Source organism: Cantharellus anzutake, assembly GCF_015039405.1.
Source record: "Cantharellus anzutake strain C23 chromosome Unknown EI90scaffold_34, whole genome shotgun sequence".
Classification (NCBI taxonomy): Eukaryota; Fungi; Basidiomycota; class Agaricomycetes; order Cantharellales; family Hydnaceae; genus Cantharellus; species Cantharellus anzutake.
This window is the reverse complement of record NW_024066984.1, coordinates 337902-606868: the sequence shown is the minus strand read 5'-3', so window position 1 is coordinate 606868 and position 268967 is coordinate 337902. Positions and strand designations below refer to the sequence as shown.

General features: G+C 49.6%; 52 protein-coding genes and 1 non-coding gene across 53 annotated transcripts; 22 read left to right on the top strand and 31 right to left on the bottom strand.

The window, feature by feature from the left end:
* Window positions 1–733: 733 nt before the first annotated feature.
* Window positions 734–2192, top strand: EI90DRAFT_3155670 (uncharacterized protein). Its single transcript, XM_039066011.1, has 5 exons — window positions 734–875; window positions 906–1030; window positions 1083–1297; window positions 1346–1489; window positions 1540–2192. The coding sequence occupies exons 2-5, from the start codon at window positions 1018–1020 to the stop codon at window positions 2125–2127; spliced, it is 960 nt and encodes a 319-aa protein (XP_038914455.1). The 5' UTR covers window positions 734–875; window positions 906–1017; the 3' UTR covers window positions 2128–2192.
* Window positions 2193–15208: 13016 nt separating this feature from the next.
* Window positions 15209–16381, top strand: EI90DRAFT_3125858 (uncharacterized protein; the record flags this gene model as incomplete). The annotated part of the gene is made up of 2 exons (XM_039063876.1): window positions 15209–15739; window positions 15809–16381. The coding sequence occupies 2 exons, from the start codon at window positions 15209–15211 to the stop codon at window positions 16379–16381; spliced, it is 1104 nt and encodes a 367-aa protein (XP_038914454.1).
* A 549-nt stretch (window positions 16382–16930) lies between these two features.
* EI90DRAFT_3125857 (uncharacterized protein) lies at window positions 16931–19081 on the top strand (the record flags this gene model as incomplete). The annotated part of the gene is made up of 5 exons (XM_039063875.1): window positions 16931–17149; window positions 17266–17473; window positions 17526–17572; window positions 17630–18038; window positions 18744–19081. The coding sequence occupies 5 exons, from the start codon at window positions 16931–16933 to the stop codon at window positions 19079–19081; spliced, it is 1221 nt and encodes a 406-aa protein (XP_038914453.1).
* Window positions 19082–20678: 1597 nt separating this feature from the next.
* EI90DRAFT_3017570 (uncharacterized protein) lies at window positions 20679–21567 on the top strand (the record flags this gene model as incomplete). The annotated part of the gene is made up of 4 exons (XM_039057121.1): window positions 20679–20829; window positions 20944–21119; window positions 21196–21268; window positions 21398–21567. The coding sequence occupies 4 exons, from the start codon at window positions 20679–20681 to the stop codon at window positions 21565–21567; spliced, it is 570 nt and encodes a 189-aa protein (XP_038914452.1).
* A 1252-nt stretch (window positions 21568–22819) lies between these two features.
* Window positions 22820–26291, top strand: EI90DRAFT_3017569 (uncharacterized protein; the record flags this gene model as incomplete). The annotated part of the gene is made up of 10 exons (XM_039057120.1): window positions 22820–22885; window positions 22936–23287; window positions 23338–23660; window positions 23745–23975; window positions 24025–24105; window positions 24158–24346; window positions 24406–24506; window positions 24530–24572; window positions 24664–24899; window positions 25535–26291. The coding sequence occupies 10 exons, from the start codon at window positions 22820–22822 to the stop codon at window positions 26289–26291; spliced, it is 2379 nt and encodes a 792-aa protein (XP_038914451.1).
* A 1306-nt stretch (window positions 26292–27597) lies between these two features.
* On the top strand, window positions 27598–28006 carry EI90DRAFT_2887084 (uncharacterized protein; the record flags this gene model as incomplete). Its single annotated transcript, XM_039053968.1, has 2 exons — window positions 27598–27697; window positions 27753–28006. Coding segments are annotated over 2 exons (354 nt in total), but the record flags the coding sequence as incomplete, so codon positions are not given.
* Window positions 28007–57732: 29726 nt separating this feature from the next.
* EI90DRAFT_3125848 (uncharacterized protein) lies at window positions 57733–58394 on the top strand (the record flags this gene model as incomplete). The annotated part of the gene is made up of 3 exons (XM_039063874.1): window positions 57733–57805; window positions 57865–58121; window positions 58191–58394. The coding sequence occupies 3 exons, from the start codon at window positions 57733–57735 to the stop codon at window positions 58392–58394; spliced, it is 534 nt and encodes a 177-aa protein (XP_038914449.1).
* Window positions 58395–85511: 27117 nt separating this feature from the next.
* Window positions 85512–85906, bottom strand: EI90DRAFT_3125842 (uncharacterized protein; the record flags this gene model as incomplete). The annotated part of the gene is made up of 3 exons (XM_039063873.1): window positions 85512–85688; window positions 85748–85794; window positions 85858–85906. The coding sequence occupies 3 exons, from the start codon at window positions 85904–85906 to the stop codon at window positions 85512–85514; spliced, it is 273 nt and encodes a 90-aa protein (XP_038914448.1).
* A 31145-nt stretch (window positions 85907–117051) lies between these two features.
* On the bottom strand, window positions 117052–117787 carry EI90DRAFT_3064354 (uncharacterized protein; the record flags this gene model as incomplete). Its single annotated transcript, XM_039060799.1, is given in 5 exon segments — window positions 117052–117092; window positions 117146–117162; window positions 117464–117471; window positions 117482–117594; window positions 117605–117787. Coding segments are annotated over 4 exon segments (263 nt in total), but the record flags the coding sequence as incomplete, so codon positions are not given.
* A 564-nt stretch (window positions 117788–118351) lies between these two features.
* EI90DRAFT_1517512 (uncharacterized protein) lies at window positions 118352–119828 on the bottom strand. The gene is made up of 3 exons (XM_039051865.1): window positions 119485–119828; window positions 119348–119433; window positions 118352–119285 (listed from the first exon to the last, which is right to left on the bottom strand). Exons 1-3 carry the CDS (start codon window positions 119513–119515, stop codon window positions 118596–118598), a joined length of 807 nt encoding a protein of 268 aa, XP_038914446.1. The 5' UTR covers window positions 119516–119828; the 3' UTR covers window positions 118352–118595.
* A 2531-nt stretch (window positions 119829–122359) lies between these two features.
* Window positions 122360–123735, bottom strand: EI90DRAFT_3064347 (kinase-like domain-containing protein). The gene is made up of 5 exons (XM_039060798.1): window positions 123666–123735; window positions 123300–123610; window positions 123178–123246; window positions 122914–123117; window positions 122360–122853 (listed from the first exon to the last, which is right to left on the bottom strand). The coding sequence occupies exons 2-5, from the start codon at window positions 123480–123482 to the stop codon at window positions 122638–122640; spliced, it is 672 nt and encodes a 223-aa protein (XP_038914445.1). The 5' UTR covers window positions 123483–123610; window positions 123666–123735; the 3' UTR covers window positions 122360–122637.
* Window positions 123454–124308, bottom strand: EI90DRAFT_1517922 (uncharacterized protein). The gene is made up of 3 exons (XM_039051867.1): window positions 124009–124308; window positions 123666–123958; window positions 123454–123610 (listed from the first exon to the last, which is right to left on the bottom strand). Exons 1-3 carry the CDS (start codon window positions 124033–124035, stop codon window positions 123526–123528), a joined length of 405 nt encoding a protein of 134 aa, XP_038914444.1. The 5' UTR covers window positions 124036–124308; the 3' UTR covers window positions 123454–123525.
* A 931-nt stretch (window positions 124309–125239) lies between these two features.
* Window positions 125240–126395, bottom strand: EI90DRAFT_1517592 (uncharacterized protein). Its single transcript, XM_039051866.1, has one exon. It carries the CDS (start codon window positions 126183–126185, stop codon window positions 125400–125402), a length of 786 nt encoding a protein of 261 aa, XP_038914443.1. The 5' UTR covers window positions 126186–126395; the 3' UTR covers window positions 125240–125399.
* Window positions 126396–127637, bottom strand: EI90DRAFT_1517933 (uncharacterized protein). Its single transcript, XM_039051868.1, has 5 exons — window positions 127455–127637; window positions 127240–127390; window positions 127099–127168; window positions 126943–127039; window positions 126396–126875 (listed from the first exon to the last, which is right to left on the bottom strand). The coding sequence occupies exons 1-5, from the start codon at window positions 127555–127557 to the stop codon at window positions 126790–126792; spliced, it is 507 nt and encodes a 168-aa protein (XP_038914442.1). The 5' UTR covers window positions 127558–127637; the 3' UTR covers window positions 126396–126789.
* Window positions 127638–129547: 1910 nt separating this feature from the next.
* EI90DRAFT_3064337 (uncharacterized protein) lies at window positions 129548–131546 on the bottom strand. The gene is made up of 7 exons (XM_039060797.1): window positions 131438–131546; window positions 130972–131358; window positions 130904–130918; window positions 130817–130831; window positions 130680–130765; window positions 130215–130613; window positions 129548–130154 (listed from the first exon to the last, which is right to left on the bottom strand). The coding sequence occupies exons 2-7, from the start codon at window positions 131150–131152 to the stop codon at window positions 129783–129785; spliced, it is 1068 nt and encodes a 355-aa protein (XP_038914441.1). The 5' UTR covers window positions 131153–131358; window positions 131438–131546; the 3' UTR covers window positions 129548–129782.
* Window positions 131547–133686: 2140 nt separating this feature from the next.
* EI90DRAFT_3290459 (uncharacterized protein) lies at window positions 133687–135377 on the bottom strand (the record flags this gene model as incomplete). The annotated part of the gene is made up of 5 exons (XM_039067221.1): window positions 133687–134004; window positions 134057–134176; window positions 134311–134499; window positions 134627–134793; window positions 135267–135377. The coding sequence occupies 5 exons, from the start codon at window positions 135375–135377 to the stop codon at window positions 133803–133805; spliced, it is 789 nt and encodes a 262-aa protein (XP_038914440.1). The 3' UTR covers window positions 133687–133802.
* A 538-nt stretch (window positions 135378–135915) lies between these two features.
* Window positions 135916–137547, bottom strand: EI90DRAFT_3064328 (uncharacterized protein). The gene is made up of 8 exons (XM_039060796.1): window positions 137526–137547; window positions 137303–137428; window positions 137226–137246; window positions 137142–137168; window positions 137002–137087; window positions 136671–136948; window positions 136064–136621; window positions 135916–136001 (listed from the first exon to the last, which is right to left on the bottom strand). The coding sequence occupies exons 5-8, from the start codon at window positions 137071–137073 to the stop codon at window positions 135932–135934; spliced, it is 978 nt and encodes a 325-aa protein (XP_038914439.1). The 5' UTR covers window positions 137074–137087; window positions 137142–137168; window positions 137226–137246; window positions 137303–137428; window positions 137526–137547; the 3' UTR covers window positions 135916–135931.
* On the bottom strand, window positions 136887–137617 carry EI90DRAFT_3064327 (uncharacterized protein). The gene is made up of 2 exons (XM_039060795.1): window positions 137303–137617; window positions 136887–137246 (listed from the first exon to the last, which is right to left on the bottom strand). Exons 1-2 carry the CDS (start codon window positions 137580–137582, stop codon window positions 137185–137187), a joined length of 342 nt encoding a protein of 113 aa, XP_038914438.1. The 5' UTR covers window positions 137583–137617; the 3' UTR covers window positions 136887–137184.
* A 158-nt stretch (window positions 137618–137775) lies between these two features.
* Window positions 137776–139177, bottom strand: EI90DRAFT_1516481 (uncharacterized protein). Its single transcript, XM_039051863.1, has 5 exons — window positions 138972–139177; window positions 138488–138899; window positions 138037–138407; window positions 137950–137975; window positions 137776–137875 (listed from the first exon to the last, which is right to left on the bottom strand). The coding sequence occupies exons 2-4, from the start codon at window positions 138813–138815 to the stop codon at window positions 137970–137972; spliced, it is 705 nt and encodes a 234-aa protein (XP_038914437.1). The 5' UTR covers window positions 138816–138899; window positions 138972–139177; the 3' UTR covers window positions 137776–137875; window positions 137950–137969.
* Window positions 139178–139180: 3 nt separating this feature from the next.
* On the top strand, window positions 139181–140752 carry EI90DRAFT_3064319 (uncharacterized protein). The gene is made up of 6 exons (XM_039060794.1): window positions 139181–139458; window positions 139546–139604; window positions 139661–139746; window positions 139799–139941; window positions 139999–140120; window positions 140170–140752. The coding sequence occupies exons 1-6, from the start codon at window positions 139349–139351 to the stop codon at window positions 140430–140432; spliced, it is 783 nt and encodes a 260-aa protein (XP_038914436.1). The 5' UTR covers window positions 139181–139348; the 3' UTR covers window positions 140433–140752.
* Window positions 140753–142920: 2168 nt separating this feature from the next.
* Window positions 142921–144445, bottom strand: EI90DRAFT_3064312 (uncharacterized protein). Its single transcript, XM_039060793.1, has 3 exons — window positions 144360–144445; window positions 144201–144303; window positions 142921–144149 (listed from the first exon to the last, which is right to left on the bottom strand). The coding sequence occupies exon 3, from the start codon at window positions 143949–143951 to the stop codon at window positions 143160–143162; it is 792 nt and encodes a 263-aa protein (XP_038914435.1). The 5' UTR covers window positions 143952–144149; window positions 144201–144303; window positions 144360–144445; the 3' UTR covers window positions 142921–143159.
* Window positions 144220–145469, bottom strand: EI90DRAFT_1516881 (uncharacterized protein). Its single transcript, XM_039051864.1, has 7 exons — window positions 145265–145469; window positions 145039–145192; window positions 144891–144963; window positions 144741–144834; window positions 144574–144686; window positions 144360–144506; window positions 144220–144303 (listed from the first exon to the last, which is right to left on the bottom strand). Exons 2-6 carry the CDS (start codon window positions 145131–145133, stop codon window positions 144426–144428), a joined length of 456 nt encoding a protein of 151 aa, XP_038914434.1. The 5' UTR covers window positions 145134–145192; window positions 145265–145469; the 3' UTR covers window positions 144220–144303; window positions 144360–144425.
* Window positions 145470–147840: 2371 nt separating this feature from the next.
* Window positions 147841–148832, bottom strand: EI90DRAFT_1515994 (uncharacterized protein). Its single transcript, XM_039051861.1, has 3 exons — window positions 148572–148832; window positions 148430–148511; window positions 147841–148372 (listed from the first exon to the last, which is right to left on the bottom strand). The coding sequence occupies exons 1-3, from the start codon at window positions 148703–148705 to the stop codon at window positions 148001–148003; spliced, it is 588 nt and encodes a 195-aa protein (XP_038914433.1). The 5' UTR covers window positions 148706–148832; the 3' UTR covers window positions 147841–148000.
* On the bottom strand, window positions 148604–149963 carry EI90DRAFT_3064302 (uncharacterized protein). The gene is made up of 7 exons (XM_039060792.1): window positions 149854–149963; window positions 149701–149779; window positions 149544–149649; window positions 149106–149483; window positions 149035–149049; window positions 148946–148960; window positions 148604–148893 (listed from the first exon to the last, which is right to left on the bottom strand). The coding sequence occupies exons 1-7, from the start codon at window positions 149925–149927 to the stop codon at window positions 148766–148768; spliced, it is 795 nt and encodes a 264-aa protein (XP_038914432.1). The 5' UTR covers window positions 149928–149963; the 3' UTR covers window positions 148604–148765.
* A 2572-nt stretch (window positions 149964–152535) lies between these two features.
* Window positions 152536–153906, bottom strand: EI90DRAFT_1516033 (uncharacterized protein). The gene is made up of 6 exons (XM_039051862.1): window positions 153870–153906; window positions 153512–153806; window positions 153384–153453; window positions 153227–153332; window positions 152736–153168; window positions 152536–152668 (listed from the first exon to the last, which is right to left on the bottom strand). The coding sequence occupies exons 2-5, from the start codon at window positions 153607–153609 to the stop codon at window positions 152795–152797; spliced, it is 648 nt and encodes a 215-aa protein (XP_038914431.1). The 5' UTR covers window positions 153610–153806; window positions 153870–153906; the 3' UTR covers window positions 152536–152668; window positions 152736–152794.
* A 1079-nt stretch (window positions 153907–154985) lies between these two features.
* EI90DRAFT_3064295 (uncharacterized protein) lies at window positions 154986–157081 on the bottom strand. The gene is given in 9 exon segments (XM_039060791.1): window positions 154986–155733; window positions 155791–155918; window positions 155969–156054; window positions 156110–156124; window positions 156201–156209; window positions 156268–156706; window positions 156774–156858; window positions 156909–157010; window positions 157022–157081. 8 exon segments carry the CDS (start codon window positions 156971–156973, stop codon window positions 155271–155273), a joined length of 1290 nt encoding a protein of 429 aa, XP_038914430.1. The 5' UTR covers window positions 156974–157010; window positions 157022–157081; the 3' UTR covers window positions 154986–155270.
* Window positions 157082–157810: 729 nt separating this feature from the next.
* Window positions 157811–159692, top strand: EI90DRAFT_3125823 (fungal-specific transcription factor domain-containing protein; the record flags this gene model as incomplete). Its single annotated transcript, XM_039063872.1, has 7 exons — window positions 157811–157821; window positions 157884–158446; window positions 158504–158524; window positions 158586–158612; window positions 158663–158748; window positions 158803–159080; window positions 159131–159692. The coding sequence occupies 7 exons, from the start codon at window positions 157811–157813 to the stop codon at window positions 159690–159692; spliced, it is 1548 nt and encodes a 515-aa protein (XP_038914429.1).
* A 211-nt stretch (window positions 159693–159903) lies between these two features.
* On the bottom strand, window positions 159904–160652 carry EI90DRAFT_1515659 (uncharacterized protein). The gene is made up of 4 exons (XM_039051859.1): window positions 160553–160652; window positions 160345–160500; window positions 160150–160287; window positions 159904–160093 (listed from the first exon to the last, which is right to left on the bottom strand). The coding sequence occupies exons 1-3, from the start codon at window positions 160601–160603 to the stop codon at window positions 160171–160173; spliced, it is 324 nt and encodes a 107-aa protein (XP_038914428.1). The 5' UTR covers window positions 160604–160652; the 3' UTR covers window positions 159904–160093; window positions 160150–160170.
* A 50-nt stretch (window positions 160653–160702) lies between these two features.
* On the top strand, window positions 160703–162778 carry EI90DRAFT_3064285 (uncharacterized protein). Its single transcript, XM_039060790.1, has 3 exons — window positions 160703–162272; window positions 162328–162621; window positions 162679–162778. The coding sequence occupies exons 1-2, from the start codon at window positions 160756–160758 to the stop codon at window positions 162443–162445; spliced, it is 1635 nt and encodes a 544-aa protein (XP_038914427.1). The 5' UTR covers window positions 160703–160755; the 3' UTR covers window positions 162446–162621; window positions 162679–162778.
* On the bottom strand, window positions 162568–166140 carry EI90DRAFT_2997760 (autophagy protein Apg9-domain-containing protein). The gene is made up of 11 exons (XM_039056246.1): window positions 165348–166140; window positions 165233–165297; window positions 165054–165167; window positions 164868–165003; window positions 164420–164811; window positions 164265–164364; window positions 164031–164209; window positions 163713–163977; window positions 163445–163663; window positions 163307–163387; window positions 162568–163250 (listed from the first exon to the last, which is right to left on the bottom strand). The coding sequence occupies exons 1-11, from the start codon at window positions 166074–166076 to the stop codon at window positions 162711–162713; spliced, it is 2820 nt and encodes a 939-aa protein (XP_038914426.1). The 5' UTR covers window positions 166077–166140; the 3' UTR covers window positions 162568–162710.
* A 31-nt stretch (window positions 166141–166171) lies between these two features.
* On the top strand, window positions 166172–167435 carry EI90DRAFT_3017551 (replication fork protection component Swi3-domain-containing protein; the record flags this gene model as incomplete). Its single annotated transcript, XM_039057119.1, has 4 exons — window positions 166172–166515; window positions 166585–166660; window positions 166694–166834; window positions 166917–167435. 4 exons carry the CDS (start codon window positions 166172–166174, stop codon window positions 167433–167435), a joined length of 1080 nt encoding a protein of 359 aa, XP_038914425.1.
* A 468-nt stretch (window positions 167436–167903) lies between these two features.
* EI90DRAFT_3064276 (uncharacterized protein) lies at window positions 167904–168425 on the bottom strand (the record flags this gene model as incomplete). The annotated part of the gene is given in 3 exon segments (XM_039060789.1): window positions 167904–168115; window positions 168127–168248; window positions 168260–168425. Coding segments are annotated over 3 exon segments (285 nt in total), but the record flags the coding sequence as incomplete, so codon positions are not given.
* Window positions 168364–169204, bottom strand: EI90DRAFT_2925400 (ras family-domain-containing protein; the record flags this gene model as incomplete). The annotated part of the gene is made up of 4 exons (XM_039054889.1): window positions 168364–168425; window positions 168485–168769; window positions 168826–169019; window positions 169083–169204. The coding sequence occupies 4 exons, from the start codon at window positions 169202–169204 to the stop codon at window positions 168364–168366; spliced, it is 663 nt and encodes a 220-aa protein (XP_038914423.1).
* Window positions 169205–170654: 1450 nt separating this feature from the next.
* EI90DRAFT_3064271 (uncharacterized protein) lies at window positions 170655–171081 on the bottom strand (the record flags this gene model as incomplete). The annotated part of the gene is made up of 1 exon (XM_039060788.1): window positions 170655–171081. A coding segment is annotated over one exon (189 nt), but the record flags the coding sequence as incomplete, so codon positions are not given.
* Window positions 171082–171352: 271 nt separating this feature from the next.
* Window positions 171353–174391, top strand: EI90DRAFT_3155656 (carotenoid oxygenase). Its single transcript, XM_039066010.1, has 4 exons — window positions 171353–171725; window positions 171781–171943; window positions 172006–173989; window positions 174080–174391. The coding sequence occupies exons 1-4, from the start codon at window positions 171610–171612 to the stop codon at window positions 174181–174183; spliced, it is 2367 nt and encodes a 788-aa protein (XP_038914421.1). The 5' UTR covers window positions 171353–171609; the 3' UTR covers window positions 174184–174391.
* An 857-nt stretch (window positions 174392–175248) lies between these two features.
* On the bottom strand, window positions 175249–180950 carry EI90DRAFT_2925519 (aminophospholipid-transporting P-type ATPase; the record flags this gene model as incomplete). The annotated part of the gene is made up of 37 exons (XM_039054891.1): window positions 175249–175283; window positions 175333–175479; window positions 175533–175644; window positions 175704–175730; window positions 175790–175824; window positions 175881–175979; window positions 176035–176111; window positions 176177–176230; window positions 176283–176545; window positions 176599–176624; window positions 176724–176774; window positions 176826–176852; window positions 176905–176933; window positions 176993–177152; window positions 177203–177231; window positions 177287–177323; window positions 177388–177447; window positions 177502–177520; window positions 177578–177650; window positions 177712–177785; window positions 177839–177850; window positions 177915–177930; window positions 177990–178036; window positions 178090–178254; window positions 178309–178458; window positions 178538–178617; window positions 178678–178879; window positions 178938–178982; window positions 179036–179131; window positions 179190–179261; window positions 179323–179462; window positions 179575–179637; window positions 179696–179728; window positions 179780–180185; window positions 180261–180347; window positions 180405–180663; window positions 180748–180950. The coding sequence occupies 37 exons, from the start codon at window positions 180948–180950 to the stop codon at window positions 175249–175251; spliced, it is 3510 nt and encodes a 1169-aa protein (XP_038914420.1).
* A 1118-nt stretch (window positions 180951–182068) lies between these two features.
* Window positions 182069–183635, bottom strand: EI90DRAFT_3064252 (SYF2 splicing factor-domain-containing protein). The gene is made up of 5 exons (XM_039060787.1): window positions 183194–183635; window positions 182886–183135; window positions 182502–182811; window positions 182318–182414; window positions 182069–182258 (listed from the first exon to the last, which is right to left on the bottom strand). Exons 1-5 carry the CDS (start codon window positions 183281–183283, stop codon window positions 182190–182192), a joined length of 816 nt encoding a protein of 271 aa, XP_038914419.1. The 5' UTR covers window positions 183284–183635; the 3' UTR covers window positions 182069–182189.
* EI90DRAFT_3064251 (uncharacterized protein) lies at window positions 183436–185226 on the top strand. Its single transcript, XM_039060786.1, has 8 exons — window positions 183436–183811; window positions 183894–183988; window positions 184066–184108; window positions 184164–184176; window positions 184231–184278; window positions 184332–184386; window positions 184440–184610; window positions 184678–185226. The coding sequence occupies exons 1-8, from the start codon at window positions 183780–183782 to the stop codon at window positions 184989–184991; spliced, it is 771 nt and encodes a 256-aa protein (XP_038914418.1). The 5' UTR covers window positions 183436–183779; the 3' UTR covers window positions 184992–185226.
* Window positions 185227–185256: 30 nt separating this feature from the next.
* Window positions 185257–187710, top strand: EI90DRAFT_2925332 (uncharacterized protein; the record flags this gene model as incomplete). The annotated part of the gene is made up of 6 exons (XM_039054888.1): window positions 185257–185445; window positions 185584–185853; window positions 185912–186046; window positions 186106–186628; window positions 186687–186781; window positions 186835–187710. 6 exons carry the CDS (start codon window positions 185257–185259, stop codon window positions 187708–187710), a joined length of 2088 nt encoding a protein of 695 aa, XP_038914417.1.
* A 165-nt stretch (window positions 187711–187875) lies between these two features.
* EI90DRAFT_3064246 (uncharacterized protein) lies at window positions 187876–190061 on the top strand. Its single transcript, XM_039060785.1, has 10 exons — window positions 187876–188066; window positions 188146–188156; window positions 188216–188388; window positions 188472–188566; window positions 188621–188747; window positions 188809–188869; window positions 188923–188969; window positions 189031–189439; window positions 189490–189537; window positions 189589–190061. The coding sequence occupies exons 1-10, from the start codon at window positions 187918–187920 to the stop codon at window positions 189636–189638; spliced, it is 1170 nt and encodes a 389-aa protein (XP_038914416.1). The 5' UTR covers window positions 187876–187917; the 3' UTR covers window positions 189639–190061.
* Window positions 190062–192115: 2054 nt separating this feature from the next.
* On the bottom strand, window positions 192116–195020 carry EI90DRAFT_3064243 (uncharacterized protein). Its single transcript, XM_039060784.1, has 2 exons — window positions 194734–195020; window positions 192116–194670 (listed from the first exon to the last, which is right to left on the bottom strand). The coding sequence occupies exon 2, from the start codon at window positions 194595–194597 to the stop codon at window positions 192582–192584; it is 2016 nt and encodes a 671-aa protein (XP_038914415.1). The 5' UTR covers window positions 194598–194670; window positions 194734–195020; the 3' UTR covers window positions 192116–192581.
* A 27-nt stretch (window positions 195021–195047) lies between these two features.
* On the bottom strand, window positions 195048–195130 carry EI90DRAFT_t149. Its single transcript has one exon. It is a non-coding gene; the product is annotated as a tRNA-Gly (tRNA).
* Window positions 195131–195499: 369 nt separating this feature from the next.
* On the bottom strand, window positions 195500–196658 carry EI90DRAFT_3125811 (uncharacterized protein; the record flags this gene model as incomplete). Its single annotated transcript, XM_039063871.1, has 2 exons — window positions 195500–196562; window positions 196615–196658. 2 exons carry the CDS (start codon window positions 196656–196658, stop codon window positions 195500–195502), a joined length of 1107 nt encoding a protein of 368 aa, XP_038914414.1.
* Window positions 196659–198845: 2187 nt separating this feature from the next.
* EI90DRAFT_3125810 (peptidase S8/S53 domain-containing protein) lies at window positions 198846–201441 on the top strand (the record flags this gene model as incomplete). Its single annotated transcript, XM_039063870.1, has 12 exons — window positions 198846–199654; window positions 199713–199742; window positions 199807–199889; window positions 199958–200026; window positions 200091–200138; window positions 200191–200389; window positions 200443–200509; window positions 200562–200730; window positions 200788–200874; window positions 200937–201177; window positions 201257–201273; window positions 201347–201441. 12 exons carry the CDS (start codon window positions 198846–198848, stop codon window positions 201439–201441), a joined length of 1914 nt encoding a protein of 637 aa, XP_038914413.1.
* Window positions 201442–202352: 911 nt separating this feature from the next.
* EI90DRAFT_3064231 (uncharacterized protein) lies at window positions 202353–203390 on the top strand. Its single transcript, XM_039060783.1, has 2 exons — window positions 202353–202746; window positions 202811–203390. The coding sequence occupies exons 1-2, from the start codon at window positions 202441–202443 to the stop codon at window positions 202982–202984; spliced, it is 480 nt and encodes a 159-aa protein (XP_038914412.1). The 5' UTR covers window positions 202353–202440; the 3' UTR covers window positions 202985–203390.
* A 17900-nt stretch (window positions 203391–221290) lies between these two features.
* On the top strand, window positions 221291–222045 carry EI90DRAFT_3146111 (P-loop containing nucleoside triphosphate hydrolase protein; the record flags this gene model as incomplete). The annotated part of the gene is made up of 5 exons (XM_039065376.1): window positions 221291–221466; window positions 221557–221560; window positions 221597–221699; window positions 221736–221815; window positions 221884–222045. 5 exons carry the CDS (start codon window positions 221291–221293, stop codon window positions 222043–222045), a joined length of 525 nt encoding a protein of 174 aa, XP_038914411.1.
* A 2787-nt stretch (window positions 222046–224832) lies between these two features.
* Window positions 224833–225726, top strand: EI90DRAFT_3125804 (uncharacterized protein; the record flags this gene model as incomplete). The annotated part of the gene is made up of 3 exons (XM_039063869.1): window positions 224833–225168; window positions 225237–225333; window positions 225437–225726. The coding sequence occupies 3 exons, from the start codon at window positions 224833–224835 to the stop codon at window positions 225724–225726; spliced, it is 723 nt and encodes a 240-aa protein (XP_038914410.1).
* Window positions 225727–225919: 193 nt separating this feature from the next.
* On the bottom strand, window positions 225920–226188 carry EI90DRAFT_2856142 (uncharacterized protein; the record flags this gene model as incomplete). The annotated part of the gene is made up of 2 exons (XM_039053772.1): window positions 225920–226054; window positions 226105–226188. Coding segments are annotated over 2 exons (219 nt in total), but the record flags the coding sequence as incomplete, so codon positions are not given.
* A 2539-nt stretch (window positions 226189–228727) lies between these two features.
* EI90DRAFT_2925250 (uncharacterized protein) lies at window positions 228728–229696 on the bottom strand (the record flags this gene model as incomplete). The annotated part of the gene is made up of 2 exons (XM_039054887.1): window positions 228728–229294; window positions 229589–229696. The coding sequence occupies 2 exons, from the start codon at window positions 229694–229696 to the stop codon at window positions 228728–228730; spliced, it is 675 nt and encodes a 224-aa protein (XP_038914408.1).
* A 444-nt stretch (window positions 229697–230140) lies between these two features.
* Window positions 230141–230550, top strand: EI90DRAFT_3017540 (uncharacterized protein; the record flags this gene model as incomplete). The annotated part of the gene is made up of 2 exons (XM_039057118.1): window positions 230141–230276; window positions 230342–230550. 2 exons carry the CDS (start codon window positions 230141–230143, stop codon window positions 230548–230550), a joined length of 345 nt encoding a protein of 114 aa, XP_038914407.1.
* A 14726-nt stretch (window positions 230551–245276) lies between these two features.
* On the bottom strand, window positions 245277–245906 carry EI90DRAFT_3017539 (uncharacterized protein; the record flags this gene model as incomplete). The annotated part of the gene is made up of 2 exons (XM_039057117.1): window positions 245277–245630; window positions 245703–245906. The coding sequence occupies 2 exons, from the start codon at window positions 245904–245906 to the stop codon at window positions 245277–245279; spliced, it is 558 nt and encodes a 185-aa protein (XP_038914406.1).
* Window positions 245907–256511: 10605 nt separating this feature from the next.
* Window positions 256512–257309, top strand: EI90DRAFT_3125797 (uncharacterized protein; the record flags this gene model as incomplete). Its single annotated transcript, XM_039063868.1, has 1 exon — window positions 256512–257309. The coding sequence occupies one exon, from the start codon at window positions 256512–256514 to the stop codon at window positions 257307–257309; it is 798 nt and encodes a 265-aa protein (XP_038914405.1).
* A 10490-nt stretch (window positions 257310–267799) lies between these two features.
* On the top strand, window positions 267800–268479 carry EI90DRAFT_3017537 (uncharacterized protein; the record flags this gene model as incomplete). Its single annotated transcript, XM_039057116.1, has 3 exons — window positions 267800–267849; window positions 267888–268364; window positions 268404–268479. 3 exons carry the CDS (start codon window positions 267800–267802, stop codon window positions 268477–268479), a joined length of 603 nt encoding a protein of 200 aa, XP_038914404.1.
* Between the last annotated feature and the right edge of the window lie 488 nt (window positions 268480–268967).

The window sequence follows — 268967 nt, the reverse complement described above, 5'->3', positions numbered from 1 at the left end:
TTATCATCCACAACTGACAAGAAATCTTGTGGCTAGTTTGGCGACTTGCTATCGTAGCTCATGAAAGAGATCTGGTTTTCCAGGTAGGTTGCCAGTGCGGATTTGGAAGGGAAACATTTTGTTAGAATTCTCGGTATTATGGTGTACACTTTCAAGTTTGTTGATGTTGAGTCATGTGGCATCTTAGATTTTCACCTTTTGCCTTTCGTGGTCACATCGGTGCCAAAGTCAGTGCACATTCATGGCACCTGACTATAAAAACCCAATTTTTGGACAACCCAACCTTCCCTCAGTTCACATACAATGGGACTGAGGTGACTTCGTTATCTCTTGTCTATCTCACACAAATCATGTATTAAATACTTGTACACCAGCGATAAACTCGCTAGGTGATTATTCTACAATCTATTCTAGTTCACGTACAACGGGACTGAGCGATAAACTCCATTTCCTCTTATACATTTTACTTTATCAATCTTGTGTTAAATAACGTTCATGTCCAACGGTATAGCATCAAGGCAGCTTGAATGTTTGCCATAATTCGACTGGGGCAGTGCGCATACATAGTTTGAGAGCCAACTGCTGGGGGAGCAATATTATACAGTGGTGCTGTGAAGCATCTCTTTCAGAAATATCCTGAGAGGCTATATGATAACATGACTTATGTCTATAGCCATTCAATACTCTTTTGAATTGTTTCCCTTTTTTTTTTTCAGTTCTCCACGCATACATAGACATTTTATCAACACAGTTTTAATACCAACAACCATGAAAGCACACAAGGAAAAGCGACAGATGAAGAAGCAGAAGAAGCAGAAGCGTGACCAATATTGAGAGGCCAATATCGCACCAGTCCGGTTCATCGTAAATCCCTTGTTGATATCAACCACCTACCTTTATTTTAGACTTGAGTCCCAGAGAGCACACAAGGAGCACCTAAAGGGTATCGATGACTCTCGGATCCGGCATATTGTGGAGGTGGCAGAGAGCAAAGTAGATATCAATATTTGTAATGCCATGACGAACACAAGTATGTTCCTAATACCATTTCTTACCCTCTCTCTCAATGCAACCCAAACTAGTAAAACTCGACTTCGATTATGCTGACATAGCAAGCCACAATGATGGGGCTGTTCCACCTGCAAAGAGCCAGTCACATCCAAAGGACCTCAAGCTCCCTCCTCTCTCCTCGAATCATGCCTGGACCCTACTTGAGAGTGAGGCTGGTGCGGCCATCGAGGATCGGTCAGGGAACCTGCTGGCTATATGGATCCCAAATGTTTTTAGCCCAATTCATGTATGTTTTCATATCCTTGGCTGCAAAACTCACCTGATTATTTCCAAGGAGGAAATTTTGAATGCTGGTCACGAGTTCAATCAAAATTTTAAATTTGACAAGAAGAAATCCCGGAACCACTTTGTTCCATCATTGGATCTATTCCAGAAAGGCCAAGTCCATTATGGTTACTGGCACCAACAGGGTCACTACATGAGTTTTGATTGTTTTCTTGATTATTTAAATTAAATATATTCCCATAGGAAATATCGCCTCAAATCTCCACCAATTCAAAGGAGAAAGAACATAATCACCCCTTCCAAAAGAAATGCGAGCCACTCTACCACATCCTCAACATGTACACTGAGAGGATTGTGCCGTCATTGGCAAAACAGAGTGATCAAGTATGGGAACAGATCAGGAAGCACTGGGATCACGAGGGTTTCCTATCTGAAATCAAGTCCCATTTCTTCGGCCAGATGGTCCATTTCAATGCGGATATTCGGCGCCACAAGGATCGGAGATCTGCCTGGTGTGGCTTTGATGCAATAGCTGTATTTGGAGAATACGAGGGAGGAATTTCAGAGAGTTGGGTTGCTCTTTCCCCTCCCATCCCGGAGATCTTTTCTTTATTCGTGGTGCTGGATTGGATCATGAGGCCCGTAGTGGGGATCAAGAGGCTGGGGGCTGGGTTGGCAAAGGGCAAATGGTTTTTGCATTTTTTTCTGATAGATGGGTATTTGCACACGAGCACATCCCAAGACCTAAGGACCTGGGCGCTATCTATGGGATGCAGGGACAGAAAGAATTCCGTGAACACCACCCCCACCTTGATCGGTGATCTCCTGTGACGTGGACTGCCTGGTATCTAGTCCGTGATACCTTTCTTTCTTTTGTCCCTTGGTAAATATATTATGTTAAATATATTATGTTAAATACATTATTTATCAAATTGGTGTGGGCTATCTCAACGGACATGAGCCAGGATACAAATATGTTATTTCACGAAGACTAGCGTAGCAATGGCCCCAACAGGATGTTGAAGCCTCTTGAGCTGGTAAATACAAAAAGGAGGGTAATGATGAAAACAACAGCAGACAAGCATGCAGGTGGTGAAATTAGCTGCATGTGCGCAATGCGTGACGTGTGTTCTCATACATACAAAGGGAAAGCACAAAACTACTAGAACTGATGACAGCCAAATTGAGAGCCGTAAAAACTAAAACAGCAAACAGAAGCTAAGGTACAGAGATGAAATACAATGAAGAAAAAGGAGTAACAGATGATGTAAAAAAGTTCAAAAAGAAGAGACAGAAAAGGAGGAGGAGTATCGGGGAGGAGGAGGGAAACAAGAAAACAGGCTAGGAGCTGGAGCAAATGGGAATGTAGTTGAGAATCGTGGTATTGGCAGCAGCAGATCCGGGATAGAGTAATGTGTAGGTGGCAGCAGCGGTAGCGGGTCAAAAGCATACCAGGGGAGTGCAAGATACCAGGCCCTTTTATAGGCACGACCTAGGTAGTATTTAAACCTCTCCTCAACAGCGAAATTTCAGTACATACCTCCACTGAATGGTCCGCTTCACGCCTCTGCGCCGGAACATTCAGCATACAACTGAGGCAGCATGCTTTGACCCGTTCAGGCTAAGTTGCACGATAAATCACGAGAAATCCGTGATTGATGAGGGGAAGGCATGTGAATGCCAAAGTGGTCTCGACTGGGTGCAGCCAGGTTTCCCAGCCAGTGGCAAACAGGGGCGGAAACCTGAGGTCAGCTGGGGGCAGACTGCTAACCCGTGATTAGTGTTACTGAAGTTGTAGCAGGAGATGGCCAAGTGGCCCAGTGTATATTAGGCAAAGTGCAGCAAGCCACACATGACCCATTTGTCCATATACAGAGTAGAAAGCATAACAAAATACAGAAAGGAAAAAGGAAAAGCGGAAAAATAGATGGAGACAAAAAAGATGAAGGAAACAGAGACAGAGAGGTACAAAGTACAGTGCAAGTCAAGAGAGAAGAGTTGGTGAACCAGAAAGTTTGTGAACTCCATTAGGAGTGGAAATGGAAAGATGAAACAGTGGAGAGAGGGGAGGTGGTGGGAAATGCAAAAACAAGCAAAAGAAGTTACTGAGCAGGCATGGACGATTCTGGGAGTCAAGAGAGCGGCAGCAGCAGAAACAGCAGCGACAATGCACGAGTAAGAGTTTGGAGACAAAGCAGTAAGCGGCCTTACTCACCGAGAGAGGCACAAGTCCAGGAGATAGAGAGGGGGGAAAGTAAAGGTGCAGGCGCTTTTTATAAGTGTGGCCTGGACTAATTGTGAGCACTCTCGGGGTGAGGGAGGTTCAGTACGTACCTCCGCTGGTGTGGTCTATTCCATGCATCCGTGCCAGAAAACCCAAGCAGAAACCTAGACTCATTGAGTAGTCAGGTTGCGTGGCAACTCGTGAATGGTAGGAGTGGTAAAAGGGAGTGGACAGGAGCAGCAGGATAGGATCGGACAGAGGAAACCTCGGCATGAGCTGGGTTGGGTCTGACCACAGCCCCATGATTAGTCCTGTGAAATGAGAACATTAAACAACAATTAAATGATGGATGGCATTAATGGTGGGCGTGATGACTCAGGAGGCAGAGAGAGATATGAACACCGAGCCACAACTGATGACACACTGGCATCTGTGCGCACAGCAGTGCAACTCAAATCAATGTTGGAGGCCGCATTATCAATGGGGTGTTAGAGTACCGAAAGGATCTCCGAGATCGGGATTGGGTGATGATAAGGATTGGGTCGATGACACCAAAGCAGGGAGGGGTTGGACAGGGTGTCAAGTGTGGAGGGATCTACAGAATCTGTTGGGAGGAGTGTTCTTGAGCCAGCGCATTTGGGTGCGGCATTGGGAATGCAGTCCACTGAGCATGAACTGCGCCCAACAACCACACAACCGCCTGCAGAGATTGGCCATCGCAATAAGCGTGTGTAAGTTACAAGCCCTGCTGCGGTGGGGGAACTTACCAGTTAACACCAAGTGCAAGCGCGATGGAGAAGGGAGCAGAACTCCCACAACCTCAGCCATCCTGGAGGCAAGTTAGGATCCAGGCGGGTAGGTGGTCGCCCATCTTGTCCCATCAACACTGCGGGCTCAGTGTACCCCCTTCCATGAGACATATTTCCCTCGAATAAAGGTAATTATCTTCGATATAGCTCCTGCATTTGTTATTCAGAAACCAAAAAAAAAATGGAAACAAAAAAATTAAAATAAAAAAGGAGGGATGTAAAAAGACACGATGGCGCGTCTGCTGGGGAACACTTTGAGGGATATGCTCTGATCCCTTTGCATCAAAGTATTGGAACCCCCAGGGAGCAGCAGATACACCAAAGTGGGACAAGAGGAAAAATAAAATAAAAACAGGAATGCTGATTGGGAACGCTGTGCAGGAATGAGAGATGGAAGTGCTGAATACATCAAAAGGTTCCTACCTAGAAGTCAATGCTCCCAACTCCCCCACCTTCATGCCAGTTATACTCTGGACAAGTTCAGCTCTCAATGAAATAGGAAGGAAAAGGCTCACACCAGGGATTCGACTTGGGGGAAGGGTGCAGGGTTCCAAGGGATGCTGTGCTATGATATCCCAACGGTGCGCTATCAGGCACAACACAACCCTGCCTTGGACACAGGTAAGAGAACCTGGGATCGTTATCTGGTAGGGGAAGAGCGGGCCCTCCCTCCCCCCACCTCGATCCTTCCTGCACCCCAGTGAGAGAAAAAAAAAGTGTCCGCACAGCCTCACAATTTAAATGGCTACCCGGCTCCATCCGGCAACACTTAAATAGCCGTACAAGCGTGGCAATTGATTATTGTCTAATCAGACAGTGTGAGCACTTAACGGCTGGAACCTGAGCTGGTCCCAGCCTATGGATTGGCATGCATGCAGGCATCGTGTGACCCGGTCCTGATAATGTACAATGAGATACAACGATGCCAAAAGAGAAGAGATTGGCCAACAGGGAGACAGATACGGATACAAAGTATCGGGGCAGTGAAAAGGGGAGGAGGATTTGAAAAACGTGTTTGTCTCAGTAATAAGATGCATATCTCTTCCGAGATTGTTAGTGAGGAGAGTGGTACAGGAGGAGAGTGAGGAGGATGGGATGAACTCTTTGTCGACAAATCGAGGGATAAAGGAATCTTGAACAAATAAGAGATCTCCAACGCAGGGCAGAGGGACTGAACTGGACTTGAACACAAAGAAATTGAACTTCACAATCATTGCATCCCCGGCATCGGTACCTGATTTAGGACGATAAGAACCGGTGTTCGCAGCGGAAGCGTGTACGCACCGATCAGAAGATCACTGTGTAGACGGTTGTTATTAATTTCTGGTGTCGAATTCAAGACAGCGTAACCAACAAAGTGAGATTGCAAAGTGATGTTGAGAGCCATTGGGGAGGGAGATGAAGTGAGAGAAAGAGGCGGGTGGAGATCCTTCAACTCAGGACAGCAGATGGAGAGAACGGTGTTGCATGAGACCGTAACCTGGGATCCGATAGGTGCTGATGTGGATGGTACATGGGCTGACACAAACAGGAAGAGTCCAAGACTGAACTGATGGGAGATGGGTGCAGTATGTGTTTGGTAGCAGTGTCTGCGAGCGACATAAACGGTTAGGCATAGCCTGGGTGAAAACCCACGCACCTGAGTGGGGATAAGGAAAGGGACCGAACCTCAGATCCTGAGTGGATGATCATAGTCAGAAAGAACAGCACCACTACTGCGAACATTGTGCACAGCTCACCATCAAGAGCATGGATGGCCTGTATTGGGAAAGGCCCCCCTGCAGACGTCAGAACAACGTCAAGCCATCAAAGTCCGCGCTAAGGCCAGCGAATGAGGAGGGCCAAAAGGGTGGGAAAAAGCGAGGGGAGCCAATGAGAGAGCGAGAAAGTCGGGGCGACCAATCAGAGCGCTTCGATTGTAACTCTCCCCAGAACATACCAGGCACCCCGTTGTGCCTCTTCTTCGAGTATCTGTGGTAGCTACATTGGTGGATGACCATTTAAGCATTGAGGTGAGGTGGAGGGGAAAGCTGAAGGAAAATTTGGGCATTTTATACCTTCACTCGGATGCCTGCAGGCCACCAAATGTCTTTGCATGAGGCGGCAACGGCAGGGAGATAACAGCTAACAGAGGTATGTAGCGTGGCTGACTTGCACACCATAGTGCGGTATTCAGTTGTCCGTCACATGCATGTACTGGCATGCAGGTCTACTAACAACCACCATTGCTTGCATCGGATATTATGGTGAAGGCCAGCTGTTTTTCAGCACGAGGGATCTGCTGGGAGGGGCATGAGGATGTGGTGAGGAAGGAGGGGGAAGAATTGATCATAGAGTATCTGGATTAATGACTAGAGTGTATAGGCTAGCGGTCGGTGGGGAGAGGGCAACAGAATGATACTGACAGCAAGGAGAGATAGCCTCTTGTCGTGTCCAACGTTTCATTCAAAGAGAAACAGGGGGGAGAGAGACTGGAAGCTGTCATATCCATCCCCGGCCATCGACTTCCGATCCCTCCAATCCCTCCAATCCCTCCAGTCTACTTCCACTCCTTCTCCACTAAACCTCAGAGCTCCTGTATTCCGCAACCCCCTCGGTACCCCTCGATGGTCACCACCCCCTCCTTTCAATTTATTACCTACGCCTCCCTAAGTACGGAGCCCCGAAGGCTTCTGGACAGCTCCGATGTCCGCTAGCACACTCCTGCCTCCGCTGGACAATACACTCACTTGCCCTGCAAAGCCCACCTTCGGGCCTATCCCTCCTTTCCGTTTCTGGGTTATCGCCTCCCTTTCCGCTAACCCCGTAACCCGACTCGTTGGTAATATTCAATTGGCTAATGTCTAAACCCCATTAGCTCCGCTCCGCTCGGCTCTGCCATTTGCGGACCCGCCCTCGCTGTAACTATATATACTTAACTTGTACATAGGTTACACTCCAGTAATAAAATCGACTAGAGTTTACCCTCTTCAGTTCTGGTTGCCAGTTAGTAAGTTAGGGCACGGACGTGTTTACTTGGCACAGTGCTCCTGGCATAAGTCACTGAGGCCGAAGCCCTCTGTCACGGAGACACTCCCTCGTCTCAACCTGGTCTCTGACAGAAGCGGACAGAAGGCCCGTTTGGGTTTGAGTGGGGCCCACACCCACTATTCAACTTTTATGCAGCCAAAACGCCAGCAAAAGCACGGAAAACTGCCCATCTTGAAGATTTCAACCACATTGATCGAGAGGGAGATGAATTTTGAGTTAACTGACATGGATGATCGCACGGAGTCATTGCATCTCCTGCATCCGTACCTGTACCACGTTAACCACTTGTCTCGGAAGCGAAAGCATGAAGAGAGATGGGGCACGGTAGGTGATCAAGGAATCAGGGTAGCTCAGTCTCTGAGTGACATGAACGCTAGGGTGTAACCAGGGTGAAAATCCAAATCCATCAGACACACTGAGTGATCGGAATGAGACCAAGCCTCGGAACCTGTGTGGATGTCCATAGTGACAAAGGAGAGCACACCTATCATGAACATTGTGGATGGCTCTCCATTGAGAGCACAGATGGCCATGGATTGGGAATGGCCCAGTCGGGTTTGCATCCCTGCAGGCATCAGAACGATGTCAAGCTGTCAAAGTCCGCGCTAAAGCCAGCAAATGAGGAGGGCCAAAAGGGTGGGAAAAAACGAGGGGAGCCAATGAGAGAGTGAGAAAGGCGAGGAAACCAATTGGAGCGCTTCGATCGTAACTCTCAGCTGTTAGGGGATGGACTTGGTTTGACAAGTTGAGGGCCTACACTAACAAACTCTCTGTCATTAGTTACAACTCAGCTGTCGTCCAAGAGCATTAAAAGTTCTCACAGCTGTGGCTATGACGGTTCTGGGTGAGTTGCTCGCCCAGAATGTTCCCACAGCTGTGGCTATTGTCATATCCGTGCATACCCAATCCTGACCCGACTCCCGGACCTCCTTCTTCACCACCTCCGGAGTCCTACCCTACCGCTGTCCGTTCCGATATTCACCTTCGGCCCTGACACCACACCTCCTCTCACCCCTCATGCCACCTCCACTCCTCTGTCCTTCTCCTGTCCTATCTCTGTCCGCTCCAATACTCACCTTGGACCAAACACCACTCCTCTTGCCACCCTCCTCCTACTCCTCCTCCCACTCCTCCGCTTCCTCCTCACCACACCTCCACCCTTCTGTCATTCCCTACCCTTCACCCGTCCGCTCCGATACTCACCTTCGGACCTGACACCTTTCCTCTCCTCCACTCCTCTCCCTTTTCCTCTTTCCTCTCTCTTCCCTCTGGCCCTCTTCCGCCGACCTTCCACCAAGTTATGACCTCCACCACTGTCCCGTACCTTGTACCTGGACACCGCTTGTACCTTCACTCTGAGACTCTGTCATAGTTCCTACCTCGGACTTTGACCCCACCTCGGCTTTAGTCCATTGCATTGGTGACCTCATACTACATAAACACCATTGCCAATATTCCTCGGACTTTCAACCCCACCTCTGTAACCTCCATAAGCTCCATAAGCTCCACAACCTCCGAGCTCCACAGATCATCTTCGGCACTTTTGCCGCTTGTAATGTATCTTTTGCGTCTCCCCCTCATCCCTATTTGGACTGCTGCTTCTTCCCATTCTAGCCAGTTAGTCATCATCCCCACTTCCCCTCATCCTCCTGCCCCTCTGGGCTTCGCCCTCCTTATCTCCTTTCGGATGTACCACAGGTTCAGCCCTATGACCTTCAGTACCACTCCGCTTCTGTCATCCCTTTGTTCCCATTCGGACCCCTTCGTTCTGATTCGGACCCCCTTTGTTTCCTTGTGCTTTCCCCCTCTCCATATATATATCGGCACTTGTACATACTCATTTTAGGCCTTAGTCTAAAATCGACCTGAAATGCCCCCTAGAGACTTCCTGCTCGCCGCCTATGAAATTAAGGACCAAATGGACAAACAGCAATGGCACAGCGCTCCGCTTGAGTTGCTGAGGCCAAGGTCCCTCCTTGCTAAGTCTCCGGTTCCCCTCCAGAATCGTCCACCCTCGCCCAGTTCTAACAGCTATGACGGTTCTGGGCGAGTCGCTTGCTCAGAATGTTCCCATCAGTCGTGCGCACCCTTATTTGCCTTCCACATGTACTGTCATATCCATGCATACCCGATCCCGACCTGACTCCCGGACCTCCTCCTTCACCACCTCTGGAGTCCTGCCCTACCGCTGTCCATTCCGATATTCACCTTCGGTCCTGACACCATGCCTCCTCTCACCCCCCCATGCCACCTCCACTCCTCCGTCCCTCTCCTGTCCTATCTCTGTCTGCTCTGATACTCACCTCAGACCGAACACCCCTCCTCTCGCCACCCTCCTCCCACTCCTCCGCTTCCTCCTCACAACACCTCCACCCTTCCGTCACCCTCCTACTCTTCCCCCGTCCACTCCGATACTCACCTTCGGACCTGACACCTTTCCTCTCCTCCACACCTTTCCTCCTCCCTCCTTCCTCTCTCTCCCCTCTGGCCCTCTTCTGTTGACCCCCCGCCAAGTTATGACCTTCCACTGCTGTCCCATACTTCGTACTCGGACACCGCTTGTACCTTTGCTCCGAGCCTCCATCATAGCTCCTACCTCGGACTTTGACTCCACCTCAGCCTTAGTCCATTGCATTGGTGACCTCATACTACATAAACACCATTGCCAATATCCCTCGGACTTTCAACCCCACCTCCGTAACCTCCATAAGCTCTGCAACCTCCGAGCTCCATGGATCACCTTCGGCACTTTTGCTGCTTGTAATGTATCTCTCGCATTTTCCCCTCATCCCTATTTGGACTGCTGCTTCTTCCCATTCCAGCCAGTTAGTCATCATCCCCACTTCCCCTCATCCTCCTGCCCCTCTGGGCCTCGCCCTCCTTCCCTCCTTTCAGACGTACCACAGGTTCTGCCTTATGACCTTCGGTACTGCTCCGCTTCTGTCTTCCCTTTGTTCCCATTCAGATGCCTTTGTTCCGATTCGGATCCCCTTTGTTTCCTTGTGCTTTTGCCCTCCCCATTATATATATCGGCGCCTGTACATACTCGTTTTAGGCCTTAGTCTGAAATCGACCTGAATTCCCCCCAAGAGACTTTCCCTCTGCTAGATCCGAAATTAGGGACCCCCAGGACAACCAGCAATGGCACAGCGCTCCACCTGAGTCGCTGAGGCCAAGGTCCTTCCATGCTAAGTCTCCGATTCCACTCCGGAGTCGTCTGAATCCACCCATTCTAACATGTACATATCTTATACTTGTGAGCTCAGCCATTTTATTGGTATTAAAGTTATTAGAATATCAGTGATTTACACTAGCATGTTATGCTCAGTCAATCGATCGTTGTTGAACTAATAAGTAAATAGAAACTAGTTACCTAGCGTGTTACAGTAGGACTGGGCACTGTCTTCATGACATCTGGAGGACTGATTGCATGGACTTCGAAGAAGCAGGGCACTATTGCCCTCACTACTCTGGAGGCCAAATATGCTGCCATCAGCCACGCTGTTCGGCGGAACTAGCACACGATCCCCAATTCCATGGCGGCAGTAAGCATATCGATATCTGTCATCATTTTATTTGCTACCATGCAGAGCATGAAGACAATTCTATTTTACATATTCGCTCCATCCCTTGTTTACTAAGTTTGTTTCTTCATTGACAGACGATGTCATGACTTGAGGGGAGTGAGCCATGACGACATGCCGGTATGTTTTGTCTCATCATGTTCTCCTACATCTTTTGAATGGCTGAAACAAGGCATACATATAAGTATTGGTAGGGCAGCCACATGGAATCATACTTACCTGGGAGCTGTATGCCACTTACGGACCGATTATGGAACACCAAGTAACATGTGCGTACCCTATGAGTGTAGATATTGAACATCAATAAAGAAATCCTCCCCCTCAGACGAACCTGAGGGAGAGGTGGTCCAAAAATTTGTTATATAAATTGCCTCCAAACAAGAGTGGCAGGGGTTGAAAAATTGATGACCACGAACGATATACTCCAGGCCAATCTGCAACAGTTGGCGTGCCTCTTGACTCATCTCCTGTGTTGAACATCTAGCCATGAAGTCTCACGAAGGTCAAGGCCCTGGCTGAACGCCAACGCTGACACATCATGGCCAACATCAGCATTCTGGACGAACAAGTGGAAAAGAGTGGCATGGGTGCAAGATATACTGGCCATGGAGACATGGGGGCACCTATCAACAGACTTGTCCGATCCGTCACCTGACACACCCCGTTCCCTCCCAGTGAAGCTCTGCTGCTGGCCCGCAGTGTCCCAGGAGAATGACACAGGAGAAGGTTATTGACTTAGTTCGCATACCATGGCTAACCGTGTCCCATTTCTTGGGGTCTCCCACCAAAAACATCAGAGCATAGCGGCAGGCTTCTCCACAGGGCCAGGGAGGTTTTGTGACACCATCAGTGTTCTGGACAAGTGAACCCCAGCGAACGATTGCAATGCATGAGGTGAGTGCAAGTTGGGGGGGCTGCAGAGACAACGAGTCGAGGTATATATATCCATGCTTGCTCCATGAGAAATGGTTGACAAAAAAATAGGCTGTCCACTTGCTCTGTGCCAGCAAGGACAAGCAAGTGGAGATGTCCACTTGCTCCGTGAGAAACATTTGACTAAATAGGCAAGGATGAGCAAGTGGACATCCCCACTTGCTCCGTGAGAAATGTTTGACTGAATAGGCAAGGACGAGCAAGTGAACATCTCCACTTGCTCCATGAGAATAAATAGGCAAGGACAAGCAAGTGGACATGTCCACTTGCTCCATGAGAAATGTTTGATTGAATAAGCAAGGACAAAACATGTACACAAAAAATGTTTGACCAAATCCCCTCATGGAGATGTCCACTTATTCCATGAGGAATTTTGATGCACAGTCGCATCTACAAATACTCAGTCAGGCTGTGGGAGATGGCATCCTCGATGTTTTCCCCCTTTGAGTGCATTAACATCCTTCTTGCATCCATGCTCGTCACTGATGTACCTGGTAGGTTCAAACAATGCCAAGACAGCCTTCTTCCCTCCAACAAGAAAAGTGAGCATGTCGTTGCCAATGTCTCCCTATGTGCTCATTTCTTTGGCATTTAGGATGCATCACAAAGAGGGTGGCCAGTGTCCTTCTTGTTCAGAGACATTCAGCAGTGAGGCTCGTTTGCAGATGCATGAGGCCAAGTGCAACAAGGGAATCGTCTTAGTTCCGGACAACGATAAGGAGGAGCTCTCCAACTGCCAGGTGCTGCATTCAAACGATCTAATCATCCCCCCGAGTTTCATCATCTCCAGCTGGGGATCGATCCTTGCTGGAAGGTTATCGTGTGCCAGGGATGTAGAGTGGGTATCAAACCTGAGTATCTCACGAATCACATAAACTCCAAGCATAACAACATTGGCCAATACCTGCCAACTACAAGGATATCCTCATCCAGCTAGGCGTCCCATTCACTGTCACTCATCCAAGGTCCAAGGTGCCCCCCATCCAATCTATCCCCATAGTCCCTGGCTTCATGTGTTCCTTCCCTGGCTGCGGATTTGCTGGCTTGGCAAGAAAGTCGATGATAAGTAACCATCACCACAAAGAGTGTTTCAGACTCATCGAGAGCTCAGTCCAAGTGATACTGAAGGCAAACAAAGGCCATCAGGTGTGGCCTGTCGACGAGAATTATGTGTCTTGCAGCGTTTTGGACCCCGATCTACAATCCTTCTTCATGGGTCTCTTCCAGGAAGAAGAATCCAGATGGAACCCAACCACGATGGATGTTTCCGACGACCCACGCCATGTGAACGGTTTCTTAGCCACCTTTGGGTGGCTGAAGCTCACTGAGCGTCTCCCTTTTCAGGAGTTGCACGAGATCACTCTAGCTCAAGTGTCGACTGATCCCCAATGGTTGCAGCCGCTTTCTGGTCGGGTGGCAGGGTATTTCAAGAGGATTCATCCACTGATCGAGATCACATCACCTATCATTTTAAAATGGGTCAACAGCATGGCCAAGTGAGTGCTTGCTCTTTTTCTTGTCGTCTTTAGATTGATGCGTGCATGCAGCGCCATTGTTAGAACCGGGCGGAAACAGACGACTCCGGAGTGGAATCGGAGACTTAGCGTGGAGGGACCTTGGCCTCAGCGACTCAAGCGGAGCGCTGTGCCATTGCTGTTTGTCCATTTGGTCCTTAATTTCACAGTAGGTGAGCAGGAAGTCTCTAGGGGGCATTTCAGGTCGATTTCGGACTGAACCAAAATGAGTATGTACAAGCGCTGATATATATAATGGAGGGGGCAAAAGCACAAGGAAAACAAAGGGTAACTGAATCGGGCTGAAGACGTCTGAACGGGAACAAAGGGTAGAAGAAGTGGAGCAGTACCGAAGGTCATAAGGTAGGACCTGTGATACGTCCGAAAGGAGGTAGGGAGGGCGAGGCCCAGAGGGGCAGGAGGATGAGGAGAAGTGGGGATGATGACTAACTGGCTAGAATGGGAAGAAGCAGTAGTCCAAATAGGGATGAGGGGTAAACGCGAGAAATACATTACAAGCAGTGAGAGTGCCGAAGGTGATCCGTGAAGCTCGGGGGTTGCAGAGGTTACGGAGGTTACGGAGGTTACGGAGGCGGGGTTGAAAGTCCGAGGGATATTGGCAATGGTGTTTACGTAGTATGAGGTCACCAATGCAATGGACTAAGACCGAGGTGGAGTCAAAGTCCGAGGTAGGGACTATGATGGAGGCTCGGAGCAAAGGTACGAGTGGTGTCCGAGTACGAAGTACGGGACAGCAGTGGAAGGTCGTAACTTGGCGGGAGGGTGGCAGAGGAGTACCAGAGGGAGGAGAGAGGGGAAAGGCAAGGGAGAAGGAGTGGCGGAAAGGAGAGTTGTCAGGTCTGAAGGTGAGTATCGGAGCGGACGGGGGAAGCGTAGGAGGGTGACGGGAGGGTGGTGTGTTGTGAAGGAGGAGTGGAGTAGGAGGGTGGCGAGAGGGGCAGTGTTCGGTCCAAGGTGAGTATCGGAGCGGACGGAGATAGGGGAGGAGAGGGGAGGAGGAGTAGAGGTGGTGTGAGGGGTAGAAGGAAGTGTGTTGCCAGGACCGAAGGTGAGTATCGGAACGGCAGCGGGAGGGTATGACTCCGGAGGTGAAGAGGGTGGAGGTCCAGAAGTCGGGTAGGGGTTGGGTATGCACAGATATGACAGCCGTCGAGAACATCCCCTTCTCTCTACCTCAACACGCCTCAACGTCGATCTGGTACGAGCAATTGGCTTCACGGCTGGTCACCTTTGTTCTCAGATACTGTCATGTCAACGAAGAATTCCCCCTCCACATCATCCTCACCGATGGGCAAAAAGGGGATATAGCAAGGCTATATGAGGCCCTCTGATCGCCAGTGGCACTGGACGACAATGATGAATGGGACTTATTGATCCATTGCCTCCTTCACTTGCTCCTCTTTTCAACCCACCGAAAAATCTTACAGGAATCCAAAAAGGATCCTGTACTCATCTTCCTCATGCTATTGAACCTGGATCCCAACAATGGGAGGTTTGCATCCTGTTTGGCAATATGTGGCCGGATGTCAGGGATGCTCCATGTCTTCCGGTTGGTGGCGATCAAGGAGATTCGTATAGCAGCAATCACTGACGAGGGATCATTGGTGGAGGATGTGGTGAAGAGCAACGAGTTCATGTAATTTTATTTTTATTTTACCTCTCATCTATGACCTCTAATGGGGGGTTTTTTTTTTCCAAAGGACCTGTATGGAGCTATGCTCCCGCTGGCTGCGTTCCAGATTTCCCAGTCCATTCGATACAGTGTTGTCTGCTGACCATTATGCAACCACCATTGCCATGAACGATGAGGAGGGGTTTTCAACAGTGATGTGGAACGACGATAACAAGTCCATGATGGTCAAGGGCCAGCGAATCCAATTGGGGGATGTTCCCACCCTCTACAATGGGATCTTGGGGCTCATCAAGGAGAAGATCCAATGGCTCTCCCAGGGAGTTGAGCTCCAAATGCCTTTCCAAGAATGTTCTGGGATCACCGATGACCTCCACAATAGAATCCCCAACTATAGCTTTCTCAGCGACCCGTGCATCATGAGTGTCAGACGGGATCTGCTCATTGCCCTTGGAAAGCCCAAATGGTTCGTCACCAACCCCGATGGTGGGATCGAGTGGAATCAGTTGATGTTGTCCAAGTGGATGGACATGGCACAGGAGATCAACACCCTGTTTCTAGTAGCCATCCATCTAGGTGGTGGGCAACCAGCAAGGGGAACTGAGATTTCCAGCATTCTGATAAGGAACTGCCAAAATGGCCACAGGAGCCTGTTTGCATTGGATGGTGGATTGACCAGTATTATTGGTTATAATAAAGTGAGTGACAGTCATGAGTGATGGTCTCGGTTAATAACATATCGCCCACCAGACCACTGTGAGGACCAGGCGCTGCAAGCACATCTTATGTTTCCTACACAAGGGTCTATCGGAACTGCTGCTAAAATACCTGATATTCATCAGGACAGTAGAAGAGGCGTTGCTGCATTCCTTTGGGGGGAGGAGGAACAAAATCACATGCACTATTATCTCTTCTACTCGTTGAAGGGAGGTATGGTCAGCACTTCTGATCTGAGCATGAGCCTCCATGCGCAAACGACATGTTACCTCAGAGCAGGTCTGGACGTGTCTGTCATATCCATACAATCCCGACCTCCGCTCCGGGCTCCCGGAACCCCGAAACGAACTCCAGAGCCCTACTTCCCTTCCATCACCTTCTCCTTGCCGACTCCCAAGAGGTTATCCCACCTCCGGCTCCAACACCACCTTTGGTCCGACTCCGGAACATTCCGGGTCCGACCCCAACCTCGACACCTTCCAGACGAGTACGCAACACCTATGCTCCCGACTCCGGACCTCCGCTCCGGAATCCCGTTGGCGTCTCTGTCTCCGGAACCTCCGGTCTTAGCTCCGACCTCGGACTTTGACCCCACCTCCGCTTATACCCATTGTATTGGTTAGCTCATTCCATTTAATTATGTTTGCCAATATTCCGGAGTTTACTCCGAGTTCAGACTTTCCGGACTTACTCCGGACCTTGCAACTATTGCATTGTCCATTTCAATTTCGCTATTCTCCCTCATTCCTATTTGGGCTGCTGCTTTGTCAGCTAGCCATTCCCGACTCCCATCCTCCTTCCTTCCTCCTTGGGCCTTGGCCCTTCATTCCTCCTTTGGGAAACACCATTGAGTCAAACACTTGACCCTCGGTGTTGTTCCTCTTTCCATCTCCCTTTGTCTCCTTTTGTCCTACCCTTGTTCCTTTTGATTCCGGACCCCTCCTTATATACAATGTACCTAGTAACTTGTAACCTCAGTCCGAAATCGACCTGAAATGCCCCCTAGAGACTTCCTGCTCACCTACTGTGAAATTAAGGACCAAATGGACAAACAGCAATGGCACAGCGCTCCACTTGAGTCGCTGAGGCCAAGGTCCCTCCACACTAAGTCTCCGATTCCACTCCGGAGTCGTCTGTATCCGCCCATTCTAACAGTGTCCACGTACAGGCATATGGCTGCTGTGATCAGCCGACGTTTAGAGGTTGGCATCATCGATCCAGAGGAGGACGAGATGACGACAGGGATGGATGCCCAGGCAGGGTGGCTCACAACGACGTTGGAAAAAATCTATGGTCTTCAGAAGGATGAGGTCGGTGGCATCAATGATTGTGTCATCACACTCTTCCATGCAACCAGTCGCCTGTGGCATGACAAGGTGCTTGGGCTCCCTGTATGTGGTCGTGTGGTTGATCTGAAAACGGTCTTGGACCATGAAACGACCATGAGCCAGCTTTGGGGGCCGAGAAGGAGAGCGAGCTGGATCTCAGTCATGCTGGACGATGACAGTCAGTGGCGGCAGCAGTGGAACAACTGGATATCTTGAGCATGGTACGGAACCTATTAAAGGAGGCAATCGAGCAAGATGTGATGCCTCAGCTCCTTGGTATGGAGGAACATCTCATGGCTCGGCTAGGGGTTATGATGAGTAGCGAAGGCAAACCACCACCTCCTGCTGTGACGACAACCTCCTCCATCACTTCACTCCCTGAACGGAGTACACACCACCCCTCCACCCATTCCCGACGCATCTACTCCTGCAGCCATAGTGGATGATGAGTTCGAGTGGGAGGAACTGCCCTCGGGCAAAGCAATGGTATGTTCACTAACGTTTTCTGACTACACATGATTCATGGGAACCTTGTCACGTCAGGATAATATCCATGCCTCACCTGGATTGAAAAATCCACTGAAACAAGAAGAGGACGATGGGCTCTGGTACATCAAACACAGCCAATGGAACCCTGGAGTGGGCAGCGCCACAGTGGTCAACCAACAACAACGACCCCAACACAATCATGTCCAACCAGGGGATTCGGAGACAGGGAAGCAGCAGCAGCAGCAGCAGCAACAACGACAGAAACAGCAACAACAGCAACAGCAACAACAACAATGGCAGCGACAACAACAACAACAGCAACAGCAACAACAGCAACAGCAACAACAGCAACAACAACAACAGCAACAACAACAACAGCAACAACAACAACAGCAACAACAACAACAGCAACAACAACAACCTCCTGAAGAAGAGCTTCCTTCCCATGCAGCCGCTGATGAAGGTAAGCATCCTCTGAAGAAATTTCACGTTGCCCCGCGGGACTTACTCCGTGAGATCCAACTGAATGATACAGTTAAGGTCACAAGACAAGGACATAAAATCATGGACAAGCCTGGCATCGAAACCAGGACCTCTCAGTGTGCTACCATTACACAACTCGCCCGTTTGACCATGCCAGTATAGGCTGTTAAACTCTATACCGATGGGAACAGATATCCATTCTCCAACATCCTCTCTTTCTATGGAGACCTAAGCCAAGAAGTTCCCTCAGAGTCCTCAACCCCCCTACTCCCCATCATTGTCCCCCAAGAGGTAGATGGCAATGAGTTATCAAGGCTATACAATCCAAAGGCCACTGACAAGCTTCGAACCCCACTCAGGGATCAAAAAGCAACCTTTCGGTCCCCTGCACAGTAGCAGGTCTACTGTGAGATCATGAAGAGGCAGCGTCATTGTCTATATGTTGCTGGCTGTGGCGCTGGTAAGACATTACCGTTCATGCTTGCTGCCATGTCTTGGGGGATCACCAAGCAATCGATCTTGGTGTTGCCCTACCAGATCCTCCACCCGGAAATGCACAGGCGCTTGAGCAAATCCAACATATCCAATTGCAAATGGACGATGGAAACTCCATCTCCTGGGGAGCAAGTGGTCACTGTGGCCATCGAGTCCTTCAGCAACAACATATTCATCAATTGGCTTGCAGGAGTGGCGAACAATGGAAGGCTGGGATGCATCATGTTCAATGAGGCACATGGGATCGTAGAAGATCAACTGTTCCGTCCAGCCTACCTCGATGCCGTCCGGAAGCTCATGCAGCTGCAGAATGCCCCCATCCTTTTTACATCGGGCACGATGTCGTGGGGTTTCACTTGGAAGTTTTGGAAGGCTGCTGACCTCCTGTATCGTCCAGACCAGTCTGCGGTGGTGATCCACACGAGGACCCAATGGCCACAGATCTTCTACCAGTTCGTGGTACTGGGGATGGGTCAAGAGCCTTGCAAGACGGATCTTCCAGACGTTGTAACGGGTCTATCAATCTAGACTCGTGGCTCAGGTCTAGGGGGGGTAGGTCTCTCTCTATCACTCAGGGTAGATGTGGGTCCTGCGAGTACGGTGCGATACTCTGTCTAACCTCTAACTAACTGTCTGTACAGTTGTCATGGAAGAGTCCGATACAAATAGAAAAGGAAAGTCACATGCATGAAATAGTAAAGATAATAAAGAACATGTCATATCTCCTCAACAACCCAACCAAATCCAACGATCTTGGACTCGTCAGAACCACCTCCACAGTCTCTACAACTCCTACTATTACCACGACTCACCAATCTTAGTCCCTGATGCAGTAGGGGGTGAAATGTGTGATAAGGGTTGGTTTGACCTGCACGGACTTGTCCCCACAACAACGTCAAGATGGCCTGGAACATGGAATGGCATGCATGGACGGTTGAGGTCATCCGCCAGGTGGAGGAGGGTCTGAAGGGCGATGAACGGGGGTTGGTGTTCTTCGTGAGCAAAGAGGAATGCATGGAATGGGCCATGCACTTGCACTGCTCATACATCACTGCTGATGTCCCATCCGATGACTGTCGTTGCTGTTTCGATGATTGGTGTCAAGGGAAGCGACAAATCCTGTGCCTCAACAAGGCAGGCTACTATGGCTTCGATTACCATGCTGTAGCCTTTTCAATCTTCGTTGGGCAACCTTTCTCTGTGAACAACTTCTACCAGAGTTTGGGGAGGGTGGCTCGAGGTGTTAGACACTGGTCCGGGGTCGGCACCGAAGGTCACCGTTAGCGGGCCGCTATAGGCCGCGATGGCTGTGATGCCACGAACAAGGCCCAAGGGTAGGGCATTTGGCCTCAGCGACTCTAAAGGAGCGCTGTGCCCCCTAGCTGTCTCTTGGCCCTCATTTCAGACTTACTGGGGTTGCCTTGTTGGGGTCAGGACTTAGGGGTCATGGTCAAATCGATATTAGAGCTAAAGTACTATAATGTAGTATACAGGATATATATAGGAGGAAGGAATGAATGGAAGCGGACCCAGGCCGAAGGCCGAAGGGTCCGGAAGCAAACAAGAATAAGGAGCGGGGTTGGCCGCATAGCGGCTGGCAATGACCAAGGGTCAAAACAAACAATAACAGATAAATAAAGGAAGGAGTGTAGGGCCGCAATAGTGGCGATGGTATTGTAGCGGCGCTGGACTTGGAGTTGGGCCGGAGTCGGGCACGGGAATGGTAGCGTCCCTGTAGGGGCCAAGTGGGCGGGGTAGAGGAGTCGCACTGGGCACAGTGCTGGAGGTGGACTCAGGGTGGGAAGGTTGGTGTGGCTGTGGGGAAGTCAGCCAGGTGCAGGGGAGCCTAGGGGCAAGCAGGGGAGTGAGCAGGGAGTCCTCATGGAGGATAGGGCTGAGGTTGGGGCTTGCACTCACGCTCGCATAGCGGGAATGGGCTTGGGCAGCATCGGGATGGGCCGGGAACAGGCTGGAATGCACAGCCATGACACAAGGTCTGCAAGTTGGAACGAGCCTTGTGTTGCTTCCAGCTCCTCCAAAGTGCTTTTCCGCCACACAGGAGTGTTTTGAGGGTTGTGTGGCCATGATGAAGGCCGTTCAACAGTACATGATGTGCCATTGGGTCATGCCTTCGCTGCATCTGGATAGCAAGGGTGAAAACTGTATGGGCCTTCGGGAGTCAGAGCCAGGGATGGTGCTGTGTGTGGCGTGTTACAAGGACAAGAAAGGCAAGCTGGATGACTATGATTTTGATCTCCGCTGGGGTAAACCTTTCGGTGAGTCTCTCCCTTCCTCTCTCCCTCTGTGTTCCCTCTGACGTGGCCCATCTAGAATTGAGGGCAGCAGTGGATGATAGCGATGAGCCCATGGTGATAGATGGAGGTTCGCAGACATCGATGCAACTGCATGGATCTTGGACACCTTCTTCCACCGATTGATTGGCTGGCACTTCAAAGAGTGGGCCTTCAGCCTTGGAGATCAACGCTTCGCTCCAGCTGTCCAAATCCAACGCTTCTTCTGCCGTCCCCATTCAAGTGGAAAAATGTCTCTGGGAACTCAAGGGCAGGTGCTTACTGTGTTGGTTGCACGGTACACACTGCTCACACCTCACATCATGCTGTCTTGGCACCACCACATGACAGGGATGGCAACAATATCAGGAGGGATATCACGAGTGGAAGTGGAAGCGTGGCCTATTTTGCACCAAGGGGGACGGTAAGGACATTGAGGGGTATTGTTGGAAATGCCTCCTCAACATGGACTCTAGTTTGGTGCACACTTGTCCAATGAAGGACAGGTGCAAATTTCCTGATATGATTCCTGAAATGGCCTGGATGGTCCTAGGCTCGGAGGCGCTCCATAAGGGTCTGGCCAACTACATTGGTGATCCCAAGGTAGAAACCATATGTGGGTACGAATCATGGCTGTTGGGGAGATGGGAGGGCAATAAGAAATGGTGTAACAGTTCCACTCTGCTTGTACTCTTCTTTTACCGATGTTGCTCATCAAAATAGTAATGTGCCCTTGTGTCAGGTGGTGAGATACCTAGCTCTCCTGCATGTATGCGCTTTGGTGCTTTTCTTTCGTGCGAGGACATTGCCACTCAATGACGCTGGGTATTATAAGCATCTCCCAATAATAGCTTAGACAACATATCATTAAAGATGTCACATGGGTCCATGTGTGTGCTCTCAGGTGTATTGTGATACCTAACTTCCTCCTCGCATACTGGTGGGAAGTTTCTGAGCGAGCAGCTCACCCAGAAACCATCACAGCCACAGCTGTGGGAACCTTCTGGGCGAGCTGCTCACCCAGAACCTTCCCACGGGGGAGTACCTATTATGGGGGGTCAGCCGGAGCTCCAACAACTTCCAGACGCCCTCCCCCAGGGTTGTCACTGAGACTGAACCTGACATGTACATGTAGGGAAAAGGAGGACTCACATAACCTAACATGGTATTCTCTTGAGTTGTTTTCTCTATATAAATTTTTATCATCTTTTGGTACATACTCTCTGTCTTGCTTGCATTCTGTTGGACGCTTCGATGTTCTTCACTGCACATCAATCTGCCTTCCACTTGTATCGTTTTTGTTCCCAGTTCAATTTACATCCATAACTGGTCCTTGGCATCTGTTTCTTTTTTCGCATTCTTCCAGTAATCTTGCCTACTTTCCTTGGTCGCTCAACATTGCTCAACGAGGCCTCTGATGTTTGTGCCACACTAACTTTGTTGCTGCTTGCCTGCCTGTCGTGCACAAATCGGTCTTGGCCATCACAGGGCCTGTTGCTATTTCGAACTTTCTCCCACGCCTATCACCGCCTGGATCCCTGATATGGTTGGAATTTCAAATCGTCTGTGGTTTTGGTCGCAAAGGTAGGCAAAGTACAAGGTACATGGCTGTTGGCTGACTTTTCTAGGTGAACCCAAACACCGATATCATGCTCATAAGCCCAAACCAGCCAGATATAGGGGATCGTTTGTTTGTTTGTGTTTGGTTGTTCAATTGTTTTTGCTTCCTTGTTGCGTTGCTACCCTCCCATCATCATTCTCTCATGCTTGGCTTACGGTATGGGTTGGTGTTGCCATGTAGATCTCGCTTCCATAGAATAAGCCGGAGCTGCTCAATACAAACCCAAACTTCCATTCTCAGGAACAGTTGATTTTGGCTGCCGTCTTCACTCAGATGCATGTCCAGTGTAACCGAGCTGTCAGTGCCTCTGGAAATGCTTAAATACTGCCATCAATCCATGAGGATCCTCCAATAATGGCAAGAAATATGTGGACCGAGTTCAGCGACTACCGAGATTGGATGTACAAGGGCTCTGCCATCGTAAGTGAAGTAGTTATGCTTCCCATGCACATTCACTCATACACACCTAGGTTCCTCTCCGTCAACTGGTCGATCTGGAAGGCAACTGCCAAGTAGATGAAGAGTTTGTCGCCAGGTACCATGAGACTTGGGGGGGCAGCATCGACCCCTTGATGCACGAGATGATGGGGTTGCTTCCTGATGACGATGGGTTGGACCTCCAAAGTTTTCCTGCAGACATCCAGGTACAGGTCGTCCATGGCCAGCACCGAAAGAGGGTGCTGGAAATGCATATAAGGACTCTGCTGCAGCAAGAGCATGAACTTGCACATCCTGATGAGGAAGTGTCCTCACAGGAATTCCCGATAGAGGCAGTGTATGTGCATCCCTGCGCATTTTGGAAGGTGAAGCTCTATGGGCAATGTGAGAAGATCCTCCTTTCTGTCTCATCATGTCGTTGATTTCATCATCAGCTCTTCGAAAGAACCATGAAGTCATGTTCCGTGTTTGGCTGGCCAAAGATAACAAGATGGAGGACAAGGTGCCGAACAAGTGGCACTACATGTTTTCGGTCATGCATGGGGTGATCAAGTCAAAGAATCCAGCACTGGCTACGATGGAACTGGGTTCAGCCTGGAGGGCGGTGGAGGAGAAGGAGATGTTGCCGTTGCAGGATGTATGGAGATCGAGTGAGCTGGCAGAGGCCATTGGGGACCTCCTCACGATCCCATGCTGGAGGGAATGCGAAAAAGTGCCATCTAGCATGGAAAGGTGGACTCATTGTGGGATGCATCAGGTGAGCGACATGCAGTTTCGTCATCTTTTTGTCTGACACCTCAGAAAGCTCTATGCACAGCTGATAAGAACTCACATCACGCAGCTGAGTGCCCTGGTGCAACCACGGGGGGTAACATCAGTGACTGTGTTGGACCTTGCCCTTTCGTGGTCCATCAACTTCCAGCACCCTCCTAGGTGGACCACTGTGTTGAACGACAAACCCAATGCGATATACAGCCAAGGGGTGATCTCGGAGGCGAAGAGGGTTCCAGATGGATACAGGAATGCCCTTCAGGACTGCAAGTTGAACACTTGGGGATTCCTCCCTGATGATGTGAGCTTTTTTTTTCCCCATTCCTTTCTTTTCTTGACGTCTCTCCAAGTTCCTACATCCAGCCTATCTCCAGGCGAACAACTCGCGAGTTAATTTGGAGATGTCCAAGATACAAAGGACCTTCATTCTCGTAAGTCTTTCTGTCCTTGTTTGGTGTTGTTCATTGAAGCCCTACATATCAGTTGGTCTACATCGTCTTTGGGGAGAAGCAGGCCAAGAAGATGATGAGTCGGATGAAAGGGCATGGTGGAAGAAGGAAGCAAGAGGATGTGGATGCATTCCATTTCACTCAAGATAACGAGGAGCTCTTTTGGGACACTGTGCTCCCAAAACTATGCGTGGCTAAGGGTCATAACACCGATGGCATAAGAGTACTCTTGCTGTCTTCTTGTCCTTTTTTTTTTTTCTTTTTTCTCATGATGCCGTTCAGTTACTGGAAGAGATCTTCCTATCTCACCTGATCCGTCAAGGCACAGTGGATGCCACGTTCAAGAAACAGGATGTGGACGAGACGAGTGACAACTTGGACAGGTTTGATGTCGTTCGGATCACAGACATGGTCAGGAGAAACGAAGGGTGGTGGGCCTTGCTGAGACGGTTCGCTGGATGGGAAGATAAAGCCTATCATTTCATCTCTGGGGTAGTCATCGAAGCGGCTTCCCCAGACCGCTTCCAGGAACTTTGACAGGTGTCAGAGGCAGTCGTGGAGCAGCTGGATGGTGCGGTGGACAAGTACTACGACAGTATCTACCACCTTGGACAGCTGAGTTCGCACTGTGACGAGGTGGAAAAGTCTAGGGAGATGGTGCAATGCAAGCAGGTCAAGCTGGATCGGGAGGAGAGGGAGCTGGATCACCAGCTTCACAGTATAGTGGAGGATGTGCTTCAAGAGGACTCTACAGCTATGAATTGGGCAAAGGCCAGGTACGACGAGCTTCCCCCAATCCCACCCCCCAACAACATTGGGGACACACAGGGTTATGGATTGGAGCAGATGATGGCGTCTCCTTTGTGTCAGGGTCATGCGTGCTCGCAGTGAAGGATGCCCCAGGAACCTAATTGATATCAAAGCTGGGGGACATGCCCATCCCAGCACACGGTCATATATACACAGTAGAGGCGGTAACTAGTCAACTAGCTAATAACCGGTAGTATTGGATCAAGAATGATAGAAGATCATGTGGCGTCATAACCGACAGCTGCAGATCAGATCAGATTGGAGATGAAGAAGAAGAAAAGAAGTAGAAGCTGAGGGAGATATGGGTCATGTGGCAATGTGCTACTTACGCTAGCGACCCGAAGGCGTGCCCTGACACTTTGCCACCTGTTATAGCTTCGTCGTTGGATACTACATCTTCCCCCCCTTCCCATAATTCTGGCCATGATGATTCTCTCCCTTCCTTGGTGCCCCACAGTGACGTCGACCTATTCCTGGATGACCTTCAGTTCCAAATGCAAATAATGTTTGAAAAGGATTTGCCCAGCTATGATTGCTGGAACAAGGCCCACTGAATGAAGGATTTCCTCTTCCGGATGGTGCAGGATCCCTTGATATCTAGTGCCATCATGGATGGCAAAGTCACTGCCAAGGACATGATGAGCTTGGCCAGCATCCCCCCACCAGCACAACCCATGTCGTCATCATCATCACTGCAAACAACCCCTGAACAATCCTCAAGGAAGAGAAGATGGTCATCGTCTGCTTGTCCAACCTCGAAGAAACTCAGAAGGGCCTCTGACCAAATCGATGACAGGGCAGTCGTGCTGAGACCCGATCGCTGGCATCAAGTGGCAAGTCAAGCGTGGGTGGGAACCCCTCCTTTGACCATAGGCCCACTGCACCGTGATCACCAGACTCAAGGTACTGCTCCAGTGGGAACACAGCAGGATGACTGCGATGAGGATGCAACAGAGGATCCATCCTTGGATGAGCCAGATGCTGCTGGATCCATGCTGGAGGAGTTACCTGATGCTGCTCTTCCTCCCTTGGATGCATGCCAGGAGGATACACGTATGGTAGACGATCTGTACTCTCAATGCCCGCTGAAAGAGCTGCTCTCTGATGGGTGGAAGTGGGATGCTGATTCGATGCCAGAAGACCTGTGGATGGGACAGGATGGACCGAGTGGGGGTGTGACGGTAGTAGAATCACAGGGTGTTGAATATGAACAGCAAACATCGCAACACTCTCAAGTGCCTGGTACTAGCAGCAACCACACTTCCCAGTTGGACCATCTGCTGGGGACCCCTGATCACACGATGCTGAATCGTTACATAGGATATCAATATTGGAGCCAGGGATGGCAGAATGAATAGTTGTGTATTTATTCCTTTGTTGTCAGGGCCTGAGCATGGAATGCTATTGAAAAAAAAAACCGCATTGCTGTCTGACGCAATGGTGTGTGACAGCGTCCCACCAAGGAAGACACACCTTCCCAAGTGCCGGTTGGGTATCTGTCAGGAATGCATATCCAGAGTGTCCATAACGGTTGCATGAAATCACCTGGGCTCATAAGGTTGGAGGGGTGGGAAGTTAGCTTCAGCAACTCGGGTGGAGTGCTGTGCTCGTTCTTACACTGGTGCCCCAATTTCGGATGGGAGCCTTACAACAAGAGGTAGAGACGAGGGGGGAATGCTAGTTGATATATGAACTGAGGTGCATCCAGTGTAACCTACACAAGTTATAAGTACAACTAACTAAATAGGACTGGAGTGGGCGGATCAAGAGACAATATGAAGAATAAACAAATGGTTAATATTAGCAATCAGGATCAACGCTTTTGATCTTGTCTTAACAGCCACTTAAACCCACCCCAAACTCACTCCCAACATCCTCTGGATTAGGCCCAGTTTAGTTCCTGAGTTTAGCAATCTAGCCAACCATGAAACCCCCTAATGAACGGCTTGTGTGCATGCCAGATGAGACACAACAGAATAGCGTGGCAACAGTCCCGGCCAATGCCAGAACCTCTTGAAATTGAAGATGGGAAGCCAGTAATTAACAGGCAGGAGACCGGGGATGGAGGGTAACACGAAAAACAAGGACAATGAGGAACAGGAGGAACAAGAGCAGAAGTTACAAAGAACAAGGAAACAACTGAAGATAACGAAACCTAGAAAAAACCTGAATAAGCAATCAGGATCCCACCTGCCGAGAGTAACCGAAGGTCACAACACCTCCCCCTCAGCGAGACCGAAAAAGCTTACCGGAAGCAAGGAAGAGTAATAAAACTTGGACGAAAACACAGCTTGCAGGCCAAAGGAATGAGACTAAGGAAGAAAAAAGGGAAAAGCAGAGGACGAGGTGAAAGTGGGCCAGAGCCCTGTAGTATAGGCGGACAAAGAACACGCACAGAATTTGTCTGGAGAAATCGATCCAGGAATGCAGCGGCAATAAACCTGAATCGGCATGACTGCAACCTTGGAAGGCACAGTATGTGTAAGGCCAACAGCAGGTACAGTGCATAAGATGTAGCATCACCGGGGAATGTGCCAAGCGAATTCAGACCGACCACACACAAGTCTATCTCGTACCTCCATTAAATAACAACAAAAAAAACCTCTTGGAGGTGCCATAGAGACTCTTTGGGACCGACTATCTAAGCAGGAGGAGAGTGGTCAGCCCTATGAAAGCAAGGAGGATTGGGAACTTTGTTATTGGTTGAGCATGGAGGGTGTTTCACAAGGAGGGATTAATTGCTTCCGAAAGCTTAAATGGGTGCGTGAGCCTAACATTCCAGATAAATGATCGCTACCAGCTGTGTGATTAGGTGACAGACCATCTGCATCCACCAAGTTGGAAGGATGCAGCTTCAATGTACAATTGGGTGAAGATGATGCCAGGCCCACCTTCATGGAGGTCCAATACAATAATCCTCAAAGAAGCGCCCAATGAGCCACAAACACTCTACTGGCATGATCCCATGGAATGCGTGCACTTCCTATTCCAGAATCCAGACTTTGATGGGGGTATTGCCTATGCGCCCTCATGGGTGTATTGTTTGGATGGAACACGGGTTTATTCAGAGATGACGATGGCAAACAAGTGGCACTTTCAGCAAGTAACTCACATCATTCCAGTTAGAGTCCTCAAGCTCACAGTGATGTTTAGTGATTTATTCATGGCAAGATGGATGCCATACATTTCAGGTATCATCGGTGGCATGGTGGAAATCTACATGGATGACTGTCAAGCTACTCACTACATTCCTGGTTTGCATTGGGGTGATCAAGATGTCAGAGTCAACGTCCTTGGTAAACTTGAAGCTAATATCTCAAAAGGAAAGTTTAGCTTGGGTTTAGTGCTTGTAGACTTGGGGACACAGCTTTGCAGGAAGTACTGCTAGCTTGACCCAGTGTCAGTTGTAGGTTGAGTTAGTTGGGACCGGGGCCTCAGTGAGTCCAAACCCCCAGGTGCCCTTGCAATGGGTGGAAGGGTGGATGGTCCGATGATGATAATAGTCAGTGGCACTAGGGCGGGTTGGCGGAGTTGTGACAGCTCTTTGCCAACTTTCCGTAACTGGCACCCCCCATGGGAAGATTCTGGGCAAGCTGCTCACCCAGAATCTTCCCATGGTTGTGGCTGTGATGGTTTCTGGGCAAGTCGCTCGCCCAGAACTTTCCCACAGGTCTGCGTGTTCACAAATGCATGGATGCGCTTTCCTTTCACTGTCAACCACGGCTGTAGCAACTGTACATTCATATTTCACTTCCTCAGAGTGCATGATAGTGTAGCAGTTATTACTATTCTACAATGTGAGAGTGTTGGAACAGCAGGTGCCATTGAGAGGCTCTCAACATGTTACAATGCTTGGGTAGTTTCCAACAAGGACCATTTGGGGGCTCCTCAAAATACTCATCCTAGGCGTCAGGAAAGCCTGGGAACTGTACAGTTCTCAGCTCTTTGCAGACTTCCCATAACAGGCATCCCCCATGGGAAGGTTCTGGGTGAGCTGCTCACCCAGAAAGTTCCCATGGGTCCATGTGCATGTGGGGTCAAGGGCCATACCTTGACATAATGGTTATGTGGGGTGCCATGTACTGCATGCAGCAAGAGCAGGGAATACAGTGTCTGTGAGAATAAAAGCAAGTGGACATCGTCACTTGCCTGCTGTGAGAAAAAGAGCAGGTGAACATCTTCACTTGCTAGCCATGAGAAAAAAAGCAAGTGAACATCTTCACTTGCTGCATGAGAAAAAAAGCAAGTGGACATCTCCACTTGCTAGCCATGAGAAAAAAGCAAGTGAACATCTTCACTTGCTAGCCGTGAGAAAAAAAGCAAGTGGACATCTTCACTTGCTTAAATCCTCCTATGCACCTGCCTTTTCCATTCAATCCTACTATGACTGTAGTAGAGACACTAAGATGGCACCAACATCCTACTATGCACTGGCCTTTTCCATTCAATCCTACTATGACAATAGTGATCTTCACTTGCTAGCCATGAGAAAAAAAGCAAGTGAACATCTTCACTTGCTGCTGTGAGAAAAAAGCAAGTGGATATCTTCACTTGCTTGCCGTGAGAAAAAAGCAAGTGGACACTGTCACTTGCTAGCTGTCAGGGCACAGCCCCTGACCCCACACACCCTCAGGTACCCTTCCCCCATTTTCTCCTATTTTTCCCTTCACTGTTCCACAATCCCGCATGCATGCAGACCGTGGGAACTTTCTGGGCAAGCAGCTCGCCCAGAATCTTCCCATGGGGGGGTGCCAATTATGGAAAGTCGGCAAAGAGCCGAAAACTGTATAGTTCCCGGCTCCCATTTGTAGCAGCTTCACAGGAGGTTGAGAAGGTTACCCTTCATTTCCTGTGAAGGCTGGGGCTAGCCCCCTCATTGAGTTTGAAGATCTCAGACTGGGACTAGATACCCCAGTGACTAGGAGGATCCCCCTGGGTCTGTCATGGAACGAGGGCCGGGCCCTGACACTAGCTGTGAGAGAAAAAGCAAGTAAACATCGTCACTTGCTAGCCATGAGAAAAAAAGCAAGGGAACATCTTCACTTGCTTGCCGTGAGAAAAAAGCAAGTGGACATCCTCACTTGCTAGTGGTGAGAAAAAAATCCTACTATGATGGTAGTCTGTCATATCCATACAATCCTGACCTCCGCTCCGGGCTCCCGGAACTCCGAACTCCGACTTCCGGAGCCCTACTTCCCTTCCGTCACCTTCTCCTTGCCGACTCCCAAGAGGTCATCCCACCTCCGGCTCGGACACCACCTTCGGTCCGACTCTGGAACATTCCGGGTCCAACCCCAACCTCGACACCTTCCAGACGAGTACGCAAAACCTATGCTCCCGGCTCTGGACCTCCGCTCCGGAATCCCGTTCGCGTCTCTGTCTCTGGAACCTCCGGTCTTAGCTCCGACCTCGGACTTTGACCCCACCTCCACTTATACCCATTGTATTGGTTAGCTCATTCCATTTAATCATGTTTGCCAATATTCCGGAGTTTAACTTCCGAGTTTGGACTTTCCGGACTTATGTCGGACCTTGCAACTATTGCATTGTCCTATCCCTCATTCCTATTTGGGCTGCTGCTTCCTTTCTATTCAGTCAGCTAGCCATTCCCCACTCCCAACCTCCTTCCTTCCTCCTTGGGCCTTGGCCCTTCATTCCTCCTTTGAGAAACACCATTGAGTCAAACCCTTGACCCTCGGTGTTGTTCCTCTTCCCATCTCCCTTTGTCTCCTTTTGTCCTACCCTCGCTCCTTTTGATTCCGGACCTCTCCTTATATACAATGTACATAGTAACTTGTAACCTCAGTCCGAAATCGACATGAATTCCCCCAAGAGACTTTCCCTCTGCTAGATCCGAAATTAGGGACCCCTAGGACAACCAGCAATGGCACAGTGCTCCGCCTGAGTTGCTGAGGCCAAGGTCCTTCCATGATAAGTCTCCGATTCCACTCCGGAGTCGTCCGAATCCCTGCATTCTAACATAGTCGAGCCACTTGACTTTCAGAACCAATTCAGTCCTTTCCATTCAATCCTACTATGCTGTGGGATAAAATCAATTCAGATCATAGTAGACCTACTATGATGGTAGTAGATCCCTTGGACTTGCTGAACAAGAAATGGTCAGTGTTAGAACTGGGCAAGGGTGGACGATTCCGGAGGGGAACCGGAGACTTATGTTAGACACTGGTCTGGGGTCGGCACCGAGGGTCGCCGTTGCGGGCCACTATAGGCTGCGATGGCTGTGATGCCACACACAAGGCCCGAGGGTAGGGCATTTGGCCTCAGCAACTCTAAAGGAGCGCTGTGCCCCCTAGCTGTCTCTTGGCCCTCATTTCAGACTTACTGGGGTTGCCTTGTTGGGGTCAGGACTTAGAGGTCGTTGTTAGAATGCGCGGATTCGGACGACTCCGGAATGGAATCGGAGACTTAGCATGGAAGGACCTTGGCCTCAGCGACTCAGGTGGAGCGCTGTGCCATTGCTGGTTGTCCTAGGGGTCCCTAATTTCGGATCTAGCAGAGGGAAAGTCTCTTGGGGGGGAATTCCAGTTGATTTCGGACTGAGGTTACAAGTTACTAGGTACATTGTATATAAGGAGGGGTCCGGAATCAAAAGGGACAAGGGTAGGACAAAAGGAGACAAAGGGAGATGGAAAGAGGAGCAACACCGAGGGTCAAGTGTTTGACTCAATGGTGTTTCCCAAAGGAGGAATGAAGGGCCAAGGCCCAAGAAGGAAGGAAGGAGGATGGGAGTCGGGAATGGCTAGCTGACTGAATAGAAAGGAAGCAGCAGCCCAAATAGGAATGAGGGAGAATAGCGGAATTGAAATGGACAATGCAATAGTTGCAAGGTCCGGAGTAAGTCCGGAAAGTCCAAACTCGGAGGTTAAACTCCGGAATATTGGCAAAGGTAATTAAATGGAATGAGCTAACCAATACAATGGGTATAAGCGGAGGTGGGGTCAAAGTCCGAGGTCGGAGCTAAGACCGGAGGTTCCGGAGACGAGACGTGAACGGGATACCGGAGTGGAGGTCCGGAGTCAGGAGCATAGGTTTTGCGTACTCGTCTGGAAGGTGTCGAGGTTGGGGTCGGACCCGGAATGTTCCGGAGTCGGACCGAAGGTGGTGTCCTAGCCGGAGGTGGGATGTCTTGGGAGTCGGCAAGGAGAAAGTGATGGGAGGGAAGTAGGGCTCCGGAAGTCGAGTATCATACAGGATATATATAGGGAGAAAGAATGAATGGAAGCGGACCCGGGCCGAAGGCTGAAGGGTCCGGAAGCAACCGTGAATAAGGAGCGGGGTTGGCTGCATAGCGGCTGGCAATGACCGAGGGTCAAAACAAACAATAACAGATAAATAAAGGAAGGAGCGTAGGGCTGCGATAGCGGTGATGGTATCAAAGCGGCGCTGGACTCAGAGTTGGGCCGGAGTCGGGCGTGGGAATGGTAGCGGCCCTGTAGGGGCCAAGTGGGCAGGGTAGAGGAGTCATGCTGGGCACGGTGCTGGAGGCGGACTCGGGGCGGGAAGGTTGGTGTGGCTGTGGGGGAGTCGGCCAGGTGCAGGGGAGCCTAGGGGCAAGCAGGGGAGTGAGCAGGGAGTCCTCAGGGAGGATAGGGCTGAGGTCAGGGCTCATGTAGCGGGAATGGGCTCAGGCGGCATCGGGACGGGTGGCTAACGGGCCGGAATGCACAGCCATGACAACTTAGCAAGGAGGGACCTTGGCCTCAGTGACTCAAGTGGAGCGCTGTGCCATTGTTGTTTGTCCATTTGGTCCTTAATTTCATAGGCGGCGAGCAGGAAGTCTCTAGGGGGCATTTCAGGTCGATTTTAGACTAAGGGCCTAAAATGAGTATGTACAGGCGCCGGTATATAATGGAGAGGGCAAAAGCACAAGGGAAACAAAAGGGGTCCGAATCGGAATGAAGGCATCTGAACGGGAACAAAGGGATGACAGAAGCGGAGTGGTACCGAAGGTCATAGGGCAGATCCTGTGGTACATCCGAAAGGAGATAGGGAGGGCAAAGCCCAGAGGGGCAGGAGGATGAGGTGAAGTGGGGATGATGACTAACTGGCTAGAATGGGAAGAAGCAGCAGTCCAAATAGGGATGAGGGGAAAACGCAAAAGATACATTACAAGCGGCGAAAGTGCTGAAGATGATCCGTGGAGCTCGGAGGTTACGGAGGTAGAGTGACAGAAGGGTGGAGGTGTTGTGAGGAGGAAGAGGAGGAGTGAGAGGAGGAGGGTGGCGTGAGTGGTGTTCGGTCCGAGGTGAGTATCGGAGCGGACAAGGATAAGGTAGGAGAAGGATGGAAGGGTGGAGGTGGCATGAGGGGTGAGAGGAGGAGTGGTGTCAGGTCCGAAGGTGAATATCGGAACGGATGGCAGTAGGGTAGGACTCCGGAGGTGACGAAGATGGGGGTCTGGGAGTCGGTTTGGGATCAGGTAAGTATGGATATGACAGTCAGGGGAGAACGACATGGAATCGTTCTGGCAGTGGTTCACAGAACTACTGGGATTCCTCGCCTCATGAGGATGCAAAGGCCCCCAATTAGACGAAATCCATCTGGACTGCTTGATTCGCGGATTAGGGGGACCCACGTTCGACCTCGGAATAAGACTCTGAGACGAAACTCTCCTCAGAGGAGATGAGGGTATGTTCCTTGAAGTTCTCAACATATTGATGAGAACATTCATTAAAGCCTCTGCCACGTTGAACACGACAAAGAAGTACCACAATGTTAAATATGAAGCAGAAAAAGGCCTAAAACAGTTCTACTTAGAACTGTCTAAAGCAGTGTCCCAGATGGTGACACCGCCAGACCAGGCATCCTTCAATGCCAGGTCCCTAAACTACATTCCCCTCGAATGGAAGAGGGAAATGATTGCTCATGACAGAATCAGAGTGGACTTCTCCTCAAATGAGGAGATGTTGAAAGCAATATCTCATGTGGACGAGATTATTGACAGACTGAAGATGTCTTCAGCCTACCAATCGGGATATTATACCTGAACAACCACCACAGCAACCACAAGCCGTGGTAGAGCTCTCCCATCAGGAAAGAAGGCTGAAGAGCCGAAATCCAGATGGAAAGAGGATACATCCTCGAAAAACTCGAGGAAAACTGACCAAAAGTCAGTTCCAATTTGTGGCAAATGCAGCAAAATAGGGCAAACAAAAGATTGCCCAAAACACAATGCAACTGTTAGAACTTGCGGATTCGGATGACTCCGGAGTGGAATCGGAGACTTAGTGTGGAAGGACCTCGGCCTCAGCGACTCAGGTGGAGCGCTGTGCCATTGCTGGTTGTCCTAGGGGTCCCTAATTTCGGATCTAGCAGAGGGAAAGTCTCTTGGGGGGAATTCAGGTCGATTTTGGACTGAGGTTACAAGTTACTATGTACATTGTATATAAGGAGGGGTCCAGAATCAAAAGGAGTGAGGGTACTCCGGAAGGAGACAAAGGGAGCTGAAAGGAGGGGCAACACCGAGGGTCAAGGGTTTGACTCAATGGTGTTTCCCAAAGGAGGAGTGAAGGGCCAAGGCCCAAGGAGGAAGGAGGGAGGATGGGAGTGGGGAATGGCCAGCTGACTGAATAGAAAGAAAGCAGCAGCCCAAATAGGAATGAGGGAGTATAGCGGAACTGAATGGAGCAATGCAATAGTTGCAAGGTCCGACATAAGTCCGGAAAGTCCGAACTCGGAAGTTAAACTCCGGAATATTGGCAAATGTAATTAAATGGAATGAGCTAACCAATACAATGGGTATAAGCGGAGGTGGGGTCAAAGTCCGAGGTCAGAGCTAAGACTGGAGGTTCCGGAGACGGAGACGCAAACGGGATTCCGGAGTGGAGGTCCGGAGTTGGGAGCATAGGTGTTGCGTGCTCATCTGGAAGGTGTCGAGGATGAGGTCGGACCCGGAATGTTCCGGAGTCGGACTGAAGGTGGTGTTGGAGCTGGAGGTGGGATAACCTCTTGGAAGTCGGCAAGGAGGAGGTGGCAGAAGGGAAGTAGGACTCTGGAAGTCAGGTTTGGAGTTCCAGGAGCCCGGAGCAGAGGTCGGGATTGTACGGATGTGACAGCAACGAGTGATGAAAAACCAAGGCACATAGCTGCCATGGAGATCACGAATGCATCAGAGGAAGAGTTGGAAGACTCTATCAGATGAAAAACCAGAGAACAACTCTGGTAACTCCGGAGCATCAAGCTTCAAAGTAGAGGACCCATACGAAGGACCTCAATACTCACCCAACTCAGAGGGTGAGGAAGTCAATGTCAGGACCATGAGGATGGGCCCAATGTCAGTCATCGATCATGACAACATAAATTATAAAATCAAACTGGCTGTAGCGTGCCAGTTAGAAAACACGGCAGATGAGAAAGTCGCCGAAGCCTTGGTGGAAGCACCAAGAAAAGACGCCTTGGGGAAATACACCAAAGTACCCAAGGAAAACAAGGAGAAAGGGAAGAAGGACCAAAAGTCCATCGAAATTCCACATCTCAAAAGATGCAGGACAATACCCTGCAAACAGACCGCTCTCAACAAAGAGAATGCTGACAGCTCATATAAAAATAGCAGGCATAAAAGCCTACATGCTATTTGACAGTGGACCCAAAATGGATGCTATATTGCTGGACTTCGTCTCACGGTCCATATCCCAATTCTCCAATTGGAGAACCCTGTCGTCCTTCAAATGGGGATGAAGAACACTACTTCGATGTGATTAACATCGATAGATATGGCACCATATTTGGCACCCCCTGGTTAAACAAAAACCAGGTAAGTTTAGACTTCCGGTCCCACAAAGTGAGAACAGTGAACAAGGGCAACATAGATACCCTTGGAGTCAGTGAAGACTGTGTGATGAGATCACACGGATGGAAAACTCGAGCAAGAGCTCGAGAACAACAAAAAAGAAGCCCCCCTGACAGGGAGGCGGGATTAAAACACACCTCAGGGTAATCGAAAGAAAGTACCCTGAAGGTTGGCCCAATCCTAGTCCAGTGTCATATCCGTACATACCCGAACCCGAACCGACTCCCAGACCCCCATCTTCACCACCTCCGGAGTCCTACCCTACTGCCGTCCGTTCTGATATTCACCTTCGGACCTGACACCACTCCTCCTCTCACCCCTCATGCCACCGCCACCCCTCCATCCTTCTCCTACCCTTCTCTGTCCACTCCGATACTCACCTCGCGCTGAACACCACTCCTCTTGCCACCCTCCTCCTCTACTCCTCCTCTACTCCTCCTCTTACTCCTCCTCTTACTCCTCCTCTTACTCCTCACGACACCTCCCCCCTTCCGTCACTCTCCTACCCTTCTCCTGTCCGCTCCAATACTCACCTTCGGACCTGACACCTTTCCTCTCCTCCACCCCTCACCCCGCTCCTCTCTCCTCTCTCTTCCCTCTGACCCTCTTCCACCGAACCTCTGCCAAGTTACGACCTTCCGCTGCTGCCCTGTACCCTGTACTCGGGCATCACTTGTACCTTTGCTCCGAGATTCTGTCATAGTCCCGACCTCGGACTTTGACTCCACCTCGGCCTAAGTCCATTGCATTGGTGACCTCATACTACATAAACACCATTGCCAATATTCCTCGGACTTCCAACCCCGCCTCTGTAAGCTCTGTAACCTCCAAGCTCCATGGATCATCCTCAGCACTTTCACTGCTTGTAATGTATCTTTTGCATTTTCCCCTCATCCCTATTTGGACTGCTGCTTCTTCCCATTCTAGCCAGTTAGTCATCATCCCCACTTCACCTCATCCTCCTGCCCCTCTGGGCTTCGCCCTCCCTATCTCCTTTCGGATGTACCACAGGTTCTGACCTATGACCTTCGGTACCGCTCCGCTTTCGTCTTCCCTTTGTCCTGTTTGGATGCCTTTGTTCCGATTCAGACCCTCCTTGTTTTCCTCATGCTTTTGCCCCCTCCATTATATACCGGCACTTGTACATACTCGTTTTAGGCCCTTAGTCTAAAATCGACCTGAAATGCCCCCTAGAGACTTCCTGCTCACCGCCTCTGAAATTAAGGACCAAATGGACAAACAGCAATGGCACAGCACTCCGCTTGAGTCGCTGAGGCCAAGGTCCCTCCTTGCTAAGTCTCTGGTTCCCCTCCAGAATCATCCGCCCTCGCCCAGTTCTAACATCCGGAAGGACTAGAACTTCCAGATGTACCACGTCTGGAAGGTCTCTCCATGAACAACCCCGAGTTTGAAATACTCAGGGAGTGGTGGAGAGAGAAATTTGAAACTGTAATGGCGCCAGCACCATTGGAAATGCCTCCCTTGAGGGAGGTGAACCATCGAATCCCATTAAAGGATCCAAACAAGAAATTTTGGGAAAACACCCTGAGATGTCCTGCAGCACTGTGTCAGGGCATACACCCTGACCGAGCCCATACCTGCATCCACACCCGCACTCGCACCCGCACCTGTGCCCACACCCAGCTGTTGCACTTCCTGCACGCACCCTGTGCCAGACGCTCAGTGCAACCGGATGGCCCAGACCTCGGGTTTCGGGTCTCATGTGACTTCCGGATATCTCCAGAAGTTTTCAATCTATTGTGGCCACTGTGGGAAGACGAGAAGTTAACTTCCTTCTCATCTCTGACCCACAGTAGGTTGTGCCCTGGATAGGGCTGGTTACACCAGAGATTGTTGTCAGGGCACACCCACCCAACCCAGCTCCACCCGCCCTCACCCGGTATCCCACCTATCTCCATTTCCCCACCCTCCATCACTGTCCTCCATTTCTTATCCTTCTTTCCTTTTGTTCTCTATTCTATTTCTATCTACACGGACGACCTTTCCCCATTCTATGTATCATTGACCCACCCATGACGCATGCATGACACACCCAGCCCCAGATGACCTGGATGGCTTCACGGTGCAACCCAGCACCTGCACATGCAGCACACACCCTTGGGATCTCCCACGGGGACACCTGGGTGACTGCGGCTGTATGCAGGGTGACATGGCAACCTCATGTGACCCAAGCTGCATGTACATAAATGTACCTGGAGTGGGAACTAAAGAAGTAACCTTCTTCTCACTATTCCCACTTCAGGTAAGTAGCTTAGTTTTCCCCTTTTAATAATAACCCACTATTCCCACTTCAGTCTGAGTGGCCAGGGACCATTGTCCGCATCGGGCCCGTCAGTACGCATGCCTGCTCCACACCCCGCAAGGGCCTCATTGCCAGGCATCACATCCGGGCCCCGATCCCGGATGCATCCCTGACAATTGTGGACCATAGGGGAGGGTCGTGGGGACCCGGGAGTCATCCCCTGACACACTGCAGGAAGCACTAGCGACCAAAATAGATCGCTATGTAAAAGCAGGATGGTGGTATCCTGTGAACAGCGAGCGAGCATGCCTGCTACTGTGTATCTGCAAAGCAGATGGATCTTTGCACACAGTAATAGATGCGAGGAATCATAACTCAAACATGATCCTCAACATCACACCAATGCCAGACATGCGACTGATCCAAGAATCAGTTGCCAGAGCACCATACTGATCTAAGATCGATATGTCAGATGCGTATGAACAAATACGTGTGGATCCAGATGACTGTCATATCCATACAATCCCGACCTCCGCTCCGGGCTCCCGGAACTCCGAAACCGACTCCAGAGCCCTACTTCCCTTCTGTCACCTTCTCCTTGGCGACTCCCAAGAGGTTATCCCACCTCCGGCTCCAACACCACCTTCGGTCCGACTCCGGAACATTCCGGGTCCGACCCCAACCTCGAAACCTTCCAGACGAGTACGCAAAACCTATGCTCCCGACTCCGGACCTCCGCTCCGGTATCCCGTTCACGTCTCGTCTCCGGAACTTCCGGTCTTAGCTCCGACCTCGGACTTTGACCCCACCTCCGCTTATACCCATTGTATTGGTTAGCTCATTTCATTTAATTACGTTTGCCAATATTCCGGAGTTTAACCTCTGAGTTCGGACTTTCCGGACTTACTCTGGACCTTGCAACTATTGCATAGTCCATTTCAATTCCGCTATTCTCCCTCATTCCTATTTGGGCTGCTGCTTCCTTCTATTCAGTCAGCTAGCCATTCCCCACTCTCAACCTCCTTCCTTCCTCCTTGGGCCTTGGCCCTTCACTCCTCCTTTGGGAAACACCATTGAGTCAAACCCTTGACCCTCGGTGTCATTCCTCTTTCCAGCTCCCTTTGTCTCCTTTCGGAGTACCCTCGCTCCTTTTGATTCCGGACCCCTCCTTATATACAATGTACATAGTAACTTGTAACCTCAGTCCGAAATTGACCTGAATTCCCCCCAAGAGACTTTCCCTCTGCTAGATCCGAAATTAGGGACCCCCAGGACAACTGTTAGAATGGGGCGGAAACGGACGACTCCGGAGTGGAATCGGAGACTTAGCGTGGAGGGACCTTGGCCTCAGCGACTCAAGCGGAGCGCTGTGCCATTGCTGTTTGTCCATTTGGTCCTTAATTTCACAGTAGGTGAGCAGGAAGTCTCTAGGGGGCATTTCAGGTCGATTTCGGACTGAAACCAAGATGAGTATGTACAAGCGCCGATATATATAATGGAAGGGGCAAAAGCACAAGGGGAAACAAAGGGTGACCGAATCGGAACGAAGATGTCCGAACGGGAACAAAGGGTAGAGGGAGCGGAGCGGTACCGAAGGTCATAGGGCAAGACCTGTGATATGTCCGAAAGGAGGTAGGGAGGGCGAGGCCCAGAGGGGCAGGAGGATGAGGGGAAGTGGGGATGATGACCAACTGGCTAGAATAGAAAGAAGCAGTAGTCCAAATAGGGATGAAGGGAAAACGCGAGAAATACATTACAGGTGGCGAGAGTGCCGAAGGCGGTCCGCGAAGCTCGGGGGTTGCGGAGCTTACGGAGGTTATGGAGGCGGGGTTGGAAGTCCGAGGAATATTGGCAATGGTGTTGATGTAGTATGAGGTCACCAATGCAATGGACTAAGGCCGAGGTGGAGTCAAAGTCCGAGGTAGGGACTATGACGGAGGCTCGGTGTAAGGTACGAGCGGTGTCCGAGTGCGAAGTACGGAACAGCGGTGGAAGGTCGTAACTTGGCGGAAGGGTGGCGGAGGAGTAACGGAGGGAGGAGAGAGGGGACAGGTAAGGGGAGAAGGGGTGGCGGAAAGGAGAGTAGTCAGGTCCAAAGGTGAGTATCGGAGCGGACGGGGGAAGCGTAGGGGGATAATGGGAGGGTGGAGGTGTTGTGAAGGGGGAGCGGAGTAGTAGGAGGGTGGCGAGTGGGGCGATGTTCGGTCCGGGATGAGTATCGGAGCGGACGGAGATAGGGTCGGAGAGGTAAGGGGGAGGTGTGTTTGCCAGGACCGAAGGTGAGTATCGGAACGGCAACGGTAGGTTATGACTCCGGAGGTGAAGAGGGTGGAGGTCCGGAAGTCGGGTCGGGGTCGGGTATGCATGGATATGACAACAACCAGCAATGGCACAGCGCTGTAAGCGTGCTAGGGATGTAGCCCAGCAGCAAACAAGAAAAGAAAAAAGGGGGCAAAGGAAATCTTACTACCGGTATGGCCGCACACGGTCCCGGTGCAAGTGCACGATACTAATAAATTCTTTTAAAACTCAGAACTCACCCTGGTCCTTCTTGGACAGTCATCAGGGAGTCAGACTAAGCTCTTTAATCGTATGGGAGGGTCGCTCAACACCACAGTCTTTGTAGCACAGATGAGGGGTCCAACAACTGTAAGTACAATGCAAACTGGGTGTATATATAGAAAAAAAAGAGAAATCAGAACAAAAAACAAGTAAAATAGCCGATGGATGGTGGCGATGGAAACAGGAAGAATGTTGAGAGCTCGGCTAAGAAACAATAAGGCAAAAAAAATGTCCACAAGGTAACAATAAGATCAATAATTGAGGCCCATAAGGTCAATATCAACCATCAATCTCGCTTCTCCACCGCATATCCGTCATCCTAACTCCCGTCCCGTCCTTCCATCCTCTCCTCCTGATCCGTCGCTGTCCTTCAAGCTCAAAATCGTGTGAATTGGTGGAGAATTGGTGGAGATATGGGGGAAATGGTGGATATCCGTGAATTTTGGGGAAGTGGCAATATGAGTCTTGAGAAAAAAAGCATGGAAAAAATTGGAAAAAATGGGGAAATGTGCCGTGGGCATTGTGAATGTGTCGGAGGCTTGAGGGTGCTCGTTGCAGCCTCGAAAAACGTGGTTCTGGCCTTGTTTGTGTGGTACTTGCTGTGCCCTCCTACAGTGCTCCACCTGAGTCACTGAGGCTGAGGTCCTTCCACGCTAAGTCTCCAATTCCGCTCCAGAGTCGACCAAATCTGCCTATTCTAACAATGACATCCATAGGATGACATTCTCTACACCCCACAGGACATACAACTCAAACATGATGCAGCAAGGAGACTGCAACACTTCCTGTACTTTCCAGCATGCATTGACCTGGGAACTACAAGGAGAAGTAGGCAGACGCCTACACGTCTGGTTCGACGATATATTCACCAGCACAAGCTTGGTGGAGAACCACAATAAAGCATTATTGTGGTTGTTTACTTGCCTCAAGGGGGCGAAGTTCTACATAAGCCGGAAAAAATTCCAGCCATTTGCTCCAATCCTAGACATTCTAGGAAACTGCATAGACGAAAAAGGCATCCACACTCAAGCAGATAAAATGGAAAAAATCCGCAACTGGTGAGAGCCAGTAGACCACACAGGAGTCCTAAGATTCCTGGGAATGGTAGAATACCTATCAATATTCATGCCAAACGTCAGTGGCTACACAGGGCCACTGGAAACAATCTGCTCAAACAAGCAGACATTCAGGTGGACACCACTCCACCAGAAATGTTTTGACGAGATCAAACATCTCGCATGCAGGGCTCCGATCCTGAAGTCCATCCAGTGGAATCCACCGGAAAGTCTCTCGGAAGAAGAGAGGAGTAAACTCCATGTCTGGGTCATAACAGACACATGCCCAGCGGGCATGGGCACACTAATTGGACAAGGCGAAAAGTGGCAGACTTGCCACCCAGCCGCATTCATGTCCAAAAAGTTCACCAACACACAATGTAGGTACTTTGCCTACCAGCTCAAGGGACTGGGCATCCTCGAGGCACTCATGAGATGGCAAGACGATCTCATGGGAGGCCGTGAATTCACAGTAATCATGGACCACAAAGCTTTGGAATATTTCAAAGCGAAAAACCACAACTCAGGTAGACACCTGAGATGGCAAGCCTTCTTTGCAAGCTTTAATTGCGAAATAAAATACATGGAAGGCCACAAGAACAAAGTGGCAGATGCACTTTCATGGTACTACAACTCGTCAACTGATGAGGATCTGCATTTCGACAATGTAACAGATCTATTGCCTAGACTCGAGACAGAGAGAAGGGGGAGGGTGGTAGTGTGCACGGGTGTGGTTCGTGGGGCTGGGTTTTGGTCTGTGGGTGCTACTGAGTCTGCAAAAACCTCAAACAAACACTCACCTACATCTCTCTTGGACGTCAAGGCTGAGTATTATGATGTGAGGGGTCTTAGACGTGAGCAACTAGCGGCGTTAGGGTCGTGGATGGCGTCTTTGCCACTTGGATGCAACTTCTGCTTGTCCCTTCACGGGTCTATTCAGTACTAACTTGTTATGTACAAGCTATTATCTAGTTTATATGAGTTGGAAATGGAATGAATGGAGTGGGGGGATGTAAACGGGCCGTTAGGCAACCGTAAATGATAAATATCCAATTGGGAACAAAGAATCAATAAAAGAAATATGAATGAATGGGGAAAATGTGACAACGGGTCCGAAATGGGAATTGTGAAGGTTAACTCCGCAACACTTCGCCGCAGCGCCCGCCTATCCTCCCGTCAGCAACCTCCTCGTCTCCAGTTTTCCAACGAGCCCTCATTCATCCCAATTGGTGCAGTACTTCTTGAGATGTGGCCATTGACAGGTGCTGTCAAGACCACGTAAGGCTATACACCATGCTGAGCCATCCGAATATGGGGTTGCCATTCTGGGAAGTGCTCCGGGGGTAAAGGAGGAAGGTATAGCATCACCAACGGGTAGAAAAATGGCTGGGTTGTATGTGTGGTTATGGAGATCTGGAGAGGGGGTGAAATTGGCGGTGTGGTTGGGCGTGGGAATTTGGTTTGGGGCTGTCGGAAATGATGGGGAAAATAAGGAAAAATATGGAGTGAGTGTATGGAGTGTTGGATAGTGATAGAATGAGTATCAGGAGCGTCAGCGGATATGTAGTGCATGTTGGTGACCAAATTCTGCAGAATCTGACTTTTTGCGGTACATGGAGTTGTCCCCACAACAACGACTATGTGTTGGCAGATATCCATCTGGATAAAAATGCAGAAGATATTATCCCCGACAGAATCGAGGAATACAAAGAACTGCTGCTAAGCAGTACCCTGAGTAAAAACTCAGAGAAAAAGAGACTTGCAGCAATACATGCAAGAAATACCCTAGAGGAAGCTCTAGGGGGGAGCGCCCAAAACCTGGAAGAAATCATAATTCCAGAAGAGAACCTTCGAAAACAATTCAAAGAAAAAGACCTCATTGAGGCAATAAAATCTGGATACTCGCAAAGCCAGATCCACTGGGAAATCCTAGAGGACCCAGGGAATTTCAAAAACTTCTCCATAAAAGACGGACTGATAACCCGACTTGGAGAAGGAGGAACGACCCAAATAGTAGTCCCGAAAGGGAACTACGAAAGGAAGTCCATTCGAGGAATAATCCTCAAAAACATCCACGAAACACTTGGACACTTAGGATCCAAGAAAACAGTGGAAACCCTCTGTTGATACTTCTGGTGGAAGTCGATGAGGAAGGACACCCACAAGTTCTGCAGGTCTTGTGGAACTTGTCAAACAACAAAGAAAAGCACCAGGAGAAATCCCAGACTGCTTCACCACTCCCGGCCCTGGAAACACCGTGGTTGTCAATAGCCATGGACTTCACAGGTCCATTCCCAACAGGCTTGGGATATGATTACCTCTGGGTAATCATCTGCAGGTTGACACCCAACGTCCACCTAATTCCAATAAAAACAACAACAAACGCATTAGAACTAGCATTCGTATTCCTTCACGAAGTTGTAAGACTTCATGGTCTACCACACTCGATCATATCAGATCGAGACTCAAAACTCACGTCAAAATTTTGGCATGAACTACACCGAATACTCGGTGTGCAGTTGAAATTCACAACTGCATTCCACCCACAAGGCGATGGCCAAGCAGAAAGAATGATACAAAAAGTAGTACAGATATGTACCACACGCAATGGTCAGACCAGATCAATGCAACTGGGCAGCGAAGCTGTCAATGGCAGAATTCGCAATCAATGCGAGCTTGAACACATCGACAGGATTTGCCCCATTTGAATTAATCGATGGCCACATGCCAAAGATGTGCCTGCAGGAGTAAACAACTTTGCCCAAAAGGTGAAGGAAAACCTTATGGCAGCACACGATGCGATAATACACAATTGCGCCGCTCAAACAATCCAAGCGAATAAGAAAAGACGCTGTCACGACTGACAAATCCTGGGGCTCCATCAGCGGTGAATCAATGCTGATAGGTGAATCTGCTGACCTGAAACCCGATCCAACCAGCCCTCAATCCGATGTCTGGCCCCCTGCCCTATCAAGTGAGACTTTGCCAACAATCAGACCCTAGACCCTGCTGGCATTCCGACTTCACTTCCAGTTCCCGAGCCTTTGGGCTCCCAGCATCCAGTCCCTCTGGTTCCTCCTAGGCCTATAGCACAACTCAGTCTCACATCCCTGCCTCCACATCCTCCGCAAATTCGCATCTTCCATATTCTGCACATCTTCCACATCCGGACCTCTGCCCACCTCTGCACCCTCTGCACCCTTGCCACTCCTGGTTGACCTCCACACCCTGTAGTCAGGTCAACACTCCCCTCCATACCTTTGCTGGCCATCATGCTGTCCTCATTTGTGACAGCACTGATGGACCACCCTCTGTTGCGGACTTATCAGCACCGTGCTGATTCCCACATCCCATTTTGCGGATTTGTGTCAGTGCCACGTGCCGACCCCGCTTGTCCTTTGGCCTTTTGCCACTCAGCAGTATTCATTCATTCCTTGCCGAGTGCCTATTATGTTCACCCCTTTCATTTGCTTAACTTGCCAATATTGGCACTTGATCCGTGTGCTATTGCACTTTCCTATTCATTCATTTAATCTGTCAATATTGGTACTTGATCCACTTTGACTTCATTCATTCCTTGGGTGTGTCGTGAGCATGCTGTGGGTGGGTCAATGGTACATTGATACAAGGAAAGGTCGTCCATGTAGAATAAAGAGAAAATAAAGAGAAAGTGAAATAAATAAAGAGAAAGTGAAATAAATGAAGAGGAAGTGAAATGGAGAAAGAAAGAAAGAGGAAGGAGGGAGGAGGTAGGAGAAGGCTGGGTGGCGGGGTACCGGGTGAAGTGGGGCCGGGTGGGGCCGGGTCAGGGGTGTGTGCCCTGACATTCTAATCTCAACTAAAATGTTACCCAAGTCCATCTGAGTGAATCCTGACCCCTTTCTACAAGATACCTCAGACACATGAAATACAAGGACTAACTGAGATGTAACAGAGGCACAGCACTCCCTCTGAGTCGCTGAGGCCACATCCTTCTTAGAGCCTCTTGTACCACCCAGCAGAACCGGGCTTCCTGGAGAAGCTTCAGTTCACTACCGGAGCTCTCGGATCCCCTCTAGTTGAGCCCCGCCTGCATTTGGACTCATGCATTTTCCCCCTATGATCCGGGTTTTTGACAGCAACTTGAGGACGTAGTTTGACATTGTAAGCGGGCTAGGGATCTAACCCAGCAAGCAAACAGGAAAGGATGGGGACTGGATTGGTATCCAACAGGTCTGTCATATCCGTGCAATCCCGACCTCCGCTCCGGGCTCCCGGAACTCCGAACCTGACTTCCAGAGTCCTACTTCCCTTCTGCCACCTCCTCCTTGCCAACTTCCAAGAGGTTATCCCACCTCCGGCTCCAACACCACCTTCAGTCTGACTCCGGAACATTCCGGGTCCGACCTCATCCTCAACACCTTCCAGACAAGCACGCAACACCTATGCTCCCGACTCCGGAATCCCGTTCGTGTCTCTGTCTCCGGAACCTCCGGTCTTAGCTCCGACCTCGGACTTTGTCCCCACCTCCGCTTATACCCATTGTATTGGTTAGCTCATTCCATTTAATTATGTTTGCCAATATCCCGGAGTTTAACTTCCGAGTTCGGACTTTCCGGACTTACATCAGACCTTGCAACTATTGCATTGCTCCATTCAATTCCGCTATTCTCCCTCATTCCTATTTGGGCTGCTGCTTCCTTTCTATTCAGTCAGCTGGCCATTCCCCACTCCCATCCTCCTTCCTTCCTCCTTGGGCCTTGGCCCTTCACTCCTCCCTTGGGAAACACCATTGAGTCAAACCCTTGACCCTCGGTGTTGTTCCTCTTTCCAGCTCCCTTGTCTCCTTTCAGAGTACCCTTGCTCCTTTTGATTCCGGACCCCTCATGTACATAGTAACTTGTAACCTCAGTCCGAAATTGACCTGAAATGCCCCCAAGAGACTTTCCCTCTGCTAGATCCGAAATTAGGGACCCCCAGGACAACCAGCAATGGCACAGCGCTCCACCTGAGTTGCTGAGGCCGAGGTCCTTCCACACTAAGTCTCCGATTCCACTCCGGAGTCATCTGAATCCGCCTGTTCTAACATAATCAAGATGATGAGAGTGGGGTCACTGGAGGATACAGGTAGCTCCGAAGCCGGAGTTACATATCCAAGGAATGTTGGGTGACTGTAAGGTGGGTGTCCTAGAACCCAGCTGTGAGTATCAAATATGTATGATTCACAGTGGGTAGGACGATAGTGACCTCCCTGGGTCATGTGACCCCTATATACATGGACTGTGACCTGACAGCAACTCCACTAAATGAAATGGGGATAGGAGGGGTTTAGAAGTATATCACAAGATGTCAGGGGTCTGATGGGAGGTGGGAGCAATCCGGGGGTTCCGAAGGTTCCAGCTTGGGACCAAGCTTCTGGAATGGAGGTGGCTAAGGGTGAATGTGCCGAAGTCCAGGCTGGAGCTGGAGCAGTTGGGATGGAAGGTGACATTGGGAAGTGTGAGGTCTTTGGGGTTGCTCAGCACACAAAGCCGTAAGTGATACAAGATGATGTATTTTACGGTGGTGTGTAAGCGGTTACCCGGAGGTTCCCGCTTGTCCACGTGACTATATCTATCTAGTTTACATGTGACTCGGGGTTCGGGGCTATTGCCCTGACATTCTCCCCCCTTGCGTTGCATATGCGACGCATACAAAGTTGATAGTGAATAAAAACAGAATTTTAATGGTTGGTTTACATTGAGTTTGGAATTATCAATGAGTGTTTCTGTTGTCGCCACTTTAAAGTGGGCGATTTTGTACATGTTGGTGAAAGGAAGAGAAGGGGTTTGAATGAGTGTGGGCTGTTACTTTGAAGTGAACGGCGATACATTGGTATCGCAGGGAGAGAAGAAAGAAGTGGTGGAGTTTGTCGAAAATGGATTTCGACCCAAAGGTTGTATTTCTTTGGTGTTCCTCACTTGTTCTGTGAGGGTTCGTGTGTAAGTGGTGTTTACACACGAACGGTGGTGGGTGTGGGTCTTTTGGCGGAGTGGAGATTTCCGCAATTGTTACTTGTGGTTCCTCGCATACAGTATTGTGTGCGGGGCCTCGAGTTGGGGGGGGGTGTTTTCACGGGCGCCTCGATGGCGTATTACCGTGTCACTCTCCCTTCTCTCAAGGGTGGATTCATTGCCCCGGAGGAGGGTTTTCCTCCAGGTTGTTCATCTGGACATCCGATTGCTGCGTCGGATGCGATGACGTAGCCTGGGCTACATTGTCGGGCTGTGGGCTCGACGAAGTGGGTGCTCCCTGGGTGGGGGCGGGTTGTTGTGTTCCTGAGCTGCTTGGCTCAGGTGTAGAGTACGGTAGGTTTACCGTTCTTCCCGTGGGGAAGGATGGTCGTTGGGCTGGTTGTCCAGCTCGGAGACTTGCGTCTCTTTCCCGGTATTTGGAAGCTTTCGCTTCCCGCTCCGCCGTTCTTGCGGCACGTTCCTCAGGAGTCCTGAGTGGTTTGAACTGGGACTTTAAGTAGGCAGCTTTGCCTAGACTTTCCCAGGAGATTTTTCCCTTGTTCTCCGGGGAATTATATTCCTCCGCGAGTCTTGCGATGCTCGGGAGTCCCAAGAAGTATTTCTCGGTTTCCTTCGCTTTTTCGCGAAGGGTTCTGTGTACCTTGCCGCTTTTGAAGGCGGCTTCAGCCTGTTCGTACCAGTGTACGAATTCTTTCCCACTCACGCTTGTCCACCAAGCGTATGCGGCGTCATGCGCCGCTTCTGACCCCGCTATCCTCCTCATGGGGAAGTTGGGGTCGATTGTTATGTCGACTGGAGCTTCGACTTTGCCGAACTCGTTGAGTTCGGCGGTCTCGTATAGCATGTGGACACTTCCCTGCAGGGTGGCTTGCCCATAGGGTGCTGAGGTACTCAGTGGCCCGCCGCCTCTGGCAGTGGTCCCCGTTTTAGGGTCTGCCGTCGGTTGCCTACCACTCTCCCTCTTCCCCTCGACATGGGTTTGCCCCTCTGAGGGCGGGCCTTTATGCAACCCGGACAGGGTTGCCTGCCCATGGGGTGGCGGGATAGTCGGTGCCCCACCCCTTGATGCGCTAGTCCCCATTTGGGGTCGCGCCTCATGAGGCCCGGAACCGTATCCCCTCCCCCTGACCTGGGAGGCCCCCGTCATGATGGGTTTGGCAGCGAGGTCTGCCAGTGCGCGTGCCTCTCTGAGCTCGCGTTTCAGTAATTCGATCTCCCTTTTTTGGAGATCGACTTCTCTCTCTGCGTCTTTCAGAGAGTCAAAGATGCCCTCAGCATCTCTTCGTGCTCTATTGTATTCGCGCCTCCAGTGGGCGCAATGGTCGCAGGCGTCTTCTGACGCCCTCGAGTTATTAGACCGTGCCCGCTTGGACGGTCTGGACGAGGAGCCGCTGTCGCTCCCTCGTCTCCCTCCTACGAGGGACTTCATTTCTTTCAGCTCCTCACGGAGTTGACCTGTCTGAGCAGCTACCGCTGACGCGATGGCTGATTCCCAGCCTGCATTTGGCTGGGGCGTTGTTGGACCTGGGCCGAATTGGCTAAACCAGGGGTTGATCTGGCCAGGGAAGTTCCCTGGGGAGTATGCCTGGGGCTGCAGCAGCAAATGCTGCCCCTGGAATGGCGCTTGTTGCGCCATCGGTGCAGTTTGCACCGCGTATGGTTGGAAGCCTCTTTGGGGAGGCTGGGGGTGTGCGATGCCTGTTGGCAACGCGGATGGTTGATGGTTCGCAGCACTCATTTGTGCTGCGTGCGTCGTGTAATCCATGGCGCTTATCTGCGCCTGGTGTTGTTGTTGTTCCGGGGAGCCTTGCTCCCCGGGTTGTCGTATTTCGATATCCGGCGGTTTGTTTGGATCGAACCGAGGGTTGCCTCCCCCAGAGAACGACATCTCGTCGTTATGTTACTCGTGGCGGTGGGAGGGGTCTTCGTTCTTGTGTGCGTGGGATTCGCCGCGGTTGTGTGTTCTTTTGCACGTGAGCCTGTGGTTCACGTGGTCTAGGCGAGTTGCTTGCCTAGCCCATGTGATTTCTTGTACATGGTGTGGCTGTCCGGGCGAGTTACTCGCCCAGAACTTTCCCACGCTCTTGGCTGTGGGCCATCGTCCCTCGGCTTTACTTCTTCCGCCTCCGTTTTTGGGGGCGTAATAATGCCGAGAGTTCCCTGTCTTCTTTGATAGGGAGTTTTTCTGGTTCCCTTACATTTTGTAAGGTGAGGTACTCGTCCAGGTGGACGAGGTCGTCGCAATTTCCTAGGGGTTCCCATGTGGTGTCCCCTAGTTCCCATTTAACCTTAAACCAGAGTTCGTTGTGAACCCACGCGTGGTTTAGGATTTCGCGAACTACTGCTTCGCGATCAGGGTCTTCCCCGAAATCGTAGAATATGTTTACTTCCCTATTTGGGAAGGTTTCCTGGTCATTCGGCTCGTGAGGTGCTAGCCGGGATACATGGAATCTTGGGTGGATTCCGCGTTGTTCAAGTTGTGGTGGCAACTTGAGGACGTAGTTGGACGTTTCTGGAAATGTTTCCAGGATTTCATAAGGCCCTATGTATAGGGGCTTTAGTTTTCCTGCCCTGCCTTTGGGTAGGTTCAGCTTATCTGTGGATAAGTATGCGAGCTCGCCTTTTTTCAAAGGCGGGTCCGGGCGTCTTTTCTTATTCGCCTGGATTGTTTGAGCAGCGCGATTATGTATTATCGCGTCGTGTGCTGCCATGAGGTTTTCCTTCGCTTTTTGAGCAAAGTCGTTTATTCCCGGGTAGTCCGAGAGTGGTGCTGTTAGGCACATTTTTGGCATATGGCCGTAGATTAATTCGAACGGGGCAAATCCTGTCGATGTGTTCGAGCTCGCATTGATCGCGAATTCCGCCATCGACAGTTTCGCTGCCCAGTCGCGTTGGTCTGGTCTAACCATCGTGCATAGTATTTGTACTACTTTTTGTATCATTCTTTCCGCTTGGCCGTCGCCTTGCGGGTGGAATGCAGTTGTGAATTTCAACTGTACACCGAGTATTTGGTGTAGTTCGCGCCAAAATTTTGACGTGAATTTCGAGTCTCGATCTGATATGATCGAGTGTGGTAGACCGTGGAGTCTTACAACTTCACGAAGAAATACGAATGCTAGTTCTAGTGCGTTCGTTGTTGTTTTTATTGGAATTAGGTGGACGTTGGACGTTGAAAGAGGGCTCGCGGCTCTCTATGCCGACTAAGCTCGTGGGGCCAAACTCTCCTAAACTCTCTACTTTCTCTCTAAACTTCGCTTGACTCTCGATCCTTAAACTCCGTGTGGGTTCTCCGGGATTCCGCAAGGTCCGGGCTCAGCGTCCACTACTCACTCATTGTGAGCTAGACAGCTGCCCTTATTCCTACTGTTGGAATTCCACACACTCACACCCTCTCTAGCGCGTCCTAGCACCTTAGAGAAAAATGGGGGAGGGGAGAACTTCTATTCCAAAATCCGGTATGTACAGGATTATAAGAAATAATTATTTTTAGAAATAATAGATGGGGAATATTGGTACCATATGGCACCTAGATACCTTATTAGGCGAAATAATAGAAAAGGGTAACAGTATCAATAAAAGAATATCAATCAATAACTGAAATGATGGTGAAATATGAAAATAAGAGAAAATAAGCGATATCTCAATGGATTTACGCAATTAAGAGCCTAAATTGGAAATGTAGCCGGAGATAACTCTCACGCAGCCGATGAGCATTTTTACCAATTTATTAGACGCCGTGGGAACGAGTGAGGCTGGAATTCTGGGTTGCCGCCTGAGATTCCCACGCCCGCACATACTCGTGACCTGCCATGCCTAACTTGCCCAACATAGAACTCCGTCAAATCTCCACCGATTGGGACGTTCTTGGTATCGTCAGAATCATACGAATTAGCACTATTTTTGGATACCAAATTCGTATCGAGTTGTCGCGTGAATGGAAGTGGTTTCTGAATGTTGGAAGCGGGTATCCGAGCCGGCTCTGCGCGTGGGCGATTATCCCGCCTACAACGTCAACCTACAGATGATTACCCAGAGGTAATCATATCCCAAGCTTGTTGGGAATGGACCTGTGAAGTCCATGGCTATTGATGACCATGGTGCCTCGGGGGTCAGGAGTGGGTGAAGCATTCCGGGATTTCTCCTGGTGCTTTTCTTGGTTGTTTGGCAAGTTCCACAAGACCTGCAGAACTTGTGGGTGTCTTTTCTCATCGACTTCCACCAGAAGTGTCGACGGAGGGTTTCCACTGTTTTCTTGGATCCTAGATGTCCAAGTGTTTCGTGGATGCTCTCGAGGATTATTCCCCGAATGGACTTCCTTTCGTAGTTTCCTTTCGGGACTACTATCTGGGTCGTTCCTCCTTCTCCAAGTCAGGTTATCAGTCCGTCTTTTACGGAGAAGTTTTTGAAATTCCCCGGGTTCTCTAGGATTTCCCGGTGGATCTGGCTTTTCAAGTATCCAGATTTTATTGCCTCAATGAGGTCTTTTTCTTCGAATTGTGTTCGAAGGTTCTTTTCTGGAGTTATGATTTCTTCCAGATTTTGGGCGCTCCCCCCTAGAGTTTCCTCTAGGTTATCGCTCCCCCCTAGAGCTTCCTCTAGGGTGTTTTTCGCGCGTATCGCTGCGAGTCTCTTTTTCTCTGAGTTTTTACTCAGGGTACTGCTTAGTAGCAGTTCTTCGTATTCCTCGATTCTGTCGGGAATGATATCTTCTGCATTTTTGTCCAGGTGGATGTCCGCCGACACATAATCGTCGAAATGCAGATCCTCGTCCATTGACGAGTCGTAGTATCTTGAGAGTGCATCTGCCACTTTGTTTTTGTGGCCTTCCACGTATTTTATTTCGCAATTGAAGCTTGCGAAAAAGGCTTGCCATCTCAGGTGTCTTCCTGAGTTGTGGTTTTTCGCTTTGAAATATTCCAAAGCTTTGTGGTCCGTGATTACTGTGAATTCACGGCCTCCCATGAGGTCGTCTTGCCATCTCATGAGCGCTTCGAGGACACCCAGTGCCCCGAGCCCGCAGGCGAAGTACCTACGTTGTGTGTTGGTGAACTTTTTGGACATGAATGCGGCCGGGCGGCAAGTCTGCCACCTTTCGCCTTGTCCAATTAATGCACCCATGCCCGCTGGGCATGCGTCTGTTATGACCCAGACGTGGAGTTTGGTCCTCTCTTCTTCTGAGAGGCTTTCCGGTGGGTTCCACTGGACGGGCTTCAGGATCGGAGCCCTACATGCTAGACGTTTGATTTCGTCGAAGCATTTCTGGTGGAGTGGTGTCCACCTGAATGTCTGCTTGTTTGAGCAGATTGTTTGCAGTGGTCCTGTGTAACCGCTGACGTTTGGCATGAATATCGATAGATATTCTACCATTCCCAGGAATCTTAGGACTCCTGTGTGGTCTGCTGGCTCTCGCCAGTTGCGGATTTTTTCCATTTTATCCGCTTGAGCATGGATGCCCTGTTTGTCCACTCGGCTTCCTAGAACGTCTAGGATTGGGGCAAATGGCTGGAATTTTTTCCGGCTTATGTAGAATTTCGCCCCTTTTAGGCGAGTGAATAACCACAATAGTGCTTTATTGTGGTTTTCCACCGAGCTTGTGCTGGTGAATATATCGTCGAACCAGACGTGTAGGCGTCTGCCTACTTCTCCTCGTAGTTCCCAGGTCAGTGCGCGCTGGAAGGTGCAGGGAGCGTTGCAGTCTCCTTGCTGCATCGTGTTCGAGTTGTACGTCCCGTGGGGCGTGGAGAATGTCGTCCTATGGACGTCATCTGGATCCACGCGTATTTGTTCGTACGCGTCCGACATATCGATCTTTGATCGGTATGTTGCTCTGGCAACTGATTCCTGGATCAGTCGCATGTCTGGCATTGGTGTGACGTTGAGGATCGTGTTTGAGTTACGGTTCCTCGCGTCTATTACCGTGCGCAAAGATCCATCTGCTTTGCGGATGCACAGTAGCGGGCATGCTCGCTCGCTGTTCGCGGGATACCACCATCCTGCTTTTACATAGCGATCTATTTTGGTCGCTAGTGCTTCCTGCAGTGCTGCGGGACATCTCGGGGTGTTTTCCCGAAATTTCTTGTTCGGATCCTTCAATGGGATTCAATGGTTCACTTCCCTCAGGGGAGGCATTTCTAATGGCGCTGGCGCCATTACGGTTTCAAATTTTTCTCTCCACCACTCCCTGAGTATTTCGAACTCGGGGTTGTTCATGGAGAGACTGTCAGGGCAATAGCCCCGAACCCCGAGTCACATGTAAACTAGATAGATATAGTCACGTGGACAAGCGGGAACCTCCGGGTAACCGCTTACACACCACCGTAAAATACATCATCTTGTATCACTTACGGCTTTGTGTGCTGAGCAACCCCAAAGACCTCACAACCCGTTAGCTCCGCTCCGTCCGGCTCCGCCAATTGCGGACCCGCCTTCGCTGTAACCATATATATATATCCCATTTGTACATAGGTTACACCCCAGTAGTAAAATCAACTAGAGTTACCCCCCTAGGTTCTAATTGCCAGTCAGTAAGTTAGGGCACAGACATGTCACTAGGCACAGCACTCTTGGCAGAAGTCGCTGAGGCCGAAGCCCTCTGCTACGGAGACATTCCTTCGTCTCGAATCTGGTCTCTGACAATTACTACCCAAAAACCCCATGTTCATGTTACTGTAAACTCAACTGTTGCAACACCTGTTACATTAACTGTAACATCTTCTCGATGTCACGGCCACTCCCTGCACCTGAACGCTATAGAAATGGGCTAATTAGGCCCCATTTTTATAACAGGTGGTCCCATTGCAGGGTGAGCATCCCCAACCACTTAGTCTGAAGTGGGAATGTGAGAAGAAGGCTACTTCTTCGGTTCCCACTCCAGCTGTTATTATATACATGCAGGATCAATCATGTGGGGAGCGCCATGTCACCCTCACATGCAGCCATGGCTCTCCAGGTGTTTCCATCGGAGATCCTGAGAGGGTCCGCTGTAGGCATGAGGTGAGTGCGGTGGCAGTGACGGCGATATAGGGAGGGTAAGATACAGGAGGGGGAATGGGCATGCGTGCCGGTGATACATTGAACAGTGGGAAAGGTGGTCCATGTAAGACAGAGAAAGAAAGAAAGAAGAAAGAAAGGGGAAAGGAAGAAGAAGCGGTGTGGAGTGGGGAAGCAGAGCGGGGGTTGGGCAGGGCATGTCAGGGCGTGCCCTGACACTTAGCAAGTGTTAGAACTGGGTGAGGGCAGACGATTCCAGAAGGGAATTGGAGACTTAGCAAGGAGGGACCTTGGCCTCAGCAACTCATGCAGAGTGCTGTGCCACTGCTGTTTGTCCATTTGGTCCTTAATTCAGAAGCAGTGAGCGGAAGTCTCTAGGGGGCATTTCTGGTCGATGTCAGAGACCAGGTTGAGATGAGGGAAAGTCTCCGTGGCGGAGGGCTTCGGCCTCAGCGACTTATGCCAGGAGTGCTGTGCCAAGTAACACGTCCGTGCCCTAACTTACTAACTGGCAACCAGAACTGAAGGGGGGTAAACTCTAGTCGATTTTATTACTGAAGTGTAACCTATGTACAAGTTGGGTATATATATAGTTACAGCGAAGACGGGTCCGCAAATGGCAGAGCCGAGCTAACGGGGTTAAACATTAGCTGACTGAATATTACTGACGAGTCGGGTTACAGGGTTAACGGAAAGGCAGGTGATAACCCAGAAAGGGAAAGGAGGGATAGGCCCGAAGGTGGGCTCTGCAGGGCAGGCGAGTGTATTGCCCAGCGGAGGCGGGAGTGCGCTAGCGGACGTCAGAGCTGTCCGGAAGTCTTCAGGGCTCTGTACTTAGGGAGGCGTAGGTAATAAATTGAAAGGAGGGGGTGGTGACCATCAAGGGGTACCGAGAGGATTGCGGAATATGGGAGCTCCAAGGTTAGTGAGGAAGGAGCGGAGGTAGACTGGAGGGATCGGAGGGACTGGAAGTCGATGGCCAGGGATGGATATGACAGCGAGTGTATTGCCCAACAGAGGCAGGGGTGCGCTAGCAGACATCAGAGCTGTCCGGAAGTCTTCAGGGCTCTGTACTTAGGGAGGTGTAGGTAATAAATTGAAAGGAGGGGGTGGTGACCATCGAGGGGTACCGAGGGGATTGTGGAATACGGGAGCTCCGAGGTTAGTGAAGAAGGAGCGGAGGTAGACCGGAGGGATCGGAGGGACTGGAAGTCGATGGCCAGGGATGGATATGACAGTCGATTTTAGACTGGAGGTCCAAAACAAGTATGTACAAGTGCCTGTATATAGTAGAGAGATGATGGCACAAGGAAATCACAGAAGGGTCCAAATCGGAACAAAGGCATCTGAACGGAGACAAAAGGATGACAGAAGCGGAGTGGTACCGAAGGTCATGGGTTGACTCTGTGGTACATCCAAAAGGAGATAGGGAGGGCAAAGCCCAGAGAGGCAGGAGGATGAGGGGAAGTGACTAACTGGCTAAATTGGAAGGAAGCAGTAGTCCAAATAGGGATGAGGGGAAATTGCAAAAGATACATTACAAGCAGCGAAAGTGCTGAGTTTGGTCCGTGAAGCTCAGAGGTTGCGGAGCTTACAGAGGTTATGGAGGTGGGGTTGAAAGTCCAAGGAATATTGGCAATGGTGTTTACATAGAATGAGGTCACCAATGCAATGGACTTAAGCTGAGGTGGAGTCAAAGTCCGAGGTTGGGACCATGACAGAGTCTCAGAGCGAAGGTATGGGTGGTGTCCAAGTATGAGGTACAGGACTGCAGCGGAAGGTTGTAACTTGGCAGAGGTTTGACCAAAGAGTGATGGAAGGAGAGGAGTGAGGGGAGGAACGAGAAGGGAGGTAAGAGGAGGAATGAGGTCAGGTCCGAAGGTGAATATCGGAGCAGACGGAGGTAGGGTAGGAGAGGGGCAGACAGGGAGTGAGAGGAGGAGTGTGGTGCAAGGAGCGATGTTTGGTCTGAAGGTAGATGTTGGAGTGGACGGAGATAGGGTAGGACTCCAGGGGTGATGAAGATGAGGGTCCAGGAGTCGGATCAGGATCGGGTATGTATGGATATGACAGCAAGGAAGGACCTACTCCAAAAGGAGACAAAGGGAGCTGGAAGGAGGAACAACACTGAGGGTCAAGGGTTTGACTCAATGGTGTTTCCCAAAGGAGTGAAGGGCCGAGGCCCAAGGAGGAAGGAAGGAGGATGGGAGTGGGGAATGGCTAGCTGACTGAATAGAAAGGAAGCAGCAGCCCAAATAGGAATGAGGGAGAATAGCGGAATTGAATGGAGCAATGCAATAGTTGCAAGGTCCGAAGTAAGTCCGGAAAGTCTGAACTCGGAGGTTAAACTCGGGAATATTGGCAAAGGTAAATAAATGGAATGAGCTAACCAATACAATGGGTATAAGCGGAGGTGGGGTCAAAGTCCAAGGTTGGAGCTAAGACTGGAGGTTCCGGAGACAGAGACACAAACAGGATTCCGGAGCAGAGGTCCGGAGTCAGGAGCATAGGTGTTGCATGCTTGTCTGGAAGGTGTCGCGGTTGAGGTCTGACCCAGAAAGAATGTTCTGGAGTCGGACTGAAGGTGGTGTCGGAGCCGGAGGTGGGATAACCTCTTGGGAATCGGCAAGGAGAAAGGTGACAGAAGGGAAGCAGGGCTCCGGAGTCAGTTTCAGAGTTCCGGGAGCCTGGAGCGGAGGTCGGGATTGTATGGATATGACACATGCTTGTTTACTATTTACCAAGCCGCATGTATTTGCCGACTCCGGCATACACTGTACATATGTATATAAAGTAGCATGGAGGGTAGACTGGCTCTACAGCCTAACTACTCCCCCATTGATTATATAGCTTCATACAGCACATATCTCAACGGACTGGGAACTAGGCCCTACACACGATTGAGCTACATGCTCCGGGTACATACTACCTGTGAATACACACTTACACTTTTTTGCACTCATTGGGCTGTATTTCAACCCTCCGCACTTATTTGATCGGTGCTGCCATGCACACTGATCACCTCTTTACCTGCCTTCTGTCACATGGAATCCAGAGGGGTGGCAGGTCTGCCCTCCACTTTGCAGGGGGCCAAATCTGCATGTTTTTTACATGCATGCTTCCATGATGGGTCTTGGCACCGATGATGCCAGTGCCGATCTGCTTGATCCAGCATCCATGGACGCCTCGGGTTCTCCCAGTACCCTGGTGCATCCAATTCTATCAGGCCAGTCCCAGCCTGGCCTTGTCTGTGTGCAGCCACTCCTGTGTGCACATCAATGGGTCTGCATGCACATCTGGGGCCTCATAAACCTTTTGATGTGCCTGATCCACTTGGGTTGCTGAAAGGCCCCAATTCTGTGCTCAAGGAGGCGTACAATGACTACCTTGCACTACCATGCATCAAATTGATTTCATCTGAGATCAAAGCGCTTTACTGCACTTTATCTTCTTACGCTGAGACTGCTGAACCAGCAGTCCTTTCCAAGTCCTCTCATTCCGAGAGGTCAGAGACGGTCTGTGCGACTGCCTCTGCACTGTTTTAAAGGCAGACTACCAGCAGCCCGACTCTTGCCGGCTGCCAGCTCACAGAAGCGCACAGCGCTTCTACTATCTCTGAGCCGCCACCGGCTCACATCACTACTCCTGGGTCTGGAACTGTCCCAGACCCACTCATACACCCTCCTCCACCCCATGAACTTCTGCTCTCAGAGTGGAGGAGGATGAGTTTGTTGAGATTTTCGTGTTTGCTGCAATCTGGCAATCACAGTCCCTATCCTACCCAGTAGAAATACTGGGCTTCACCACTTGCAATCAGCTGAGAAAGCCGATCAAATCTCTTCATATCTGAAGGAGAACTGTGAGTCCAAAGATAGGATCAAGTAGTGATCCTAACTCTGGGGTGGCAGACTTGGATGCAAGTCTGTGCAACTTTGCTGCCAGTCATTGGCAGCATTCCTCTCATGCTGAGAGGTTTCTGATGGTCCACCCAACCATCTATCTATAATGTCATTGGCCCCTTAGGCCAAGGAGCCACTGCTGTTTCTGGAAGCGCCCCGCACTTCCTTCTTTCTTCCTTCTTCTCTCTGGCTTTTCCCTATGGAAGGCCAATCTGCTTTTCTCTCGATCTGAGAGCACCGGTATTATAACTCTTTGAGCTCAGGAAGCGCCCTGCGCTTCATCGCATCCAGGGTTTTTCCCCTACATCCATTCCCCTCATTCTGAGAGGTCTAGAACGGTCCAAGCAACCGTATCCCCGCCCGTTCCACATGGCAATAAAGGCATCTCAGCATCTGTGAGTGCCAGCTCACCAATGCATGCTGTACATTGACTTTTCCTGGGGCTGTAGATCACCAGCCCCTATCTCTTCCTCTCATTCAGAGAGGCCAGTGGCTGTCCCTACGACCGCTTCCGCACCTGTTCCAAGTGAGGAGAAGTGTATACAAGCCTGGGCTGGGTGACAGCTCCTGGAGTACCCATGCAACTTGACCTTTTCCAGGTCAAATTGCCCAGTGGTTCTTGCCACTGTTCCCAGGTGACCCACTTTGCCTGTACACCCATAATCGATGCAGACAACATGTCCTATGTCGATTCCAGGCCACACTTCCCAGCCAGTGGTGAGCACTGGGCCATAGAAGTGCTTCGTGCATCAGGCCCCAACTTTTCCTTTACCCATCCTATGGGTAAAGGACCTATTCGCTCCCTAACAATCATTTAGGGAGGAGTGGCCTTAACTGGCCTAAGGTCTATTAATTGACCCCATCTGCTCCCTGACAACTGTCTAGGGAGGAGTGGCCCTCACAGGCCTAGGGTTCTTTAACCTGATATACATATTATTGAAAGGCCTAGTGTTAGACACGGCGGATTCAGACAGCTCCGGAATGGAATCGGAGACTTAGCATGGAAGGACCTCAGCCTCAGTGACTCAGGCAGAGCGCTGTGCCATTGCTGGTTGTCCTGGGGTCCCTAATTTCGGATCTAGCAGAGGGGAAGTCTCTTAGGGGGGAATCAAGTCGATTTCAGACTGAGGTTACAAGTTACTAGGTACATTGTATATAAGGAGGGGTCTGGAATCAAAAGGAGCAAGGGTACTCTGAAAGGAGACAAAGGGAGCTGGAATGAGGACCAACACCAAGGCTCAAGGGTTTGACTCAATGGTGTTTCCCAAAGGAGGAGTGAAGGGCCAAGGCCCAAGGAGGAAGGAAGGAGGATGGGAGTGGGGAATGGCTGTCACAGCCATGCATTCTGGCCCATTAGCCACCTGTCCCGACGCCACCGAGCCCATTCCCGCTATGCAAGTGTGAGCGTGAGCCCCGACCTCAGCCCTATCCTCCATGAGGACTCCCTGCTCACTCCCCTGCTTGCCCCTAGGCTCCCCTGCACCTGGCCGACTTCCCCACAACCACACCAACCTTCCCACCCTGAGTCCGCCTCCAGCACTGTGCCCAGCGCGACTCCTCTACCCCACCCACTTGGCCCCTACAGGGCTGCTACCATTCCCACGCCCCACTCTGGCCCAACTCCGAGTCTAGCACCGCTACAATACCATCGCCGCTATTGCAGCCCTACACTCCTTCCTTTATTTATCTGTTATTGTTTGTTTTGACCCTCGGCCATTGCCGGCCACTGTGCGGCCAACCCCGCTCTTTGTTCCCTTTTGCTTCCGGACCCTTCGGCCTTCGGCCCAGTTCCGCTTCCATTCATTCTTCCTCCCTATATATATCCTGTATGTTACTTTATTGTACCTTAGCTCTAATATCGATTTGACCATGACCCCCAAGTCCTGACCCCAGCAAGGCAACCCCAGTAAGTCTGAAATGAGGGCCAAGAGACAGCTAGGGGGCACAGCACTCCTTTAGAGTTGCTGAGGCCAAATGCCCTACCCTTGGGCCTTGTTTGCAGCATCACAGCCATCGCAGCCTATAGCAGGCCCGCAACGGTGATCCTCGGTGCTGACCCTGGACCAGTGTCTAACAATGGCTAGCTGACTGAATAGAAAGGAAGCAGCAGCCCAAATAGGAATGAGGGAGTATAGCGGAAATGAATAGGACAATGCAATAGTTGCAAGGTCCAAAGTAAGTCCGGAAAGTCCGGACTCGGAAGTTAAACTCCAGAATATTGGCAAGGGTAATTAAATGGAATGAGCTAACCAATACAATGGGTATAAGCGGAGGTGGGGTCAAAGTGCGAGGTCGGAGCTAAGACTGGAGGTTCTGGAGACAGAGATGCAAACAGGATTCCGGAGCGGAGGTCCGGAGTCAGGAGCATAGGTGTTGCATACTCATCTTGAAGGTGTCAAGGTTGAGGGACCCGGAATGGTCCGGAGTCGGACCGAAGGTGGTGTTGGAGCTGGAGGTGGAATAACCTCTTGGGAGTCGGCAAGGAGAAGGTGATGAAAGGGAAGTAGGGCTCCGGAGTCAGTTTCGGAGTTCCGGGAGCCCAGAGCGGAGGTTGGGATTGTATGGATATGACACCTAGCAGCCTTTATGTTTGTGACTTTAGACTGTTATACAATGGTTTTGTGAAGGCTTGATTGCCTTTACCTTCATCATTTTTTTAAGCCATTCAACAATGGTTTTGTAAAAGCTTAACCGCTTTTACTCCTTTTATTGTTTTTGCCTGTGAAGGTCTAACCACTTTCACCATTCCTTGTGCTGCATGTGATGGCCATCTTTAATAGCTATTTTTAATAGTTCTTTCAGCCTCTGAAACATGGGGCTTTTCCCTCCTTTGTTCTTGCCAGTTAATGACTGGTTTTTGTGAAGGCCCAACACTTCCACTAATTTCTATTCTTTGAGCCATCTGTAGTGTTGGTTCTGTAAAGGCCTAACTGCATTTACTCATTCAACTTCTTCTGGCTGTCTTAGAGATGGTCTGTGAAGGTCTAACCACCTTTGCCCCTTGTAATATCCACCATCCCAGGATGGTGCAGGCAGGCCCAACCGCCTGTCCATATTATTCATGCTGTCTTATGATGGTTTTGTGAAGACTTTATTGTCTTCACACTTATTTTACATTTCCATCCCTCTCCAGGGATGTATAATTTATATTTCTTGTTACATGTGTGAGCAGATTTCCTTGTCTTTGTATCTTGATGCGATATTGAGTATCGCATGGGAGGAGAGTGTAAGGCCTGAGAAGGCTGCACATGCTTTCCATTTCATTCCATGTAAGGTAGGCGAATTTCATACTTAATCACTATCCCGGAGATTTCTGGTAGTGGCAGTGCAGGTCACAAGCAGTGAATATTTTTTGGGATTGATACCCGCTCAAATCATGTAATAAAAAAATTACACAGTTTGTTTTTTGCTTGCCATAATTTCCTGAATAACTTCCCATGTTACCTCAGCTGGTAGCTGGTGGTGCCCTCTGTACTTTTTAACTGCACATGCAGCCTCACATCCATCTAGGCCAAGCTGATACCCATCCATATACTGTAGTGATTTGTTTGCAAAGTTATAAATACCCATGATCCCAAATGAAGCAGAAATTAAGGAGAATTCGTACCTGCACATTGTAACAATTGGAACTGATTCCAATGCATTGTGTGAATTGACCTTGACATCTTCAATGAGGGTGGGCATTCATGGTAAACCCACTTTGAATAACCCCAAACAGGTTCACTGAAATTCAGTTCACAATGGAACTTTGGGAGGAACAGGATGTCAAACCTGTCACATCCATACCAACTCTGCCTCACCTCTGCTCAACTCCGCCACACCTCTGGTCCACCTCCGGTCCATCCTCCCCCACACCTCTGCCATACCCTCCAGTTCACCTCTGGTTCACCTCTGCCTCCGATCTCTGGTACCTTCTCTGGTACCTCTTATCCTGTCAGGGCAATAGCCCTGAACCCCGAGCCACATGTAATTAGATACATATAGTCACGTGGGTAAGCAGGAACCTCTGGGTAACTGCTTACACACCACCGTAAAATACACATACTTGTATCACTTACGGCCCTGTGCACTGAGCTACCCAGAGACCTCACATATCCTCACCCTATACGTTTATTAATATTTCTACTTACCCAATATTACTATGGACCTCCTAGGACCTCTGCCCACTCCGCAAAGGTTTTCCCACTCTCCAGTAGCTGTCGCTAATTCCACCCTTCACCTACCTACTCCACAATGCTCGATAAGGCAATTCTCTCATGAGCTTGCTGACCTGACAAGTGGGTAAGTCCCCCTTGGGTTTTCCCCTTTGTTCCCATTTGTCTTCTATAAGTCCTGGACTGTAATTGATGGCACCTCAGTGCAAAATCGATGACTAGACTACCCCCCAGAGTTTGCACCCCCTTGTTCTGAAGTTAGGGACCAGACTCCTAAGTGTTACTTAACATAGGCACAGCGCTCCTCTCTGAGTCACTGAGGCCGCAGTCCTTCCACCTGTTCTCTACCTCCAGCCTCCTTCTGGGGAAAGGTCCAGGGACACTGCCCTCCTCACTGCATACCTGACAAAACGCAGCAGCCTCACAGTGAGTTTGCAGGAGTGATTTGACATTGAGAAAGTCTTCAGAATGGAAGAGAATATTGTGGCAGCAACATTGTGCTGCCACAGTACAGCATTTGAATTTATCACATTGGGCCTGAAGTCCAGAAACATCATAGCCTTGCTCCTCCAAAATTTGAGCCATCCCTTTGAAATACCCAGGATATTTTGGGTGATTATCTGGGTAGTAGAGGTACTGTGTCTCACCATTCCAAGTTGTATCTGCCATGCAACCCATCATAGTGCAAGGTTTCCCATCAGCTCTGTATATGACCCCTCCATTTTTGTCATGCACAGTCACAGGCACTCCCCACAGCTTAGGATTCCTTGGCATTTTCATTACTGATAATGCATCCACAGTGCACTTAGAATGAGTGCATGCATTGTCAAAGACAACGACATGCTTGTCATCTGGATAGCATGCCTTCAAGATTTCCATTGCCCTCGTCACTTGTTGAATCACATCATCATTCAAGAAATATCCATCTCGGCCTTTCCCTGGCCTGAGTGTAACCCACACATCACAACCATTGCCTTTCAACCACCCATAGTCTGCAGAGATGAAGTCGGCAATCATCAGTGATGCACCTTCACCCTTCAGATATGGCTTGGCTGTCTTGGAACAATGAACCCACCATATTTTTTGTCAATCATGAGCATAGAAGATCAATTCATCATGAAACCAGACAATCATGTGGCAGTCATTGGATTCAGTGAGTTGGAGTTCTTCCTGACCGTTTTCATCCCATTTTCACATAGATCTCTGGTATTCTGCCATTGCAGGCAAAAATACTTCATCAGCAAACCCAACCAGGAGGTATTAGAGCTCATAGAGCTCTCAGAGCTCTCAGAGCTAAGAACTTTGAAAATTGCAGGTCCCCCTCTCTGAGAGCTCAGGAAAGTAGCTCAAAGCTCTGAGAGCTCATAGAGATATATTTGCCCACAGAGGACTATTAGCTCTATGAGCAGCCTGAGCCCATGTTTAATTCACAAAATATTCAAAAAATTAAAAGCTTGACTAAAGTATCATGTGACTGGCCACAGTCAAGTCACTACCCTAGGGTCAACTGGACAACAGTCTACTTAACTTGCAACCCCCCATGTGGCACTGCACACCAAGGGCACACAACCCAATTAATATATACACTGAATTTAGGGTTATAGATAGGGTTAATCTGAAATTACTGAGGGGAAAATGGGGGGAAAATGGGGGGAAAAATGAGAGGGGAAATGAGGGGGGAGAATGAGGGGGAAAATAGGGGGAAAGGGGGGGGGAAAATGAGGGGAAAATTGAGGGGGGAATTGGGAGGGGGAATGAGGGGAAAATTAAAGGGGGGAAATGGGGGGAAAATGAGGGAAATGGAGGGGGCAATGAGGGGGAAATGAGGGGAAAATTGAAGGGGGGATGGGGGGGGAATTGAGGAGGGAATTGAGGGGGGGGATGAGAGGGAAAATGGGAGGAAAATGAGGGGGAACTGGGGGGTTTCTAAAAACTTGAAAAAAAGTCAGGGAAAATTAGGGAAAATTCAGAAATCTTGGGAAATGTTAGGGAGAGAAATTTCAGGACATTTAGAAATAATTAAAAAAAAATTGAAATCACCTTTCTATCATAAAATTTTTGCTATCTGAAAATTTCAAGGCAAACTCCAAAATCCAAAATTTACACTATATATTTCATCTCCTTTCTCACCCAAAACTCAACCAATTTTGACAATTCAAAAGGTTTGGTATGGATGTATGAACGATATCTGAAGGATACATCAGCTTTCTGTTTGCTTTATTGGGCTGTATTTTAAATTTACGCTTTTTGGGACACTTTTTAAAACTGATTTATACCCCACATAACATGCATGGTTACATTGCCACACTTAAGTGCTTTCCAATGCACATAGACAGAATCATCAAAATTGGATGAGTTTTGAGCAAGAAATGAGATGAAAGATAAAGTGCAAAGTTTTGAATTTTGGAGTTTTCCTCAAATTTTGCAAATAGCAATAAACAAGGTGCTGTATCTCAGCATATTCCATGGATACATCAGTAAACACAACAGGTCTATGAGGTCTATGAGCCTGCTGAGATCATAGAGCTCATAGAGCCTTTGGAGCCTTTGGAGTGATGAGGATGGCTATTTTCCACACATTTACAGAAACATATATCCATATTACCATTGCACTACTGGTGCCAAGATAATTCAGCAGATTCCATGGAGACATGAAGACCATTCATTAGTAAAAAAAAAACACAAAGCTCTATGAGCTCTATGAGCCCACTGAGCTCATAGAGCTTTTCGAGTGATGATGATGGCTATTTTACATGCATTTCCAAAAATGGATATCCATATTATCTTTGCACTTCAGCATCCTTATGAGAACAAAATCATATATATATTTCATTTTCTTGACTCTATGTGTAGAGGGTGCACAGCAAAAGACTCAATTTGCTCACAGAGCTCTGAGAGCTCTGAGAGGTCTGTACCAGGTTTGCTGATGAAGGATTTTGGCTATATTGTTTATTTGGGGGTACTTGAGGTCCACCGGGAGACCTGCATTTCAGGGGTCGTTTGTGGCGAACCAGGTTCCTAGTCCGGCTCTTGCACTCGTTTCCCTGTTGTTCATACACAATCCATCGGTGTAGACCACAATGTCCATGGGGGTTGGTGAGGGGAGTGTAAGTTCAGGGTAGTTTGGGAGTTGCTGTGGATTTTCTCTGAAGATCCTGAGGTAGCTAGATGTTCCCTGTCTGTCTTTTGGGAGGGCATTAATGATTTTAACTTTACTGGGGTCACCGAGGGTGTGGTGTTTTGCGCTTTCTGTTGCCAGTTGCGTGAGGATGGAGTTTCTTTTTATCTGTATGCATGGGTTGAACTCTGGCTTTAGGCTCGCTATTAACTTTCCTACTGTCTTATAGCAGGCCCCAGGGTGCTTGCACCCCATCGTTCTGTATTCTGATCATTTGGGGCATGGGCAGGGTCTGTCATTGCCTTGGATGTGGTCATCTTTCGCTGGTATTCCTGCTGTGTGAGTCTCAGACACTTCGCTGTGGGTGAGTTCTTGCTAATTTTGGTGTTATCCTTCTTTCCTACATGGTACCATTGTTAGAACCGGGCAGATTCGGACGACTCCGGAGTGGAATCGGAGACTTAGCGTGGAAGGACCTTGGCCTCAGCGACTCAGGTGGAGCGCTGTGCCATTGCTGGTTGTCCTAGGGGTCCCTAATTTCGGATCTAGCAGAGGGAAAGTCTCTTGGGGGGAATTCATGTCGAGTTCGGACTGAGGTTACAAGTTACTATGTACATTGTATATAAGGAGGGGTCCGGAATCAAAAGGAGCAAGGGTAGGACGAAAGGAGACAAAGGGAGATGGAAAGAGGAACAACACCGAGGGTCAAGGGTTTGACTCAATGGTGTTTCTCAAAGGAGGAATGAAGGGCCAAGGCCCAAGGAGGAAGGAAGGAGGTTGGGAGTGGGGAATGGCTAGCTGACTGAATAGAAAGGAAGCAGCAGCCCAAATAGGAGAATAGCGGAACTGAATGGAGCAATGCAATAGTTGCAAGGTCCGAGGTAAGTCCGGAAAGTCCGAACTCGGAAGTTAAACTCCGGAATATTGGCAAACATAATTAAATGGAATGAGCTAACCAATACAATGGGTATAAGCGGAGGTGGGGTCAAAGTCCGAGGTCGGAGCTAAGACCGGAGGTTCCGGAGACAGAGATGCGAACGGGATTCCGGAGTGGTGGTCTGGAGTCGGGAGCATGAGCATAGGTTTTGCGTACTCATCTGGAAGGTGTCAAGGTTGGGGTTGGACCCAGAATGTCCCGGAGTCAGACCGAAGGTGGTGTCAGAGCCGGAGGTGGGATAACCTCTTGGGAGTCGGCAAGGAGGTGACGGAAGGGAAGTAGGACTCCGGAAGTCAGATTCGGAGTTCCGGGAGCCCGGAGCGGAGGTCGGGATTGTATGGATATGACAGGTTCGATCACTAGGTTGAAAAGTAAGCAGGACAGGGGGTCTCCTTGCCTGACTCCATGATTTACATAGAAATGTTCACTGGTGACTCCATTTAGTATCACAGATGTCTTCGGGTTGGTGTACAGGGCTTTAATAGTCCTTATGGTGGGCTGGGGGATTCCCATTGCTTCGAGTGTCCGCCATAGGTAGTTGTGCCAGATTCTATCATAGGCTTTTTCTTGGTCAAGTGCGATGATGGTTCCATTTTGGCTGATGATTTCGCATAGGTCGATCATATGTGTTAGATGAGTGGGTGGAATGTCCAGAAGCGGAGGAGGGACTCGGGAGTGGAGGGACCTTGGCCTCAGTGACTCAAGTGGAGCGCTGTGCCACTGCTTGATGTCTAAGGAGGTCCTTAATTTCAGGTTAGCAGGGGGAGTCTCTTTGGGGGACAATCCAGTCGTCATGTTCATCGATTTCAGACTGGGGGTACAGGAAACTAAGTACAGAGTGTATATATAATAATACAGGAGGAGTCAGAGGATCCAAAGGGAACAAAGGGAACTGGAAGGAGACAAAGGGGGACTGGATGAGGGAACAACCACAAGGGTCAAGGGTTGGTGTTAGATACTGATCCGGGGTCAGGCACCGAAGGTCGCCGATGCGGACCGCTAAGGGCCGCGATGGCCATGATGCCTCAGACAAGGCCCGAGGGTAGGGCATTTGGCCTCAGCAACTCTAAAGGGAGTGCTGTGCCCCCTAGTTGTCTCTTGGCCCTCATTTCGAACTTACTGGGGCTGCCTTGTTGGGGTCAGGGCTTGGGGTCGTGGTCAAGTCGATATTAGAGCTGAGGTACTATGATGTAGTATACAGGATATATATATGAAGATAGAATGAATAGAAGCGGACCCGGGCCGAAGGCCGAAGGGTCCGGAAGCAAATAGGAACAACGAGCAGGGTTGGCCGCACAGCGGCCGGCAATGACCGAGGGTCAAAACAAACAATAACAGATAAATAAACGAAGGGGTGTAGGGCCGCGATAGCGGCGATGGTATCATAGCGGAGTAGGCGATGTCGCGGAGTCACGCTAGGTCGGTGCCAGAGGCGGACTCGGGGCAGGGAGGTCGGTGTGGCTGTGGGGGAGTCGGCCAAGTGTAGGGGAGCCTAGGGGCAAGTGGGGGAGTGAGCAGGGAGCCCTCATGGAGGATAGGGCTGAGGTTGGCGCTCGCGCTCGCGCTCGCATAGCGGGAATAGGCTCGGGCGGCATCGGGACGGGCGGCTAACGGGCCGGAATGCATGGTCGTGACAGTTGGAACTCTATGGTGCTTCCCAAAAGGGCAAGGCCAAGAGGGGAAGGAGTGGAGGGGGTTGTGGGGAATGACAGCTGACTAATATGGAAAGGAAGCAGCTGTCTAAATAAGGAAGAGGCAACAAGAGGATTAAATGACACCATACAGTAGAGACTGCAGGGTCTGGAGTAAGTTCCGGAGGTCCGGAGTTGGAAGTCAAAGTCTGGAATATTGGCTAGACGTAATAAATGAAATGTAATAAGGATTACAAGGAGATAAGATGGAGGAGGAGGTCAAAGTCCGGAGGTGGAGATGTGACTGGAGTTCCGGAGCTGGAGGTGCGATGGGGTTCCGGTACAGGAGTCCGGAGCTGGAGGTGGAGCATCGCAAGCTCTGGTCTGGAAGGTACGAGGTTGGGATTGGACCTGGAGTAAACTGGAGTCGGATCGGAGGTAGTGTTGGACATTGTGTTGGAGCCAGAGGTAGAGTGGGCTCTCAACAACCAACAGGAGGAGGTGGTGGTGGTGGGTGGGGAGTTCTGGAGGAGATGGAGGTTCAGAAACAGGAGTGGAGGTCCGGAGTTGTATGGATATGACAATATAGTTCACCAGGTTGATCTGGTGATGGATACTCCTTCCTTTTATGAAGGCTGCTTGGCATTTGTTTATTAGGGATGGGGCGAGTGGGGTCAGCCTGTTCATAATGGCTGTTGTCATTATTTTGTATTTGGCATTCAGCACTGTAACGGGTCTGTAGTGTTCAATTTCCCTTTTATCCTTTTTTTTTGTATATTGGGCATATCCAGCCTGCTGTGAAGTTCGGTTCTGCATGTCCTCTCTCTTCTATGTTGTTGTATATGCATTGTAGGAGTTTAAGCAGTGGTTATCATCCCCATTTGCCTTCCATCTTTCATTCAGTTTTTTATACAGTTCCGTTGGGATCCCATTTAGGCCTGGCACTTTCCCATTCGGTGATTGCTTGAGGGCATGTTTCACTTCATTGTAGCTGAGATGTGTGGTCATGGGGGCTGCTATCATGTCCGAGATGTGTGGGAGGTTTGACAAGTGTTCCTTTATTAAGGTTTCCCTCTCTTCAGGAGGGGTGTTCAAGTCCCTTTGTTGGACTGAGAGTCATAGTAATTTGCCGCTATTGTTGCCATTTCGGAGGAGTTTGTAGTGTAGTGCGGCAGGTTTGACTGGGGGACTTTCATTTCATATATCGTGTCCCTCGGTTTTTTCTCCTTTCCCCAGCTGTACCAGTATTTATTTATGGATTCAGCGTACACTCTTCTGTTAGTGCTTGCCATCATACTGTTCTTGGCTTGTCTAGTCCTCTCGACTTCTTGGATTCTCTCCATTAGGGCCATAATTTGATATTGTTTTTCCTCAAGGAGGTGTGACTTCACCTGTTGGAGTTTAGCTATTGCTTTCTTTTGCCTTCTCTCCAGGCAGGTCAGCGTTGAGCTTATCATTCCACTTTTCACCTTGGCTGTCTTGCATGCCAGGTTGGTGGTTATCTTTGTGAATCTTTGGAATGTGGCTTGGGTTTCCTTGCTTGTAGGGGGGTCAGTCCTTGTGATCTCAGTCAGGGCACATCTTCTGTGTTCCTCAATGGCTATGAGGAACTCTTGGTCATTAATTAGGTAGTTGGGGATGGCCCATCTTCCTTTGCCGATGTAGGGGGTTTTTTGGTCATGGATGGTGACTGAGACCATCTGGTGGTCTGCTGTCGGTAAGTTGGAGTTTGTGATGCCCCACACAAGGGACTTGTTGAAGAATTCATCTGTGGCATAGATCCTGTCTATGCATGATAGGTGGGTTCCTGTTGTGTGCCCTTGTGGGTGGGGGGTTTGTCTTACACCATCTGGCTATTAGGGAGTTGTGTCAGGGACTGCATGTCAGTTCATGACAATAAAGGTGTTCCCAAGAATCCTAGTCATTGTTAACGCTGAGGTGCCACCCTCAGTGGAGATAGGAGTTATATACATGGGTACCGCTACCCACTAGAGTGCGGCTACAACGAGAGAGAAGATAACCGATAGAATGACGACATGAAAAGATAGCTATTCATTCGGATAATCGTAAGCGAGGTGTGGGAAAGGGGTGACATGTGGACGGAAGATAGGAAGCAGGAGCTAAGCGAGAGCTAAGCGAGATTACCTGCGTTCTTCGGATCACTCCGGATCGTCTTATGGCAACTCCCTTCCGGCATAGGGAGTCAGGGTAGCCGGTTAGGCCGTGCCCTGACAAGTTGTCACTCAAGAAATCTCTCAGGGTGCATACTGCACTATCTGCATCCTCATGTGGGGGAAAGCGGTCAATTGCTTCTTCAACTACGTTGAGGTCACCAAGCATGATGTTGATGGGGGAGCAAGCCATTTGGGAGGCTAGCACACACCAAAAGTTTGTGCTCTCTGATCCGGTTCCGTTGATGTTTGGGGTGTAAATTGCGACAATATTTATCTTCTTTCCTGGGGGCCATTCCACTGTGGTTTTAAGGGCATGGCCTGGTATGAGGTTCGTCGTGTTTTCTGGGTTTTTATTAATTATACTCCTGTTCACTATTATTGTGACCCCATTTGCCCCTGCGTGGTTGGGGTCAAAGGAGTGTAGGATGTGGAACTTTTCACCATATCTATTATCAAGTTCCCATTCCTGGGAGTTGTCAGTGTGGGTTTCTGACACACACATGATGGCCGTTTTGTCAGGGCACACACCCTGACTAGCCCGGACCCGCTACACTTCCTGCACGCATTCCCACACCGCATGCTCTGTGCGCCACATGGTCCAGCCCCGGATCCTGCCTTCATGTGACTTCCGGGTATCCCCGGAAGTTTTCCTGGTATGGTGGCCACTGTGGGAAGATGAGAAGTTAGCTTCCTTCTCATCTCCTTACCCACAGTAGGATTGTGCCCTGGATAGGGCTGGCCAGACCAGAGACTGTGGACCATAGGGGAGGGTCATGGGGACCTGGGAGTCGTCCCCTGACATTTGGTGGGGGGTTGAGTTGGTCCATTTTCCGATCCGCAATGCCCATCACTGGGGTTATGTAAAACAGGATAAGCATTTCCCCCTCTGGGCGCCAAGGGCGAGTCTACCTTTGCCAGATTAATATTGACCATGTGTCAGGGCAATAGCCCCGAACCCCGAGTCACATGTAAACTAGATACACATAGTCACGTGGACAAGCGGGAACCTCCGGGAAACCGCTTACACACCACCGTAAAATACATCATCTTGTATCACTTACGGCCTTGTGTGCTGAGCAACCCCAAAGACCTCACACCATGTGATTGGGATTTGTTTTCTCTGTGTGTTTTTGGGCATTTTGTGTGGGTCCCTGGCTCAGTTGCCAGCCGGTTTTCCAGGGGGGGTTGTGGAGGTTATTTGTACTGGGCTTTCCTGTCGCCTAGGCTCAATAAGTTGGGCCCAGTACTTGTGGGTTTTTAAGGGTTTTTGCGGATTTAGCAATCATTGTATATACATGTGATTACATGATTGGGTAGCTAAGATGTAGTCATCAGCCATGCTTGTGGGAGGGGGGGTTGTTGTTGTTGTACTCTACTTTGTTACCCCATGGCCTTGTGTCAATGTGGCAGTGCAGCCATCCCAACTCGCTACAGCGTGTGTACATGAGGGGATCATCCTTACATGATATGGGTGTCTGGGTGGTGTCTTTGGGTGAGTGGGATCCTTGGGAGTTGTGACATCGGGGGGGAGTTGTCAGGGTGATGTGTGTATGTTACATATATAAAAATAAATATTTGTTGGTCAACTGTGTCACTCTACTCTGCATCCATCACTGTCTCCTTCTCCATTTGGGGCCTCGGGTCTGCTCCCATTGCCTCTCTTCTCCAGTGCTTGTGATTTCTTGGCGAACTCCACTAGTCTGAGAATGCCTTTTGGCTTGCTCATGAGGATATCGAGCCTAGACTGACACCTGCGGCCCAGTATGTGTCTGAATCTCTTAAATTTTGGGCATACCTGTAGGATGTGTTCTCTGGTTTGCATGTATGCACCACAAGTGCACTCCTTGCTCTCCACTTGGATGCCAAATCAGTGGTAGTATTCCCCAATGTGAGCATGTGTCAGGGCAATAACCCTGAACCCCGAGTCACATGTAAATTAGATACATATAGTCACGTGGGTAAGCGGGAACCTCCGGGTAACTGCTTACACACCACCGTAAAATACACATACTTGTATCACTTACGGCCTTGTGTGCTGAGCTACCCAAAGACCTCACAACATAACAAGTTAGTACTGAATAGACCTGTGAAGGACAAAGCAGAAGTTACATCCAAGTGGCAAAGATGCCATCAACAACCCTAATGCCCCCCTTGAGATTGTTGCTCACGTCTAAGATCCCTCTCATCATAATACTCAGCCTTTACATCCAAGAGAGACGTAGGTGAGTGTTTGTTTGAGGTTTTTGCAGACTCAGTAGCGCCCACGGACCAAAACCCGGCCCCACAAACCACACCCGCACACACTACCACCCTCCCCCTCTTCTCTGTCTCAAGTCAAGGCAATTGACCTGTTACAACATTGGAGCTGTCTGGAAGCCTTCAGGGCTCCATAGTTAGGGAGGTGTAGGTAATATATTGAAAAGAGGGGGTGGTGACCATCGAGGGAGGTGGAGGTGATTGTGGAATACAGGAGCTCTGAGGTTAGTGAAGAAGGAGTGGAGGTAGTCTGGAAGGGTCGGAGGTGGTGGAAGACAATGGTGTCAGGGCCCGGCCTCTGTCCAGGGGCGGCCCTACCTTAGAGCTGGACACTTGCGGTGTCCCAGGCAGCCAGGTGCTGGATCCTATCCCAAGCTCCTCAAACTGACTAAGTGGGGATTGAGTTGTCATGTATTATGGAAGGTAGCTACAACTTGCCTAAGCAGGGATTGAGTTGAGAAGAAGGGTAAGTTTCCCTATTCCCCGCTTGGCTGCTATAAAAGGGAAATGTACTGCACAGTTTGTAACGTGACTATGGGTAGAAGCCGAGCATGTTCCCACAATGCGGAAAAGGTGTCACATGGGTTAAGGCGAGTTGCTCGCCTTGACCCACATGATTTTTCCCACGGGTTTGCATGCGGGCTGTAGTTGGGAGAGGTGTGTAAAGGTGGGAGGATGAGGGAAGTGGGGGGAGGGAAGGGAAGGTGGTTCTGGGGTTGTATGGTCAGGTGTGGTTGCCCTGACAGATGGCCATGATGTTAACCACATGTATTGTTAGACACTGGTCCAGGGTCGGCACCGAAGGTCGCCGTTGCAGGCCGCTATAGGCCACGATGGCCGCGATGCCTCAGACAAGGCCTGAGGGTAGGGCATTTGGCCTCAGCGACTCTAAAGGAGCGCTGTGCCCCCTAGTTGTCTCTTGGCCCTCATTTCGGACTTACTGGGGTTGCCTTGTTGGGGTCAGGACTTAGGGGTTGTGGTCACATCAATATTAGAGCTAAGGTATCATACAGGATATATATAGGAGGAAGAAATGAATGGAAGTGGACCCGGGCCGGAGGCCGAAGGGTCCGGAAGCAAACAAGAATAAGGAGCGGGGTTGGCTGCATAGTGGCTGGCAATGACCGAGGGTCAAAACAAACAATAACAGATAAATAAAGGAAAGAGTGTAGGGCCGTGATAGTGGCGATGGTATCGTAGCAGCGCTGGACTCGGAGTTGGGCCGGAGTCAGGTGTGGGGATGATAGTGGCCCTGTAGGGGCCAAGTGGGCGGGGTAGAGGAGTCGCACTGGGCACGGTGCCAGAGGCGGACTCAGGGCAGGAAGGTTGGTGTGGCTGTGGGGGAGTCGGCCAGGTGCAGGGGAGCCTAGGGGCAAGCGGGGGAGTGAGCAGGGAGTCCTCAGGGAGGATAAGGCTGAGGTTGGGGCTCATGCTCACGCTCGCATAGCGGGAATGGGCTCAGGCGGCATCGGGATGGACGGGGAACGGGCTGGAATGCATGGCCATGACATGTATATAAACACAGCCTAAGTGGGAACTGAGAAGCAACCTTCTTCTCACGCTTCCCACTTTAGGCAAGTAGCTTACATTCCCCCTGTTAATAATAATAACACACTTCCCACTTTAGCCTAAGTGGCCAGGGACACCTGTTTGCATCAGGCCCGTTGTTATGCATGCCTGTGTAGTACCTTACCGGGCCCTCAGCCCTGGGCGACATACCCGGGCGCTCTCGACCCCGGGTCGGTCCCTGACACATTGGACCGCTCCCACCATGTGTTGGGACTTTATTTATTTTGACCCTGTAGTGTTCCATGTTGGTAAGTACAGCAAGGACCTCATTTTCTGTGATGAGCACCGCTATTCGTGGCCATATTGGATTAAGTCGGAGGCCTTACATGTTGGTGTGGTCATGAGCTTAATGTTCCCTGCTACCGAATAACCGATTGCCATGATCCTGAGGTAGTGTGGGAGATTCTTCCTCTCCAACAGCTCATTAGCTCTTTTCCGGGTTTCTATGCTGTTTGGGTGCTGATCTGGGTGAATTGGGGGGTTCACCTGGATGATTAGGCAGTGTGAGTCCACTGTGGGTTCCGCCAGCTGTTTGGCAGTCAGCCCCTGTGGGCCCACCACGATATTTGGCTGCTTTGGTTCGCTGTGGGGTGGGGGTGGCTTTTGGGGGTTTTTTGCTGCGACGCTCACCCAGGTTTTCTTTGGTTTCCCCATCGGCAGGTCTTCATTTTCCATCCTCCATTCAGATGGGACCTGGAACAAGTCCAGTAGTTTTTTGGATAGCCGATGCAGAGGCTCTTCCCTCTGTTTCCCTTTGTCTGCTTTTGGGGCTTGACTGGGGGGCATGGGGGAGGACTCAGGGGATAGTTGGGCTGTGGGCATGTTTAGGTGCCACTGGCACTACTGAGTCAAGATGTTAAGATTGATAAGTTTTTTGGTGGGTTGTGTTGTAAAACACACCTCATACACTTAAAAAAGTGTGAGGTCTCAGTGGGTAGCTCAGCACACAGAGCTGTAAGTGATACAATGGTGTGTATTTTACAGTGGTGTGTAAGCAGTTAACCAGAGGTTACCGCTTACCCATGTGACTATATGTATCTTTAATTACATATGGCTCAGGGTTTGGGGCTATTGCCCTGACACTAGTTGTAGTGCGGCCTTCGCATTTGCCGTTAGGCTCAGCTTTCCCTTGTTCATTAGGGGGCTAGGGGGCCCGTCTGATGAGCTCTGGGACTTGTAGAGGTCATTGTCCATACTAGCTGCCTTAGTGGTGGCAAATTGGGGTGGGTGGTTTCAGAGCAGGGAAGTTGTCCAGCTTCCGAGCGGTCTTTTTGTTTGAGAAGTGGGCTTCCAGTATCATTTCATCCTCAGGGGTGAGTGGGGTGAGGGTCTGCATCTCAGTGGGGGTGGTTGTCTGTTTGGGTGGTGTCTTCGTCAGGGGGGGTTTTTGGGAATGTAGTGAGGTTTTACCTCCATGACTCAGCGAGTATCAGGGACGGCTCAAGGAAGGCATCAGAGGTCGAGGCTGCAGACACATTCACCTCAAGGATGATGAAAATGCAGGAAGAGGTGAAGGCGGCGCTGGAGCATGTGGTGGAGGAGATGGCCCACTACTATGACCGAAATCGAGAAGTAGCGCCCAAGTATAAAGAGGGCGATCAAGTCTGGCTCAGCACCCAGAACTATACCATGGACCGCCCAACCAAGAAACTAAATCACAAATGGACAGGCCCCTTCAAAATCCTTAAGGTTGTATCCCCTGCTGCTGTCAAACTCCAGCTCACAGCATGACAAAAGGGAGTCCACCCAGTGGTATCATGTCAGGGGACAACTCCCGGGTCCCCATGACCCTCCCCTATGGTCCACAGTCTCTGGTCTGGCCAGCCCGATCCAGGGCACAATCCTACTGTGGGTAAGGAGATGAGAAGGAAGCTAACTTCTCATCTTCCCACAGTGGCCACAATATCAGGCAAACTTCCGGGGATACCCGGAAGTCACATGAAGGGATAGGAACCGGGCCCGGAGCATGTGGCGGGCAGAGCGTGCACACATGTGGGAAGTGCAGCGGGTGGATGCGCATCCGGATGCGGGTCCGGGTCCAGGCTAGTCAGGGTGTGTGCCTTGACATATCAGTAACAAAGGTTCAACCCTATCACCCAGATGAGGTCCCCAAACGACCCACTGACCCCTGCCCAGGCCCTGAAATCATAGATGGAGGAGAAGAGTACGAAGTCAAGAAGGTCCTCGATTCCCGCTGGCACCACAGGAAGCTCTGGTACCTGGTGAAGTTTACGGGCTGGCCAAACTCTGAGAATGAATGGCTCCCTTGCAATAACCTGGCCAACGCCCATGACTGGATTGAGGACTTCCACAGAGTGCACCCAGGCACCCCAGGCAGAGAGCAAGAAAACCCCCTGGCCACTTCGAGGCGAAGCAGCCTAAGGGGGGGGTGATGTCAGGGCACACCACCACCTTCTCTCTCTCCCCTATCTTTCCTTCTTTCTTTCTTTCCTCCTTTCTCCACATGGACAACCTTTTCCCTTACACCTGTAGCCCAGACACATCTGATGCCAGGTAGCCCACACGGGTACCTCTACTTGTATTTCTCTTCTCTGACACTCAGGATCACCTGCAGAACCACCCACAATAGCCCAGCTCCATCCGGGGGGATGTGGCATCCTCACATGACCGATTCCCACCTGTATATAAACCAAGCTGAAGCAGAACCGAAGAAGTAACCTTCTTCTCATTTTTTGCTTCAGGCAAGTACCCTAACCTAGTTTAGCCCTTCATCTTAATAACAATACATTTTCTGCTTCAGCCTAAGAAGCCATGGAGGGACGTGAGCCTGAGAGAGGGCTATCCACTATACTGCCCCACTACTCCGCTACCACCTGAGCTGCTAGTGCTGGGTGTTACGCCGCCACCCCTACCTCTCCTGCACCGTCCCTGACAAGTAGTTAGGCTGTAGAGCCAGTCTACCCTCCATGCTACTTTATATACATATGTACAGTGTATGCTGGAGTCAGCAAATACATGCAGCTTGGTAAATAGTAAACAAGCACGCTTTTGCACATGATCTTAACAAGATATAAGGTAGGCTTTCATACTTAATGACTATCCAGAAGCAAACATTGCAAAACCCACCATTCACCATAGCCTTTTGCCCACCACCCATGGGGTCATTGTTGACCCTATAAGCTATAGATTTGATGGCACAGAAGAACTTCTTGATCGCAGAATTTCAATTTCCATTCTGGTTCAGGATATTATTTCTTGATGCCCATGATTAACTTTTCTTTAATCATTGACCTCAGTTCAGCAAAGAACTGGTGGCACATAAATAACTTAGGCGAGCATGCAAAAAAAAAGGTGGGCAACTGCAAAGTCGTTAAACTAGTAAAGGGAGGAAATGGGAAACAGAGGAAGCCCTCACCATGGGCTCACTGCATAAGAACAGCTAAAAAACATACAATGCACGAAAACAATGTGCGAAAACAATCTAAGGATGATACAATATAGGTAGCTCAGGGGGAACAAAAGCTCAGGCAACACCATGGCAAGGAGTTGAGAAGACACTCGAGCCAAGGGTTATCGACAAAGAGTGCCCAGTAACCTAAAAAAGGCGTTGAGTGCAATGCTAGTTACTGGATCTATCGGGTAGTTCCGAGGGAACTAGGCAGTTCGCTGAATTACCACACAGTCTACAAGCTGTAGGCCTGATGTCCCTATAAACGACTCGCTGTCAGGGCACGCTGCCACCACCGCTGCCACTGCCACCTCCTTCTTCTTTTCGTCTCATCGTCTCATTCTCTCACTCTCTCTTCTTTCCTCCTTCTCTTTTCTATCTTTATACAGATGACCTCTCTTTCCTTCCCACACTTGTAGCACGGATGCACCCGATGCCGAGCACCCCGTAGGGGCATTGCGACACCGGACACGCTGCGCATTCCTACTTGTATTTCCCCTCCAACACTCGGGATCAACTGCAGAGCCACCTGCGGTAACCCGGCTTCGTCCAGGGATGATGTGGCACCTCCACATGACCCATTCCCACATGTATATAAACTAAGCCGAAGCAGGACCAAAGAAGTAACCTTCTTCTCATTTCCCGCTTCAGGCAAGTACCCTAGTTTAGTCTAGCTTCCCACTCTAATAACAATACATTTCCCGCTTCAGCCTAAGAAGCCATACAGGGACGTAAGCCTGAGTGAGGGCTGCCCACTATACGGTCTCACCACCCCGCCGCCGTCCGGGCTGCTAGTGCTGAGTGCTACACCACTACCTCTGCACGTGTGGGTTCTGTCCCCATCCTTGGGTGGTGCCCGGTGTCAAGCTCAAAGGGGGTGTGGCAGGTCAATGTGTGGATGCAGTTGTTATGGGAGAATTCCGCTAGCGGGAGCCAGTCCACCCAATCGTCTTGGTGGTGGTTGATGAACACTCGGAGATAAGCTTCTATCTCTTAGTTCACCCACTCTGTCTGTCCATCTGTCTGCAGGTGGTAAGGTGCTGAGGGGGTTACCTTGACCCTAGCAGGGCCACTAGCTCTTTGGAAAATTGGGAGATGAAGGTGCTCCCCCTGTCACTGAGGATCTCCTCAGGAAGTCTGTGATGCTTCCAGATGTGTTCAAGGAAGAGTCGGGCGATCCCTGCTGAGTCTACCATCATGACTGTAGGGATTGCATGGATGCACTTGGAGAGGCAGTCTACCACGACTAGGATGGCATTGTAGCCCTTTGACTTGGGAAGCTCTCCAATAATATCTATGGAGATTACCTGCCAGCAGCGTGTGGGGACCTTGTTTGGCATGAGTTTCCCTACCTTCTGCAAGGGGAACGATTTGATGCGGTTGCAGGCATTGCACCCCACTACATAACGGCCCACATACTCTGCCATCTGGGGCCACCAGTAGTCGCAGGAGATGAGCTCTAGGGTTTTCCATCGCCCCAGATGTCCCATTGCCCACATGTCATGGTGTAGGCGCACCAGGTTGTGGTGGAGTTGCAGGTCCTTCGGGATGTACACTTTCCCCGGTAGAGGATCAGTCCTCTGTCTTTACCCCATTCATCTGTCCTGAGTGTTCCATCCCCTAGTTCCCTTAGCACTTTCACCACCTTCTTGTCATGGTCTTTCACTGCCCGTATTCTCTCCAGGATGGTTGCTTCTTCTCCCTCCACCATGACAGCTTCAGTCACATGGGCTTCAAACCACTCTGGCTGTAGGAGGGTCAGGCTTTCATTGTTGTCCTTCCCCTTCAGGTGGTCGATGTGGCATGAGAGGGCATCCAGTTTCCCCATGAGCTTCCCTGGCTGGTGGATGAGGGTGAAGTGGAAGCGGGACAGGAACAGCGACCACCACACCTGGCAGCGATTCAGCTGCTGCAGGGTGTGGAAATAGCCTAAGTTGTGGTGGTCCATGTAGATATCCACCTTTTCCTCCACCCCTTCTGTGAAACTCTTGGACATGAAGGCGATGGGGTGATATTCGCTGTTGGTTTGGAGTTCCCTATCAGGAACTGTAGCCTATCCCACCTCCTCAGGAGAAGGATATGGTCCAGGCAGCTCCAGGATGCCTGGCCATGCACCTGCGGGTCCCACTTCCCACGGTCACCCACTACCGTGCACTGGTTCACCAGCCCGCTTTCCCCAACAACTCCCACTACCAGTACGCTCCCATGAGCGCCAAGTCACCGATAGCCACCAACTGGGTGACTGTCATATCCATACGATCCCGACCTCCGCTCCGGGCTCCCGGAACTCCGAACTCCGACTTCCGGAGCCCTACTTCCCTTCCGCCACCTTCTCCTTGCCAACTCCCAAGAGGTTATCCCACCTCTGGCTCAGACACCACCTTCGGTCCGACTCCGGAACATTCCGGGTCCGACCCCAATCTCGACACCTTCCAGACGAGTATGCAAAACCTAAGCTCCTGACTCCGGACCTCCGCTCCGGAATCCCATTCGTGTCTCCATCTCCAGAACCTCCGGTCTTAGCTCCGACCTCGGACTTTGACCCCACCTCCACTTATACCCATTGTATTGGTTAGCTCATTCCATTTAATTATGTTTGCCAATATTTCGGAGTTTAACTTCCGAGTTCGGACTTTCTGGACTTACCTTGGACCTTGCAACTATTGCATTGTCCTATTCAATTCCGCTATACTCCCTCATTCCTATTTGGGCTGCTGATTCCTTTCTATTCAGTCAGCTGGCCATTCCCCACTCCCATCCTCCTTCCTTCCTCCTTGGGCCTTGGCCCTTCATTCCTCCTTTGAGAAACACCATTGAGTCAAACCCTTGACCCTCGGTGTTGTTCCTCTTTCCATCTCCCTTTGTCTCCTTTCGTCCTACCCTCGCTCCTTTTGATTCCGGACCCCTCCTTATATACAATGTACATAGTAACTTGTAACCTCAGTCCGAAATCAACATGAATTCCCCCCAAGAGACTTTCCCTCTGCTAGATCTGAAATTAGGGACCCCTAGGACAACCAGCAATGGCACAGCGCTCCGCATGAGTTGCTGAGGCCGAGGTCCTTCCATGCTAAGTCTCCGATTCCACTCCGGAGTTGTCCGAATCCGCTAGTTCTAACAGTGAATCCCTTTGAGAGTCCCAGTATCCCTCACTACCGGTACGCTCCATTGAGTGCCAAGTCACCACTAGCCGAACACTCCCAGCACACCCGCTACCGGCACGCTCCCAGGAGCGCCAAGTCCCCATTAGCAGACAGCCAGGTGGCTCCCTCAAGGAGCCCACATACCGGTACACTCCCAGGAGTGCCAAGTTATCGTGGGCCGACACACAGGTTGTACTTCCATACACTCATCCTATTCTGCTCTCCCTCCGATGGCTACGCAGCCACCTCCATTAGTGAGCCGAACAGCTCAGGTTGGGTTCCCCAGAACCCATTCCTGTAACAAAGAGCTTCCTCCGCCGCAGCATTTCCAGCACTTCTCACACCACCTTCCGGTGTTCCTCCAGGGTGGACCTGAAGATCAGAATGTCGTCCATGTAGCAGATAACAACCTCCTGGTCAATGAAGTCCCAGAGGATGTTGTTCATCATAGTCTGGAAGATCGCTGGGGAGTTACACAGCCCAAAGAACATTACCATGGGTTCGAACAGGCCCTGGTCGGTCGCAAATGCCACCTTCCACTTGTCACCATCTTTGATCTGCACATTGTTGAACCCCCAGCACAGATCTAGTGCCGAGAAATACTTCACATTTCAAAGGCGCACAAGGACATCAGAGATGAGTAGGAGGGGGTACGAGTTCTTGACTGTTATCTCATTGAATTTTTGATAGTCTTGGACCAGGCACAGGGACCCATCTTTCTTTTTGACAAAGAATACCAGGGCACCCATTGGCAACTTCGATGGGCATATGCATCCATTCCGCAGGTTTTCACATAGGAACTCATCTAGTTCCTTCTGCTCTGGCCAGGACAGAGGGAAAGTCTTCCCTCTGGGGAGCTTAGCATCGGGGGTCAGATCAATGGCGTGGTACCAGGGCTTCCAGGGGGGCAGCACATCGAAGGCCTCTTTTGAGAATACGGCCTGGAAGTCCCTGTAGTGCTCTGGTACCAGCTCCTCCAACGTTGATGGTTTCGCCTCCATGTCCTGGTGTCAGAGACCAGGTTTGAGACGAAGGGAAGTCTCCGTGGCGGAGGGCTTCAGCCTCAGCGACTTATGCCAAGAGCGCTGTGCCTAGTAACATGTCCATGCCCTAACTTACTAACTGGCAACCAGAACCGAAAGGGGGTAACTCTAGTCGATTTTATTACTGAAGTGTAACCTATGTACAAGTTGGATATATATATGGTTACAGCGAAGACGGGTCCACAAATGGCGGAGCCAAACGGAGCGGAGCTAACGGGGTTAAACATTAGCTGACTGAATATTACCGACGAGTCAGGTTGCAGGGTTAACGGAAAGGCAGGCGATAACCCAGAAACAGAAAGGAGGGATAGGCCCAAAGGTGGGCTCTGCAGGGCAGGCGAGTGTATTGCCCAGCAGAGGCAGGAGTGCGCTAGCGGACGTCGGAGCTGTCCGGAAGTCTTCGGGGCTCCATACTTAGGGAGGCATAGGTAATAAATTGAAAGGAGGGGGTGGTGACCATCGAGGGGTACTGAGGGAATTGCGGAATACGGGAGCTCCGAGGTTAGTGAAGAAGGAGCAGAGGTAGACCAGAGGGATCAGAAGGACCGGAAGTCGATGGCCAGGGATGGATATGACACCAGGGCTTCCTCTGCTAAGCACTGGGATGGCGTTGTCATTGCCCTTAAGTCATGTCCCCACTCTGGTGGGATTCAGTAACTCATGAAAAGTGATAGATGCTCCATGGGCTCCATGGAATTTCATGAAAATTCATGGGATTCCATGGGATTCCATGGGATTTGTTGAAATTTCATGGATTTTCATGGATTTTCATGGAGTTCCATGGATTTTCTGACAAATTACATGACTTTTACAGCCTCCCATGGGTGATCATGGGCTTCTGTGGATGTTCATGGACTCCCATGGATGTTCATGGAATCCCATAGATATTCATGGACTCCCATGGGCATTCATGGACTCTCATGGGTACCCATGGGTGCTCATGGACACCCATGGATGCTCATGAACTCCCAAAGGCCATTTATGTAACAGCTTCTATGTGCTTGTTATTTTGCTCTGTTACAAGGATTTGACACTCAATGCTGCCACAGTGATGTGCAGATGGTCAGAGCAGAGGGGGGGGTTTCCATTGTTCAATCAAGTGTGAAGCAAATATTGCCATAATTAATGATGAAAGTTACTGAAGACAGGTAGCACTGACATGTCTATATTCACCAATACTATTCACATAAATTTTGCTGTGATCAAAACTGATGGAGATGTATGCATGTTTTTCCCTGGGCTCCTCACATGTATGATGCACCTGTGATTGGTTGTAAGGATTGTATTCCCCACCCTTAACCATATATGTAGCCTCATTATGGTATGTACTGATGGACTGGGAGTGTGAGGCTACACCAGTGCTTAAACAAGCACACCAACATATTCAGTGGACACTTGCAGTTGTGGCACAAAAATCAAAGTTCATATTTATTATTATAGAAATGGGATTTTCCCATTTTTAGCCTCTTACGGGCTCTGTGGAGTACAGTATCCCATGCCATGTAAATAGTTAGTATCCAACAACTATCATCACACAAAACCTGGCCCAACCATGTTATTGTAAACCCAGCTCTCACAACCTCTGCCACATTATCTGTAGAATCATCCCTATGCTGACCCCCTATGCTGCACCCAAAACCTATGGAAATGGACCAATTCAGCCCCACAGTTCTAACATTTATACAGACTCCTGTTGACAAAGACTGGATTTGAAAGGGAGGTATGACTCAGTGTTCAGAGGGCTTTGGCCTCAGCAACTCAAGCCAGGAGTGCTGTGCCCAGTAGCATGTTGGGGCCCTAATTTGCAGATACATGAGAAGTCTAGGTGGAGGGCCCATAAATGGCAGGAACCAGGTGGAGCTGACATAACAGGGTCAAGGGTTAGCCAACTAAATATTACTGGCAACTTGGGTTACAGGTTTAACAGACAAAGGAGAATGGAGAGGGCAGTCCAAAGGCAGACTTGCAGGGCAGGCAACTAAATGGCCCAACAGAGTCAGGGGTGTGCTTGTGGACATTGGAGCTGTCTGGAGGCCTTTGGGGTTCCATACTTAGGGAGGTGTAAGTAATATATGGAAATGGGGGGTGGTGACCATTGGGGGGCTCTGAGGTTGGTATGAGTGGAGCAGAGGTAATCAGGGATGGCTGGAGGTGACAGAAGGTGGTGGCAGAGGATGGATATGACACCTGTGAAGACATATGTATAAAGGCTTTTGGTTGGGTCCCCATGGGTCTCTGAGTCCTGCAATTTCAACTGATATTTTCACTTGCTATAGTATTGTCAGGGCACCTCACCTGAACATACAACCCTGAAACTCCTCCCCCCAGTCTCTCCCCATTTTTCCCTATTTTTCCATGTGTATTTACAACCAGGAGCCCACATACAGACCCATGTGACACCCTTTCCAAGCTGTGGGAATGCGCCTGCAGTCACACTATAAACTGGCACAGTCCACTTCCTTTTATAGTAGCTTAGTAGGGGGGAAACTCACCCTTCTTCTCAACTCACTCCCCACTTAGCCCCCTCAGTGAGTTTGAGGAACTACAGGCAGGATCTAGTGCCCCACTGCCCAGAACACTGCACACACCCAACTCTGAGGTCAGGCTGCCCCTGAATGAGGGCTGAGTCTTGACAAGTATGTTGTTGTTCATGCACTGTCATGGACTTCTGTGGACCTCCATAAACATCCATGAACATTCATGGACATTCATGGACCCTTCTAATAATGCTCCCATGGGTATTCATGGGTATCCATGGGCATTCATGGTACCCATGGAATTTCACAGAAATTGGAAGATAATGTTGTACATGGGCTTTCATGGATGTCCATGGGTGTTCATGGCCCCCCATAAAAATCCATGAAAGCCCATGAAAGCCCATGAAAGCCCACAAAAGCCCATGAAAGCCCATGAAAGCCCATGGAAACCCATGAAAACCCATGGATATCCATGGAGCCCATGGGAGATATGTATCACACTTTTCAGATGTTACTCGGTGGGATTATGGCAGCGTAAATCCCGTCCCCAAGCTCTACTTCAAGGGTTCGCTCCATGGTCACTTGTGGCAACCGGCAGGAGGAGGGGCACCAGGACATGACGACTTTCTGCTGTACCCAGTTGACTTCCGGGTTGTGGTGTAACAACCACGAATGCCCAATAATGAGGGACTGCTGCCCTAGGTTTGCAACAGCGAAGCGGGCCCACTCCGTGTGTTGACCAAACGTCAGCAGGGCTTCCAGCTCTTCAGTGATGGCTCCATTCTCATTGGGTGTTCCATCTACGTTTCGTACTGGGACAGGTTGGGGGAGCAGGGTCGTCTCGAGCCTGTGTTTTCTGACAAAGTCTGGGCTTACGAAGTTCCCAGTTGTGCTGGAGTCTAACAGCACTGATGCAAGCGGGCTAGAGATCTAACCCCCTAAATGCAAGCAAATTCGTGGGGAGGGAGTCTGGGATGTCCTAAGCTTGTCCTAGGTTCGGTCTGGGTGCTAACAAAACAAAAATCACAAAAACTCGTTAAGAATTACGTACCCCCTGGTCCATCTTGGACAATCGTCAGGGATCCCTTATAATACTCAAGGAGTCAAGCTTAGAATTTCTCTCTTTTTCTTGGATCTCTCAGCGCTTGTCAGGATACCGAGCTGCTCGGAGCTAAGGTCAAGAGATCCAGTGGAAGTGGAGGTAAGACTAGGAAGGTCTGGGTCGGTCTCAATAGGAGAACTGCAAGGTGTGCTAGGCGACACAGGCTCCAGCTGAGCAGCAAGGGGAAATGAGTTGTATTCCAGCCACTATGTTACTATGTACAACATACCTGAGCAGCGAGGGGAAATGAGAGAAGAAAGCTGGTCTTCCTGCTCGCTACTCAGGGTGTAATATACTGTAGCCCACACACACAGCTAATCTATGAGGCACTTTACATACCAACAATCAATGATCCAGGTTTGTCTGGCTGTGTTGGATCATGGATCATGGAACATGGATCTTGGAGTGGGATCAGATCATAAGGCTGTACAGGGATCATGGATCATGGAATCTGGGTGATCATAGATCATGGAATCAGATCATGATGGTAAGTAGGCTGGAAGTGGCCGGAAGTGGGTGTACTCTGACAGTGCTACAGTCTTTTTGTAGTCAAAAGGGAGATCGCTCTTCCATTCCTATGTGTACAGAGCTTTTAAACACATGGAACGGCAATAATGTGGAAAAACAAATGAAAAGAAAATATAAAACCAAAGATTGTTGCTACAGACACCATGTGGACCGTTTAGTATGGCCAATAAGTCCAATGGCCGACATGGAAGTTCAATAAAAGAAAGACAGGAGTGATAAGCCGGTCATATCTGCTAATAATTGCCATCCTCCACCAATTTCCACCATCAAACTACACTCATCCACCTCTTCCTACCCGTAGCATCCTTTGTGATTTTTCTGAATTTTTCTGAGCACTCCAGAGTGCATTTTGGTTGTTTGTTTACTTCAGGATGGCTTGTGATTTCCATTTTGGGCTGAAAACCAGTTTTGCGATCTCCCAAAGTACGGATCTCAGCTCCGCCGCACAGGACTTTTGACACTGCCACTCTCACATGCCTTTCAACATTGTGCAGAACCTCACGGTAAGATGAGAAATCACCACCACCATTGTTCCACAATGGCTGGGTCGATCTGGACGAAATTCAGGGAATCCATAGTCATGATTTTTCTCTATTTCTTGAGCCCTTGATCGTCTTTTGGCAGCCAGTAGCGCCAAGCATAGTTTTTGGGCTGGACCAATTCAGTACCAGCACATTATGCACAATTGTACTCCATAATAAATGAAATAAAATGTTCTTATGCGCCATTGGCATTGGTAGGTGATCATCACATATGGGAAATCCTTAAGGAACATAAAACTGCGAAAATACTGGCGGTGTAGGGTATAGTAGGTTATCCTGCCTACACCGACACAGCAACCATGGTGAGGGACGGTAGTGTGGTCACTTTCACCTTCATGTTGAGGGAGTGGGGGGACTGTTTGGCAAGCACACAGATGGCAGGCAGGGAGACAGCCACCTGGGGTGGTAGGCTAGCAGCTCTGGTGTGTTCTCTGGCTGAGGATGTGGTTTTCCTCTGTTTTTTAGCAATTACCTGGTGGAATTTGGATAGCAGCGCAGACTTGCATGTCTCTCTGTATCTACACTGGGTACTATTGCTCAGGGGTGGCTGGGACACATCCTTCACTGGTCGCCTACTTGAAAACCCTCCATGGGGTCTGCTTCCTCTGCCTCCTCATCCCTCTCAGGTGTCCCCATCAGTTGGCTCCTCAGCCCCTCTGCAAGCGCTCGAAGGTCCTCTGGGTGCATGCAGCGTATTTGGCAGACCTTCAGGAGGGGGCATGTCAGGGACAGCTCTGAAAGTGGTGAGGTCCCAGCATGCAGGGCTCAGTGGGACAAATAGCGGCTATGTGTAGCAGCGGTCCTGTCCTGGGGTGAGCGTCCCTGACCACTTAGTTTGAAGTGGGAATGTGAGAAGAAGGCTACTTCTTCAGTTCCACTCCAGCTGTTATTATATACATGCAGGGTCGATCATGTGGGGTGCGCCATGTCACCCTTGCACACAGCCATGGCTCTCCAGGTGTCTCCATGGGAGATCCCAAGAGGGTCCATTGTAGGTGTGAGGTGAGCACAGTGGTGGTGACAGCGATATGGGGATGGTAAGATACAGGAGGGGGAATGGGCATGTGCACCGGTGGTACATTGAACAGTGGGAAAGGTGGTCCATGTAAGAGAGAGAAAGAGAGAAAGAAAGAAGAAAGATACAAGGAAGAAAGAGGAAAGGAAGAAGATGCAGTGCAGAGCAGGGAAGCAGAGCAGGGGTCAGGTGGGGCATGTCAGGGCATGCCCTGACATCACCCCCTCCTTAAGCCACTTCACCTCGAAGTAGCTGGGCGGTCTTCTCTTTCTCTCCCTGGGGCATGAGGGTGTGTCCACTGGAAATCTTCCACTAGGTCGGGGGCATGGGTCAGGTGGTTGCACGTGAGCCACTGGTTCTCTGAGTTTGGCCAGCCTGTATACTTTACCAAGTACCAGAGTTTTCAGCACCACCATCTGGAGTCCAGGATTTTTTCGACCTCATACTCCTCTTCCCTGTCTACGAGGTCTGGGCCCAGGCAGGGGTTGGCAGGGCGTTCCACGATCTCATCAGGGCAGTGTGGCCTGATGTTCATCATGGACACAACCGGGTGGATTCCCTTCTGTCACGCGATGAGTCGGAGTTTGACGGCAGTGGGGGAGACAACTTTGGTGATCCTGAAGGGGCCAATCCACTTGTGGTTGTCAGGGCCCGGCCCTCGTTCCGCGACAGGCCCAGGGGGATCCTCCTAGTCGCTGGGGTATCTAGTCCCAGTCCGAGATCTTCAAACTCACTGAGGGGGCTAGCCCCAGCCTTCACAGGAAATGAGTTGCTGTGCATTTAGGGAGAAGGTAGTTACACTTGCCTTCACAGGAAATGAGTTGAGAAGAAGGGTAACCTTCTCAACCTCCTGTGAAGCCGCTACAAATGGGAGTCGGGAACTATACAGTTTTCGGCTCTTTGCCGACTTTCCATAATTGGCACCCCCCCATGGGAAGATTCTGGGCGAGCTGCTCACCCAGAAAGTTCCCACAGTCATGGCTGTGATGGTTTCTGGGCGAGTTACTCGCCCAGAACATTCCCATGGGTCTGCATGCATGCAGGATTGTGGAACAGTGAAGGGAAAAATAGGAGAAAATGGGGGAGGGGTGCCTGGGGGTGTGTGGGGTCAGGGGCTGTGCCCTGACAGTGGTCTAGCTTCTTGGTCGGATGGTCAGTCATGTAGTTCTGGGTGCTAAGCCAGACCTGGTCACCTTCTTGGTATGTAGGGGCTGCCCTGCAATTGCGGTTGTAGTAGCAGGCCATCTCATCTGCCATGTGCTCCAGCGCTGCCTTCGCCTCCTCTTGCATTTTCATCATTCTTGAGGAGAACGCATCTGCGGCTTCCACCTCGGATGTGTGCGTGGGCTCTGTCTCCATCCTGGGGTGTTGCCTGTTGTTGAGCTCAAAGGGGGTTTGGCAGGTAGTGGAGTGGACGTGGTTGTTGTAGGTGAACTCCACTAGCAGGAGCCAGTCCGCCCAGTCGTCTTGGTGGTGGTTGACGAACACTCGAAGGTAGGCTTCTATCTCCTGGTTTACCCACTCGGTTTGTCCATCCATCTGGGGGTGGTAGGGTGTTGAGGGGGTGAGCTTGACTCCGAGGAGGTCTGCGAGTTCCTTCAAGAAGCAGGAGATGAAGGCACTTCCTCTATTGCTGAGGATCTCTTCAGGTAGGCCATGGTGCCTCCAGACGTGTTTGAGGAAGAGCCACACGATTCCCACTGAGTCCACCATCGTCACTGTAGGGACCACATGGATGCGCTTGGACAGGTGGTCCACCACGACAAGAATGGCATTGTACCCCTTCGACTTGGGAAGCTCCCCTACCATGTCGACAGAGATCACTTGCCAGTGGTGTGTGGGGACCTTGTTTGGGATGAGCTTTCCGACCTTACAGGAGGGGAAAGACTTGATGCGGTTACAGGTGTCGCACCCACACACATACCATCCTACATACTCCACCATCCGGGGCCACCAGTAGTCATGGGAGACAAGTTCCAGGGTCTTCCATCGCTGTTACGGGGATGGGGGAAATTCCCCATTCCTCGATCCGTTCTTATAGTGGGATGACGAGGGTCATGTATAGTTTGTACCATAACTGGAAGTGTAATCGATGAGTCTTGCCCGGGAGTGGACGATCGAATTCCCATCGATCATGATGGGTGATGTAGTGAGCTATTAAGGGGTTGATGATATGTAGTCGGAGATACCAGGACAGATGGGCCAGCCACGGGTACTTGGCGCTCCTCAATGGAGCGTACCGTGTGCGAGGTTACGACTTGCGGGATGGACGAGAACCTCGTGTAGTTGCCATCGGGTACTTGGCGTTCGCAGTGCGAACGTACCGGTGGCGGGTTGATATCATAGGCGTGCAATGAGGACCGACTATTAGGGCCTTCGGTGACTTGGCGTTCCCAAGGGGAACGTACCGTTGGCGGGGACACATGTTGACTGGCAAAGGAAGTAACAGACGGCGGATGGGCGGCTACTTGGCGTTCACGTAGCGAACGTGCCGGCATCGCGGGTGAGGGGGCCTCATAGAGTTCGCGATCACTATGATCGTGATGGGATGTCGTATGTTGAGTACTGGGGGGAGAGCGTAGTGATGAAGAACCATAGGGTACAGATTCAATAGGACGATACACATGTCGAGAGTCTTCGACTCTCGACCTCGAGTTCTCGCGGCGAGGGCCGTTAGAGGACTCGATATACCCAGACTTATAAGACATATTGAGAGTTGTACAGTCACACGAGTTCAGTTGAGTCACAGGGAGGGTTGTTACAGAAGATGGTACACGAAGCAGTTGTAGAGCAGTTGTTAGTTAGCGGGAACCGCCTTCGGCGGTTTCCGTACATGACGCGTGACTATCTACAAATGGTAAGGTCGCGGGATTTCCCGCGAAACACAAATAACCTCGGCCAGCACCAAAACCCCAGTTGGGGAAAGCTTTGCACGAGGGGGGGGGAAAGGGGTAGAACGGGTAAGGAGGATAGAGTATCGGGATAGAGGATGAAAGGGAGAAAGAAAGGAGGAACGATAGTGAGGAGGGGTCTTTGACCATGTGACGGATATGGTCGTTGGAGACTCCGTATCCGTAACAATCGCCCTGGGTGCCCTGTCGCCTGTGCGTCATGGTGTAACTGCACCAGGTCGTGGCAGAGTTGCAGGTCCTTGGGGACATATATTCTCCCCCTGTATAGGACTAGCTCTCCCTGTTTCTCCCATTCATCTGACCTAACCATCCCTTCTCCTAGTTCTCACATGGCCTTCACCACACTCTCATCCAGGTCCCTTGCTCCACGGATCCTCTCGAGGATAGTCATCTCTTCTCCTTCTACAGAGATCACCTCCATTGCATGGGTTTCAAACCAAGTTGGTTGGAGGAGTGTCAGCCCCTCATTGTCATCCTTACCCCTCGGGTGGTCAGCATGGTGCGAGAGTGCATCTGGTTTCCCCATGAGCTTTCCTGGGTGGTGGATGAGGGTAAAGTGGAACTGAGAGAGGAAGAGTGACCACCATGCTTGGTGCTGGTTCAGGCACTGCATGGTGTGGAAGTACCCTAGATTACAGTGGTCAGTGTAGACATCAACCTTCTCCTCTGCTCCTTGCAGGAAATGCCACCATTCCTTGAGGGCATGCACTATCACGAGCATGAAGTTGGAAGTGTCGCACTTGAGTTTGAAGTGGCCTGTGTCAGTGGGGAAGGCGAGGATGGGGGCAGAAGTGATGGTGTCCTTGAGGGCACGGAATGCGCAGTCCTCATCCAGTCCCCAGGCCCATGCCTTTGTCTTGCAGGTTAATGCATGGAGGGGGTGGGCTGTCTTGGAGAAGTCTTTGATGAACTGGCGATAGAAGTTGACAAACCCCAAGAAAGACTGCACCTCTTTGACCTTGGTTGGGGTTGGCCAGTTGAGGACTCTTCAGATTTTCACAGGATCCATTGCGACGCTTCCCTTGGCGATGATGAGGCCGAGATATTCGATTCGGGTCCACTCAAACTTAGGCTTCAGGAAGAGCTTCCTTCTTCACAGTGTTTCCAGAACCTTGCAGACAACCTTCCGGTGCTCTTCCAGGGTGGTGGTGAAGATCAGGATGTCATCCATGTAGCAGATGACGACCTCCTGGTCGATGAAGTCTTGGAGCATGTCATTCAGCATGGTCTGGAACGTTGCTGGGGAGTTGCATAGGCCAAAGAACATGACAGTAGGCTCAAACAACCCCCGGTTGGTCGAGAATGCTGCTTTCCATTCATCGCTGTCCTTGATGCAGACATTGTTGAACCCCCAGCGGAGGTCTAGTGCCGAGAAGTATTTGGCATTTCAGAGGCATGCAAGGATGTCCGAGATGAGGGGGAGGGGGTATGAGTTCTTCACTGTGATCTCATTGAGCTTGTGGTAGTCCTGGACCAGGCGTAACGATCCATCCTTCTTTTTGACAAAGAAGACTGGCGCCCCCATTGGGGACTTGGATGGCCATATGCATCCATTCTGCAGGTTCTCATGGAGGAACTCGTCTAGTTCCTTCTGCTCTGGCCTTGACAGGGGGAAGGTCCTCCCTCTCAGGAGTTTGGCCTCTGGTGCCAGGTCTATTGCATGGTCCCAAGGCTTCTGCAGGGTAGCTGGTCAAAGCCTCCTTCGAGAATACATCTCGGAAGTCTTGGTACTGCTCTGGCACCAGTGCCTCAAACTGTGCAGGTTCTGCCTCCAGCTTGCAGGCCTCCTGGGCCATCCACTGCGACAGTGTTGTAGTTGCTCTTAGCTCATGTCCCCACCCTGGGGGAATGATAGCAGCATAGATCCCATCCCAGGGCTCTATTGTGGGGTCTGAGTCAGCTCGTGCTCATGTCGACTGGCAGGATGTCGGGCAGCAGGACATGGTGACTTTCTGCTGTGTCTAGTCCACTTCTGGGTTGTGGTGTAGCAGCCATGAGTGTCCTATAATGAGGGACTGCCTCCCAAGGTTTGCGACAGCGAAGCGGGCCCGCTCCGTGTGTTGCCTGAATGTCAAGAGGGCCTCTAGTTCCTCAGTTATGGCTCCATTCTCATTCAGGGTTCCATCGACGTTGCATACAGGGATGGGCTGGGGAAGTGGGGTCATCTCGAGCCCATGTTTTCTGACAAACTCGGGCTCACGAAGTTCCCTGTGGCTCCAGAATCTAGGAGTGCTGACACGGAGATGGTGGCAAGGGAGATTAAGGCAGTTAGCTTTACGGTGAGGTTGAGGGACCTGGGAGGCTGCTTGGACAGCACATAGATGGCAGGCAGCAGGACCGCTACCTCCAGCACCGTTTCTGGGGCTTCTCTGCCCTTGCTGGTTGAGGATGCATTTTTCCTCTTCTTCTTGGCAATGACTTGGTGGAATTTAGATATCGGCGCTGGGTTAGGTGCCTCATGGTATCTACACAAGCTAGTACTATCGCCTGCAGGCGGCCAGGGTGCGTCCCTCACCGGTTGCCTTCCTGAAAATCCTCCTGGGCCCCTGCTTCCTGCCCTTCTCCCTCTGTCTCTGGTTTGTCTACCAGCTGTCTCCTCAGCCCCTCCATGAGTGCCCTGAGGTCTTCAGGGTGCATCCGTCTGGCTCAGTGGGTTTTTGATTGCAGGCAATCCTGCACAATGTGCCCTGGTGCGTTGCAATTGTAGCACAGCCTGTTTCACCTCTGGTCGATCCTTGAGCAGTCGAGGTCCATGGGCTGTGGCCCTGCTCCTGCCATGGGATGGGGCGCAGGGGGCTGGGGTGTGGTGGCAGTGGGTAGGGGGTGTGGCTGCAGGAGAGTGGTAGGGAGTGGGGGCCTGGCAGGGGCCAGGTGGGGTTGCATCACCTGGAAACGCTGCCACTGGTTGTTGAGCAGAGTGGCCTTGCATTTCCACTCGGCCCAGGTCATCGGCATGGGGTGGAGGCAGTAAATGCTCTCACGGAGCTGGGAGTTGATCACCTGTTCGAAGCAATCTACTAGCCCCACGTCCCCTAGCCATGAGGCGGGCCCAAGGATCTCAAACTCCTGAATGATCTTATCCATGGAGTCACTGCCCTGCCGCAGAGTGGCCAGCTTCTGTCTGGCTGTGGCCTTGCAGTTTGGGTCCTGGAACATGGCATCGAGTTCCATGTTGAACTTGTCCATGGTGAGCTGGGGGGAGCCCGTCATCAGTAGCATGATGGTGCGCTGCATCGCCCACGCCCCCGCAGTCCCTCCCTTCATGTAGGATAGGACAAAGAGGATCTGGGAGAGGGCATTGGGGAATTCCGCTGCTTGGACATGGAAGTATATGCCGCATTCGGCCTTGAAGTGGTCAAGGTCTTTGGCTGCTCCAGAGAAGGCAGTGGGGGGGGGGGTGACTTTAGGCAGTTTGGGTCTGGGGGCAGGTGTGGGTGTTGGTGTGGGCATCGGCACTGGTGCAGGCGCAGCTGGGGGCTGATTTTGAGCTTGGAGCTCTTGGAATCGGGACAGCAGCTCATCGTACTGCTCTTTGGTCACCATGGCAGGGGAGGCGGGGGAGATGAGGTTGAAGCCTTCTTCTGCTGTCAGGGACAGCTCCGAAAGCGGTGAGGTCCTGGCATGTGGGGCTCGGTGGGATGAATAGCGGCTATGCATAGCGGCAGTCCCATCCCAGGGTGAGCGTCCCCAACCACTTAGTTTGAAGTGGGATGTGAGAAGAAGGCTACTTCTTTGGTTCCCACTCCAGCTGTTATTATATACATGTGGGGTTGATCACGTGGGGTGTGCCACGTCACCCTTGCACACAGCCATGGCTCTCCGGGTGTCTCCACAGGAGATCCCGAGAGGGTCCGTTGTAGGTGCGAGGTGAGCGTGGCAGTGGTGACAGCGATATGGGGATGGTAAGATACAGGAGGGGGAATGGGCATGTGCACTGGTGGTACATTGAACAGCAGGAAAGGTGGTCCATGTAAGAGAGAGAAAGAGAGAAAGAAAGAAGAAAGAAACAAGGAAGAAAGAGGAAAGGAAGAAGATGCAGAGCAGGGAAGCAGAGCAGGGGTCGGGTGGGGCATGTCAGGGCAGTCTCGTGCAAAGTGCCTAGGGGCATTGCAGTTATGGCACAGCCCTCGTTGCTGGTCTGCCCTCGAGTGGTCGAGCTCCATTGGCTGAGGGGGTGCAGCTAGAGGGCCGCAGTTGTGGTGGCAGCATGTGAGGTCTCTATAGAAAATATAGGGTTATGGCAGTTCCAGGGCCGGGGTCGGACAAGATGACAGTAGACCGCTGAATAAAATTGTCGGCACAAACATATGTAAATACATGTTTCGAGGCTGTCCTCCAACAGTCTCTGGGGTAGCTCAGCACACAGAGCCGTAAGTGATACAAATGTGTGTATTTTACAGTAGTGTGTAAGCAGTTCCCCAGAGGTTCCCGCTTACCCATGTGACTATATGTATCTAATTGCATGTGGCTTGGGGTTCGGGGCTATTGCCCTGACATTCTCCCCCCTTGCATTGCATTTGTGACACATACAAGGTTGATGGTGAAGAAAACAAAGTTTTAATAATTGATTTACATTGAGTTTGAAATTATCAATGAGTGTTTTGTTGTCGCCACAAAGTGGGCGATTTTTGTACATGTTGGTGAAGGAGAGAGAAAGGGTTTAGGGAATAAGTGAGTGTGGGCCGTTACTTTGAAGTGAACGGCGATACATGGGTATCGCAGGGAGAAAAGTAGTGGAGTTTGTCGAAAATGAATTTTGACCCAAAGGTTGTATGTCTTTGGTGTTCCTCACTTGTTCCGTGAGGGTTCATGTGTGAGTGGTGTTTACACATGAGCGATGGTGGATGTGGGTCTTTGTCATGGCCCCGCAAAGTCCCCGCCCCTCTACCACTTTCTGCACCCCCATTCTTGCGCCGTTACTCGCACCCATTAATCTTGCCATTGCCCATCACTTAGCGGCGCCGATAGTGGTTCCCATTCTACGGCCCCGTAGCAGTGCCTCCTTTGTTCTCCCGCCACCACTTGGGTTCCTCAACCATTCGGCCAGTACCGTTTTATTCTATTCACTCGCTTAACTAACTAGCGGTTGTTATGGTCGCCGTTGATCCGCTCCTTATTGACATTCCTTTATTGACAATTGATTATTCCTTTATTGATATTTGATTTATACATATATTGACATTCTGATCCATGCACCTAGATTGTCGGCCTATCCATTCTGCCTCCCAACTTCGCCGTCCTCTGTTCCATTCATTTCTTCTGTTCCATTACCCTGGTCCTCATCGCTCTTTAGTTCTGTCGTACTTATCATCTCGCTCCCGTCCTACGCCGTACCGACCGGTCCCTTCTCTGTTCTCCTTTCTTATTTATACTTGTAGTTTACTGTCGATGTACTGGAGTTTGAATATCGACTAGAATTCCCCCCCAAGTACTTTCATCCTAAGTTCGCCTCTCAACTTCATCCTCGCTTGAGTCAACGTCACCGCAAGGTCTCCCCCGCTAACGTGAAATATGGGACAGCCTAGAACGCGTGGCGCAACACTCTGGCCAAGTCGTTGAAGCCGAAGTCCCAACCCCACAACGCCTTGCAACAGAGTAGTTCATTAGCTAAGTGACCACTCACGCCGCCATACTCCACTCCGCTTCCTGCGATCACCTCGAACACAGTTTCTGACAGTCTTTTGATGGAGTAGAGATTTCCGCAATTGTTACTTGCAGTTCCTTGCATACAGTATTGTGTGCAGGGCCTCAAGTTGGGGGAAGGTGTTTTCATGGGCACCTCGATGGCGTATTACCATGTCACTTTCCCTTTCCTCGAGGGTGGAGTCATTGCCCCGGAGGAGGGTTTTCCTCCAGGTTGTTCATCTGGACATCCAATTGCTGCATCGGATGTGATGATGTAGCCTGGGCTACATTGTTGGGCTGTGGCCTCGACGAAGTGGGCAGGTTGTTGTGTTCCTGAGCTACTTGGCTCAGGTGTGGAGTATGGTAGGTCTACCGTTCTTCCCATGGGGAAGGGTGGTCATTGGGCTGGTTGTCCAGTGTGGAGACTTGTGTCTCTTTCCCGGTATTTGGAAGCTTTCACTTCCTGCTCTGCAGTTCTTGTGGCGCGTTCCTCAGGAGTCCTGAGTGGTTTGAACTGGGACTTTAGATAGGCAGCTTTACCTAGACTTTCCCAGGAGATTTTTCCCTTGTTCTCTGGGGAATTATACTCCTCCACAAGTCTTGCAATACTCGGGAGTCCCAAGAAGTATTTCTCGGTTTCCTTTGCTTTTTCGTGAAGGGTTCTGTGTACCTTGCCACTTTTGAAGGCGGCTTCGGCCTGTTCGTACCAGTGTACGAATTCTTTCCCACTCACACTTGGCCACCAAGCATATGTGGCATTGTGCGCTGCTTCTGACCCCACTATTCTCCTCATGGGGAAGTTGGGGTCAATTGTTACATTGTAGGCAGGATAATTGCCCACACGCAGAGCCGGCTCAGATACCCGATTTCATGACTATAAAACCACTTCCATTCACACAACAACCCAATACAAATTCGATATCTAAAAATAGTCCTAATTCTTACAATTCCGACGATATCAAGAACATCCCAATCGGTGGAGAATTGACGGAGTTCAATGTTGGGCAAGCTAGTCATGGGCATGTGCGGGCGTGGGAATCTCAAGCGGCAACCCAAAATTCCAGCCTCACTCGTTCCCACAGCGTGTAATAAATTGGTAAAAATGCCCATTGGCTGCGTAATAGTTCCATTCAGCCACATTTCCGATTTCGGCTCTTAATTCCGTAAATCCGTTGAGAAATCGCTTATTTTCTTATATTTTCATATTTTTGCATCATCTCAGTTATTGATCAATATTCTTTGATTGATACTGTTACCCTTTTTTATTATTTCGCCTAATAAGGTACCCAGGTGCCATATGGCACCAATATTTTCCATCTATTCTTTCTAAAAATAATTATTAGATATAATCCTGTACATACCAGATTTTGAAAAGAAGTTCTCCCCTCCCCCAATTTTCTCTAAGGTGCTAGGACGCGCTAGAGAGGGTGTGAGTGAGTGGATTCCAACAGTAGGAATAAGGGCAGTGATCTAGCTCACAACGAGTGAGTAGTGGACACTGAGCCCGGACCTTGCAGAAATCCCGGAGAACTCACCACGGAGTTAAGGATCGAGATAAGCAGAGTATAGTCAAGAAAGTAGGAGTTTAGAGAGTTTGGCCCCACGAGCTTAGTCGGCATAGAGAGCCATGAGCCCTCTTTCAATGTCGACTGGAGCTTCAACTTTGCCAAATTCATTGAGTTCGGTGGTCTCGTATAGCATGTGGACACTTCCCTGCAGGGTAGCTTGCCCATAGGGTGCTGAGGTACTCAGCGGCCCGCCACCTCTGGCAGTGGTCCCCATTTTAGGGTCTGCTGTCAGTTGCCTACCGCTCTCCCTCTTCCCCTCGACATGGGTTTGCTGTCAGGGCAATAGCCCGGAACCCCGAGCCACATGTAATTAGATACATACTAGAGACCTTAAACCCATGGGGTGCTCGTTCCTCGCACACCCACGTGTTCTTCAGACTCTAGCTCCTGCGGAGGGCATCAGGGCTGCGCCCCGAACCCCCCTGGGGTGTTGCCCCAGACCCCATGCAACGACATCCTTGGTATTATTGTTCCCCATGTGCTAAAGAAAGAATGAGATATATGGTGATTATTTATGCACCAAGGGGCCAGCCCCTTGAACCCCTGCTCCTGTGGAGGGCCATCGGGGCCTTGCCCCAAACCCCACTCCTGCAGAGAGCCTTGGGGCTGCGCCCCAAACCCCGCTCCATTAGTCATCCACAGGAATGAGAAACACGTTCCCCAATCCACTGGGAGTGAGGCCCCTGCATTGTTTTTCTTCATTTTCTGGCCATTTCTCCAAACCCACCACCCCAACCACTCCCCATCACATGAAATTCCTTGTAAGTTTATAAAACAGTGTTCCCCATGTTGCCGTGAATTTTTTTGATTTTATTTTATAGAGAGCACCTTACTTTTATTTTTCTATCTTTTTATTCTATACTGTCCCATGTTGCCATGAATTTTCTGGATTTTAATTTGCATAGAATACCTTGGTATTATTTTTCTTGGCTTTCCCCCATTGCCGCAATTTTTTCAGATTTTATTCTATATAGGATACCTTGGTTTTATTTTTAGATGTTTCTATTTCATGTTGTCCCACATTGCCGTGAATTTTTTTTCGAATTTTTACCTTATCTGGAACCTTAGTTCATTTGGTTCTGTTGTTGGAAACTCTGGATTTCAACTTACTTCCTATTTATTTATCTATTTTACATGCTAATAGCGAAAATACAAAAAACAAACAATACTACCATTTATTGTACATGCCAATTTTCGACCAAAAACAATAACTAATACAACAAAAATACTACTACTACTACTACTACTACTATTACTATAATTATTTATTTATTTATTCACTATTTACTACTATTATTATTATTATTATTATTATTATTATTATTATTATTTACGACTATTATGACCTATTTATCTACCTATTTTATCTATCTATTTCATCTATTTCATCTATTTTACATGCCAAAGTCACATGGGAACAAAAAAGAATTGCTCCATGGGGGGGTGTAAACTGGTTTTGAGTGGGGGTATTAGTACTTTTTCGCATATGTCTGTGCGCGAAAAAAGTTGTGGGAGGTTAAACTCATTACTCACGTGAATTTCCTTAAACTAAACATATACACGTGATTCTTTACATAAATCTATCATATCTCTGTCAGTTCTCATCCGTTTCTCGTCGGGTTTTTTTTAATGGGCGCGTCTTAATGTCCTGTACATGTTGTATTATTAGTCCGACTCGTCGTTCGGCAGTCCTGAGGAGATTATGGCGATTTTCTTATTTCCCACACAAAACTGTATGGTATCATTCCTATATCTCGCTTAATACAGGACCAAACGTTTTATAATTTTGCATACCATTATATATATTATTAACGCAAGTATTACATATTTTTACATATTTCTTATGACGTCTGTGAGGCACTGGGAGCGTTTTCCCACGCACAGATCATGCGGGGAGCTGACACTGTATTCTTATCTCTGTCAGTTCCTCCTTGTTTCTCTTCGGGTTTTTTTTCAATGGGCGCGTGTCAATGCCCTCTACAATGTTTGTTATTACCCCCACTTGATATTTTGCGATCTTGAGGGTGCCAAGTGAGATTTAATAGAATAATTTATCATATCTCGCTTGATACTGCATTAAATGCTCTGTAATTTTTCATGCTATTCTATATACTATCAACGCAAGTATGGCATATTTTTACATATTTTTAAAACATCTGTGAGGCGCTGGAGACCGTTTCCCACGCACAGATCATCCGCGGAGCTGGCACTGGATTGGTATCTCTGTCAGTTCCTATTCGTTTCTCTTTGGGTTTTGTTCAATGGGCGCGTATTAACTCCCTCTATAATGTGTATTATTACCTTAACTTGATATCCTGCGATCTTGAGGGTGCCAAGTAAAATTTAATGGAATAATTTATTATATCTCGTTTAATACTAACCAAATGGCCTGAAACTTTGCTAACCATTTTATACCGTATTAACGCAGGTACTTGATATTTTTTCATATTTTTAAAACATCTGTAGGGTGCTGGGGACCGTTTCCCACGCACAGATCAGCCGCGGAGCTGACACTGGATTTGTATCTCTGTCAGTTCGGAACCGTTTCCCGTCGGGTTTTTTTCAATGGGCTCGTATTAACATTTTATCTATTTGTCATTATTAGTGCAACTCGTGAATCAGCGTGTGTGAGGAGGTGGAACGATTTTTCCACAAATAAAGCATGTACATTAGTATCTCTGTCAATTTTGATTCGTTTTTCGTCGGGTCTCTTTTAATTAGCCCGTACCAATCCCCTGGCTATTTTCTATCATTGGTGCAAGTCGCTAATACGCGTTCATGAAGCAGTGGAACGGTTTTTCACAATTTTTCACAAAAAAAAGCATATACATTCGTATCTCTGTCAATTATCATTCGTTTTTCACCGTTTTTTTTCGTACATACTTGTAACAATGCCTTCATTATCTTATATTATTGGCGTTAATCGCGAATGAGGGTCTATGAGGCAGTAAGACGGATTTTCACATTTTTTCACACACAAAAGACATGTACATGCATATCTCTGTCAAATCTCATTCGTTTTTCGTTGGGTTTTTTTAATGAGCTTCTATTAGCGTCCTCTGTATTTCTTATTATTGGTATACATCGTCAAACATTCTGTATGAGGCCGTGGAGACTGTTTCCCACGCACACACTTCGCGCTGGGATGGGCCACCACTCGTATCTCCCTCAATTCTCAACCGTTTTTCATGGGGTCTTTTGCAATAGAATTGCTCAAACGACCTCTCCGTCTTTTATTATTACACCATGACAGGTCATCTAGTACAATTGTTAACATTGACACAGCTCCCACGGCTCAGAGAACTGCATTGCTTACGTCAATTAAACTGAATTGACCCATTCAAAAACTGAATAAAAGAATACATTCAACCTGACTTTATTATATACTAGAGACCTTTAACCCGTGGGGTGCTCGTTCCTCGCACACCCATGCGTTTAGCGGTCTCTAGCTCCTGCGGAGGGCATCGGGGCTGCGCCCCGAACCCCCCTGGGGCGTTGCCCCAGACCCCATTGGGGCTCCACCCCATGCAATGACATCCTTGTTATTATTGTTCCCCATGTGCTAAAGAAATAATGAGATATATGGTGATTATTTATGCACCAAGGGGCCAGCCCCTTGAACCCCAGCTCCTGCGGAGAGCTATTGGGGCATTGCCCCAAGCCCCACTCCTGCGGAGAGCCTGGGGCTGCGCCCCAAACCCCCCTAGATATATTTGATTATTTTTTACACCAAGGGGCCAGCCCCTTGAACCCCTGCTCCTGCGGAGGGCCATCAGGGCCTTGCCCCGAACCCCAAACCCCACTCTCTTAATCATGCACAGGAATGAGAAAAGCCTTTCCCCCCTCTTTGGCAATGCACTGGGAGTGAGGCCCTTTTATTTGTTGTTTTTCTTCATTTTCTGGCCATTTCTCCAAATCCACCACCCCAACCACCTCCCATCACATGGAATTCCTTTGTAAGTTGATAAAACAGTGTTCCCCATGTTGCCATGAATTTTTTTGATTTTATTTTATATAGCACACCTTCCTTTTATTTTTCTATCTTTTATTCTATGTTGTCCCATGTTGCCGTGAATTTTCTGGATTTTTTTTATATAAAATTTATTTTCCTTTGTTGTCCCACATTGCCGCAATTTTTTCAGATTTTATTTTATTCAGGACACCTTGGTTTTATTTTTTTTGGATGTTTCTGCTTCATGTTGTGCCATGTTGCCGTGAATTTTCTCAAATTTTTACCTTATATGGATCCCTTCATTTGATTCTGCTCCACATTTTAATTATTCAATTTTATTTACCTATTTATTTTACATGCTAATAGCGAAATACAAAGAAAGAGAGAGAATACAACAGTACCACCATTTATGGTAGATGCCAATTTCGAAAAACCAAACATGACTAATACAACACCACTATTACTATTATTATCTAATTGTATTTGCTAATTAGTGAAAACAACAAAAAAAAAATAACTAACACAACAATACTATCATTACTTATTAATAACTAATTAGTGAAAACAACCAAAAAAAAAAATTACTAATACAACAACAAACAACTACTATTTTTATTATTTTATTACTATTTACGGTTATTATGACCTATTTATCTACTTTTATTTACCTATCTACCTATTTTATCTATTTATCTACCTATTTTACATGCCAAAGTCACATGGGAACAAAAAAGAGTTGCTCCCATGGGGGGGTTTGAACCGGTTTTGAGTGGGGGTATTAGTACTTTTTTGCATATGTCTGTGAGCGAAAAAACTTGTGGGAGGTCAAACTCAACTACTCACGTGAATTTCCTCAAACTGAACATATACACGTGATTTTCACATAAATCTATCATATCTCTCTCAGTTCTCATCCGTTTCCCGTCGGGTTTTTTTCCATGGGTGCGTCTCAATGTCCTCTACATGTTGTATTATTAGTCCGACTCGTCGTTCGGCGATCCTGAGGAGATTATGGCGATTTATCGCATTCCCCATTCACAAACTGTATAGTAATCTATTATATCTCGCTTGATACTTGACCAAATGTTTTATAAATTTGCGCACTAATTTATATATTATCAACGCAAGTTTTTAACATTTTTTCATATTTTTCTTTGACATCCATGAGGCACTGGAAGACGTTTCCCACGCACAGACCATGCGCGGAGCGGACACTACATTCGTATCTCTGTCAGTTCCTATTCGTTTCTCTTCGGGTTTGTTTCAACGAGCGCGTATTATTGCCCTCTACAATTACTATTATTGCCCTGGCTCATTATTGCGCGATTTGAGGGGTCCAAGTGAAGATTAATGACAAAACCTATTATATCTTGCTTGATACTGAACCGAATGACCTGTAATTTTGCGTACTATTTTATATAGCGTTAACGCAAGTACCCAACATTTTTACATATTTTTAAGACATCTATGAGGTGCTGGAGAACGTTTCCCACGCACAGATCAAGCGCGGAGCTGACACTGGATTGGTATCTCTGTCAGTTCCTGTTCGTTTCTCTTCGGGTTTCTTTCAACGCGCGCGCGTTAATGTCCACTACAATTTGTATTATTGCCTCAACTCAATATTCTGCGATTTTGAGGGTGCCAAGTGAAAAGTAATCACATAATTTATTATATCTCGCTTGATACTGGGCCGAATGGCCTGAAATTTTGCGAACCATTTTATATAGTATTAACGCAGGTACCTAATATTTTTGCATATTTTTAAAACATCTATAGGGTGCTGGGGACCGTTTCCCACGCACAGATCAGCCGCGGAGCTGACAGTGGATTGGTATCTCCCTCAGTTCTTGACCGTTTTCCGTCGGGCTTTTTTTAATGGGCCCGTACCACCTTCACCTCCATTTGTCATTGTTGGTGAAAGTCGTGAATCAGCGTGAATGAGGAGGGGGAACGTTTTTTCCACAAATAAAGCATGTACATTAGTATCTCTCTCAATTTTGATTTGTTTTTCGTCGGGTTTCTCTTAATGGGCTTGTACTAACCCCCTGGCCATTTTTCATTATTGGTGAAAGTCGCGAATAAGCGTTCATGAGGCAGTGGAACGGTTTTTCACAATTTTTCACAAAAAAAAGCATATACATTCGTATCTCTGTCAATTATCATTCGTTTTTCACCGTTTCCTTTCGTACATACTTGTAACAATGTCCCCATTATCTTATATTATTGGCGTCAATCGCGAATGAGGGTCTATGAGGCAGTGGAACGATTTTTCACATTTTTTAACACACAAAAGACATGTACATGCATATCTCTGTCAAATCTCATTCGTCTTTCGTCGGGTTTTTTTTAATGAGCTTGTATTAACAATCTCCTCATTTATTATTATTAGCATGCGTCGTCAAACAGCCTGTATGAGGCGTGGAGACTGTTTCCCACGCACACAACTCGCGCTGGGATGGGCCACCACTTGTATCTCCTTCAGTTTTCAACCGTTTTCCATGGGGTTTTCTGCAATGGATGCGTCATGCTCACCTCTCCATTTGATATTATTACACCACGACAGGTTGTCTAGTACAATTGTTAACATTGAAATCGCTCCCACGGCTTGCAAAACTGAATTGCTTATGAATTTAATTTGTATTGATCAATACATTCAACCTCACTTCATTATGAGATATATATATATATATATTCATTATAGATAGTCACGTGGGTAAGCGGGAACCTCCGGGTAACTGCTTACACACCACCGTAAAATACACATCCTTGTATCACTTATGGCCTTGTGTGCTGAGCTACCCAAAGACCTCACACTTTTTTAAGTGTATGAGGTGTGTTTTACAACACAACCCACAACAACTATCAAATCTTAACATCTGACTCGGTAGCGCTTATGGCGCCTAAACATGCCTGCAAGGGCAAGGTCACATCTGCAGCGACACTAAAAAGAAATGAGCAGTTCATTAAGAAACTGCAATCTCCCATCATGGGAGATTCAAACCAAAAGCCGTTGTCAGATGATGATGAGGATCAACATGATCTGGCATTAGCAACCACCTCAGGGCTGGCCCCTGAAGGTTTTAGAAACTTACGTGGAGTAAGTGCGGGGCCTAATACCCCCAGAACTCCACAACATACCAATCTAACCCAAGCTGGGGAAGATCCTTCACCTCCTCACGAGGTGATTGACCTGCACGAAAAACATGTAAGCGCCGAACAATCAGCCCAAAAAGCTGATCGGATAGAGTCGCAGGAAACTCCAGGGCCCAACTATCCCCTGGAATCCCCCCTCACATCCCCAAGTCAAGCCCCAAAGGCAGACAAAGGGAAACAAAGGGAAGAGCCCCCACATTGGCTATCCGAAAAACTACTGGACTTGTTCCAGGTTCCGTCCAAATGGAGGACAGAAAGCGAAGACCAACTTCTTCTCAGGCTGAAAGCCCAAGAAGGCACGAAGATACGCCCTGAGAGCAGGATCTCCCAGAGTGTGGAAGCTCCAAAAGAACTTCCGCTGTTTACACTCCCACACGCCATGCCAGACAAGGCAAGGTCACCAACCTCAAAGGAGGTCTCCGAGATAATGAAGAGGAGGCGAACTGAAATGAGGGAGTTCGCTGAGGAAGCCTTACGGAAAAGTAAGGAAAAACTAGCGAACAGACCCCTCTATGAAAGGGAAGCACCCTCTGCAACAGCCTTGCCTAAACAAAGCGAGCATGGAGTGTTCACTCCAAGAACCCCTTCTGGAACCCCCAGAAGCGGTAATGTCAACTGAGGAGAGTCACTGCTCGCCCAACCAAACTTCCTCCTGGAAAACCAGGAATCGCGCATAATAAACGCAATAAACTCGATCCAAAAAAAGATCGAGGAAACGAACCACAATAGTACGGCTCGTCTAGAGATAACTCTAGAAAGAATGGCCAATGCAATTGACACATTGACTGAAAAAATCAGCGAACAGACGGACTTGCTGAAGGAAATAAACTTCTCACAAAAAAGTGAGGAAACAAATAAACACCCCTGGACCACGGTCCAGGACATAAATAGAACTCGTGAAAATTTCACGAAAAGAACCACCAGTGAAAGCACACTGGAGTAGCGACTCGACAGAGACCCTGTGGAGATCCTTCTCCCAAGGATAGGAGAAGACGATGCCGAAAGAAGGCATCGTTCAGAGATTAGGAGAATTGGCACGTTGTAACGGGTCTATCGCCTAGACTCGAGACAGAGAGAAGGGGGAGGGTGGTAGTGTGCGCGGGTGTGGTTCGTTGGGCCGGGTTTTGGTCCGTGGGTGCTACTGAGTCTGCAAAAACCTCAAACAAACACTCACCTACGTCTCTCTTGGACGTCAAGGCTGAGGATTCTGATAAGAGGGGTCTTAGACGTTATCAACTAGCTCAATGGGGGCGTTAGGGTCGTGGATGGCGTCTTTGCCACTTGGATGCAACTTCTGCTTGTCCCTTCACGGGTCTATTCAATACTAACTTGTTATGTACAAGTTGTTATCTAGTTTATATATGTTTGGAATGAAATGAATGGACTGGGGGAATGTAAATGGGCCGTTAGGCAACCGTAAATGATGAATATCCAATTGGGAACAAAGAAACAATAAAAGAAATATGAATGAATGGGGAAAAATGTGACAACGGGTCCGAAATGGGAATTGTGAAAATTAACTCCGCAACAGTGGGCCACAGCGCCCGCCTATCCTCCCGTCAGCAACCTCCTCGTCTCCAGCTTTCCAACGAGCCCTTATTCGTCCCAATTGGTGCAGTGGTTCTTGAGATGTGGAGAGGGGGTGAAATTGGCGGCGTGGTTGGGCATGGGAATTTTGCTTGGGGTTGTCGGGAATGATGGGGAAAATAGGGAAAAATAAGGAATGAGTTTGTGGAGTGTTGGATAGTAATAGAATGAACATCGGGAGCATCAGAGGGTATGTGGTATATGTTGGTGGCCAAATTCCGCAGAATCCGACTTTTTGCGGTACACGGAGTTGTCCCCACAACATACCAAAGGTTTGGCCAAACGTCCACTTACAATGGACCTCTCGAACAGAGAGGTAACTCAAACACACACTCTCAAAACAATGAGAGAATCCAAATACAACTTCAGGCGAATTCGCCTGAAACCAAAGAAACGCTGCAAGGAAGATTTCCCCCAGCGAAAACCCCCCCAAGGGAGAGATCTCCATTGGATAGCGACCCCGTGAAGGCAGGGGAGCAAGAGGAGTACCTGGAGAAATGGTATGAAAAGGCCATAAGAATGGCCGAAGTGAGAATACTCACTCCTTACCCAGAAGGAGTGAAGCCTGAAGCCCTAAAAAATGGTCAGGGGAGAACGACATGGAATTGTTCTGGCAGTGGTTCACAGAACTACTGGGATTCCTCGCTTTGTGAGGATGCAAAGGTCCCCAATTCGACAAAGTCCATCTGGACTGCTTGATTCATGGATTAGGGGGGCCCGCGTTCGACCTCGGAATAAGACTCCGAGACAAAACCCTCCTCAGAGGAGACGAGGGCATGTTCCTTGAAGTTCTCAACATATTGATGAGAACTTTCATTAAAGCCTCTGCTGTGTTGAATGCGACAAAGAAGTACCGCAACATCAAATACAAAGCAGAAAAAGGCCTAAAACAGTTCTACCTAGAACTGTCCAAAGCAGCATCCCAGATGGTGACGCTGTAAGGGGGCAAGGGATCTACCACCCTAACGAGAAAGAGAGGGGGCCACAGAGTTGGGAATGCTCAGGGGAGGTTTGGATGAAGAGGAAGGGGGGAGGAGAAATGGTCCGGTGCTATGTGATAAAAAGATAAATTCGTAAATCTCACTGATAATCAAACTAATGGGAACTCTGTCCCTGCACTGTGTCATAAGCCTCTTTGGCTTCGTATTCGCCGCTCTGGGCGCTGGTAACGTCTGCTAGAACTTCATGTTCGTTGGGAGCACCTCTCTGTTTTGGGGGAGTCCTTTTTTGTAAATACAGGGAAGAGGCAGTTATAAATATGAAAGAAATACGTGTAAATCCGAATGATCCGACGGGTTTAGGACGGCAACAGATCCACAAGGAACAAATAAGAAAAAAGCAATATCAAAGAAATATTGATGTTGTTAAGGAAATAAAGAACCATGGCGATCGGAACAACCGCTGAACCAAATGCGTCACTCGTAACATCGTTCGACTTGTGTTGACAAGGGCTTTTCAACGATACCAAATTCGTCCGGATCGGTGGAGAATTGATGGAGATACAGAGGAAGCGGCGGAATTTGCGGGTGACAGTTACCCAATTTGGAAACTGATGGTTGTCCGTGGTCGGGAATGGCTTGAAAAAATCGGAAGAAATATGAAAAACGTGGAAGGGATATATGGAACAATGGTAGATGTGTTTCGGGAGTGGGGTACTTGACATGGGTGGTAGAATCACGATAATCGGCTTGTTTGCATGGTACCGGCTGTGCCCGCCTACAACGCCGCCAGACCAGGTGTCCTTCAACGCCAGGTTCCTAAACTACATTCCCCTCAAATGGAAGGGGGAAATGATTGCTCATGATAGAATCAGAGCAGACTTCTCCTCAAACGAGGAGATGTTAAAAGCAATATCTCATGTAGACGAGATAATCGACGGGCTGAAGATGTCCTCAGCCTACAAATCAGGATATTATACCCAAACAACTACCACAGCAACCATGAGCCGTGGTAGAGCTCTCCCATCAGGAAAGAAGGCTGAAGAGCTGAAACCCAGATGGAAAGAGGATACATCCTCGAAAAACCTGAGGAAAACTGACCAAAAGTCAGTTCCAATTTGCGGCAAATGCGGCAAAATAGGGCAAACGAAAGATTGCCCAAGACACAATGTAATGAGCAATGAAAAACCAAGGTGCATAGCCACCATGGAGATCGTGATCACAATGGAAGAAGAGTCGAAAGACTCATCAGATGAGAAACCAGAGAACAACTCTGGTAACTCCGAAGCATCAAGCTTCAAAGTAGAGGACCCATATGAAGGACCTCAATACTCACCAGACTCAGAGGGTGAGGAAGTAAATGTTGGGACCATAAGGATGGGCCCAATGTCAGTCGTTGACCATGATGACATTACAAAATCAAACTGGCTGTAGCATGCCAGTTAGAAAACACGGCAGACGAAAAAGTCACCGAAGCCTTGGTGGAAGCACCAAGAAAAGATGCCTTGGGGAAATACACCAAAGTACCCAAGGAAAACAAGGACACAGGGAAGAAGGACCAAAGTCCATCGAAACCCAGACCCCCTTGTTCGATGCGAAATTCCGCATCTCAAAAGATGTGGGAAAATACCCTGCAAACAGACTGCTCTCAACGAAGAGAATGCTGACAGCTCACATAAAAATAGCAGGCATAAAAGCCTATGCGCTATTCGATAGTGGAGCCGAAACGGACGCTTTATTGCTGGACTTCGTGCATGTGGTCCACATCCCAATTCTCCAATTGGAGAACCCAGTCATCCTTCAAATGGGGATGAAAGGAACAAGATCACAGATCTTGTTTGGAACAAATGTGGACATTGAGATCAACAGCCACATAGAAAATCACTACTTTGATGTAATTAACATCAATAGATACAACACCATATTCAGCGCCCCCTGGTTAAACAAAAACCAGGTAAGCTTAGACTTCCGGTCCCACAAAGTGAGAACGGTGAACAAGGGCAACATAGACACCCTTGGAGTAAGCGAAGACCATGTGACGAGATCACACAGATGGAAAACTCGAGCAAGAGCTTGAGAACAACCAAAAAAGAAGCCCCCCTGACAGGGAGGTGGGATTGAAACACACCTCAGGGTAATCGAAAGAAAGTACCCTGAAAGTTGGCCCAATCCTAGTCCGGAAGGACTAGAACTTCCAGACGTACCACATCTGGAGGGTCTCTCCATGAACAACCCTGAGTTCAAAATACTCAGGGAGTGGTGGAGAGAGAAATTCAAAACCGTAATGGCGCCAGCGCCATTAGAAATGCCTCCCTTGAGGGAGGTGAACCATCGAATCCTGTTGAAGGATCCGAACAAGAAATTTTGGGAAAACACCCCGAGATGTCCTGCAGCACTGCAGGAAGCACTAGCGACCAAAATAGATCGCTATGTAAAAGCAGGATGGTGGTATCCCATGAACAGCAAGCAAGCATGCCCACTACTGTTTATCCACAAAGCAGATGGATCTCTGCGCATGGTAATAGATGCGAGGAATCGTAACTCAAACACGATCCTTGACATCACACCAATGCCAGACATGCGACTGATCCAAGAATCAGTTGCCAGAGCAACATACCAATCCAAGATCAATATGTCGGATGCATACAAACAAATATGCATGGATCCAGACAACGTCCATAGGACAACATTCTCTACACCCCACAGGACATACAACTCGAACACGATGCAGCAAGGAGACTGCAACGCTCCCTGCACCTTCCAGCACACACTGACCTGGGAACTACGAGGAGAAGTAGGCAGATGCCTACATGTCTGGTTCAACAATATATTCACCAGCACAAGCTCGGTGGAGCAATAAAGCATTATTGTGGTTGTTCACTCGCCTCAAGGGGGCGAAATTCTACATAAGCCGGAAAAAATTCCAGCCATTTGCCCCAATCCTAGACATTCTAGGAAGCTGTGTGGACAAACAAGGCATCCACACTCAAGTGGACAAAATGGAAAAAATCCGCAACTGGTGAGAGCCAGTAGACCACACAGGAGTCCTAAGATTCCTGGGAATGGTAGAATATCTATCGATATTCATGCCAAACATCAGTGGCTACACAGGACCACTGCAAACAATCTGCTCAAACAAGCAGACATTCAGGTGGACACCACTCCACCAGAAATGCTTTGACAAGATCAAACATCTAGCGTGCAGGGCTCCGATCCTGAGGCCCATCCAGTGGAATCCACTGGAAAGCCTCTCAGAAGAAGAGAGGACCAAACTCCACGTCTGGGTCATAACAGATGCATGCCCAGTGGGCATGGGTGCACTAATTGGACAAGGTGAAAAGTGGCAGACTTGCCGCCCAGCTGCATTCATGTCCAAAAAGTTCACTAACACACAATGTAGGCACTTTGCCTACAAGCTCGAGGCACTGGGTGTCCTCAAAGCACTCATGAGATGGCAAGACAATCTCATGGGAGGCCGTGAATTCACAGTAATCACGGACCACAAAGCTTTGGAATATTTCAAAGCAAAAAACCACAACTCAGGTAGACACCTGAGATGGCAAGCCTTCTTCGCAAGCTTCAATTGCAAAATAAAATACGTGGAAGGCCACAAGAACAAAGTGGCAGATGCACTCTCATGGTACTATGACTCGTCAACAGACAAGGATCTGCATTTCGACGACTACATGTCAGCAGACATCCATCTGGACAAAAATGCAGAAGATACTATCCCTGACAGAATCAAGGAATACAAAGAACTGCTACTAAGCAGCACCCTGAGCAAAAACTCAGAGAGAAAGAGACTCGCAGCAATATGCATGAGAAATACCCTAGAGGAAGCTCTAGGGGGGAGTGCCCAAAATCTGGAAGAAATCATAATTCCAGAAGAGAACCTTTGAAAACAATTCGAAGAGAAAGACCTCATTGAGGCAATAAAATCTGGATACTTGCAAAGCCAGATCCACTGGGAAATCCTAGAGAACCCAGGGAACTTCAAAAACTTCTCCATAAAAGATCAGCTGATAACCCGACTTGGAGAAGGAGGAACGACCCAAATAGTAGTCCCAAAAGGGAACTACAAAAGGAAGTCCATTCAAGGAATAATCCTCAGAAACATCCACAAAACACTTGGACACCTAGGATCCAAGAAAACAGTGGAAACCCTCCGTTGACACTTCTGGTGGAAGTCAATGAGGAAGGATACCCACACGTTCTGCAGGTCTTGCAGAACTTGTCAAACAACAAAGAAAAGCACCAGGAGAAATCCCGGACTGCTTCACCCACTCCTGACCCCAGAGACACCATGGTCGTCAATAGCTATGTGTCATATCCCGGAATCCCGACCCCGTGCACTCCCACCAAACCACACCTTCCTAACAACTTCACCATCCCCTACACCATGCCTCCCCACTCCCCAAGTCACCTTCCCTCCTGACTGTCTCAGCTCCGGTCTGGTTGTGACACACCAAACCTTGGCCACTCCCATCCCGGAAGCTCGGTCCCGAGTCGGAACATTCGGAGACCCCAGATTTGCTCCGATATCCCAATGGACCTCCGACATCCCGTGACATACCCTTAAACCATTCCTCCACCCATTTCATTTATTTGAGTCACCTAACATCCTTCAGATATGCAACTCCGCTTTTGGAGCTACCTGCATCCTTCGGTGATCTCCCTCACGTTATCACTTATTAGTCACCTTCCATTCTTAGCACGACTACCTTCTTCCTACCATTCAGTCGGCTAACCCCCCTTACCCATTTGTCGTTCCCATTCATTTTCCAGCCTCTAACTCCACCCTCCTTGGCCCGACACCTCAGTTCCCCATTTAAGATATTGTTCAGGACCTTTCGGTGCCTTTCGGTATCATTTGGCACCTTTCGGTGTTGCCCCATTGTCATTTGGACTTTGACTAAGTCCTTCCCATTCCCCCTTATAAATACCCGTAGATTAGAACCTGTAGTTCCTCAGTTCTAATCTCAACTAAAATGCCACCCAAAGTCCCTCTGAGTGAATTCTGTTCCCATTCTACAAGATACCTCAGACATAAGAAATACAAGGACTAACTGAGACGTAATGGAGGCACAGCGCTCCCTCCGAGTCGCTGAGGCCATGTCCTTCTTAGAGCCTCTTGTACCATCCAGCAGAACCGGGCCCCCTGAGAAGCTTCGGTCCACTACCGGAGCTCTCAGACCCCCCTCTAGTTGAGCCCCGCCTGCATTCGGACTCACGCATTTACCCCTATGATCCGGGTCTTTGACACTATGGACTTCACAGGTCCATTCCCAACAAGCTTGGGATATGATTACCTCTGGGTAATCATTTGTAGGTTGATGTCCAACGTCCACCTAATTCCAATAAAAACAACAACGAAAGCACTAGAACTAGCATTCGTATTTCTTCGTGAAGTTGTAAGACTCCATGGTCTACCACACTCGATCATATCAGATCGAGACTCAAAATTCATGTCAAAATTTTGGTGCAAACTACACTGAATACTCGGTGTGCATTTGAAATTCACAACTGCATTCCACCCACAAGGTGATGGCCAAGTGGAAAGAATGATACAAAAAGTAGTACAAATACTACATGCAATGGTTAGACCAGATCAACATGACTGGGCAGCAAAACTGTCGATGGCAGAATTCACGATCAATGCGAGCTCGAACACATTGACAGGATTCGCCCTGTTCAAATTAATCTATGGCCATATGCCAAAGATGTGCCTAACAGCACCACTCTCAGACTACCTGGGAGTAAACAACTTTTCCCAAAAAGCGAAGGAAAACCTCATGGCAGCACACGATGCGATAATACACAATCGCACTGCTCAAACAATCCAGGCGAATAAGAAAAGATGCCCGGACCTGCCTTTGAGAAAAGGCGAGCTTGCATACTTATCCACAGATAAGCTGAACCTACCCAAAGGAAGGGCAGGAAAACTAAAGCCCTTATACATAGGGCTTTACGAAATTCTGGAAACATTTCCAGAGACGTCAAACTATGTCCTCAAGTTGCCACCACAACTTGAACAACGCGGAATCCACCCAAGATTCCACATATCCCGGCTCGTACCTCACGAGCCGAATGACCAAGAAAATTTCCCAAATAGGGAAGTAAACACATTCTACAATTTTGGGGAAGACCCTGATCACGAAGCAGTAGTTCATGAAATCTTAAACCACGCATGGGTTCACAACGAACTCTGGTTTAAGGTCAAATGGGAACTAGGGGACACCACATGGGAACCCCTAGGAAATTGCAACGACCTCGTCCACCTGGACGAGTACCTCACATTACAAAATGTAAGGGAACCAGAAAAACTCCCTATCAAAGCAGACAGGGAACTCTCGGCATCACTATGCCCCCAAAAATGGAGGTGGAGGAAGTAAAGCTGAGGGATGATGGCCCACAGCCAAGAGCGTGGGAAAGTTCTGGGCGAGTAACTCGCCCAGACAGCCACACCATGTACTAGAGATCACATGGGCCAGGCGAGTAACTTGCCTAGACCACGTGAACCACAGGCTCACGTGCAAAAGAACACACAACTGTGGCGAATCCCATGCACGCAAGAACAAAAACCCCTCCCACCACCACGAGAAACATAACGACGAAATGTCATTCTCTGGGGGAGGCAACCCTCAGTTCAATCCAAACAAGCCACCGGACATCGAAATACGACAACCCAGGGAGCAAGGCTCCCCGGAACAACAACAACACCAGGTGCAGATAAGCACCATGGACTACATGATGCACACAGCACAAATGAGTGCCACAAACCAACAACCATCCACGTTGCTAACAGGCACCGCATACCCCCAGCCTCCTCAGAGGGGCTTCCAACCATATGCAGTGCAAACTGCACCGATGGTGCAACAAGTGCCATTCCAGGGGCAGCATTTGCTGCTGCAGCCCCAGGCATACTCCCCAGGGAACTTCCCTGGCCAGATCAACCCCTGGATTGGCCAATTCAGCCCAGGTCCAACAACACCCCAGCCAAATGCAGGCTGGGAATCAGCCATCACGTCAGCGGTAGCTGCTCAGACAGGTCAGCTCCACGAGGAGCTGAAAGAGATGAAGTCCCTCATAGGAGGGAGATGAGGAAGCGACAGCGGCTCCTCGTCCAGACCGTCCAAACGGGCATGGTCTGATAACTCGAGGGCGTCAGAAGACACCTGCGACCATTGCGCCCACTGGAGGCATGAATACAACAGAGCATGAAGAGATGCCGAGGGCATCTTCGACTCTCTGGACTCTCTGAAAGACACAGAGAGAGAGGTCGATCTCCAAAAAAGTGAGATCGAATTACTGAAACGTGAGCTCAGAGAGGCATGCGCACTGGCAGACCTCGCTGCCAAACCCATTATGATGGGGGCCTCCCAGGTCAGGGGGAGGGGATACAGTTCTGGGCCTCATGAGGCACGACCCCACATGGGGACTAGCGCATCAAGGGGTGGGGCACCGACTATCCCACCACCCTGTGGGCAGGCGACCCTGTCCGGGTTGCATAAGGGCCTGCCCTCAGAAGGGCAAACCCATGTCGAGGGGAAGAGGGAGAGCGGTAGGCAACCGACGGCAGACCCTAAAATGGGGACCACTGCCAGAGGCGGCAGGCTGCTGAGTACCTCAGCACCCTATGGGCAAGCTACCCTGCAGCGAAGTGTCCACATGCTATACAAGACCGCCGAACTCAATGAGTTCAGCAAAGTCGAAGCTCCAGTCAATGTAACAATTGACCCCAACTTCCCCATGAGGAGAATAGCGGGGTCAGAAGCGGCGCACGACGCCGCATACGCTTGGTGGACAAGTGTGAGTGGGAAAGAATTTGTACACTGGTATGAACAGGCTGAAGCTGCCTTCAAAAGCGGCAAGGTACACAGAACCCTTCACGAAAAAGTGAAGGAAACCAAGAAATACTTCTTGGGACCCCCAAGTATTGCAAGACTCGTGGAGGAGTATAATTCCCCAGAGAATAAGGGAAAAATCTCCTGGGAAAGTCTAGGCAAAGCCGCCTATCTAAAGTCCCAGTTCAAACCACTCAGGACTCCTGAGGAACATGCCGCAAGAACTGCAGAACGGGAAGCGAAAGCTTCCAAATACCAGGAAAGAGATGCAAGTCTCCACGCTGGACAACCAGCCCAATGACCACCCTTCCCCACAGGAAGAACAGTAGACCTACCGTACTCCACACCTGAGCCAAGTAGCTCAGGAACACAACAACCCGCTCCCACCCAGGGAGCACCCACTTCGTCAAGCCCACAGCCCGACAATGTAGCCCAGGCTACGTCATCACATCCGACGCAGCAATCGGATGTCCAGATGAACAACCCAGAGGAAAACCCTCCTCTGGGGCAATGACTCCACCCTTGAGAAAAGGGAAAGTGACATGGTAATATGCCATCAAGGTGCCCCTGAAAACATCTTCCCCCAACTCGAGGCCCCGCACACAATACTGTATGCAAGGAACCGCAAGTAACAATTGCAGAAATCTCTACTCCGTCAAAAGACCCACATCCACCACTGCTTGTGTGTAAACACCACTTACACACGAACCCTCATGGAACAAGTGAGGAACACCAAAGACATACAACCTTTGGGTCAAAATTCATTTTCGACAAACTCCACTACTTTTCTCCCTGCGATACCCATGTATCGCCGTTCACTTCAAAGTAACGGCCCACACTCACTTATTCCCTAAACCCTTTCTCTCTCCTTCACCAACATGTACAAAAATCACCCACTTTAAAGTGGTGACAACAAAACACTCATTGATAATTTCAAACTCAATGTAAATCAATTATTAAAACTTTGTTTTCTTCACCATCAACCTTGTATGTGTCACAAATGCAACGCAAGGGGGGAGAATGTCAGGGCAATAGCCCCGAACCCCAAGCCACATGTAATTAGATACATATAGTCACATGGGTAAGCGGGAACCTCCGGGTAACTGCTTACACACTACCGTAAAATACACACATTTGTATCACTTATGGCTCCGTGTGCTGAGCTACCCCAGAGACCTCACAAAACTGGTGTTCAGGAAGTTGGTTCTTTGTCGGTCAGTCGACATAGTTGTGCGCAATTCCTTATGTTGCTTCCAATTCCTGTTACCCACTCACAAAGTGGATCGCCGGTTTCATGGTAGTCCTATTTTGATTCAGTTCAGGTCTGGTCCACTTAATCCTGTTCTGATTTTTGAACGTTACCTTCAACTGCGACATGATGCCTTCTCCTTCTTTCCCCAGCTTTGGGTCCGAGGTGATGGATCCTTACCCTCCCGTTCTTGGTTTTTTCAAAGATTGCATACTTGTCTTCCGAAAGAATTTGCTGGTCATTCTTTTCGCTCTGGAGGGGCTACCCACCTTGCCGCTCTTGGTTTTTCAGATTCGAGGATTCAAGCTTTAGGTCGTTGGTCTTCTGATGCTTGGCAGATTCATATTCATAAGAACCCTGTAATTCTTTGTGCCCGTTCCCCCGTGGGGTCTTCGATTTTTGATTCCTAGCTCCCTCCTTTATTTTTCACCACCATCCCTCCCCTCCTCCTTCTTCTACCATGTTACCAGCTCGCTTCAAATCAAGAGGCTTCAACATCTTGTCAGGGCCGTCACCACGCTATCCGTTACACCTTCGCCCACGCACAAGTTTAAATTTAATGGAGGCACGAGATTAAATATGACTTGTGTGTGCCGGCCTCAGTGCCTCAGTTTTCTTCTGGGTATCCGCCGTGCCCCTTTGCTAGGTCAAGTCCTTGTCTGTACGCAATATTCATTGCTTTATGCCTTTAGACTGTTCATCCGTGATGTTCAGTTTTTCTTAGTTGTCTGGTATGCAATTGTGTCCATGTTTCTGATTCTGCTGCTTGATCGGTATGTCGGTGGATTTTCTTTCTCTTTACACGCGTCCGCTGTACGCTTCGGCCTCTGTGCCTTCTTTCTTTTATGCACGCCCGCTGAGTGCTTCGGCCTCCATGCCTTCTCTTCTGCGTCCGCGGTACGCTTTGGCTTCTCAGCCACCACCTCTCGCGTCCGCTGCACGCTGTTGTTCTACAGTCTTTTATCTCTCTTGCGTCCGCGCAGGCTGGAGTTTATTTCCTTTTTCTATGACTCTCTTATTAGTTCTGGTTAGGGTGGTTGGTTGGCGTTGAATATTCGGTCTTGCATTGGATAAGGCAGTTAGCCTTGGTTACCCTTTGCAAGTTGGATCCCGGATGTTTATGGTGTCTTTCATTTTTCGGCTCATGCCTTGTTTCTTGTAACTTTACTTCTTCTCTTTTGTTGGCGCTTCTTGCTGCTACTCTCTGTTGTCTTCATCATTACCCTCCACCTGCCCCATCGCCTCCTTTTTTGGGGGGGTTTTTTGTATCTACCGGCTCGCTTCAAATCAAGAGGCTTCGACATCTTGTCGGGGCCGTCGCCACACTATCCATTACGCCTTCGCCCACGCACAAGTCCTGCATACCTGGAGCGGAAACCTCCACGAGGAAGGGAGACTGCCGGATAACTGGCTGAATAGCACCGGGGTTTTAGTGGGTATACCGGACCCTCCGTGACCGAGTCCGGGAGCCCCACACAGCGCCAAACCGGCCAGTGCGTAATGCATTTCCCCGCGGTGGCAAACCGGCATTCAAACCACTCCACACTCCATAGGATTCTACCTCCCTGTACAAACTCCAAATACATGTTATGTATCGCGAAAGCTAATGGGGTTCCACCAAAAAAAAAAAAAAAAAAAAAACTCAATTGAAATTTTGCATCCCCTGAACTGTACATTTCAGCTATGTCTTCAACACTCGGCACTTAATGACTTGTTGATCAGTCCTACTCCAAACCTATATCGCTCCTCCTGACGCTAATCAATGCTCCGTACCCATTGATTGTCCGGCCCATCCTCTGTCGGAAACTTGCACTAGGGTGTCACTAATCTTGCTGGAACCATGAAACGAAACTGCACCTATAAAACAAGGTTCAAGTGCTTGCTCGATTAGTCATTATCACTACCGAATTAATTATGGAGTGTCTGTGTTCGTGGTATGTGAAGGAATCTATCCAAAAGAGCGAAGGGGTATGCGAGATGAAGCAAAGAGGAAGAGTCTAGTGTCGAGGAAACTACGGAGGCGGGGAGTATATGATGACGAAGAGGGTGTAGTCCTTGCTCGTCCGCCTACACACGAAAGAGCAGTCCGTCCATAAATTCACGGAGCAAGGGCATAATAAAAGCAACGACATGATCTAGCAATGCCAAGTTCTAACTGATGACCCTAACCACCGTTGAAGGGCAGCTGGGGTACATTTGGATAGCCTCTCAACTGCGGCCCATTCAATGTTTGCATCACAGGGTTATACACAACTGCTCGGATTCGCTGTTGATACGGGATCGCCGGTGCCGGCGGCACGAAGAACGAGCTCAAACTTTGGGTAGGCTGTGCAAGGTAACCTGAGGGCGGAGGCGGTTGAACGCATGTGTTAGGGGCCATCTGGGCCTGCGCATAGTTGATGTTTATCATCTGGTCAAACGTGAGTTGCTGAGCGGCTCCAATGCTTAGTGGGTCGGGGTCACGGGGGTAGGTAGAGTATGGGTTTTCCGTGTACGTCGTACTCATTTCCGAAAGTGCTGCAGCGGGTGGCGGAGGTGCTGGCGCTGCAGTGATCCCAGCGATGTTGGCAGGAGCCATGGAACACCGTGGACTATCAATGGGGAGTTGAGATGATGTCTGCGCGGCTGGTGGGCGTGAGTTCATCGATTGCTCTGGGAGATGTGACGAAGGGGGTGTAGAGTCGACTTGTTCCGATGGCACAACGCCCATGTTGCCCACCCGCACTGTTGGGGAAGTACGAGCGTTGATGGTTGTAGATTGCGTCCCCGGTCGGCATCGGGGTGACACAGTCGGTGGGGGTCGAGTCCTTTCAGGGCTGCGGCGAACCCGCAACTCGAACCCTCTGTCGCTGGCCTACAGGTCAGGTTGCACAACATCAGCTATGGATGAACCGAAGACACAGTCCGGCGACGTACAAGAGCCCAGACCTCTAGTAGGAGTTGGTGGATCTTGTGGGGAGGCACATTCATCAGTTGTTCGCGCCTATTGTACGAACTTAACCCTACAAGGTAGTTAGCGACACACACGAGCACCAAAAACAGGAAGGACTGACAACCATAGGCATTGTCTGATGTGATCAGCATTCTATCAGCAACATGCCGATGTGTACACAGTAAGCAAAACCACTTGCCTAGCAAATTTTCTGCTGTTAAAGATGTGAGTGAGAGATGATGGGGTATCCAAATCTAGCGATTATATTTACCGAATAGGGGCTTCAACTGGGACACCCACACTGCTAAGAGGGATGCAGCGCTGACAGTGGCCAGAGTGGGCCCATCAGACTCTATACCATAGGCTAGTTTGGCTTCATCCAGAAGTACTCCCTTCCTAGACTCGTCCGCTCCCGTGAAGCTCGCTCCAACCAGGCGGAGGACTCGGCACAGCATTGTATTCCTCGCAGCTTCTGCGGCTACTCCCTCGTAGAGAATACCAGGAAGAAGATCATTCGCATATGCAATACCCCGGATTATTTCGCTGTCATGTGGCTCATTATATGTCGTCGAGGTAGAATAACGTTGTCGAAGTTGTCGATCACGACGATCGCGACGATCCTGACTCCTGGGGTTCCCTGCGGGAATTTCAGCCGGGTGAATAGCCCCTCGAATGACGAAGGGATGCGTCACCGCATCTGGATGCACAAGTTCAGAACTGGTTGGAGCACCAGCGTCATTGACCTGATTTTTCGAACTAGGCTCACGGGGTCCAGAATTGCGTTCGCGTTTGACACACTGAAACCGGGTGGATTAGCTTGGGGCCAAAAGCATATCCTAATACAATAGATTTAGCGTACTGGAATCCCCAATTTCCTACAGTGTAAACACTTGGCGTTGCCGTCGCCCCAATGTCGGTCACAGCGTCGATGACTGAGTTGATTCGGGTCATTAGTGCCTGCCTTCCCATCAATGGCGATGATGCACCACTTACTTAGCGTGGCAAGACTGGCACGAACCCTGGTGGTATTCATTGCGCCTTTTTCGGGGGCCTCCGGCCCTGAGAGAAGTATTGAAGCAGTATTTTGGGCCATACAGCGCGCAATGGTGAACTACGGGAAGACGAGGAAGACGACCGGAGAGAAGGAGGGGATGCGGAGGGCGCGCATGCCTCCTCCTCTCTTATGGTGCTCGGAAATTGCGGAAGCGGAACACATTGCACTTCAGCGAGGCGCTGAGGAAAAAGAGCCGCGCCACATTCCGACTAGTTATCTGTTGCTTGCCAAATTTCCAGCAAGCACAAGCAAAGGCATCGAACTGTCCAAGCAAGTGAAGTGGAGCGTCTGTACATTAATGATTCGGGACTCGACGAGCTTCGACACAGTTCATCGAAAAAAGAATGGGGTCAATTTATTTATGCATTCAATTCATCCAAGACTGAATAGACTCGCTCAGAATATCACGTGTGCGTAACGCCGGACAGCTTCCCGATAGATTCATCATCTCATCGGGCGAGCGTCATATATATATGCAGGGGCACCACAATTGCCTCTTGACTCAGTCAATTATCTTACATTTCCCTCAGCAGAATCTCACTCGATCGTTCGGCCGTCTGAAATCCGAATGAGTGAGTTACCTACTGCCTGCCACGGTTCGGTTCGGTTCTGAGGCCATTTTTTGAGAACCAGAACCAGAACCGAACCAGTATCTGAACCGAACCGAACCGCATTTCGGTTCGGTCCCTGTTCAGTTCGGTTCGGAACAGTTCAAACAGGCCTGTACCACTAACCAAGCAATGTGATTTTTGGTCCATATGGAACTCGCTTTCAGGCCCCCATGGATTTGTCTAAAATTGCCAGATTTGCGCCAGGTAGTCCAAGACTCCAAATATGTGTAGCCAATTTTCCTTTTCAATTGTTTTCGGCCATCCCCAAATGTGTCCAACACAAAGACCTTGATCTCTGAAGCTGTGAACAAAATACTTGATGAATGTATGCGCAATATCTATGTTTATTCAACATCATGGTTGAGGCTACAATCCTTCAATGGTTCTGTGGTTCGGTTCGGTTCGAACCGGTTCGTAATACCCTCCCAACTTAGAGAACCAGAACTGAACCGGATTGGAATCAGATCAAAACCGAACCACGGTTCGGTTCCAGTATGGTTCGGTTCACGGTTCGGTCCCGGTTCGAACCGGTTCTCTGAGAACCGCGGCACCCCTACTGCCTTGGCGGAAACAGGACAGAAGTCCAGTATGAGTCCAGGCATCTACGCAACTACGCCGCACCGGTTGCAGCTAGGCGGTGTTCTACTCAAGCTTGCTACGGTCCTTTCCTGAGCTGATATCATGCTCACTCTTTGCTACAGTCTAGCGAATGGGTCATCCCACCAACAAACTTGTTTAAAGGACTTACATTCGAATTTGCGTTTAACATCCCTCGGCCTGGGCGTACAGACGTCTATACCCGAATTGTTTATCGTTACCGTTACCGTTCCGCCCCGAAGCACTCTCACTCAGTGCACACACGGACTTCACACCACAATGTGATTAAAATATCTGATCGAAGGGAACGCATTGGTGATCACAGCAAACAAACTAAGAAAACCAAAATTCCGTAGGAAAGGTAATATATCTTTTATTGCTCTGCCAACTCGAAGGTAGGTCACGAACCCAACGAATGAACATGAGCAGGGAGATCGTCATAACAATGTGCATGCTGGATCATCGGGCCTGGCCTCCCAGGGCCTGACGATTTCATAACGTCCCCGTTCCATTTGTGTTTGAGTATCGCACCCGCGCTCCTTCCTCTACATTCCGTCGGTGCTTATGCCGTGCCATCGGCTAGGGCTGTAGGAGGGGGGGAGGGCGCGAATTTCCGCTGCGAATTTAATCGTGTGAATGCCGCGCCGATGATGAGCCCCGGCATTGAATTAGGGTTGTAGGATCCAAGAATTTAACCGATTCGACAACAACGACCAGGCTGAGTCTTTTGATAACGCCTGCCTCGAGTGGCGCCGGTAATCCACCAATTTCGGCGCTCTGCCAGACCTGACAAATGTAACAGGTAACATGTATGTCTCCATATTCGCTACGCTGTATCCTGCACAATGAGCGGCGTACACATCACATAAGAAACGTGCATCATGCAGCATAAATAGGATAGATAACCCTTCGCTTACTGAAAGGCATGCTTGCCCACATGAGCACATGAGCAGTTGGGTATTTCGTGATTGAACTCAACGGGGATGCAGGATTCTAAGGGTAAAAGTCGGAATTATCGTCCGACGCTGTTTAGATAATCCCACCTAAAACTTTGAACCACTTGCTCAATGGTAGCTCGCTCTTCTGGATCCTGTTTGAGACATCTTTCGAGGCTAGCGAAGAATTCATCGGACTCCTTCCACACGTAGGGGGGTTCACCACTCTGCACAGCACGGAGGACTTGCAAGTCACCTAGCACTGCTGCATAAGGTCTTATGCCGGAAAGCACCTACGGGAAGATCCATCAGTCAGAAATGGTACATAACGTGGGATCTTGGTATGCTAGGACCTGTCCAGATGCACAGCCAAACGCCCAGATGTCACTTTTTCTGTCGTGGTCTTGCACATGGTCACCGAGTAGCTCGGGGAAAGTGAACCGTAGACTACCGTTGGCAGCGCTAGATTCTTCCCTATACGTCGAGAAATCCAAAAGCATGCATGACAGTCCAAAATCACAGAGCATAGCACACTCTCCCCTAACCACAATGTTCTCCTAGGAAGATGTCAAGAAAATCCAATAAAGTCATAGACGAGAAGGGAAAGCAAGACGAACCGGTTTGATATCGCCGTGTATTACATTTTGTAAGTGCAGATACGCCAGACCTTCGGATATGTCCACAACCTATAGAGATGATATCAGTATTAAAGTTTCACAAGGAAGTGGGGTAGCCTTCCCAGTCGACGGCGGTCAGCATCTGGAGTCCGTTTCAGATACTCCGATACATTTCCTCTCTCACACCAAGCTGAAATTAACTTAGCACACGTCGTGTCCTCTTGAAAGAATTCCAATATCCATCCATGGAATGTAACCACGTTGGGGTGCCGCAGTGATGCCCAAATTTTCACCTCGCGCAGCATTCCCCACAGCACACATCAGCGATGATTCGCAGCAGATCAATGCTTATACAAATCCTACAAAACTTGGTGATGACGTCCTAGCCAGATGAAATACATGATCCCCCCAGGACCTTGATACAGACGGCATGCTGGTGATACCCAATCAGGTTCGCAAGATTCAAAAATACTCAAATGTTCTCTTACCATCCCAAGTTCCCTTGATAAACTCTTGCATAACCCATGAGAGTCCACCGCTGAGTCACTCGGCCAGCGAGGTTGCGAGTAGCATCAACTCGAGAGAGCTCCTCAAGAAGTTTGAGGATCCGAGGGCCATATATGGGTGCGATTGATGAGATGGGAAGTGCGGTGTAAAGGGGAAGGCGGGACACTTGCATCGACACTTCCCCAAGCTGTTGAGGGCCAGATCGAGCTGGAGCACTTCGCTCCGGAAGAATCGGTTGGGGGGGGGGGTTCGATGGGAATCGGTGGAATTGGCACTGACAGAGCTCGGGTTATCAGGTCTAGTTTAGCCAACACGCACATTCACTTTCACTAGAGGTCCAAAGTATACCATCACTTGGACCGCAATGGGGGAATGTCAAATCAGTGCTAGGAGGAAGTTCGGAACGTAGTGCTCGTATTGAGTTGTCCAGGAACGGGGAGGATATTTTTCTCTCCACCTGGATGCTTTTGAATCGGGCGAACAGCGACAATCTGACGACTAGCTAAAACGATAACAGTGCCCACCTATCACCACCCCAGGCTCGTGGGTTCTATAGTCGCATTCTCGTGAAATACACTTTGAAAGCGCCAGGTGAGCTCGGGGCTGATACCCTAGACATTTGGCGTACCGGCGTTCTCAATTTCTGGCATCTCAAACACTTCGCGTTGTTGTCACTCCAACCTGGGTCACAGGCGCGATGACTGGTTAACGTCGGACCTCAGCACCTATAATCCAACCCCATCGGCGATACCGCATAGCTTACGTAGCGTAGCAGAATTGGGACGAAGGTTTGCTATATCCATGACGCTTCCTTCCCGACCTCAGCATACTGTGCGTAATAGCGCAAGGGAATGTAAGGAGGAAAGGGGGAAGCAAATGACCAGACAAGCGGTATGTGCCGATATGTGGGAAAAGTAAGATGAGCGCAGGCGCGTCGATTTATGTAAGATCGCGACCTCATTGGTACATTTTGAACGCCAATTGGTATATATGATTGTGTCCAACAGCGTAGTCAAGCCTCCCTATGATCAACACGTACATCGCCTCTACCACTTCCTTCGGTGTTTGTTCTGCTCCTTTATGTGACACAAAGAATTGGTTTGTACTGCACTGCTAGCTTCAGCACTAAGCGTTAACAATTCAGGCGTGAGTCAGAAGTAAATGCCCTTCTGCTCCGTTCTCGGCAAATTCCAACCACTCATCCCGGTCGCGTATCCATCCTCCGTTATCTGGATTCTGGAGAAAATGAGTAGGGACTATATATTACTTGCTCTCTCCCATGTCATGCGCAGAATGGATCACACAATCGTCAATCGCTTTCGTTTGCTTACAATATTGTCTGCTAATGTAATGTGCTTCCCGAAGGAAAACGTCCTGTCAAAAACTTGCGCTTGAGTCTTGCTGGAGCCGCGAAACGAAAAAGTGCTCGCTCGATTAATCATCATCATTATAGAAACAACTACGTAGTGTCTGCGTTCATGGTATACTGTGAGGGAATCTATCCAGGAGAGCGAAGGGGTATGTGAGATGGGGCAAATAGGAAAGAAGAGTCCAGTGTCGTTGCCCCTACAAAGAAAACAACTGAGGCAGGGAGTATATGAAGGATAAATGTTAAAATGACGAAGAGGATATGGTACTTTGCGGTCCGTCTACGCAGGAAAGAATAGTCCGTCCATGAGCCCATTGAGCAATAGAAAAATGAATAACGATATCATCTAGCCATGAAAGTTCCGATTTCCAGTTCCATTGCGTCCGATAGCCCTACCGCTATTGTAGGGCATCTGGGGTGCACTTGGATAGCCTATCAGTTGCACTTCATCCATAGGAATGTAACTTGTCAGCGTTTGCGCCCGGGGATTATTCGCAACTGGTCGGTTTTGCTGTTGATACGGATTCGATGCCGGCATCACGAAGGATGGGCCCGAAATTTGGGCAGGCTGTGGAAGGCAACCGGAAGGCGGGGGCCGTTGAAGGTATGTGGTAGGGGGCATCGGGATCTGCATATAGTCCGAAAAGTAGAAGCCAGTGTTTACCATTGATTGATCGAACGTGAGTTGTTGAGTAGTTCCATTTAGGGGGCCGGGATCGCGCGGGTGGTTAGGGTATACGTTTTCGGTGTACGTCGGAACCTTTTCCGTAAACGATGCAGCAGGGGTGGGAGGCACTGGTGCCGGGGCGCTTCCAGCGATGTTGGCAGGAACTGGCGCAGGACGCCGTTGACCACGAAAGGGGGGTTGATATGATGTGTGCGCAGGTGGTGGGGGCGGGCTCATCGATTGGGCGAGGTGATATAACGGAGGGGATGTGGAGTCGACTTGTTCCGATGGAACGATGCCCATATCGCCCACCCGCAATGTGGGGGAAGTGCGAGTGCTGATGGTCGTAAGTTGGGTCCCTGGTTGGCGTCTCGGAGACGCAGTCGATAGAGGCTCAGTCCTTTCGTGGTTGCAGCGAATACGCAACCCAAACCTTTTTTCTCTGGCCTGCAGGTCATGTTGCATCGTTTCAGTTAGAATGAACTAAACCATACAATCCGGAGACGTACAAAAGCCAAGACCCTGTCCAGGAGTTGGTGAATTTCGTGGGAAGGCACATACTTGAGTTGTTCATGCCTGTTGTGTGAACTCAACCCTGGGGGGACAATCAGCCACACAGCACACAAACACGAAAAAGGGGAGGACGAACATTCATAGGCATTGTCTGATGGGATCAGCACTCTATCAGCAACGTGCTAACGCACATACAGCGAGCAAAACCACTTGCCTAGCAAATTTTCCGCTGTGAGGGATGGGAGTGAGAAATGTTAGGGCGTTCAAATCCATAAACCATATTCACCATATACAGGCTTCCACTCGGACAACCATGATGATAACAGGAACGTGGCCTTGATGGTAGCCAGAGTGGGCTCCTCGGACTCCAAACCATAAGCTTGCTTAGCCTCATCCAGGAGCACCCTTTCTCTGGGCCCGTTTGCTTTCGCGGAGCTAGCTCCAAAAAGGCGAAGGACTCGGTCGAGCATTGGACTAACGCGCTCATCATTGCTGAGTTGATTCCTTAAGCCTTCTGTGGATATTCCCTCGCCGAGGATACCAGGGATATGATGGTTCACTTCGGAGATGCCTTGGGATATTTCCTGTGCGGTATCATGTTTGGGAGAATATTGTTGCTGCCGAGCACGACGATTCTGATTGCTATTCCCTGGGGATTTTTCGATCGGCGTGGGTCGTCAAAGATGGAGAAAACGGCGTGTCACCGCACCTGAATGCACCTCAGACCTGGTTGAAGTACCAGCAGTATTGTCCTGATTTCTCGAGCCGGACTCATGGGACCCAGAGTTGCGTTCCCGTCTGAGGCACTTCGTACCAGGGTTAGCATCAAGCCAAAGCGTGAATAGGCCCAACAAGTTTAACGTACTGGAGTCCCCAAGGTATCGCAGTTTGAGCATTTCGCGTCGTTGTTCCAATCTCGGTTACACCGGCGATGACTGATCCAGTGTCAGGACATCAGCGCCATCCCCCATTCGACCCATCATCGACGATGGCGCATGACTCACACATCGTAGCACGATTGACACGAAAACTTGTGATATCCACCGCGCTCCTTTCGGGCGCTCTCCGGCGAGGAAGCAAGATTCTGGGGCATGGTGCAGGGAAATGTGAAGAAGTAAAGGGAGAGGAAACGAGGTAAGAGGGAAGGGCGTAAGGAACTGCATGGCTCCCTTTTCTCTTAAACTTCCCGGAAATTGCGGAAACAGAACACATTGCACTTGCCAAAGCGCCGCGCGCGCGGAATAATGTAGGCGATGAGGTAACACATTCCGACTAGATATCTGCTGCACATCCCGCTTGCTAAATTCCCAGCAAGCAAAGGCATCGATCGAACTGTCCAAGTGAAGAGTGGTGCGTTCGCACAATGATTCAAGATTCGACAGAATCGACAGAATTCATCGAAAGCTGCGACGGGTTCAATTGCATTCAATTCATCCAAGACTGACGCGCCTTCTCGCTTATATCGCGCAAGCCTTATAGACTAGGCGCGCTACGGCTACGGTCCCTAAGTAGCTATGCATATTTGATGGCGGCTTGTAACCGCCCGCTTGACTGCCTCTACTTAGCCCACATTGCGAAATTTCCCCGCGGCAGTTGGCACCCCAGCAGAATCTCATTTGGCCGTTTGATAACCGAATGAATTATTGTTCGCTGCGAGCCCCACTTTGGCAGAAACAGGACAGAAGTCCAGGCGTCCCAGTAACAACGTCGCTCAAGCCAGCACTTGCAACTAAGCGGTGTCTTACTCTCCTGGTGCTCACTATCTACTACCACAGTATTGGCCACCTTCCAGCGACTATCTTCCCACCAATGAACTCGTTTGATCTTTGGTGCTGGATTTAAATGTGGAACTGACCACTTATCGCTTGTGCTCATGAGGCTCCTAAGCAGATTGGATGATACACGGATATCTGCGGATGCGGTTTTGGCTCCAGAGACTCGAGATGGTGTGACCTCTGCAACAACCCAAGTACTGTACGTAACGTCATCAGTTTTTCGATGATCGCTGCAAACCCAGTTTGGAGTATGGTATCTCAATCCGGGGTTGAACCGTATACATTTGCGGATTCTCAACCGAATCACAGTAATCCGATCCGTTGGGACCCATATGTATGTAGTAGTCTGTCACCACATGCGCAATCATTGATTTTTTTTCATCGTTGCCGTGTCACCCCGGAACACCCTGGACTTTACAAAACGCGCGTCGTCTCACTCAGCGTGCATCATGAAAACAGGGGTATCAAAATGTGATTCAAGTATGTGAAATGATGGGGTCACAACCAACCAACTAATATATTAACAAAGAAAAACCAAAAATTCGAAAGATAAATTGGTCGAAGAGCAGGCCGCGAACCCAATGGGCAGGGAAATCGTTATAACATTAATGTCGATCACCTCCAACTCCACCCCAGGGCCCAATGATCCCATCGGCTCTGGCTGTGGGGGCGCAGGATTGGCACTAAATTCGCAGCAGAAATCCATGGATGCCGATTATGAACTTGCGTTAAATAAGGGTGAAATCCCATCGCAACTCGCTGCCAGCTATTCGACGCCCTTGGGACATCCAAGAGGGCATGCTATTAACAAGCCGCTCATAGCAGGAATTTTCTGGTGCCGATTTCGACAACAATGACCACTAAGTTGAGTATTCCTATGACGCCTGCCTCGAGTGGAGGCGATAATCCACTTAGTTTCAGTGCTCAGGCCCCGCCGGACCTGACAGTGTAATTCCATGTGTGTTTCTCCGTCCGCTGCGCTGATGAGTGGGAGCATGCATCAGATACCTGCTGAAAGGGATGCTTGCTCACATGAGCAGTTGACAGCGATGCAAGGTTTTAAGGGTAGAAGTCGCTAACATCTCTCCCCGTTAAAGAGGGCTGGTCGCCTACCTATCGCTAGAACCAAACGCTCTTACGAAGTTATAGAGGCTGGAGTCCTGCCTAGGAGTCGTGCCTACAAATGCTCAAACATCGCTTCTTCTGTCGCGAATTTGCACACGGCAACTCGGTATCTCAGAGCCGCACAGTACTGATGAGGCTGGATCCTTCTGCATACATATGTTGAGAGACAGTTGGTCTCTGGAGAGCACTGACCCAGGAAATTAAATTATAAATCACGTTATTCCCTTCACAACATTCCCGGTGCTTTACCTTCAATCCCTCAAGTGGCGGACACGTCAAGACTCAGCCCCAATCATCCCAAAACTCAGTGCCACTACTCACCAGTTATTCGGAAAATGTAATTTCTATGTTCCCCCAGACTCTCACCTGTGCTCACGGCATCAACCGTCTTGCACCAGATTTAACCATTATAAGCCACTTTCATATATCACTATCATGAAGAAAACGCGCAAGCCCGACACCAACATTGAATGATAAGACTATGTTAAAGGAATATATGGCGTCCATGATCGCAAGAAACAAAATGTGCCAACCAAAGAAACCAAAAGTCCAATGATAAGCGAGTAGAATGTCTAATGGAAGATAGTGAACTGAAAATACAACGAATATATCAAAGAATCCATCATAACAATACCCCCAGATAGGAATCCTATCTACTTTGATCTCTAGCTTCATTCCATCCGAAGGCCCCAATACTGGAGCCTGGATCTGCGTTAGGATACGGTTCCATATGGGTCCGAATCCCTCCAGTGCGCTCCCTGCCAGGCACCCGTCCCATATTATGGGTAGAACTCTGCACATCGGCCCAACTCCGGTGGTGCGGATTCAAGGTGGGCGGTATGAATAATGGGTTCAAATATTGAGCGGAGGGTTGAGGCCTGATGAAAGATGGGACAGCGTGTTGAACATGGTTGGAAGGGGAGTTTTGGGCAACTTGCACATGTCCCTTGTTTGACGCAAAGAATGGACCCGAACTTCCAGCAGCGTATGCCATAGCCTGTTGACCAATGACATTGGAATCCTGTATCGAAAGGGGTGCGTAGTCAGTGTGACACCCAAGCTGCCAGACGATATGGCCTACGGAGCCAATACAGCCGTCATATACGCCTGCGAGGGGATACACAACTCCTGTGGCGGACGGAGGGGCTAGGGTCGGGTTCACCGAGATCCTGCTGAGGCCATTGGAGTGGCCAGCGGAACTCGGTGAATTGAAAAGGGGAGGCAGGTATGAAGGTTCAGTCGGCGCATAACCTCCCGCCGATGGCCACAGAGTGTGTCTTGGGGGTGGTCTGGGATTTAGCTGATCTAACGGTGCGCTAATATCCAAGTTAGTTGATGTTGATTTGACAGCTGTGCGCTGTGCAGGAGCTTTTGCAATGTCGGGCTGAGACTCCTGCGGCGCGCGCCTTGGTGAAGATCGCTGGCATTGGATCACTCCATCCCTTGACGGAACACACAACTCAAAGTCCCCCTCCTTGGCCTATGGATCAGATGTCGGAGAATGTCAGTTTCGAACTGGCCAAAGAACTACTATTTGACAACGCACGAGAGCATGAACTTTTTCCAGGAGGCTGTCAATCTTGTCCCGAGACGTATCCCTTAGTAATAAGCGCTCCTCGTACGAATCCAACCCTGCGATATGGTCAACAACAGGGTACATGAATGGAAAGCAGGGGTACTTACACGTATGGGCGTTAGCTGACGTTAGTCGGAACCCCACCATTTTACTATCAGCAACATCGTCAATGTAATGCGCAAACACAGACTTGCCTAGAAGGTCCTTCGCTGTTGAAGACGTGAGTTGAGGGTGGTGATAAAGATTCCAAAAGCATATTTACCGAAGCGGGCATGATCTTGTAACCTAAACAACCCCCATGACAACAAAATAACGGCCATAACGGTGGCGAGAGTTGGAACCTCAGATTCCCTCCCATAAGCTTCTTTGGCGACGTCCAGAAGCTCTCTAAATCCATCCTCCCAGGGGTTCTTGTCCAGGAGGCGAAAGACGAGAAGTAACATCAAACTGAAGTGTTGATGATCGTCGGGGTTTACTGAATCCGCTGGGAGCCGAGAGCGTTGCACAAATCGCTCTTGGTTGAAAACGCCAGGAAAGAGGTGATTGGCATAGCCGATGCCTTTGGCTATTCCGGTATTCTGAAATATATTATATGCACGAGGTTGCCGGAGGTTCTGATGATGACGATGATGATCTTGAGGAGTTGGATCTACCAGTATGAAGTTTCCAAAAGCGCGAGGAAATTACATAGTATCCGCAAAAGGGAGAAAAATGATGAACCGTCGCACCTGAGTGTTGTAGTTCAGCCTGAGAAGCGATAGGGAGACCATCGGCCGACGTATCAGTAGTGTTCGTCGATACTCCTGAGGCTCGAAGTTTAGGTGGCTGTCCTACGCACTTTGCAATGTGTCGAGTGAGTATGGTGCTGAAGCCTGGCTCACTCAACCGCGAGCAAACGTAGCATACATTGAGTCCCCACCCCGTGCACCTTGAACAGCTTGCACCTTCAACCTCCCATCTTCTGTCGCACTTGCGTTGACTAAGTTAGGGAGAAAGAGAGAGAGAGAAGTTGTTAGTGCGCGTGCCCCTTTATCAACAACGAGCTACTTACGCTTGGTGACAAGAAGTGCACGCGCGATTGTACTTGGCACGCTTTCTTGAACTCCCGGGTGGGGATGCTTCCGAACGATTTGTTGTTTGAGCAAGACATGACGACGCGCCGGTACGCATATCATGCCCATATCGGCTATCCGATATGATACCCTTTTACCATGTGTTTCGTGTTTCACTGTTGATTGCCTTCCACATGTAGCGCTGTCGCGTATCTCACTTTCTTATTACTTTTGTCTGATATTCGTGTTATTACTTTAACTACTTATACCGCTGTGCGGTTACAATATCAAGTCGGTTGTTCCCCGTTATCCGAGTGTCCACGCTGAGAGCTACATAACAACACGATTCCTGGACATAGTGTTGGAGGAAAGATAGAACGTAGAAGGCGGTGGTGGAAGGAGTAAAGTTGAAGACTTGAGAGGAAGAGGAGAGCTGCTTTTTTTTTTCTTTTACTAAACCGATCAGAGCATTGGTCTTAATAGAATAGCAGGAGAGAGAAGATTTAAAGGATGGAAAAAAAGGGAAGCGCGCGTCTGATCTCGATCCAGCTGCCTTTTATTGTACACGAGTCCATCAATGATGGAGGGATCGACCCTCGACTCGTAAGGAGAGTTTACGAAGGAATCAATTTTCATTTTGTGACTCCAACATTTGCAATGATGAATTTGAATAGCGCTGATGATGTCTAATTTGCAAGAAATACCTCACCTTTGGTGCATATTTTGTCAACGTGCGCAGTGCATGTGCTACGACCTCCTAAAATCAAAGGGCCCCGCTCCGTGGGTTGGCACCTCATGATTTCGGCGTCAAATCATGAAGAAGATCATTCTCGCACATTGTTGTTACTAACTTTGAAACACGTGGGCAACAGGCACCATAAATTCTAAGTAACGAAGCAATCCTACAGTGTTCCATACATACAATTACCTGGTGCTGCCATCGCACCCTCAACCCACTTGCTGCGACAGATTTGCGCCCATCCATACAGCGCTAGTGATGGAAGGGCCGACCTCGATATATTTCCCCCGAGCAGCTCTCGGGAGTCGAGTGGAACCCTACGCCCCGGGCCCATAGAAGATCATGACCCCTTTTCCGTTTTCAACATTGCCAAATCATCGCATCAGGGAGGATTGTGCCAAATGCTCAGAGTACGATGTACTTGATTGGTCGGAGACGGATACGGATGACCTCCCTAGTACGTTCATGCTCATACATGTGAGTCAAGAGACATCAAGATCATCTCTGCGCTTATATGAGGTCGCTTAGCTTTAATTATCAATGGCAGCCGCCGATCAATCTGTTGAGAACCGCGGCAGCGATCGATGCTTACTTATTGATAAATGTGATGCCAAGTCAAATGACAGCGGGTGAACGGAGCGATTCTACATGTTTAGTAGGCTAAAACCTCTCAGCAGTGAATGAGCGGTGGCTTCCATACTATGTAAGAGACTAGACCGCACCATCGTAAATTTTTATGACTTTGCGGTACCGCAAATTGGCAGGCTTAATTTTGAGGTGCGTACAATCAAGCCTGAGGGGTGCCAGGCGACTATCATATTATCAGGGACATCACGCGAGGACCATTGCCAAGAAAACAAGGGAAACTCGAGCTAGGCATCAATGTCCCTGCCTCCTGATGTTGAAATTCCAACATTCGATCCATCATCCGCAACGCGAAACCCCTAGCTTTGTGGTATGCGGAACAGTGGTTACCATTCACACTTTCTCCCTGTTCGGACGACTCCGAGTGACGCCCCACTAATGCGCGATATTCGTGCATAAAAATTTTGGATTCCCTCTAGCTCTCCCTCAAATCTCTGTTACGAGTCTGAGGTGAGAGGTGTTTTCGTGATAACAGATCACTCATGTGTTTTTTAATTGGCGTAGAACACATATGGCCGTAAGTACGTTAGGTATATAGAGTGTTATCAATTATAGATATCTGTTACGAGTCTGAGGGTTTACGCGCCATATAGCCTTTAATATTTAACCTGGTTCCCCAAGCAATGGGGCGAAAAGAAAAATGTTCATTGTGAATAATCAATCCATCAACCAACATCGACCAACAGTCGTTGCTTTGGGAATGATTGCAGCGTAGCAGCGCGAGACGCCTACTAGGCCTGCTGCGGCCCCTAAACCAAACCGAGACATATCTAGGGACTGGCACCGTGCGAAATACATTGCTTGAGGCATTTTCGCGGCGCTGCAAATTTTGAGCGAGTCATTTGCTGCCGGATGTGAGCTGCACATCAGCTGAAATAGTAATAGTAGATCAAACCTGAGCTATTGCTCACGCTGGTTTCAAGCTAGGCTGTGTCCCGCTATTTCCACGAGCTCCAGCCTTACTATCTTCCATAATATTGACCACTCTTTTTCCACCAACAAAACCATCGAAACTTCGGCGCCAAACTGACCTTCAAAAAAACGCGACCCAATCTTTCCCTACAAGACATCACGGTATCAACACTGGAGACGCATAGTCAGTAGGATGCCCGTTTGGAGTCCATGGATTCGCTGCAGGCTGCTGAGAGCCACTGTAGACATATACCCCTGCAAGGGGTCCGGGATTGTCGTGATGAACAGCAAAAGAGGTGCGGGCGCTACGTGTAGTGGGGCGCGGTTGAGGCCTGCATCCAAAAGGGTCGGGAGTTGGCATGAAGGTCCCGTCGAGGGCGACGGGGACATGCTTGAAGGTGGTGCGGAATCCAGCTGATCCCACGGCGCACTAATCTCTACTCTAAGTAAGTTTGAATTGGCGGTTGCGCCCTGTACAAGATCTTTTGCGATGGGGACCTGAGACCCCGGCACCGCGTTGAATCATCTCGCAATCTGGGCAAGCACGCAACTGGAAGCTCCCTCCCCACCTACAATCGTGTCCCCATGAAGAAAAACCGAAGGCCGATTGTTCCTGGTTCTCGAGAACCATCCCAGAAACAGAGCATGACAGCACCTCCGAAGGAGGGGAGTCATTCGCACGTGTCATTTCCTCTCCGAAGGAGACAGTTCCACTGACGTTGACTGGTAAGACTTCCTTCCCAAATTGTCAGTGATCTCAAGCAGAGTGGCGTTGGAGCCGGCGCAGAACCGGACCCCCACCAGGTCAAGTTAACTGCGCCCGCCGAGGACGAAAGCGGGCCCACAGAGGGACGAAATCTGGCGTAGCTTCCACACAAGCGTCCATGAATTGTTGGGTTGGCTTTCTAGGGGGCACTAGTTCCTGGCCATTAACAACGGAGAGTTGCAGAGCAAGAAGAGAGATCCAAAACATCGAACGGTGCGAAAAACCAGGGGAACAATGTCAAAGTGCAACAGCTACGTGATGCCACTAGACAACAGCCCAATATTCGTGTTGAGTTCGCACAATTCCTCTGAGTCTGACTTTGATTGCGGGGCCAACGAGGATGTATTGTAGCGGAGTGCGCCGAATCCATTCCATTCATGGTGTTCCCTCTCAAATTACAATTCAGTTGCTTATCTCTCCCTCTCCAAGCCCTAAGAACTCACACATCCCTTCCAAGAGATGCGCGGAACAGTCTGTTCCGTTTTAGTCCTAGCCTTGTTCTTGGGCACCGTGGCACTAAAACATTCATCGCCAACACTTATCCGCCGCTTCATGTTTGAATAGCTGGGGTGCGCAATCAACCCGTGAACAGGTGTTGGGGCTATCGACAACGCTGTCTTGTTTCCGAAGAGCCGAACACCATATTTAGGCCACCTCCCTACCAGCCGTCGTCTCTTAAGTCTGTTTGCTCGACAAGATCTTAATCGTGATGTCGCTTCAAAGTATGTTAGAGCTACTGCCAACAAAGTTGGATTAAATAGGAGCGTCGACGCCGGATGTACCGAAATCCCTGCGGTCGGTTTGGCCTCGGAATCAGTATTAATATTTGAAGCCGACGATCTTATCATTCAGGTCAGTGTGCTGATGTATACAAGTTTCGGGTCAATTTCCAATCTTTTATGGGCAGGCTAAGAGAACCACCGGGATATCGGCTGCAGTCAACACCGTGAGATCGTGAAGGATTCGACAATCGTAAGCGCTGCTTCTCAGCTGAGATATGTTGGGTCAATGAGTGTGGGCAGGACTCCAGCAATCAACGGAAGAGGTTGCGTGAGAGTAAGATGACTCAAATCCATTGGTGTTTGGGATTCTCGTGCACCTAATTTGCTTACGCGGGCTCTGCTTTGAGGGCGGTGGTTTCACTCTTTATTGTTGGTGTGAGTCGCACCAACAATGAACTGTGTAACAATGAAGACCGAATGAGCCAAATTCGGAGCACGAAGAATATCAGACACTTTACGATGTTGAGTTTTCCCTTGACGCATCCCTACAAGCAGCTGTGTACAGTTCCTCAAGTCTGTTCGCTGATGCCACCGCAGATTTCCAGATACTGCCCATCCTCCTGAGGAGTTGAATGGCCTTCATCATTCCATCTTTGGGGAGGGTGCATCCATAGGTGGCGGAAGTGCTGTCGAGGATTCCTAGATAGTGGATCTTCCCCGCAACATAGGCTATCTGAACGGAGGTATTGTCCATTTTGTCAAGGCCATGTTGAGAGTCAAATCTGTTCAGCAACATGAGGATCCGCTCAGCAGCGGGTGTGGCAGTCTTGAATGCTTGATCACGAAGTTGTGAGACGCGCGTATGATCCTGATCAGAGAAACCAATCTGATGCACGGAACTGGTCACATAACGAATGCTGGAACGGTCTTGATAAAAGGGCTGGTATAGGAGTATGTGCATCCATTCGCCCACAAGATTGACCATTGTCACTTCAGGGGTGACAAGAAGATTGGGATCTTTCACATCAATGCGAAGAGAACCAGGCAGATCCCGTTTCCATCGTTCCAACTGTCCACTGTGCTGAGGTTATGAGTGTGATTGTAATGATCGGGCCCTAGGCATACCTCAAATACTCGACATGGCGAATGTCGATCATGCAATTGCAGACACCATTTTTGCCATACAGAAGCTTCATGGCCGATGAAATGATACGCATTATTTTAGTGTGCCAAATAAACGCAGCATTTAGTGGTCCTGAAACACCAAGCACTGGGGGTTGCAACCATTCCATGCCAACATCCACACCGTAGTCAATTGAGGGAGCCCCAGGAGGTTGATACGGCCCTTCAAAGCAAGGGAAAAGGGTCTGGGGTCGCCCAACATATAAACTACAGCATTTATCCTGGAAAACACAGTTGATGTCATGAAGCCAGTGGCTAGGATGCAAACACGCACGAGTGAATACAAGCTCCAGAAAATACAAGCACGCTGATAATCGATATCATTTGGTGAAGTTGCCACTTTCATGTTTTCTAGATTAACTACTCAACGAGACTTTCAGTCACAACTTACCATTGGCCATTGGAATGACTTACGAGCTTGGGAAACACGGATTGCCGTGCCTGTGAAAGTGAGAGTCTAAATGCTTTTAACCACGTTGTACCTGGTGGAAAACAAACCTAAGTATGTGAAGCTGAGAACTGTTTAGAACGGAGCTTAAACAATGCGCTGATAAATTGTCAAGAAGTGCACATACCTAACTCGGCAGCCCCGCTGTGAAAACAAGACAGGATAGCAAGTGCTTGAACAGTACTCAGAGTCGGAGTTTGACATTCAGTGTCGAAGTGAACTTTGGCTTGCGTGGCGAACCGCTGGCGGAATTCTAGAGACCGGTGTGCTTGATTAGACGAGAAGGCCAATGCGAAGGCCAGAATCCCGTTGTGAAGCATGGGGGAATAATGCACTATGTCCCCACTCACATCCTGCGATAACGCTTGCCTGTAATCGCGGAGGAAACAAGTTGGGTTTACCACCATATTCCAGCTACATGTGCGGGAAAAGTAAGCGCCAAGAACTGCATCATGTTCACTGGAGCCCAGATCGCTGTGTGGCAAGTAACGATCCCAGTGCGGAACATATGGGACTAGATGCGCAGAAGGTGTATCCTCCGCTCGAGTGAGTTCCGCAGTATACTTGATTGCCCACGAACAAACCTACCGGATTTTCCGCATTTGACTGAGTCTGAGAATTCGCACGTCGAGGCGTCAAGCCTGAGGGGTATGGTTCGGTTCTCCGCCGAGTCTTTGGTCCATCTGGTGAGGTGGAAGTTCTGCACGGATTCACCAAGAAGATCAAATTTGACTGAAAAAAATAAATAATAATAATAACGGATGGTAGACTCACCGTGAAGTCATTCCTCTGGCTTACGGCTGTGAAATCGCCAGTGAGACAAGTAACGCAAGCGCTTAAGGTGTAGTATCGACGTCGAACTTTATACCTTTGACAGAAACAGGGTGTTATTTCGTGGCGCACTGAGCCGCGCGGCAGAACCGGGCTGATGAGAAAGCCAATGAATGCACACGTGCGGAAAATGCGGAATATTGGCGTGAACCACGCGGACCAAGAAGCCATTGATATTGTTAAATGGCGGTGCGTGGAAGCCGTTGCCGTCATGAGTGCGCGCGCGCGCGCGGTATTATTCAAATGGGCTATGCATTGTCGCGCGCGGGCGCTATTCAAACTTGCCGCTGACCTCTGGGAACAATACACCATGACCACGGACTTGTCGAATTTATTGTCACGATGGCGAAAAGCTATGAGGGGCCGTGAGCTATGAAATAAGTTACCGGAAAAGTGAGCCACTGCATTGTTAAATTTCGGGTCAATGACATGGAGTCGGCCGGCGCTCGTCAACGCCGAACCATCGAAGCCTGGTACATACTGGTGGACAGACGCATGGCAGAGTTCGTCTGACTCTCCTTCAGCTTATATGCTATGGGGACCGGCACGTTTTCTTGGCATCGAGTGTAGTTTGGCGCCTTGAATCCGGTGCTCAATAATTCCCTCATTTTGTCCACTCTGGGATCTGGGCTATGTGGCGCACTGGGTTGATTCATTTGCGTATGAATGGAATAGGCCCCACAGTGGGCTTTATAAGATCGATTCAAGGAGGGTTCAAACGCTGGAAAATCAACTACTCTATGGGCAAGACGACGACGAAAAGAGGTCCATATGCGTCGGTAGCCTGTAGAGGTTGCTCGGAGAGGCATGTCATCGGCTATTGCGGATCAGTGATTCTCTTTTAAGATATGCATTTCTTCGCAGCCACCAGAGATGTGAACTGAGGGTAGGAACTGCCCCATGGAGCGAGAGCAACCCGTGTGTAAGATGCCATTCAAGGGGTTTGAAGGTAATTATGTATTTACCACATTCCTCCCCTTTCCTGATCCTCCGTCTGCCGTTGCAGTGCAAGGAGCAATTACCAAAAGGTGCGGCCTCCGCTCCCGTGACTTCTTCTAGATCCCGGGCATCCCCAGTTGCTAAGTATCCAGCGTTCGAATCCCTGCCGCTTCCTCCTCGAACGCTCACCGAGTATCAGTATGAACAATGCATACGGGATGGGACCTTGGAGGCTAATCGACTCCTCCCGGCGCCTGCTTGGGGGACATTTAAAGACACTCTATTGTCGGATACCGCAGCCAGTTCGGAGGGTTTAAATCCATTCCTTCACTGCACGGTTATTTTGCCCCAGTTACGCCCCTTTGTAAGTCCTGAGGTACTACAAAAATTCGAGGACGACACAATGTCGTACTTGGGGAGGGAATTCCTCCATCCAACTTTGGAAACCATATGGGGAGCGATCCTGCTCAGTTGTTACATGCGGTCGCACAATCCAACTTGCAGCAAAGGCTCGTGATTTTGTTAGTTCTCGCAAAAGCATACTGACAATTCTGTAGGCCTATTGGGTGCGTGTGGCTTCTGACAAAACCATCGGAATAGATATACTGACGCTGCCTTGGCTGCAATAATTACTGCCACCCTAGTAATTTCACACTGGTGTGAGTTTCGTCTACAATGCATAACATTCATCTTCGCCTTACGGCCCGGTTCTAAGGGTTGAATGGGCTGAACGAGCACGACGGACCCGGGATCGTTCCGGTTGTGATGCTGCGGCATAGACTTGCGGCCCTTATAAAATCTGTGAGTTATCAATCACGGCTAAGAGCCGACTTTAAACACTCTTGTTCTTCAGGATTCTTCCAATACTCAGAATCAATGCCCTGGTGCGCCCTACCCTGTGGCGCAGCAAATAGTGACCGCCGAGCTTCCAGCGAGCTTCCATACAGCTGAACCAATCGGCAGTATGCCCACCGAGCAAGTTTCTCCCCGTCAATCGTCAGCCATTGTCTTCATATTTCGTTTCCCGTTTCACTGACAATTCTTGCGTTTTAGACATGAATTTGGTGGTACCGCTGAGATGGACGAGCCTAGCGCCAGCGCGCCGTCAGGAATGCATGGTATAGAAAACCTCGTCATACCTAGATCGAGCAGTCCTCCTGCGTTCGTACATGGCGGTGTTCTCACCCCCAGCTCGGTGGATGCGCCACTGCCTTGGCATGATAGGACTCTCGACGCTAGCGCATGCATTGGCGGCCGCCTCAGCCGGCCCTTTCCATCTCACCCAACCGAACAATTCCATGACAACACCAAACACCGTTGTCCCTGGTCAAGTGTTCCCCCTTCAGCACTTTAATGCCGTTCATTCCAACGTAGTTAATGCTTCAACAGTTTACGGTCCCCCCGCAACAGAATACGGAACCACAGCGCAACCTCCCCGGAGGTACTCGTACGCTGAGATCGCCCGTAGGGGTTTGAATCTCGCATAATCCTTGCGGAATTATAATTAATCCGCGAGACTGTGGTAATACTATTATCTTTGATGTGATCCTTTCCCACTTACATCCGCAGTGCGAGCGATGCTGAATTATAGTGAAGAGTCCAGATCAGACTTGATCGTTCTCTTGTGTTGATACAGTTTTATACTTGGTTCGTGTTGACGGGTATTTGATTTTATTCAGTCTGGTGGATCTTTCTGTCCCGTAATGTGTTCTTTTGTCTACCTATGTACATGATGGAATGTACTAGAACAGCTAGTGTGGTCCAAAGGTTCAAGAGGAGATAGGGGACTTACCCTGCCAATCTCACCCCGGGAGACGCTCACTGTCAGCGTCATGAAATTTACCGCGGAGCGGTCTTCCAGCGGCGTAAAGCCGCCGAGCCGCCTACGGCTGAGTGGTTTAAGATGGAAATAGACAACGCGCACAACAATATCAGCTGTACTATGGTGTAGTTATTGGACCCACAGTCCGAGCCCATTTGGATCCGAGATTCTCGCGGAGCAACAGCCATGCGTTTTCCCCACATGCAGCCGCGCGTCACGAAACGCTTGTTGGGTGTGCCGCGGCCCCTAAAACCGGTCACGACTGGTATGCTCCAAAGTACACACATCTTCGGATATTTCTGTCTTGTTGAAATGGCCTGGCGACCTTGAGTCTTGCTTATCGTTGCTTGGAGGCTTGGATTTCGAACGAGGCATTTGCTGCTGCATGCGGGCAACGCATCGGCCAAGGAAATGTGAAATCCTAGGTGTCTAAGCAACGACGTCCAAGCTAGTCCCTTCTCACCCTTTTCCTAATTTGCGAACCTCCTACTCCTCCCTAGACTGAGTGTCTGCCATAGTATTGACTGCCGTCTCGCCACTGTATCTTCTTGTGGAAGTCCTTCTATTCTGCTGAAGGCACTTTCGCGTCAGTCGATGTAGAATATGAGTATTAGCATAAAACGAATTGACATAAAGGAAAAGCGCCCGGTATCGCAAGTCAATGTATCAACTAGGAAAACAAGGATTCTTATGCATACAAAATCTGAACGGATAGAACAACCATTGTCGGTCTGTCTGCTGGGGGCAGGCCACGAGCAGGGCGGCAAGCACGAGAACATGTCTGCAGGTACACCGGTTCCAACATTCGGGTCAATTCCAGGACCCGAAGGATGTACTGCTTGGAGCAAATGGGCAGGGTCCCGTCTGTGCTCCCAACCTTCTGTTATACTCCGTGGGCGCTTGTGCTGTGCGTTGTGACCCAGATTTCCCGGGGGGTCAAAACGGATGGTGCAGACGGTGGTCTCGTACGTTGGATGCTGGGGGGGCCATCACAACTGGTTCATACCCGCTATTCCTCGAGGTTTAGGGGAAGGCCTAATGCACTATTCGATGATTGAATGAGTGTGACGCTGACACCTCACTCCGTCTAAGAGATTTGACATACATCAACCTTCGACTTCTGACAGGTTGAACAGCTTGCGCTTCCGATATTCCAGTCTCTGTTGCACCTGGGCTTACGCCTCCTGAATTGGAATGATTTTTTCAGTGCCTGCTCCCCATCCCGTCTTATCGGCGATGGCAAGCCACTTACGATTGGCGGCAAGTAAGGCAGGCGTGGTTGTATTTGCGGCGTTTTCGCGAACGCCCAGGCGGAGACGTTCCCGAAGGGCTATTGGACATAGTTTTTGGGAGTTGGGCAAAGGGGTGAAGAATAAAAGAGAGCGAGAGATGAAAAAAAAAAACGGAAGAGGTCAGACTATTCCCTTTTTATCTCGCAGAGAATCAGAGGCCCCAAAAGAGGGATGTTAGAGTGGTTTAGAAAAGGTGCCCAGGGTGCTCTGCGAGGAATGGCCTTGCCTCGAAAGTTCCATTCTGTACCTGATACTTGGATTCGATGAGCAAGTCAGATCGAAATGGCGAGTGCTCCAAGCTGGATACTGGGAAACTGTGGATGTGCAGAACTCCCAACCATGAGGGGACAGAAGCAGAGTTGAAGTTTTCGGCAATTGCTGGCTGTTCGTATAGCGGTGGATCTATGAATGGCAAAAAGGGGAATACATGAAAAATGCGACAATTAAATGCCTTAGAAGTTTTAAATAATATCTCAGACATGAATTGGTCCCACTCACTACAAACAAAAGGCCCGGGGTCCCCGATTCGCGCTAGAGTTGGATTCAGGACTCGGAGCTACCCGGGAATCCCACCACCCTCCCGTCACTACTCCTATGCTTTTGCCGCCGATTTTGACCTCCGTCATGCCATAGTTAATCCGAACAGATTACGGGACGGTTTTGAATTCATGACCCGCCACCCATGCGTGCGGCTTCTGAAGACGGCCATCCAACACTCCTTCCTGTCGCGTGTCTTTAAAGTTGTAGTCACTTGGAGATTTGGATGTTGAAGGTGAATTGCACGTCGGCAGAAATTTGACATGACTCAAGCAGCGACGTCATCCGGGCCAGTTCCAAAACAGAGACTTTACCGAACTTTCTAACTCCCGTTATCAATTATCTTGCATTAGAATCATTCTTCCTCATCGCGGCCAAAAGAGCAACCTAAGATTACATAGTGACATGAAGGTAAAACGAGAAACAAAATGCAAATACAAAGACAAGTGGATCGAACATATATATCCTTTGTTGGTCCGTCTACCGAGAGCGGATAAGCTGCAAATCCTACGAATGTGTATGGGGGCAATAATCACGATAATACATGTGTATGCTAGGCCACTCTACCGGTGACCACCAGCTCCTTTCCACCTGATCCCATTACTGGTGCCTGGATTTGCGTTGGGGTAGGGTCCCATCTGCGTCCCAACCCCTCCGTTATGCCCTGTCAGCGCTTGTGTCATATTACTGGCAGAGGTGTGCGTGGCAGCCCAACTTTGGTGGTGTGGATTCTGTGTATGTGGCATACGCGATGGGCTTGAATGCTGAGCGAGGTGTATGAAAGGTGGGGTGGGGTAATTGCGAGGGGAGTTTCTGGGAACTTGCTGATATCCATTATTTGATGCAACGAAGGCACCCGTCCCTCCGACGCTATGTGTCATTGCCTGTTGGGCAACGGCACTTGGACCCCGTGCCGGAAGCGGTGAATGTATAGTAGGACACCCGCCAGAATTGGGGGCGCATTGATTGAATGCAGGCTGCTGCGCGTCATGGGCACTGGGGCAAACGATACCGTCATCATATACTCCTGCAAGGGGATTCGGGACTCCTGTGACAAATGATGAAGGAAGCAGGGACGCCGGGTCCACCTGGATGGTGTTGGAACCGTTGGAAGGGCCCGCGAAATCCGGAGAATTGGGATGAGGAAGCTGGCGCCAGGGTCCAGCTGGTGCAGGCCCTTCCATCCATAATGATAGGAACTGTTCCGCAGGTGGTATGAAATTCAGCTGATCTCGCGGCACTGTAACCCCTAAGTTAGTCGAGTTGATCGTTTCACTCTGCGCAGGAGCTTTCACAATGACAGGCTGGGACTCCTGCTTGTGCCTTGGCGAGGCGGATGGGCGGCGCTGGATCATCTCGTGATTTGGCTGAACACCCGACCCAAGACCCGCTTCCTTAGCCTATAGGTCAGACGTCGCAGAGTCTCAATCACGAACCAAACCAAAGAATTACTATCCGATGACGTACGAGAGCACGGACTTGATCCAAGAGGCGGTCGATCTTGTCGCGAGACGCATCCCTCAACAAAAAGCGCTCGTCACACGAACTTAACCCTGTGAGATGGTGAGCGGTAAGTTACATGGGAACAAAAAAGGGTCACTGACATCCTTGTGCGTTATCTGATGTGGTTCGAATTTATCACGTCACTGTTAGTAACTCGTCGATGCGCACGCAACTAAGTAAACAACTGACGGAGAAGATCTTTCGCTATTGAGGACACGGATCAGGAATGAGAAAGTTTCAGATTTCAAGGGCGTATTTACCAAAGCGAAAGTGATCCTTCGATCTAGACAGCCACCACGACAGTAAAGTGGCAGCCATAACCGTGGCTAGAGTTGGGATCTCGGATTCCTTCCCATAAGCTTCTTTGGTAGGGTCCAGAAGCTCCCTAAAGCCATCCTCCCTGGGATCTTTGTTTACGAGACGAAAGACGAGAAGCAGCATTGGACTGAAATGTTCATGATCGTCAGAGCTCACTTCTCTTGAGAGCCAAGAGCGTTGCACAAATCGCTGTTCGTTGAAAACACCAGGAAAGTGGCGGTTCGCATAGTTAATGCCCTTGCGTAATCCGGTATTCTGTGACACATTATCTCCAAAGGGTTGTCGTGAATTCACAAATAAAAAAAAACGACGGGCCCTCGCACCTAAATGCGGCTCAGCTTGAGCAGCATAAGGAATGGTGTTGGCCATGTTCATCCGATCCTTCGAGGTTCGAGGTTTAGGCGCCAGCCTGATGCACTTTATAATTGTTGGGTGAGTATGGCGCTGAATCTTGGCTCAATCCAACAGCATACACGAGTCCCCCAATTCAGACAATTCAAACAGCTCCCTCCTTCAATTTCCCAGTCTCTGTCACATTTCCGCTGACTGAGGCAGAGAGAATATTAGTGGGCAGTGCTCTCTCCTCATCTCCATCGTTGTCAGCGATGGTGGGTTACTTACGCTTGCTGACAAGGATAGCATGCGCGGTTGTTCTTGCGGCGCCTCTGTGAACCCTCCGGCAGAGGCATTTCTGAAGGCTCTGCAGACGCAGACATACTATAGGCTGATGGCGACAACCAGGGAAACAGAAGATGGCGGGAGGCAAACTTGAATCCTGGGGGAAGGTGAAAGAAAGAATCATCTATCTTATGTGAGGGTAATCGCGATACGGAAGCAGAACAATTACGCTTCAACCAGGCTACGCATCTCGTTTCAGTTCCGTTCAGAAGCCTTGACTGCTTCGCAGTAGGCAGATCCGCACAATAAGTAGCGGATCGAGGAAAGCGGAAATGCGTCTGGCGCCGAAATGGGAGGGTCTTCGATTCAATTTCAATTTTTCAGGCAGACCAAAACAAGGTGTTTTCAAATATCTGCTCGCGAAGGCGCCTATGCTGTATCCACTGAGCGAAGCACCGCCCAGAAAAAACCTCTGCATCCGTCTTGCTCGCCTATATTGCGTATTGGTCATTCTGGCGTTTCATGATTTCTGGACCAAGCAGAGCACACTCACCTATGTTGTAATTAACTAAACGAGCTTACAGACGCGTCACGGAAGCGCGCTTTATCTGCTTAGGGTGCACAGCGTTCCATTTCCCGCGTGCCTGTCCTGTAAAAGCAAGCAAGTGTGTTATGCAACCGGTTACTAGTAACTACTGAGATACTTAGGTTGACCTCACTCGCTTCCACGTCACCCTGAACACCCACCTGCTGCTGTGCAGATCCACACGCAGTCCCACCCGCTGACGCTAGGAGGAACAACCATGGACGACTACTTGCAGTTGAATCGCGGCTGGTTTCCCGATTCAGGACGAGAGAAAGACCGACCTGGGCCCGGCGGTCCCTGCAAAATGATGTGGCTAGGTCTCGGGAAGACGGAAACGTCTTGGCGCTCTCACAATTAGCATAATATTTGATTGGTGACAATTGATGAACCAGCCCATCCAGAACCTGCGACCATAAGCAACAATCAAGTGACTGCGCAATGTTTGAAGTTGGGGTATCAACGTACGCTGCGACTACTCGAGGTTGCGGCGTGAGCTTGTACACGATTCAAAGTACCCTGCTAATAAAGCGACAATTCCCGCTACATGTACTCTGTAGCAGGTCCTGTAGATTTAGAGGCTCCTGATTGAATGGGAAAATTGACAAGGTCCTTTACCCCCGCACATATAACCTAGCTGTTTCTCTCTTGGATGTAAAGTCCATACGGAACCGAATGATTTTTCAGCGCTGCTGAGTAGCGGGTTCTGCCGCGTCAGGCGGCGTCCACCAGTTATTTTTTTTTATAAAGCGACTATTTTTTTATTTATGTCGACTCGTTTTCGAACAGGCCCAAAGGTCTAATTTACATTGCTTCTTCGATAAATTTAAAATCAAAATATCCTTTTACTCGATCTCCCAATGTGTATTTATTTGTAATCGAAAACGAATATTTGCAGATACATAATTCAAAACTGAACCTCCATATATATTTAGCTGTAGGATTTCAAGACGCCCGTCTGGCGTCGTCCTTATAGTTCTAGGCCAATTGCGCATCACCGCCTCTCGCACTTTTCTTTTCTATCGCTTGATCCGTGATATTATATAAATACTCATTCAACCCCTAGGCCCGCGTTATGTTACGCGTCAATGGGCCATGTAAGAGCACAGTATTTCTCGTTGCTTCCTCCCCTGGACAATGAGTAGGGTGCGTAAATCAGTGCAGCACGACCCCGAATGAGTGCGGAAATTGGCAGACTCAAATACAATCATGTCAATTCATTCAGCATCCATCGTTCGGGCAATAACGGCAACGCGGAACATCCTGGGCCGAGGACGCCGCGCCAGACCAGGCTCACGACGCTGATGAGGAAACCGAAAGGCATCCGCAGGCTGGCGAAGTTCATCAAGAAATCATACACCATCCACAAAAGGAGCGGCCAACACGCCGCACCATCCGAGGGAGCAGGAGAGCGCTGCCGACCTGGAGCACACGAAGGAGATACAGAGGAGCATGAACACTGTAGACCCACACAGCCAGACACCCCGACGCCACAAACTAGAAAACTTCTTCACCCCGACCACACTAACCAGTCAGTCTATCGAATGTTACGAATTCATAGAGGCTGAGTCCTGCCTAACCAGACAGTGTGTTTCGGACGGCCGCACTGCCACGTATCAACGCAGGTAACAAAATAGAGTTCAACAACAACGACATGCAACGCGCGTCAAAAGACGCCCACTAGCAACAGGCCACCACTGTTAACTAGATCGATCATATATGAGGGCTGCCGACACGACATCATATGTCCGCCTCTTAAGACATTTTCATATCGTGACGACGCTGCAGCAACCTTAAGTCTCTTCGTTGTTTGGAGGCTTGGGCTTTGAGCTGGGCATCTGCCTCTGGAAGTGAGCTGCACATTGGCGAAGATGACAGAGGCCCAGGCGTCCAAGCAGCGACGTCGCTCAGGCTCGTTCCAGGCTAGGTCGCGTCCGCCCTTCACTAAAGTTCCAAGCTCTAGTCGCCCCTTCTCCCGATGTTCACTGTCCTTCATAGCACCGGCGGGCTGTATCTTCCTGCTGGCAGGCCCACTGAACCTCGGTGCTGGTTTGGTATGCATGAAACACAGATGACCCCATAGACAGCGCTTGCACTTAATGCATCAGTGCCAGAACTACTTTCTCGAGGTTATGAACTTGAAGAAGCCCCCCTCACTTCACCAAGAGTACTTCCATATCATGGGAACGCGGGCGTTACCACACAATATGACAAAACCGGCTGTTATGTATCAAGGGAAACCATCGCAAGAGGCGAATGTGTCAATCACGAAAACAAAAAATCTGACGAATATGAATGATAAATATCCTTTGTTGGTCTGTCTACCCGGAGTAAGGTGCAAACTGAATACGAGCAGGGAGGCATAACGCAAGAACACCGGTTCTAACATCCAGCCTCATTCAATGATCCAAGGAGCATACCACCTCGAATACCCAATGGAGTTGTGTCCAAACAAGGTCCCGCCTGTGTCCCCATCCCTCCGCTATGTCCCGCGAGCACTTGTGTCGTACCATAGGGGCTATACATGGCTTCCAAGGTTTGCTGGTGCGATTCAGACGGTGGGCTTGGGTCCTGAACAGTGTATGTAACCCCAATGGAAGGCAAGGCAGAGTATCGAACATGGTGATTGGGGGAGGCCATTGGAACTGAACCACTCAATGCAAGGGATGAACCCCAACTTTCTACGGGACGTGTCGTAAGTGGTTCGAGCACGGGATTGGGGAACGATGCCGGAAGTGGTGGATAGTTAGGGTGCTCCCCAGAACCATGGCTCAGTCGGCTGAACGAAGACTGCTGGCCGAGGAAACTAACATTACCGTCACAATATGTCCTTGGAAATGGCGCCCCCTGAATCGTTGGCATGGGTGGCGGAGGCACGGAGGACAGCGTGGTGCTGTTGGAACCCTGTGAATCCAAAAGGAAAGCCTGAAATGAAAGTCCAGCCGGTGCTGACCACCCCGTCAATGCCGATGCAGAACTCGTTGGGCCTGACGGACTAATAGTTTTACGCTGTGGAAGAACTGTCGTATAGGTAAGCGATCCCTGCCCCTTCGGTGATACGGGTGAGGAAGATAGGGGTTGGGTCATTTGCTGATTATGGTGAACATGAAAGTTCTTGGTCTAGAGGTTAAACAGCATGGAGTTGATTCAGCTGCAAACTACTGGAGGCACTGTTATCCGCTGACACACCAAATCACCGACTTTGTCCAGTAGGTGGCAGATCTTGAAGAGAGGTACACTCCTCAGAAACTCGCGCTCGCCATATGAATCTAGCCCTGTGAAGTGGTCAGCGCTGCGGGATGATGGATGCGAAGCAGTGGGACAGACATTCACGGGCAATAGCTGATGGAATTAGCGTTGATCATTATTCTGTGAGCCACTCGCCGGTCCGCGTGCACCGAGTAAAAACAACTTGCCTAGCAAATCTTTTGCTGTTGAGCACATAAGTTAGGGGGGCCATAAAGTTTCAAATTCAGAGCATATTCACCAAACCGAATGTGCTGCTTCGACCTTCGGGGCAGCAACCACGAGAGCAGAATGGTAGCCATAACAGTGGCGAGAGTTGGAGTCTCAAACTCCCTCCCATAGGCTCCTTCCGCAACATCAAGGAGCTCTCTGAATCTTTCCTCTCCAAGGTTCTTGCTAAAGAGACGAATGACGCAAAACAACATCACACTGAAGTGTTCATGATCGTCGCTATTCATATCTCTATCGTGTTGAGAGCGTTGGTTGAATCGTTCTTGGTGGAAAATACCAGGAAAGTGGAAATTGGCATATTGGATCCCCTCGTCTATTCCGGCATCCGGCAGTACATTATCTGCAGGAGATCTCTGGAAATCCCGATCATGGTCTCGAGTAGTCGGGCCTGCCGGAATTCCCAGAGAATATGAGGAATCAGGATGGCAAGAAAAATGGGCTGTCACACCTGAGTACAGGGGCCGAGCGAAGTTCATGAGATGACCACGAGCGGGAGTATTAGCGGCGTTCATCCGGTTTCTCGATGCACGAAGTTTAGGCGACTGTCTAGTGCACTGTTCGATCGTTAGTACGAAACCTGGCTCGATCCAGCAAACTTGACGTACATCAATCCCCAACTTCTCACACTTAGAACATCTCCCTCCTTCGATATTCCATTTTCTGTTGCACTTACGTTTGTCCCGACTGAGTACGAGGCAGGATGTCAGTACTCGTCTCCCCTCCAACCCCATCATGACCTGTGATAGCGAGTTACTTACGAGCGGCGGCAAGCACAGCATGCGCGGTTGTACCTGCGCGGTTGTTGTGAACCCTCAGGCGGGTATGTCTCCATACAGTCGGGAAAGTGCAGGGGAGGAAAGATGAGAAACTAGAACGTTGGACAGGGCATAAGGACGAAGCTGATTCAAGTTCAATTGGCCCTACTTCAGGCGGAAGTGCGGAAAGCGGAACATATTGCGCCTCAAGCAAAAGCACAGACGCGCGTTTCTTTAAATTGAATTGCTCAGCCCCACCCCCGTTAACCCTTGCCCAAATCCATTGGACGATGAATAGGGAAAAGACTACGGAAGACGAACCGGCCCAGGGGGATAGATTTGAGTTGTCGCAAGATGGCCAATATTTTAAACGCCCAATCGCACGGGTCGCCTCGTGTCTCGGTGCGTCTACTGAATGAACCCCTAAATGAACCCCTGCCTTCACTTTGTGTGCCTGCGTGATCATTCTGTCGTCTCATGATCTCTGGACCAAGCAGAACATACTCAATTACCTTGTAACTGCTTAGCGCAAAATGGGCTTGCAAGCGCTTCATTGTGTTACTGTCGCATCGAAGCAATCAAGCGCCCAATACGATCAGTTAGCTGAAACTTTCGGCTGATCTGCCAAGGACTTCTCACCCTCACGCTACTCTGGGCTCGCAAAGGTTGGTCGCAAATAACGTCCAATTCTGGTCAAGCTGTACCCGCGCCAACGAGGGGACGCCCTCCGAGTTGGTCAGGACAAATGTCTTGCAGACAGCACATGTCCCCGTTCGATCAATCGTCAATCGGCCCATAATTCACGTGATCGCAACCGCGACTGTAAGCGACGAAGATATGCCGTTCAACAACTAGACCTACTGGCGGCCAGCACTCATGATGAAGTTTCAGGGCTAAGCAACCTAGCTTTAGCATGTGCACTACAGTTCCGGCAAACAGCACGTAGTGTCAGAGGCATGCTTGTGTCATAATGTCAGGACGAACAAAGGAAACTAAGTACATGCCCCTTATCGCTTCCTCACAATTGAGGAAACGCGTAGATCATGGGCCCAGAAGAATGTGAAAATTTAGCGGAGACAAATAAATCATATGATGGTACACAACGAACTATCCATTCAAGATCGATCGCCCCATCTACGGTCCAGCGCACATTGACCAGGCGCACCCAAATTACCATCAGATATCCAGATCCTATCTGAAAACCACTGATCTTGTACTGTCTGTTACATGTGACCCCCCGGGACATTCTCGTGCCGTAAGGGAAGAGGCCTCGAGTCCCGCCCGTTGTTGCCTGGAGGTCTGGACTTTGAACCAGTGATTTTCTACTGCGTGTGAACCGCATGTCTATGGAAAAAGTAGGAGCCCAAGCGTCCAGGCAATATCGTTGCTCGGGCTAGTTCCCAGCTACACTATCGCTCTACAAAAGTTCCACACACCCTGTGCTCAGCGCCGCAGTGTTGACCATGCCCTAGCCACTGTGTATTCCCGCCAGCTTGCTGGGACTTCGACAGAACATAGTTTCAATAAATCCGTAAAGACGGCTGGCCCCCACCGCATCGATCTCCTTACGCCAGAACCAATTCATCGTTATCGTGCATCCCAAAGTATCTTGGGAGCTTATAGAGGTGTTCACTGAAGGAACTTTTGTGTTAGCCAATCCGCGACTGTCGCAGGAGAATGGCGTTGCTTCACAACGTGAACAGGATCCGAAGCAAAATTGTCCATAACCACTACTATCAAAGGAGTCAAAATGGAAACGCGTAGAAATGGAACATATCCTTTCTTAGTCTACCTGCTAACTTGGGGAGTGGACCTCAAACTCGACAAACGAGCGTGGGGAAATGGTCGTAACGACGTGTCTGCGCAGTTATCCGTTTCGACCCCCAGCCTCATTCCAGTGAAGGTGCCATGAACTTGTGTTTGGACACCCCATCTGCGGTCCAATACTTCCACCACTATAATCCATTGGTGTGTGTTCCGTACCATGTACAGGATCGTGCGCGAGGGCCCAAGGTTGCTGGCATGTGCTTGGTGCGGACAGCGGGAATGATAGACCTTGATGTTGAACAGGGCGTGGAAAGTTAGGGGAAGCCGAGTTAGACTGTCTAACATTCGGCCTATATTCGTGATCCCGTCCAAAGGAAGGATTTGAATTTCCGACGGGGTGTGTAGGGGACTGGAAAGTCGCATTCGGAAATTGCTCTGGGAGTGAATGCCCATCAGGATTTCGGGTATCTTGGCCGAATGTGGGGTGTTGGGTGCTATCGTCTTCGAAGTCAACATCGTCATTATGATATACCCCTGCCAGGGGGGCGTTCGTGGGGCGTTGAAAAGGAGGCTCCTGGTATGCTGCACTACTGTTGACGTCGTTGGAGGGGCCTACGAAACCCTGCGAACCGGAGGGCAAAGGCCGGTATGATGGCCCACCTCTGGTCGATGGTAATGGCAATACGGAATTCACTGAATCCAACCCATTAGCAGGTGAACCCTGCATGGAAGCTGCAGGCTGAGACTTCTTCCCACGCCTTGGCGACCCGGATGGCCGACGTTGGGTCGTTCCACGGTTTGAGTGGATCCGCAACTTGAAGTTCCTTTCCTTTGCCTATAGGTCAGACGTTACAAGGCCTCAGTTTGGAGTGAACCAAGGAATCATAGTCGAGCACGTACGAGGGCGCGGACTTTGCTCAGGAGGCTTTTAATCTTATGCCGAGCCACATTCCTCAGGAAGGTGTGCTCGTCACAGGAATCTAACCCTATGAGATGGTCGGCGATAAGATACATGGACACAAAGAGGGCCACGAACATCCATACGCGGCGTCTGGTGTGGTTGGAGTTCATCACATCATCAGCAACCCGCCGTTCACACACTGAGTAGAACAACTTGCTTAGGAGATCATTTGCTAGTGAGGACATTAAGGGAGGTAGAGGAAAAGCTAGAGAGATTTTATTCACCAAACTGGTGCCTCGAGCTAGGCAGCTGATGCGATAGCATCATGGTGGCCATAACGGTGGCCAGAGTTGGCAAGGCGGACTCCTCCCCATAGGCCTGCGTGGCCTTCCTAAGTTTGTCTCCCCCAATTTCCTCGCCAAAGAGATCAAGGACTCGGAGCAACATTATACCAAAATATTCGTGGTCATCACCCACGTCTCTTGGGAGCCACGACCGCTGCTTGAATCGGCTTTGATCGAAAACGCCACCAAAGAAGAGATTTGCCCACTCAATGGCCGAGGCCATTGACATATTCTGCGGCACGTTGCATGCAGGGGGTTGTTCGAAACCCCCATAATGGGGACTTTCCCCACTGGCTAGATCGATGCCTTCAAAAGATAAATTATGTGATCAATGAGTGGCGAAGTGATGGACCATCATACATACTTAAATGTGGCTCAGCCTGTGGGACTTCTGGAATGGCGGGGTACGAGATGCCTGTCGTGTCCACCCCCTTCTTCGATTTCCGAGACTTGGGGTGGTGTGGAGTGCACTTCGCGATTGGTGAGTGAGTGCGGCGTTGAAAATAACGAGCGTGACGCACCTCCGAGTTCCAACCCTCACATTGCGAACATTTCTTATCGGACTCCCAATTCCTATCGCATTCGCGCTTACTGTGTTAAAATTGGGATTTTAGGTTCTGCTCTCATCCCATTATCGTTGTCGACATACTTTTGGTGGCACCAAGTGCATGCTTTTGGATTGCGGGGTTTCTTGTATACCTTTCGACGATTCTCGGAGCGGGAAGCTTCGGTGGGATGTGCCTTCATGCTGTTGGGGAGATGGGAACAGGAAGGATATAGACCAAAGGATAAGATAGGAGGGAAAGTTCAAAAGAAGGCGAGAGAAAGTCTGTCTCTCGACCATCGTAATTCTAAGTACGAAAGGCCCTGTATCGCGCCTAGTTGAAGGGGAATGTGAAGTGTAAGCGCGGGCCCCCCATTTCAAATAAGTACTTTGCAGGACTCTCCATGCAATGATGAATGAATTGAGAATGAGGCAACATAGTTGAGACAGACGGATTGGGCACCTTCAAAAGTTGCGTATGGACACCATTTTAAATTTACCATATATTTGATTTGACGCCGAGATGGGCATTGGGCGGTGTTTGCGACCATGCGTTTGCACAGGATATCTGCCTTATCTCTCGTGTGCACGCATGCTGCTCCCATAAAGGGGGCCGTAGCCCCTAAGGCAACCGCAGCTCCCACTTTATGCCCCGATGATCCAGGTTGATCATTCTGGTTTCTCGGCCAGGCAGAACACACACTTGCGTTCTGACGGACTTTGAAGCGAGCTTGTGTCATGGACGCGTGATTCAGTTGTTATGGTGTGTTTCGCCGCCGGCAGTTGCACTTACCGTGCAAGCAAATATTGTATCATAATAAGTTGAAATTCGTGCGCTATCCACTCACAAACCGCTTCCTTCTGCATCACCTTGAATCCGCTTGTTACAGTTGAATTGAGCTTTGGGAGCAAGCTTCAAGCAAACAACGTCCAACTTTAGTTACTCCCATCTCAACGAAAGGCTCATCAATTTCCCCCCGACTGGCGTCCGGAAGTACCGGCCCACAGCCCGTGCCCCTCGAGAAATCCTATCTTGACGCGTGGATCCTTTGAGTCAACAACGCCACTTTTCCGTTTTCAGCGTTGCAATACACACCCGATAGTAGATATGGGTGTGCTTGTGCATGCATGTGGTACCAGGCTTTTCTTGGATGAATTACAAGGAGGCCAAGCTTCCCTTTCGTATGTTTAGCTCTATAGGGGGATGTGATATTCTCTGAAGGAGGTATAAGGAACGCCACTCCTACCTAGATATGATATGATCCCTCCCTAATATAGGAGACCACCAATCAGCAGTTCCTTTTGGCAGATCAAAATCTTCAGAAGCAGTCCACCGGCCTGAGCGCCGAGCTATGGTCAAATAGCCCCCCAATATATCAATCAATAGTCGAAGGTGACGGGTGCCTAATAAGGATGCTTCAAACAGCTCTGACCGTATAACTCCTGTGTTGCCTTCACCCTCAGCGGTTGCGGAATCGAGTGATTTCCGTACCGCTGAAAGATTGTTCCGTCGCAAAATCCATGGCGCTGCGCTGGCGGTTAGCAAGAAGAAAGTGGCGGAGTTGCGGAATTGGTCGTTTCTCTATCTCGTGAGTCTTTGAATAACGTGTTCTAGACTATGGGGACGTACAAACAGAAATACCGAACAACACATTATGGGGAACATGCCAGTCCAAATGAGAATGAGTGCAGATCAATACTAAAATCAAGACAAATCTCCCGGATAATTGGAAAATCCTCTAAGGTGTTGATCCAAAATCTATCACGATAATCGGCGTATAGTCATACCCCAAATATCGACCGATGTAAAGAAGGGGGCGGCGGGTGTTAAAATCAAAGATAACCAGAATTTATCACAACGTGATTAATAGTGTTGCCGCGCGGATTGCGTTGAATTTAAACCCCTGCGGGCGGCCTCAGCATACGAGTCCTTCCTCCGCGGTTGCGATATGATTCTGCGCTCTGGTGCTGTGAAAATGGAACTCGTTGAAGCATTAGACATGTTGTTTGGGTGAATAATGTTAGAGTGTTGAACGGGGAACACCTGACTGGGAGCGACGGTATCCACCGCTCTCGTGGGCGCAAAATTAGTACTGTTCAGATGCAGAGGACTCAAGAAACCAGCTGGAGCGGCCGCCAACGCGGGCGCTGGTGTGAAGGGTTCTATCATGTATGGCGGCGGCGCGCTCACCGAGCTGAGGACATCGCTGTGTGCAGAAGCAGAAGGACTGTTCGCTCTGAACGTGACAAGGGTTTCAACTCTTTGCGCTGTTGACGGCGTGCTCGTGCTAAGCTCGTCGGTCTGAGCGGCACCACCAATCTCATACCTAGAGATGTAAGGATTTTCAGTCAACTGAAGAAGGAAATGAAGATAATTGGCTGACGAGTGACGTGGAGAAATTTGCTCGGTGGGCATACCACCGATTGGCCCAGCGGTAGGTAAGCTTGTTGAGAGCTGGTTGTTCACTATTTGTTGTTCCACTGAGTAAAGGCCATAGCTATTGGAAGGACCCTGAGAGCAAAAAGTTGAAAGTTGGCCTTTAATAGTGGTGAATGGCTCACGGGTTCCGCAAGGTTTGCGAGCACACGCTGCCAAAAGGCAAGCTGAATGTTTTTAAGTCCATCATGCTGATTCACCGTGGACCACCCTTAGAAGCAAGCGGTGAGGCGAAGAACCTCATGGGCGGTGCAAAAGAAACATACACGTGTGTAACATTGCTGGGAGAATGAAAACCATCGCAGCCAGGTTACGTCAGAGTGTTTATTCCGAATCCAAAAAAGACGAACCGCATACCTCGTAGATCTGGTGGAAGAACAAAACCATCAGTATGGCTTTTCAGGGGATCAACAAATCCACTAGCCTCTGCTACAGGTTGGTTTGCGTGACTGCATGTAGCGAATAAGCAAAATCGTCCCCAATATAGTTTCCCAAGTTGGATGGAGAATCTCCCTCCCAAAATAAGACATCGTGGCTCCCTCAAATTGTTGTAATACCTCACTGCTTACAAGCGCAGGAAGCTGTGGCAAAATGAGGGAACAGTGAAGAAATAAATTCAAAGCGGTTGCCACGTTAGATAAAAGAGTATTTTTGAAGACTTCCCAAGCAGGCCCTGGAAAAATTTGGATAGCCTCAAGAGTTCCCCCTTGTACGCATCGTTCATATTGCCAATCGGTGAGTGATTGAGCGGGAAGTGGTAATAATCCCAGGGCCGGAAATCTAAGAACTACAGACTTGGGGTGCGTAGAATTACGAGAAGCGCTGGCGCCAGGGGCTGAATCTTTTGGTAATGGCTTTTCGCACTTGAACGGGAGAAGGATGATTGAATGCTGAGTGAAGAAAGGGGGAAACACTGGAATATGTAAATACCTTCAGTCCTCTTGAAATGCATCTCACACACGGATTGTTCTCACTCCAAAATGTACTTCCCCCATTCATTATACATCTTGCATGGCTAAGGAGAGATAAGAGTGAACCCTTGATTCGTACTGGCGGAGGACAAGCCTTTTTGAACAGTGTCTGCAAGCCATCGAGACGTATGGACCTCTTTTTGTCGTGGGTTCGGCCATATTGAAGCAGTCAGAGATCTGGGGTGCGAAGCGCCGGCTTGCTGAGGCTTTATAAAGAGGCCGCGGAAATGATTTCAATTATAGGAAATTAAATTGAAGCCAGTGCACATGAATCGATAGAGCACTGCTTTCACGATCCCAGGCGCCTAACGAATAAAGGTTACCGAGAGTGACTCGGTGGCGAGGAAACACCTGATGTACAAGTTGGGATGACGAAAATAGTTGTTGGTTATGAACCTATGAGGGATAGTCCGTCTATGGTAGATACAATGTTAGATATAAGAACAAACCAAGCCTGAAGGAATGGAATGAATGGCGCGACATGACATTTTGATATGATGCTGACACGGTCCTCTAATCATAAGCGACAAGCATGGGTCATGCATCGGAACTATCCGAGGTTTTCCCAGGCTATTGCATTCCTCTCTGTCACTGTGTCAGCTGCGACACGCACCCCTCAGTCACAGCGCCTTGTTATCGCAGCCGCCAATATTCTCTAGGCAGAAACATCCAAGTGCCTGAACCTGGTTCCTGCTGTCACGGCACAGCTATCTGATCACCCCATTAAATTAAATCCATGGCCGCGCGGGGATCCATTCATTCAACGTCATCTGGTTTTTGAATAGCGCTCCAAGTATCGGATGCGCGCGTTACCGTGTATATTTCACTTTGTCACCACTGTTTCTGTGCACGGTCTCACTACCGCGCGCGACCCCACAACGATTTATAAAGCTTCAATAACGCTTTTCAGGGTCTCACCCCCTCTATCGCCTGTCCTGACCTAAGCGACCTCTGAGTCATACTCCTGCTGTCCGCAGCTTCGAAGCTCACAACACGATGGCCTCGCGGTGAGTTGACTATTCGGTATTACCGGTCTTCATCTTCTCCTAACGGCGCATAATTGGTGCAGTGCAAGAACCTCCACCTCACCGGATGGCGCAAAGACCCGACGGAGGGGTGATCCTTATTCCCGACCTTCAAATCCCCAGAATCAGTCCAATGTTGAAAATCCGGTAGGTCTGTTCGTGAAGAATCAGTGCGACGCAGAACTCACCCATGTGGAGGATGCACCCTTCGCGCCCCTTGTCCCATACGTTCCGCGATGGAATCGCCACTTACCAGACACAGACCTCGACTCGAGTGAACACAACTCAGTCCTTGCTGCCTATTTTTCCCTATCCTGTAGCTGGAACATGATCGTGAACCCTACTTGTTTCGTTCGCGATTACGCCAAAGCTTTATCGCAGGAGATTGGTGAGGAAGTAGCTCATTACTCTCCAATGCTTCACAACGCTATGCTCGCCTTCGCCTTGGCGTTCTCATCAAATCAGGCGCACCAATCTGTCGAGTTCCGTCGGCGGTTTGTCACTCAGGCGAAAGTTTACGTTGATACTGAATGTCAAGCACCAACTCTGAGCACTGTCCAGGGGCTTGCCATTCTCTCTTGTTTCCATAGTGGAGCCGCCGAGTTAGGTACGCATCCTTCTTAACAAACTACCCGCGCGGCGCTTACGCTTTGTTTCAAAATAGTCCTTAGCTTTACGTACTTAGGTTCGCTTCCTGCAGGTACAATGTGATTCCAAAAAAAAAATTTAGCCCCTAACTTCTACAGGGATGGCAATGCGGGTTTCCCAAGCTCGTAAGTCATTTCAACATCCCGGTGTGTTGTGACTGAAATGTCACTTGCAGTCAATCTGGAGAATATGAAACTGGGAACTAGACTCAATGATATTGATTATCAGCGCGCTTGCGTTTTCTGGAGCCTATTCTCGATGGTATGTAACCTCTGTCACAGCTACTAACGTCACTTCAACGGTTCTGCTTTACAGGACAAATGCGGCAGCTTGTATGTTGGTCGACCTCAAACTCTCGCTCCTTCCTTCGAAGGCCCATATCAACCGCCGGGCACCCCGCCGATCGACTACGGTGTAGACGTTGGCATGGAGTGTTTGCAACCCCCACCATCTCATGTTTCAGGACCGCCAAATATTGCATTTATTTGGTACATTAAGGTGATGCGTATCATTCAGCTTGCCATGAAGATGCTATATGGTAAAAACGGTGTTTGCAATCCCATCGTTGATATTCGCCACATTGAGTACATAAGGTATCCTGAGATTCGAGTGTTTTGACATTACACTGATATTGGAGGAACAGCGGGCAGTTAGAACGATGGAAACGAGATCTTCCCGGCTCTCTTCGCATTGATGATAAAGACCCCGATCTTCACGTCACTCCCGAAGTGACAATGGTTAATCTCATGTGCGAATGGATGCACATCCTTCTGTATCAGCCCTTTTACCAAGATCGCTCCAGCATTCGTTACATCACCACTCCCGTGCACCAGATCGGTTTTTCTGATCAGGATTACACCCGTGTCTCACAACAGCGCGAGCGAGCATATCAGACTGCCACGCCCGCCGCCGAGCGGATCCTTTTCTTGTTGGAGAAATTTGACTCTGAACATGGTCTCGACAAGATGGACAATGCCTCCGTCCAAATAGCCTACGTTGCTGGGAAAATTCATTATCTGGGCATTATAGACAGTACCTCCGCTGTCCATAGATCCATGTCATCCAAGGATGGCATGGAGAAGGCTATTCAACTCCTGAGGAGGATGGGCAGCATCTGGGGATCTGCCGTGGCTTCGGCGAACAGACTCGAGGAATTGTTCACGACTGCTTCTGGGAATGCGTTGGGGGAAAACTCGGCATCGTAAGAGCATCTGGCATTCTTCGTGCTGCGACCTTCAGCTTATTCTTTATTGTTCCACAGATTACCGTCGGCGGGACTGGCTCCAACAAAGAGTGAATCCCCCACACTCAAGGCGGAGCCGCCCCATAAGCGGTTAGGTGCACGAGAATCCCAGTCTGCTGACGGATTCGAGTCTTCTCCCCCTCCCCCCTTCCAACGATCACCTCTGGAGTTCTGTCCACATTCACCGTTTCAACGTTTTCTTACTGAGTAGTGCTGACTGTTTGACGATTCTTCACGGTTTCACGACACTTCAAAATAATGATTATGACAACATCTCGTCTCGATGGTCTTTTGGCGTATTCGTCCTGCTCTCTGAGTCGATCGGGAATGGGCTTCTAACTTGTATGTACTGGCTCACCGACACTGAACCTTTGAGGCTTCAGAAATTGATACCGATCTTGACACCCATGAATACATACCATAAATTACTCTGCAGAAGTTCAAGCATCTGTGCGTTTGAACTCGGGTGGCATATTTAACCCAACCCTATTTGCAGTGGCTTTAACATGTTCCTCCGAGGTGACATCTTGAAGAGGATTGTATCTGGCCAGTAGTTCCTGAGAAACGAAGGTGTCGAGTGGTTATCAATGGGTTAATAAGGAAGAATCACAAACGTCGTATTCTCGCTGACTCTTTAGGAACAAGGCTGCGTTGTTGATAGTCCTTAAGAATTCTCCCAGTTCATTGGGGGTTGCGGACTTGTGCCGTTCAAACGTGGCGCGGAAACTCGCCAGCGATACTTTTTTGGTGTCACGGTGCCGAAGTGGTTCCTCGAACATCCCTCAGGACGAAGAATAAATTTAAATATGCCTGTGCGCTCACGTATTTCCTTAATTCCCGGAGAAGATGCCTGTACCCTTTTGCGAGGGTCATGTTCCTGAAGCCAGAGATAAGCAACTGAATTGCAAGAAGCGCCGAGGGGCTGTGTCTGCTTATCACGTGGCCATTTATCCAGACTCACTCGGTGGTCCGTTTAATTTTTTTGGTCTCTGAATAATTCTCTCGGTCGGCCCCTTGTGGACCTTATGGCTCGCTCTGCAGCTATCCGCTCTCGAATTGAAGCGTTTGAGAACGGAAAGCCAATTCCCATACTGTCAGAAAGCCCACCTAATAATTCATGGACGTTTGTGTCGAAGCCACGCCAAGTTTCGCCACTCGATGAACTGCTCTCTCCCTGGGCGAACACCGTTGCCCTCACGACGCCCAGCCCTACCATGACTCCAACGCCGCCTCGCTCGAGGTCGCCGTCCATTTTAGGTAGAAAGTCTTCACTAGTCGACGTCAGTGAAATTGCATCCCTCGTGTCCTCGGCGCCTTCATCTTTGAAGAGTACAAGCGAACATCTATTTGGCGTGAGGTCATCTCCTCCAGCAAAAGTCCCTCCCCCGGTCCCGCCAAGATACCCTGGGCTTATTGTTTCTTCTCTATATCCTAGTCCCACCTCATCTAAGTCGGCAGGATCTGAGTTCGCACTAAATAAGGACTCCCCTTCCTCGAATGACGAAAGCCGTAACCCCTCCCCCCCTTCGATCCCTTCTACAAGCAAGCCACCCCTACCACCTCGTAGACCAGATGCTGCCATTGCGGACGACATTCCCGGTGCCATACCGAATTTATACCCTCAGGACCGTAACATGTCGGATACTTCTGCCAGCCCAGCTTACACACCATCATTTTCACAGGTCGAACCCGAGCCTCAACCAATGTTCGGCCTGATACCGCCTCGGCCCGGTCACGCGCATGCCAACTCCACATCATCATTCCAATCAGTGTCACTTTCGGACAGTACTGGAGGTGACATGACAGATTCGAAGGACTCGCCCTCAGAAACTCCGTCACGTTCCGTTGCTGAAACGGTTGCTGCGCTCAATCGAATGGATAATACGAGAGATCGAAATTCGAATCCAGTCCCAGAAAATCCATCCATCGTTGTCCCTTACGCTCCTCGCTTACCTCCTCGAAGACGAGGGACGCAAGGGGTGGTAGCTAGTTCAGCTCCGCAACCAACCCCACCTGCGGCACCATCAATTGTGAAATCCAAACCGGCCCCTCCCCCACGCCCAGCGCCACTGAAGGGCCTCACACCCGGCTACAACTTCCCTTCCGTACAAATTCCTTCTCTCTCCATCCGTCGGGTCGCTCCGCCTCTTCCATCCGTCCCCTCCATCTCGCTCACGAACATGCGGACTTCTGGGTTCAATTCCTCTTCACCTTCTGGTTTTTCATATCCCCCTATCCTACCCTCGTCAAATACACCGATAACATCAGCATCTTCGGGGAAAAATGATGACAGCGCATTACTCAGTGAGGGTCCCGTACCTTCGGCCAATCGGATCCGTTACGAGGCCCTTTTCGAGAGGAATCTCTCCCCTCCGCGACAGACTGGGAGACATGTCGAGTCGCCTTCCTCGTCATCCTCGTCATCACGAGGTAGCGGGTGGAGAAATGTATCAGCTGCTGTAGGTGGGAGGTTACCTGGGTACGTTGTCAAGCGGATCTGGCTGTGTTCGAAGCTCGACCGTTCTTTCCTGCGGCGTCTTTGGTCAGTACGCGTTTGTATTTGCTGTCCTACTTTAGAGTTAATTCCGTATTTTCAGGGCCGAACTGGATAAGGAGGGCAATGGTGCCTTGGACAAGGAGTCATTCGTACGAGGCTTATGGAGAATAGATGCCGAACTCAGTAAAAGTCGGAGGTCGCGGAAATCCTTGCGCTAATTGCCTGACGCTTGGCGCTTTTCCGACTTACCTGGATTCTGATGCATTTCGGGTACTTCGAGCAATACCCGGGATGCGTAAACTGTTCGCTGCTTCTGATCTTTCTTTACCAACTTTAGACCCAAGTAATATGTTTGATTCGGCTCAGTGCGACGTCTATAGATGTATTTACTGTTGTATGTGAATGCGTGTTCTAGCTTAAAAATGACGCTAATTAGGAGTCAATCGATTAGAAAAATGCTGTGTGGAGTGCAGAATATTTTGGCTATAGTCCTCGTCCTCGCCGGTCGTATATCTGCGTCAACAATCCCATGACGCCCCCGTTTGCTAGCTCCTCAGCCTCGAGCTCATCAGCATTCGGTTCCTCATCCAAGCCAGAACGAGGCGCGCGAGCGGCTCTCCCATCAACATATGAATCGCCCAACTCACTCTGGACCTCATCTGCACCTTCACCTGAATCATGTGCACCCGAAGCCTCACCTACGTGTCCTTTACCTTTCATAGCCATGGATCTTTGCAGAGCAGCTTCGTACGTCCTGGCAAGCTCCGCATTTCTTTGTTCCTTAGCCAAGCCTACGGTGCTGTGCAGCAGTGGATTACCGCTTCGACCTGCCCCCACCGTCATAGATCCAAGAATTGGGTTTTGTCGATAGTCCGATGTCGTGCCGCTGAATCGGTTGCGGCGTCTATTGAACCCAGCAGGACCATGCCCATACATTGGATGGTACAAGGGATGCAACTGCGCGAGACGATCAAGATAAATAGAACCCGCTGGGTCCTTTGGATTCCAGTCCGGATGAGCAGCCTTCGAGCATAAGATTAAGCAAGGTACAATTGACAGAAAGTGGAAAGCGCAAATACCTTGAAATTAAGAAAGCTCTTCTCCATCTTTCCTTCTTTTGACAAATACCTCTCATCTTGAACTTCGCCCGGAGCACCAAACTGTTGTGTAAGCTTGTGTTAGCCTCGTTAGAGCATTTGCGGATGCGTCCCTCTCACATTAACGTTACCATGTCGTTTGAAGTCAAACACTGCAAAACTGCAAACATAACCCAATCCGTCCACATGCACGGAGAACTCGCGAAAGAAGTCGACAATTGCAGGTGCGCAGTCGGGAAGTGAAAACCAGAGGATGAATGGCGTCAAGATGACAGAAACAAGTTCTTGGATGAAGACCATAACCTTCATTTGGAACAGCTGACCAAACTCGTTGTGGACCTTAGATATATAGTTAGTCGTTTTGCCTCTTCAAAGTCCTTAGGCTTGCCTTTTTAGAGTGCAATTGACCCTTCCATTCATTCGGCATGTAGTGAGTGAATTGAATCACCTCACGAAGCAAGTACTCTGTATCAAAGACACGATGATCCTCAGGGATCATGCCGCGAGCCACTGCTAAAATGGACCCGAAGACTCCGATATAAAAGAGGACGGTTCGATGTGGGGTGATTTCAAAATGAAGGAAGAGTTCAGGGTCGATAACTGACGCCAACGCCAACACGGCCGCAAACGAGCCAGCAATGAAAGCCACGAATCTGCAAATGGTTAGTCTACGCATAGATCGATATGCAAAGCCGCTGTTCCTGACCTCATAAGCTGCGCCATCTTCTCATTCGGGAACTGGTCAATGTATTCGCTAGCAGCTGGATAGGACTCGTGCAATCTTCGTTTGAATAAATGAGAGAGCTCATTGAATTCTCTGAACTTCCATTGTGCGAAAGGCGTATACTGGCGGCTACTGATGAATGAAGGGTTCTTGTGGTACTCCTAGAACGCAGGAAGTTAACTCTGATCCTATACCACTTTAACGCAGCTGACTCACCTCAAAATAGCGAAAGAAGGAATACATGATCAGATACAAAACGATGAAAGGTGCAAAAATGGCGTTTATACACCCCATGAAGATAAATCGTCGACGTAGGCTGATCAAAGACGGGACTCAGTGTGATGCGTTGTGAGATGCAATGAATTTCCTACGCCTGAACAAGCATTAATCGGTTCTTCTGAGTCGTGAACGCATTCCGAACACGCCCATTATGATCGAACAAGAAGCCCAACAAACAGAACCTTAAATTCCACTCGAGAGCCTTCGTCAGTGTTCTTCCTTGGCCTTCATTCTCCAAAGGAAGAAGGCGCTGCAACAGTGGCGGGCGTGGTAGGCGTAAGTTGAGGAGACCCTTGTTGAAGAGAGCGATGAGGTAATTTTCTTGCCGCATAATGCGATTTGCAATATCATGGGCGTCAAGAGGAGCGGTGATTGAGTCGGATTGTAGTGCCGCAGCAGAGGAAAGAGCAGTGACAGGATTTTGTTCACGTATTTTGCCAATACGTCGCACGATCTCTTGCCATGAGATAGTTTGAATATCTGCCTGATGGAAGGCAAGTGAGCCGCAGTGGCCCTGAAATCAGCAATATGAAAGCTCACATCGGGAATGTCTAGTAGATAGGTGTAAAAGCGATACATATCTAGGAGTTGCATGATCCCCATGGCAAATGTGAATATATTCCATAACCAGAAAGCCCCGAAGGTTAGGAAAAATAGGAGGGTGAATCCAGAGAATCTGTGCAAATATGAGCAATGATCTCTTCCTACAATAAGCATATCCTGTACCCTGAGACACAATGAGGAACAATAACGTCAGAAAGCAGACCAGACGTTGAGACCAAAGGGTAGTCAACACAACCGAGAAGGAACGTCGAGAACCCAATAACGAAACCGACGGTTCTAAGAAAAACAATACTTTAACTCCACTACGATCGCAAACTGCTCGCAAAATAGAAAAGCCTTACAGTAGATTCAGCCCGCGATACAATGCTATGCAGTAGATCCCTTTTCCAACGTAATACGCATAGACCTACACCAATTCGCTTGATAAATAGTATGGGAGGGATGTTGAATCCCCACCTCTTGTAAGAATGCATCTAGATTATAAACGTTCACCCAGTTCCACAGGGCCCTTTCATGCTCATCCAAACCCGTTTTCCGTCCACCAGCAGAGGACGCAGACGTTGTATTGGGGACAGGTAGTGTGAAGTTTCCTGGGGACTGAAGCTCGGAGGGTCGAGGTGGCATGCTCATTCCTTTCACATCGCTGAACGTGGCTCTTGCGGCCCGCTTAAAAGGCGCTCGGGAAAGGAGCTTGGTAGGGGAAGTCGGAAGACCTGGCTTACTATCTCCCGCTGCTGTGCGGGACTGTGGGGATTTAGTACTGTTGGGCCCGCGACGAGCCTCAACCATGAACGAGTGGGGCACCTCGCCATCATCGTCATCGTATGAATCCGGATCTCTCACAACATTTTCAGGGGTTTGTGGGCGTAGATTCCCCATACGTATCCGGTCCATGTCGCCTGTAGCAGGAGCAGCATTAGCTTGAAGCCAGCCGCGTGCCCCGCGACTTGTTCCCTCGCCTCGGTCTTCGGGCTCTTCATTATCCGCCTCAGCCTCTTCTTCCTCCTCGACGACGTCATCACGAGCTCGTTCATATCCGCGATAGTTGCGACCAAGGGGATTGAGCATGTTGAGAAAGGGGTGACTGCTTGTCATCGAACTAGAGCCTGGAGGCAAGAATGACGATCTGTTCGTATTCCTTCTGGAGGAGTCCAATGCTCCAGAGGAAAGGAAAGAGTCCGACATTGCTGAGTTCGTAAGCTGGCTGTCCTCAAGGTTGGATACCAAGATCTGTCATTCAATTACGGTCAGATTACACGTGACCATCCAACGCGCCAGTCATGGAGGATGGACGTGTCGTTCCCAATGGATCAAGGGGGAAAGCGAGGGCAGAGGTGGGGATGGCTACCCCCCTAGCTTATACTTTCGGTGCCACTGCGAATCTAGTGTCCGCAGAGCTGGACGCGCTCTTTGCCAACCTCTCCGATGACAATCGAGCACCAACTCCTTCATCTTCGGGAGCTGGGGGCTTGTCTTCGAAGAAGAGAAGGGGACGCACCACGAATGTACTCCTAAGCGACGATGAAGAGGGCGGCAAAACGCAACAGCCACAAACGCGTCCTGACGATGATGAGGCGCCGAAAGCAAAGAAGACGCGAAAAATCGCCAAATTAGACGAAGATCGGTGAGTTTATAATATTCAAGGTCGTTTTACGCGCGTTTCACCAGAATACGACGTGGAATTGGTCGCTAGCTTATGTGGTCCCAACGGATTTCCAGCACTCATAGAACATCATAGGAAGTTTAAGCCGTCAGGAAAAGGGAATGAAGTAAAGTCTCCGTGGATTGACCGTTGCACATAGAACCTGATGTCTTGCGAGGCGAAAGATCTCCAACGGCTGCTTCAAATATATCAACTTTGGTCACACAAGATGTACCCTAGAACTCAGTTTCGTGATTCCATAGAACGGATCGAAAAGTTGTGTCGGTCACGGTCTATGCATGTGAGTACTTTGACATTGCCCATCTCAAGACTCAGCACGCAATCAAGCTCATCCTGATTCATTTTTTGTGAACGCACGTTAGAGCGCCCTGAGCAAATGGAAGGATGATTTAGCTCCCAAGCCCGTTATCCCTTCCCGCGACTCCTCGCCCGTCAACGAAGAGAATATTGATGACGATGACGAGGATGTTTCCAATAGCCAACATATCCCCAATGGCACATCCCTCAACACCAACGTTGACTCCCGAGATCCATCCCAGCCTTCCACCATTTCCGGCGGACGGGCAATAAACCCCAGCAACGACGATGACTGGGACCTCGATGCACTCATTTCCGAGGACATCGCTTTCCGGCGGCAGCAAGGATTATCCTCTGACCTGCAGCCTCAACCACAGAGGGCACCTGTCGGTGCCGAGGGGAAGAGGCTCTTCCTCGACGACCCTGGCCCTGATGATTGGGACGTGGACGCAATGATCGAAGAACAAGAACGATTCGAGATGGAGGAGCGAACACATCCCTCTGCGACCAACGGGATTGGGAATGTGCCCGTGGATGACAATGAAATGTGGAACATGGTGGGGGAGATTGGAATGGGCCGATAACTATATTTTGGAACTAGCACTATGGAGTCCAACTTCTGATAATCATTTCATGTTAGCGCACTCTAGTAGGAAACGTACTGGGAAGTCCAACACGCGATGCGGCGACATGCCGTTCTTGCTTCCAGACCATGTGAGTATGTCAAATGTTACTGAGAATGAGTATATCGGCTATGAACAATATTACAGGAGTTACATAGTGGTTAGAATCATTGGCGCGCTCCAATCAGAGATATACATAAAGGTTCCAATTCCCCCTCTCCGTATTTCCATGTTCCCTCAACTCATGGGTGCGCAAAGCTCCCCCGATGTTGTGAGCACATTGGTTAGATAGTATGCTTTGCAGAGCTTAATCAACTGATTTTCCACGTGGGCTTGATCTGGTCATTAGCCGAACAACGCATAGAGGTTCATGACTCATCCAGGCCGTTCTTGAAACATACTCGCCCCTCGCTAATTGACCAATGCCTATCATTATAAACTGCATTGAGAGCTGCGTTTGCGATGTGTAGAAAACAGAGTCCCCTCTTAATGTGCCCTTCCTGGACCCTCAACGAATAAACTCTTCACTTGCTACACCCGTAAGGGCAACATATGCGTCTTTCTCACTTATAGTAGCTTAGAGCAACACAATGCGAAATGGCGACCTCTCTTGACCCCGATACACATCGTGACTAAGAGCCCCCCATTTCCCTTGCGCTGCGTAGACATGAGCTCCTCGAATCGAGAATGTTGGTGCACAATTGCACGGACTCTAGACAAGAGGTAAAAGGGGGTCACGAGCCCAAGATGGGAGTTCCATCCCTCCCCTAGATGCTACCAGAATGTTGTTCTCCAATTGAAGCGAAAGCCAACGAGGAACAAGTCAGAGTGAGATAGATACCGGAGAAATGAGAGAGAATAGATACAAAAAAGCAAGAGGCGGTGCACATTAGCAGTTACATGTAGAAGCGTCTGGGACCTGAGTGTTGTTCTGTGAAGTGACTTCAATCTCTGAATGAGGGAGTCTGCGTCAAACACCTGCTCAGAACCTTACCAAGGTGCTAACTTACTTTGGTTCCCATCTGCCGGTGTCTGGTTTGCATTCTCATTTCCACCTGGTAATGCCATTGCGATTTTCTTGAACAAACTCTTCACGTTGTGCCCAGCTTTCGCGCTTGTCTCCATGAACATTGTAAGGCTGAGTTCCGTCGACCTCGCCTGAGCCTCTTCAAGAGTGACTTGGCGCTTGTCCGAAAGGTCGGCCTTATTGCCTACTAGGACGATGAGTACATCTGATCCACGTTCTGAACGAACATCTTCGATCCATTTTGTCGTTGAAAGGAAAGAAGCTCGATCTAGGGGAACACACCCTTATTGAATCCATAGAAACTATTTAATTGCATGGACTCACTCGTTATGTCGAACACGACAATGGCGACTGATGAGTCACGAATGTATGAAGGGATCAGGGAACGGAATCGTTCTTGACCCGCCGTATCCCATAGCTGCAGTCTGACGGTGCGATCTTCAAGGTACATCGTTTTACTTAAGAAATCTATCCCAATCGTAGCTTGGTAGGTGTTGTCAAATGTATCGTACATGAAACTATGGTGAAAATAAGAAACAGTTGTGAGCTTTGGAGGAATGTCTCCTAGAAACTATACTTACCGTGTTATTAGGGATGTCTTTCCAACGGACTGGTCACCTAACAAAACGATCTTCGTCCGTTTCAACGGCGCAGTGGAAGAGAAGTCCGAAGTCACTGGAGTGCTTGCAGGAGCCGTAGCCATAACGTAAAATTCAAAATAGAAGAAAGTGAACCAATAGTCTATATAGAGAGAGCCCAGTGTACAGAGCGGAAAGGTCAACTGAACAAAGTGAGCGATGCGGAGTTGCCCGTTCAATTGACCGATATCCACGTTACAGTAAGTCGGCTGTTTCACAAATAACAAGAGCCCAACGCGCTTGGCTCGGTGCTGGCTGGTCACCCTCTTTTGAGCCAATGTTGCCAAAGGCTCACTTAGAGAGGCTGGTCACCTGCCCCACCTGAAATCTTGCTAGCCATTTTACTTTTCGAAACCCCGCCGGAGAAAGGGCTTTTTCGGTTAGACTTACGCGGGCCCTTGCAAACCATGGGGTTTTCCTCACAGATGCGTCGCTGGCTTTCCGCTATCTCATCGGCAATTCCGTGCCACTTTGGAATGTGTCCTCCGCAATGCCCAGAGGCACATAATAAGGAATGGCCAAAAGACAAAGATCTCAGGCGCGACGCTCGCTGGTATGGTGCTCGGGATCCTAGGGGTACTTTTGCACACCCAGGATTGAATGTTAGAGATGTTCCATTCTGTGCGTTGCTTTCCGGGACATCTAGCTCTAGACCTCGGCCTACTCCCTTTGTGAGCCTTCCACTACGCTGACGACTTTCGACTATCCTAAATACATGGGGAGCCTCTTTCTTCCGGCAAAGGAACCCAACCCTGCAGGCTACATCTTCCCCTCCGCCGTAATGATGTCATCACGGAGTATCTCGCTTGTCACGTCCAGTCCTCTCGTCATACAGACATAGAGCTTTCTCCGAGGGAAAAAAACGACACCCCTCAAACGTAGTAGTGCTGCGAATACCAATATTCTTTGGCACGTCGAAGTCCCAAGTGAAGCTTGAGGTGTTGAGCCTCGGTACTGCATGTTGCGGAACTATGTAGGCTTTATTCTGAGACAGAGTGTAGTGGGCAATCCGCAAGAGGTGTACCATGATGACTTGTGCTTGTGCGCTTGAAAGCGGGATTTATCCAGACGTGTCAGCACCTTTTGGTCTGTGCTTGATAATCTATCCACTGAACCGAATGCAAGACAAACTCTCGATTGAAACATTTTCCCTCGGTCTTCGAACGTAACAGGAGCTTCCGTCTTTTTTTAGTCCTTAGATGGCGTATGCGAACACAGATAGCTCCGTTCTACTTTTCCTGCTGCCTGGGGTCGGCTTTGACGGCCATCCTATTCTATTCTTTGCACTTTTGTCACAGATAACTCAACACCCGATCGTGTATAAGCTCGTATAAAAAAATGAAAGCACGCAAAGGCCGCCCACCACCAGACCGAGTTACAGCAGGTGCAGATGAATAGAATAGGTGGGTGCGCAATTGATGAGATGGCTGGTCTAGTTGCGTACATGACTACATTCGCGCTTCCACGGATTTTTTACGGAGTTTGCCAGGGATTACTCTGCACATCACCAACCACTCCCGATATTACGCAATTGGCGACGCTGAAAATTTGTCATCGTCTTCCCTTTTGGGTTGTTTCTTTTTCTTTACATGCTTTCTTTTACGTCATCCTGTCCCTTCTCTTCTTTTACTTTCCTTCCACCATTTCCGCTCCCACTCGGCTCTTGTCCTTAAAATCTCGGTTTAACCATATGTGTTTTCTTCCTCTTGCACGCGACAATGTCATGCATGCATTAAATGGTGTCAACGTGCCCCTTGGTGATGTTCCTATGTCTGACCACAGGTATTCCATCGTCTGTCCTTGCGCACGGTAGTCCGTGAAGGCGTATGCTGGTTCCACTGTGATTTGTCGCCATACCACCTTCTTTTTCACTTTGCCTTTAAATGATTCCAGACTCCGAATGACTGGAAAAATTGGATTGTGTTTGTCAGATGTCTGCATTCCAATTAAACACACGCCTTTATAGCCTACTTGTACTTATATTCGCGAAACGAACTGAAAAAAAAATAATAGAAATAGATTTATGCTGGGACAGGCGAAAGGAAACAAGGGCTGTGCAGAGTCAAGCGAAGCGCAAGCACTCTAGTTTTGGAAACGGCAATATTGATTAGCCGAGCTTGCAGGGCCATACGCAGGTTGGCCGCCGCAGGATAACTCTCTTTATATTCGTTTTGGATATGCGCAACCGCTGTGCAACATCCCCCAAGCCCACGGCCAGTGCCTACAAGGGCATAAGGGGGGTGGAACAGCATTATAAAAACTGATCACCTGGCTAGAGGCATCCCCTTGCGCCTGCCGGCATTATGGGCCGATCAGCACGTGCAACTGTCATCATGAATCAATTGATTGATGACCAGACCTGGTCATGAACTCCTTGAGCGGTGAACCACGATGCCAGCATATATAAGAAGCAAGGATGGATTACACCACATCCCGTACGAGCTTGTGTCTGGTCTGAGCTATTCTAGTAATGCTGGGTACTCCGGTGGGCTCGTTCAGCTGCATTTCGCAATCGTCCCGCCCCCTAGAAATGGACAGAGGTCAGGGACCCCTTAATGGAACTGATCCGGGGCCTGGGGGGCATCCGTACGCCCTACTTGTCCTCTCTTCGTTAGGAAGCTGATATGAGATATGTCTTCAGATATTTAATTGGTGGTTTCGCGCCCATCCACAAAGAGCACCCTTGCACACCGTGTGAAGTAGTTGGAGAGATACCCATTGAACTATGTGGTGGCCAATATATCAGAAACGGCCCGAACCCTTTGCTGAATGACGACCTGGGACGGGACGCTCATTGGTTTGATGTCAGTACTAGCCCTCGTGTGGTAGACATGCCACATGCCAATGGTGATGATTCCCTCCTTAGGGCGATGGGATGCTCTGCGCAGTATATTTCTCACCCAGCCAAGGTAACATCACAACACAACGATCTACCCCCTACTTCACGAATCGTTTCATCTACACTGATGTTCTCTCTGTTACCCTGGATTATGCGAGTCTTCCACGTCTCTTCTCGACAATGAGACATCCTCTAGAATTAGTTCGCCCCCTTGTCATTTCCGTCGCGACGTTCTCAGATCCAAAGCTCTCGCTGTGGAACATCTTGAAAATCCTTCTCGGTATGGTGCGCATCATCTTTTACGTCCTCCTAAGCTGGTGCTCCCCATCACGTCAACGTCGGCATGACAATGATGTTCATCCTGGTAGAAAGAGGATTGGACTAAAGCAGATTAGCACTGCGAATACTAATATCGTTTGGCATGATGGCTATGCTCTTGCCTTGTCGGAGACTGGCCCACCAATGTGGGTTTCTCTTCCGGGTCTTGAGACAATAGATTGGATCGATTTCGCGTTGCCTCCCAGCCAATCTCGCAACGTTCAATCACCATCCCGGAAGGAAGTCCAACATCGGGCATGGAGTTTCCTCCAACCTTTACGCACGTATTTCCGCGAATGGTTAGCAGCCCATCCAAAATTTGATCCACTTACAGGGGAGGCCATGGCAATTCACAACTCGTTCGGAAATGGTCAACCCTACATCAAATACACCGTCCTTCCACCCAGTAACTCCCGGGAGATTCCTCTCAAAGCCCTGGAGCGAGAACAACTCCAGAAGTGCGAAGCTGTCATCAGAGATCCTGTGTGCCCGCCCTGGGGTAATTCCTCATCTCAGCCAAAATTCGCGCACGACATTGCATGCTCGCAAACGCACACTGTCGTCATTGATCTGCCCTTGACGCTTAATCCATTTGCGATGTTCCGCGGTCGGCCCATGATGGAGTACCTAGCCCACGAGAACATGAGGTTCACTATTTTCAAGCGTCATCCTTCCGCCAGTGATATTAAGCCGGGCCACGCAAACGGGCACCCGTATCACGGTGGTGATGGGCTTGCACACGCTCACACCCGTGAGGCGAAGTCCGAGAGGCCGGAATGCGGTCCATATTGGTTTGAGGAAAGCGAAAAAGGGCGCCTGATGCTCCATACAGCTAGCTGTTGGGATGAGTATGACAATGGCCATGATGGAAGCCCCAACGAAGGGGAGAGAAGAGTTCAAGCGGTTCATCTCATTGGACTTCGCATGCCAGATGCTTACTTCATCTATGAAGCTGGAACTGTGCTTGACCGAGTTTCGGACTCCAAGGTGATCTCAGGGGGCGAATTATGTTACTATCGATTTGAACTCCCTCTTACCAATACTACGTTTGGCCCATATCACTGGCAGGGCACGACCGGGCATATCTCACATTCGTTTGCACTGTCGAATGTACAATTTGACTTCCCGCGGATCAATCCATTATACGACTGCGGAAGGCGCCCCTCGTCATCAAATATTGACCCCTCGAAGCCATGGATGGGAGGCGCTCGATATGTTTATGGGTGTGGCTTCCTTCCCGATGCGGCACAGGGTAGCGATGGTTATGAAAGGAAAAGCAACGCGAACTATATAGTGAAGATGGACCTGCATCGGCTTGTGGAGGATGGTTTAAAGAGGGAACTCAAGGATGGGGATCTAGTGGACCAGAGGGGTCTGGAAGAAGTCATAGCTGATGGGTCTTTGGAGGAGGATGGGGTGACACCAGGGGCGGGAGGTGTGAAGGATGCAGTAAAAGTGTTCCGCATGCCGAAAGGCTGGCGCTGCGGGGAGCCAACCTTCGTGCCTCGTACAAAATCATCCGGGGACGAAGTGGAGGAAGATGAAGGATGGCTCCTCACCTTCGTCTTTGATGAAGGAAAGTATTGGGAAAAAGGAAGCGTGATGCCGTGTGCAGATGCGAGGTCCGAACTTTGGATAATTGACGCTGAAGGAATGAAGGATATTGTTGCGAGGATTATCCTGCCTACTAGAGGTACGAATTGTTCTGGGAGTGTGCCAGAAGTTCTACGATCCCTTTTATTGCCTGGCTCCAAGTACCTAAACGCTAATTACCTCCTTTCAGTGCCATACGGATTTCATGGAGATTTCTTCACTGCAGAGCAGATTGCGACACAACGCGAAATCCCAGAAGGAATGAAGCCTCGAGGATGGGTGAATCTCCTTTGAAGGATATTTCAGTCGATGCGCCAGAATGTTTCTTTGACACAGCAAGCTCATTCTTTAGGAGCTGGCTGCTAATACTTAATGTTGGACGCTCCGCAATCAACATCTGGCCAGTCCCAGATCCTTTTGATGGTCTGCCCCTGAATAGAGTTGCTGCTAGAATACGATTCATAAGAGGAGTCGGGTCACACTAGCTGCCGTGTTGTTAGAGTTAACAAGACCAGCCGGCAAGGTTGGGTGTCATAAACGATTTCGTTAGCGCCACTGAGAGTTCTAACCAATCGCAAGTCTGGCTTGAATTATTCATTTCCCCAGGAGATACGGGCGGCTGCATGGGTCAAGGTAAAGACAGCTCCGCACTGGACTGAGAGTACCGTGCATGTAGAGTATAAAAGTGTGATGAATGCTACAGATGAACCGAGGGTGCTGATATAACCCATGGCCTTTGGTGGGCGAGAGGGAACTCTAGCCGCTAGCCGCCACGATCAAGGGGGATGTAACTTGATCAACCAGAAGCATTTAGTGATGGCCTGAATCCAGAAACCTAGGATGTCCACGGTACTGGGTAAACAGATCAGATGACCTGCCTTCGGGAGGTCAGGAAAGGAATCATTCGGGTGCCCCTCCCCCTTGGGATACGCCCCAAAAAGGATGCACAGCAGATAGTACGAAAGCCAAGATTTGCACAGTTCCCAGTCAAACGTCGCACATTCTTAGCAAATAAAGTCAAGGTCAACTTAAATTCGGCCAGTTCGCATCAAAGAGATAGGTAGCGTGGAGAGCGAGAATCCCGGATGCGCTGGATTGAGAGTGGGATTGGCGGCGCAGCGCCCTTCCCGGGCGGGGGATGAAGAAGGGTTCGGAACACAAGGTTAAGGGGGTGCTTGAGGAGAATTTAATACCTCAAACTCTCTTGGAATCCGTTCGGATTCTGTGATTTTCAGTTGAAGTTTCTATATGCGATTTCGAGGCGGATTGTACATGCTCAAAACGTCATAACATTCGTTCGGCTTCGGCGAAGGGTAAAGGCGGAAAGAATAATAAATCTAATCACATCGAGACAATTGGTCAGCGTCGGATGCTCATCGTGTGTATGGTCGGGACTGCAATGCAGGGTGAGTGAAGACGTGGAAGGCAAAATTGACGGCGTACACATTTGAAGTCCTTGAATGTCCTTGACGAGCGAGTTTGCAAGAGCACGTTTAGAGAGAACGATTCGTAATGACGCCCACACGAGAAGCAGACATCCGAAACCCGTGGGTATCAGCCAATACAAAGGGCTCGTGTGATGGCTTCCATCTGTGCGGTAGTAATTAGCCATGTTTGCGAGCAAATGTACTCAAGAAGCTCACTGAAGGCAGAATGTAGGGGGGGAGTATAAATGATGAACACTGCTAAGCACGCGCCGGCAAATATTCCAGCGAAATTGTACGGGTTAGACACAACATGCTTCCCGAACGGCGGCTAAAATGAAGCACCAGTTAGAGGAGTGATTCGAAATAAGGCTGGAAAGAAACCCTCACTCTAAACTTCGCCTTCACTGCGAACATCTATGGGACGAAAGGAGTTTAGAGGGAGGCGATACTGATTTAGAAAAGTGCCCACGTACGTTGAAGCACTGACAGATGAAAATAGCCAAGTATACTACAGGTTGTTATCATCAACATAGTATACACACTGTGTAACCTGAATATTCTTACCTATCGACTTGCTCTGCGACGCCGCGTCTTCCTGCTGGGGGCCGGTGATAGTCCATCCGCGCGAGTTATGGAAGTCGGGACTGGACTTTGTGAAGTAGACTAAGAAGGACCAGTATGTGTGCCCGAACTTCTCCAGTTATGGCTTGAAACCCACCTCCGGCTTGTTGAGCCATGCGAACCTCATTCGGAGAAAAGCCGCGTTTCCAGAAGACGACGAAATAGCTCACAAGACTAGAATATCGCGAAAGAAGTGAGCGTTATTGCGGGCTGGACTTGACAAAGAGACTAGATCATACACGGCGATCGTTTCAATAATACCAGCTTCCATGTACGCATAACTAAGGAGATTTCTGGAAAGCTAAGATGTTAGCTAAGTTACGTGTAAGCAAGCACTCGGCTCACGTGTCAACAAGGGTCTCATCTTCTGTCTGTTCCCACACATCCTCCCAAAAATAGCGGGTGAAAGGCTTCTTGACCTTGCTCTTGAGGATCTGCCACTTGGTCGGTGGAATGACCTCCAAAGTCTCCGGGTCCCGGAGAATAGTCTTTGTGCGCTTGAGCGCCTTCTGCTTCCTCGCAAGGATAGAACGATTTGTAACCGGCTTTCGGGGCTGGAGTTTCATCAGGCTCTCAGAAGATTCCGGAGCATCCCAAGCAAATGACAGCTGTAAGCAATGAATTTCATCAACAATGCATTGGAAGTTATCATGCGACTTACTGCGGCAAAGATTTCGAACCCAAGATCTTGCGTGAACACATCAGCAAAAGTTCGGCGTTCAACTCGGGTCCCTTACCAATTGCAAGGATCCTAGATGATATTCCCGGTCAGCCAACTTTCGGAACTTATGGAAAATATTACCCACATGATAGCAGGAAGTGGTAAGGGCAACGGGACTAGGAGCCTGGTTGAATACCAATTTCTTTCATATTCCATCCCGTACTCACCACAAACATAGAGTAACTGAGGGATAACTGTAGAAGTCGGGTCACAAAACCAGCCGGGATCGGAACCCTGCTCACATACCTTCGGGCATGATGTGGGTGACAGTATATCTGAAGGACGAGCAAATGAGGAAATATTCTCAGAAAAACCAAACCGAGGGCACACGTACTTGATGCTCCGCTTGAGATTAGCGAAAATCAATCGTCCTTCTTTGACACCTTTGACGATACTTGCAAAATTGTCGTCGAGCAGGATCATGTTCGCAGACTCCTTGGACACGTCGCTGCCAGATATATTCATGGCGATCCCGAGATCGGCCTTCTTCAGAGCTACAGGCCATATAAGCCATAATTGTAGAGATATTATCGTGCTAACTCACCAGGAGAATCATTCACGCCATCTCCAGTTCTGCAGCCGATAATCGGATAAGTAATTCGTCTTCGAAAATGAGACCGTCACCTACACCCCGACAATGTGGCCAAGCGCTTGGGCACGGCGAACTGTAGGCAAGGGATAACAATTGAGTTAACAGGCGAAATTGGCAATGCAGGAGGTAGACGATACCAATTTCAAGCTTGTGCTTCGGAGAGGTACGAGCAAAGACGATCTCATTCTTGTTGAGTACTATCACACGGGAAGATCAGAAACGCCCCAATGACGCTTGACAGAGATACTGACTCATGTCCCATTCATAGGGCTGTTGATATTTTCATGTGATGAGCCAAGTGCAGTTGAATGGTGCGAAAGATCTAACCTGAAGCGAATCAATTCTATCCCCGTGAATGACGATAGCTGGCACTTCATCCTCGTAAATTTCCTCGAGGCGTCTGGTGGTTACCAGTTACCGGTTAGATGGAAAAAATGATTAAATATGCGTAAGTCGCATACCTGCCGGTTCTCTCACTAAGTCTCTCCCGAGTATCCCCTGTGATAAGGTTGATCTTGCGAGCAATGGCCTCTGCCTGCAAGTGGGAGTGGGTGAAAACTCCACACACGGATCTATATGTGGGCTTACAGTCTTAGGATGCTATATGGACATGACACGAAGTCTGGTTAGAGATTTATCTCGAAATGATACTAAGTTGGCATACATCGCCAGTTATCATCCTAGAATAAGGGATATCGGGTTGAACTTTTGGGTAGACGAATTGGCATCCTACACTTACATCACCTTGATACCCGCTTGACGAAGAGTTCCAATGGCTTGGCGAACCTGTCAGGAGATGTATAACCTCCCACGTCATTCTCAGGGGTGGGAGAACGTACACCATGCTTTGGAGGATCTTCCAATGAAACCAAGCCAACAAAACAATAGCCTTCGGTAGGGCAGTTCTCGGCCGTTTTCGAGAACGTATAGTCTTCAGGGAACTCCTTGCCTTCTAAAAGGATTTGAGCGCAACCGATGACACGGTGTCCTCGAGAAGCCATATACTGCAATTACCGTCAATTGGCGATATGTGGCTCTGCGCCTGGAGAAATACCTACCGTGTAAGCCTCATCATACTTTTGCTTAAACTCGTCCGTGATGGGGTGCTGAACACCGTCTTGTAAAAATGTCGAACACTTTTCGAGGACTCGTTCGGGGGCACCCTTGATGTAGGAGCGAAGAACTCCATTCTCGTGGGGTTTCTTGACCTTTTTTTTTTTTAAAAAAAAAGCAGCCAATCAATTCAACCGACCTGGAACCATGTTGAAGACGGAAATAAGTGCCCACCACGACCAAGGCCCACTTGTTCACCGAATTGAATGGTATTTCAAAGACCTTAGGATGCGCCTTCACAAAGACGTCATATCCTTGTTCCACGGACGAACCAATATCAGGCTGTTCGACCTTCTCACTCTCCCCATCTTCACGCATTGACAATGTCGCAAGCCACCTTGCAGCGAACTTGGCTAAGCCAGTCTCCGTAGCATCGCCGAGGATGTCACGCTGCTCGAAGGGCACGTCGGTGCGATTGAACTTGACGCGTGAGTTCAAAGCTGCAATATCAATCATTTCGCCCATGCTGCCTTGCGAAGGGTGGAAAGTTTCCATTTCGAGGGTGTCATTGTTGGACTGGTGGGAAAACGTTTAGAAAAGAAGCGCTGAGGCGAGATGTGATATGGCGAATTACCTGGAAAGCTGAGACCATCCGATTGCCGCTCCAAAGATTCGTAACCTGACACATTTCGCTCAGCGAACGACGAGAAGATTAAATTGTGATAGCGGTACCGTCATCTCATTCCTGGTCAAAGTCCCAGTCTTGTCCGTAGCCAAACATGTGAGTGCACCCAATGTCTCAACTCCCTGTAAGTTTTTAACGAGAACCTGATGAATGAACAATGTCAGCGTCGGTCAGAGTCGAAAACCATTGAACAGAAATCACCTTCTCCTTCGCCATGCGTTGCGCCGCAATCGAGAGAAGCAACGTGACAGTCGCCGGAAGACCCTCAGGGATCTTCATTGCATGCATTTACCTCAAGATTTAGAAGCTGGGAATATGAACATGATCCACCTACCCATGCAACAAGGACCGAAATGGCAAATGTCACTGTCTGAACAGCCTTTCCCTTATACGCTGTCGTAATCCCAACCACGAAGAACACAACTAAAATCAGGTTGTAGTGAGAAAAACGCAAACACAGTGAGAAGTATGATGCTTGCTTGCTGTGGTGATTGCGACAGCCGATATAATATGGACGAAGTGATCACTGGTGGTCCCGAGGGTCAGATACGAGGTTCCCACAGATCGAAGAAGAACAGCAAAACACACATCTCAACAGCAAGAGGGCTACGGTTTCCGCTTTCGCTTCCCGCAAGTCGTGCAATTTGGCCTGGATGTATTTCATGCAATGAGCAGCACGTACTTAACACAACTCCACTGCAACTCACCAATAAATGTATTGTCGCCCGTTCGAACGACAACTTCAGGAGATTAGGATTGTCTGAAAATGAACTCGGGCAAACACAACTTACCACCCCATCCGTCACCACTGACAACGTTCGTCGAATTGAATACCAAATTCGACGCTTCAACAGGTCTGACGCCCTTGTCGCCCTCCTTTTTGGGCGCTCTCTCCTGAGGTTCCGATTCACCAGTCAACGAACTATTGTCGACCTTCAAGTCCGTCGCTCCAATCAGCACACAATCAGCGGGCGTCTTATCTCCATTCCTCAAAAGAACAACATCTCCGATTACAAGAGACGCAGCGGGAACGGTGGCGAGCGCTCCGGAACGGAGGACAGTGCAATTTGGTGGGATCATGGCGAGGAAGCCAGCAAGAATGGCTTCGGATTTCTGAAGTTGATACCACTCAATAAACGCATTCAAAAATGCCACGACTATGAGAACTCCGCCGAGATATTCGTTCGGTTTGTTATTCTGTATTTTGCAAAAGGTACGCGCATTCAGGGAACATGATTCTGATAAATCGTCAAGCAAGGGCTATAAACGGACCTTGTAGTCAACACCAAGCAGAATATATTCGAGAATACCAGCGAAGATCAGGAGGACATTGAAAAGAGATTTCAGGCAGTCAAGATACTGGCGGTTTAGCAAGGGTTTTCAGCGGACGACGCCAAGCGCAACAATTCAAATCACCTTTTGAAAGGCACTTCTTTTCTTCGGGGGTGTCAAGATGTTGGGTCCATTCTGAGCCAAACGAGCCTCCGCGGTTTCAGTAGTAAGACCGAGAGACTTGGAAGGATCTTTCCGGTCGAAGTTCGCCTCAAGGGTAGCAGCGAGCTCTTCAATGCTGAGAGTATGTTCAGTGATTTCGCTGCTACCAGAAAACTTGCCATCTCCCCGAGCATTAGCCCCCGCTTCAGAGTTGACCTGTTCAAGATGTTCGTAATTAGCTCTGAAATGCCAGGCATAGCAAAGTCCACGTTTGCAAAATTCAAGTTAATGTCAGCAATGGGGAACGAGGGTCTGGGGTTCGTACCGTGAAAGTTCCTTGTCCTCCTGAGTGAGTTCGCGTTTGATCTCTAGAGCTTTAGACCCGGAACGAGCAGTCAAAACACCAGTGGGTCGTTCCTCGATTTCGTGGAGGTTTTGCCCAAACTCGACACGCAGCCGTGTAGGATCGGAAGCATCTGGCTCAGGACCAACGTTGCTGATATTTTTCTCTGGGTCGCTGAGGTCCATGTCGATCTCGTCTTAGTCGTCCTAGCAAGATGAAAGGCGGGGGAGGAGTAGGGACAAGTGAAAGGACGGAAGTCCCACTTAAAAGGCACAGATGAATGCTCCAAACAACCGAAGGAGTTGATATGGCCCCCTTGATTATTTTGAACGGCGAAAAGCACGCACAATATCAACCTCAAAGGTATAGGTTCTTCATTCCACGCGCTGGGTTATTTCCCCAGTGCGACTCTAACTTCCGGATGTGTCGGGTCCCGATTGCTCACTGAACGTCGGGATAGCTGTAGCTGTGTTCAGATAACTTTGGAAAACTTAAATTTTTCAGGACGTGCCGTGATCAGTGCCTTAATGCCAATTACATGTACAACTGCCATCACTCCTCACAGACTCCAACTTGGACCCACTATGACACGCCTGGCGTGCGCCCTACAGTCCTTTGCTGACCAAAAACTCATCTCCATAACTCCACAGCCGCATAAAATGGATGAATATCGACCTTTCCCCTTTCTACGTGTGTGTCGTAACGGCAGGTATTATGAAGCCCTGATCGCCTGTACATTCTTTTCCCTTTGGCCATGGCAAGTGACTTACGAGGCCTCAAGTGCAGGGCTCGACAGATCAGTACTTGCGGCTGAGGGATTAACGCTATCGATTTGCCGTCACCGAGCACTCATACCCGCGAGACCATAAAAAGTCCCCCAGCGTGCCGAGTCCGGTGTCGGGCCGCTACCTAGCCGCAGCGATCACGCTCCTGCCTCTACTGAGCTGTTACTGAGCTGTTCGATCTATGTATATCACTGACTGCATACATTGGGGTTCGACCAGGGCCTAAACACCGAGTGCGGCTTGTTGCTCACAGGTACGTTGCAAAGCAGGCGACAGATGATCTTATCAAGCGATATCACGAACTCGTGTACATCTTCCGGTTTGAGGCGCATGCCCTGGTGCGAATCAGTCAGCTGGTTTGTTGCATCGATCTAAATGCTATATTGTTATAATGAGGCACTCTGTGAACATCGAAGGTTCACTTGGTTTCGTCTTCATGTCGGCTCATTTATGATCCCCGTCCGGTTGGCTTTCATCCCATCATTGTCCAGCTGTGCAGCATAGATGTGCACGAAACCGAGTGAAGAAATATTAGCTCATAGTATGGAGGCAAGTAAATCCTTCGGAGATTAGTACAATCGTACCCGGATAAGATACAGATAACAAAGGAGAGAAGAGAGGCCGAATAAACCAGTAACTCTACAAAGCAGTCCCTCGCTCAAAGCTGTCTCTAATTTCTTTCGTATATTTGTCGTAATAACGAGCGATCTGCGTGAACGGTGAAAATGTCGGTTTGACATGATGGAGTTAGTGACCAATGGGCGTACCTTCTTGTTGAAGACCTTATTATGTTCATTAATATAGGTGATATCACCCTCATCGTCATTGAGCCGCTTCCTCGAGAACTTGCCACGTTTGTCAAGGCTGACGTGATTTGCGACGGACGCAAAGGGAGACAGGAGACAAGCGTTAGTGTAATCAGGGGAGGGCCGAAGGTGGAACAGAACTTACTCAAGGTTCAGTTTAGCCACAACCCTGTCTATAGCTTCTTCGCTTGGCTTGTTATCACCGTATTGCAGTGTATTTGCGTCACGGTACAAATCCTCGGCGGCGAGAGTAGCAGAAATGGGTGTTATGGACGTCGATGAGGTCGAAGAAGCAGCCTTTATCAGAGTTTTGGTTTGTTCTTCTTTTGAGAGTTTGGAGAGTGCACCAGGGACAAGGCCGAGTGCCGCTTCCTTTTGACGATTATAGGCTGCGAGGTCAGGTTTAAGTAGGTCGAGGTCCTTTTTGTATTTCTTTCGTGCCGCATCGTTTGCGTCTATTCCAAGTGAGACAAGGGTGTCATTCCAATGCAAAAAGAGATTGCAGGCATGCAAGCAAGTTCTAGCGCACCATGGAATTGGAAATCTGCCCTTCCTGCTTTCCTCTTTAACCTCTTTTCCCACTCATCGTTCTCCTCGATACTATACTCCCAATTCCGCTTCCGCTCAAGATCCTCGCCAGCCTCCTCTGCATCAGCCTTTTCACGAAGTGTCTCTGCCAACTTGCGCTCTCGCTCCAGCCGGGCTTGTTCGCGAGCGGATACGCGGTGCCTATTGTGTTCCTCGATACGGTCGGTATGGTTGGCTTGTGCCGTCAAACGCTAGATAATTAAGAATTAAGAATCAAACGAAACGAATTGTAGGAAGAATATTACTCACTATTTTCGACCGCAATGCTTCCAACTTGGCTTGTCGTTCTTCCATCGTCATTTTGGGTTCTGGGGTCGACGAAGCATGATTAAGCTCCATAGACACTGCCGATCCACTCCCAATCGCCTCCGCGACCGGGACTTCCCCAACAGCGTTGGCAGGGGAGCCAAACGGTACACTATCCTGGGAAGTCTCTATTTTTTGCTGTGGCGCCTCAGGAGGCGCAACTTCAGCGCTCAATATAGTTTGCAGAGTGCTAGAGGCATCAGCAGGGATAAACTCGCGCTCGACACTGGGCCTCGGGCTCGTGTTGGTTGGCTCTGGGTTTTCAATTCCAGTCTTCGACCTTCTTCTCGACCGCTTTGGCGCAGACCCGTCCGTCTTGCCCGCTTTTCCTTTCCGAGGTGGCATAACAACAACGTTGTGGAGCGATGGCGGTACTTACTCACATGACCGATTATGTAATCCGAATCCTTTGTATCCTCGCGTTCGTCACTTGCAGGGAAGCTTCACTTGCAACCGTTACATCTCTCAGTCTTCGTGTCCCCTCTTCTGAGTTGTCTTTGAAGTTCTGGAAGCAGTTTTGGGCTTTGGGATGGCGACTTCTCCTTATCCTCACTATGCGTGGTAAGTTGTCTTCGGGCTTCTAGGGGAAACTCGTGGAAAATGCATTATGACACCATGTGCTGACGTTGCTATCTGTTTCTAGGGCCCTCGGACATTTCGAAGTCCTTCTGGCGGCATTTTGGTATTTCAAAGCCTATGTTACGTTCAAATCAGCCGGCTACGTGTGGTATTATAAAGGTTTGTAGCATACGTCCAGGCGGGGCAGGCGTCGTGGCTCATTCATTACTCGCGTGTATTGCATTCGCTCGTCATAGCATCATTCCTCGGTGCCATTGTCAGTTATGCCATTGTTTGCTAGTGGGTCACGATGTTTTCCTCGAATCTTGAGGCGGCACTCATTTCGACCTAACAGCAAATCTCTCGGAGTCCGTAACAACATTTTCGTCGTGGACGACCGATTAACTTAACCTTCTTTTTAGCCTATCAGGCCCGACAGATATTATATACAGCGTGCACTTGCTGACGAGGTACGGCAGTTCGGAATTTACTGAGGATTACGTGTTTATGACGATTCGTCCAGAATGTCCAATACTTTGTGATGGCCTTGCTATGGTGGTCTTCGAAGCCTCTGCCACGTGAGTACTAATTGAGCTTGTGAAATTTATATTTTCCGAGTATAATTCTGTAGTGGCCCTCGTCCCGTACTTCGTATTTTCATTGTTCCATACCTTGACGTTCGTGCGGACAAATATCGTGCCGCTTGTATTCCCACCTCAACAGCCTGCTGGCGCTAATGGCAGTGCCTCTCCGGCATCCTCCCAGTCACCAATCGCCAAGACTATTCAAACATGGGTCAAGAGTGCGTTTCTTTTTTTGCGGAACCGCTGATCAGTTATAGACTTTCCCCACTCATTTACTACTCATAGACAACTATGATGCTGCCATGGCCATTGTTGCCCGTATCGAACTCCTTATTCTCCTTCGTGCCATTATCGGGATTGTCACTCTCCAAAATTCGCTCCTCATTCCTATCGCCTACGCGCATTTCCTACGTTCGCGCTACTACTATTCCCCATTCACTCGGAGTGCCGTTCATTCGGCCACTATCCTCATAGAGTTCTACGTGAATAAGGAGCAGACACCTCCCTTCATTAAGAAGGCGTATGGAAATACCAAGGAGTTCGTTATCAGGTGGGCCTCGACCCGTTTGGAGCCTCAACCAGCTGGGCAAAGGAGGTGAGCCAAGTAGTAACGCTGTCGCGCGTTGTTGGAGGAAAGAGTCTGCCTCGCTTTTGCGAATTTGGCTTCATTGTGCACTCAGAGTCCTCCCTGCGACATGTCGCTCCTATTTGTCTAATATATCTATATCTTTCTTTGAGCATCGAGCCTTTGACTGCGCTGGTAGCTGGTAGAAATGGTAGGCAGGGTCCTAGCCTCTATAGTAATGTTTTAGCATATGAAGAATCTGGTTGCACACATCACGTGGTCCTAGCAGACAGGAACGGATGGCTTCAAGAATTCCAATTCCGTCCTCCCACTCCCCAAGACCAGGCTTACAGCAGCCTTCGGTACATTTTCCCTCTGACGGTCGAGATTCACCTACTTTTCATCGGCACGCATCTACTGCGTCCATGTCAACCCCCTCTGCGATCTCCGCCTCTGACACTCGGAAAAAGCAGAGCAAGCGTGATGAGGTTCGTCTTACCCTTGACGCTGATTGTGTCCGAGTCTTAAGAGTTCACTTTCTGCATGAATGACACAACATTGGTGAATCCTGTTTTCGACCCTTGTGTTTGTTCTCTGGTGGCCCAAAATAAACTCTCCACCATAAGGCTATTCGGAAGAAGATAGAATCAGAGCTTGCTCGAAAGCGTACCTTGTCCACTCATAATTCGAACAAAGGCCACCGGCGGGGCAAGGCTGCCCCCCCAAAGGGAACCGTGGCTGCTTTGAAGCCCCTGTATGCCCTGACGGTCCCCGAGTCGATGACCGTGTCGGATGCTAGTCAGCTTTGTGCCGCAAAGAGGACGGATTGCGTGCTTGTTATTGATGACGATGAGAGTCTTAGTGGAATTTTTACTGCGAAAGATTTGGCTTACCGGGTGAGTGTGACTAGCTTTAGTGAACACATTTAAGTAACGGAGTTTGGCATCGTGGTAGGTCACTGCAGAGGGTCTTGAGCCTCGTAATACACCTGTTAACCAAATTATGACCGGGTCACCGATGGTCACCCGAGATACAACGAGCGCCACTGAAGCGTTGCAACTCATGGTTCAAAAAGGTTTCCGACATTTGGTGCGCCCGTTCTGACTGGACAGGGTTTGTTTTGTGGCTGAACCGCCCTATCGACACAGCCAGTATGTAACGAGGATGGGAACGTAATGGGTCTTCTCGACATTACAAAGGTCTTTCATGAAGCACTTGACAAGGTTGAACGTGGCTCGTCTGCTTCCCAAAAACTCTACAGTGCCCTCGAAGGTGTTCAATCTGAGCTCGGACCTGGCCTTGCATCCAATCCTCAAGCTGCTGCTATGCTTGCGTATGTCGAAGCACTGCGCGAGAAGACAGCTCTGCCAGATTTGACTACCATCATGGACTCACGTACACAGCCTGCCACTGTCTCTCCAAAGACAACTGTGAAAGACGCCGCCAAGTTGATGAAAGAGAGGAGAACGACGGCTGTGTGCGTTATGGAGCCCGGTGTGAATGGTGCTCCACCTAAGATAGCCGGCATCTTTACCAGCAAGGACGTTGTCCTTCGGGTCATCGCCGCCGGTTTAGACCCTTCACGATGCAGCGTTGTACGAGTCATGACCCCACATCCTGACATTGCTCCCCCGACAATGACTGTGCAAGATGCATTGAAGAAGATGCACGGTTTGTACTTCATACAAATGAGTCGAACATTAATTTGACCCCCCGGAATATTGGGCAGTTGGACATTATCTTAACCTTCCTGTTGTTGAACCTGATGGACGGTTGGTTGCCATTGTCGACGTACTGAAGCTCACCTATGCGACGTTGGAGCAGGTGTGTATATCCTTCACCTTAACGCGAGGACGGGCTCACTCTATCTTCCTAAGATGAACTCCATTGCTTCGGAAACTTCTCAAGATGCCGAGGGAGGTCCCATGTGGGGTCGTTTCTTCGATTCTTTTGGGGCGGGAGATGATAACGAATCCGTCATGTCCGGATCCCATATTCCTCCAGATATGCACCAGTTCCCCGCCTCACCATCTCGAGGCTTAAGCCAGTCTGAGGAGGTTCATCCGAATGACTCTGCCTCTGCAGTGGCTGACCAGTCGGCTCTTGACCGTTCCGGTATTCACCCATCAACCCGCACAGGATCGGTGAACAACGCACCCCCGCCGATTGATGATGGAACATATGTTTTCAAGTTCCGCACACCTAGTGGTCTAACGCACCGTTTCCAAGCTCGCAGTGACAATTATGAGAATATTGTTGATATAGTGTCTGGCAAGCTCACAGCGGATCCGTTCTTCACGACGCCACCTTCCGATGGTCTGGCTCCGGAACCGTCGGATTTCTCGATATCTTATGTTGACAGTGATGGTGATACAGTCGTCATCACGTCTGACAATGACGTCGCCGATGCTGTACGAATCGCTCGGGCAGCTGGTTCCGACCGCGTGGTGCTCTTCTTGCAAGGCGGGATGGGATGGGATGAAGCCGGTGCGCGTGAGGGTGAGAAGAAGGCGAGAGATGCTGCTCTTGCTGCTGCTGCCATCGAGACTGAAGTTCGCAAGGCCGAAACCACTGAGCCCACCCATTTTCCAGATGGAGCAACAATCCCACCACCCGCCCGCACCCCCATATATGGTGCTGGAGATGACATTTACGGCATCCCTCGCGACATGATTCTGCCTGCCAGCTTGGGCTTCCTTGGTGTTGTAATCATTGGCGTCTTCATTGCCTCTCGCATGTCGCGCGATTATTAGAATATCTCCGTACTTAATCTTTTTGTTTATATTTCCATTTCCTTACTACCTGATTCCCATAGCATCATTTCCTCCCTTCCTTACCCATCAACTGGACATGGCTTGATTGTCTATTTTGGTTTGAGTGCATTTGAGCGATCTAATGAATTCATTGCGTTCGGAAAGCTCCATTTCAATTTCGACGAGCTACAACGTTGACTGATATTCATGGGAGACGCTGTCCGAGCCGAGGTGGTCAGCGCGCTCACAAAGTCGCTGTACGCGGCAATGCTGGATGACAATTTTCTCGACGTGCTCGTCGATGCACACAGAGTGGTGGTTCGGACGCGCGAATTATGCACTGTCTGCCACACACAGTGAGTCAATCATAGGTACTTATTTGAAGTGTTCAAACCGATGTGACTTACGTTTCATGGCCTTTTCCCTGTCCTATAGCTGCCAGAGACGTGAGTTTACCTATCAAATGGTTTGTTAGAGGCAGTGGGCGCTGACGATCGAGCATTAGCTCATGACCCTGGCCCATCGAACCCCCCTATCGCAAAGTCTCTTGAAATTGGTCCACTATCTCGTCCGCTCACTCCTTCCACGAGCTTCCAAAGATTACCCTCGGCAGGTCCCGCTGCATCGTCGTCTAAAGGCACCGATACCATGCTCAATTGTCTGAATTGCCCAAGACAGGTGTGTAAATCTTGTTCTCCGTTCCCAGCGTTCTCGTTCACCTTTTTTCCTTATTGAACTAACCTACGTCCTATGTCCCACAGATTTCTTCCTCGTGTTATGCAAAACACCTATCTTCATGCATGAATATAGGGAACTCAAGACGAGGTGCCGCCAGAAGTACCAACGCGAGGACCATGTAAGCGCGTGTTGACCACTTATTTTGCATAAATTTACTTGTGCACATCTATAGACATGACCCGGAGACTGGATCACAGTATCTGGAATCAGGGAGCGAGGTGGACGAATCCAAATCTATTGCAAAAGGTAAAGGGAAAGCAGCGTCCGGTGACAAGACAACTGGCAAAGGGAAAAAGCGGGCAAGTATCAGACACACCAAGGGGGGGGGACGGTGGATTGCTAATGTTCGTCCCTTTCTAGGCTGCCGAACCAAAAGCTAAATCTGTGAGCCCGAAAAAGCAGAAGACAGCATTGCTGCAAAGTATGAGATTCTTTTCTCGATTAATCATGTCAGTAATCTTGGTGTTCCTGTAGAACCTATCCCCCTACCACAGGCGGCGCCGCCACCTGTCGTCAAAGGTGTCAGTTCCACCCTCATTGCTTATTATCCATGCATCACCCGACTGATATTGGATTTCACAGACGGGTCCACCACGAAGGCCCGCTTATGTTCCTGTCAATACTACAAACGGACACCCATCCCAGCCAACTCATGCTCAAGGCCATCTGACCCCTTCACGTCCATCCTCCGCAGTACCACCCATGCAAGTTCCGAACACAAATCCGAATGTGCCATCCCGGTTGCGGGCATCGTCCGTCGCTTCAGCCTCCTCTTCTGTTTCTCAAGGTTCGAAATCGATGGATACTCGAACGACTCGAACGCCTACTCCTGGTCTCTCAACAGGGACCGCCGCCAGCAGCCAGACAAGTCAGGGGACGAGTCAAACTGTGATTCAGAACGGCAGTGTTCATGGCGGTCACAAACCCGCCATACCTATTCCCGGTATCAATGGACAATTATACGGGGCTAAACCCATGGCATATCCCACCGGTGAGTCCATTCAAATTCTACAAGAGTGGCAATTCATGTAATATTATTAGGTAATTGGGTCGTGCATTCTGGCTCACACGTAGATCCACCTCATGGTGGTAATTCATATCTCAACTTTCTCAGATGGCTTTCACTGACTCTTTGTTTAGATGCTGACGAAGTCGTTGACAGCGATTCATCCGATGCAGATTCCGATTAATCACACGTAGCTTCATCTGTCCACGACACCTTGCAACGCATCATCACACAACTCATCATCGATTCGTCAGATTACACTATATCTCCTGCTCCCATCTATTTGATTATGCATTCCATCCCATCTTGATCCACAACAAACTTCAACTACACTAATTCATGGCACTCCGTTCAAGTATCTTTGAATAAAGCATCCGTCAAGATCCTGCGTTCTGGACTAATCTTCAATCCCAGCAATCCATGCAGTAATACTATTCTCATTTGTCTCGCTTCATATACATTGGTTTCGCTTGTCTTGAATCTATTTGCGCACTTGTACACCCAACGGAGCATGGTCATACATATATATTCAAGGAAACTTGCCAATTGATCCTTTGTCTCCAGTTAATTCTCTCTCATATTGTCAGAATGTTCATATTTGACGCTCAATGAACGAAATAGCGTGAGCTGAGAATGGTTTTGGATAGTGCACGCCAAACACTGTGGGAAGTAAATGGCCGTAAAAAACCATTTTTGGTCTGGTTTTTGACCATTTACCACTGTTTTCGTGATATTTTTTTCATTGTAAATTACAATATACGTTTCACGATGCTAAATACCAGACTCTTCCCTGCGTAAATTACCACTCAATTCATGGTATTCGAGCTGCGATGTATTGTACAAAGGTCAGAGGTATGGACGGCTGGAGTTCGGTTAGTCATCGTCGTCGATTGACCTTGCGAGCTCGTAACTGCGATCGATGATGGCCCAACGACGGGAATGCGTACGTACCATAGGGAAATCGGCCACATACTGAAGAGACCGAAGCGAGAGCGATAATTTGACTGTAGTAAAAGAGGTCGGTGCCAAGGCAGCATCCATGTAAGCACCGCTATCTGAGACAAGGTCAACGAGGTGACGCATGTTCTCACAAGCGACGTTTTGTGACGTGCTCGGGGATTTGAGTCCACAGCTGCTTCAGCTCAATAGTGAGAGCCATGAAATTCAAACACTCCTACCCAGACGAAGGATAAGTTCCTAAATTTAATTCGTCGTTTTTGGGCCCACATTGTGGAAACTTTGTCATCTCCCCCGACAATGCGTGATTTCCCTAGCGAGGCATAACCAAGAGCTCGATTATATGTTGGTACGGCTTGTTGTAGACATTAGTAAACTAGATCGCGACTTTGCGATGGGTGGAATTGTCAGGAATGTTTCTTGTCGCGAGGAGCCCCAAGTATGGAAGCTGGCACTTAAAGATGTAAGCAGAGACTGTGGCGCTTAGACTGAAATCAGACTAAGTTGTTCTCGGCAGTTTCCATTCCACTCAGTGCCTTATCCTCTCCACCATACCATACACGTTCTGCAACCTGCTCATTTCCTCCCAATTTGACTATCCTTTCGCTATGCAACTAGCTACTCTTCTCAGAAGTGGCAAGTACTTATGAATATGGACACTGGGCATGCTGCCTCACTGACAGCGATGCCATGAATGGCTTCCATCTGGACGTGTTTCAACGCGTCTTTACGCGTCTTTAACTCATTGGTGAATGAGAAATAGCATTTATTTATTTATTTTAGAAAATCGTCAAGCCTCTCACAGCAAACAGGAATCTATGTTACCCAAGGGTCACACCTGTGGTAGAAAAGCTCGTGCATCTGCTTAGGGCATAGTTTGGCCCCATGTGCGCTCATTAGTTTATCTCCCAACTACCTCTTCTCCCTCTGCTGCCTTGCTAATTTCCCCCTGTGCTAGTAACCAAAAAACGCGACTGGAATTCGAAAGCGATGATAATGACCAAGGCCCGATGACAACCACCTCTACTAGTACCGCCAAAAAAGAACCCCCGTGGTCGTCACTATGATGGCCCCACAACAGAAGAAAGTCTGAATCGATTAACCTGCCTCGCGAAGCTGTGCGCAAGGGTTGAAGTTCACTTATGGTATCTTCTACCGTCTTATTCACAGCCCGAGACTTCCTCCACTTTCATTAGGTTATGCTCTGTCAAATCAACCTCATCAAAATCGAATCAATGCTCGACTTTTATGCTGCCCATCTCTTGCTCGCACTCAACTCCGTACTTTTCTCGTGAGCCCAAGGCTTCAATCCTGCGTTATGCTTTCCGGATCGGCTCTTCTTCGTCACTCCTCGAATTGACCTTTGTGTCTTTTGTTCACCTCAACTCGGTTCATTTCCTCACTTGCAATGACTGCTATTCATCGCAACGTAACCTAGAGTCTCCGCCATAAATGTAGTTGTAAATGACGATAAATAACCACGTTTTTCACCAAATTAACAATATTGTAAATGATGAAATCCGACCGGTAAATTACAAAATGCACCCTTGTAAATTGACCGTTTACAATCGTTATCGTGGTGGAGAATCATTAAAAAACAGGTCATCTACCTCCTTTAACGTGGTAAAGGAATCCTGGTAAAATGCAATGGACCACATTGTAAAACACAGTTTTAATCATGTTAAAAATGAGTGTATTATACAATGGTTAAGATGATCTTTTACGCATCACTAATTCCCTCTGTGCAAACCTCGATGGTACCCACTCGGCTGGCAGACATTGAGTGGCTCCTTGGTGCATTCTGATTCCGATACCGGGATTCTTGGAACGTTTTCCAGGGAGCCAAGTGATCACTGTCGCCCCCGAAGCGGTGCCAAACGGCGGACGGTCATTGCAAGCTGTCCTTGGGCAACGAGTGCCGCTGGTGGCTCCCAGATGGGTGTTGCACCCCGTACACCGTCAGCCTGTCTCTATCATTGTATTGAGTTTGCATTATTAACAACATGTCGGCATTCAAGGATGGGGGGTGGGGTTCGCGTCATAATGCTCTACGCATTCGATACCTCAACCAGGGGTATGGTTTTCGCTTGAGCTGACGTCAAGAGGCGTGAGAGTCGTGATACTAGATGATACAACAAGAAACACGAAAACGAAGAATTGGGTAACAAACCTACCGGTAGACAGCTTTGTCTGTATGACGTCTTCTAATACTACCAGACGACGCTACAATGCTGCTTGGTACAACGCCTGTAGTGAGCCAGCCCAAGGAAGGTGGTGGTGATTGTCCATCAATAGGAGGGCCAGAAACGTTGATTGGCACTGCACCGGGTGGTGCGACATGCAGAGGCATCTGCCCCTGGGCGTATACTTGAATAGGAAGAGTTGGATCTACATTCTGATGCAATGGCTGGATGGGACGCGAGGGGAGTTGTGGATAGATATGGGAGTGTGAGTATGTACTTGTAGATTGAGTTGCCGATCGCGCGCGAGTTATGGCACTCATTTGCCGGTGGGGGGGAGGACGGGGGATCGAGGTTTGATATGCTGGGCGAACCCGAGATGGGCTTGAGCGACTACCCTGAACTTGTGGACGTGAGACAGATGGTGTGCGTGTCTTGGTTGCAGGGGTAGCTTCGGCGGGGACATATCCTGCCTTGTTCGAGTCAGTAGAGGAGTCAGAAGACTCCTGATTCGGTTTCGGATAACGGTTTGGACTCGCGTGAGCTCGGTACCATGGTTCGCCAAGGACTACTTCTCCACGCCTAACCTTCCCTGGAATGTAAGTCACAGTTACATGATCCCGACTTCTCCAAGGAAGTGCCCAGACAGCCTTAAAGAACCGGCCCACAGGACCAAAGCGGGATTTGATGAGACGTGGTTTATCCTCTCCTTCGTAGATTTCAAGGCCAACTGGTTCTCGTCGGAACCGAGAAACATGCTCTGATGGATCTACCGGCTGCGAAGGATACGCAGCAGGATCAGCCATAGCCACCGGTGATGACTCTTCCTGGTCCGATGCTGAAGCATCGTATGACTGGGTCCCGCCAGCGGGATGAACAGGTGGACTGGTTCGCGGCTCCCTCTTCACCGGAAGATAAGATGCTCGTCGATATGCGCGATAACTACGGGTACGTGCGTGAGGTCGTCGCACTGAGGGTTTTGCTACCTTGAGCTGAGGTTCAACCGCCTCATGTGCGACATCATCTTCCCCTGGCCGTACTGTCTGCTCGACTGGTTCTGGAGATGGAATGGGATCTTGATCGGGCTGCACTTCTGCTGCTGTCGCGGCTGAGGGCAATCCTGGCTCCTTAGAAGTCTCCGCATGCCTACTCTCGTCCCTATCCGATGCTCTCTGCGCAATCCTCTCTGACATCATCCGCTTTAGAGGATGGTCCGGATCTGGTTCGAAGAGCCCACCAGGACCAGCATGTAATACATCAATGTCAACAGGCTTATATTGGTCGGCATGTTTAGAAGTCCCACTACTCTTCGCAGAACGCATGCTTGCACTACGAGCAAGCGCGGAGGCAGGACCCTGAGAAAAACGCCGAACGCCTTTGACAACTAAGCCGGCCAGCCGGAAACGGACAAGACCCCTAGGCTTCTCCAGTTGGGGGTCCGGGTTAGCAACATGAAGAGGACCCTTGGACTGATCGCTAACATCGTCTGCACCGTTCGCGCCGTACCGGAAGCTGGAAGGAGGAACAGAGCCAATGGGGTCCTCCACAGTAGGGCCCCTGCCCCGGCGTAATGCGGATTTTGACGGGGTGAGGGCTCGCCGCTGGGTACGTTCAAGCCTCTCTTGCGAGGATAAACTACTACTCAGGACCTCATCAATGTTGGAATCGGGTGGAGAGGCAAACGGCCGGAACGGAGGTGTCATATTCCCAGCGAGAGTCTGCTGCTGCTGATCCTGGTATACGGTACTCGCAGGCAGCTGCGAAGAAGAATATCCATTTGTGATGTCGGTTGGGGGTGACGGTATTTCAAGGTCGATTACGGGAGGCGGCTTGGGAGACGGGGCATGCACTGTGGCCTTGAACTTGGGGCTTCCCTCATCGGGGATCTCCTCTACGGTAGGGGGTCGAGGATGGGTAGGCGCTGGAGGGCCTGCCGAAGTGACACTAGGAGCGTATAATGAACTTCTGGGTGTTTTTGGTAATGGTTTCGACCAACGGCTTGACATTTGTGGGGCGCTTTCCGCGGGCGGAACAAGGAAGGGGTCGGCCAGTGATATCGAACAGGCTGTTAGGAAAACGCTGGAGCGGATGAACAACCCTGCGTAAGAAGGGATGTGTGAAGAATTAGCTTTTGAACCTTACCCAAGCACCCACTGAGAGTAAGCGCGGGAGCACCGGCCAACGTAGTGGATCTGATTAAGAAGGGGATGGGAAAGGGGAGTATGAGTAGGTCATAACGAATCCGACATCCACCATGGGTGACGGAAGTGCTTCGGAAGCCATGAGGCAGCCAGTACAGATATATGTGGCTGTGATTCACATCCCTAACAGGTTCTTTGCCGTTGGAGGCTCAACAGTCAGCTTGGCAAGCGTGTCAGAGGTGCGGAACTTGAGCGGGATATTGCAAAAGTGGAATTGGGAAGGCACCCCAAAATGTTAGAAGGAAAAAGTGATGATGCTGTAGCCGTGAATCGAACACGGGGCCAATCGACTATATATTATATGGCAACGATTGAGGTTACCTCTACCCCACTACAGCCCGTTTAGCTGAATCATCTCAAAAATAAATGTAAGGACTTAAAGCACACTTTAGTCCCAAAATTATGTACATAAGCAAATCTGTGACTGTGCAACAGTAAATGCGCCGGTAACATGACACCTGTTGAATTATGGATCGAGGTCGTAAGCACCTTGAATACGGACAAACCCCCGCGCTAGTCTGACTTACTCGCAAAGATCGTGTTAGTGACTCCGATTCAAAACATCCTACACCAAATGTTATGACGAGCACAGAAAACATGGAGACGGTCATCAATAAAGGCGTCAGTGCAATGGCCTTGGTATTGGGTGCCAAGATTGCGACCACCATTAAGCTAGTACACATACTAAATTCAACGCTCATCGCCCATCACGTCGGTAACAGGGGATACAAAACTACCTCAATCCATCTTCCTGGGCGTTTCCCATTTATTGCTTTGAGGCACCTTTTCGCCTCCTCTGATGCCCAACAGGATCGCATCCCGAGCATCTTCATGTCTTTCCATTTTGACTGCCACGGCAGCGCAGCAATCTGATCAAAGTGCATGAGATCTGGATTGTGTGAAATGTCAAAAGTATGCAAAAGCGGCAGGGTACGCATGAGAAGGCGGAAAGGTAAAGTGGTTGTAGATGATAATGAGATGAGCGATAAATGAAGAAGGGTGTGAGGTAAGTAGGTAAAAAAAGCATCAGACAGAGACATATGAAGAGTGATCAGCGTCGTGAGGGGTTCTCTGTCATCTTCTGCTCGTCTGGAGGGAAACGGCATGTCGGATTGATCTACATCGTCCCACGACCAGTTGTCTGGGGTATCTAAAATGGTTCCAGAAGAAGGATCTCCAAAGAGAGTTTTGGATATATCTTCTATGTCTTTCCAATGTATTCCCCGAGATGTCTGCGAACGACCCACCAGAATAACCTCCCCGAGAGTATGCCGATCCGAACCCCAGACTGCTTTTGAGGCTCGGGGACCAAGAGGCGAAAATATCGCAGCATAGCGAGCGATCAGAAGCCGGATGTGAGGTGGGAGTGATGAAACGTATTTCGAGGGGTACATTGTTGTGAGGTCTGAGGCAACAAATCGAAGAAGACAGAGATGGCGGAGTGAAGGGAATCTCTGTGGGTGCGCTAGAGATTTATCAAAGTCCCAAATCAGATCGGTCAAAAGTCCACCCTCAAATTGTGCCTCCTTCATTGACAGCGACAGTGCCTCTTTTCTCCATTGGGGTGTATGTTTGTGCGCGTTGAGATTACCACGATGGCGTTCCCAGCTTGGAGGTGGCTTAGGACCTGATGGAAGTTCAGAAGACGGCCCAGTTACCAACGCTGCAGGGTCGAACGAATCCAGATCCCATGCAGAGAGGAAAGCCGGTAACGACGAGTCATACGGTGAGATTGGGGCACCAGGTCTACGGCGGGGTGCCTGTGCTGATCTGCTAGATGATTAGGAATGACGCCATAAAAAGCGAAACCAATGGAGTGCACCTCAATGACCAAAGCAGCTTGTTCACCTTTGATTCGGCCTGCATGAGAGTGCTGCTGGTGCCTGGATTGATTTATGTGATATCCACAAATCACACACCCCTGTACGTCCAATATACAGTTAGGCAACACTTCAACATAGTGACGAGTGTTCGCACGTCTGAAATGTCGGATGATGATGGCAATCCTTCGCCGCTTTCACTATCAATATTGACGGCCTCATGATCACATGGTATTGCACCGATTTCCCTCGTGTATGCCACGGTGCAAAGAACTGGTAACCGTAGCCACAAAATCGTGGGATGACAAGATAGAATCACCACCGTGCGCGTCGAGCGCGTGTCCTCAATGTTTGTGTGCCTTTGCGGCTAAGTGGCGCTCAAGTTGTTGGAAGAGGTTTTTTTGTCGTTGCCCCATGGCTGCGTTGATGTATGGCAGCGCGACAATCGTCAATACATGGTAAGGGTGTTGGTCGATGCCTCTGGCTTTTGGTGTCGGGATTACATAGTTGGAAGTTTGCTTTTGTTTTCCCGAACCCCCACTTGCAAGCATTGGAATAAACTAGAACCTACGGTGGCTACCAGTATAGTGCGTATCAATCCGAACATAATGATTGACTTTGTCAAAGCACTTTAAATTGTTTCCAAAGCGCAAATCAATGTGAGGCGCACAATTACTTGTGTATGCAAGATGGGCGCATATATTGGCGCCTCGAACCCGGCGCTCTCCTCTGGAGCCAGAAATCCAACTGTGCTCCCGTCGCCCCTCGCTCTCAGGGAGCGGTTGGAATAAGGGATCATTTTTGAGACTCCAAATGAACGCGTTCTACAAGATGTGGTTCGTGCACGGTGGTTGGAAAGAACTGGCTTCAATTCCACCGACGGACTCTCGTGAGTAACATACCTCGGCGTTTCTTTCCTGCTATGTCTCAATTAATTGAGCTGCAGTAGCACTGGCCCCTCAGGGATCTGCAGTGAGTCACCAAACAACTACTGGACAGCTCATCTCCGAAGTGAGTTCAAAGGAGGATCGATCACATACACCGGCAGACCTCCCTCTGGCGCTGTCGCCGAGTGTTTCCGATGGCATCAAGAAACTCCGCCGCACGACTACTATACCATTGCATTTGAGTCGAAAGCGTTGTTTGGAGGTCAATGAAACCCCGAGTCCAGTAGTGAATATGCCGGGTCCGATGGTCACAGCGCCGTCAATGCCGAAGGGGCCTGGGCAGGAGTCCCGCTGGACTCCTCGGTGGTAGTTCAGGAGGATGGGGGTCGTAAGCTACCTCGTAAACGCCGAAGGAAAGGCCACGCAGAGCCGGTCTCTGGACCAACCAGGATGGGACCCGATAACCCGGAGGGCGTCTCGACAAGGAAGAGAGCGCCGAGGGAGGTCGATGCCAAAGTATCGATGCCCAGTCATCCTAGATTCTTTCCCTCGACAATGGGACAAACCCACACCCGCGAGCAACTGCTGCGCACTCGAATGTTGAGCTGCTGCTTCCCTCCACCCGCGTCAGCCTAACCCCCGACTTGCCACACCGCAGTTGCGCGTAGAATGTATCCCCGTCTGCACCTCATTCCTCCAGTCCCCTGGTCCCCGGGGCTTGTGCTTCTGCAATGAGTCAGGCGCCCCCTCCGTTGCTTTGTTGACGATTGTCATTGGACCAGTCGTTGACAATTTTGGCCATGCATTCTTCAACGAATCGGGAGCAGTCTATTGCTTCTCTTGATCCTTCGTGATGCCTGTCATATGAGACACTGGGTGTTTAGTGTACGTAGACCGGACTTGGCTCTTAACTATAGGCGTTGTGCCTGTGGTTGCCACCAAACAAGCAATGGAATTCGCTTTGAATTATCCCTGCACGTGTTCCCACACTAGTACTTTGAACCGAGTTGTGAATCTGGCAACCAAGGTGCTACCAGCAGGCCAAAAGCACCCCCAAATTTTATTCCAAGTTGTTTTCGGTGACCGCCCAATGTGGCCGCTTGTAATCTATTACGTCCCCACCACCCTCCAGGGGCCCGAACTGATCTGAACTGGGTTCTGGAACTTTTTCGTGATCATACATATAGAAGAGGCTGCAATAACCAGAGTGCTCCGTCCTACCTCCTCTGACCCAAATCCTGATTCCTGAGCGTCGTTCTTCTCGCTAACAGGCTCGTAATTAATTTTTCTCTCTTGTCACGGTACTGCTTTGTCACCACTCGTCGCTCAATCCTTTATGATTCAGGATGTGGTGGGGGGGTTCAGATGTCTTCGCATGGCTCTCGTCGTCTCTCCTTCTCTTGATACCTGTCGTTCATTGTCTTACCGAAAACCCCTTCATCATCAAAGAGTCCGCCCAACTCCCTCGTGGCTGGTCCATTTCGTCAAGACCTTCTCCGCACGAACGCCTAACCCTTCACATCGGTCTCGTACAAACATGCCCTGAGGCAATCGAGTCCCTGCTTTACAACATTAGCGATCCAAGCAGTTCTTCCTACAGTCAGTTCCTTTCTCGCGAGGCCGTCCTTCCGTACTTCAGGCCCCCCAACACGACCCTCCTTGCTGTCAACAACTGGCTCCGTTCCAATTTGATATGGCCACCAACAAAAATATCCCCTGCAAAGGATTGGTACACGATTAGTGCGACCGTCGCTCAAGCAGAGGAGCTGCTCAATGCCGAGTTCAAAGCATATATCCAGCCATATTCGGGCGAGCGGATTGTGCGAGCGACAGCATATGGTGTTCCCCGCACCTTGGATAAGCATATCGATACAATCCAGCCAATTACAATCTTTCCTGGTGCGGGACGGTCGACGAGGTCATTCTCGAATGTGCGTCGATTAAGCTTCCCGGGCCCTTCGGACAGGAGACGTGTACGCGCACTCAACGCGCCGGATGAAGTACACCTCGCAAAAAGTCCTCATGTGATGCTCCCATCTCAGTTTCCTAACTGCACCTCCAGTCCCATTGCGGTCTTTCCGCCTTGGTGTTTGAAGAAGATGTACAATGCTACTGGATACACTCCTTTGGGCAATTTGTCGAATTTCGTTGGAATGTCAGCCTGAACTCCTACTCTAACACCCGATCCGTACTAAAGGGATACTATCCTCTAGCACTGGCTATCTGGATAACTTCGCACAGCGGTATGCCATATCCAGTCCACCGCGAAGAGCAGATTGAACCATTATGCTTGTGCATGGCTAACAGATCCGACATGGAGGACTTTTTTAAAGCCTATGTTCCCCAAATCGCGGCTACCAAATACACATTTAGTATCGTTAGTCCAACGAGTGCGTTATTGGTACCTCCCTGGGTTATGGTTATTAATAGAAATGCACTTTTTCTATTCGAAATGCAGATACGGAGGTACCCCAGAAATACATCTATGGGGATAGCAACAGCGAAGCCAACTTGGACGTTCAGATCGGTATGTCACAATACTCTCAACTCACAGGCTAACCCGATAACTCGAACCATTGACCCGCACACAGTCGGAGGGTTAATTTACCCCATCCCCAGCACATTTTATTCTGTTGGTGGTATGTCGCTATTTTCTATCTTCCTGTCGTGACTCGTTCATCACGTCCACAGGCAGCCCGCCATATAATCCTGATGTGAATACCCCTTTCAATGCAAACGAACCATTCCTTGAACTAGTGCATTATTTCATGTCTCTACCTAATGAGCAACTGCCCTCAGTACTCACAACAAGCTACGGTGATGATGAGCAAAGCGTACCACGTGCATATGCAGTGCGGGTTTGTAGAGGATTTGCGGCGTTAGGCGCGAGGTGAGTTGTGCGTGTGGCGGGACTGTCTTTTCCACTAATTTTGACTCACGCAGGGGAGTTTCGGTCATTTTTAGTAGTGGTGATATGGGTGTCGGCCCGTACGCTGACAGGCACTCGAACGTATGGTTTTCCTGCAACTTCTGGTTCAAGTTGTAACTCTCAAAGAGTCTAGGACTGTCTCTCTAATGATGGAAAGGACCGCACCATGTTTATTCCTTCCTTTCCCGCTACATGTCCGTTCGTCACTACCGTTGGCGAGACATACGGTATACCACAGCAGATGGCGGACTCAGGTTCGAGTGGAGGATTTTCGAATTACTTCAAGAGACCAATGTACCAAAGTGAGTCACTGAGATATAGATATCAATGGGGCCGTCAATTGTTCGTAGGAAACGCAGTTTCGGAGTATGTCAAGAAATTAGGTAAGACCTATGCCGGGATGTACAACCCGAGTGGACGTGGGTTTCCGGACTTGTCGTCTTACGGTGAGTAGAACTCCCACCCATTCCCGCTCGCACCGCGGAACCCACCCTTGTCCGTTCAACAGGCGAACGGATACCATATTACAATGCTCACCAACTTTCGCTTTGCTTTGGAACATCCTGCGCTGCACCAACTGTGGCGGCTCTCGTCGCTTTGTTGCATGATCACCAACTCCGACGGGGAAGGAGGAGATTGGGGTTTCTAAATCCGTTGCTTTATTCGGGCCCTGCTCGGAATGGTTTGACCGATATCATAGCGGGAAATAATCCGGGGTGTGGGACCGATGGTTTCAGTGCTGAGAAGGGGTGAGTACATGATGCCCGGCCAGAGTTCGTGCTTTAACTTTCTTCATGTTGGTTTTCCCGGGTTGCGCAAATCTTGAAGGTGGGATCCCATAACTGGTAAGTCTATTCCTTGTGGCAATGACTCCCCGTCATATCACTGGCTCATTCATCTCGCCTACATCGTATCCAGGTCTAGGGACAATAAATTTCGGCAAAATGCTGGAAGTTCTTGACAAGATAGCAGCACAGACACATGGAGCACCATACGAGGACTTTGCAAACTGATATCATGCGCCGCCGCTAACTGGTGTGATCTTGATCCTAGTAGTTTGTCGGAGGCGTTGTCGAATGAACTCCCCAGGTCGTTCACACTGAATTCGAGCGTTCTACTGCGCGCGCGGTTCTTTGGACCTTCGCTTTGCATCAATTGCCGTGCTGTACTCCTTTAATTTACCGTCATAACTAATGTAGCGGCACATGCAGAATTTATACAGCGCTATACGATGCGCATTATTATCTACTCCAAAATATTGACTCACGTATGCCACACCCCAAAGCCTGTTCATGCCGGGTAATGTGTGTGCCATGAAGCAGTGTACGCCGCGGGTGATTTTCCAGGCGCCTTGCCTCTGAGAAGGTTATTACTATACATGGGGCCAATGCTGCACTGATAGTCGCTCGGTTACTCCTGTGTTAGGTCTATTCTGTAGGCTCGCATGAAGGAGGCAGGCTCGCTCCAGATAGAGGGAGAGGGTAATATTGGATCTACTGCGGTCTGGGAAGCGCCGTCCTCCAACACATAAATTACATCCCACAACTCATCCTCGCACGGTTGCTCCTCACTTCCGCGGACCTTTTCTCACCGAGTGTCAATCAACATGCCCAAGAAACCAAAACAACCGTGCAAAATCTGCAGAGGGGCTGTTTGCTCCCCTGGTCGCGACCGGGCACAGGTTGCAGGCACAGTGAGGAATACAGCCAATCAGCATAACCGCGCCTGATGTATCAGCTCCAGGGTTTTTCTGGTCCGCGTCCTTCTATGGGCAGAAGTAGCAAGCTCTCTCCCCAGCCTGATGAAGTTGACCCGAATTCATCATTCGGTATGAGAGGCAGGGACTCCAGCATGGAGACGCCATAAGGTCTGTGCTCACTGGACAATCCTTCCCCACCCCACTCTATGGTCCACAGGGTCAACCCCAACATACATTGCTCGCTAGACCGGCCGAGCCGCCCGCACCCGTCTACTATGGGGTCAACAACTGTTGGGGGGAGCGCCCTCGATGCATGTATTTACAGTTATTTACACCGATCGTTCCTAATTCAGTAGTCTGCCGCTATGCTGTCCAACCTCGTCCTTTCCACAACAACCATCTGAGCCAACTGCCAACCATCCATACCCAGCAAGCTCAATGGTCGTATCCATTACGGGGGACACACCACCCCAGTCTAGGCTCTGGGCTCTGGCCGAACGCACCTGGAGCCTACCATGGACCACCGCCTCCGTGTACGGCGCCCAACCCGGATCAAGGGCAAAGTTTGCGGCGGCAACGTCGGCATATGCATGGCGAGCCTTCAAATGGTCCATCTTCCGTAAGTAAACCCCCCCTGCAGGCATATAAATGGTATTGGGCTGATGAGCAATTGTGCTGGCCAGGCTGACGAGCCACTGGCTGTCAGTGGTCGATCACCAAACACTTACGGTGCCATAGGCACCCCTTCCCCAAGGACAGGGCGAATACAGGCACGTTGGGCTATCGATCACCAAACGGCTGCGCTTGCCTTCTGGCCAACAAATTTTCAACTCCTCTGCATTACTCCAACCCAGTGATGTATCAATCATACCATGTCATCCCTGTTAGACTGTCCAAGCTCCTGCACACACCGTTTTCCATTATGCTGTGACGACTCGGCGTTATTGCCCACCTGCTTTGGGCAGCTCCGTCGTGCTTAGCCCTGTAACATAGTTCGATGCCTGTATACACCGAAACTTTGTCAAGGATATGTTCGTTGGCGTTCATGCTTCCAGGACTGGGTGATGAGGTGCCAGATATATGGACTCTGCGAGGAAGAACATATAAGTATACTAGTTCCTTCTTCCGGGGGTCAGATTACCAGAATATATACCACATGGTATCGTCAACTCTCGGGCTATATCGTGCCTCACGCTGCCAACGAGTTTTCGCGTACTGTAGGAGTTCCTGGCTGTATATCACCCACATGCTCACAGAATTACCCTAAATCTATAATTATATACCGCAACTAAATCGTGAAGGTACACATCGTTGCCACCTTGCTCGATCTCTGCTTCTGTTTCTTGTTCCAATCAGTTCACGCAGCCCAATATTGGTGGCGTATTCAGACTCCGATGCTTGGCGGTCACATTCATAGCCACTCCCCTTCAAGTCACGGCGGCCATTCCAGACCTTCGTCTACGCATCTGTGTAGATGCTCCTCCAAAATCCTCGCACTCACTCTTATCATTATGATACGAGTGTTGTGCTAGCTGGTTGCTCCGCTGGGAGAACCTCCTCACTTCCACCCCTCAGATCATGAGGCTGCATAGCATCATCACATCTTAGACTAAATGGTGGAGAGCATTCAGTTGTAGGCGAATCCTCGTATGGACGAATTTCGATTGGGCTTGGCCCTCAGTGAGGTAAATTGTATCGCGCGTCGCAGGCAAAATTGACTTTGTGACCGTACGTCTGTGGCGAGCTCTGAATTCTTTGTCTTCGGCGTGGACAGTGAATAGTATTGTTGGGGCGCTCATTTGTTGTTCCAGTTTCTGTCCGCATTCTCCTAGATGTTTGCTGCCTTCGACAACGCAAACATCCTCAGCCTCCCAAATTCACCCTCGCTGTGATGCAATCGGGCCCACTCTTCTGCATCACTCTGAACCAGAACACTACAGAAAGGGTCTAATCGCGGAACAAAGCTTCCTTGGCATGCCCAAAATCCCGGATGGTGCTGCACAATTTGCAAGAAAGCTGTTTGCTCACCAGGTTGGGTAGCAAACGCGGTGAGGGATGCAGCCAATTGGCATAGTCATCACTAATGTATCACCGTCTCCGGGGTCCATTTGGCTAGAACTTATGCACCAAGCGCCTTACTGGCCTCCCCAGCCCGAGGTTGACCCTGAATCTGTCGCGTCACACGAGAGACAGGGGCTCAAGATCGTGACACCATACGATCTTTACTCACTGGGGAATTGCTGCTGACTTCAGTGTATGGTTCACCGGGCCAACCTCAGTGTGGTTCGCCGACTGCGCTAGTTGAGTCGCGTGGATCTGTTTGGGCACACGAACCGACTGCCACAACAGATCTATGCTGATAGATCTGCCTTTTCACGCCAACCTGACCCTTGGAAGGATTAATGTGTCTGGGCACCACCACACATGACACACATGATGCCTGGCGGAGTTCAAAGACAAGACTCGTGGCAACAAACGAAACAGATCCGAGTTGTCAATCCGTCCAACTCTTTTGACCGTGAATGCTGCTGGACTGAGCCTAGTCCGGCTGTCCGCAGTCGGTATCCCAGTGACTATGGTGCCGTAGGCCCCTTCCCGCAAGCAAAGGGACGTTAGGCTGTCAACTACTGAGCAACCGCCTCGCCTTCCTAGCCAACAAATTCCAACTGGACTTCGCCTTTGTCACCCGGTAGACTGTCCAGTCCCTCGAATTCTCATCCCTGGTTATTTATATGTGATGACTCGGTGCTATGACGCGCCTGAGCGTGTTCGGCATGCCTGGCCCTGGGATGGAGTTGATGTGTTGACCCTTGTCTAGGTACTCCTTGTGATCCGCCTGTTGGTGTACAATTAGGAACCGTATATATGCACATGGAGTGTGCGGAAGAACACAACATGTTAGTTTCTTCCACATATATCCTGATCCTATCGGAGGCTACCGGTGAGCCCTATGGTGTTGTTGGTTCTCAGGCTGCATCGTCATTTTTCTTGCTGTACAGATTGATCAGGGACAATACGTCATGAAAACCGGCAGCATGCTCGGATCAGCTCTTGAGCAGTGCTCCACTATTGCCAGTTCTCCATAACCCAGAGTCCTCCATCAGTGACCAATATTCCCACCTATACCCGAGCAGTACTGTTATCTTGCTTCCTCTGGCATCCCCCTGCTTTCTTTCTACTATCAATCATTACCATTCCTCACATGCACAATGGATTAGGAGAAAGGTCAACATCCCACATACCTTGCACACAGACACATGATCTACATGATCACCTGTCTTGGTTACTCCTTCCCAGCCACATCGTAGAAGGCTTAAAAGCCTTGACTTTTCACCCTTATCTCTCTCCCTCAGTTCACTTGTTCAGAACTGAGGTGAGCTTTCTTGTCTCCACTGTCTTAGTCAATGACTAAAACCCTTGTAAATATCCTAGTGCTTACAATGTGCTAGGTAGATAAGCAATTCATTCAGTTTGCTTGTTCAGTACTGAGCACTTACAACATGCTAGATTCTCACATGGCATCAGCAAAATATTGTTATGCTCCTGAGTGTTCTGGAGTATGGAGAGAACTGGGAGAATTGGCTGGTCCAGGAACAGCTCATTTCCTCTGGAGTTGGCCAGGTACTCCAGGGCACTCCCAGGAGGGGATGGAGAATTGCTTTGTGCACAAACATATCCAGTAAATACAATTTAAATGCTTCAAAGTGTATAAGGGTGAGAAGCTTCTGGGAGCTCCTGGAGCATTTGAAAATGAAAAGGAAAAAAGAGGGAAGATCCCCCATGAATACCTCCTGTCATATCCTGGAATCCCGACCCCATGCACTCCCACCACACCACACCTTCCTAACAACTTCACCATCCCCTACACCATGCCTCCCCACTCCCCAAGTCACCTTCCCTCCTGACTGTCTCAGCTCCGGTCTGGTTGCGGCACACCAAGCCTTGGCCACCCCCATCCCGGAAGCTCAGTCCCGAGTCGGAACATTCGGAGACTCCAGATTTGCTCCAATATCCCGACGGACCTCCAACATCCCGTGACATACCCTTAAACCATTTCTTCACCCATTTCATTTATTGGAGTCACCCAACATCCTTCGGATACGCAACTCTGCTTTCGGAGCTACCTGCATCCTTCGGTGACCTCACTCACGTCATCATTTACTAGTCAGCTTCCATTCTTAGCATGACTATCTTCTTCTTACCATTCAGTCGGCTAACCCCCCTCACCCATTTCTCATTCCCATTCATTTTCCAGCCTCTTACTCCACCCTCCTCGATCCGACACCTAGCGCTGGAGGTAGCAGTCCTGCCACCTGCCATCTACGTGCTGTCCAAGCAACCCCCCAGATCCCTCAACATGGCTGTAAAGCTGACCACCTTGACCTCCCTTGCCACCGTCTCCGTATCAGCGCTCCTAGACTCAGGAGCCACTGGGAACTTTGTAAGCCCCAAGTTCATCAGGAAGCATGGTGTCAGGGCACAGCCCCTGACCCCACACACCCTCAGGTACCCTTCCCCCATTTTCCCCTATTTTTCCCTTCACTGTTCCACAATCCCGCATGCATGCAGACCTGTGGGAACGTTCTGGGCGAGTTACTTGCCCAGAAACCATCACAGCCACAACCGTGGGAACTTTCTGGGCGAGCAGCTCGCCCAGAATCTTCCCATGGGGGGGTGCCAATTATGGAAAGTCGGCAAAGAGCCGAAAACTGTATAGTTCCCGACTCCCATTTGTAGCGGCTTCACAGGAGGTTGAGAAGGTTACCCTTCTTCTCAACTCATTTCCTGTGAAGGCTGGGGCTAGCCCCCTCAGTGAGTTTGAAGATCTCGGACTGGGACTAGATACCCCAGCGACTAGGAGGATCCCCCTGGGCCTGTCACGGAACGAGGGTCGGGCCCTGACACATGGGCTCGAGACAACCCCGCTCCCCCAACCCATTCCCATCTGCAACGTCGACAGAACCCCAAACGAGAACGGAGCCATAACCGAGGAACTAGAGGCCCTCCTGACGTTTGAGCAGCACATGGAGCGGGCCCGCTTCGCCGTTGTAAACCTTGGGTGGCAGTCCCTCATCATAGGACACTCATGGTTGCTGCACCACAACCCAGAGGTAGACTGGACGTGGCAAAAGGTCAGTATGTCCTGCTGCCTGTGCTCCTGCCAGTCAGTGCGAGGACAGGCTGACCCAGACCCTGTGGTGGAACCTGGGGATGGGATTTACGCCGCTATCATCCCAGCGGATGGCCCAGGAGGCCTGCGAACCAGAGGCGGAGCCGGCACTGTTTGAGGCACTAGTCCCAGAATAGTACCAAGACTTCAGAGACATATTCTCAAAAGAGGCCTTTGACCAGCTACCTCCACGGAAGCCCTGGGACCATGCAATAGACCTAGTGCCAGATGCCAAGCTCCCAAGAGGGAGGACCTTCCCCCTGTCATGGCCAGAGCAGAAGGAACTAGACGAGTTCCTGTGTGAGAACCTGCAGAACAGGCGTCCAAATCCCTGATGGGAGCGCTGGTCTTCTTTGTCAAGAAGAAGGACAGATCGTTGCGCCTAGTCCAAGATTACTGAAAGCTCAACGAGATCACTGTTAGAATGGGTGGATTTGGACGACTCCGGAGTGGAATCGGAGACTTAGCGTGGAAGGACCTCAGCCTCAGTGACTCAGGTGGAGCGCTGTGCCATTGCTGGTTGTCCTGGGGGTCCCTAATTTCGGATCTAGCAGAGGGAAAGTCTCTTGGGGGCATTTCAGGTCGATTTCGGACTGAGGTTACAAGTTACTATGTACATTGTATATAAGGAGGGGTCCGGAATCAAAAGGAGTGAGGGTACTCCAAAAGGAGACAAAGGGAGCTGAAAGGAGGGACAACACCGAGGGTCAAGGGTTTGACTCAATGGTGTTTCCCAAAGGAGGAGTGAAGGGCCAAGGCCCAAGGAGGAAGGAAGGAGGATGGGAGTGGGGAATGGCCAGCTGACTGAATAGAAAGGAAGCAGCAGCCCAAATAGGAATGAGGGAGTATAGCGGAATTGAATGGAGCAATGCAATAGTTGCAAGGTCCGACATAAGTCCGGAAAGTCCGAACTCGGAAGTTAAACTCCGGAATATTGGCAAACATAATTAAATGGAATGAGCTAACCAATACAATGGGTATAAGCGGAGGTGGGGTCAAAGTCCGAGGTCGGAGCTAAGACTGGAGGTTCCGGAGACAGAGACATGAACGGGATTCCGGAGCAGAGGTCCGGAGTCGGGAGCATAGGTGTTGCATGCTCGTCTGGGAGGTGTCGAGGTTGAGGTTGGACCTGGAATGTCCCAGAGTCAGACTGAAGGTGGTGTCGGAGCCGGAGGTGGTATAACCTCTTGGGAGTCGGCAAGGAGAAGGTGATGGAAGGGAGGTAAGGGCTCCAGAGTCGGTTGCGGAGTTTCGGGAGCCCGGAGCGGAGGTCGGGATTGTATGAATATGACAATCATGGTCAAAAACTCATACCCCCTCCCACTCATTTCGGACGTCCTCGCATGCCTCCGAAACGCCAAATACTTCTCGGCACTAGATCTGTGCTGGGGATTTAACAATGTCTGCATCAAGGATGGTGATGAGTGGAAAGCGGTGTTTTCGACCAACCAGGGATTGTTCAAGCCTACTGTGATGTTCTTCGGCCTGTGTAACTCCCCAGTGACATTCCAGACAATGATGAACGACATTCTCCAAGACTTCATTGATCGAGAGGTCATCATCTGCTACATGGACGACATCTTGATCTTCACAGCCACCCTAGAGGAGCACCGGAGGGTTGTCCGAGAGGTCCTAGAGACACGGAGACTCTTCTTAAAGCCAGAGAAGTGTAAGTTCAAGCAGAAGCGAATCGAGTATCTTGGCCTCATCATCTCTGAGGGAAACATCATGATGGATCCCATGAAAGTCCGCAGAGTTCTGGACTGGCCAACCCCAACCAAGGTCAAAGAAGTACAATCCTTCCTGGGGTTCGTCAACTTCTATTGCCGGTTTATCAAGGACTTCTCCGAGACAGCCTGCCCCCTCCATGCACTGACCCACAAAACCAAAGCATGGGCCTGGGGAGCAGGTGAAGTCCGTGCTTTCCGCACCCTCAAAGATGCCATCACCTCCGCCCTGGTCCTCACCTTCCCCACTGATACAGGCTGCTTCAAACTCGAGTGCAATGCCTCTAACTTTGCAACTGGTGTGGTCCTATCCCAGCTCCAAACAGATGGAGAGTTCCACCCCATAGCCTTCATGTCCAAGAGTTTCACAGAAGTAGAGTGCAACTACATAGTGTATGACAAGGAGATGGTCGCAATAGTGCATGCCCTCGAAGAATGGTGGCACTTCCTACAAGGAGTGGAGGAGAAAGTGGATGTCTACACCGACTACCGCAACCTAGGATACTTCCACACTGCACAATGGCTGAACTGGCGCCAAGCATGGTGGTCACTCTTCCTCTCCCAGTTCCACTTCACCCTCATCCACCACCCTGGGAAACTCATGGGAAAACCTGATGCACTCTCATGCTGTGCTGACCACCCAAAGGGTAAAGATGACAATGAAGGGCTGACTCTCCTCCAACCCACCTGGTTTGAGGCCCACACAGTGGAGGCAGTCTTAGTGGAAGGTGAAGAGATGACTATCCTTGAGAGGATCAGCAGGGCAAAGGACCTAGATGAGAAGGTGGTGAAAGCACTGTGAGAACTTGGAGAGGGCATGCTGAGGTCAGATGAGTGGGAAAAGCAAGGAGAGCTGGTTCTGTACAGAGGAAAGGTATACATGCTGAAAGACCTGCCTCCGCCATGACTTGGTGCGGTTGCACCATGACGTGCGGGCGACGGGGCACCCAGGGCAGTGGAAAACCCTGGAACTCATCTCCCACAACTACTGGTGGCCACAGATGGTGGAGTATGTCGGGCGGTATGTACGTGGATGTGACACCTGCAACTGTGTCAAATCCTTCCCCTCCTGTAAAGTGGGGAAGCTCATCCTGAACAAGATCCCTGCTCACCGCTGGCAAGTGATCTCTGTGGACATGATTGGAGAACTCCCTGAGTCGAAGGGCTATGTCAGGGCACAGCCCTTGACCCCACTCACCCTCAGACACCCTCACCCTTTTCCTAACCACCCTCTCCCCACACTTCCCCATTCCCCCTATCCTTCCCCCACTGTTCCACACAATGATGCACGCACGCAAACCCGTTATGGAAAGTCGGCAGCAAGCGGGAACTGTATAGTTCCTAGGGTCCTTTTGTGTCGGCCTCACAGGGGGCTGAGAAGCTTACCCTTCTGCTCGGCTCATTCCCTGTGAAGGCTGAGGCTAGCCCCCTCAGTGACTTCAAGGAGTTAGCAGCCAGGGAGAGCATCCCAGCTTCCACACCCAGCCTCGCCCTCTGGCCACTCCCTGCAGGGGTCCGGATCCTGACAGCAGAAGAAGGGTTAAACCTGACCACTCACACTCTGATGTTGTTAGAGGAACAGATCGCTGAGCTGACACGCCAGCTCCAAGACTTACAAGGCCAGCTGGCCACTCAAGGTCAACCTGCAGCCCCTGCTGCAGCCCCTCCTCCATCACACCATGCCCCAGCTCCTAAACCACCTAAGGTAGCTGCCCCCACCCCCTTCTCTGGATCCCAGGAAGACCTGGACCATTTCAAAGCCGAGTGCAGGCTTTATATGAGCATGCACCACACGGAATTCCGAGATGAGCGCAGCCAGGTCCTCTTTGTCCTATCCTACATGAAGGGAGGTACAGCAGGGCCATGGGCAACCCAACACATCAACACCCTCCTCGCCCCAGGAGCCCCAACCATTGCTTTCGACGATTTTGGGGAGGAGCTTGATGCCATGTTTGCAGACCCAAATCAGCAGGTGTCAGGGCAATAGCCCCGAACCCCGAGTCACATGGAAATTAGATACATATAGTCACGTGGGCAAGCGGGAACCTCCGGAGAACTGCTTACACACCACCGTAAAATACACTATCTTGTATCACTTACGGCCTTGTGTGCTGAGCCACCCTAAGACCTCACACTTTTTTAAGTGCAAGAGGTGTGTTTTACAACACAACCCACAACTCTAAAATCTTAACATCTGACTCGGAAGCGCCTATGGCGCCTAAACACACCTGCAAGGGCAAGGTCGCATCTGCAGCGACACTAAAAAGAAACGAGTGGTTTATAAAGAAACCGCAATCTCCCATCATGGGAGATTAGATTCAAACCAAAAGCCGTCGTCAGACAACGACGAGGATCAACATGATCCGGCATTAGCAACCACCTCAGGGCTGGTCCCTGAAGGTTTTAGAAACTTACATGGAGTAAGTGCGGGGCAAAATACCCCCAGAACTCCACAACATACCAATCTAACCCAAGCTGGGGAAGATCCCTCACCTCCTCATGAGGTGATCGACTTGCACGAAAAACGCGTAAGTGCCGAACGATCAGCCCAAAAAGCTGATCGGATAGAGTCGCAGGAAACTCCAGGGCCCCACTATCCCCTGGAGTCCCCCCTCATGTCCCCAAGTCAAGCCCCAAAGGCAGACAAAGGGAAACAAAGGGAAGAGCCCCTGCGTCGGCTATCCGAAAAACTACTGGACTTGTTCCAGGTTCCGTCTGAATGGAGGACGGAAAGTGAAGATCAACTTCTTCTCAGGCTGAAAGCCCGAGAAGGTGCGAAAATACGCCCTGAGAGCAGGATCTCCCAGAGCAGGGAAGCTCCAAAAGAACTTCCGCTGTTTACACTCCCACACACCATGCCAGACAAGGCAAGGTCGCCAACCTCGGAGGAGGTCTCCGAGATAATGAAGAGGAGGCGAACTGAAATGAGGGAGTTCGCTGAGGAAGCCTTACGGAAAAGTAAGGAAAAACCAGCGAACAAACCCCTCTATAAAAGGGAAGCACCCTCCACAATGGCCTCGCCTAAACAAAGCGAGCGTGGAGTGTTCACTCCAAGAACCCATTCTGGAACCCCCAGAAGCGGAAATGTCAACTGGGGAGAGTCTCTGCTCGCCCAACCAAACTTCCTCCTGGAAAACCAGGAATCGCGCATAATAAACACGATAAACTCAATCCAAAAAAAGATCGAGGAAACGAACCACAATAGCATGGCTCGTCTAGAGATAACTCTAGAAAGAATGGCCAATGCAATCGATGCGTTGACTGAAAAAATCAGCGAACAAACAGATTTGCTGAAGGAAATAAATTTCTCACAAAAAAGTGAGGAAACAAATAAACACCCCTGGACCATGGTCCAGGACATAAATAGAACTCGTGAAAAATTCACGAAAAGAACCACCAGTGAAAGCACACTGGAATATCATCAGCGACTCGACAGAGACGCTAAGGAGATCCTTCTCCCAAGGATAGGAGAAGACGATGCCGAAAGAAGGCATCGTTCAGAGATTAGGAGGAGAATTGGCACGTACCAAAGGTTCGGCCAAACGTCCACTTATGACGGACCTCTCGAACAGAGAGGTAACTCATTCACACCCTCTCAAAACAATGAGAGAATACAAATACAACTTCAGGCGAATTCACCTGAAACCAAAGAAACGCTGTGAGGAAGATTTCCCCCAGCAAAAACCCCCCCAAAGGAGAGATCTCCATTGGATAGCGACCCCACGAAGGCAGGGGAGCAAGAAGAGTACCTGGAGAAATGGTATGAAAAGGCCATAAGAATGGCCGAAGTGAGAATACTCACTCCCTACCCAGAGGGAGTGAAACCAGAAGCCCTAAAGAATGGGCCAGCATTCCCTGACAAGAAATGGTCAGGGGAGAATGACATGGAATCGTTCTGGCAGTGGTTCACAGAACTACTGGGATTCCTCGCCTTGCGAGGATGCAAAGGTCCCCAATTTGATGAAGTCCACCTGGACTGCTTGATTCGTGGATTAGGGGGGCCGCGTTTGACCTCGGAATTAGACTCCGAGACGAAACTCTCCTCAGAGGAGACAAGGGCATGTTCCTCGAAGTTCTCAACATATTGATGAGAACCTTCATCAAAGCCTCCGCCGCATTGAACGCGACAAAGAAATACTGCAACGTCAAATACGAAGCGGAAAAAGGCCTAAAACAGTTCTGCTTAGAACTGTCAAAAGCAGCGTCCCAGATGGTGACGCCGCCAGACCAGGTGTCCTTCAATGCCAGGTTCCTAAACTACATTCCCCTCGAATGGAAGAGGGAAATGATTGCTCATGATAGAATCAGAGCAGACTTCTCCTCAAACGAGGAGATGTTAAAAGCAATATCTCGTGTAGACGAGATAATTGACGGGCTGAAGATGTCTTCAGCCTACAAATCAGGTTATTATACCAGAACAACTACCACGGCAACCACGAGCCATGGCAGAGCCCTCCCATCAGGAAAGAAGGCGGAAGAGCTGAAACCCAGATGGAAAGAGGACACATCCTCGAAAAACTCGAGGAAAACTGACCAAAAGTCAGTTCCAATTTGCGGCAAATGCGGCAAAATAGGGCAAACGAAAGATTGCCCAAGACACAATATAACGAGCGATGAAAAACCAAGGCACATAGCTGCCATGGAGATCGCGAACTCAACGGATGAAGAGTCGAAAGGCTCATCAGATGAGAAACCAGAGAACAACTCTGGTAACTCCGAAGCATCAAGCTTCGAAGTAGAGGACCCATACGAAGGACCTCAATACTCACCCGACTCAGAGGGTGAGGAAGTCAACGTCGGGACCATAAGAATGGGCCCAATGTCAGTCATCGACCACGATGACATAAATTATAAAATCAAACTGGCTGTAGCACACCAGTTAGAAAACACGGCAGACAAAAAAGTCACTGAAGCCTTGGTGGAAGCACCAAGAAAAGACGCCTTGGGGAAATACACCAAAGTACCCAAGGAAAACAAGGACAAAGGGAAGAAGGACCAAAAGTCCATCGAAACCCAGTCCCCCTTGTTTGATGCGAAATTCCGCATCTCAAAAGACGCGGGAAAATACCCCGCAAACAGACCGCTCTCAATGAAGAGAATGCTAACGGCTCACATAAAAATAGCAGGCATAAAAGCCTATGCACTATTCAATAGTGGAGCCGAAACGGACGCGTTATCGCCGGACTTTGTCTGCACGGTCCACATCCCAATTCTCCAATTGGAGAACCCAGTCGTCCTTCAAATGGGGACGAAAGGAACAAGATCACAGATCCTGTTCGGAACCAACGTGGACATTGAGATCAACGGCCACGTAGAAAAACACTACTTCGATGTAATTAACATCGACAGATACGACGCCATCTTCGGCGCCCCCTGGTTAAACAAAAACCAGGTAAGCTTAGACTTCCGGTCCCACAAAGTGAGAACGGTGAACAAGGGCAACATAGACACCCTTGGAATAAGCGAAGACTGTGTGACGAGATCACATGGATGGAAAACTCGAGCAAGAGCCCGAGAACAACCAAAAAAGAAGCCCCCCTGACAGGGAGGCGGGATTGAAACACACCTCAGGGTAATCACAAGAAAATACCCTGAAGGTTGGCCCAATCCTAGTCTGGAAGGACTAGAACTTCCAGACGTACCACACCTGGAAGGTCTCTCCATGAACAACCCCGAGTTCGAAATACTCAGGGAGTGGTGGAGAGAAAAATTTGAAACCGTAATGGCGCCAGCACCATTAGAAATGCCTCCCTTGAGGGAGGTGAACCATCGAATCCCGTTGAAGGATCCGAACAAGAAATTTCGGGAAAACACCCTGAGATGTCCCACAGCACTGCAGGAAGCACTAGCGACCAAAATAGATCGCTATGTAAAAGCAGGATGGTGGTATCCTGCAAACAGCGAGCGAGCATGCCCGCTACTGTGCATCTGCAAAGCAGATGGATCTTTGCACACGGTAATAGACACGAGGAACCGTAACTCAAACACGATCCTCGATGTCACACCAATGCCAGACATGCAACTGATCCAAGAATCAGTCGCCAGAGCAACATACCGATCCAAGATCGATATGTCGGACACATATGAACAAATACGCGTGGATCCAGAAGATGTCCATAGGACGACATTCTCCACGCCCCACGGGACGTACAACTTGAACATGATGCAGCAAGGAGACTGCAATGCTCCCTGCACCTTCCAGCGTGCACTGACCTGGGAACTACAAGGAGAAGTAGGCAGACGCCTACACATCTGGTTCGACGATATATTCACCAGCACAAGCTCGGTGGAAAACCACAATAAAGCACTATTGTGGTTATTCACTCGCCTAAAAGGGGCGAAATTCTACATAAGCCGGAAAAAATTCCAGCCATTTGCCCCAATCCTAGACGTTCTAGGAAGCCGAGTGGACGAACAGGGCATCCATGCTCAAGCGGATAAAATGGAAAAAATCCGCAACTGGCGAGAGCCAGTAGACCACACAGGAGTCCTAAGATTCCTGGGAATGGTAGAATATCTATCAATATTCATGCCAAACGTCAGTGGTTACACAGGACCACTGCAAACAATCTGCTCAAACAAGCAGACATTCAGGTGGACACCACTCCACCAGAAATGCTTCGACGAAATCAAACGTCTAGCATGCAGGGCTCCGATCCTGAAGCCCGTCCAGTGGAACCCACCGGAAAGCCTCTCAGAAGCAGAGAGGACCAAACTCCACATCTGGGTCATAACAGACGCATGCCCAGCGGGCATGGGTGCATTAATTGGACAAGGCGAAAGGTGGCAGACTTGCTGCCCGGCCGCATTCATGTCCAAAAAGTTCACCAACACACAACGTAGGTACTTCGCCTACGAGCTCGAGGCACTGGGTGTCCTCGAAGCACTCATGAGATGGCAAGACGACCTCATGGGAGGCCGTGAATTCACAGTAATCACGGACCACAAAGCTTTGGAATATTTCAAAGCGAAAAACCACAACTCAGGGAGACACCTGAGATGGCAAGCCTTTTTCGCAAGCTTCAATTGCGAAATAAAATACATGGAAGGCCACAAAAACAAAGTGGCAGATGCACTCTCACAATACTACGACTCGTCAACGGACAAGGATCTGCATTTCGACGATTATGTGTCGGCGGACATCCACCTGGACAAAAATGCAGAAGACATTATCCCTGACAGAATCGAGGAATACGAAGAACTGCTACTAAGCAGTACCCTGAGTAAAAACTCAGAGAGAAAGAGACTCGCAGCGATACGTGCGAGAAACACCCTAGAGGAAGCTCTAGGGGGGAGCGCCCAAAATCTGGAAGAAATCATAACTCCAGAAGAGAACCTTCGAAAACAATTTGAAGAAAAAGACCTCATTGAGGCAATAAAATCTGGATACTTGAAAAGCCAGATCCACCGGGAAATCCTAGAGAACCCGGGGAATTTCAAAAACTTCTCTGTAAAAGACGGGCTGATAACCCGACTTGGAGAAGGAGGAACGACCCAAATAGTAGTCCCGAAAGGAAACTACGAAAGGAAGTCCATTCAGGGAATAATCCTCGAGAACATCCATGAAACACTTGGACACCTAGGATCCAAGAAACCAGTGGAAACCCTCCGTCGACACTTCTGGTGGAAGTTGATGACAAAGGATACCCACAAGTTCTGCAGGTCTTGCGGAACTTGTCAAACGACAAAGAAAAGCACCAGGAGAAATCCCGGAATGCTTCACCCACTCCCGACCCTGGAGACACCATGGTCGTCAATAGCCATGGACTTCACAGGTCCATTCCCAACAAGCTTGGGATATGATTACCTCTGGGTAATCATCTGTAGGTTGATGTCCAACGTCCACCTAATTCCAATAAAGACAACAACAAACGCACTAGAACTAGCATTCGTATTTCTTCGTGAAGTCGTAAGACTCCACGGTCTACCACACTTGATCATATCAGATCGAGACTCAAAATTCACGTCAAAATTTTGGCACGAACTACACCGAATACTCGGTGTACAGTTGAAATTCACAACTGCATTCCACCCGCAAGCCGACAGCCAAGTGGAAAGAATGATACAAAAAGTAGTACAAATACTATGAGCGATGGTTAGACCAGACCAACGCGACTGGGCAGCGAAACTGTCGATGGCGGAATTCGCGATCAATGCGAGCTCGAACACATCGACAGGATTTGCCCTGTTCGAATTAATCTACGGCCATATGCCAAAGATGTGCCTAACAGCACCACTCTCGGACTACCCAGGAGTAAATGACTTCGCTCAGAAAGCGAAGGAGAACCTCATGGCAGCACACGACACGATGATACATAATCGCGCTGCTCAAACAATCCAGGCGAATAAGAAAAGACGCCCGGACCCGCCTTTGAGAAAAGGCGAGCTCGCATACTTATCCATGGATAAGCTGAACCTACCCAAAGGCAGGGCAGGAAAACTAAAGCCCTTATACATAGGGCCTTACGAAATTCTGGAAACATTTCCAGAAACGTCAAACTACGTCCTCAAGTTGCCACCACAACTTGAACAACGTGGAATCCACCCAAGATTCCATGTATCCCGGCTCGCACCTCACGAGCCAAATGACCAGGAAATCTTCCCAAATAGGGAAGTAAACATATTCTACGATTTTGGGGAAGACCCCGATCGCAAAGCAGTAGTTCGCGAAATCCTAAACCATGCGTGGGTTCACAACGAACTCTGGTTTAAGGTTAAATGGGAACTAGGGGACACCACATGGGAACCCCTAGGAAATTGCAACGACCTCGTCCACCTGGACGAGTACCTCACCTTACAAAATGTAAGGGAACCAGAAAAACTCCCTATCAAAGAAGACAGGGAACTCTCGGCATCACTACGCCCCCAAAAATGGAGGTGGAGGAAGTAAAGCTGAGGGACGATGGCCCACAGCCAAGAGCGTGGGAAAGTTCTGGGCGAGTAACTTGCCCGGACAGCCACACCATGTACTAGAAATCACATGGGCTAGGCGAGTAACCTGCCTAGACCACGTGAACCACAGGCTCACGTGCAAAAGAACACACATCTGCGGCGAATCCCACACACGCACGAACGAAAACCCCTCCCACCACCACGAGTAACATAACAACGAAATGTCGTTCTCTGGGGAGGCAACCCTCGGTTCGATCCAAACAAACCACTGGATATCGAAATACGACAACCCGGGGAGCAAGGCTCCCCGGAACAACAACAACACCAGGCGCAGATAAGCGCCATGGATTACACGATGCACGCAGCACAAATGAGTGCTGCGAACCAACAACCATCCGGGTTGCTAACAGGCACCACATACCCCCAGCCTCCCCAAAGAGGCTTCCAACCATATGCGGTGCAAACTGCACTGATGGCGCAACAAGCGCCATTCCAGGGGCAGCATTTGCTGCTGCAGCCCCAGGCATACTCCCCAGGGAACTTCCCTGGCCAGATCAACCCCTGGATTAGCCAATTCGGCCCAGGTCCAACAACACCCCAGCCAAATGCAGGCTGGGAATCAGCTATCGCGTCAGCGGTAGCTGCTCAGACAGGTCAGCTCCGTGAGGAGCTGAAAGAGATGAAGTCCCTCGTAGGAGGGAGACAAGGGAGCGACAGCGGCTCCTCGTCCAGACCGTCCAAACGGGCACGGTCTGATAACTCGAGGGCGTCAGAAGATGCCTGCGACCATTGCGCCCACTGGAGGCGTGAATACAACAGAGCACAAAGAGATGCTGAGGGCATCTTTGACTCTCTGAAAGACACAGAGAGAGAAGTCGATCTCCAAAAAAGGGAGATCGAATTACTGAAACGCAAGCTCAGAGAGGCATGCGCACTGGCAGACCTCGCTGCCAAACCCATCATGATGGGGGCCTCCCAGGTCAGGGGGAGGGGATACGGTTCCGGGCCTCATGAGACGCGACCCCACATGGGGACTAGCGCATCAAGGGGTGGGGCACCGACTATCCCGCCACCCCGTGGGCAGGCGACCCTGTCCGGGTTGCATAAGGGCCCACCCTCAGAGGGGCAAACCCATGTCGAGGGGAAGAGGGAGAGCGGTAGGCAACCGACGGCAGACCCTAAAATGGGGACCACTGCCAGAGGCGGCGGGCCACTGAGTACCTCAGCACCCTATGGGCAAGCTACCCTGCAGGGAAGTGTCCACATGCTATACGAGACCGCCGAACTCAACGAGTTCGGCAAAGTCGAAGCTCCAGTCGACATAACAATCAACCCCAACTTCCCCATGAGGAGAATAGTGGGGTCAGAAGCGGCGCATGATGCCACATACGCTTGTGGACAAGCGTGAGTGGGAAAGAATTCGTACACTGGTACGAACAGGCCGAAGCTGCCTTCAAAAGTGGCAAGGTACACAGAACCCTTCGCGAAAAAGCGAAGGAAACCGAGAAATACTTCTTGGGACTCCCGAGTATCGCAAGACTCGCAGAGGAATATAATTCCCCAGAGAATAAGGGAAAAATCTCCTGGGAAAGTCTAGGCAAAGCTGCCTACTTAAAGTCCCAGTTCAAACCACTCAGGACTCCTGAGGAATGTGCCACAAGAACTGCAGAACAGGAAGCGAAAGCTTCCAAATACCGGGAAAGAGACACAAGTCTCCATGCTGGACAACCAGCCCAACGACCATCCTTCCCCACGGGAAGAACGGTAGACCTACCGTACTCTACACCTGAGCCAAGCAGCTCAGGAACACAACAACCCGCTCCCACCCAGGGAGCACCCACTTCGTCGAGCCCACAGCCCGACAATGTAGCCCAGGCTACGTCATCGCATCCGACGCAGCAATCGGATGTCCAGATGAACAACCCGGAGGAAAACCCTCCTCCGGGGCAATGAATCCACCCTTGAGAGAAGGGAAAGTGACATGGTAATACGCCATCGAGGTGCCTGTGAAAACACCTTCCCCCAACTCGAGGCCCCACACACAATACTGTATGCGAGGAACTGCAAGTAACAATTGCGGAAATCTCCACTCCGTCAAAAGACCCACATCCACCACCGCTCGTGTGTAAACACCACTTACACATGAACCCTCACAGAACAAGTGAGGAACACCAAAGACATACAACCTTGGGGTCAAAATTCATTTTCGACAAACTCCACCATTTTTTCTCTCTCTCCCTGCGATACCAATGTATCGCCATTCACTTCAAAGTAATGGCCCACACTCATTCATTCCTTAAACCCCCTCTCTTTTCTTCACCGACATGTACAAAATCGCCCACTTTAAAGTGGCAACAACAAAACACTCATTGATAATCCAAACTCAATGTAAATCAACTATTAAAACTCTGTTTTATTCACTATCAACCTTGTATGCGTCGCAAATGCAATGCAAAGGGGGAGAATGTCAGGGCAATAGCCCCGAACCCCGAGTCACATGTAAATTAGATACATATAGTCACATGGGCAAGCGGGAACCTCCGGAGAACTGCTTACACACCACCGTAAAATACACTATCTTGTATCACTTACGGCCTTGTGTGCTGAGCCACCCTAAGACCTCACAACCACATACTTAGGCTCCTAGGACATCCAAGCAAAAAAGTATTGTATATTACTGTCATGACCCAGCATTCCCTGGAGTCAGGCGACCTCCTCCCTGACCTTTTTCCACACTTGAACACTCCCCGCACACTCCGCTCACCGCCCCTCACCGTCTAACCCCTTCCTGCCACATCTCAATGATCCATCCCCTAATTGTTGTTGAACGACCTGGCGGTGCAGAGCGCCACAACCTTTTGTCTCATGTTTTGCTGCACCTTGTTATCTTGCGGCAAAGGTCACATTTGTCCTTCGCTGTCTCAACCACATGCTTCTTGTTTGTTTTCCTTTTTCTTTTCTCCACCCACAATCTCCATGAGATCTAGTGACTTACTTTCTATTCAGTTCCCTAGTGCTTATATACAGCTTGTAACTAATGCTTGTACTGGAGTTCGAAATCAACTAGAATTCCCCCCCTAAGCTTACCTCTGTTCCCCATAAGACCTCTGCCTTCTGAAGTATCAGGACCGCATCGAGAACAAGGTGCAACACTCCTCCCTGAGTCATTGAAGCTGAAATCCAGGCCCGCTTGCCTAAGTAGCCTTGGCCTCAAGATCGGTGAGGTTAATCCTTGCTAAAGCTTGGTCGTGAGTAGGATGCCTGTATCGCTAGCGGCCAACATTCAGTCGCCTACAGCTATCATTGGTGAAGCTTCGCACGGTTCTGACAATTACTCCTTCACCTGAAATGCTGCTGAAGATCTTAATGCAACCATGCCATCAATTGACAAGCTTGTCATTGATGAGGCACACTGCATTGATCAGTGGGGTGCTGATTTTCGACCGGACTATGCGATTCTTGGTGATCTTCATTCATTTTCCCCTAAATCCGTCCCTTTCCTTGCCACCTCTGCCACCCTTACTCCCAGCACTTTGTCATCAACCATGATGTCCCTCCATCTTCATGGCACAAGCACATACATACTGAACCTTGGCAATGATTGACCAAATGTCACAATGGAGCTTCGGACAATGCACAGCAATGTGTGGAACCTGGAGGACCTCTATGATATTTGGTAGGAGGCATTGGCAGGATGCATTCAATGCTGTATGGTGTTCGTCAATGAGACAAAAACCGCCCAGATCCTGTGCCGCATCATCCATGAGGGCTTGCCTGAGTGCTGTAGAGGGGAAGTCAACTCATATTTTGTGCTCTGAGGCCCAAAAACCAAACTACACATCATGGAACAGTTTAGGAAGGGGGAGGTGAATGTTTTCACTACAGAGGCTGCTGGAATGGTGCATGTTCATTCATTCCATGTTGCACTTTGTTCACTAACCAATAGTCTCATACTCATATACCTCAGGGGTGTGATATTCCTGATGTGAAGATAGTTGTACAATTTGGAGCCCCAAAGTCTCTAGCCTTTTGGGTCCAATGGGCTGGCTGTGCTGGACAATCTCCACTTATACAGGCAAGGGCAATTCTACTGTTTGAACCATCTGCATTCCAGATGCACAAGAAATAAGGCCTGAAGGAGGACAATGCAAGCTGGGGCATCTGTAGTGCTGAGGCTACAGTAGCATCTGGCAATGAGCCAGACCTAGCTGAGCTCTGTGACAACATGGGTCCTTCAGTTCAGCTCCACACCCATGTGCATGAAGACAATGCTGAAGATAGTGACAGTGAGGGTTCCTGTAAGGTCGGTGTGGGTTCCGACCTGGGTGACTCCTCAGTCCTCTGGCTGTCAAGATCATAGGCTGTATCGAGCTTAGATTTGACAGGGGTGAGGCTAAAGAGTAAAGAACCCTTTACCCGAGCCCAAGCCATACAAATGTAAATACAGTTGTTTTACATTGTATACAACAAGAATAAAGAAACAGCTGCTCCACCATCCATTCATTACAGTTCTGAAGACAATGGAGATGATCACCCCACTATGGCAACCGCTATCCCCAGTATGCACACCACTGCTCCACTGTCAGGGCCCAGCCTCAGACTTGGAGGCTCCCTGACCTCAACCCCCATCTGGCCTGTCCTCACGAGATGAGAAGAAGGGTAAAGGTCTCATCTCCCCACATGGTTGCTATATAAAGGAATGGGTCACATGCCCACAACTATACAGCTCCTAGAGTTGTGTAGTGTGACCCGGAGGGAACATCCAGGTGGCAGTGCCCAGTAAGTGTGGGAACATTCTGTTAGAATGGGGCGGATTCGGACGACTCCGGAATGGAATCGGAGACTTATCATGGAAGGACCTTGGCCTCAGCGACTCATGCGGAGCGCTGTGCCATTGCTGGTTGTCCTAGGGGTCCCTAATTTCGGATCTAGCAGAGGGAAAGTCTCTTGGGGGAATTCAAGTTGATTTCGGACTGAAACCAAGACGAGTATGTACAAGCGCCGATATATATAATGGAAGGGGCAAAAGCACAAAGAGAACAAAGGGTGACCGAATCGGAACGAAGACGTCTGAACAGGAACAAGGGGTAGAGGGAGTGGAGTGGTACCGAAGGTCATAGGGCAAGACCTGTGATACGTCCGAAAGGAGGTAGGGAGGGCGAGGCCCAGAGGGGCAGGAGGATGAGGGGAAGTGGGGATGATGACTAACTGGCTAGAATAGAAAGAAGCAGTAGTCCAAATAGGGATGAAGGGAAAACGCGAGAAATACATTACAGGCGGCGAGAGTGCCGAAGGTGGTCCGCGAAGCTCGGGGGTTGCGGAGCTTACGGAGGTTACGGAGGCGGGGTTGGAAGTCCGAGGAATATTGGCAATGGTGTTTACGTAGTATGAGGTCACCAATGCAATGGACTAAGGCCGAGGTGGAGTCAAAGTCCGAGGTAGGGACTATGACAGAGGCTCGGAGTAAGGTACGAGCGGTGTCCGAGTGCGAAGTACGGAACAGCGGTGGAAGGTCGTAACTTGGTGGAAGGGTGGCGGAGGAGTAACGGAGGGAGGAGAGAGGGGACAGGTAAGGGGAGAAGGAGTGGCGGAAAGGAGAGTAGTCAGGTCCGAAGGTGAGTATCGGAGCGGACAGGGGAAGCGTAGGAGGATAACGGGAGGGTGGAGGTGCTGTGAAGGGGGAGCGGAGTAGTAGGAGGGTGGTGAGAGGTAAGGAGGAGGTGTGTTGCCAGGACCGAAGGTGAGTATCGGAACGGCAGCGGTAGGTTATGACTCCGGAGGTGAAGAGGGTGGAGGTCCGGAAGTCGGGTCGGGGTCGGGTATGCACGGATATGACACATTCTGGGCAAGCTCCTTGCTCAGAAAGAAGTTCCCACGCTATCCCGTGTGTGTGTACACAACACACAAAGGCAACAACAAGGCAACAATCAAAGAATAAAGGGAGTAAAGTAGGTGGGGAGTCTGGGGCACCCTAAGGCAGGGTGCTGAACCCTGACATCCACGTTCAAACACCATCATTCCCATTTCAACCCAAAAGATTCAAAATCGTAACTTGAATACACAGAATGATTCAAACCAGTATGAGTGGCAAAAGAAAATTGATGATGACCTTCATACCTTCTATGGCACACAGACATGCTGGTGGAATTGGTTAGACCAATACTTTGGGAACCCAATGGGGCCTAGGCATAAATTGGAATTTCTGGGCATGTTACTGACTAGTTGACTCATAGGAATTACAGGTGAATGCTGCGATATTTGTACAAAAGGTATGTGGGTTCAGCAGCTGTCAGAGACTGCATGTCAGTTCACGTTGATGGAGGTGTTCCCGAGAATCCTAGTCGTTGTTAACACTGAGGTGCCATCCTCAGTGGAGATTAGGGTTATATACATGGGTACCGCTACCCACTAGAGTGTGGCTACAATGAGATAGAAGATAACCGATAGAATGACGACATGAAAAGATAGCTATTCATTTGGATAATCATAAGCAAGGTGTGGGAAAGGGGTGACATGTGGACAGAAGATAGGAAGTGGGAGCTAAGCGAGAGCTAAGCGAGATTACCTGCATTCTTTGGATCACTCCAGATCGTCTTATGGCAACTCCCTTCCAGCATAGGGAGTCAGGGTGGCTGGTTAGGCTGTGCCCTGACAGCAGCACACCTTGGAGGCCATATCCCCAAACCCTTCCCCTCAGAAGAACTCATGAAAATGTGGCATGAATTCCATTCCCTGACCAGCATCTCCCTCCCCTGCAACCCAGAGGTCGCCACTGTGGCCTTGAACCCTGGTTGTTTCTCCCACAAACTCTGTCTCTGAACCATTCCCTGCTCCGTCCATCAGTCTCAGAGGGAAACCCAAACAACAAACACGCCATGATGAGGATCACCGCTGGCAAGCTGAGCAGGCACTTCAGATGTGGCACACAATCACATGGCAATCCCACTACAGTTTACACCATTTCCAGGCAATTGATCTGCTTCCTGAGGCCATTCTCAAGTGGATCACCCTCCATGAGGCCTGGAAAACTGTAGCAGATCTTCAGAAAGTTTGGCTGATGGCAGAGATTCATGGGATCAAGATTCTCAACAATTTGATGGAAATAGACAATCAATACGACACTGAGCAGCATGAATGCAAAGAGGCAAAGAAACAAGAGACAGGAATGCAGAATGATAAGAAACAGATTGAGAAACAGTTGGAGAAACGTGCTTGTGAGCAAGAGGGTGCAGTTCATGACACTGCTATGAGAGTCTATACTTCACAGAATCAGCCACCATGCAGTTTCTTTTCACTGTGCATTCCCACAATACTGAATAGTCCTTCAGTGCCATCATTTTCGTGCTTCCTCAGGCACTGAATACTGGTGGTGGATCCACCTGCACTGCATATTTGGACATTGTGAACACACCTCCAAGTATGTCCCCTTTTTCTCAATTCCTAGTATAGGTGGCTTATCAAGGGTTTCTCATTTGGGTCAATTATGAATAGGGCCAGCCGCTTTGTACCAATATGCACAGCCAAGCTACTCCTCAATCCAGCCTCCCGCATATCAACCATTCCCACCCCTCCCCCCCATTGGCCCTTTGTTGCCTCACCCATTACATTGCCTAGTTCTTCTCTGGTGTCAGTGGGCCCTGAGTGGCTGAGAGCAGAACCATTAAGTCCCAGTCCTCAAACATTCAGTCCCAATCCTCATCACCATCTCCCTCAAATACTGGAGAGGCATCTTGCAATTCCATCCCTTCCACCAAACTCGTCTGGCCAAACTCATTCTGGACCAGGATCTTGGGCTGCTGCAGATCGTTGATACATACATTCCTGGTTAGTAGCATGCTCATAGTTAGCAGGGCATGATTTCCACCACCTGTCCAACACAGAACCAGCCATCATTCCTTTAAATCCTAGCCATGTAATGTTGACAGGTATGTCTTTTTGTCCTAGCTGGCGGCCTGGTTGCTTACAGTGCACTCTATCATCCTGATAGTGATTCATTAATGAAAGTGATGTTTTCCCTGGCTCACCCCCACAATTATCTTCTGTACATGAAGATTGATTGCTTGTAAGACTGGGATAGCTGGGGAAATCTTCTCTATGTATGCCCACATTGATGCTGGCCCACTGACTTTGAATGTGCTCTGTGGCCATGACTATGTAAGTACCATTTCCTCACACTCAGGTGACATACCTTTACTGCTTTAACATTGTGCTCTTGTAGCAAGTCTAGGCCATAGAACCCATCTGGAAGACCGGACAGGTTGACCAGCCAACAGTTTGTCATAATGAACTCCCTTCATCATCTATAAGTGTCATACTGATGATTCTTGTAATACTCACATGCCGCATATCCTCCATCCATTCCATATGGTAAGCCTGCATTAGTGTTATGGATATAGAGTCTCCAACAACCATATCCGTTGCATTGTCAAAGACCTCCCCTTCTATCACACACACACACACTCTCTCTCTCCCAATACCCTACTATCCTATTCTATCCCATTCCCCCCCCTTGTGCAAAGCTTTCCCCATCAGGGTTTTGGTGCTGGCTGAGGTTGTTTGCATTTCGCAGGATTTCCCATGACCATTTCATTTGTAGATAGTCATGCATCATGTATGGAAACCACCGGAGGCGGTTCCCACTAACTACTACAACTTGCTACAAACTACCTTGTGCATTGTTGTCCCTTGTAACAACCCCCTTTTGTGACTCAGCTGAACCTGTGTGTGTGTACAACTCTCAACATGTCCTATATGTCTGGTTACATCAAGTCATCTGGCAGTTCTCACCATGAGAACTCGAAGTTGTGAGTCGAAGCCTCACAGCTTGTGTATCATCCATTGGAACCTGTGTCCTACAGGACGTCATCACCTAGCTCTCCCTCCAGCACCTGATGGATGACATCATACTATGATATTAGGGATCATGACTGCTCTGAGGTTCATATTCCCGTGATGCCGGCACGCTTGTTACATGAGCGCCAAGTAGCTGCCCATCAACCATCTAGTTTCTCCCTTGCCAGTAATCGCACCTCACTGCCATCGGTACGTTCCCTTTGGGAATGCCAAGTCACTGAAGGCCCCACTAGTCACTCCTTACTGGACACTTATGATAATAACCCACTACTGGTACATTTGTACTATGAATGCCAAGTAACCAATAGCAACAATACAGGATCTTCACACATTGTACAAGTCGTGACCATGCACATGGCATGCTCCACTGAGGAGCACCAAGTACCTGTGGCTGACCTATCTATCCTGGCATCTCCGACTACATGCAATCAAACCCTTAATAGCTCACTCCATCATGAACCACGATTGTCTACTCTTATACATGACTGGGAACACCCATTGACTACACATTGTAAGGTGGGTGTCCTAGAACCCAGCTGTGAGTATCAAATATGTATGATTCACAGTGGGTAAGACGATAGTGACCTCCCTGGGTCATGTGACCCCTACATACATGGACTGTGACCTGACACACATTCTGTTAAGGTACAAACAAGATCTTATGATCGTCTTCCAACTATAAGAACGGGTCAAGAGGGGAGAAGTTCTCCCCATCCTTGTAACAATTAGATCCAAAAGCAGGCGTGTATAGTTCTTGTTACCACCCCCATGCATATGGCATAGGAGTGTTGGGACTTTAGCGTGGAAGGACCTTGGCCTCAGCAACTCAAGCAGAGTGCTGTGCCATTGCTGTTTGTCCATTTGGTCCTTAATTTCACAGTAGGTGAGCAGGAAGTCTCTAGGGGGCATTTCAGGTCAATTTCGGACTGAGCCCAAAACGAGTATGTACAAGTGCTGATATATATAATGGAGGGGGCAAGAGCACAAGGAAACAAAGGGGATCTGAATCAGAACGAAGACGTCTGAATGGGAACAAAGGGAAGACAGAAGCAGAGTGGTACTGAAGGTCATAAGGCAGAACCTGTGATACGTCCGAAAGGAGGTAGGGAGGGCAAGGCCCAGAGGGGCAGGAGGATGAGGAGAAGTGGGGATGATGACTAACTGGCTAGAATGGGGAGAAGCAGCAGTCCAAATAGGGATGAGGGGAGAACACGAGAAATACATTACAAGCGGCGAAAGTGCCGAAGATGATCTGTGGAGCTTGGAGCTTACGGAGCTTACAGAGGCAGGGTTGAAAGTCCAAGGAATATTGGCAATGGTGTTTACGTAGTATGAGGTCACCAATGCAATGGACTAAGACCGAGGTGGAGTCAAAGTCCGAGGTAGGGACTATGACAGAGGCTCAGAGCAAAGGTACGAGCGGTGCCTGAGTACGAAGTACGGGACAGCGGTGGAAGGTCGTAACTTGGCAGGAGGTTGGCGGAAGAGTACCAGAGGGGAGAGAGAGGAGAAAGGGAAGAGGGAAGGAGTAGCGGAAAGGAGAGTTGTCAGGTCCGAAGGTGAGTATCGGAGCAGATGGGAGAAACGTAGGAGGATGACAGAAGGGTGGAGGTGTTGTGAGGGAGGAGCGGAGGAGTAGGAGGAGGAGTAGTAGGAGGGTGGCGAGAGGGGCGGTGTTCGGTCCGAGGTGAGTATCGGAACGGACAGAGATAGGGGAGGAGAGGGAAGGAGGAGTGGAGGTGGCATGGGAGGTAAAAGGAGGTGTGTTGCCAGGACCGAAGGTGAGTATCGGAACGGGCAGCGGTAGGGTAGGACTCCGGAGGTGGGGAAGGAGGAGGTCCGGAAGTCGGGTCGGGATCGGGTATGCACGGATATGACAACACAGCTCATAATACAGAAGGGCATCCCTCATGAAAGAACAGCACCCTGATGCACATGATCAATCCCAGGGTTGAATTCTAGGTGCATCCCTTTCTCATTATCCTTTTTCTTTTGACATCTTCAGTGATCCCAATTCCCTCTAGAGCTTCTGAGGATGCAAACTCTTTTTGCATGCACTTTGCTGCCTGGACCAACTCTGCTGGTGAGAATTCCTTCAGCCTTTCAAGACTGTCAACGTCCATTAGCACTCTCCAACAATCTAGGATGTGTGCTTCAAGAGTATGCAAAATCCCCTCATGTAAGTTGTGGTACCATGGACCACAGGTATTGAGTTTATATAATGATTTCCGACCTAGGTGTTTGAAAGCGTTGCTGAGCCCATGTCCAGCAGCTGTTCCAATGAACTGCTCATGTAGCGAAGTGGCAAATGTCAATTGAACATGAAACCATCCAAAAGCAAGTACCATCCAATCATATTGCTCTACTCCATTAATATCACCTGAGCGCATACAGCATAGGCCTGACAGATGGTCAATTGTCATGCCATCTCCCACAACTGGGATGACCACTTCCGTTGCCAACCAACATTGATTCTGCAGGGTGTCCCAGCCCAAATACTTAATGAATGTCAGGGGATGCGCGTGCTCGCGCAAGGTGCTCCGATAACCTAGTTGTGATTAAAGCCGGGGGAAAGGGATGTCCCCATCTTAGGGTCAGCTATATACATGTAGAGTCCGGCAATAAGGAAACCAAACAGATTGCCGATAGAATCACGTGATCATAGAATGTTCCAGAACAATGCCGGAGATGATCCGGGTCACCGGGGCTTAGGTAAGCGGAGTAGACGGGAATTACCGGCATACTTCCCACGCGCATACGCGCAGCCGGCATAGGGTCCAGGGTCATTGCTGATCCCTGACAATGAAGCACTCCAAGACTCGTGCATTCCCATTGTATGTGGCTTCATTTTCCTCCACAGTTGGCAGCATGAATGACTTTGTAATATGCTGTTGACCTGCTTGACTGGGGAAGGAGGGGAAAGCCATGGATTGTCGGCATGCTCATAGCCCTCAAAAATGGAGAGTTGAGGAGGAAGGAAAGGATATGGTGTGTATAAAATTGCTGTATTTGCTGCATTGGCTGCAGGTCCATCAGAATAAACAACGGGAACATCTCTTGCTGTAAGGAATGGTAACCCCACCCCTCACTTTCCATCTTAATTCTATATGTGTCTCATAATAAACATGTATAAACAATGTATATACAATAACGTGGGAATCTGGGAAAAGGCAAAAAGCTTTTTTCCTCCCCATCATTGAATAATCATAGCTCTATACAGCTTAATATTTGACAAACTGAGGACTGAGGCTAACTGGGGTTGGAACCTACACCAACCCCTTACACTTTTTTAAGCTCTTGATTCAGACACCTGCACATGCATATTCGTGTGCATGGGTTATTCAACATCACCCACTATCTGCCTTCTAGACATGGAGCCTAGAAGGGTGGCAGATTTTCCCCCAGCTCTGCAAAGAGCTGACTCTATGTGTGAAAGTGCATATGGTCCCATGACCAACTCCAATCCTGGTGATGCCAGCATTGGCCAACCCAATCCTGACCAGATTGGTGTTTCCAGCACGTCTCTAGGGCCTGCTGATCCCCTGGACATGTCTGGAACTCCATCACTCCAGTCCCTGGAGCTATGATGGCCCGAATGATGGTGGAGATTACCCTGGACATGGTAGCCTGGTGCAAACAGGAGGCTGAAAGAGCCAATGACTGGTTGATGAAAGCCCAGCTGTCTGGGTCTCAAACAGCTGGGTTTGAGTCTCTGTACTATCAGCTGCTTGTATCTCAAGCAGCTGACTGTGCTGCTGCAGTGGCCAGTGCTGAGTGCTGACTTGCCGCTGCACTGGAAGAACAACTAAATTGTTGTTCGCATGCATCCCAGAATGCATGAGCCTCTATGGAGCCGTCTCAGCCCCATCCCATCCCCCCTCAACCGGTTTTAGACTAGGTTGAGAGCAGTCCGGCACCTGCAGACTGAAAACTCCCAGAAGCGTGTAGCGCTTCTGCGAGTCCTGAGCCATTACAGGCTCATACTGCCATTGCCAGGTCTGGAACCATCCCAGCCCCGATCCAATGCCATTCTCAACTGGTTTTAGACCAGGTTGAGAACAGTCCAGCACCTGTGGACTGCAATCTCACAGAAGCGCACAGCGCTTCAGCAAATCCTGAGCCGTCACAGGCTCATACCATCATTCCCGGGTCCAGATCCGTCCCAGACCTGACCCGATCCACTCTCCCACCCGCTTGGCTCCCTTTCCCAGAGCCCTGGAGGGAGTTTGAGTCCCTGGAGAACTCAGCGCTCACTGTTCTGGCAAGCTCAATCTTCCTTAAGCCCAGTAGAAATACTGGGCTACACCACTTGAGATTGGCTGATACATACAGCTGATCAACTCCCTTCATATCTGAAGGGAGATCATGATTCGAAAGACAGGATCAAATCCTGATCTTTTCCCCAGATCCTGCAGACTGTTCCTGTCAGAGACCGGATCCGGGATGAAGATGATGTCACTTCGGCCTCAGCAACTAAACCAGGAGTGCTGTGCCTAGTTACATGTCCATGCCCTAATTTACTGACTGGCAAGGAATACTAGAAGAGGGGAAACTCTAGTCGATTTTATCACTAAGGTGTAACCTATCTACAAGTTATGTATATATAGTTACATAGAGGACAGGCCTGTGAATGGTGGGGCCAAGTGGAGTGGAGCTAATGGAGTTACAGGTTAGCTGACTAAATATTACTGACAAGTCAGGTTATGGGGTTAGTGGAGTGATGGGCTATAACCCAGAAATGGAAAGGAAGGATCGGCCTGAAGGTAGACTTGCAGGGCAAGCAACTAAATTGCCCAGCAGAGGCGGGGGTGTGCTAGCAGACATTGGAGCTGTCCAGAGGCCTTCAGGGCTCTGTACTTAGGGAGGTGTAGATAATATATTGAATTGAGGGGCTGGTGACCATTGGGGGAGTTGGAGGGAATTGCGGAATCCGGAGGCTCTGAGGTTAGTGACAAAGGAGCAGAGGTAATCTGGAAGGACTGGAGGTGGTGGAGGGTGATGGATACAGTATGACAGTATCCCCTTCTTAGGCCTGAACCCTTGAATTAGTAAGGTGAGGGAAGCTGTACTTACAGAAAAAAAATGAAAATGGAAATGAGGAGTGGAGAGAAAGGAGAGATGGAAGAGGGGTCAGGATTCCTAAGGAGCTTCAGGTCCATGTTAGAACCGGGCGAGAGCAGACGATTCTGGAGGGGAACTGGAGACTTAGCAAGGAGGGACCTTGGCCTCAGCGACTCAAGGGGAGTGCTGTGCCATTGCTGTTTGTCCATTTGGTCCTTAATTTCAGAGGCAGTGAGCAGGAAGTATCTAGGGGGCATTTCTGGTCGATTTTAGACTCAGGGTCCAAAATGAGTATGTACAAGCACCTGTATATAGTGGAGAGACGAAAGCACAAGGAAATCAGAGGGGGTCCAAATCAGAACAAAGGCATCTGAACGGAGACAAAGGGATGATGGAATTGGAGTAGCACCAAAGGTCATGGGTTAGACTCTGTGGTACATCCAAAAGGAGATAAGGAGGGCAAAGCCCAGAGGGGCAGGAGGATGAGGTGAAGTGGGGATGATGACTAACTGGCTAAAATGGAAGGAAGCAGTAGTCCAAATAAAGATGAGGGGAAAGTGCAAAAAGATACATTACAAGCAGCGAAAGTGCCGAGTATGGTCTGTGAAGCTTGGAGGTTGTGGAGCTTACAGAGGCTGCAGAGGCACACCATAAAATACACACCATTGTATCACTTATGGCTCTGTGTGCTGAGCTACCACTGAGACCTCACACTTTTTTAAGTGTATGAGGTGTGTTTTACAACACAACCCACCAAAAAACTCAACAATCTTAACATCTTGACTCAGTAGTGCCAATGGCACCTAAACATGCCCACAAGGGCAAGGTCACATCTGCAGCGACGATAAAAAGAAACGAGCGGTTCATCAAGAAACTGCAATCTCCCATCATGGGAGATTCAAATCAACAGCCATTTGTCAGGGCACACCCATGCAAAACCAATGGAAATGGACCAATTCAGCCCCACAGTTCTAACATTTATACAGACTCCTGTTGTCAAAGACTGGATTCGAAAGGGAGGTATGACTCAGTGTTCAGAGGGCTTTGGCCTCAGCAACTCAAGCCAGGAGCACTGTGCCCAGTAGCATGTTGGGGCCCTAATTTGCAGATACATGGGAAGTCTAGGTGGAGGGCCCATAAATGGCAGGAACCAGGTGGAGCTGACATAACAGGGTCAAGGGTTAGTCAACTGAATATTACTGGCAACTTGGGTTACAGGTTTAACAGACAACAACCCAAAAGGAGAATGGATAGGGCGGTCCAAAGGCAGACTTGCAGGGCAGGCAACTAAATGGCCCAACAGAGTCAGGGGTGTACTTGTGGACATTGGAGCTGTCTGGAGGCCTTTGGGGTTCTGTACTTAGGGAGGTGTAAGTAATATATGGAAATGGGGGGGTGGTGACCATTGGGGGGCTCTGAGGTTGGTATGAGTGGATCAGAGGTAATCAGGGATGGCTGGAGGTGACAGAAGGTGGTGGTGGAGGATGGATATGACACCTGTGAAGACATATGTATAAAGGCTTTTGGTTGGGTCCCCATGGGTCTTTGAGTCCTGCAATTTCATTCACTTGCTATAGTATTGTCAGGGCACCTCACCTGAACATACAACCCTGAAACCCCTCCCCCAGTCCTCCCCATTTTTCCGTATTTTTCCAAGTGTATTTACAACCAGGAGCCCACATACAGACCCATGTGACTGTCATATCCATCCACGGCCATCGACTTCCACTACCTCCAATCTCTCCGAACTACCTCCACTCCTTCTTCACTAACCTCGGAGCTCCCATATTCCACAATCACCTCAGTATCCCTCGAGGGTCACCACCCCCTCTTTTCAATTTATTACCTACACCTCCCTAAGTATGGAGCCCCAAAGGCTTCTGGACAGCTCTGATGTCCGCTAGTGCACTCCCACCTCCGCTGGGCAATACACTCACTTGCCCTGCAAGCCCACCTTTGGGCCTATCCCTCCTTTCCGTTTCTGGGTTACCATTCTGATAACCCTGTAACCCGACTTGTTGGTAATATTCAATCGGCTAATGTTTAACCCTGTTAGCTCCACTCCATTTGGCTCCATCATTTGTGGGCCCGCCCTCGTTGTAACTATATATACTCAACTTGTACATATGTTACACCTCAGTAATAAAATCGACTAGAGTTTACCCCCTTCAGTTCTGGTTGCCAGTTAGTAAGTTAGGGCACGGACGTGTTACTTGGCACAGCGCTCCTGGCATCAGTCGCTGAGGCCGAAGCCCTCCGCCATGGAGACATTCCTTTGTCTTGACCTGGTCTCTGACAGTGACACCCTTTCCAAGCTGTGGGAATGCACCTGGCTTCTGCCTGCGGTCACACTATAAACTGGCACAGTCCACTTCCTTTTATAGTAGCTTAGCAGGGATAAGGAAACTCACCCTTCTTCTTAACTCACTCCCCACTTACATAGCCCCCTCAGTGAGTTTGAGGAACTACAGGCAGGATCTAGTGCCCCACTGCCCAGAACACTGCACACACCCAACTCCGAGGTCAGGCTGCCCCTGAATGAGGGCTGAGTCCTGACAAGTATGTTGTTGTTCATGCACTGTCATGGACTTCTGTGGACCTCCAGAAACATCCATGAACATTCATGGACATTCATGGACCCTTCTAATAATGCTCCCATGGGTATTCATGGGTATCCATGGGCATTCATGGCACCCATGGAATTTCATGGAAATTGGAAGATAATGTTGTACATGGGCTTTCATGGGCTTCCATGGGTGTTCATGGGTGTTCATGGGTGTTCATGGCCCCCCATGAAAATCCATGGAAGCCCATGAAAGCCCATGAAAGCCCATGAAAGCCTATGGAAAGCCATGAAAAGCCATGGATATCCATGGAGCCCATGGGAGATATCACACTTTTCAGATGTTACTCGGAATGAGGGGAAAATCGAAGGGGGGGATGGGGGGAAATTGTGGAGGGAATTGGGGGGGAAATTGAGGGGGGGGATGAAGGGGAAAATGGGAGGAAAATGAGGGGGAACTGGGGGGTTTCTAAAAAGTCAGGGAAAATTAAGGAAAATTCAGAAAATGGGGGACTTTCTAAAAATGGAGAATGTCCAAAAAATCAGGGGAAATTAGGGGGAAAATCAGAAAATTTGGGATAAGTTAGGGAGAGATATTTCAGGAAATTAGGAATAATTGGAAAAGAAATTAAATCACTTTTTTGATAATTCAATGTGTATTGGAAAGTGCCAAAGTGGGGCAATGTAGCAATGTATGTTTCAGTGTTAGAAAAGTCTCCCACCATGTTTTGGTGAGCCAAATAACCATGGCTTTTTGACCATGGGAAATTTGGTGTCAAAGGCTTGGATGATATCTGAAGAATACATCAGCTTTTTGTTTGCTTTATTGGGTGATATTTTTAATTTACTTCATTTGGAACACTTTTTTAAAACTGATTTATACCCTACATAACATGCATGGTTACATTGCCACACTTTGGTGCTTTCCAATTCACATAGAATCATCAAAATTGGTTGAGTTTTGAGCAAGAAATGAGATGAAAGATAAAGTGCAAATTTTTGAATTTCAGAGTTTTCCTCATATTTTGTAAATAGCAATAAACAAATAAGGTGCTGATTTTAGTAAACACAAAAGGTATATGAGCTTTCAGAGCAATGACAATGGCCATTTTACACACACATATATCCATATTATCTTTGCACTACTGGTGCCAAAATAACTAAGCAGATTTCATGGAGATATGAAGACCATCCATTATTTAAAAACAAAAAGCTCTATGAGCTCTATGAGCTCAGTGAGCTCATAGAGCTCATAGAGCTTTTCAAGTAATGATGCTGGCCATTTAATATGCATTTCCAAAAATGTATATACATATTATCTTTGCACTTCTGCATCCTTAGGAGAACAAAATCATTCAAACATTTAATTTTCTCCACCCAATGTGTAGAGGGTGCACAGCAAAAAGACTCAATTTGCTCACAGAGCTCCCTACCAAGTTTGCTGATGAAGGTTACCAATGGTGTAGGAGTCTTCCTCATGGTTAGAGGTAGACAGAGATAGAGTGCCAGCCATTGGAACAAGTCCGGAGGCGACAAGGAAGGGCGAGGGTGGAAGGAAAGGAAGTGTTCTCATACCTAGATGACGTTTACTCAGGTCCATTACTCAACGGAGTCTCAGGGTGAGCAGACCTCAGCCAGATACTTGAGCACAAACTTATCCAATGGGGAGACGTAAAGATGTCAACAGATGGGATCCTAACTCAAAGAGAGAGGATGGAGGGAACAAGTCAACCAGCAGAGCTAGGTCCGGAGGCGACGGTGTCAGGGTTCAGCACCCTGCCCTAGGGTGCCCCAGACTCCCCAACCAATCCCTTCCTTCCATTCCTTCATTGTTGCCTTGTTGTTGCCTTTCTGTGTTGTGTACACACGCGCGCACGGGATAGCGTGGGAACTTTCTGAGCGAGCAGCTCGCCCAGAATGTTCCCACGGGTCACAGCCACAGTTCTGGGCGAGCAACTCGCCCAGAACGTTCCCACGCTTGCTGGGCACTGCCACCTGGATGTTCCCTCCGGGTCACACTACACAACTCTAGGAGCTGTATAGTTGTGGGCATGTGACCCATTCCTTTATATAGCAACCATGCGGGGAGATGAGACCTTTACCCTTCTTCTCATCTCATGCCCCGCATAGGCAAGTGTATATATTATCTTTCCTCTTACTATACATCTCATGCCCCGCATAGTGTGAGGACAGGCCAGATGGGGGTTGAGGTCAGGGAGCCTCCGAGTCCGAGGCCGGGCCCTGACAGACGGAAAGAGTATGGGGGAGTTGCGGTGGGGTGTCTGGTGTTTCGGAGGTACTGCTCATGATCTAGGCTCAACGGAGCACATAGGTGAGACAGCTATCCTAGCAGTGGAACACTGACTGAAGGCAATGAGGCGAAGTAGAGTCGGGGTTGGAGTGTGAGGTGGTCAAACTGGGGTGTCTGAAGTGTCCAGGGTAATGTACTGCGGTACCAGTCGCTCAACGGAGCAAGGAGGTAGAGTACCAGTGTCCTAGACAATAGACAAGGTCCATTTGACAAAGGCGATGTATGAAACATCTTCAAAGTTGGTAAGGGGGTGTGTGTCAACCAGCGGTGTGGGGTCCGGAGGCGATGGAAGAGTAGTAGAGGTGGGTGAGTTGGGTTGTGGAGTTCGGAGGTCCGGGCAAGGTGAGCTCAAGAACTACCACTCAATGGAGCATGTAGGAGAGACAGGTTATGCCATGAGACGACCGAGACACTAGCCAAAACAGCCAGGGTGGTGTAGAATGTCATCAAGAGAGGAGGATGTGGTATCAACCAACAGTGTGAGGTCTGAAGGAAGATGGGGCCAGATGGGGTGGAAGCGGAGCGTGGCTTGCTATCCTGGAGTAGGGTGCTTGGCATTACTAATGGAATGCCAGGCAGTGGGGAGTGCAATGGGGAATTGGGTGAGGCGCCTACCAACGGACGAAGTCCAAAGGCAAACTGGGGTGATATATCGTGGAATAGCCTGGGATGTTCAGAGTACAGACCAGGTAACTGCTCTTAAACCCCTTGACCAACGGGTCGAATTGTGGGCGAGTCAGTAGGTGTCCTAGAACTAAGAGACAGGGTCCAGCTATGGGTGACAAGGCTTTGTCCAGGTTGATTCGATCCAAAGCGAAGTGGATTGGGTAGGTCGATGGCCTGGGTACTGGTGTGCCAGCAGTGCCTGTCAACGCTTGGATGATGACCAGCAAAGAGCCGGTGCATCAGAAGGTGGGGGAGGTCAAGGACGAAGTGTCCAAGCTGGGGGTGTGGAGGTCTGGAGGGACCGAGAGGCAGGGGGGAAACGAGGGGCGAGGTGTGGGAGTGAAGGTGATAGAAGGTGGCTCCCAGGGACCTAAAAGTGGCATCGGGGCATGTGTCAAACGCGTCCGACAGTGCCGAAGGGTATGGACCAGACTGGTCCATACGATGGAAGGCGGTTCCCATGCGACGCAGCGGATGGTGTGTGCTGCGAAGCGACAAGGGACCGAGGAAGAAGGAAGGTGGGGGGTGGATGGCTTACCCGAAGCCAAGATGGAGGGTGTGGTCGACTGCGGAAGGTGGAGGCAGTCAGCCAGGTGCTCGATGTCGGAACTAGACAACAGCAATGGGGAGTCTAAAATACTGTTAGAACTGGGTGAGGGCAGACAATTCTGGAGGGGAACTGGAGACTTAGCAAGGAGGGACCTTGGCCTCATGTCAGGGGACAAACCCGGGTCCCCATGACCCCTCTCTCTATAACCCAGAGCCTGACCTGTAACAGCCCATCTCAGGGCACAATGCTACTGTGGGTAAGAAAGTGAGAAGAAGGTTAACTTCTCACTTTCCCACAGTGGCCCCAATATGGTGAAAACTTCTGGGGATACCCGGAAGTCACATGAGGTGGGATCCGGGGTCGGATCATGTGGCGCGTGGAGCGTGTGGTGCAGGAAGTGCATGGGAAGTGGAGCAGGTCCGGGCTAAGTCAGGGTATGTGCCCTGACACCTCAGCAACTCAAGTGGAGCGCTGTGCCATTGCTGTTTGTCCATTTGGTCCTTAATTTCATAGGAGGCGAGCAGGAAGTCTCTAGGGGGCATTTCACGTCGATTTTAGACTAAGGACTAAAACAATGTACAAGCACCCATATATATGTATAATGGAGGGGGCGAAAGCACAAGGAAACAAAGGGGATCCGAATCGGAACGAAGGCGTCCGAACAGGAACAAAGGGGTGACAGAAGCGGAGCGGTACCAAGGTCATAAGGCAGAACCTGTGGTACGTCTGAAAGGAGGTAAGGAGGGCGAAGCCCAGAGGGGCAGGAGGACGAGGGGAAGTGGGGATGATGACTAACTGGCTAGAATGGGAAGAAGCAGTAGTCCAAATAGGGATGAGGGGAAAACGTGAGAGATACATTACAAGCGGTGAAAGGGCCAAAGATGATCCATGGAGCTCGGAGGTTATGGAGGTTACAGAGGTTACGGAGGTGGGGTTGAAAGTCCAAGGAATATTGGCAATGGTGTTTACATAGTATGAGGTCACCAATGCAATGGACTAAGGCCGAGGTGGAGTCAAAGTCTGGGGTAGGAACTATGATGGAGGCTTGGAGCAAAGGTATGAGCGGTGTCTGAGTACAAAGTACAGGAGAGTGGCAGAAGGTCGTAACTTGGCAGGGGGCCGACGGAAGAGGGCCAGAGGGAAGAGAGAGGAAGGAGGAAGGAGGAGAGGTGTGGAGGAGAGGAAAGGTGTCAGGTCCGAAGGTGAGTATTGGAGCAGACGGGAGAAGAGTAGGAGGATGATGGAAGGGTGGAGGTGTTGTGGGGAGGAAGCGGAGGAGTGGGATGGGGAGTAGTAGGAGGGTGGCGAGAGGGGTGGTGTTCGGTCTGAGGTGGGTATCGGAGCGGAGATAGGACAGGAGAGGGACAGAGGAGTGGAGGTGGCATGGGAGGTGAGAGGAGGTGTGGTGCCAGGACCGAAGGTGAATATCGGAACAGACAGCGGTAGGGCAGGACTCCAGAGGTGGTGAAGGAGGAGGTCCAGGAGTTGGGTTGGGATCGGGTATGCACGGATATGACAGAGAGGGGGGAATCATCTATTCCATTTCAATCACTACATACATATACCCATACAGCAAACATACAATTTGTGAAAAGAGTCCGAAATATATGGGTTTGGCTGAGCTAAGCCTCCACCAACAATGGCGGTAAGGTTCAGCTGCTGTTGGCTTAGAATAAAATTCCAAACAACAAAAGAAATTGAAAAGAAAAACACAAAATTCCTCATACCACTCCAAACACTGCGTCAAAACTCCGTCCCTTTATTCCATTCGACTGTCCTCATCCATAGCTTTCTAAGGATACCAGTTTTGTGAAATTTGGTGGAGATTTGACTGAGAATGGGAACAGAATATATATCTTGATTATCCATCACAGTGTTAGAACTGGGTGAGGGCAGACGATTCCGGAGGGGAACCGGAGACTTAGCAAGGAGGGACCTTGGCCTCAGCGACTCATGCAGAGCGCTGTGCCATTGCTGTTTGTCCATTTGGTCCTTAATTTATCTCTAGGGGGCATTTCAGGTCGATTTTAGACTGAAGGTCCAAAATGAGTATGTACAAGCACCTGTATATAATGGAGAGACGAAAGCACAAGGAAATCAAAGGGGGTCTGAATTGGAACAAAGGTGTCTGAACGGGAACAAAGGGATGACAGAAGCGGAGCGGTGTCAGGGACCGACCCGGGGTCGAGAGTGTCCAGGTATATTGCCTGGGGCTGAGGGCCTGGTAGGGTGTGGTGTGGGCATGCGTAACAATGGGCCCGAAGCAGACAAGGGAATGTAAGCTACTTGCCTAAAGTGGGAAGTGTGAGAAGAAGGTTGCTTCTCAGTTCCCACTTAGGCTGTGTTTATATACCTGTGTTAAGGCCACGTCATCTACGCACACAGCCATGTCTGTCCAGGGAGATCCCAGGAGCATCCGGGTCCGGGCATGTCGTACTGCAGCTGGGCCAATGGCACATTGATAGAAGGGAAGTTGTCCATGTAATAAGTAAGGAAGAAAGAAAAGAGAAAGGAGAAAGAAAGAGAGGAAGAGAAAAGGGAGGAGGAAGTAGGGAAGGAGTGGGTAGCGGGGGACCGGGTCAGGTGGGTGATGGGGGATTGGGTCAGCTGGGGCCGGGTCAGGTGGGTGTGCCCTGACAAGTGGCACCAAAGGTCATAGGTTAGAACCTGTGGTACATCCGAAAGGAGATAGGGAGGGTGAAGCCCAGAGGGGCAGTGTCAGGGCACACACCCTGACTAGCCTGCATCCGGACCCAGACCCACACCCGCATGCGTGCTCTGCCCTGCATGCTCCATGCGCCACATGCTCCAGGCCCGGTTCCCACTTCTCATGTGGTGTCCGGGTATCACCATGGAAGTTTTCGCCATATTGGGCCACTGTGGGAAGTGAGAAGTTAACCTTCTTCTCACTTTCTTACCCACAGTAGAGTTGTGCCCTGGACAGGGCTGTTCACAGGTTAGACTGTGGGCCATAGAGAGGGGTCATGGGGACCCAGGGTCCATCCCCTGACAGGCAGGAGGATGAGGTGAAGTGGGGATGATGACTAACTGGCTAGAATGGAGAGAAGCCACAGCCCAAATAAGGATGAGGGGGAAATGCGAAAGATACATTGCAAGCAGCAAAAGTGCTGAGTATGATCCATGGAGCTTACAGAGGTTGTGGAGGCAGGGTTGAAAGTCCAAGGAATGTTGGCAATGGTGTTTACGTAGTATGAGGTCACCAATGCAATGGACCAAGGTGGAGTCAAAGTCCGAGGTTGGGACTAAGACAGGATCTCGGAGCGAAGGTACAAGCGGTGTCCAAGTACAGGGTATGGGAATGTGGTGGAAGGTCATAACTTGGTGGAGGTTTGGCAGAAGAGGGTTGGAGGGAGGTGAGTGATTGTGAGGTCTCAGTGGGGTAGCTCAGCACACAGAGCCATCAGTGATACAAAGATGTGTATTTTACAGTGTGTGTAAGCAGTTAACGGAAATTACCGCTTACCCACTGACTATATGTATCTTGTAATTACATATGGCTCGGGGTTTGGGGCTATTGCCCTGACATTCTCCCCCCTTGCATTGCATTTGCGACGCATACAAGGTTAATGATGAAGAAAATAAAATGAAAAAAATGAGTTACATTGAGTTTGAGATTATCAATGAGTGTTTTATTGTTGCCACTTTAAAGTGGATGATTTATACATGTTGGTGAGAGGAATTGAGGGAATAAATGGGTGTGGGGCCATCACTTTGAAGTGAACAGCAATACATGGGTATCGCAGAGGGGAAAGTGATGAAGAGAAGGAGTTTTTCGAAAATGAATTTCAACCCAAAGATTATATGTCTTTGGTGTTCCTCCTCACTTGTTCCGTGAGGATTTGTGTGTAAATGGTGTTTACACAAGCAGTGGTGGATGTGGGTTTTGACGAAGTAGAGATTTCCGCAATTGTTACTTGCAGTTCCTCACATACAATATTGTGTGTGGGGCCTCAAGTTGGGGGAAGGTGTTTTCATGGGTGCCTCAATGGCATATTCCAGTGTCACTTTCCCTTTCCTCAAGGGTAGAGTTATTGCCCCAGAGGAGGGTTTTCCTCCAGGTTGTTCATCTGGACATCCGATTGCTGCATTGGATGCGATGATGTGGCCTGGGCTACATTGTCAAGCTGTGGGCTTGACGAAGCGGGCACTCCCTGGGTGGGAGCAGGTTGTTGCGTTCCTGGGCTACTTGGCTCAGGTGTAGAGTACAGTAAGTTTACTGTTCTTCCTGTGGGGAAGGGTGGTCGCTGGCCTGTTTGTCCAGTGCAGAGACTTGCATCTCTTTCCCGGTATTTGGAAGCTTTTGCTTCCCGCTCTGCAGTTCTTGCAGTGCATTCCTCAGGAGTCCTGAGTGGTTTGAACTGGGACTTTATATAGGCAGCTTTGCCTAGACTTTCCCAGGAGATTTTTCCCTTGTTCTCCAGGGAATTGTACTCCTCCACAAGTCTTGCAATACTCGGGAGTCCCAAGAAGTATTTCTCGGTTTCCTTCGCTTTTTCACAAAGGACTCTATGCACCTTGCCGCTTTTAAAGGTGGCTTTGGCCTGTTCGTACCAGTGTATGAATTCTTTCCCACTCACACTTGTCCACCAAGTGTATGCAGCATCATGCACCGCTTCCGACCCTGCTATTCTCCTCATGGGGAAGTTGGGGTCGATTGTTACATCGACTGGAGCTTCGACTTTACTGAACTCATTGAGTTCAGTGGTCTTGTATAACATGTGGACACTTCCCTGCAAGGTAGCTTGCCCATAGGGTGCTGAGGTACTCAGCGGCCTGCTGCCTCTGGCAGTGGTCCCTGTTTTGGGGTCTGCCATTGGTTGCCCACCACTCTCCCTCTTCCCCTCGACATGGGTTGTCCCTTCTGAGGGCAGGCCCTTATGCAACCCAGACAGGGTCGCCTGCCCATGGGGTGGTGGGATAGTCGATGCCCCGGCACCATATCCCCTCCCCCTGACCTGGGAGGCCCCCATCATGATGGGTTTGGCAGCAAGATCTGCCAGTGCACATGCCTCTTTGAGCTCGCATTTTAGTAATTCGATCTCCCTCTTTTGGAGATCGACTTCTCTCTCTGAGTCTTTCAGCGAGGTGAAGATGCCCTCGGCATCTCTTCATGCTCTATTGTCTCGTGCCTCCAATGGACGCAATTATTGCAGGCATCATCTGATGCCCTCAAGTTATCAGACCATGTGCATTTGGATGGCCTGGACGAGGAGCTGCTGTTGCTCCCTCGTCTCCCTCCTTCATCTCTTTCAGCTCCTGATGGAGTTGACCCGTCTGAACAGCTACCACTGATGCGATAGCTGATTCCCAACCTGCATTTGGCTGAGGTGTTGTTGGACCTGGGCTGAATTGGCCGATCCAGGGGGTGATTTGGCCAGGGAAGTTCCCTGGGGAGTATGCCTTGGGCTGCAGCAGCATATGCTGCCCCTGGAATAGCGCTTATTGAGCCATCGGTGCAGTTTGCACTGTGGATGGTTGGAAGCCCCTTTGAGGAGGCTGGGGGTATGTGGTGCCTGTTGGCATTGTGGATGGTTGTTGGTTTGTGGCACTCATTTGTGCTGCATGCATCATGTAGTCCATGGCGCTTATCTGCACCTGGTGTTGTTGTTGTTGTTCCAGGGAGCCTTGCTCCCCAGGTTGTCGTATCTCAATGTCCAGCAGCTTGTTCGGATCAAATCGAGGGTTGCCTCCCCCAGAGAACAACATTTTCGTCGTTTTGTTTCTCGTGGTGGTGGGAGGGGTTTAGGTTCTTGCGTGCATGGGATTCGCCGCAAGTGTGTGTGGTTTTACACATGAGCCTGTGGTTCATATGATCTAGGTAGGTTAGACACTGGTCCGGGGTCGGCACCGAAGGTCGCCGTTGCGGGCCGCTATAGGCCGCGATGGCCATGATGCCACGAACAAGGCCCGAGGGTAGGGCATTTGGCCTCAGCGACTCTAAAGGAGCACTGTGCCCCCTAGCTGTCTCTTGGCCCTCATTTCAGACTTACTGGGGTTGCCTTGCTGGGGTCAGGACTTAAGGGGTCGTGGTCAAATCGATATTAGAGCTAAGGTACTATAATGTAGTATACAGGATATATATATGAAGATAGAATGAATAGAAGCGGACCCGGGCCGAAGGCCGAAGGGTCCGGAAGCAAATAGGAACAAAGAGCGGGGTTGGCCGCACAGTGGCCGGCAATGACCGAGGGTCAAAACAAACAATAACAGATAAATAAAGGAAGGAGCGTAGGGCCGCGATAGCAGCGATGGTATTGTAGCGGCACCGGACTCGGAGTTGGGCCGGAGTCGGGTGCGGGGATGATAGCGGCCCTGTAGGGGCCATGTGGGTGGGGTAGAGGAGTCGTGCTCAGCACGGTGCTGGAGGCCGACTCAGGGCAGGAAGGTTGGTGTGGCTGTGGGGGAGTCGGCCAGGTGCAGGGGAGCCTAGGGGCAAGCGGGGGAGTGAGCAGGGTGTCCTCATGGAGGGTAGGGCTGAGGTTGGGGCTTGCGCTCATGCTCACGTAGCGGGAATGGGCTTGGGCAGCATCAGGATGGGCAGCTAATGGGCCGGAATGCATGGCCATGACACATTCAGCCTTGAAGCGGTCAAGGTCTTCAGTTGCTCCTGAGAAGGGGGTGGGGGGAGCAACTTTAGGTGGTTTTGGTCTGGGGGTGGGTGCGGGTGCAGGTGCAGGTGCAGGCATGGGTGCAAGCACAGGTGGGGGTTGGGTCTGAGCTTGGCTCTCTACGATGGCCTGGAGCTCTTGGAATCAGGACAGCAGTTCGTCATACTGGTCTTCAGTCACCATGGCAGGAGAGGTGCAGGAGGCAGGGGAAATGAGGTTGAAGCCTTCTTCTGCTGTCAGGGACAGCTCTGAAAGCGGCAAAGTCCAGGCATGAGGGACTCGGTGGGACGGATGTCGGCTGTGCATAGCAGCGATCCCATCGTGGGGTGAGCATCCCTGACCACTTAGTCTGAAGTGGGAAGTTGAGAAGAAGGCTGCTTCTTCTGTTCCCACCCCAGGCACTATTATATACATGCGGCTAGGGTCACATGGAGGAAGCCATGTCATCTCCACACACAGCTGCACCTCCCTGGGTGTCTCCGCAGGAGATCCCAGAGGTGGCCACTCAGTAGGTGGGAGTGTGCACGGTGCATGCAGCGATCAGGGGAGCGGGGTTAGGTATGTTACCTTGCTTGCAAGGTCACTTTCCAGCCTGGTATTCCTTAGCGTTTTTCCCACCCTCTTTATATTGTTTGCTTTTTCCCACCACTCACTGCCTCTCGACTCTCGCACATGTGCTTTTCTCCAGCATTATTACTCCTCCTGACCCCCAGATGCAACTGGCCATCTACAGACTCTCAGAGGAATTGGTGATAGAAAGGGATTGGGTGCCCATCACTCCGACACAGCAGGCCATCGACTCCTCAGTCACCAAAAGCTGCCCAGACAAGGGTTCTACCACAAAGGCAGTGTTCCACCACTGCATCCGTGACAAGCAGAACCCCGGCACATTTCTCAAGGACACCACATCCCCACATCCCCCATCTTCTTCCAGCTGCAATCCACACATGTAGCTCCATGTGCAGCCAGATGGAGAGATATAGACCTGCCCAACTGCCTTTATGCCCAGAGCCTGAATTGGTAGAGCACTTCCTATTTGCTTCTCCCACGAGTGCCTAAACTCAAGAGAGCTATCCTCCTGCTGGTGATAAATCAATCAAAACTTTCTATCTGTCCCAACTGCTCTCCCACCCAGGGATCATTCCACACACACCCAGTTCATCTGTGAAACGGAGCACTTCTTCTTGTCTGCTATGTGCCTAATTTCTGTTATTTCTTTCCTGTGCCTTTCACTTTTACTATGTTTCCAGTCTATACCCAAACTCTGATTATGCGCACTAGGTACACATGTCCTACCTCTGTTCTTCTTATCATGCCACAGGTGCTGCACACATTCCACCTTGTGTTGTTTCTTCATACTTTCCACACACCCTCTGAGACCCTCATTCTGAGAGGTCAAAGACGGTCTATATGTTGTCTCCCACTGGGAATAAAGGCACCTCAGCACCCCATGCTTCGACTTTCTCTGGGGCTGTCAGATCCACAGCCCATACCCTTTCCTCTCGCTCCAAGAGGACAGTGGCAGTTCCTACAGTCACTTCCCCACTGTCATATCCATCGACTTCCACTACCTCCAATCTCTCCGGACTACCTCCACTCCTTCTTCACTAACATCGGAGCTCCCATATTCCACAATCACCTCAGTATCCCTCGATGGTCACCACCCCCTCTTTTCAATTTATTACCTATGCCTCCCTAAGTACAGAGCCCCGAAGGCTTCCAGACAGCTCTGATGTCCGCTAGCACACTCCCACCTCTGCTGGGCAATACACTCGCTTGCCCTGCAAGCCCACCTTCGGGCCTATCCCTCCTTTCCATTTCTGGGTTATTGCCTACCATTCCACTGTCAGGGCCCGGCCTCGGACTCGGAGGCTCCCTGACCTCAACCCCCATCTGGCCTGTCCTCACACTATGCGGGGCATGAGATGTATAGTAAAAGGGAAGAGAATATATACACTTGCCTATGTGGGGCATGAGATGAAAAGAAGGGTAAAGGTCTCACCTCCCCGCATGGTTGCTATATAAAGGAATGGGTCACATGCCCACAACTATACAGCTCCTAGAGTTGTGTAGTGTGACCCGGAGGGAACATCCAGGTGGCAGTGCCCAGTAAGCATGGGAATGTTCTGGGCGAGTTGCTCACCCAGAACTGTGGCTGTGACCCATGGGAACATTCTGGGCAAGCTGCTTGCTCAGAAAGTTCCCATGCTATCCCGTGTGCGCAGATACACAACACAGAAAGGCAACAACAAGGCAACAATGAAGGAATGGAAAGAAGGGATTGGTTGGGGAGTCTGGGGCACCCTAGGGCAGGGTGCTGAACCCTGACATCCGCTAACCCCGTAACCCGACTTGTCGGTAATATTCAATCAGCTAATGTTTAACCCCATTAGCTCCGCTCCACTCGGCCCCGTCGTTTACAGGCCTGCCCCCGCTGTAACTATATATACTTGACGTGTAAATAGGTTACACCTCAGTAATAAAATCGACTAGAGTTTACCCCCTTTTAGTTCTGGTTGCCAGTTAGTAAGTTAGGGCACAGACATGTTACTTGGCACAGCGCTCCTGGCATAAGTCACTGAGGCCGAAGCCCTCCACCACGGAGACATTCCTTCGTCTCGATCTGGTCTCTGACATAACCCTGCCCCCCTGATCGCTGCACGCACCACGCACACTCCCACCTACTGAGCAGCCACCTCTGGGATCTCCCATGGAGACACCCAGGGAGGTGCAGCTGTGTGCAGAGATGACATGGCTTCCTCCACGTGACCCTAGCCACATGTATATAATAGCACCTGGGGTGGGAACAGAAGAAGCAGCCTTCTTCTCAACTTCCCACTTCAGACTGAGTGGTCCGGGACGCTCACCCTGCAATGGGATCGCTGCTACACATAGTTGGTATTCGTCCCACTGAGTCCCACATGCCGGGACCTCACCGCTTTCAGAGCTGTCCCTGACAGCAGAAGAAGGCTTTAACCTCATTCCCCCCGCCTCCCCTATCTCTCCTGCTATGGTGACTGAAGAGCAGTATGATGAGCTGCTGTCCCAATTTCAGGAGCTTCAGGCCATCATGGAGAGCCAAGCCCAGAACCAACCCCCAGCTGCGCCCACACTGGCACCGGCACTGGCACCAGCGCCTGCACCCCCCCCCCCCCAGACCCAAACCGCCTAAAGTTGCCCCCCCCACCCCCTTCTCTGGAGCAACCGAAGACCTGGACCACTTCAAGGCTGAATGTGGCATATACTTCCACATTCGAGCAGCGGAGTTCCCCAATGCCCTCTCCCAAATCCTCTTCATCCTGTCTTACATGAAGGGAGGAACTGCTGGGGCGTGGGCGATGCAGCGCACCATCACGCTACTAACAACGGGTTCCCCTGGTCTCACCATGGATGAGTTCAACACGGAACTTGATGCCATGTTCCAAGACCCAAACCGGGAAGCCATGGCAAGGCAGAAGCTAGCCACCTGTCAGGGACAGCTCTGAAAGCGGCAAGGTCCCGGTGCAAGGGACTCGATGGGACAGGTGTCGGCTATGCATAGCGGCAGTCCCATCGCAGGGTGAGCATCCCTGACCACTTAGTCTGAAGTGGGGTTGGGTTATCATTAAAAGGGGAGAAGCTACAGTACTTACCTGAAGTGGGAAGTTGAGAAGAAGGCTGCTTCTTCTGTTCCCACCCCAGGCACTATTATATACATGCGGTTGGGGTCACGTGGGGGGAGCCACGTCATCTCCACACACAGCTGCACTTCCCTGGGTATCTCCATGGGAGATCCCGGAGGTGTGCCGCTCTGTGAGCGGGAATGTGCGCAGCGGGTGCAGCGATCGGGGGAGCGGGGTTAGGTGTGTAGTGATACATAGAGAAGGGGAAGTTGACCATGGAACGGAAATAGAAAGAAAGAAGAAAAGGGAAAAGAAGAAACAGGGAGTGATAGCGGGGGGAGCGGAGTAGGGCAGCACGGCGTGGGGTCAGGTGGGGTGTGCCCTGACACCACCCTGTGGCAAGGCACCGACTCTGTGGACAAAGTCATCCAAGAGTTTGAGATCCTCGGCCCCGCCTCGCAGCTAGGAGACATAGGACTTGTAGACCGCTTCGAACGAGCGATCAACTCCCAGCTCTGAGAAAGCATCTATCGCCTCTGCCCCATGCTGACAACCTGGGCTGAGTGGAAGCGTGAGGCCACCCTCCTGGACAACCAGTGGCGACACTTCCAGGCGATGCAGCCCCGCTTGCCCCTAGCCAGGCCCCAACTCCCACCTGTGAGATCCTTACCCCCTACCACCTTCCTGCAAGCTCACCCAGCCCCCGCGCCACTGCACCCCCCACCCACCGCTGCACCACCGCCTCCTGCAGCCCGCCCTGTGGTGGGGGGAGGGCTACAACCCATGGACCTCAATCGCTTGAGGACTGACCAAAGATGAAACAGGCTTTGCTACAATTGCAATGCACCGGGGCACATCGTGCGAGACTGCCCGCAACCAAAAATCCGCCAAGCCAGATGGATGCACCCAGAGGACCTCAGGGCACTCATGGAAGGGCTGAGAAGGCAGCTAGTGGATGAGCTGGAGATGGATAGAGGGAAGGGCAGGAGGTAGAAGCCCAAGAGGATTTTCAGGAAGGCAACCGGTGAGGGATGCATCCCAGCTGCCTGCAGGCAATAGTACCAACTCGTGTAGATACTGTGAGGCACCTAAGTCGGTGCCGACATCTAAATTCCACCAAGTCATCACCAAGAAAAAGAGGAAAACCGCATCCTTGAACAGAGAGATACCAAGTGCAGCGCCGGAGGTAGCGGTCCCGCTGTCAGGGCTCGGTCCTTGATCAGGGACAGCCCGACCTCAGGCCTGGGTGTGTGCGGTGTTCCGGGTGGTTGGGCGCTAGACCCTGTCCTCAGCTCCTCAAACTCACTGAAGGGACTAAGCGGGGATTGAGTTGTCATGTATTACAGAGGGTAACTACAACTTGCCTAAGCGGGGATTGAGTTGAGAAGAAGGGTAAGTTTCCCTATTCCCCACTTGGCTACTATAAAAGGGAAGTGTACTGTACAGTTCGTAACGTGACTCCGGGTAGAAGCCGAGCATGTTCCCACGACTCGGAAAAGGTGTCACATGGGTTAAGGCGAGTTGCTCGCCTTGACCCACATGACTTTTCCCGTGGGCTTGCATGTGGGCTGAAGTTGTGAGAGATATGTAGGGATGGGGAGGTCTGGGAAGGTGGTTCTGGGGTGTGGTTGGGTGCCCTGACAGCGGGGTCAGGGGCCGATCCCTGACACCTGCCACCCACCATCTACGTGCTGTCAAAGCAACCCCCCAGATCCCTCAACCTAGCCGTAAAGTTGACCTCCCTCGCTACTGTCTCTGTATCAGCCCTCTTAGACTCAGGAGCCACCAGGAACTTCGTGAGCCCCGAGTTTGTCAGAAAGCATGGGCTCAAGACAACCCCACTCCCCCAACCCATCCCTGTCCGCAACGTCGATGGGACCCCAAATGAGAACGGGGCCATAACTGAGGAACTAGAGGCCCTCCTGACGTTCAGACGACACACGGAGCAGGCCCGCTTCACCATCGCAAACCTGGGGCGGCAGTCCCTCATCATAGGCCATTCATGGTTGCTGCACCACAACCCAGAGGTAGACTGGACACAGCAAAAGGTCAGTATGTCTCGCTGCCCATCCTCCTGTCAGTCGATGCAAGGACACACCGACCAGGACCCCGTAGTGGAACCAGGAGATGGGATTTATGCCGCTATCATCCCTCCGGGGTGGGGACATGAACTGAGAGTGACCACAATGCGGTCTCAGTGGATGGCCCAGGAAGCCTGCAAACCAGAAGCAGAGCCTGCACCGTTTGAGGCGCTAGTCCCAGAGCAGTACCAGGACTTCCGGGACGTATTCTCGAAAGAGGCCTTTGACCAGCTGCCCCCACGGAAGCCCTGGGACCATGCAATAGACCTGGTGCCAGATGCCAAACTCCCAAGAGGGAGGACTTTCCCCCTGCACGACCAGAGCAGAAGGAACTAGATGAGTTCCTGCATGAGAACCTGCAGAATGGGCGCATATGGGCATCCAAATCCCTGATGGGAGCCCCAGTCTTCTTTGTCAAGAAGAAGGATGGATCATTGTGCCTAGTCCAAGATTACTGGAAGCTCAATGAGATCACAGTCAACAACTCGTACCCCCTCCCACTCATTTCGGACGTCCTCACACGCCTCCGAAATGCCAAGTACTTCTTGGCACTAGATCTGCGCTGGGGATTTAACAACGTCTGCATCAAGGACAGCGACGAGTGGAAGGTGGCGTTTTCGACCAACTGTGGGCTATTCAAGCCCACCGTCATGTTCTTTGGCCTGTGTAACTCCCCAGCAACTTTCCAAACAATGATGAACGACATCCTCTGAGACTTCATCAACCAGGAGGTTGTCATCTGCTACATGGACGACATTTTGATCTTCACTGCCACCCTGGAGGAGCACCAGAGGGTTGTCTGAGAGGTCCTGGAGACGCTGCAGAAGCGGAGACTCTTAGTGTAAGTTTGAGCGGAAACAGATCAAGTACCTTGGCCTCATCATCTCCGAGGGAAGCGTTGCAATGGATCCCGTGAAAGTCTGCAGAGTTCTCAACTGGCCAACCCCAACCAAGGTCAAAGAAGTACAGTCCTTCTTGGGGTTTGTCAACTTTTACTGCCGGTTTATCAAAGACTTTTCCAAGACTGCCTGCCCCCTCCACGCACTGACTCGCAAAACCAAGGCATGGGCCTGGGGACCAGACGAGGACCGTGCTTTCCACACACTTAAAGATGCCGTCACCTCTGCCCCGGTCCTCACCTTCCCTGCCGATACAGGTCACTTCAAACTTGAGTGCGATGCCTCTAACTTCGCAACTGGGGCAGTACTATCCCAGCTCCAGACAGATGGAGAGTTCCACCCCATAGCCTTCATGTCCAAGGGTTTCATGGATGTAGAGCGTAACTATGAGGTGTATGATAAGGAGATGCTTGCAATAGTGCATGCCCTCAAGGAGTGGCAGCATTTCCAACAAGGAGTGGAGGAGAAAGTCGAGGTCTACACTGACCACCGCAACTTAGGATATTTCTGCACCACACAACGGCTGAACTGGTGCCAAGCACAGTGGTCCCTCTTCCTCTCCCAATTCCACTTCACCCTCATCCACTGCCCTGGGAAACTCATGGGAAAGCCAGACACACTCTCACGCTGCGTGGACCACCCGAAAGGCAAGGACGACAATGATGGGCTAACCCTCCTCCAACCTGCTTGGTTTGAGGCCCATGCAGCGGAGGCGGTCTTGGTGGAGGGTGAGGAGATGACTATCCTCAAGAGGATCAGCAGGGCGAAAGACCTGGATGAAAAGGTGGTGAAGGCGATGCGGGAACTGGGGGAGGGCACGCTGAGGTCGGATGAGTGGGAGAAGCAAGGAGAGCTGGTTCTGTACAGAGGGAAGGTATATGTCCCGGAAGACCCACAGCTCCGCCACGACCTGGTGTGGCTACACCATGACGCACAGGCGATGGGGCACCCAGGGCGGTGGAAAACCCTGGAACTCATCTCCCGTGACTACTGGTGGCCATGGATGGCAGAGTACGTTGGGCAGTACATCCGTGGATGCGACACCTGCAACCATGTCAAATCCTTCCCCTCCTGCAAAGTGGGGAAGCTCATTCCGAACAAGATCCCTGCCCACTGCTGGCAAGTGATTTTGGTGGACGTGATCAGAGAGCTCCCCAAGTCGAAGGGCTACAACACCGTCCTGGTCGTAGTGGATCGCCTATCCAAACGCATCCACACAATCCCAACAGTGACAATGGTGGACTCAGCGGGGATCATGCGGCTTTTCCTTGAACATGTCTGGAAGCACCATGGTCTCCCTGAGGAAATCCTCAGCGACAGAGGGAGCGCCTTTGTCTCATGATTCTCGAAGGAACTCACAGACCTCCTCAGTGTCAAGCTCACCCCCTCGATGCCCTACCACCCCCAGACAGATGGGCAGATGGAGAGAGTAAACCAAGAGGTAGAGGCCTACCTCTGGGTATTTGTCAACCACTGCAAGATGATTGGGCAGACTGGCTCCCACTAGTGGAGTTCACCTATAACAACCATGTCCACTCCTCCACTCGCTGCACCCCTTTTGAGCTTGATACTGGCCAACACCCCAGGATGGGGACAGAGCCCACATGCACATCCGAGGTAGAAGCCGCTGATGCCTTCTCATCAAGGATGATGAAGATGCAAGGAGAGGCGAAAGCAGCGCTAGAGCATGTGGCGGATGAGATGGCCCACTACTACGACCGGAACCGCAAGGTGGCCCTACATACCAAGAAGGCGACCGGGTCTGGCTCAGCACCCAGAATTACACAACTGACCGCCCAACCAAGAAGCTAGACCATAAATGGACTGGCCCCTTCACGATCGTTAAAGTCGTCTCCCCCGCTGCCATCAAACTCTGGCTCACCACCCAACAAAGAGGGATCCACCCAGTCATATCCGTGACGAACACCAGACTGCACTGCCCTGATGAAATTGCGGAACGCCCCACTGACCCCCACCCAGGCCCAGACCTCGTAGATGGAGAAGAGGAGTATGACGTCAAGAAAATCCTGGACTCTAAGTGGCTACGCTGAAAACTCCGGTACCTGGTAAAGTATACAGGCTGGCCACACTCAGAAAACCAATGGCTCACGCACAACCACCTGACCCACACCTCTGACCTAGTTGAGGAGTTCCATCGAACGCACCCCCACACCCTGGGGAGGGAGAAGGAGAACCGCCCAGCCACTTTGAGGTGAAGCGGCTTAAGGGGGGGGTGATGTCAGGGCACACCCACCTGACCCCATGCCGCACCCCATGCCGTACTGCACTACTCTGCTTCCCCCGCTATCACTCCCCGTCCCTCCTTTCCCATTTTCCCCCTTTCTCTCTATTTCTATTCTACGGTCAATTTCCCTTTCTCCACGTACCACTACATACCTAACCCCACCCCCCTGATCGCTGCATGTGCCACGCACACTCCCACCTACTGAGCGGCCACCTCCGGGATCTCCTGCAGAGACACCCAGGGAGGTGCAGCTGTGTGCAGAGATGACATGGCTTCCTCCACGTGACCCTAGCCGCATGTATATAATAGCACCTGGGGTGGGAACAGAAGAAGCAGCCTTCTTCTCAACTTCCCACTTCAGACTGAGTGGTCCAGGATGCTCACCCCACGATGGGATCGCCGCTATGCATAGTCGGTATTCATCCCACTGAGTCCCACACACCAGGACCTCACCACTTTCGGAGCTGTCCCTGACAAAAGGGAAATCGACCATAGAATAGAAATAGCGAGAAAGGGGGAAAATGGGAAAGGAGGGATGGGGAGTGATAGCGGGGGAAGCGGAGTAGTGCAGTATGGCACAGGGTGCGGCATGGGGTAAGGCAGGTGTGCCCTGACAAATCAGCCCTGGACGTGTTTCTTTCGTGCTGTGTGACTCTAGTTGGTTGTTGAAGATAAAACAACAGTCTTCATGTTTCCTTACACATGTTAACTTCCACCAGAAGCTCTACCAATATTATGAAGATGGCACGGTCATGACACGAATGTGAACCACACATAAGTGCATTGTTCCAAGAGAAAGGGCACACCTTCATGTGCCGCTTCTAGCCTCCCCTGCCCTCAATCAATTCCTCGTTTCTGGCTAGATTGAGGCATGGTGAGTGAGTTGTATCACGGAGTGTGAGATTGGGATTGAAATTAACCCAAGGGCCAACATAAACAGGGCCAAACAGATCGACACAATGCATCGAAGTGCTGCATGCCCAACTCCCTCAGTTGCAACATCCCCATTACTAATGGGTCTCTGCTACTCTGTGTCCAGCAGTTGTATATGTTAATAGGTCCAAACTAAGGGCTCCATCACTCCTATGGACCACAGCTTCTCGGGAACGCCACAGCTCATAAATGCCCACTAGCATCTTTGTGATTTTGCAGCAAGCAAGATGGATCTTCTGCTGTCAGAAACGTTCCTCTTTGCCATTTGTATTGTCCGCTGCCTCACTTTCCCAGTAAAGTCGCTATATCAGGTGCCTTTGGAAAATCTTCTGGGCACTTTGGGCTCGATCGATGAGGAGTGGCATGTGTGGCGATGGGGCTTCTTTGTGCGGTCCCTTTGCATTGATGTGGATGGATCTTGAGGGTTGGGTATGCGAGTTTTGGTTAATTGGTCGATTTTTGGTGCGCTCACGTTATTGTTTCTGACTTTTGCCCCTGAGTCGCCATTCTGACGTTCTATGATGCACTTAGATTCCTTTCCTACTCCCATTTACCCTTCCTTATCATCCATTTCCATCCCGACATGTTTGCTACTCCCTGTTTCGAAAAACTCGACCTCACATGCGTTTATAATCCGGTGCTTCTCATGATCATAGAGCACCCAAGCGCTCACCTAAATCTGATGTGGATCCCTTCGACAGCTTTTCTGGAAGTTTTTGGGGACATGAGCATGCGCGATGCACCCGAAGAGCCGAAGAGAAATGAGGCTTGGCCGCCTTCCAAAATCAACATCAATATCAAAATGTGTCGTAATCGCAAAACCAGACATGATGGACTCAGGATTGGGGAGGTGGGCAGTTGTAGATCGCAGCGGATCCTTGAATATATGTCATAACATGTGTTACAAGGTAGTAATATTATAGCTGAAAAATTATGGCGTATATAAGTTTTGATGATAAAATCCTCCTCATGCAGGATTTTAAACCTGGAACCCCAATCCTGTCATGCAGCAGGATCGAGGGAAAATCTTGTCACGGAAAATCCTACCCCTTGCCAAGATTTTCCATGAAATCCTCACATCCACATGATTTTGTCATGGAATCTTTTCCCCAAGGCAAGTGACCAGCCTCTCTTTAACAGCAAGACAATCCAGACATCTGGAAGGGTTCCATGCTCGTTACAGGGACAGGCCCGGGATGGTTCAAGTTGCCTTTAGTGCATGAGAATGCCAATTAGCGGCTTGAGAGAGTACTTTATTTGTGGGGCGCTTCGTTCAAATGAATGACTTGCATGGCATGCATGACCAGTGAATTCAGTTGGCTAGCGCTAGCACTCCAGCCTGGAAATCAATGTCTTGGCAAGCGTCTAACCAGCCGAGGTGCATGTTCCGGGAAATCAGATCATTATGTAAATAAAATATGGCCAACTTGTCACCTGTCAGGACAAATGTGCCATGCCAACGCTCTACATCAGAATTATATGTGATGGCGCTATGCCATTTCGTGGCTTTCGAATTGTTGTTGGAGTTCCAAACCCTATCTGCACTAGAAGTTGAGAGTGTATTGGTATGCTCTACTTCATTCCACCATCTACACAACTTCTGACCCATATTATCAGGCACAGAAGGGACGGATCTGGCTGAAATCAGCCCAAGGACTCCAGAGTGGTGAGTATGATGCCAAGCCTGTCTTCCATGGATCAGTAGAGGCCTTTTCCCAGAGGATGGATCATTTGAAGCGTGGAAAATCGATGAGAGGCATTTGGTACCCACCTCCCTTCCACGAGTTTGTCAATAATCTGTCACTTTTATCACCAGCTAGGGGTACCAAAGTTCATGGTGAACTGGTTCGAACCGTGAATGAACCATGAACCGAACCAGGATGAACCAGAACTGCGGTTCAGTTTGGCCTTGGTTCAGAGATGGTTCAGTTCAGGTTCTCTATGATGTTGGAATTTTGTGAACCAGGTTCAAACTGAACCGAACCACTGAACCGTTTCATAAATCAGGTGTTGACCTGACCCCATCACATCATGACTGGATGCATTTCAGAGAGGAAAATGTATTGCTGTCCCACATCTTGTATGCATATATAATTAAATATAATGAAGCAGACTGGTTTCAGTCAACAGAGAGAACAGGGATGTCCGAGAAAAAACAAATAGAATATTTACTCTCATAAACGTCTTTACTGTCTTGCCACCATGCTCCGGACTTTGCTGGTACTTGGATACACTGGTATGACTTCTTCCTGCGATGGTAGTGACACCGGATGGCATACCAACCCGAATAATCCCATGCTCAGCCCTGATGGGAATCTGCGTGATGCTGCCAAACAGCCAGGTCAATTTGTGTACAGTCCATCAGATGAAGTACCATGCATCTCCATCCACAAGGAGATATTATCGATAGCGACTTACCAAGGGGCTCAGGATACTGGGAGACCAAAGTGCACTGTGAAGCTGGTGACACGAGAAAATCCTCTTGATGTCTTTCAGCAACAAAAACTTGCTGCAAAAACAAGGGCTGGCACTTCAGCAAATTCCAATCAACCAGGCAGCAGTGGAAATGCATCCCAAGCAACACTGCAATCATTATCCAAGTTCAGGCTCAATCCAAATAACAAGAAACTGTTGGCCTACCATGGTAACACCAGAAAGAGATGGAAAAATGTTTTGTCCCATGCACTGTCAACCACTGAGTCTGATGCCAATGTCTCCAACAGTCAGACTGAGCCTCACAACATTCCCCAGAAGCATAGGAAGCAACATGGGAAAGGCCAAGCCCACAAGAGAGCCCAAGCTTGTGTCAAGGGAGCAGACAGCATGAGGTCTCAGAATAAAAATGTGAAGCTCAGAGCAAAGGAAGTGAGGGAGATGACAAAGTCAATGATGCTCCAGGTGCTGAGGAAAGCACAGATGTATTCAGAGAGCAGGACACTGAAGGAGAGAACGAAGGAAGGTCAGTTGGGAGGTTCAAACGAGACCTGGTGGGAATTTTAGGGAACGATATTCTAATGAAGTGGAGAGCTATAATACATTTGTTTGAGCAATTCTTGACTACTAGCAACTTTTTCTTTCAGTTCTAAACCTGAATAATTCACTCATTTACCATTTCAAGTCTCATTTCAACTAAATGTTACTGAATAAAAATAGAATAAATCAGCTGAAGGTCTCAGCGCAGCCGTACACAAAGTAATGCGAAGTAATGCGAAGTTCGAATTCAGAATGACCGAGTCATAGTGAACTTAATGGTAAATATGAGGAATTTGAAATAGAAAAACTGCGACAAATGCAGTGCAGTCAAGTTCTAATTAACCATTAAAATAGCTTAGGTGAGGAAGGCCAATAAGGATCCTAGGCACAGTCTGACTGCAGTAGAGCTGCAGTTCAGCGCAGCAGAGTGCAGTAGAACTATAGCGTGAAAATTTCATTTTTTATTCACTTTGAGGAAAATACACTGTAAATAAATCCTGTAAATACGAGGTAGAGCATGAAAAAGGAAGGCGACCCAAGGAGTATAAAAGGGAGACCCTTTCTGCGACTTTTCACCCCCCTCAGAGAAGTAAGAAAATAGAGTATTATTTTTCTCAAGCATCTCTGGTTGTCACTCCAGCACAAAAAAGTGATATACAGTTAAGATTGCCACTGTAGTAAAAGGCAGCAATTAAGGAGAGAAATATTAAGTAGATATTTCAACAGGAGAGCTGGTTAACACTCCAGATTTCAAAGTGTAAACACAAAACAGTTATTTTGCTACTGTTAAAACAAGCAATAAAATAAGACAAAAATAAAACAAACTCAAGGGACACTCCAGACACAATCTAAATCCATTAACTGAGTAGAATCTTTGAAACTTCACCAAGTAGAAGATTTAATTCATGTTAAAATCCAAATTAAACAACTCTACACAGAATTACACCCAGACAAATTAAGAAATTACAATAGAGGAACAGCTCCACAGGGCTCGGTTTATCTGTAAGTCAATTCTCAGAAACTTTTAGACTAACCCATAAAATAGAATTAGCCAAAACACTCGGATTGGTACTATAACTACAACAAATATTACTAGTACACTTCCCCATCCTAACTAAAGAACCAGGGAACAGCTTGGTTGGTGGTTGGTCCATTGTAGTTTAGTGGTTTTCATGGATTTCGTCCATCTCCCCTGATTCCCCTTTGTATTATCACATCCTAGTCCTCCATATGTATTGTTTGTTGTTATAGTAGGTCGTCCTCGAAGATATCATATTTTTATGTATTTTATTTGGGGCTCTGGACCTCTTGAAGCTGTCTTCCCATGCGTTTTCAGGTTTCTAACTTCATGTCCTTGTATCTCGTTCATTTCTGGATGGTGTCTCATGTTCTCGGTATCATAAATTTTTATTTATTCCCACCTTTCAAATGGTACTAAAGTTGTATTCTATTTCTTGGTATTCGTCGAGTTAGCAAAAGTTCGCATGCACATTTGGTAATCATGTGCATCGTTCCCATAGTCATTTGTATGTGGGCACTGTTTCTGTTTAATTGTTCGGGATTTATGGTATGCGCAGGTGTTTGTATCCTTCATATGGGCTTCTGTGATTTATTTCAGATTTTTCCCTCATGATCTAAGGTTGTTTTGTACTTTCTATGCTTTGTTTTGACTGGGGTCTTCCTTATTTGGACGGAAATTGGTCTTCACGATCTGCTGAAGTGCAGATCTCGGTTCTGACGGCCGGTTCCCTTCGCATTGCCACCCTCATGTGTCTTTAAACATGATGCGGATTTCTATATTCCTGTCATGGTATAACTTCACAACGGCTGGACCGTTTGGGCTGAAATTTTGCATAACTATAGTTTCCCATTTATCATAATTTCCGTGTAAATTTAGTAGTGTGTTTTAAATATGGATCCTACATAAACGTAGTCTTTTCCCTGAGCCCAGACTTTTGATGTCACTCTTCCCATTATTGGATATCTCATTGATGCGTGATCCTTTTATTATGAAAATCTGGGTGGATTAAGATTAGATCCCTTCCTTTCTAATGAGCTATTAAGCTTGTCTCGGTCGTTACTGCTTGTTCTTCGTGCTTGCCTTTTAAACATTATCCTTGTTTTCCAAGAGTTTTAGTCATATCTCCGTTGTTTATGGGTAGTTTCCCCTGTAATTACTTTCATTGGGTCCGTTTGAGAGACATCTACATTTCCTATTATAAACACGACTTTGAATTTTGCATTAGTTCCTAAGGAATCCTTGTTCCATGGTACTTCCATCCTCGGCTACATGTGCAGACATGGGAAAGTAGTTTCTGTGGAGGTTCTCTGGTTGTTTTTATAGTCAAATCTTGGTCGATTGTCTTAATTCTTTGTTTAATATTTGCTATAAATTCCCCCGAGAATTTCTTCTTGTTGATGCTAAGCTTGAAGTATTTTTGCTAATTTTCTTTCTTCCAATTTATTGTGTGTAGTTGTAATAATTCGTTAAAATTCGTTAAAATTCAGGTCCTTCTATTTTCTCATATCTACTTGTCGTATGGGGTTTTGTGATTTATCTGGCATATTGCCATAATGGGTTTCCATAGTGTGACTGTTATTTCTTGTACAATGCACTTGTTGTGCAGGTGTTTCTTGAGTCCAAGAAAATGCATGGACTGCATGATTTATTATCAGTATTTACTGGCTTGGTGGAGATTGAAGGGAAAACTGTCTGTGTCTGCCAAGTGTGCCAGTAAGTGTGAATAAATCATCCTTAAAGCAAATACTAACGCTAGCTTATTTTCCTAGAGCCGCTTATGAACGTGGTTCTCACATGAAAGATCTGAAGATTTGTTTCTCCACAAACTCAGGCTCAAGTACGCTCCAAACACACATAAGCCGTATGGGTGGTGAACACTGGGAACTCTACCTCTGCATTGCATTGAACTAGTCATATCACCAGATAGAAGAGCTATCCCAGAAGGAGTGCGGGAGTAATGGAAGCAAGTTCTCCTGGCAGAGAAGTTTGTATTCATTGAAAATCAATAATATCGTCAAATGTTGATGCAATGCTGGTGTCAATGGGAGACAAAGCCAGCAACAAATAACAAACTTCTACCCACTGTCAGGGGATGCACGTGCTCATGCAGATTGCTCCGATAACCTAGTTGTGATTAAAGCTGGGGGAAAGGGATGTCCCCATCTTAGGGTCAGCTATATACATGTAGAGTCCGGCAATAAGGAAACCAAATGGATTGCCGATAGAATCACGTGATCATAGAATGTTCCAGAACAATGCCGGAGATGATCCAGGCCACTGGGGCTTAGGTAAGCAGAGTAGACAGGAATTACTGGCATACTTCCCACGTGCATATGCGCAGCCAGCATAGGGTCCAGGGTTGTTGCTGATCCCTGACACCCACCTGTGAATGCTCCAGACGCTGAGATGTGGTCCTCAGAGGGTATGCTCCACCTAGTGGAAAATCTCATAATTGAGCATGACCTTGTAAGTTTCTCATCTGCATGTTGCGAATCAGCAACCTGACATGAACCATAAAGGGCTTTGACTTTGTAGACTCACATTCCTTCTGGGATCTCATGTCCTACCATGCACGGGCAGGGCTAGACAGTGGGCCAAAGTACAAGGACAGCGACTTACCACATTGCATGAAAATGGAGACACTCATTCTGGATTGTTCCACACAGGTTAGGGCCTTACTGAAGGACCAGCTTAAGGTATGCCCACCTTAGACTCTCAATCAGTAGTTTTCAGAGCCACATTCCACCCAGAACACCAGCGGACTCATTCATTTCACCTTTGATGTGTGGACTTCTGCAATGATGAAGGGGTTCCTTGGTATCACCTCATGTCCTTTTGTGAGCTGGATGGTCCACATACTGGGGACAACATTGGTCAGCGGTTGTTGAAGGAAATTAAAAAAATGATCCCTACATCAAAGGTTTGCACTTTATTATTCTTCCATTCCCTCAAAAATTTAAGGACTGTATACATAGATTGGGTATATTGCTTCAGACAATGCATCAACAAATGATGTTGCAATGTGTGTGATCAGCGAGATTCTCAGTGAAGATGATAACATTAAGTGGGATCCATCATGGCATCATGTCCGGTGAGTGGCCAGTTAATGTTATTGCTTGATCCGATGTTAAAAGCTGAGCAGGTGTATGGGCCACATTGTTAATTTGGCCATTGGTGCTGTTATATGTGTGCTTGCTGGTGGTACATCCGAATTCAGGGAGGTAGCAGATGGGGAAGATACTGGAGATGCTAATATACTGAGTTTTGCCAGACTGGAGCTACCGAATGACTGGGAGCATTTGGTTGGTCCCCTTTTGGCCCATGTCCAGGCCTTGATTGTGCAGGTATGTGAAAACCGATTCAACCATGATAATATTTCACCTGTTTCTACTCCTAGATTCGAAAGTCCTCTGGTGCAAAACACTATCTACAAGAGTGCTGCAACAAAGTTGGCATCACACCATTGGAGCTTGTAATGTATGGGAATATGTGCTGGGGCTCGTGGCTAATGCTCCTGAAGCGATTTGTGCAATTACAACCAGTATGATGCTTTGATTCAATTGTGTTCAGGTTCTGATTATTCATATAGGCGATTATGCATTTTGTCCAGCATGCGGACCAAAAAAGCTCCATCCCAAAAGCAAGAGGCCAAACTCCCAAATACCAATCATGGGTATTCACAGATGAGGATTGGATTATGATACAGTGTATCATTGATATCCTAGAGGTACGAGAGCAATATAATTTCACTAGGAAGATCCCACTATATTTATGACAGCACCTAATCAGGTTGCTGGCGATGCACAGCAAGCATTCTCAGGGTCAGATATCCCCAGTTTCTCCTGCCTCCTCTCTGCATATGAAGAGCTCATGACCTCATGGGAGGACAAAGGGAAAGACCCTGCCTTCGCTACAATATCTAGCGCAATTCAGGATGGAGTTATGCTCCTCGGAAAGTACTATGTGTCATACCCATACAATCCCAACCTCCGCTCTGGGCTCCTGGAACTCCAAAACTGACTCCAGAGCCCTACTTCCCTTCCATCACCTTCTCCTTGCCGACTCCCAAGAGGTTATCCCACCTCTGGCTCCGACACCACCTTCAGTCCGACTCTGGAACATTCCGGGTCCGACCTCAACCTCGACACCTATGGACGAGCATGCAACACCTATGCTCCCAACTCCGGACCTCCACTCTGGAATCCCATTTGCATCTCCGTCTCCGGAACCTCCGGTCTTAGCTCCGACCTCGGACTTTGACCCCACCTCCGCTTATACCCATTGTATTGGTTAGCTCATTCCATTTAATTATGTTTGCCAATATTCCGGAGTTTAACTTCCGAGTTCGGACTTTCCGGACTTATGTCGGACCTTGCAACTATTGCATTGCTCCATTCAATTCCGCTATACTCCCTCATTCCTATTTGGGCTGCTGCTTCCTTTCTATTCAGTCAGCTGGCCATTCCCCACTCCCATCCTCCTTCCTCCCTCCTTGGGCCTTGGCCCTTCACTCCTCCTTTGGGAAACACCATTGAGTCAAACCCTTGACCCTCGGTGTTGTTCCTCCTTCCAGCTCCCTTTGTCTGCTTTTGGAGTACCCTTGCTCCTTCTGATTCCGGACCCCTCCTTATATACAATGTACATAGTAACTTGTAACCTCAGTCCGAAATCGACTTGATTTCCCCCCAAGAGACTTTCCCTCTGCTAGATCCGAAATTAGGGACCCCCAGGACAACCAGCAATGACACAGCGCTCCACCTGAGTTGCTGAGGCCGAGGTCCTTCCATGCTAAGTCTCCAATTCCATTCCGGAGTTGTCTGAATCCGCCCGATCTAACACTATGATGCCACTGATGAATTGCCCTTAGCAGTGCTGAGTACTAGTATGCACCAAATCATACATCTCATATCATTCTAATGTCTTTTTTATCACAAGTCCTTGACCCCACAACAAAAGATACATACATTAAGTACTTTTGGGCTCCAGAATATCAACCAAAAGCAATGGATGCTGTGTGAAAGATTGTAAGTTTTTTACTTCCCATTTCCCAGGCCTGACTGAGCCGCTTTCAGTTCCTTGAATACCATCAAGCCCACACCACTCCTGTGACTCAGTCCTTGGGAAGCACTATTCCACCTGAGGCTACGAGATTGTCAACATCGGTGTCATCTGTGTCACAAACATTTGCCATATCACGTTGTCTTGCTGCCAGCCAGATGTGCCGTACTCAAGAGATCTAGGCTGGCGATCCATACATTGAGCTGAATTGCTACATGAGCAATGTTCTTGAACCACCTGGTGCCGGTATGCTGGATTTTTGGAAGGTACATATATTAACTTTAAAAATCTTTGCATCACACTCAGCAGGCTCTATGATACATAGAACAGGGGCTCCACATATCCAGTGTTGCAAACAATGGCATGGGACATTCTTCCAGTCCCCGGATCATCTGTGCCATGTGAGCAGGCATTCTCCACAGCTAAGCATACCAATACTGGGAGCCGCAGTTGCCTGCTACCTGAACACCTTGGCTGGATTCAGATCTCCAAAGCCAACCTGCTACAATATCAGCAGGAAAAGAAGGATGCAAAAGAAATGGCTGCTCAAGAACAACTCAAAAGGTGGAAAGAATATGAGGCTAAGGAGGCAGCAAAGCGTGCAGAGGATGTATAATACTTCTTGCAATATATTAATTCCGCTGTAAATACATCTCATTATAGGTGTCTGTTTGAACTGGTTTGAACCCAAACCAAACTGTTGTTGGACCATGGTTTGGTTCAAACCAAAGTTCGGTTCAGGTTTGGCCTTCCCATCCTCTTTTCAAACCAGTTTGGGTTCAGGTTCGCAGGATTCTACCTCTGAACTGAACTGAACCGAACCATGGTACCCCTATCACCAGCTGCATCAAGAGTTTTCATGCAAGCATTGGGTGGCCCAAGAATCATGTCATATCCATGCATACCCGATCCCGACCCGACTCCCGGACCTCCTTCTTCACCACCTCCAGAGTCCTACCCTACCACTGTCCATTCCGATATTCACCTTCGGTCCTGACACCACACCTCCTCTCACTCCTCATGCCACCTCCACTCCTCCATCCTTCTCCTGTCCTATCTCTGTCTGCTCCAATACTCACCTCGGGCCGAACACCACTCCTCTTGCCACCCTCTTCCTACTCTTCCTCCCACTCCTCCTCTTCCTCCTCACAACACCTCCACCCTTCTGTCATTCTCCTACCCTTCGCCCGTCCGCTCCGATACTCACCTTCGGACCTGACACCTTTCCTCTCCTCCACTCCTTTCCCCTTTCCCTTTTCCTCTTCCCCCTCTCTTCCCCCTGGCCCTCTTCCGCCAACCTTCCGCCAAGTTACGACCTTCCGCCACTGTCCCATACCTCATACTCGGACACCGCTCATACCTTCACTCCAAGACTCTGTCATAGTTCCTACCTCGACTTTGACTCCACCTCGGCTTTAGTCCATTGCATTGGTGACCTCATACTACGTAAACACCATTGCCAATATTCCTCAGACTTTCAACCCCACCTCCATAAGCTCCATAAGCTCCATAACTGTGAGGTCTTTGGGTAGCTCAGCACACAAAGCCGTAAGTGATACAAGAATGTGTATTTTACGGTGGTGTGTAAGCAATTACCCAGAGGTTCCCGCTTACCCACGTGACTATATGTATCTAATTTACATATGACTCGGGGTTCGGGGCTATTGCGCTGACAGTAACCCCCAAGCTCCATGGATCACCTTCAGCACTTTTGCTGCTTGTAATGTATCTTTTGCGTTTTCCCTCATCCCTATTTGGACTGCTGCTTCTTCCCATTCTAGCCAGTTAGTCATCATCCCCACTTCCCCTCATCCTCCTGCCCCTCTGGGCTTCACCCTCTTTACCTCCTTTCGGATGTACCACAGGTTCTGCCCTATGACCTTCGGTACCGCTCCACTTCTGTCATCCCTTTGTTCCCGTTCGGACGCCTTCATTCCGATTCGGACCCCTTTTGTTTCCCTGTGCTTTTGCCCTCTCCATTATATATATCAGTGCTTGTACATACTCATTTTAGGCCTTAGTCTAAAATCAACCTGAAATGCCCCCTAGAGACTTCCTGCTCACTGCCTATGAAATTAAGGACCAAATGGACAAACAGCAATGGCACAGCGCTCCACTTGAGTTGCTGAGGCCAAGGTCCCTCCTTGCTAAGTCTCCAGTTCCCCTCTGGAATTGTCCACCCTCGCCCAGTTCTAACAAATCAGATCTCTCCGGTAAGTAATGATTGTCTACCTCTCTCCAAGTTGAATCTCACCCAGGCTTCATTAGTGCTATTCAGGCAAAAGAGCCATGTATAGCCCCTGGGATTTCACCCATAAACATTAGAATTGCAATGGAGACTCTGACAAAGTTGAATTATGGTGGGCCAGTCTGCATTGTGGTCGATGATACAAAAATCCAGCCTGGTCTCCGGGCATTCCAGGACTCTAGTGGGGCATGGTTTGCAGTCGGAAATGTCGGCGCTCCAATTTGCATCAAACAGTGGGATGATGTTGATCCATCTGCAGAAGAAATTGCAGATAAACTCTGAAACACAGATACTTTCCAGGCTGAAAAAGTGCACTTATTTCTACTCATTATTCCCCTTGTGAGTGTGCAAAATTCTGAACTCTATGAGTCTATAGCGCTGATGCTAGTTTAAGGTTCTGCCAATTCCACCCGCAGCAATCGCTTTAGGGCTGAAAACTTCAGCTGCGGATCTCAAGTCATGGTTTGATGAGATCTATGATCTACTTGCAGCTGAGGGATGCCATCTGATCACAATTGCATGTGATGGTGCAAATACCGAAAGGTCACATCAAAATGCAATAATTGAAAGTGCAAACAAAACTGAGAATCACCTCATTGCCCCTTCCCACCCCCATGCAAAACTTACTGTCAAGATCCCACTGCTGAAGGGACGCTATCCTTTCATTGCCGTTCAAGATGCCAAGCATGTGGCAAAGACAGCTCGCAACCAGTTGATGACTGGGGCTTGTTGTGTTGCACTTGGCCCAGATCCTATGAACTATGAAAGCCTGCTTCAGCTTACATCTCAGGATGCTCCACTTCTCCAATGTGATGTTCAAAATCTAGATCATCAAGATGATCGTGCTGCAGCACAACTCTATGCTGCTGAGACACTCAAATACATAGGCACACACATGAAATCAGTCTCACTTGGGAGTTATTTATTTATCATTGGTGAGCTTGTCATATCCATGCATACCCGACCCCGACCCGACTTCCGGACCTCCACCCTCTTCACCTCCGGAGTCATAACCTACCGCTGCCGTTCCGATACTCACCTTCGGTCCTGGCAACACACCTCCTCCTTACCTCTCACCACCCTCCTACTACTCCGCTCCCCCTTCACAACACCTCCACCCTCCCGTTATCCTCCTACGCTTCCCCCGTCTGCTCTGATACTCACCTTCGGACCTGACTACTCTCCTTTCCGCCACTCCTTCTCCCCTTACCTGTCCCCTCTCTCCTCCCTCCGTTACTCCTCCGCCACCCTTCCGCCAAGTTACGACCTTCCACCGCTGTTCCGTACTTTGCACTCGGACACCGCTTGTACCTTACTCCGAGCCTCCGTCATAGTCCCTACCTCGGACTTTGACTCCACCTCGGCCTTAGTCCATTGCATTGGTGACCTCATACTACGTAAACACCATTGCCAATATTCCTCGGACTTCCAACCCTGCCTCCGTAACCTCCGTAAGCTCCGCAACCCCCAAGCTTCGCGGACTGCCTTCAGCACTCTCGCCACCTGTAATGTATTTCTCGCGTTTTCCCTTCATCCCTATTTGGACTACTGCTTCTTTCTATTCTAGCCAGTTAGTCATCATCCCCACTTCCCCTCATCCTCCTGCCCCTCTGGGCCTCGCCCTCCCTACCTCCTTTCGGATGTATCACAGGTCTTGCCCTATGACCTTCGGTACCGCTCCACTCCCTCTACCCCTTGTTCCCGTTCGGACGTCTTCGTTCCGATTCGGTCACCCTTTGTTCTCTTTGTGCTTTTGCCCCTTCCATTATATATATCGGCGCTTGTACATACTTGTCTTGGTTTCAGTCCGAAATCGACCTGAAATGCCCCCAAGAGACTTCCTGCTCACCTACTGTGAAATTAAGGACCAAATGGACAAACAGCAATGGCACAGCGCTCCACTTGAGTCGCTGAGGCCAAGGTCCCTCCACGCTAAGTCTCCGATTCCACTCCGGAGTCGTCTGTTTCCGCCCGTTCTAACAGAGCTGATCGATGCATGGCAAAACCAATCACTTGCCCATGCTGATCACTTACTACTTACCTTACAGTGCCGCTACTTCCTGAGCCACTGGCACCAGCATATACTTGAGCATCCACTCCATGAGACAAGCATCAACTTTATCTTGGACTCATGTTATAAAATCCTGACAACATTGTGTGATAGCCTCATCCAGCTCATTTATATCCACCATGAACATTATCCCAACATACCCTTTATCCCTTGGCTCTACTCTACCGAGGTCAATGAACATGTGTTTGGGATTTTGCATGGGATTAGGGCGGACTTCACATTCCTTGACTTTATACAACTCATCCCAAAGCTTGGTGCAGTCCTCACAAGTGCATATCATGGAGTGGTTAACCAGGAGAAGGCCAATGTTCATGCATCAGGGTACTTGCACACCTACTTTGATACATGCAGTCTCGATCTTGTGGCCCTCAAGACTTACCCATCAGAGAGCAAGATTGACGAGATTGCCATAATTGCCCATGAGGAGGCAGTTTCGCTTCTTAAGGCTCTCGATGCTACATCTAGCTTGTTCACAGGAATGTTTACGGCACATGAGCTCACTTGGTGGGTGGAGCATGACGATGAAGATAGTCAGGATGATGGCCATACCATGAATGACAATGGCCCTTCAATTTCGACCCTTATGACTGACATAGGCTCTAATTTTGGTCATGGGGCTGATAAGCGTATCCAAGCGCTAGGTCTGGCCACTGTTGCAACCAACTTCCAAATACAGGCTCAATTGTATGTTTTATGCTCTTTTGAATTGGTTTATCTGACAAGAACCCCAGGACTGACTTTCCTGACACATCTGATGACCATATTGCCCAAGCAGAGGAATGGATTCAGTCAATTTTAAACTTTGACTTGTGTTCAAATGACAGCAGTGTCACTGACTGGGATATTGACATGAACCCCATCTCACATGTTCCAACACTCCATCATGAAACACATGGAGATCATATTCCTGAGTGTTAGAAACGGGCGGATACAGACGACTCCGGAGTGGAATCGGAGACTTAGCGTGGAGGGACCTTGGCCTCAGCGACTCAAGCGGAGCGCTGTGCCATTGCTGTTTGTCCATTTTGGTCCTTAATTTCACAGTAGGCGAGCAGGAAGTCTCTAGGGGGCATTTCAGGTCGATTTCGGACTGAGCCCAAAACAAGTATGTACAAGCGCCGATATATATAATGGAGGGGGCAAAGCACAAGGAAACAAAGGGGATCCGAATCGGAATGAAGACATCTGAATGGGAACAAAGGGTAGACAGAAGCGGAGCGGTACCAAAGGTCACAAGGCAGGACCTGTGATATGTCCGAAAGGAGGTAGGGAGGGCAAGGCCCAGAG

What these genes read in the sequence shown, in the direction of transcription:
- EI90DRAFT_1517922 (XM_039051867.1), bottom strand. Translation starts at nt 124,035, where the DNA reads ATGGTATACTTTGGACCTCTAGTGAAA. An exon ending in ACTTTGGACCTCTAGTGAAA is followed by an intron (nt 123,959 to 124,008) that starts GTGAATGTGCGT and finishes GAGCTCTGTCAG; the next exon opens with TGCCAATTCCACCGATTCCC. An exon ending in TATCAAGGGAACTTGGGATG is followed by an intron (nt 123,611 to 123,665) that starts GTAAGAGAACAT and finishes GGGTATCACCAG; the next exon opens with CATGCCGTCTGTATCAAGGT.
- EI90DRAFT_3064295 (XM_039060791.1), bottom strand. Translation starts at nt 156,973, where the DNA reads ATGGCCGAACCCACGACAAAAAGAGGTCCATACGTCTCGATGGCTTGC. An exon ending in TGCAGACACTGTTCAAAAAG is followed by an intron (nt 156,859 to 156,908) that starts GCTTGTCCTCCG and finishes ATCTCTCCTTAG; the next exon opens with CCATGCAAGATGTATAATGA. An exon ending in GCATTTCAAGAGGACTGAAG is followed by an intron (nt 156,707 to 156,773) that starts GTATTTACATAT and finishes CTCCCGTTCAAG; the next exon opens with TGCGAAAAGCCATTACCAAA.
- EI90DRAFT_1517512 (XM_039051865.1), bottom strand. Translation starts at nt 119,515, where the DNA reads ATGCTGATCACATCAGACAATGCCTATGGTT. An exon ending in ATCAGACAATGCCTATGGTT is followed by an intron (nt 119,434 to 119,484) that starts GTCAGTCCTTCC and finishes ACTACCTTGTAG; the next exon opens with GGTTAAGTTCGTACAATAGG. An exon ending in TACTAGAGGTCTGGGCTCTT is followed by an intron (nt 119,286 to 119,347) that starts GTACGTCGCCGG and finishes CCTGACCTGTAG; the next exon opens with GCCAGCGACAGAGGGTTCGA.
- EI90DRAFT_1517592 (XM_039051866.1), bottom strand. Translation starts at nt 126,185, where the DNA reads ATGCAACATGACCTGCAGGCCAGAGAAAAAAGGTTTGGGTTGCGTATT.
- EI90DRAFT_3064312 (XM_039060793.1), bottom strand. Translation starts at nt 143,951, where the DNA reads ATGATCCAGCGCCGCCCATCCGCCTCGCCAAGGCACAAGCAGGAGTCC.
- EI90DRAFT_3064302 (XM_039060792.1), bottom strand. Translation starts at nt 149,927, where the DNA reads ATGGAGACATACCCGCCTGAGGGTTCACAACAACCGCGCAGGTACAAC. An exon ending in GTGAGAAGTTGGGGATTGAT is followed by an intron (nt 149,650 to 149,700) that starts GTACGTCAAGTT and finishes ACGATCGAACAG; the next exon opens with TGCACTAGACAGTCGCCTAA. An exon ending in CGCTCGGCCCCTGTACTCAG is followed by an intron (nt 149,484 to 149,543) that starts GTGTGACAGCCC and finishes GAATTCCGGCAG; the next exon opens with GCCCGACTACTCGAGACCAT.
- EI90DRAFT_1516881 (XM_039051864.1), bottom strand. Translation starts at nt 145,133, where the DNA reads ATGTCTGCGTCTGCAGAGCCTTCAGAAATGCCTCTGCCGGAGGGTTCA. An exon ending in TCAAGCTGAGCCGCATTTAG is followed by an intron (nt 144,687 to 144,740) that starts GTGCGAGGGCCC and finishes AACCCTTTGGAG; the next exon opens with ATAATGTGTCACAGAATACC. An exon ending in GCTCTTGGCTCTCAAGAGAA is followed by an intron (nt 144,507 to 144,573) that starts GTGAGCTCTGAC and finishes TCGTAAACAAAG; the next exon opens with ATCCCAGGGAGGATGGCTTT.
- EI90DRAFT_1516033 (XM_039051862.1), bottom strand. Translation starts at nt 153,609, where the DNA reads ATGAAGGCACATCCCACCGAAGCTTCCCGCTCCGAGAATCGTCGAAAG. An exon ending in GTGAGGGTTGGAACTCGGAG is followed by an intron (nt 153,333 to 153,383) that starts GTGCGTCACGCT and finishes CCAATCGCGAAG; the next exon opens with TGCACTCCACACCACCCCAA. An exon ending in ACAGGCTGAGCCACATTTAA is followed by an intron (nt 153,169 to 153,226) that starts GTATGTATGATG and finishes TATCTTTTGAAG; the next exon opens with GCATCGATCTAGCCAGTGGG.
- EI90DRAFT_2997760 (XM_039056246.1), bottom strand. Translation starts at nt 166,076, where the DNA reads ATGTCGGACTCTTTCCTTTCCTCTGGAGCATTGGACTCCTCCAGAAGG. An exon ending in TATCGCGGGCTGAATCTACT is followed by an intron (nt 165,168 to 165,232) that starts GTAAGGCTTTTC and finishes TGTTTTTCTTAG; the next exon opens with AACCGTCGGTTTCGTTATTG. An exon ending in CCTTCTTTCGCTATTTTGAG is followed by an intron (nt 164,210 to 164,264) that starts GTGAGTCAGCTG and finishes CCTGCGTTCTAG; the next exon opens with GAGTACCACAAGAACCCTTC.
- EI90DRAFT_3064347 (XM_039060798.1), bottom strand. Translation starts at nt 123,482, where the DNA reads ATGCTGCGCGAGGTGAAAATTTGGGCATCACTGCGGCACCCCAACGTG. An exon ending in ATGCTGACCGCCGTCGACTG is followed by an intron (nt 123,247 to 123,299) that starts GGAAGGCTACCC and finishes TCATCTCTATAG; the next exon opens with GTTGTGGACATATCCGAAGG. An exon ending in TACACGGCGATATCAAACCG is followed by an intron (nt 123,118 to 123,177) that starts GTTCGTCTTGCT and finishes ACATCTTCCTAG; the next exon opens with GAGAACATTGTGGTTAGGGG.
- EI90DRAFT_3064285 (XM_039060790.1), top strand. Translation starts at nt 160,756, where the DNA reads ATGGCTCGCTCTGCAGCTATCCGCTCTCGAATTGAAGCGTTTGAGAAC. An exon ending in TCTTTCCTGCGGCGTCTTTG is followed by an intron (nt 162,273 to 162,327) that starts GTCAGTACGCGT and finishes CCGTATTTTCAG; the next exon opens with GGCCGAACTGGATAAGGAGG.
- EI90DRAFT_3064252 (XM_039060787.1), bottom strand. Translation starts at nt 183,283, where the DNA reads ATGGAGCTTAATCATGCTTCGTCGACCCCAGAACCCAAAATGACGATG. An exon ending in GGCAGATTTCCAATTCCATG is followed by an intron (nt 182,812 to 182,885) that starts GTGCGCTAGAAC and finishes CACTTGGAATAG; the next exon opens with ACGCAAACGATGCGGCACGA. An exon ending in GTGGCTAAACTGAACCTTGA is followed by an intron (nt 182,415 to 182,501) that starts GTAAGTTCTGTT and finishes AAATCACGTCAG; the next exon opens with CCTTGACAAACGTGGCAAGT.
- EI90DRAFT_3155656 (XM_039066010.1), top strand. Translation starts at nt 171,610, where the DNA reads ATGCTGGGTACTCCGGTGGGCTCGTTCAGCTGCATTTCGCAATCGTCC. An exon ending in GGGACGCTCATTGGTTTGAT is followed by an intron (nt 171,944 to 172,005) that starts GTCAGTACTAGC and finishes TTCCCTCCTTAG; the next exon opens with GGCGATGGGATGCTCTGCGC. An exon ending in GATTATCCTGCCTACTAGAG is followed by an intron (nt 173,990 to 174,079) that starts GTACGAATTGTT and finishes ACCTCCTTTCAG; the next exon opens with TGCCATACGGATTTCATGGA.
- EI90DRAFT_3064319 (XM_039060794.1), top strand. Translation starts at nt 139,349, where the DNA reads ATGTCGTACTTGGGGAGGGAATTCCTCCATCCAACTTTGGAAACCATA. An exon ending in CAAGTTTCTCCCCGTCAATC is followed by an intron (nt 139,942 to 139,998) that starts GTCAGCCATTGT and finishes CTTGCGTTTTAG; the next exon opens with ACATGAATTTGGTGGTACCG. An exon ending in TCCTGCGTTCGTACATGGCG is followed by an intron (nt 140,121 to 140,169) that starts GTGTTCTCACCC and finishes TTGGCATGATAG; the next exon opens with GACTCTCGACGCTAGCGCAT.
- EI90DRAFT_3064246 (XM_039060785.1), top strand. Translation starts at nt 187,918, where the DNA reads ATGGGAGACGCTGTCCGAGCCGAGGTGGTCAGCGCGCTCACAAAGTCG. An exon ending in CTGGCAAAGGGAAAAAGCGG is followed by an intron (nt 188,748 to 188,808) that starts GCAAGTATCAGA and finishes GTCCCTTTCTAG; the next exon opens with GCTGCCGAACCAAAAGCTAA. An exon ending in CGCCACCTGTCGTCAAAGGT is followed by an intron (nt 188,970 to 189,030) that starts GTCAGTTCCACC and finishes TGGATTTCACAG; the next exon opens with ACGGGTCCACCACGAAGGCC.
- EI90DRAFT_1515659 (XM_039051859.1), bottom strand. Translation starts at nt 160,603, where the DNA reads ATGACCCTCGCAAAAGGGTACAGGCATCTTCTCCGGGAATTAAGGAAA. An exon ending in TCCGGGAATTAAGGAAATAC is followed by an intron (nt 160,501 to 160,552) that starts GTGAGCGCACAG and finishes GGGATGTTCGAG; the next exon opens with GAACCACTTCGGCACCGTGA. An exon ending in AGAGTCAGCGAGAATACGAC is followed by an intron (nt 160,288 to 160,344) that starts GTTTGTGATTCT and finishes TTCGTTTCTCAG; the next exon opens with GAACTACTGGCCAGATACAA.
- EI90DRAFT_1517933 (XM_039051868.1), bottom strand. Translation starts at nt 127,557, where the DNA reads ATGCCTTTGCTTGCTGGGAATTTAGCAAGCGGGATGTGCAGCAGATAT. An exon ending in TCCGCGCGCGCGGCGCTTTG is followed by an intron (nt 127,391 to 127,454) that starts GCAAGTGCAATG and finishes GGAGCCATGCAG; the next exon opens with TTCCTTACGCCCTTCCCTCT. An exon ending in CAGGTCTGAGGTGCATTCAG is followed by an intron (nt 126,876 to 126,942) that starts GTGCGGTGACAC and finishes CCCAGGGAATAG; the next exon opens with CAATCAGAATCGTCGTGCTC.
- EI90DRAFT_3064327 (XM_039060795.1), bottom strand. Translation starts at nt 137,582, where the DNA reads ATGGTGGTAAACCCAACTTGTTTCCTCCGCGATTACAGGCAAGCGTTA. An exon ending in CAGCGGGGCTGCCGAGTTAG is followed by an intron (nt 137,247 to 137,302) that starts GTATGTGCACTT and finishes CGTTCTAAACAG; the next exon opens with TTCTCAGCTTCACATACTTA.
- EI90DRAFT_1516481 (XM_039051863.1), bottom strand. Translation starts at nt 138,815, where the DNA reads ATGCCTCTCCGAGCAACCTCTACAGGCTACCGACGCATATGGACCTCT. An exon ending in TGCCATGCGTCTGTCCACCA is followed by an intron (nt 138,408 to 138,487) that starts GTATGTACCAGG and finishes TTAACAATGCAG; the next exon opens with TGGCTCACTTTTCCGGTAAC.
- EI90DRAFT_3064337 (XM_039060797.1), bottom strand. Translation starts at nt 131,152, where the DNA reads ATGTTACTTCTCGTCTTTCGCCTCCTGGACAAGAACCCCTGGGAGGAT. An exon ending in TGGAAAAAGTTCATGCTCTC is followed by an intron (nt 130,614 to 130,679) that starts GTGCGTTGTCAA and finishes TCTGATCCATAG; the next exon opens with GCCAAGGAGGGGGACTTTGA. An exon ending in ATGACGGCTGTATTGGCTCC is followed by an intron (nt 130,155 to 130,214) that starts GTAGGCCATATC and finishes CTTTCGATACAG; the next exon opens with GATTCCAATGTCATTGGTCA.
- EI90DRAFT_3064328 (XM_039060796.1), bottom strand. Translation starts at nt 137,073, where the DNA reads ATGAAAGTGGCAACTTCACCAAATGATATCGATTATCAGCGTGCTTGT. An exon ending in CGCCATGTCGAGTATTTGAG is followed by an intron (nt 136,622 to 136,670) that starts GTATGCCTAGGG and finishes ACCTCAGCACAG; the next exon opens with TGGACAGTTGGAACGATGGA. An exon ending in TCAAGGGAAAACTCAACATC is followed by an intron (nt 136,002 to 136,063) that starts GTAAAGTGTCTG and finishes ATTGTTACACAG; the next exon opens with TTCATTGTTGGTGCGACTCA.
- EI90DRAFT_3064243 (XM_039060784.1), bottom strand. Translation starts at nt 194,597, where the DNA reads ATGTCAAGCCGTTGGTCGAAACCATTACCAAAAACACCCAGAAGTTCA.
- EI90DRAFT_3155670 (XM_039066011.1), top strand. An exon ending in ATGTTTTTAGCCCAATTCAT is followed by an intron (nt 1,298 to 1,345) that starts GTATGTTTTCAT and finishes ATTATTTCCAAG; the next exon opens with GAGGAAATTTTGAATGCTGG. An exon ending in GGCACCAACAGGGTCACTAC is followed by an intron (nt 1,490 to 1,539) that starts ATGAGTTTTGAT and finishes ATATTCCCATAG; the next exon opens with GAAATATCGCCTCAAATCTC.
- EI90DRAFT_1515994 (XM_039051861.1), bottom strand. Translation starts at nt 148,705, where the DNA reads ATGACCCAACCCCTATCTTCCTCACCCGTATCACCGAAGGGGCAGGGA. An exon ending in GCATCGGCATTGACGGGGTG is followed by an intron (nt 148,512 to 148,571) that starts GTCAGCACCGGC and finishes GGGTTCCAACAG; the next exon opens with CACCACGCTGTCCTCCGTGC. An exon ending in GGACATATTGTGACGGTAAT is followed by an intron (nt 148,373 to 148,429) that starts GTTAGTTTCCTC and finishes GGTTCTGGGGAG; the next exon opens with CACCCTAACTATCCACCACT.
- EI90DRAFT_3064251 (XM_039060786.1), top strand. Translation starts at nt 183,780, where the DNA reads ATGGCGACTTCTCCTTATCCTCACTATGCGTG. An exon ending in CTACGTGTGGTATTATAAAG is followed by an intron (nt 183,989 to 184,065) that starts GTTTGTAGCATA and finishes CGCTCGTCATAG; the next exon opens with CATCATTCCTCGGTGCCATT. An exon ending in AGCGTGCACTTGCTGACGAG is followed by an intron (nt 184,279 to 184,331) that starts GTACGGCAGTTC and finishes CGATTCGTCCAG; the next exon opens with AATGTCCAATACTTTGTGAT.
- EI90DRAFT_3064231 (XM_039060783.1), top strand. Translation starts at nt 202,441, where the DNA reads ATGTATTTACAGTTATTTACACCGATCGTTCCTAATTCAGTAGTCTGC. An exon ending in CTTCAAATGGTCCATCTTCC is followed by an intron (nt 202,747 to 202,810) that starts GTAAGTAAACCC and finishes TGTGCTGGCCAG; the next exon opens with GCTGACGAGCCACTGGCTGT.